General features: G+C 28.0%; 9 protein-coding genes across 9 annotated transcripts in view; 7 read left to right on the forward strand and 2 right to left on the reverse strand.

The window, feature by feature from the left end:
• Window positions 1–46545: 46545 nt before the first annotated feature.
• Window positions 46546–186087, reverse strand: Ino80 (chromatin-remodeling ATPase INO80). Its single transcript, XM_065498961.1, has 16 exons — window positions 185808–186087; window positions 185437–185707; window positions 182941–183134; window positions 181707–182874; window positions 180600–181638; window positions 173948–174148; window positions 172183–172363; window positions 171773–172113; window positions 168810–169071; window positions 168576–168743; window positions 117835–117993; window positions 115778–115880; window positions 115599–115702; window positions 98774–99110; window positions 52321–52485; window positions 46546–47132 (listed from the first exon to the last, which is right to left on the reverse strand). The coding sequence occupies exons 2-16, from the start codon at window positions 185696–185698 to the stop codon at window positions 46792–46794; spliced, it is 5025 nt and encodes a 1674-aa protein (XP_065355033.1). The 5' UTR covers window positions 185699–185707; window positions 185808–186087; the 3' UTR covers window positions 46546–46791.
• On the reverse strand, window positions 66529–67569 carry LOC135949414 (uncharacterized). The gene has a single exon (XM_065498962.1). The coding sequence runs from the start codon at window positions 67427–67429 to the stop codon at window positions 66584–66586; it is 846 nt and encodes a 281-aa protein (XP_065355034.1). The 5' UTR covers window positions 67430–67569; the 3' UTR covers window positions 66529–66583.
• On the forward strand, window positions 122388–127299 carry LOC135948813 (putative serine protease K12H4.7). Its single transcript, XM_065498265.1, has 7 exons — window positions 122388–122600; window positions 125685–125866; window positions 125970–126205; window positions 126267–126498; window positions 126555–126721; window positions 126783–127073; window positions 127135–127299. Exons 1-7 carry the CDS (start codon window positions 122388–122390, stop codon window positions 127242–127244), a joined length of 1431 nt encoding a protein of 476 aa, XP_065354337.1. The 3' UTR covers window positions 127245–127299.
• LOC135963896 (putative serine protease K12H4.7) lies at window positions 130375–133332 on the forward strand. Its single transcript, XM_065515898.1, has 6 exons — window positions 130375–130610; window positions 130671–131088; window positions 132197–132428; window positions 132493–132659; window positions 132716–133006; window positions 133075–133332. The coding sequence occupies exons 1-6, from the start codon at window positions 130389–130391 to the stop codon at window positions 133179–133181; spliced, it is 1437 nt and encodes a 478-aa protein (XP_065371970.1). The 5' UTR covers window positions 130375–130388; the 3' UTR covers window positions 133182–133332.
• On the forward strand, window positions 135783–138933 carry LOC135949410 (putative serine protease K12H4.7). The gene is made up of 5 exons (XM_065498959.1): window positions 135783–136007; window positions 136082–136263; window positions 137712–138179; window positions 138245–138414; window positions 138531–138933. The coding sequence occupies exons 1-5, from the start codon at window positions 135783–135785 to the stop codon at window positions 138926–138928; spliced, it is 1443 nt and encodes a 480-aa protein (XP_065355031.1). The 3' UTR covers window positions 138929–138933.
• LOC135949411 (putative serine protease K12H4.7) lies at window positions 139264–146510 on the forward strand. The gene is made up of 5 exons (XM_065498960.1): window positions 139264–139551; window positions 139610–139791; window positions 145247–145714; window positions 145777–145946; window positions 146102–146510. The coding sequence occupies exons 1-5, from the start codon at window positions 139327–139329 to the stop codon at window positions 146497–146499; spliced, it is 1443 nt and encodes a 480-aa protein (XP_065355032.1). The 5' UTR covers window positions 139264–139326; the 3' UTR covers window positions 146500–146510.
• Window positions 177390–178775, forward strand: LOC135948814 (myeloid differentiation primary response protein MyD88-like). Its single transcript, XM_065498266.1, has one exon. The coding sequence runs from the start codon at window positions 177390–177392 to the stop codon at window positions 178773–178775; it is 1386 nt and encodes a 461-aa protein (XP_065354338.1).
• Window positions 186088–221525: 35438 nt separating the features above from the next.
• On the forward strand, window positions 221526–226141 carry LOC135949157 (putative serine protease K12H4.7). The gene is made up of 7 exons (XM_065498622.1): window positions 221526–221762; window positions 221817–221998; window positions 224412–224647; window positions 224896–225127; window positions 225189–225385; window positions 225456–225851; window positions 226029–226141. The coding sequence occupies exons 1-7, from the start codon at window positions 221526–221528 to the stop codon at window positions 226139–226141; spliced, it is 1593 nt and encodes a 530-aa protein (XP_065354694.1).
• A 34341-nt stretch (window positions 226142–260482) lies between these two features.
• Window positions 260483–288358, forward strand: part of LOC135963912 (IDLSRF-like peptide) — a 105159-nt gene continuing 77283 nt past the window's right edge. Inside the window, exon 1 of the mRNA XM_065515919.1 lies at window positions 260483–260683. Within this exon, the coding sequence (XP_065371991.1) occupies window positions 260560–260683 (124 nt within the window). The 5' untranslated portion in view covers window positions 260483–260559. The remainder of the gene's footprint in view (window positions 260684–288358) is intronic.

Genomic DNA, 288358 nt, shown 5'->3' on the forward strand with positions numbered 1-288358 from the left:
TGGCGTATGTATTAGTAAGATCTAGAATATTTGAACTTTGACAGTTAAAGAGCTATCTAGAGTGTAGATGGCAGTGTTATAAATAATGGCAGAGGTTGCAGTCGTTAGAGAGTTTATCAGAGTATTTTTCAAGTGAATTCGTATACATTATAAAGTGTCTGTATTTCTGAGAATTTATAAAAGTGTATAAAGAAATATTGAGTGACTATTAAATTCTGCGGTTGTTGTACATTTTAAATAAATAAAGAGTTGTTACAATTTTCAAACTACTAAACGGCTTTTATTTGCAATCAAAAGTATCCGGTTTATTTAAAGGAAATAAACCAAACGTTTTGAAAAGGTTAAAACGTAGCAGTACTAATCCCAGTATGCAACATTTCGAGTCAGTTCTTTTTATCGAACTTATTTCGAATTAAAATCGAAAATATGAATTTATTATGATGCTCTATCCAATCTACATTTTTTAGAATATCGTATTTTAATATTTTATAGAAATGGCGAATAATGTTCGAGTTTTTTTTAATGTCAAATTTTATTTTTGCACAAATTGACAAATTCATATTATTCTTTTGCCAATTTGTGAGAAAATAAAATTTTATTTCTAATCCTATCAATAACATATTCATAAAAATATAGTTTAACACGAAAAATGGATCAAAGACGTCTTAAGAGAAAAGCGCAGCCAATTATTGATGTTGATTTTGACAATTCGAATCTCATAATCAGCAAACATCAGAAATATCTGCAGAGTTTATTGCATTTGAAAATGAAAACACATCTAACGCAACATTATTGGATAATAATAAAGGTATTGAATATGCATTATTTCAAGAAGAAATTGCTCGATGGTATAAAGTATACGAAATTGTTCATATATTTAATCGAAATCGAATCAATTTAGAACATTTTTAATACCGAAAAAGATATAGTATATCGATAAAAATTAGAATCAGAATAATAAATAATTTTCGACTCTTTATCGCTCTGCACTCTACTTAGGAAAACACGCACATTATCGACATTATATCGAAGTCGATATCGATAAAATTTTACGAAAAAATGATTAATTTTCGACATAACATCGAATCATTTTGCATACTGGGAATGTTTCAAAATAAAATCTAACAATTTGAAATAGTGGCATATTTTTAAGTCAAACACCCAATATTTTTGGATAAAATTTTTCTATTTGCTATTTTTAGAATAATTTCTCAATCTGCTTATAGGAAATTTTCTCTAAATTTTTAATTTTTGTAAATATTCTTACAGAAAATTTTCATTAATTGATGGAATAATTTCCCAAACATGCTTTTTCTATAGGAAATTTACAACAGCAATACATACCCCAAATTCTGTTTTTTTAAGAAAGTTTCCGTAAATTCTACATTTATTTAGGATAGTTTTCCAAATTTAAATTTTAAGGATTTTTTTTTGCTATTTTTAGAAAAAAAATTTTGATAAATAAATTCCGTAAATTTGCAAATTTTTGGAAAATTTTCTCCATATTTGCTATTAATAGTAAATTTTCCCTACATTTGTCTAATAGTAATTTTTTTTGCCAAATTTGCTATCAGTAGTTAATTTTACTATTAATATAAATTTCTTATTTATAGTACAATTTTCCTAAATTTGCTATTTATAGGAAGTTTTTAATAAATATCTAATTTTTCCACAAATTTAGCTATTTAAATAAATTTTCCTAAATATTGCTATTTGTAGTAAATTTTCGCCCTAAAACCAATTCTTTTCGAAATTTGCTATTTATAATAAATTTTCCCTAAATAATCTATTTATAGTACATTTCCCCTAAATTTGCTATTTTTATCAATTTTTTTTAAAAATTTGCTATTTATAATATATTTGCTATTTATAATAAATTTCCCCTAAATTTGCTATTTTTACCAATTTTTTTTTTTGCTATTTATAGTAAATTTCCCAAAATTTTGTAATTTATAGTACATTTTTCCAAAATTTAGCAATTTATAGTAAATTTTCCTAAATATTGCTATTTATAGTAAATTTTATATTTACAGTAAATCTTCCATAAATTTTCGATTTCTCCATTTTCTCAAAATATTCCCGAAATATGCTATTTATAGTACATTTGATATTCATAGTATATTTTTACTATGCTATTTACAGTACATTTTCCCTAAATTTGTTATTTATAGCAATTTTTCACTAAATTTGCAAATAGCTGTTCTTTTTCCGAAATTATAGAAAATTTTTCCTAAATTTGCTATTTATAGGAAGTTTTTACTAAATAGCTAATTTTTCCAAAAATTTTGCTATTTATAGTAAATTTTCGCCCTAAAAACCAATTTTTTCGAAATTTGCTATTTATAATTAATGTTCCCTAAATATGCTATTTATAGTACATTTCCCCTAAATTTGCTATTTTTAGCAATTTTGTTTTTTCGAAATTTGCTATTTATAATACATTTTCCCTAAATATGCTATTTATAGTACATTTCCCTAAATTTGCTATTTTTAGCAATTTTTTTTCAAAATTAGCTATTTATAGTAAATAAAATAAATTTTCTCACTCGCTTGCCAATAGTAAAAAATTTAGCTATTTCCTAGAATCTGCTAATTATAGAAAACATTTATTTTGTTAATCAATCATCCTCAAGTATATTTGCTAACTCTTATGTTTTGACTTTAAAGTAGACTAAAGTAAATTGCAATTTCACAGTAATTTATTTTAAAATCTAAAGAAAATTAATGCATTTGCCAAAATTGTCTTACCCAGAAAGGCAACCATGAATAATTTATTTACAAAAATTATATTATTTAAAAATAATTTTCAAAGAAAATATTTGTTTAAATCTATTACCTCAACAAAGTGCAATATTAACAAGCATATAATCTAAACAACAAGAAAATTATGCACAATATCATGTAAACATTAAATATTCGAGTACCTAAACAATTGTACAAAACTTATCAAAAGAAAATCTTGAACGAAAAACTCCACGTGAGTGAGTGAGGAAAAATTATTTGCCAGCTACTGGCTTGTAATACTTAGTTACACAAAACTTAAAGAAAACAAACACAATAAAAGAAAAACCCTTGGAGGGTTACTTCTGTGTATAATGCCTGCGATCGTTTTCGAGAGCGTGCAGTTTATGGCCGCATGTTGCGTAAACATGGGGCCCTTTGGTAGTTTTGTCACACCATGTCAATCTTTGACACAGTTACACTCATTTTGTATTCTTTTAGTTGAAGTACGCACAATATGACAGCGCAACAGTAGCCAGCCATTCATTATTACTTTTATTATTTTAGTATTTTATCGAAAATTTCTTTTATTATTAATGAATCATCATCATCATCAACAGAGCATTTTAATATTGAAAATTGCGTGCTACAGCTGCCTGTTTTTTTTTTTGAAAAATTTAAAGAAATTCATTACAGTCTTTTTTAGATGCATTAAGTTTGGCTTGAGAATTTATTTGTGACATACAATTATAGTCTTTAAAATTCATCATCATCAGCAGCAATAATAAAAGCAACCAGCTACAACATTTTACAATAATAATGTCATGACACTTTCTTTTTAAAGACATCAACACCTTTGCAAGCAAAAAAATATAAAACTGGGAATATTTTCTTTCACAGCAAAGAGCTGAGACGAACAAACTACAAGGCAGTTTAGTAGAAATGGCTACTTTTCTAAACAGTTTACTAGAAGTAGCATAAGTTTCATACAATTTACAATAAGTAGCTACATTATGAGACAGTTTACTATAAATAGCAATATTAGGAAACAATTTACTAGAAATAACATAATTTTAAGACAAATTACTATTTACAGAATAGCAAAGTTTAGTAGAAATAGCATCAGAAATAGCTAAATTTTGAGAAATCGCTATATTTTTTGAAAATTTTCTTAGATAACAAGCATTCCAAAAATGTTCCAAAATAGCAAAATAGAAAAAAATTAATATAAATAACAAATTTAAAAAAAATACTGTAAATAGCAATGTTTCCAAAAGTTTTTAAAAATAGCTTATTTTTCAATCAAATTACTATAAATAGCTAATTTTCTAAAAATAGCAAAATATCATAAAAATTACTGTAAATAGCTATTTTTCGTAAAAATTATTATAAATAGCAAATTTTCATAAAAATTACTATAAATAGCAAATTTTCTAAAAATAGCAATTTTCAAAAATTTTCTAAAAATAGCAAATTATCATAAAAATTACTATAAATAGCAAATTTTCTAAAAATAGAAATTTTCCAAAAAATTTTTAAAAATAGCAAATTATCATAAAAATTACTATAAATAGCAAAAAAACTACTATAAATAGCAAATTATCATAAAAATTACTATAAATAGCAAATTTTCTAAAAATAGCAATTTTTCAAAAATAGCAAAATATCATAAAAATTACTGTAAATAGCAATTTTTCGTAAAAATTATTATAAATAGCAAATTTTCATAAAAATTACTATAAATAGCAAATTTTCTAAAAATAGCAAATTATCATAAAAATTACTATAAATAGCAAATTTTCTAAAAATAGCAATTTTCCAAAAATTTTCTAAAAATAGCAAATTATCATAAAAATGACTATAAATTGCAAAAAAAACTACTATAAATAGCAAATTTTCATAAAAATTACTATAAATAGCAATTTTTCAAAAATAGCAAAATATCATAAAAATTACTGTAAATAGCAATTTTTCGTAAAAATTATTATAAATAGCAAATTTTCATAAAAATTACTATAAATAGCAATTTTCCAAAAATTTTCTAAAAATAGCAAATTATCATAAAAATTACTATAAATAGCAAAAAAACTACTATAAATATCAAATTTTCATAAAAATTACTATAAATAGCAAATTTTATAAAAATAGCAATTTTTCAAAAATAGCAAAATATCATAAAAATTACTGTAAATAGCAATTTTTCGTAAAAATTATTATAAATAGCAAATTTTCATAAAAATTACTATAAATAGCAAATTTTCTAAAAATAGCAATTTTCAAAAATTTTCTAAAAATATCAAATTATCATAAAAATTACTATAAATAGCTAATTTTCATAAAAATTACTATAAATAGCAAATTTTCATAAAAATTACTATAAATAGCAAATTTTCATAAAAATTACTGTAAATAGCAAATTTTCTAAAAATAGCAATTTTCCAAAAATTTTCTAAAAATAACAAATTATCATAAAAATTACTATAACTAGCAAAAAAACTACTATAACTAGCAAATTTTCATAAAAATTACTATAAATAGCATATTTCTACAAATAAGAATTTTCCAAAAAAAAATGTATTGCTAATTTTCCAAAAAAATACTGTAATTAGCTATATTTTTTAAAAAAAATACTATATATAGCAAATTTTCGAAATCCAAAATTAGCAACCAATTTCTTATAAATAAAACTTGGCTTGATACTTGGAATATTGCTGTAAATAACAAATTTTAAAAATTATTAGTAAATTCCTGTCTGTCTGCCCCAAAACTTCCCCATTTCGGCAATTCCTTTTATACATTTATTATTTTCTTCCACTTATTTCGACAATCTTTCAAACTTCTTCAGTTTTCTTGCAGCAGACAGTTTTGAAATTAATGACAAACTCTTATCGATGTATATTGCATGATAATGTAGTAATTTTCCACATATTAATGTGTCAATTGATTACACATAATTTTAAGATATTCAGATAAGAAAATAAACTAAAAAAAAAATGGAACTGAAATGAACATTAAGTTAAATATTGCGGGAATATTTCTGCAAAGCTTTTAAACTACAGAAATAACAACTTTCACACTTTAACAAGAATTGTGGAAAAATTAAGAAAATGAAAAAAGCAAACAAACAAATATGTATTTAACAAAAAACAAGTTCTAATGTTTCTCTTTTAAAGTTTATAAGTAAAATCTCCTAAAGTTATTTACGCAGGCTTTTTGTAAATGAATGCGAATATTATGTACCGCCTCATGTCTTTTTTTATGACATGCAAAACATTTTTTGAAATAAATGGAAAATTTACTTATTATTATTATTTACTTATATTTATTTATAATTTTAATTTGTTTTTTAAAGTCAATGCAAGCATATGACATTAAAAACCTATGAGCTTTGCGGCTCATGAGTACAAATAGTTAAATTTTTGGAAACTTGACTATAAATAGTAACATTTAGAGATTATTAACTATAAATAGCGAAATTTACTGTAACTAAATTTTGGAAAAATTTACTATAAATAGCTAATTTATGGAAAATATACTATAATACCAAAATTTGAGAACATAGATTATAAATAGCATATTTTGCGAATATGGATAATAAATAGCAAATTTCGAGAAAATTGATTTTGGGAAAATTGATATAAATCAGCCTTATCATATAAGGCGTAGTCGTTTTACGAGAACGACAGTTTCGTACTAGATTAAAGAAATTATTCAACCTGTTTCATTAATCTACTACGAAACTGTCGTTGTCGTAAAACGACTACGCCTTACATGATAAGGCTGAATATAAAATTTTGGGAAAATTGATATAAATAGCAAATTTCGAGAAAATTTACTATAAATAGCAAATTTCGAGAAAATTTACTATAAATAGCAAATTTCGAGAAAATTTACTATAAATAGCAAATTTCGAGAAAATTTACTATAAATAGCAAATTTCGAGAAAATTTACTATAAATAGCAAATTTCGAGAAAATTTATTACAAATAGAAAATTTTGGGAATATATACTATAAATAGTAAATTATGAGAAAATTTACCATAAATAGCAAATTTTGGAAAAATTTTCAATAAATAGCAGATTTCCGCAAAATTCATAACGAATAGCAGATTTCCGCAAAATTCATTATGAATAGCAGCTTTTGGGAAAATTTACTATAAATAGCAGCTTTTGGGAAAATTTACTATAAATAGCAGCTTTTGGGAAAATTTACTATAAATAGCAGCTTTTGGGAAAATTTACTATAAATAGCAGCTTTTGGGAAAATTTACTATAAATAGCAGCTTTTGGGAAAATTTACTATAAATAGCAGCTTTTGGGAAAATTTACTATAAATAGCAGCTTTTGGGAAAATTTACTATAAATAGCAGCTTTTGGGAAAATTTACTATAAATAGCAGCTTTTGGGAAAATTTACTATAAATAGCAGCTTTTGGGAAAATTTACTATAAATAGCAGCTTTTGGGAAAATTTACTATAAATAGCAGCTTTTGGGAAAATTTACTATAAATAGCAGCTTTTGGGAAAATTTACTATAAATAGCAGCTTTTGGGAAAATTTACTATAAATAGCAGCTTTTGGGAAAATTTACTATAAATAGCAAATTTTGGGAAAATTTACTATAAATAGCAAATTTTGGGAAAATTTACTATAAATAGCAAATTTTGGGAAAATTTACTATAAATAGCAAATTTTGGGAAAATTTACTATAAATAGCAAATTTCGAGAAAATTTACTATAAATAGCAAATTTCGAGAAAACTTACTATAAATAGCAAATTTCGAGAAAATTTACTATAAATAGCAAATTTCGAGAAAATTGATTACAAATAGCAAATTTTGGGTAAATATACTATAATAGCAAATTTTGGAAAAATTTACAATAAATAGCAAATTTTGGAAAAATTTACAATAAATAGCAAATTTTGGAAAAATTTACAATAAATAGCAAATTTTGGAAAAATTTACAATAAATAGCAAATTTTGGAAAAATTTACAATAAATAGCAAGTTTTGGAAAAATTTACAATAAATAGCAGATTTTTGGAAAATTTACAATAATAGCAGATTTTTGGAAAATTCATTATACACACAGCCTCAGAAGTGAGTAAACACCAGTGAATTTTTAGATTTTTTTAAGATCATGAAAATCATTATAGTCCAACTTAAATCTTTTTTTTTCAGAACCGAATCTATTATTCAACCCAATCTCTAACAAACCGAAACTTTTAAAATTGAATCGATGGATAGATTTTAGGATTTTCATTATCTTAAAAAAAATCAAATAAATTTTGGTGTATACTCACTTTTGAGGCTCACTGTAAATAGCAGATTTTTGGAAAATTCATTATAAATAGCAGATTTTTGGAAAATTCATTATAAATAGCAGATGTGGGAAAATTTACTATAAATAGCAAATTTTGGGAAAAATTACTATAAATAGCAAATTTTGGGAAAATTTACTATAAATAGCAAATTTTTGGAAAATTTACTATAAATAGCAAATTTTTGGAAAATTTACTATAAATAGCAAATTTTGGGAAAATTTACTATAAATAGCAAATTTTGGGAAAATTTACTATAAATAGCAAATTTTGGGAAAATTTACTATAAATAGCAAATTGTAAGAAAATTATCTCAAAATGAAATTTGACTTAAAATATAAAATTTTGGGAAACATTTTACTATGATCTCGTCTAAGTTTAGACTATGATCTTGTCGCTATGATCTCGTCTTTAGTATAGATAATTTCTCGTCTATTGTCTAGACTCTAGACAATGATGTCATATATACGTAGGTGTAGATTATGATCTCGTCTATGATCTTGTCTATAATTTTGTCTATGATCTTATAATATCGTTTTGACTAGGATATTGTCTATAGTGTAGGCTATGATATAGATTAGATTATTTCTCGTCTAAAGGATATGATCTTGTATATGATCTTATTTACAGTTTCGACTTGGATCTCGTCTATTTTCTAGACTATGATCATGTATATATAGAGGTATAGTTTAGGAAAAATTTGTCTATAAATAGCAAATTTTGTTAAAATTTTTTATAGATATCAAATCTTGAGAACAGTTTATATAAATAGCTTATTCTATAAAGATTTTCTATATACATATATTAAATTTGTGGAAAATTTTCTATTTATGCTAAATGGTTTAATGAGATTATTAAATATCACTTAATTTGTTTTTTTAAATTTCTTAGCACACTTTACCTAAAGCAAAAAAGGTGTTAAAAGGAAAATGTTTCATGAACTTCATAAAATCAGAAACAAATAAACAAAGTCATTAGATACAGTACAAAACTTAAGCAAACTTTAAAGAGTATCAACATGAATGGCGACAGCTAAACAACCTGATCTCTATCATAATGTAAAATAATAATGATTATTATATTGTTAAAACTCTAACAACAACAACAACAATAATATTGACAAAACATTAAACAAGCAGAGAGAAAAGAAAACACGATCATCATTGTCGCCAGCGTCATCATTCGCATCATCAAGCCATTATCATCAAATGGCAACAAATTGTTAAGTTTTCCTAGAGTTTGTTTTTTTTTTGTTTGTTTATCTATTTATTTTTGCTATTTGTTGTTTTAACAATGTGGACATTTAATAGAAACGATCATAACAACAGCAACAGCAACAACCATAACTATTACAATAACATTTAATAGTTTCAGGGAACTTTTTTGCAGAGGAATCACTGATTTTGTTTTTTTGGTTTTAAACAATTCTCTTGGCTTGGCTTGGCATGATTGACTGGGAACAAAGCTCTAACACTTGCTAGAGTCCAATATGAGTTTCTATGATTATATGAATAAAATGAATGACTGCAAAGTTGTTTTTGGTTTTTTTTTCTGTACAACAACGACAATTTTCATCTCATCTAAATGATTATTGTTGGTTTTGTAACAGATGTTTGCTGTGTAAGAGCTGTTTCTAATTTTTAACTATGTTCTTTATGCAATTTAGTTAGATTTTGTGTTGTTGTTTTTGTTGCCCTTCATTTGTTAGTTTATAAAATTTAAGTACTCACGACTTTTTTTATTATTGTTTTAGTTGATGTTTTCTATTTTCCTTTCTCACTTGAGGTGTTTGTATTTTTCTCGACTTTACAAAACAAGTCATTATAATAAGTTTTTATCATTTTTTTTTTTACAAAATGTTTTGGTTTTTTTCTAAACTGTTTAGAAATTAGCAATTTTAATCATTGCAATCTTCTGTAATTATAATAATTTGTTGATTTTAAGATAAATTATTTATTAATAATGAAGTTTTTTCACAGTTATTAAAATAAAATTAACTTAAACGGTTATGGAAAGATTTATTTCTGAAAAAAAAACAAAAGATATAGAAAACAAACTTTTTTCACAATTCCCAAATGAATTTTCAAAAATGATTCAAAATTTAATAAATTTACAAAAACAAAGGGAAACTAATTAATTTGAACTGATTACAAAAAAAACGGCTGCTATTTGCAGCCCTTGATCTTGGCTATAATCTAGACTATGATCTTGTCTTTGTCTAGACTATGATCTTGTCTTTGTCTAGACTATGATATTGTCTTTGTCTAGACTATGATCTTGTCTTTGTCTAGACTATGATCTTGTCTTTGTCTAGACTATGATCTTGTCTTTGTCTAGACAATGATCTTGTCTATAGTCTAGACAATGATCTTGTCTATAGTCTAGACTATGACCTCGTCTATAGTCTAGACTATGATCTTGTCTATAATTTAGACTGTGATCTCGTCTATAGTTTAGACTATGATCTTGTCTATAATCTAAACTATGATCTTGTCTATAATTTAGATTATGATCTTGATCTTGCCTATAATCTAGACTATTATCTCGTCTATAGTCTATAATATGATCTCGTCTATAGTCTAGACTATGATGTCGTCTATAATGTAGACTAAGATCTCGTCTATAGTCTAGAATATGATCTCGTCTATAGTATAAAATATAGTTCTCGTCTATAATCTAGACCATAGTCGTCTCGCTCTTGATCTTGCCTATAATCTAGACTATGATCTCGTCTATTGTCTAGACCATGATCTTGTATATAGTCTAGACTATGATCTCGTCTATAATGTAGACTATGATCTCGTCTATAGTCTAGAATATGATCACGTCTATAGTATAGAATATAGTTCTCGTCTATAATCTAGACCATGATCTCGTATATAGTCTTGACTATGATCTCGTCTATAGTCTAGAATATGATCTGGTCTATAGTCTAGATCATGATCTCATATATAGTCTAGACTATGATCTGATCTATACTCTAGACTATGATCTCGTCTATAGTCTAGACTATGATCTCGTCTATAGTCTAGAATATGATCACGTCTATAGCATAGAATATAGTCCTCGTCTATAATCTAGACCATGATCTCGCATATAGTCTTGACTATGATCTGATCTATAGTCTAGACTATGATCTCGTCTATAGTCTACACTATGATCTCATCTATAGTGTAGACTATGATCTTGTCTATAATTTAGACTATGATCTCGTCTATAGTCTATTCTATGATATTGTCTATAATTTAGACTATGATCTTGTCTACAATCTAGACTATGATCTCGTCTATAGTCCAGACTATGATCTATTCTATAGTAAATATCTAGAGTACAGCCTATGTCTACGTCTACAGTCTTGTCTAGACTACAACCTTGGCTATAGTCTTCTTTATATTTTAGACTTTATTATATTCTATAGTTTAGGCTATGATGTCGTTTATAGTCTTGTCTAGATTTCGATTTAATTTATAGCCTACACTATGATCTCGTCTATAGTCCAGTCTATGATCTCCACCATAGTATAGCCTGTGATCTTGTCTATAATGATCTTATCGACAGTCTTGACTATAATCTAGTATTCGTCTCTTTGAAGTTTATATAGTTATAGTAAATTTTCCCAAAAATACATTTTGTATCATGCTTTAAAATAAACCAAAACCAAATGAATTCTTCATAAATTATTAAAAAATTTAATAAAGTTATAAAAACAAAGGGAAACTAATTAATTTGAACTGATTACAAATCAAAACAAGGGCTGCTATCTGAAACAAAATAATTTTAAAGCTGGTTTATTGTTCATCGAAGTCTCTTTTACACTCATAAAGGAAAAAAAAAAGTACCAACGTCTCAGGTGTTTAAAGTTTTAATGATTTTTTAAACAGCAGCATTCGACTACTGTGAGTATATAAATATACAATACATTGATAAAAACCATCTTCATCATAAAAACAGCCATGTTGTTGTACAACTAACTATTGTTAATGTAAGTAATAAAAAACTATATTAACTACTTTTTTTATTATTATCATTTCATTGAAAGCTAATGTCATGTTTTTGCTTTAACTTCATAAAAATTACTTTGTACACGTTAATGATATAGACAAGAAATTAAAACTACATCGAGGACTCTTTTGACACACCATCCGGCAATATAACTAAGCAAATGCCTGCAAATTAAAGGCTAGATGTTTTTGATATACAAACAAGCAAAAAAAAATACTTTTTTATGCTCTCTTGTATTGTTTCATTATAAAAGATGTTCCAATACTTTTAATTGATTCATAAAAAAAATGAAGCCAACTGCAACTGGGAAACATTTAATTCAGCTTTAACAGGTTGCTGTTTGAAAATGTTTTTTTTCAGTTGATTTTACTATATGTTTTCATTTTATTGCTAAAAAGAATAAACAGCTAAAATATCTTGATGTAACTAGGCAGGCGCCTAAGATTTATCAGTGTTTTGTTTAGTTTTTTGTTTTAACTTATGCTATTTCAAGCTGGAAATTATGTTGTTTAGCTGTTACTGTCTCAGCATCTCCCCTTTTTGTTAAGATTACATTTTTTGAAAACTTTTCAATGTATCATTAAATGTTGTTAAATGATCTTAAACATTAAAACTTAAATGAGACACGCAGTGTGTTATAAAAGCCACCTAGTCAATGGGTAAATGTATAAAAAGAACATCCTAAAATTGTCAAAATTTCATAGTAAATTGTTAAAAAAATTGCTGCTTCTACAATATTTTCCTAAAAATTAGACTACAATCTTATTTATACTCTACACTATGATCTCATCTAAACTGGATTATATAGATTATTATCTCGTCTATAGTTAAGAATATGATCTCGTCTATATTCAAGACTATAATCACGTCTATAGTCTAGAATATGATCTCATCTTCAGTCTAGACTGTGATCTCGTCTATAGTCCAGACTATGCTAGCGTATATAGTCCAGACTATGATCTAGTCTATATTTTAGACTATACTAAATTATGATGTCGTCTACAACCCAGACTATGATCTGGTATATAGTCTAGCATATGTTCACGTCTATATTAACATGTATTGTTTAGTCTAGACAATGATCACGTCTAGTCTACACTATGATCTCGTCTATAGTAAAGACTATGATCCCGTCTATAGTCAAGACTATGATCTCGTCTATAGTCGACATTATGATATCGTTTACAGTTAAGACTATAATCACGCCTATAGTCTAGAATATGATCTCATCTATAGTCTAGACTATGAGCTCATCTATAGTCTAGACTATGATCTCATCTATAGTCTAGACTATGATCTCATCTATAGTCTAGACTATGATCTCATCTATAGTCTAGACTATGATCTCATCTATAGTCTAGACTATGATCTCATCTATAGTCTAGACTATGATCTCATCTATAGTCTAGACTATGATCTCATCTATAGTCTAGACTATGATCTCATCTATAGTCTAGACTATGATCTCATCTATAGTCTAGACTATGATCTCATCTATAGTCTAGACTATGATCTCATCTACAGTCTAGACTATGACTATGATCTCATCTATAGTCTAGACTATGATCTCATCTATAGTCTAGACTATGATCTCATCTATAGTCTAGACTATGATCTCATCTATAGTCTAGACTATGATCTCATCTATAGTCTAGACAATGATCTCATCCATAGTCTAGACTATGATCTCATCTATAGTCTAGACTATGAACTCATCTATAGTCTAGACTATGAACTCATCTATAGTCTAGACTATGATCTCATCTATAGTCTAGACTATGATCTCATCTATAGTCTAGACTATGATCTCATCTATAGTCTAGACTATGATCTCATCTATAGTCTAGACTATGATCTCATCTATAGTCTAGACTATGATCTCGTCTATAGTCTAGACTATGATCTCATCTATAGTCTAGACTATGATCTCGTCTATAGTCTAGACTATGATCTCATCTATAGTCTAGACTATGATCTCATCTATAGTCTAGACTATGATCTCATCTATAGTCTAGACTATGATCTCATCTATAGTCTAGACTATGATCTCATCTATAGTCTAGACAATGATCTCATCCATAGTCTAGACTATGATCTCATCTATAGTCTAGACTATGATCTCATCTATAGTCTAGACTATGATCTCATCTATAGTCTAGACTATGATCTCGTCTATAGTCTAGACTATGATCTCATCTATAGTCTAGACTATGATCTCATCTATAGTCTAGACTATGATCTCGTCTATAGTCTAGACTATGATCTCGTCTATAGTCTAGACTATGATCTCGTCTATAGTCTAGACTATGATCTCGTCTATAGTCTAGACTATGATCACGTCTATAGTCTAGATTACGATCACGTCTATAGCCTAGACTATGATCACGTCTATAGTCTAGACTATGATCTAGTCTAGAGGCCAGCCTATGTCTACGTCTGTAGTCTTGTCTAGACTATGAACACGTCTAGTCTACACTATGATCTCGTCTATAGTAAAGACTACGATCCCGTCTATAGTGAAGACTATGATCTCGTCTGAAGTGTAAACTATGATCTCGTCTATAGTCTAGACTATGATCTAGTCTTCAATACAAACTATGATCTAGTCTAGCGGCCTGCCTATGTCTACGTCTGTTGTCTTGTCTAGACTATGATCTGTTCTATAGTCTACACTATGATCTCGTCCTAGCCTAAGGTGTCATCTATAATCTAGCCGTGACTATGTTATCATCACGACACTGATGTCGCCTAGACTATGATCTTGTCTAAACAATGATCTTGTCTACGGTGTAGTTTATTATTTCATCTATATACTAGACCATGATCTCGTCTATAGAATAGACTTGATCTCATCTATAGTGTAGACTATGATGTCATCTAGTTATAATATTGTTTAGATTTCGATTTAATCTATAGTCTACACAATGATATCTAGTCTAGTCTATGATCCCCACCATAGTATAGCCTGTGATCTTGTCTATAATGATCTGTTCCACAGTCTGGACTATAATCTAGTATTGTTTTCTTTCCAGTTTATATGTTTATAGTAAATTTTCCCAAAAAATCATTTTGTACTGTTTGCTACAAAACAAAAGACTTAAGAATCATGCTTAAAAATCAACAAAACACAAACAGAGCAGGTGAATTAATGTTATTAAACATTCAAAATTAGTTACACACAATAAAAACTGGAATTGTCTCAATATAAAAAAAACGCACACAAAAACTCATTAAAACAAATTGAAAATTTTGTTATTTTATTGTAGTAAAACCACCAACATGGAAAACCATAGTTTTGGAAAACTGAAAAAAAACAATTTTTTAATTTACACAAAATCTAAATTACATTTAATGTAGTCACAGATATTAAAATAAAAACTGAAAATTATATGTCTACATAATTAAATTAAATTAAAACAAATCAACAACAAATATAAGACCATCAAAAAAAAAATCATTAAAACAATAAACTAAATAAAGTTAAGGAGGGTAAGAAAACATATTTCGAATAAACAGAAAAAGAAAACTTTAAATAATATGAAAATTATGGTCTGCCAGAGGGGAGATATTTATACATAATATAGAGGTATGATTTTGGGTTTTTATTTTATTATTTTTAACTCATTCTTTTTGGTCTCATTTTTAACAATTAGTTACAATTCAGTGAATTTTATAAATATTAATTTTGGGGGGTAATGATGGTTTTTCTTTTTGGGATTTTTTGTGTGTTTGTCTTCACGGCCAGCCAAATAAAAACCGTTATTAAAATTTTTTAAACAAATATAATGGCAATAAACTTTCACGTGTCTTCCTGGTTGGGAATAAGTCGGAAGTTTTTTTTTAAATAAAGTTTATGAAAGTGGGAAAATCTAAAGGAAATCTACATAGATAAGGGCATAAACAAAGAAAACTACTGAAACATTATAGTCAGCTCTAATTTATAACATAATTCAATAAATTTATTAAAAACTTTCTTAGTGTACAGTTCCATTATTAGAGTCACATTAAGAAAAAAGCCTTCTGTGAAAGCTTCACTTCACTACAAAGCACATTTTTAGAATTTTAAAATGTTGCAGCACTTCGCAACTTTTCTATTCTCTTCATAAATATACCAATTTAAATCTTGGTTAAAACAAACAAAAAAGTAAAAAATGTCAACTTTCGTTCCACCAAAGATCTGTTCCACTGTATCTCTTTTACACAGAACATCTGGGTGGTTTTGATTTATGTGTGTTTGTCTTTGACTTTTTCGTTTTTTTTTCGTTTTCGCTACATTTCTGTTTAAAGTTCTTTTCTTGCCACATTTATCGCTGTGTATGATTATAAACAGGATATGCTGGATTTTTTTCATTCCATGTTACAATGTAAAAAACTGGCCATTGTCGCCAGTAATAAAATTTTAATGAATTTGTGCGAATGTGTGTATTTTAAAGGTTTGTTTTTCTGCAAATTTTTCCGGATTTTTTTTTGCTTCTTACGTTTTGTGGCACAACACAGAAATGTAAAAATTCGGTGACATACACTCTAAGACACACAAAAACAAGCAGTTTAATGCATAGACACTAGTCTTAGTATCATGGTCATCATTGTCAGCATCATCATCATGATCGCCATAGCCATCACCATCATCATCCAGCACACAACAATCTTAACATCTCATCAACAATCCGTTGAATTGTCAACAGATGTGCAAAAAGCTAAAGTTTTTTTTTTATTTTTTTTGTTATAACGTGTTCCTTTGGCTTAAAAATATTTACAAATACAAACATTTCCCTGTACGCACACTTTTAAAATTACATGTAAGACCATCAACAAAAAAAAAAGAAAGAAAAAAGAAGGTTCTTGTACGTGTGTCTGTACTTATGATTGGGTTTTATTGTGTCGGTTGTTCCTCTTTAGATGACATTTAAAAAAAAAAAAAAAAAACTACTAAAAATATATAAGAAATCAAAATTAAAAACCCATCCCTAGTTAACTTTAGCAACTGACTGACTGCCAAACTAACTAACCAACCAACCAACTACTATGTCGGCAACCAGCAACTACTTGTTTCCAGCTTCCTTAACACAAAGACCATGAAGTGAAAAACAGCGTATTTTTGATTATAAAAAAATAAAATAACGCTTATAATTGTTGCGTACATACGCATCATTGTTAACTGTCATAAACGTTTTAGGTTTATGTGATTTTTGCTGACTCTGACAACAAATGTCCAAGAGTTTTACATTTTATACCCGCAATCGTATTCGAAATCATACTCGTCATCTTATGCATGCGTTTATAGGGCAGAGGTTTGAAGGAACGAAAAAAACAAACCTAGTTTTAGATAGCAAAATGTCGCCATCTTACTATGAATACACTAGACTCTGGGCTATATAGATAGATAATATCATATAGATGAGATCATAGTCTAGGCTGTAGACATGATCATAGTCTATACTATACACAAGATCACAGTCTAATGTATAAAAGAGATCATAGTCTAGTATATAGAAGGGATCATAGTCTAGAGTATAGACAAGATCATAGTCTAAACTATAGACTAGAGCATAGTCTCAGCTGTAGACAAGATCATAATCTAGATTCTAGAAGAGATCATAGTCTACTATGTAGAAGAAATAGTCTAGAGTACACTGCGTTGCATTACTATAATTACACTTTATTTTTGATATTTCTTTTAAAGTTAGAACAATATTTATTAAACCTTTAATTATTTTTAAGAGTACATTAAGTGATCTCTTATTTTCTAAAATTTGAAATACCACTTCATTTTTTTAAGAGAGAAATTGTGAATTAATATTTTGTTAGTGTTTCATAACTATAATTACACTTTGTGATAAACGAAGAAGAATGGTAAAGACATGAAAATAAAACAGTTATTTATTTTTATTTTGCAATTTAAAAAAATTTGAAGTAAAATGCCGCGTGGTCCATATCTTAGCGATTTTGAAAAAGGTCAAATTTCAGTATATTTAAAAAATGATTTAAGTTTTCGAGAAATTGCTAGAAAAATCAACCGTTCACATGTGGTAGTCACAAATTTTGCCAAAAATCCGGACTCTTATGGTAAAAAGAAAAGTGGTGGCCCAAAAAAAAAGCTGTCTGAAAGGGACAAGCGAAATATAATAAATTGCGCCAGCAACTCAATGAAGAGTCTCAAACAAATAATAAGTGAGTGTCAAGTAAATGTGTCGAAATCAACCATAAGTAGGCTTCTTAAGAATTCTAAGACCATTGTCCGTCAAAAACTCTTGTCCGCGCCAAGATTGTTACCTCGTCACAAAAGTGCACGTCTTGAATTTGCTAAAAGAAATCTACAAACTTCCTGGAGCAAGGTAAGTCAATAACTCTTGTTAATGGTAAGATTAAATTGAACTTTTGTCTATTGGCAGGTGATTTTTTCCGATGAGAAAAAGTTCAATCTTGATGGTCCAGATGGTTTTAACAGCTATTGGAGAGATCTTCGCAAAGAACCACGATATTTCTCAAAAAGAAATTTCGGAGGCGGTTCATTAATGGTTTGGGGAGCTTTTTGTGCAGACGGTATGCTTGATTTGGCATTTCCAAGTACCAAAATGAATTCTACGGAGTATATAAAATTACTTGAAGATAAATTTGTGCCTTTTTTGGACAGCAGTAATGAACAACATTATATTTTTCAACAAGATAATGCATCTGTTCATGTAAGTCGTCAGACAAAGGGATGGTTATCTTCAAAAAATATCGAAGTACTTCAATGGCCCGCATGTTCCCCAGATCAAAATCCGATTGAGAACATTTGGGGACTATTATCACGTAAAATTTATGCTGAAAATCGTCAATATGCAACCGTTTTTCACATTAAAGAAGCCGTTATCGATGCCTGGAAATCAATAACTGAAGATATAAGAAAAAAACTTGTTGACAGTATGCCTGATTGAATTTTCGAATTGATTCAGAAAAATGGAGGGCTTACACATTATTAAAAACTCATTTTTCTTTGAATTTTTGCATTTTAAGTTATTTGTATTTATAGTTGTGAAACACTAAATAATTTTGTTATATTTTTTTAAATAGTATAATAAAGGAGAACTGAATTGTTTTATTATTTTTCATAATTTAACTTCATTCTTATTTCGGATATACAGGTAATACTGTTAACATTTGTTTTAACTTGAGAAAATATACAAAAGTATTTTGTATTTATAGTTATGGGACGCAGTGTATAGACAGGATCATAGTATATACTATAGACAAGATCATAGTCTAGACTATAAATGAGATCATATTCTAGATTATACACAGGATCATAGTCTAGACTATAGACTAGATCATAGTCTAGAAAATAGTCTAGATCATAGTCTAGAAAATAGTCTCGATCATAGTCTAGACTATAGTCTAGATCATAGTCTAGACTATAGTCTAGATCATAGTCTAGACTATAGACTAGATCATAGACTAGACTATAGACTAGATCATAGACTAGATAATAGTCTAGACTATAGACTAGATCATAGTCTAGACTATAGACTAGATAATAATCTAGACTATAGACTAGATCATAGTCTAGACTATAGACTAGATCATAGTCTAGACTATTGACTAGAATCATAGAAAATAGTCTCGATCATAGTCTAGACTATAGTCTAGATCATAGTCTAGACTATAGTCTAGATCATAGTCTAGACTATAGACTAGATCATAGACTAGATAATAGTCTAGACTATAGACTAGATCATAGTCTAGACTATAGACTAGATCATAGACTAGATAATAATCTAGACTATAGACTAGATCATAGTCTAGACTATAGACTAGATCATAGTCTAGACTATAGACTAGATCATAGTCTAGACTATTGACTAGATCATAGTCTAGACTATAGACTAGATCATAGTCTAGACTATAGACTAGATCATAGTCTAGACTATAGACTAGATCATAGTCTAGACTATAGACTAGATCATAGTCTAGACTATAGACTAGATCATAGTCTAGACTATAGACTAGATCATAGTCTAGACTATAGACTAGATCATAGTCTAGACTATAGACTAGATCATTGTCTAGACTATAGACTAGATCATAGTCTAGACTATAGACTAGATCATAGTCTAGACTATAGACTAGATCATTGTCTAGACTATAGACTAGATCATAGTCTAGACTATAGACTAGATCATAGTCTAGACTATAGACTAGATCATTGTCTAGACTATAGACTAGATCATAGTCTAGACTATAGACTAGATCATAGTCTAGACTATAGACTAGATCATAGTCTAGACTATAGACTAGATCATAGTCTAGACTATAGACTAGATCATAGTCTAGACTATAGACTAGATCATAGTCTAGACTATAGACTAGATCATAGTCTAGACTATAGACTAGATCATAGTCTAGACTATAGACTAGATCATAGTCTAGACTATAGACTAGATCATAGTCTAGACTATAGACTAGATCATAGTCTAGATCATAGTCTAGACCATAGTCTAGATCATAGTTTAGACTATAGACTAGATCATAGTCTAGACTATAGACTAGATCATAGTCTAGACTATAGTCTAGACTATGATCTAGTCTATAGTCTAAACTATGATCTAGACTATGGTCTAGACTATGATCTAGACTATGATCTAGTCTATAGTCTAGACTACATACTAGATCATATTCTAGACTATAGACTAGATCATAGTCTAGACTATAGACTAGATCATAGTCTAGACTATAGACTAGATCATAGTCTAGACTATAGACTAGATCATAGTCTAGACTACATACTAGATCATAGACTAGACTATATACTAGATCATAGTCTAGACTACATACTAGATCATAGTCGAGACCATAGACACAATCATATTCCAGTATATAAAAGAGATCATAGTCTAGTATATAGAAGAGATCTTAGTCCAGAGTATAGACAAGATCATAGTCTAGTATATAGAAGAGATCATAGTCTAGAGTATAGACAAGATCATAGTCCAGACTAGAGCATACCCAGTATGCAACATTTCGAGTCAGTTCTTTTTATCGAACTTATTTCGAATTAAAATCGAAAATATGAATTTATTATGATGCTCTATCCAATCTACATTTTTTAGAATATCGTATTTTAATATTTTATAGAAATGGCGAATAATGTTCGAGGTTTTTTTTAATGTAAAATTTTATTTTTGCACAAATTGACAAATTCATATACATATGTACATATTATTCTTTTGTCAATTTGTGAGAAAATAAAATTTTATTTCTTATCTTATCAATAACATATTCATAAAAATATAGTTTAACACGAAAAATGGATCAAAGACGTCTTAAAAGAAAAGCGCAGTAAATTATTGATGTTTTTTTTGACAATTCGAATCTCATAATCAGCAAACATCAGAAATATGTGCAGAATTTACGAAATTATACGAAATTGTTCATATATTTAATCGAAATCGAATCAATTTAGAACATTTTTAATACCGAAAAAGGTATAGTTTATCGATAAAAATTAGAATCAGAATAATAAATAATTTTCGACTCTTTATCGCTCTGCATTCTACTCAGGAAAACACGCACATTATCGACATTATATCGAAGTCGATATCGATAAAATTTTACGAAAAAATGATTCATTTTCGACATAACTTCGAATCATTTTGCATACTGGGTAGTATATAGAAGAGATCGTAGTCTAGAGGATAGACAATATTATAGTCTAGACTATAGAAAAGATCATAGTCTAGTTTATAGAAGATATCATAGAATATAATATTGACAAGATCATAGTATTGAATACAGACAAATCTATAGACAAGAATTTGGTCTAGGCTATAGACAAGATCATAGTCTATGCTATAGATGGAATCGTTGTCTGTACCATAGATGAAATTCTATGCTAGACTATACGCTAGTCCATAGTTTATGTTATAAATCTTATTAGATCTTATTTCAACATAAAGAAACATTCAATTAATTCCTTTACTTTCCTGGCCCACCTTTCCACACAGACTGCGGTATTCCAAAAATTCCTTCTTAATTTTTTTTCTACTTGGTTTTTTTTTCATTTGGTTGTTGCATTTTTGCAAAACTTCGTGTGTTTTAATTAGCTAAAGCCTGCTTTCAACATTAACGCTCAATTCTTTTCAATTAAACACAAGCTTTAGATGTTGCATTTTATATTTAAAAAAATACTTTTAAACTTAAAGTTTCGTTTTTTCCATATTTCTGTTTTAATTTTTGTTGATGAAACCTAGTGATGGTGGTAACGATGTTTGATGCTGATTCTTATTATATGAGACGAAGGTGCAGCCTCTTAACGTATTTTTGTTTTTTTATTATTATTTTACATTTTATTCCTTCTGACTGATTTTTTTTTTTGTGTTAAAGCGGAGAATGCCCAACGTTGTAAGTGGTGTGTCTGTTCGTTTGTTGGTTGGAAAGTTGTTAATTTATGATTTTTGTTTTTATGACATAAATTCAACATAAAAAAAATAAAAAATTAAAGAAAAAGAAGACAACAAAGAAGTAGTAACAGACTAAAAAATACTTGAAATTACATTAAAAAGTCATATAGTTGAGCTTTTCATTCGGGCTTCTGTGGCCGGGATGTAAGGGAAGCTGCAGCAGCCGGCAGCAAAGAGTAGCTGTGGAAGACATCAGTGTCATTTTCAAGATTATTGCTGAACATTGCAACTTGCTATTTTTATAGTTTTTATGGGAAAATGTGTGCGAATGAGTGAGTGAATGAGTGTGTGTCTTTATTTCAGATTGTAAATGCATGTGGTTGGCGACTTATCAAGCAAATATTAAATTATGATAATTTTGCAAGTAAATGTAATTAATAATAATTGCATACATTAAAACTAAACAAAATAAAATAAAATTATACTCGTACATTTATTTATTTACTTATTTATCAATGTGTAGAGGGAATGTTGCAGCATTGCAGTGGAGTGGCGGCTGCTGTTGTTTTCGCTGCAGTGGCATTCAGGAAATAAACGCATGTTCATTTATGTCTCTACTTTTGTTCAATAAATTTTATAAATATTTTGTTGTAAAATTAATATTTATTACTTTTGACTTTTGAGTGCATAATGTTGAGAAAATTGTGAATTAAAATTTATTGCTAATTTTATTTTATTAAAAATAACATAACTAAGGAGTGCTAAGTGTATATTTAGATATAACTGATTATTTTGTAGTATTCCATGAATTTTGCACAGATAATTTAAAGTTTTCTAAAGGGTAATTGAAATCAATGGAAATTTGGCAAAAATAATAACATTTCGATGAATTAGAGAATTTTGACATCAATCTAAAAAAACACCTTTAATAAATGTCTGCAATGCAAAGTATGCACATATGTATATGACATTTTTAAGAAAACAATCTTGGGAAAACAAAAACTTCATGTTTCTGAAACCAGCAACTTTCAATTCTAATTACACCCATCGAAAACAAAGAATTTAAGAAACACACTTGATAGACATGATCGTTGTCTGGTCTATAGAGGAGATTACAGATTACAGAAGAGATCAAAGTATGAACTATAGAACAAATCATAGTTTGTATTATAGACGTGATCATATTATAAACCATGGTCGAGATCATATTCTAGTTTATAGACAAGATCATGGTCGAGACTATAGATAAGATCATGGTCTAGAATATTGCCAAAAACTTAGTCCAAAGTTTAGACAAGAACATATTGTAGACTATAGACAAGATGATAGTCTAGTGTATAGACAAGATTATATTCTAGATTATAGACAATATCATAGTCTAGTGTATAGAAGATAACATATAGACAAGATCATAGTGTATACTATAGACGAGATCATATCCAAGACTATAGACGACAACATAGTCTATGCTATAAAGGTGATCATAATCTAGACAAAATACGAGATCATGATCTATACTATAGACGAGATCATATTGTAGTCTATAGATGAGATTATGATCTAGACTATAATAGTCTAGACTATCGACTAGATCGGAATATAGACGAAACATAGCCTAGAATATACAGAGGATCATATACTAGAACATAATGGAGATCATAATCTAGACAATAGTCAAGATCATATTCAAGTATATAGACGAGATAATGATATTTCTCGAAAACAAACACAAATTACAAAACACTCTTGATTGCAGACATTCTGACAAATGACCACTCACACTCTCTTAAATCACATAAAAGCCGCCAATAAAACTTCATTCTAATAAAAGTTATTTCAAACATGATTTATTTAAAAATAAATTTAATGCTAAAAACATTAATATTCCATATAATTTTTTATAATTATAAACATTATTTCACATTAAACATCTGTCGAAAAAAAACATAAATAAATTCAGAAACATATAAAGAAACACACACACACTAAATCAGAATTAAACATCATCATTAATCATTAATTTATGGTTTAAATGACAACAACTACAACAGCAACAATAACAACAACAACAACAAAAACGACAACATTAAGAACCTGTTAAAAAGTTAATCACATTAAATCATCTATAAATTTATTCACAACTACAACAACGAGTATTTCAATTCATTCCATTTCGTTGTCATTTAATTTATAATTTATTTTCTCACGACTCCACTGACTTCAACTTAAATGAAATACTACATTTTGGTTACAGATTTCATGTCCTGTGAAATGATACATTGAGTGAAAAAAACGAACCTTTTAAAAACTCATTAAATCGACAACAAGGACAATGCGTAGCTGAATGAATGAATAAATGAATGAACGAGTTGTGGGGTTTTAAGAAAACTAAAAGTTTTACTAAATGCAACCGTCAAATTATTGTAAGCAAAAGGAGTTGAAGACCATATTTTATATTATCATTGCAATCGCTGCCAAAATTGTACAAAAACTTAAAAATAAAAGGGGATATTTTAATATTTTGTGACCTAAATAAATGCACAATATAATCATGGCTTTGTTAAACCTGTTCAAGCAGAAAAACATGAGAAATATGTGGGGAGTTTCGTAAAAACATAACAATAAGCAACGATTTCTCGATGAGACAAAAAAAAGATAATTTTCCAAGACTATGACTAGACTATGACTAGACTATGACTAGACTATGACTAGACTATGACTAGACTATGACTAGACTATGACTAGACTATGACTAGACTATGACTAGACTATGACTAGACTATGACTAGACTATGACTAGACTATGACTAGACTATGACTAGACTATGACTAGACTATGACTAGACTATGACTAGACTATGACTAGACTATGACTAGACTATGACTAGACTATGACTAGACTATGACTAGACTATGACTAGACTATGACTAGACTATGACTAGACTATGACTAGACTATGACTAGACTATGACTAGACTATGACTAGACTATGACTAGACTATGACTAGACTATGACTAGACTATGACTAGACTATGACTAGACTATGACTAGACTATGACTAGACTATGACTAGACTATGACTAGACTATGACTAGACTATGACTAGACTATGACTAGACTATGACTAGACTATGACTAGACTATGACTAGACTATGACTAGACTATGACTAGACTATGACTAGACTATGACTAGACTATGACTAGACTATGACTAGACTATGACTAGACTATGACTAGACTATGACTAGACTATGACTAGACTATGACTAGACTATGACTAGACTATGACTAGACTATGACTAGACTATGACTAGACTATGACTAGACTATGACTAGACTATGACTAGACTATGACTAGACTATGACTAGACTATGACTAGACTATGACTAGACTATGACTAGACTATGACTAGACTATGACTAGACTATGACTAGACTATGACTAGACTATGACTAGACTATGACTAGACTATGACTAGACTATGACTAGACTATGACTAGACTATGACTAGACTATGACTAGACTATGACTAGACTATGACTAGACTATGACTAGACTATGACTAGACTATGACTAGACTATGACTAGACTATGACTAGACTATGACTAGACTATGACTAGACTATGACTAGACTATGACTAGACTATGACTAGACTATGACTAGACTATGACTAGACTATGACTAGACTATGACTAGACTATGACTAGACTATGACTATGACTAGACTATGACTAGACTATGACTAGACTATGACTAGACTATGACTATGACTAGACTATGACTAGACTATGACTAGACTATGACTAGACTATGACTAGACTATGACTAGACTATGACTAGACTATGACTAGACTATGACTAGACTATGACTAGACTATGACTAGACTATGACTAGACTATGACTAGACTATGACTAGACTATGACTAGACTATGACTAGACTATGACTAGACTATGACTAGACTATGACTAGACTATGACTAGACTATGACTAGACTATGACTAGACTATGACTAGACTATGACTAGACTATGACTAGACTATGACTAGACTATGACTAGACTATGACTAGACTATGACTAGACTATGACTAGACTATGACTAGACTATGACTAGACTATGACTAGACTATGACTAGACTATGACTAGACTATGACTAGACTATGACTAGACTATGACTAGACTATGACTAGACTATGACTAGACTATGACTAGACTATGACTAGACTATGACTAGACTATGACTAGACTATGACTAGACTATGACTAGACTATGACTAGACTATGACTAGACTATGACTAGACTATGACTAGACTATGACTAGACTATGACTAGACTATGACTAGACTATGACTAGACTATGACTAGACTATGACTAGACTATGACTAGACTATGACTAGACTATGACTAGACTATGACTAGACTATGACTAGACTATGACTAGACTATGACTAGACTATGACTAGACTATGACTAGACTATGACTAGACTATGACTAGACTATGACTAGACTATGACTAGACTATGACTAGACTATGACTAGACTATGACTAGACTATGACTAGACTATGACTAGACTATGACTAGACTATGACTAGACTATGACTAGACTATGACTAGACTATGACTAGACTATGACTAGACTATGACTAGACTATGACTAGACTATGACTAGACTATGACTAGACTATGACTAGACTATGACTAGACTATGACTAGACTATGACTAGACTATGACTAGACTATGACTAGACTATGACTAGACTATGACTAGACTATGACTAGACTATGACTAGACTATGACTAGACTATGACTAGACTATGACTAGACTATGACTAGACTATGACTAGACTATGACTAGACTATGACTAGACTATGACTAGACTATGACTAGACTATGACTAGACTATGACTAGACTATGACTAGACTATGACTAGACTATGACTAGACTATGACTAGACTATGACTAGACTATGACTAGACTATGACTAGACTATGACTAGACTATGACTAGACTATGACTAGACTATGACTAGACTATGACTAGACTATGACTAGACTATGACTAGACTATGACTAGACTATGACTAGACTATGACTAGACTATGACTAGACTATGACTAGACTATGACTAGACTATGACTAGACTATGACTAGACTATGACTAGACTATGACTAGACTATGACTAGACTATGACTAGACTATGACTAGACTATGACTAGACTATGACTAGACTATGACTAGACTATGACTAGACTATGACTAGACTATGACTAGACTATGACTAGACTATGACTAGACTATGACTAGACTATGACTAGACTATGACTAGACTATGACTAGACTATGACTAGACTATGACTAGACTATGACTAGACTATGACTAGACTATGACTAGACTATGACTAGACTATGACTAGACTATGACTAGACTATGACTAGACTATGACTAGACTATGACTAGACTATGACTAGACTATGACTAGACTATGACTAGACTATGACTAGACTATGACTAGACTATGACTAGACTATGACTAGACTATGACTAGACTATGACTAGACTATGACTAGACTATGACTAGACTATGACTAGACTATGACTAGACTATGACTAGACTATGACTAGACTATGACTAGACTATGACTAGACTATGACTAGACTATGACTAGACTATGACTAGACTATGACTAGACTATGACTAGACTATGACTAGACTATGACTAGACTATGACTAGACTATGACTAGACTATGACTAGACTATGACTAGACTATGACTAGACTATGACTAGACTATGACTAGACTATGACTAGACTATGACTAGACTATGACTAGACTATGACTAGACTATGACTAGACTATGACTAGACTATGACTAGACTATGACTAGACTATGACTAGACTATGACTAGACTATGACTAGACTATGACTAGACTATGACTAGACTATGACTAGACTATGACTAGACTATGACTAGACTATGACTAGACTATGACTAGACTATGACTAGACTATGACTAGACTATGACTAGACTATGACTAGACTATGACTAGACTATGACTAGACTATGACTAGACTATGACTAGACTATGACTAGACTATGACTAGACTATGACTAGACTATGACTAGACTATGACTAGACTATGACTAGACTATGACTAGACTATGACTAGACTATGACTAGACTATGACTAGACTATGACTAGACTATGACTAGACTATGACTAGACTATGACTAGACTATGACTAGACTATGACTAGACTATGACTAGACTATGACTAGACTATGACTAGACTATGACTAGACTATGACTAGACTATGACTAGACTATGACTAGACTATGACTAGACTATGACTAGACTATGACTAGACTATGACTAGACTATGACTAGACTATGACTAGACTATGACTAGACTATGACTAGACTATGACTAGACTATGACTAGACTATGACTAGACTATGACTAGACTATGACTAGACTATGACTAGACTATGACTAGACTATGACTAGACTATGACTAGACTATGACTAGACTATGACTAGACTATGACTAGACTATGACTAGACTATGACTAGACTATGACTAGACTATGACTAGACTATGACTAGACTATGACTAGACTATGACTAGACTATGACTAGACTATGACTAGACTATGACTAGACTATGACTAGACTATGACTAGACTATGACTAGACTATGACTAGACTATGACTAGACTATGACTAGACTATGACTAGACTATGACTAGACTATGACTAGACTATGACTAGACTATGACTAGACTATGACTAGACTATGACTAGACTATGACTAGACTATGACTAGACTATGACTAGACTATGACTAGACTATGACTAGACTATGACTAGACTATGACTAGACTATGACTAGACTATGACTAGACTATGACTAGACTATGACTAGACTATGACTAGACTATGACTAGACTATGACTAGACTATGACTAGACTATGACTAGACTATGACTAGACTATGACTAGACTATGACTAGACTATGACTAGACTATGACTATGACTATGACTATGACTATGACTATGACTATGACTATGACTAGACTATGACTAGACTATGACTAGACTATGACTAGACTATGACTAGACTATGACTAGACTATGACTAGACTATGACTAGACTATGACTAGACTATGACTAGACTATGACTAGACTATGACTAGACTATGACTAGACTATGACTAGACTATGACTAGACTATGACTAGACTATGACTAGACTATGACTAGACTATGACTAGACTATGACTAGACTATGACTAGACTATGACTAGACTATGACTAGACTATGACTAGACTATGACTAGACTATGACTAGACTATGACTAGACTATGACTAGACTATGACTAGACTATGACTAGACTATGACTAGACTATGACTAGACTATGACTAGACTATGACTAGACTATGACTAGACTATGACTAGACTATGACTAGACTATGACTAGACTATGACTAGACTATGACTAGACTATGACTAGACTATGACTAGACTATGACTAGACTATGACTAGACTATGACTAGACTATGACTAGACTATGACTAGACTATGACTAGACTATGACTAGACTATGACTAGACTATGACTAGACTATGACTAGACTATGACTAGACTATGACTAGACTATGACTAGACTATGACTAGACTATGACTAGACTATGACTAGACTATGACTAGACTATGACTAGACTATGACTAGACTATGACTAGACTATGACTAGACTATGACTAGACTATGACTAGACTATGACTAGACTATGACTAGACTATGACTAGACTATGACTAGACTATGACTAGACTATGACTAGACTATGACTAGACTATGACTAGACTATGACTAGACTATGACTAGACTATGACTAGACTATGACTAGACTATGACTAGACTATGACTAGACTATGACTAGACTATGACTAGACTATGACTAGACTATGACTAGACTATGACTAGACTATGACTAGACTATGACTAGACTATGACTAGACTATGACTAGACTATGACTAGACTATGACTAGACTATGACTAGACTATGACTAGACTATGACTAGACTATGACTAGACTATGACTAGACTATGACTAGACTATGACTAGACTATGACTAGACTATGACTAGACTATGACTAGACTATGACTAGACTATGACTAGACTATGACTAGACTATGACTAGACTATGACTAGACTATGACTAGACTATGACTAGACTATGACTAGACTATGACTAGACTATGACTAGACTATGACTAGACTATGACTAGACTATGACTAGACTATGACTAGACTATGACTAGACTATGACTAGACTATGACTAGACTATGACTAGACTATGACTAGACTATGACTAGACTATGACTAGACTATGACTATGACTATGACTATGACTATGACTATGACTATGACTAGACTATGACTAGACTATGACTAGACTATGACTAGACTATGACTAGACTATGACTAGACTATGACTAGACTATGACTAGACTATGACTAGACTATGACTAGACTATGACTAGACTATGACTAGACTATGACTAGACTATGACTAGACTATGACTAGACTATGACTAGACTATGACTAGACTATGACTAGACTATGACTAGACTATGACTAGACTATGACTAGACTATGACTAGACTATGACTAGACTATGACTAGACTATGACTAGACTATGACTAGACTATGACTAGACTATGACTAGACTATGACTAGACTATGACTAGACTATGACTAGACTATGACTAGACTATGACTAGACTATGACTAGACTATGACTAGACTATGACTAGACTATGACTAGACTATGACTAGACTATGACTAGACTATGACTAGACTATGACTAGACTATGACTAGACTATGACTAGACTATGACTAGACTATGACTAGACTATGACTAGACTATGACTAGACTATGACTAGACTATGACTAGACTATGACTAGACTATGACTAGACTATGACTAGACTATGACTAGACTATGACTAGACTATGACTAGACTATGACTAGACTATGACTAGACTATGACTAGACTATGACTAGACTATGACTAGACTATGACTAGACTATGACTAGACTATGACTAGACTATGACTAGACTATGACTAGACTATGACTAGACTATGACTAGACTATGACTAGACTATGACTAGACTATGACTAGACTATGACTAGACTATGACTAGACTATGACTAGACTATGACTAGACTATGACTAGACTATGACTAGACTATGACTAGACTATGACTAGACTATGACTAGACTATGACTAGACTATGACTAGACTATGACTAGACTATGACTAGACTATGACTAGACTATGACTAGACTATGACTAGACTATGACTAGACTATGACTAGACTATGACTAGACTATGACTAGACTATGACTAGACTATGACTAGACTATGACTAGACTATGACTAGACTATGACTAGACTATGACTAGACTATGACTAGACTATGACTAGACTATGACTAGACTATGACTAGACTATGACTAGACTATGACTAGACTATGACTAGACTATGACTAGACTATGACTAGACTATGACTAGACTATGACTAGACTATGACTAGACTATGACTAGACTATGACTAGACTATGACTAGACTATGACTAGACTATGACTAGACTATGACTAGACTATGACTAGACTATGACTAGACTATGACTAGACTATGACTAGACTATGACTAGACTATGTGTTAAAATGTTTATCTTAATATGAAACTACCCCTTTTCTTACAAAAAAACCCTTTGAAAGAGATTTAAAAATCAAAAATAAAAAACCTGATGACGTTATAAAACAAAAAGGGTAACGGTTGCTTAATTACGATTAACAAATAAGACTGATGGCATGTTAAATTAAATAAAGTTAACATATTTCTTAATTTCGGCCCCAACATCCACTGTCACAGCTTAACAGGAAATTGAGTAGTAAAGGGAGTAAAATCCCCCTTTTTCGTAATTTTATTATTATTAATTGAAAAGATTTTAAAGTATGTTTAATATCAATTAAATCTTTTATAAAATGAATTCCCAAAGAAGGTATTATAAATTATGTGGTAAATTATTAATTTGCATGTTATCCCATTAATACAAATATTTGTAAATCTTTTTATGATTTTTAAACTGGCCGGTTTAACTTTTTTATTATTTATATTTAGTTGTTAATTATTCATTATTTATTTGTGTTGTTTTAATAAATTGGTAATGGGGTGTAGTTTTTTATTATTTTATGTGAAGTTTTTGTTGTTTTGTTTTTCCAACTAATTAACATTTTTATAGTTGCTATAAAATGTTTATTATGACATTTAGTTGATTTATTTTGTTAAAACAGATAAGTTTTGTAAAGATTTTTATGTTGAATATAGCATGTTAGAGTTTTAAGATTTTTAGAGCATTACAATATTTTAATTGTTTAAATTGAGGGTTAAAAATATAAAAAAGTACTTAAAGATATATGTACGTTTTAATTAATTAATTGTGACCTGCACTGAGATCAATTGGCCATAACGATATGCTAAGTAACATTAAAATTCTTAGACAATAATCTAAATATTTTTTTCTCATACGAGTAGCATTATATTGATGTAAATAATATGATAGATCTAGTTTTACAAACATGGCGCTAACAATAAAATTTTATTGGTTTAATGCGAAGTCCTTTTTATGCAAATTCCAGTTCAATTAGGAAAAACTTACAAAGCATAGGGGAGTTTTGTAAAGCCAACATGTCAAAAAGATTTGCCTTTCAATTCGTTATAAAGAATATTATAAATTGATATAGAATTGAAAGTAATAAACGCTCCAACTACAGCTGCCTTTAAGTATAAATGTAATATTATCACAGTGGGGAACCACTCACTATTTTTTATATTTAATCTACTTTTATAGTTTTTTAGACAAAAAGAGAAAAGTAATTTATAAAAAAGCAGCCATCATCATCTTGAAATTTATAAGGGTAAATGATAATGCCATCATTGAGTTTATAAAATAATTTGCTTTTATTAAAAAATTTTATATACAATGGTTAAATTTTTTAGGTAGATCACTTTTAGAAAGCGTAAACAAAAGAATAGTATTATCAGGGGTGGTTACAAAACAATTTTCAACTATTATAACACTATTTAGATCGGCTGCCTAAAAGGTAAATAAATGAATTAAAAAACGAAATGTGTAGGAAGATGCGTAACTTCACAACAATAAGTATAGACAAAAAAAACTAATCTTTTGATAAGAAAGAGTTTTGTTTTCTTAAACTCTTTAATCCTTGAAACAAAGAAACCAGGTTTTTTATGAAAATATTAACAAAAAAATATTTTCAGTTCTTTCGTTACACTCCTTTAATCCTTTCTTTGAAATTGCTTATGAGCCCAGGAAACAGTTGCTTGGAAAGGCTTAAAATTGGTTGGTTTTTATTAAGAAATTTTTGGCGGTTTGTGGTAATTTTGTGGTAAAAAATTGTTTATGCTTTAGTGGTTTCATCACAAAAAGTAGAAAATTAAACAGCCTAAAATAATACAAATTAATCTAAATTATATACAAGCTGTACAGGATACATCTGTTCTAATTGTAAACTATCCTTCTTTCTCGAAACAAAAACAAAAGACTTTAAGCCATAAACTTTGTGAAACCAGAATTTTTATATCAAAAACAAAAGACTGAAACAGGCAACTTTTAGTAGGCTGGACATTTTTAAGAAAATTTTAAATCAAAGGAAGTTTTCAGTTTCCTTGTAATTATAGATTAATGCGCAAAATAAACCCATACTCAGACTAAGATTAAAATTAAGACTAAGACTAAGACTAAGACTAAGTCTAAGACTAAGACTAAGACTAAGACTAAGACTAAGACTAAGACTAAGACTAAGACTAAGACTAAGACTAAGACTAAGACTAAGACTAAGACTAAGACTAAGACTAAGACTAAGACTAAGACTAAGACTAAGACTAAGACTAAGACTAAGACTAAGACTAAGACTAAGACTAAGACTAAGACTAAGACTAAGACTAAGACTAAGACTAAGACTAAGACTAAGACTAAGACTAAGACTAAGACTAAGACTAAGACTAAGACTAAGACTAAGACTAAGACTAAGACTAAGACTAAGACTAAGACTAAGACTAAGACTAAGACTAAGACTAAGACTAAGACTAAGACTAAGACTAAGACTAAGACTAAGACTAAGACTAAGACTAAGACTAAGACTAAGACTAAGACTAAGACTAAGACTAAGACTAAGACTAAGACTAAGACTAAGACTAAGACTAAGACTAAGACTAAGACTAAGACTAAGACTAAGACTAAGACTAAGACTAAGACTAAGACTAAGACTAAGACTAAGACTAAGACTAAGACTAAGACTAAGACTAAGACTAAGACTAAGACTAAGACTAAGACTAAGACTAAGACTAAGACTAAGACTAAGACTAAGACTAAGACTAAGACTAAGACTAAGACTAAGACTAAGACTAAGACTAAGACTAAGACTAAGACTAAGACTAAGACTAAGACTAAGACTAAGACTAAGACTAAGACTAAGACTAAGACTAAGACTAAGACTAAGACTAAGACTAAGACTAAGACTAAGACTAAGACTAAGACTAAGACTAAGACTAAGACTAAGACTAAGACTAAGACTAAGACTAAGACTAAGACTAAGACTAAGACTAAGACTAAGACTAAGACTAAGACTAAGACTAAGACTAAGACTAAGACTAAGACTAAGACTAAGACTAAGACTAAGACTAAGACTAAGACTAAGACTAAGACTAAGACTAAGACTAAGACTAAGACTAAGACTAAGACTAAGACTAAGACTAAGACTAAGACTAAGACTAAGACTAAGACTAAGACTAAGACTAAGACTAAGACTAAGACTAAGACTAAGACTAAGACTAAGACTAAGACTAAGACTAAGACTAAGACTAAGACTAAGACTAAGACTAAGACTAAGACTAAGACTAAGACTAAGACTAAGACTAAGACTAAGACTAAGACTAAGACTAAGACTAAGACTAAGACTAAGACTAAGACTAAGACTAAGACTAAGACTAAGACTAAGACTAAGACTAAGACTAAGACTAAGACTAAGACTAAGACTAAGACTAAGACTAAGACTAAGACTAAGACTAAGACTAAGACTAAGACTAAGACTAAGACTAAGACTAAGACTAAGACTAAGACTAAGACTAAGACTAAGACTAAGACTAAGACTAAGACTAAGACTAAGACTAAGACTAAGACTAAGACTAAGACTAAGACTAAGACTAAGACTAAGACTAAGACTAAGACTAAGACTAAGACTAAGACTAAGACTAAGACTAAGACTAAGACTAAGACTAAGACTAAGACTAAGACTAAGACTAAGACTAAGACTAAGACTAAGACTAAGACTAAGACTAAGACTAAGACTAAGACTAAGACTAAGACTAAGACTAAGACTAAGACTAAGACTAAGACTAAGACTAAGACTAAGACTAAGACTAAGACTAAGACTAAGACTAAGACTAAGACTAAGACTAAGACTAAGACTAAGACTAAGACTAAGACTAAGACTAAGACTAAGACTAAGACTAAGACTAAGACTAAGACTAAGACTAAGACTAAGACTAAGACTAAGACTAAGACTAAGACTAAGACTAAGACTAAGACTAAGACTAAGACTAAGACTAAGACTAAGACTAAGACTAAGACTAAGACTAAGACTAAGACTAAGACTAAGACTAAGACTAAGACTAAGACTAAGACTAAGACTAAGACTAAGACTAAGACTAAGACTAAGACTAAGACTAAGACTAAGACTAAGACTAAGACTAAGACTAAGACTAAGACTAAGACTAAGACTAAGACTAAGACTAAGACTAAGACTAAGACTAAGACTAAGACTAAGACTAAGACCAAGACTTTTTCCACATTTCTGGCAACATATGTATTCCGAGCGAAGAGAACTGCTAATATTTTGAGGCCAAGAACGAATCAATCCAAATTCTGATGCTCTCTTACAAAGTGAAGCGTATTCCAGAGAGAGCGTTCTGCATTGATCGAAACAAATAGTATTCGGATGGTGCAAGGTTTCGACTATAAAGCGTTTGAGGCAAAACATCCCAACTACTTCTTTCTAAATAGTTTTAGGAATAGGAAATATTCATGTCTGGCCGCATATTCAGGGCCAATGCTCGCATCAAACGGTCCGGTTCAAATTTCAGCTGCTCCCATCAAATACAGATCATTACCTTAGCGCCATGTGTATTTGGCTTTCGTTTCGGGTTGTCGTAATGGATCCATTTTTCATCACAAATAATGATTCGTTGTAAAAATGATTTCCTTTTATAGCGATTAAGCAGCATTTCAGAGATACCAAATGGCTTTTCAAGGTCTCTCAACTGGTAGCCAATTTCCCTGCTTTTTGATGAATCCTGCTGCTTGAAAGCGTTTCTAAATTGCAGCTTGAGAAGCTCCCAATGATATAGCAAGTTCTTGTAGAGTTCTTCAACAATCTTCATCGAGTAATGCCTGCTATTCTTGGTCTTCAAAACTTTTTGGCTGGCCTGGGCAATCTTTGTCTGCCGTGTCAAAATCACCACTTCTGAACCGAACAAACCCTCGCATGTTCGAACCTATGGAACACATTCGTTGAGCTTCAGCGGCACTTTTTATTTTCAAATTAAAACAAAAACTGCGTTCAAAAGATACACCATCTATTGAAAGATCTCACATTTTTAAGTCATACACCTAATATCTTATCATTGATTTATCCAACACTTAAGCAAAACACTTAGATTTTAATTTTTAGCTTGGGAATTTAATTTCATTACAAAACTACGCAAATGTCTTTGAGATTTGATAACTAATTTAAGCCATTTTTAACTAAAGTCATGTGTTTAACTTTTATTTGTTAATTTAAACAAGATCTAAACACAGTTACGTTTGTCTACAGATTTAAAGATTTTCAAAATTGTTATGTAAATGCCAAAAAAAAACATGTAGATTTTTCTCAGGTTTCTAACAGCAACAACTAACAAAACTTTATCTATCTTCTTTACAAACCAATTTTGTTGGCCAATTTTTGTATTTTTTTAATTTCAATTACAACGAATACGCCGCTATGTATGATTAAAACTCATTAAATCGAAATAACAAAAATACAATTTAATTAATAGTAAAACGAATTCATTTGCAATTGGGAAAAAACTATACATTAAACTACACGTAAAGAAAAAACTATAAATAAAAATAGAGTCGTATAATTGTGTGAGTATTGCTGTATCTACTACATGTACGAGCGGCATTCAATGGAATGTTTTGAAGAATTATTTTTTTTTTGTGGTTTTTTTGCAAAAAAAAAAGGTTGAACTTAAATATTTTAAAGTTTAAATTGTAATAATGAGAATGGTTTTTAACACGAATTCGCATAAATAATGAATTAAATTCTTATTACAGTTAAATTATTACTAACATGTAGATATTTTTCTAATTACAATCATTTTTTAAAAAGGTGTTTATGAAATTTATGAAAAATTCCAAATAGCAAGTCTTGTATAATTTTTAAACTGGAGGGTTTAGTGAGAAAATAATGATGATCACTCAAATTTTTTAGGAATCCAAATAATGATCAGGATCACTAACAATGACACAAAGAATCGCATAGTAATGAATTGGAAATGAAAATTTGTGATCACTGAAATTTGTCAAAAATAATCGCTTAAAAACCGTAAACCAGACGAATCAGAATGAAAAAAAATTATTGCGATCATTAAAATTGATCACAGACAATAAAGTGATGACTCAAATTCCAACGATAAATACATCGTAATCCCGAGGGCTTAAAGGAATGTAATAAAAATTTGTCATCAACTAAATTTATCACCAAAAATTGCGATCACTAAAATTTCTCATGATTTTCATATGAAAAACTTCAAATCGCCTCTAAAACTTAAACCAAAGGGTTTAGAAAGGAAAAATGTATCGTGATCACTAAAATCTAAACAGAGGCGTTACAGAAAAATAAGTGATCACTGAAATTTTCGGTCGAAAGTGGAAACCGATATAAATCGCAAACCAAATAATTCAAAACGAAAATAATGATCGCGATCACTGAACTTCCTTATCAAAAATCAAGCGATCACTAAAATTTTCACCTTTTTTCATACTAAATACTTTAAATCTTAATTTAAAGGATTTAGAAAGGAAATAAAATTCGTGATCGCAAAAAAGCATGTGATCACTTAAATCTAAACCGAGGCTTTACAGAAAAAATAAGTGATCACTGATATTTTCGGTTTAAAATGGATATTTTTTTATCAGAATCTGATACAAATCGCAAACCAGATAATTCAAATAAAAAATAATGATAGCGATCACTAAACTTCCTTATCAAAAATCAAGTGATCACTAAAATGTTCACCTTTTTTCATACTAAATACTGTAAATCTTAATTTAAAGGGTTTAGAAAGGAAATAAAATTCGTGATCGCAAAAAATCACATGATCACTCAAATCTTAATCTAGGTTTTGCAGAAAAAATAAGTGATCACTGAAATGTTCGATTTTCAGAGGATATTTTCCATCAGAATCCGATATAAATAGCAAACCATATAATTCAAAACGAAACTAATGATCTATATCACAAAACTTTCTTATCAAAAATCAAGTGATCACTAAAATTTACCGCGAATTTCATATTAAACACTCATATTAAATCGTCTTCAAATCTTAAACTAAAGTTTAGAAGGGAATCGCGATCACTAAAATTTCTTTTCAAAAATCAAGTGATCAGTAAAATTTCCCATAATTTTTAGAAAAAAAACTTCAAGACCTTAAACCAAAGGACTTAGAATTAAAATAATGATCGAGATCACTAAAATTTCATATCAAAAATCAAGTGATCAGTAAAATTTATCACAATTTGTATATAAAAAACTTCAAGACCTTAAACCAAAGGACTTAGAATTAAAATAACGATCGTGATCGCAAAAAATCATGTGATCACTCAAATCTAAATACCGAAATTTCAAATAATTTCCCCCAAATATCGATTTTAATATCAAAAGCCTTCAATCGCAATGTTTTTAGAGCGAAAGTAATGAAGAAACTTCCCATGCATAAATCTTTCTCAGTATTAAATATTTTTGCATTAACACAACTAGCTTCTGATATGTACTTAAATGTACTCTTACTTTTTATCATGTTTTCAATATGATTGTACATGTTTTAGACACATCTTACAAAGTAACCATTTATAGCAATTTAGTAATTTGTACTGAAACTCTTTACACTTATCAAAGAAGATAATCACAATTACATAATGACAACCAAACACAAGTTTGAAAATTAGTAGCCAACAACCAACAACCACTAGTAAGCAGTAGTCGTTTAAAAGCAACTAAACTGCCTCTAAACTCTCACTAAACTTCCGTCGTTATTTTTTTCCACATTTTTTCCCCATTTAGTTTTTTAACAAGATAGACTAAAAGGAAAATTTCACACTTATGCAAATTAATTGTACCACATAGAACATGTTGAAAACCAACAATTTCCATTGTAAAAAAAAAACAAAATTAAAAATGAAAATGTGGAAAAAAAAAATTGTGAAAAACGTTTAACTAACTACACTCAAATGTTGGTTAATTTGTTAAAATGTTTGTAGATCATAATCAGCCCAACTATTTTACATGATGACTTAAAATGTGGTTAGAGAAAAAATTGTAAATTAAAAGTTGGTGAACAAAAAGTGGTGGTTTTTGAAAACAAAATCTATTTACTACAAAAAGGTAAATATGCATAATGCATCATAGATGTTAGAGACAAGAAAAAAAACTTAACATGTTACTTAGTTAATATAAACAGAACAGCCACAAGAAAAAAGAAACGATTTACAAACCAAAATTAAAGACACCTGTAATTGTCTAAGATTCATTTCAAATAAATTATATTTATATTTTCCCAAAAAAAAACAGAAAAATCTTTAAACACATTTTTGTGCTGTCGTCTCAACAGCAGAAGCAGTAATTTGCATTTTGTCTGCAATATTTTATAAAACTTGTGCAATATTTAAATACATTTTCTACTTCAAAAGGACAATAAATAAACAAAATTAATAAAAATTTATTTCTTCTATAAAGGTGTCAAATATCACATTTAAATTTTAAAACAAGTTTTTCATTTTAGAGTTTAAATAAATAAAAATATACAGACATTCATATACATATAAATAAATTTGCATGTTAGCTTTAAGCTTTTATGTTGAAAATAAACTAGACTTTTTTTTCTTGCTTAACTAAGTCATAAATATTTGTTAATGAAAATCTATATGAATGTTTAATGGCAACCATAACTACAAATTTGTATATTAGCAAAAGTGTAGATTGTATTATAAGTTTGTATTGATATTTGTAACACCCCAAAAATATTGATGCCAACTTTAAGTAAATCATAACTTCTTTATGTTACCACCTAACTCATTTTATCAATATATGGCCAATTCTACGAGAATGATAACCACGACTGAAAAAACAAAAACCCTTGACACTTTTTTTCAAGTTGAGTTGAATAGGAGAAAACAGTAAACTATTATTATGTGAAAGTATTTAGAGCCTATTACAACATTTAAGGTCAAAAATAATAGTTTAAAATTATATTTAATTTTTTAATTTAATTGGTATGTTTTAGACTAAGATGGCGGCGAAAACTAAGCTCCCAATTAGCATGTAGTATAAAATGAATTTGACTCAGATTGTTTTCTATTATCAAATTGTTTATTGAAACCGAATATATACTTTCTATTAATGTTTTTAGTTTTTGTATACATACATATATCTATAAAATATATGAGGAGCCGCAGAACAAAAATTTTAAAATTTTGGGAAATTGATTTTTTCTAGAAGATTTCAAAAAATACCAAAAAATCAATTTGTAAAAAAAAGTACCTTTTGTTCAGCGGCTCCTCATAAAATCTGTCACATACGGTATGTCAGGTACGATATTAAATTTTATTTATTATAAAATCGTTCAATGATTGTTTTTATTTAAATATGACGGATTGTAAAGGAAAAATATTTTATTTAATGTAAGAAATTTGGGACTACAGTGCACTCGCGATAATATGAACACCCCAAAATATGAACACTTTTTACTTCCATAGGTTACTCTAAAATATGAACTTAGTGAACTAAGCTGTTCAAGTAAATATGGACATATTTTAAGTAAAAATGAGCTTTTATTTTAATATTTCTCAAAATATGTTAATTTTGATCCTACATTTCTTGTTCTAGTGGCCTGAGACACGTTAATGGCCTGGCGAATTTTTAATAACTTTAACATTTTTTGACCAATTTCTGTTTTTTATGTCTCATTAGAACGACAATTACGTACACATTTCGATTCTTTTAAATTAAATTACAAAAGTAATTTTTTAATGGCAAAATTTTTACAAAAACTGAAAAAAATGCATTTTTTCCCCTTGTAAATGCATCTCAAAACTTTTCAGGATGATTTTTTTACTAATGTTCACCAAACTGGAGGGTGAGAATGGCCAAAATCCAACTTTTGTTTATTAAGGGCCACCCTAATCTACACAGAGTTGAAATCTAAATCAACAGGGCATTGGCTAAATTCTAATTTAACTGCTTAATAATTTTTGGACTTCCCTAGCTGTTGATAGAAATTAAATGCCATTCGCAAATATGAACAATCTTGCAAAAGTGAACTGGCCTGGTTTTAATTAGTTCATATTATCGCGAGTTCACTGTATATACATTTTTTATATGTTCCGAAAAGAAAACTTAATGCAAAATCGTGTAAACTAAAATTTGGCTCACTTAAGCGGACCTAGTCCCCATCCCCACAAGACTTACACAAACTTTGACAATTTTAAAAAAAAAAATATTTTTGAGTAAAAAATTCTGAAAATGTAAAGCACGAATCATCGATAAAGCTCCATATTTGTATAGAAATATATCTTATTTAAATATATACAATGTTGTTTTACTATCACAAGGTAAATAACTTCACAGTAGGCAAAAAACTCAGTTGTTGGAACATATTTCCCTGTTTTAGGAATTGGAGATTTTGTTATATCTTTAACCGTTTAATTTAATAGAATATGTGAAAAAACGTTAAAATTTTTTAAATGGGGCAAGGTTTGTGGTGATTCTGAAGAGTAAGTATAAGGTTTTTTATAAGTATTTGGTATTGGTAAAAAACTTAGGACTTAAAGCTATTGCAATGTTAGTCAAAATAGATCCTTGTTAAATATTTGGTCAATTCACAAGGTCTCTTATCATGTCATATTGTCATAATGTCCCAATATTTCACAATGGTTTTTATTGTTTTTCAAGTAAAAAATGTCCTAAAATATTACTACTCTGTATGCTATGCTTATTAAGAGACCTTGTGAATTGACCAATTGTAAATTTAATTAGGGTATTCACACGGTAGTCATAAAGTCGTATGTCATAAAATAATAACACGAAAAAATAGTCAGTGTGCTATTTCAAATTTGAGTCAGCTGATAAAAGAAAAACAACAATTATAAATAGGTATTTTTAATAAAAATTCCAAAAACAAGTCAAACAAGTAAGACTAGCTATATTAGAGTGCAAAATTGTACTTTAAAATAAAAATTTTAAATATTTTTATGTAAACATAATTAAAAAAAACAAGTAAGAGTGTTATATTCGGCTGTGCCGAATCTTATATACCTTAAAATTTTAAATATTTTTAGGTAAACAAAATTAATTTTTTTAATTTTTTGGAAAAAAAAATGTTTCGATTGTTATTTTAAATTTAAAATTTTTTGTTTTTAAATTTTAAAATTTTTTTTTTTTAAATTTTAAAATTTTTTTTTAAATTTTAAAAATTTTTTTTTTGTCTTTTTTTTCCGATTTTGACCCATTGTAGGTCCAACTTACTATGGGCAAATGTCTTTGAAATATCTATCATTAGATATCCATATTGTCTATATTAATGCCTTAGTAATCCAGATATAGGTCAAAAATCGAGGTTGTCTTGGTTTTTTCCTCATATCTCAGCCATTTGTGGACCGATTTTGCTGATTTTAAATAGCAAAATTCTCGAAAGCATGTCTGACAGAATTATTGAAGATTTGGATCCCGAAGATATCTGGGGTCTTCAGAAAATTGATTTCAACAGACAGACAGACGGTCAGACAGACAGACAGACGGACATGGCTTAATCGACTCCGCTATCTATAAGGATCCAGAATATATATACTTTATAGGGTCGGAAATGAAAAATGTAGAAATTACAAACGGAATGACAAACTTATATATACCCTTCTCACGAAGGTGAAGGGTATAATTATGCTTTTCAAATTTTTTTTTAATTTTCATTTCAAAATTTGAAAAAAAAAAAATTGAATTTGTTTGTGAAAAAAATATGTAGTATGCCAAAAATTTGTTGAAGAGTTTTTTCCTTTCGTCTTAGATTTACACTGTTTAGTTATGACAAAACAATAAACACAGCATAGAAGGTCTTATTATTTTAAGACTTTTTAAGCACAACAATTTTTTAAAACTATTGTGAAATTTTAGTACTTTATGACATATGACTTGATAGTACACCACACAGTGGTATAGAAAAAAAAATAGAGGGAAATAAATCTGTAACTTCTAAACGCTCAGTCCATTTTTAATGAAATTTAACGTGCGCAAAGAAGAAGTGTTGCCGAGTTTGGATCTCATGAGCCCACCAGATGCCAGGGGTCTCCAAAGTAGGACATCTCGGTATGTTACATTTTTAAAACGATCCTATTTCTTCTTTTTAAAAAGGCAATTTTTCGCTAGTTTTGTGATAAAAGTACTTTTATTCTTTTCAAGTTAGCTAAACAATTTCTAAGATGATGTATAATGAATTTATATGTTACATAAAATATTTCAAAAGAAAAAATTAAAAAGATACCGGGGGACCATTAATTAGGGAAAACTTAACAACTCTCAGAACATTTACCATTTCAAAATTAAAAAAAAAATGAATTTTTTGGTGAATATGGTAGCCAACATTTTTTTTTAATTTTATTAGTGAAAAAAATTTTATGATAAAAAATTTTTTTGTTGAAAAAAAAATTCTTTTTAAAAAATAATTTTCCCGATTTTGACCCATTGTAGGTCCGACTTACTATGCCGTTATATAGTACGTCGTTTCAATATCTCGATAAAGAGTTTTATGAAAATCTCAATTAAAATAACAATAACTCTCCTTTTACAATGCAGAAATTGAAAGGCAGACATTTTTCTCGTTCTCTTTTGAACTAACCTAAACCTGTGTAATACACATTCCACCTCTTCAACACCTCGTCCATAAACTTCGTCGGTCTGTTTTTCAATTTCTGCATAGTAAAAGGGGGCTAATGAAAAAGTCTATACCCTGGATGGAAAGTTTTCAGAAAAAAGTCATGTTCGAATCACAATTTTGTTTCAATTACACATTTTTTCAAAAGCAGACATTCTTACTTTTTAAATTAAATTTTTGTTTGTTTAATCTGCAGCGAAGCCTATATTGAAAATATTTAAATTTTAATAAAATGCAATACTTACCTTTAAATATTGATGACCACCCCATTATAGTTTTCATTCTATCTGCAAAAACAGCATCATAAACTTTTTTATTATGGCAATTACCTATAAACACTGTCGCTTTGTTTTCAATTACACTTTTCCATTGTTTTAAATACGAAACTTCCCCACCTCCTCTTTCAAAATGATAAAACAAAAACAAACTCTTCAAATATTTAATTTTCACTTCTTTACACCAATCTACAAACAACAACAACAAATTCCTTCTTTCTTTCCTTAACTTTAAAATACAAAAACAAAATCAATATGGCAGCTTTACTAAGAAAAAATCACATATATTTTTTAATAACTTTTAATTTACTTGTTTAAGCACTTTTATTTATCACAACTAACTGAATTTTACTATTACTATAAAATATGTTATGTATTTTATATTATTAAACTATTATTTATATTATTCTAGTACTTTTTTATTTTTAATTAATTTTTATTAGATATTACACCACAAAATATGATTGACCACTATAAATTGCCTGATTAAACTAGAATTAATGTCACACGAGTGAGTAATCAAGAGCATAAAAGAAAACAAAAAAAGTAAATAGAGAAAACAATTAGGCTAACTCTTGCTCTCTTTGTTGTGATTTCCTTTAAGAAATGTATTTATGCAAAAACAAAAACATTAATGATTGATGATGATGCAGCTATGCAAGTGTTGTTGTTGTTGTGTTTGCAATTCAATTGTTTTGATTTTGTTATGTATTTAATAATGCTGTTGTTGTTGCTATTATTTTTGTATTTATTTATGTAAACAAGTGTGAAAAGCAGGATTTGTTTTGCATAAATCAAGGCGAATTTAGTACCAAGTGGTGTCGGTGGCGAATTAAGGCAAATACAAGCGAATTCTTAATAATTTATATGTACCTATTTAATGTTAAATTACTATAAACTATAAAGAAATTAGTAATTTCTATTGTTTTAATAGAAAATTTAATGTTACTAAGCAAACAAAATTGAACATTTATCCCCATATTCATAATAAATTTTAAAAATGATTTTCCATACAAAATTGGTTTGAATTAAAATTATATTATGAATAAGGCCTTTATTAATTTTCTATTCTATAATATATTTTCTGGGCAAACATTCCTTTGTTCCAATTTTACTAAATATGGGAATTATGATGTTTTATTAAAAATAAAACTTATTTCCTTTTAAAGCCTTGAAATTATTTAAATAAAATTGAATATTTAATTTTCGAAAAAGAATATAAAATCATTTTGTGGCTTTTACTTAAGGGTAATTTTATAAATTAATAAACTAAATTTACATAAAACAAACAAACATGATGTCTAATAAAGATACATTTAAATTAATGTAATTAACACTGATCATAAAAAAAACCCAACAAAATTTGGACATGGAAGAGTGATTATAAAAAATTTAAAGAAAAATATAGACTCAAAATATGAAACTTAATGAGAAATTTGTATAATCAAGAACTTGAAATAAAACTAAATTATTGTTTGCTTTAATTAATTTTTCAACACACTGAAAAACACAAAATTTTTATTGTTCTTATTTTTTCAAATAAAAAATGCAGGTAGGTTTTAAATCTAATACAACTTTTCTTTTAAACTAAACTAAAATATAGAACTTTTTTTGAACTTAATGCAGCAAAAGGGTTTGTTGCTTGTAGATATTTTAACTTAAACACAATTTTTTGTCTTATGCGTAAAAAATAAAATAAGAATTTGTTTATAATTTAATCTAAACTTTCACCACTGGGTTGGTAGTACACTGCACTACCGCTGGCCGATGAAACACTATTCTTTTCCGAATGTGCCGGTGAGGGTGCCGGACTCATGGCAGGACTACGATTGATGGGAGTGGCAGCGGGACTGCTACCTAACGGCACAACTAACGGGCCAATGGGTTTACGTGTACGTGGTGCTCCTCTGACTCCCTGGTTAACAGGACCACCCGTTTTGAGGCGCGGTCTGCCTGGGCCTCTTTTAACTGGCGTTGGTACGGCTGTGGGTGAGAATATTCCTTCTCCTGTATTGGTTAGGGCAGGTTCTGTTGATGTGGGTGTTAAATTGGGATCTGCAAATGAAATGGAAAGAAGAAAAAAATCCTTTAGTGGTTTCCATAGAATAATTAAATGTAAATGTAAAAATAAAAAAAATGAATTACAGGACACTGTTAAGTTTAAACGCATTTTAATTACCCTAAAAATAAATTGAATGTTAATTGTTTCTATAAAAAATTGAATAACTTATATTAGTAATTTTGTAAAAAGTAATATTACAGTACCTTTGTAAAAAATACTGTTTTTTAGTTGTTTTGTAAAAAGTACTATTTTATTACTTTTGTCAAAAGTACTATTTTAGTACTTTTGCAAAAAGTACTATTTTAGTACTCTTGTAAAAAGTACTATTTTAGTACTTTTGTAAAAAGTACTATTTTAGTACTTTTGTGAAAAGTAATATTTTAGTACTCTTGTAAAAAGTACTATTTTAGTACTTTTGTAAAAAGTACTATTTTAGTACTTTTGTAAAAAGTACTATTTTAGTACTTTTTTAAACAGTACTATTTTAGTACTTTTGTCAAAAGTACTATTTTAGTACTTTTTTAAACAGTACTATTTTAGTACTTTTTTAAAAAGCACTATTTTAGTACTTTTGTAAAAAGTACTATTTTAGTACTTTTGTAAAAAGTACTATTTTAGTACTTTTGTAAAAAGTACTATTTTAGTACTTTTGAAAAAAGTACTATTTTAGTACTTTTGAAAAAAGTACTATTTCAGTACTTTTGTAAATAGTACTATTTTAGTACTTTTGTAAAAAGTACAATTTTAGTACTTTTGTAAAAAGTACTATTTTAGTACTTTTGTAAAAAGTACTATTATAGTACTTTTGTAAAAAGTACTATTTCAGTACTTTTATAAAAAGTACTATTTTAGTACTTTTATAAAATGTACTATTTTAGTACTTTTATAAAAAGTACTATTTTAGTACTTTTGTAGAAAGTACTATTTTAGTACTTTTTTAAAAAGCACTATTTTAGTACTTTTGTAAAAAGTACTATTTTAGTACTTTTGTAAAAAGTACTATTTTAGTACTTTTATAAAAAGTACTATTTTAGTACTTTTGTAGAAAGTACTATTTTAGTACTTTTTTAAAAAGCACTATTTTAGTACTTTTGTAAAAAGTACTATTTTAGTACTTTTGTATAAAGTACAAAAGTTTTAGTACTTTTGTAAAAACTACTATTTTAGTACTTTTATAAAAAGTACTATTTTAGAACTTTTGCAAAATGTACTATTTTAGTACTTTTTTAAAAAGCACTATTTTACTATAAAACTACAAAAATTTAAATTTCTGACACCTTTGAGAACCTAAATTAAATACATGCCCTTTTATGTCTGCCTATTATGGACGAAATGATCCAGCAATTAATGTAATTAGTTCAATGTTTGTGCGGTTAATGCAACTATTTGAAAATATAACACGTTCAAACATTATTTTTTTTTTGTAAATTACAAGGTTTGTGGCAACAATTATATATTTGTACAACACAAAAACAAATACACAGGCAACATCTGTATGTCTGGCAAAGTAGCAAAAAATCAAAAAAAAAATCTACGCGAATTAAAAAATTATAACAATTGCAATGGATGGACATGACATTTAAAAGGGATTCACTTATAATTCCGTCACATTATATATAAGTGAAAAACAACTGTCTTTTTTTCATATTTTTAAGCTGCTAATGGTTTTATGCCTCATGTGGCAATATGGCTGGCTGGACGTCTGGTTATCATTTGTGGGCAACAGAAAAACTGAAATAAAATGAATTGAAAAATTTCAAATAATCAAATGTAACTAACTGCTTGTTGTATTATGGAGCATTATGTATTTATAAGCCGATTTATGCAATTAATGTTAATTTGTGGCAATACGTGTTTTTTTCTGCTTGTGCTGCACTCACTCGCTGCTTGTTTTGTTGCATTTGTAATCTATGCATTTTGAAAATGTGTAAAAAAAAAATGTTTGATATCAAATGAAATCTCGTTATAATCTCTCATTATTTCAATATTTGTGCAGCACGTATGCATGCAATCGTTTGAATTTTTATTTTTTGTCTGGACCCCAAAACATTTTGTGGTGAAGTATCTATGTGGCTCTCTCCTTGTGTCCATGTGGTTTAAATGTGAGGTGATTTTTTATTTATTTTTTGATTTTACAATTTAATGGATTTTATGTAAATAAATATGAGAGATATTTTTGGTAATTTTTCTTGTTTGTTTAAGAATGTCTGAATGAACGAACGCACATTTTGATTTTACATCTTAATAAAGCGCTGTCTTATAATTAGTTGCAACACTTGCCAGCTTTAAAGTTGGAGTTATGTGTGATTTTATTTTTCTTAAGTAGTAGTTATTATTATTAATTAAATGTTTTTAGATTTAAAGATTATTTAATTAGAATTGAATTCACTTCGATTACTTAACTCAAATTGAAATACTGCTTCAAATAAGAGTTTGAATTTGAAATTATACAAAAATAAGTTTGTATTTGATTTTTGATAAATTTCGAATTGCTTTCAAATAATATTTAAAATAAAGTTTTTCATGTTTTTGTTTGTAAATTTGAGATTTTTTTCTGAAATTGAAATTCCAAATATTTTTGTCTAAAACCTTCAAATCTGACTACTACTGCTATAAATCATTAATTTACTAAATAAAATAAATCATTTTTCTGCTTAAACTGATTTAAATTTTAATCTTGCAACAAAAATATTATTACTGACTTCAAACATATCTGGAGTAATTAATCTAGGAATTATAAACTTTTAAACACAAAAAGGGGGAGTTTGTTAAAAAGGTATGTTTAACAACAAAAAATCTTCAAATATTTTAAGTACTAAAAGAAGAATGTGTCACGTACTACAAACCAACAAAAAATATTTTTTAAAAAAAGAACAATTATTTAAATGATTTACTAAGCAAGAGGGTTAAAGTGTATTAAAATGGGGATAAATTAAAAAAAAAATTGTCAAGTGTTTAAGTGGATTGAAAAAAAAGAAACCACTTAAAAAAATTATAATAAAACACAAAGGAAGATTTAAAAAATAAATTTAAAAGATTTACCCCCCAAAAGAAGAAACAGAAATTTACCCGGTTCTTGCATTAGCTTATTAAGGAAACGGATGTTAAATTTGAATTAGATAATTTGCTTACCTTCATCATTTAACAAAACCGAAACTTGCTTGAGTGAGGTACTTGTTATTTTAAAATGTACAACTTTAGTACCTAAGAATAAATAATATTTTAGTACTTTAGAAAAAAGTGCTAAAATAGTATTTTAGTAAAAGGTGCTAAAATAACACTTTATTAAAAGATACTAAAATAGTACTTAGTAAAAGGTACAATTTTAGTACTTTTGTAAAAAGTAATATTTTAGTACTTCTGTAAAAAGTACTATTTTAGTACTTCTGTAAAAAGCAATATTTTAGAATTTTTGTAAAAAGTATTATTTTAGTACTTTTGTAAAAAGTACTATTCTAGTACTTTTGAAAAAAGTACTATTTTAGTACTTTTGCAAGAAGTACTATTTTAGTACTTTTGTAAAAAAGTACTATTTTAGTACTTTTGTAAAAAAGTATTATTTTAGTACTTTTGTAAAAAGTACTATTTTAGTACTTTTGAAAAAAGTACTATTTAGTACTTTTGTAAAAAGTACTATTTTAGTACTTTTGTAAAAAGTACTATTTTAGTACTTTTGTAAAAAGTACTATTTTAGTACATTTGTAAAAAAGTACTATTTTAGTACTTTTGTAAAAAAGTACTATTTAAGTACTTTTGTAAAAATTACTATTTTAGTACTTTTGAAAAAAGTACTATTTAGTACTTTTGTAAAAAGTACTATTTTAGTACTTTTGTAAAAAGTACTATTTTAGTACTTTTGTAAAAAGTACTATTTTAGTACTTTTGTAAAAAGTACTATTTTACTACTTTTGTAAAAAGGTCTATTTTAGTACTTTAACAAAATGATATATTTTAGTACTTTAGTACATTTGTAAAAAGTACTATTTTAGTACATTTGTAAAATGTAATTTTTTTAATACTTTTGTATAAAGTACTATTTTAGTACTTTTGTAAAATGTACTATTTTAATACTTTTATAAAAAGTACTATTTTAGTACTCTTATAAAAAGTACTATTTAAGTGCTTTTGTAAACAGTACTATTTTAGTACTTTTGTATTAAAAGGTACTATTTTAATACTTTAGTAAAAGGAACTATTCTAGTACTTTTGTAAAAAGTACTATTTTCGTACTTTTGTAAAAAGTACTATTTTAGTACTTTTGTAAAAAGTACTATTTTAGTACTTTTGTAAAAAGTACTATTTTAGTACTTTTGTAAAAAGTACTATTTTAGTACTTTTGTAAAAAGTACTATTTTAGTACTTTTGTAAAAAGTACTATTTTAGTACTTTTGTAAACATTACTATTTTAGTACTTTTGAAAAAAGTATTATTTTAGTACTTTTTTAAAAAGCACTATTTTAGTACTTTTGTAAAAGTACTATTTTAGTACTTTTGTAAAAAGTACTATTTTAGTACTTTTATAAAAAGTACTATTTATTTTTGTACTTTTGTAAAAAGTACTATTTTAGTATTTATGTAAACATTACTATTTTAGTACTTTTGAAAAAAGTATTATTTTAGTACTTTTGTAAAAAGTACTATTTTAGTACATTTGTAAAAAGTACTATTTTAATACATTTGTATAAAGACTATTTTAGTACTTTTGTATAAAGTACTATTTTAGTACTTTTGTAAAAAGTACTATTTTAGTACTTTTTAAAAATATTTTTTTAGTACATTTGTAAAAAGTACTATTTTACTTCTTTTGTAAAAAGGCCTATTTTAGTACATACTTTAGTACTTTTGTAAAAAGTACTATTTTAGTACTTTTGTAAATAGTACTATTTTAGTACTTTTGTAAACATTACTATTTTAGTACTTTTGAAAAAAGTATTATTTTAGTATTTTTATAAAAAATACTATTTTAATACTTTTATAAAAAGTACTATTTTAGTACTTTTGTAAAATGTACTATTTTAGTACTTTAGTAAAAAGTAAAATTTTAATACTTTATTAAAAGGTACTATTTAAGTAATTTATTAAAAGGTACGTACTATTTAAGATAATTTACACTCTTCTTACATATTAGCTTTTGAGTATTAATGAAACGGATGTTAAATTTGAATTATTTAATTTGCTTACCTTCATTATTTGATGAAACCGAAACTTGCCCGGGTGAGGTACTTGTCCTGATTGAAGCCGAACCATTTCCAGCTCCTCTTCTGGTGCTACCCCTGGGTCTGCCGCGTTTAGTTCCTCTTGGATGATGTCTTCTTCTAATGGGTCCCAGACAATCATCAAACAAGGCTAAAAATAGTCATAGAACACAAAATAAGGTTATAGAAATAGTTTTTTTGCTTGTTGATAATGATAATGATGATGAATACATTAAAGTCCATTCACTTTTATTTAAATTTTGACAAAGAATCAAATCTGTTAGATTTCACAACTTCCAAGCGGATTCATTCAGTTTTTTTTTGTTGTGTGTTATTTTTCGTCTTTGTTTTAAACTGTTAAAAACAACTTGAAATTATATGAAAAAAATATGTAGTGGAAATATTACAAGTCATGTTTATGTAGAGTAGTTTTTTGGGGAAAAAAATTACACTGAGAATAATAAAATTTGATGTAAACGTATTACTTTAAAATATTTCATATCAAAATTCTTCCTCATCTTTGAGGAATAATTTTAGCACCTAACCCTTTCAAATTTCACAAACCATTGCAATCTTCCAATTAGATTTCATTAAAGACCATGATAATCCAGAAAATTGTTTGAATAATTTCTCTCAGTGTTCTCGTATGTTAAATGCATAAATTACATATTAAACTACATATGTATGAACATTTTTTAAGGTCTTTAGTTTTCAAAAAAAATGTATGTTAGATAAATTCATTTCTGTTAACAATTTTATGTAGCTAAATACCAAAGGCATACTAAATACAGCATAAGGTTTGGTTTAATACAAAAAAAATATTCCAATGAAGTAAGTGAAATCATCAGTAAGCTAATAATCTTTTTAAATTAAGTATCACAACAATTAGTATTAATTATTACTACTAATTTCTATGTACAATTTAACTGTCATTTGCATTAGTAAAGGGAGAAAACCTGGGAAGAATAGATCTCTAATATAAACTAACACCTTAATTTTACTAATTCCATCAAAAAATTCAAAATATTTTGTTTACTTTTTAGGTTTTTTGCAAAAATTTAAATTTTGTGCAACTTGACGTATGATTAATATTAATTATGACTTTTTTTCTAATTTTGCCCATAACTTCCATCATTTCAAATAGATTTTAAAAATTTTAAAACTGTTTTAATTAAAACACTTCACAAATTCTAACCAGAAAGAGATGAATACAATATTTGAAAGCAATATACCTTTTTAGTACTTTAGAAAAGTACAGTTTTTATTACATTAGAACAAAGTAACTCGTAAGTACTTCACAAAAAATACATTTACAGGAAAGGATGTACATTTTTATTAGATTAAAATAAAGTACCTTTACTTTACATAACTTTTGTTTTTTTTACTTCAGAGAACTAACATTTTAGTACTAGAAGAAAAATGTACATTTTAGTAATTAATGCAAAAGTAACTACATATTTAGTTCTTCTGAAAATATAACTTCAGAAAAAGTACATTTCAAGAATTTTATAAAAAATTTGATTTTTTATTTTAGAAGAAGCAACTTTTTAGGACTTAAGAAAAAAGTACTTTTTAGTATTTTTGTTTTTTGTACTTTAGAAAAACGTACATTTTAGGTACTTTACAAAAATCCCTGTTTACTACTTTACAATAAGCTATTAAGTACTTTAGGAAAAGGTACTATTTTAATGATTTAGAAAAAGGTATTATTTAGAAAAGGTACTATTTTAGTACTTTAGGAAAAGGTAGTATTTCAGTACTTTACTAAAAGGTGCTAGTTTAGTACTTTTGTACTTTTATAAAAAGTACTACTTTAGTACTTTAGGAAAAAATTACTATTTTATTACTTTACGAAAAGTTACTATTTTAGTAATTTATGAAAAAAGTACTATTTTACTACATTTGTAAAAAGTTCTATTTTAGTACTTTACCAAAAAAATCTATTTTAGTACATTTGTAAAAAGTACTATATTAACACATTTGTATAAAGACTATTTTACTACTTTTGTAATAAGTACTATTTTAGTACTTTTGTAAAAAGTACTATTTTAGTAATTTTGTAAAAAGTACTATTTTAGTACTTTTGTAAAAAAATACTATTTTAGTACTTTTGCAAAAAGTACTATTTTAGTACTTTTGTAAAAAAATACTATTTTAGTACTTTTGCAAAAAGTACTATTTTAGTACTTTTGTAAAAATATTTTTATAGTACTTTTGTAAAAATTACTATTTTAGTACTTTTGCAAAAAGTACTATTTTAGTAGTTTAAGAAAAGGTGGTATTTCAGTACTTTAGTAAAAGTTACTATTTTAGTACTTTAGGAAAAAAGTACTATTTTAGTACTTTTGCAAAAAGGTATATTTTAGTACTTTTGCAAAAAGGTCTATTTTAGTACTTTTGTAAAAAGTACTATTTTAGTACTTTTGTAAAAAGTACTATTTTAGTACTTTTGTAAAAAGTACTATTTTAGTACTTTTATAAAATGTACTATTTTAGTACTTTTGTAAAAAGTACTATTTTAGTACTTTTGTAAAAAGTACTATTTTAATACTTTTGTAAAAAGTACTATTTAAGTACTTTTGTAAAAAGTACTATTTTAGTACTTTTGTAAAAAGTACTATTTTAATACTTTTGTAAAAAGTACTATTTAAGTACTTTTGTAAAAAATACTATTTTAGTTAGTACTTTTGTAAAAAGTACTATTTTAGTACTTTTGTAAAAATATTTTTTTTGTACATTTGTAAAAAGTACTATTTTAGTACTTTTGTAAAAATTGCTATTTTAGTACTTTTGCAAACGTACTATTTTAGTACTTTAAGTAAAAGTTACTATTTTAGTACTTTAGGAAAAGGTACAATTTTAGTAATTTAGGAAAATGTACTATTTTAGTACTTTATTAAATCGTACTATTTTAGTTATTTATGAAAAGGTACTATTTTAGAACTTTAGAAAAAGGTACTATTTTAGTACTTTAGGAAAATTTACTATTTTAATACTTTAGGAATAGTTTATAATACTTTAGGAAAAGTTATATTTTTTATTACTTTTTTAGAAGTATAGCACTATAAAAAAAGTACCTTTTCAGTTCTTTAGAAAAAATACCGTTATTGTCTTCTTATTCCTTATTTCTTCAAAAATAAAAAATAAAGCCGAAGCGTTGCGATCACCGAAAGGCGATACGTATCATACGGAGACTACAACTAGCGATTTATTGAAATCAAATTTCGAGAGGTGGCAAATGCGATTTAATTATTTCCTGTGGGGCCACGTGAAGTCACTGGTTTATGCTGATAAAACAGCAAAAATTAACGCCTTGGAGGCCAACATTTTGTTCGTGTTATTCGTGGCATACGGCCAGCCATGCTAGAAAAAGTGTCACAAAAAAAGAAATTGTTTGCACTTTAGGAAGAAGTACCTTTTTAAAACATTAAAAAAAGATTTTTAATTCTTTAAATAAAGTATTATACAAAAAGTTCCTTTTCGGTACTTTACAAAAAAGTACTTTTTTGGTACTTTACAAAAAAGTACCTTTTTCGATAGTTTTGAAAACAAGTATACATCTGTATTTTTAGTACTTTAGGAAATATAAAAAAAGTACCGTTTTGGTACTTTACTAAAAAGTACTTTTTTGGTACATACTTGTGAAACCAAGTACAGATGTAAATTTTTAGTACCTACTTTAGGAAATCTGAAAAATTGTAAAGAATGAGTAGCCAATTCCTCAATTCGCCTAAAACTTAACAAAATTAAAAAATCTCTAAAATTTTTTTGCCCCAAAACAAAATATCTGTTGTTTTGGGTTGTTGATCTTATTTTTTAGTTTTTATTTCTGTGTGTATAAAATTGTCTTGATCATGACTATCAAAAAAAACCCATCGTTGTAGCTGATGATGATCATCATCATCAGCTACGGAATTATGGTTGTTGTTATTGTTGTTGTTGTAGTCATGGCTGAAGATGTTATTGTTCCTATTTGTGTTTATGTGGCATTGCCACTTGTTTTCATTTCATTTAAATTTTTTGCTTCTAGATATTTTTTTCCGTATGAACTCTGCATGACAAGTAGTTTTTGTGAAGCGCCATCCCATTACATATTTCAATGCTGGTTGGATGGCTGGCTGGCTGACTGACTGGCTTGATTCCATTTGTTTTGTTTTCCTGTATCACTCACTAACTCACTGCTCATACAAGCTTAAGAATTGTATTATTTTCTACTAGGTTTTTTCTTACTTTTTTTTTGTGTAATTTCATAAATATTTATAAGCGTATTTGTTGCTATTTATATCTGGATTTATTTAAAGGAATGTGTGTCTCTTACATTGCTCATCAGCTCATCTCACCGTTAGAAAAAAAAGATTTCCAAAAAAAATTAGACCATGAATGAAGGAAGTTTAAGGGGGCCGATTAAATGTAATGAAAATAAAATATATTTTGACCAATAAAAGACTTTTCGAAATATTTGAGGACAAAATTGGTTGTTACCAAAATTAATTGTTCCTCCTTTTTAAATACCTTTTAAAACAGTTTACATTCATGTTCAATTTGATTTCAAATATGTAAAATAAATTGCCTTTTAGAGGACTATTTACAGCATGTTTCTCTAAATTTAATAGTTTTCTCTTTAAAACAACATGAAAAATTAAGCACATTTAAGCATTTAAGCAAATTCATTCTTCTCCTTAAACAACCTGTAAATTAAAGCAATTCCAAAACATAGCTTCAAATATATTTTCCCATTAACATTTGTCTTCTTTTTTTTGTAGTTTCTAGCAGCAGAGTAATAGTTAAATGAATCATGTTAATCCATCATTTATATTGTTCGACTATTTGTTTATAGCAATTTTATGTGATTCGTTTTTGTTAAACATTTTCATTACTTGAACTATTTAGTAGATCGTATTTATTTATTTAATAGTTATGATTGTCAATAAATGTAATGACTTTAATTAAAATCAACATAAATCTTGGCTTTTCGTATAAATAATTTCATTTCGTGCTGGATTATATGAAAACAACTAAAATAAAGTACATATTGCTATTTTTGAGCCATAGTCAAACTGAAATAAAGACAGACGCACGGACGGACGTAACGTCAGTCAGTCAGTTATTTATCTTTAGTATTCAATTTATTGCTTTTCTATTACCATGTTAAACAAAATGTAGAAAAAAAAACGGCCTACTACTACAGCCTTTAAAGTTAGTAGTGGAGTTACCTACCAACCAACCATTCAGCCAACTGACAGACAGTCAACTCAGTCCAATGCTACCACTAACAACCTGCCATTTCATGCAAAACTCTATAAATGAAAAATCAACCCGAAAAAATTTGAAACGTATCAAAAAGGCAGAAATAATGCCTTATTACCATAAAAAATATTTAAGTTTGTAGTTATATTTTTTTGTTTTCTTATGATTTGTTGTGGTTTTGATTTTATTTTTTACATGGTTTTTGATTCATTGAATTGTGGGCAAATTTCTAAAGGTATTGTGGGTTTCTTAAAGCATTTGTTACCAACTAACAATTTTAAGATTAACTGGAATCTAAACTAGAACTGAACTAGAACTGAACTAGAACTGAACTAGAACTGAACTAGAACTGAACTAGAACTGAACTAGAACTGAACTAGAACTGAACTAGAACTGAACTAGAACTGAACTAGAACTGAACTAGAACTGAACTAGAACTGAACTAGAACTGAACTAGAACTGAACTAGAACTGAACTAGAACTGAACTAGAACTGAACTAGAACTGAACTAGAACTGAACTAGAACTGAACTAGAACTGAACTAGAACTGAACTAGAACTGAACTAGAACTGAACTAGAACTGAACTAGAACTGAACTAGAACTAGAACTGAACTAGAACTGAACTAGAACTGAACTAGAACTGAACTAGAACTGAACTAGAACTGAACTAGAACTGAACTAGAACTGAACTAGAACTGAACTAGAACTGAACTAGAACTGAACTAGAACTGAACTAGAACTGAACTAGAACTGAACTAGAACTGAACTAGAACTGAACTAGAACTGAACTAGAACTGAACTAGAACTGAACTAGAACTGAACTAGAACTGAACTAGAACTGAACTAGAACTGAACTAGAACTGAACTAGAACTGAACTAGAACTGAACTAGAACTGAACTAGAACTGAACTAGAACTGAACTAGAACTAAACTAGAACTGAACTAGAACTGAACTAGAACTGAACTAGAACTGAACTAGAACTAAACTAGAACTGAACTAGAACTGAACTAGAACTGAACTAGAACTGAACTAGAACTGAACTAGAACTGAACTAGAACTGAACTAGAACTGAACTAGAACTGAACTAGAACTGAACTAGAACTGAACTAGAACTGAACTAGAACTGAACTAGAACTGAACTAGAACTGAACTAGAACTGAACTAGAACTGAACTAGAACTGAACTAGAACTGAACTAGAACTGAACTAGAACTGAACTAGAACTGAACTAGAACTGAACTAGAACTGAACTAGAACTGAACTAGAACTGAACTAGAACTGAACTAGAACTGAACTAGAACTGAACTAGAACTGAACTAGAACTGAACTAGAACTGAACTAGAACTGAACTAGAACTGAACTAGAACTGAACTAGAACTGAACTAGAACTGAACTAGAACTAAACTAGAACTGAACTAGAACTGAACTAGAACTGAACTAGAACTAAACTAGAACTGAACTAGAACTGAACTAGAACTGAACTAGAACTGAAATAGAACTGAACTAGAACTAGAACTGAACTAGAACTAGAACTAGAACTGAACTAGAACTAGAACTGAACTAGAACTAGAACTGAACTAGAACTAGAACTGAACTAGAACTAGAACTGAACTAGAACTGAACTAGAACTGAACTAGAACTGAACTAGAACTGAACTAGAACTGAACTAGAACTGAACTAGAACTGAACTAGAACTGAACTAGAACTGAACTAGAACTGAACTAGAACTGAACTAGAACTGAACTAGAACTGAACTAGAACTGAACTAGAACTGAACTAGAACTGAACTAGAACTGAACTAGAACTGAACTAGAACTGAACTAGAACTGAACTAGAACTGAACTAGAACTGAACTAGAACTGAACTAGAACTGAACTAGAACTGAACTAGAACTGAACTAGAACTGAACTAGAACTGAACTAGAACTGAACTAGAACTGAACTAGAACTGAACTAGAACTGAACTAGAACTGAACTAGAACTGAACTAGAACTGAACTAGAACTGAACTAGAACTGAACTAGAACTGAACTAGAACTGAACTAGAACTGAACTAGAACTGAACTAGAACTGAACTAGAACTGAACTAGAACTGAACTAGAACTGAACTAGAACTGAACTAGAACTGAACTAGAACTGAACTAGAACTGAACTAGAACTGAACTAGAACTGAACTAGAACTGAACTAGAACTGAACTAGAACTGAACTAGAACTGAACTAGAACTGAACTAGAACTGAACTAGAACTGAACTAGAACTGAACTAGAACTGAACTAGAACTGAACTAGAACTGAACTAGAACTGAACTAGAACTGAACTAGAACTGAACTAGAACTGAACTAGAACTGAACTAGAACTGAACTAGAACTGAACTAGAACTGAACTAGAACTGAACTAGAACTGAACTAGAACTGAACTAGAACTGAACTAGAACTGAACTAGAACTGAACTAGAACTGAACTAGAACTGAACTAGAACTGAACTAGAACTGAACTAGAACTGAACTAGAACTGAACTAGAACTGAACTAGAACTGAACTAGAACTGAACTAGAACTGAACTAGAACTGAACTAGAACTGAACTAGAACTGAACTAGAACTGAACTAGAACTGAACTAGAACTAGAACTGAACTAGAACTGAACTAGAACTGAACTAGAACTGAACTAGAACTGAACTAGAACTGAACTAGAACTGAACTAGAACTGAACTAGAACTGAACTAGAACTGAACTAGAACTGAACTAGAACTGAACTAGAACTGAACTAGAACTGAACTAGAACTGAACTAGAACTGAACTAGAACTGAACTAGAACTGAACTAGAACTGAACTAGAACTGAACTAGAACTGAACTAGAACTGAACTAGAACTGAACTAGAACTGAACTAGAACTGAACTAGAACTGAACTAGAACTGAACTAGAACTGAACTAGAACTGAACTAGAACTGAACTAGAACTGAACTAGAACTGAACTAGAACTGAACTAGAACTGAACTAGAACTGAACTAGAACTGAACTAGAACTGAACTAGAACTGAACTAGAACTGAACTAGAACTGAACTAGAACTGAACTAGAACTGAACTAGAACTGAACTAGAACTGAACTAGAACTGAACTAGAACTGAACTAGAACTGAACTAGAACTGAACTAGAACTGAACTAGAACTGAACTAGAACTGAACTAGAACTGAACTAGAACTGAACTAGAACTGAACTAGAACTGAACTAGAACTGAACTAGAACTGAACTAGAACTGAACTAGAACTGAACTAGAACTGAACTAGAACTGAACTAGAACTGAACTAGAACTGAACTAGAACTGAACTAGAACTGAACTAGAACTGAACTAGAACTGAACTAGAACTGAACTAGAACTGAACTAGAACTGAACTAGAACTGAACTAGAACTGAACTAGAACTGAACTAGAACTGAACTAGAACTGAACTAGAACTGAACTAGAACTGAACTAGAACTGAACTAGAACTGAACTAGAACTGAACTAGAACTGAACTAGAACTGAACTAGAACTGAACTAGAACTGAACTAGAACTGAACTAGAACTAGAACTGAACTAGAACTGAACTAGAACTGAACTAGAACTGAACTAGAACTGAACTAGAACTGAACTAGAACTGAACTAGAACTGAACTAGAACTAGAACTGAACTAGAACTGAACTAGAACTGAACTAGAACTGAACTAGAACTGAACTAGAACTGAACTAGAACTGAACTAGAACTGAACTAGAACTGAACTAGAACTGAACTAGAACTGAACTAGAACTGAACTAGAACTGAACTAGAACTGAACTAGAACTGAACTAGAACTGAACTAGAACTGAACTAGAACTGAACTAGAACTGAACTAGAACTGAACTAGAACTGAACTAGAACTGAACTAGAACTGAACTAGAACTGAACTAGAACTGAACTAGAACTGAACTAGAACTGAACTAGAACTGAACTAGAACTGAACTAGAACTGAACTAGAACTGAACTAGAACTGAACTAGAACTGAACTAGAACTGAACTAGAACTGAACTAGAACTGAACTAGAACTGAACTAGAACTGAACTAGAACTGAACTAGAACTGAACTAGAACTGAACTAGAACTGAACTAGAACTGAACTAGAACTGAACTAGAACTGAACTAGAACTGAACTAGAACTGAACTAGAACTGAACTAGAACTGAACTAGAACTGAACTAGAACTGAACTAGAACTGAACTAGAACTGAACTAGAACTGAACTAGAACTGAACTAGAACTGAACTAGAACTGAACTAGAACTGAACTAGAACTGAACTAGAACTGAACTAGAACTGAACTAGAACTGAACTAGAACTGAACTAGAACTGAACTAGAACTGAACTAGAACTGAACTAGAACTAGAACTGAACTAGAACTGAACTAGAACTGAACTAGAACTGAACTAGAACTGAACTAGAACTGAACTAGAACTGAACTAGAACTGAACTAGAACTGAACTAGAACTGAACTAGAACTGAACTAGAACTGAACTAGAACTGAACTAGAACTGAACTAGAACTGAACTAGAACTGAACTAGAACTGAACTAGAACTGAACTAGAACTGAACTAGAACTGAACTAGAACTGAACTAGAACTGAACTAGAACTGAACTAGAACTGAACTAGAACTGAACTAGAACTGAACTAGAACTAGAACTGAACTAGAACTGAACTATTTTAGTACTTTAGTGAAAATGCACAATTTTAGTACTTTAGGGAAAAGTACCTTTTTAGTACTTTAAGAAAAAGTACTATTTTAGTAATTTAAATATGAATTATTTTACTACTTAAGTGAAAAGTACTATTTTAGTACTTTAATAAAAATCAAAAGTACTATTTTAGTCTTTTAAGAAAAAGTACTATTTTAGTATCTAATTTAAGAAAAAGTACTATTTGGATACTTTTTCTTAAAGTACTTTTTAGTACTTTAAAAAAAGTACTATTTTAGTACTTAAAGAAAAAGTAATATTTTAGTACTTCAATAAAAACTACTATTTTAATGCTTTAAGAAAAAGTACTATTTTAGTACATTAAGAAAAAGTACAATTTTAGTACTTCAATAAAAAGTTATATTTTAGTACTTCAATAAAAAGTACTATTTTAGTAGTTCAATAAAAAGTACTATTTTAATGCTTTAAGAAAAAGTACTATTTTAGTACTTTAAGAAAAAGTACTATTTTAGTACTGTAGTGAAAAGTATTATTTTAGTACTTAAATAAAAATCACTTTTCTAGAACTTTAGTGATTAGTTATATGTTAGTACTTTTTTTACCACTTTAGTACATTAAGAAGAAGTACTGTTTTAGTACTTAATGAAAAGACTATTTTAGTACATACTTTAAAGAGAAGTACTATTTTAGTACTTTAAAAAAGTACTAGTTTAGTACATAACGAAATTTATTTTATTTATTTGTTTAAAGTACTATTTTAGTACTTTAAAAAAGTACTATTTTAGTATTTAAAGAAAAAGTAATATTTTAGTACTTCAATAAAAACTATTTTAATGATTTAAGAAAAAGTACTATTTTAATACTTTAGAACTTTAGTGAAAATTACTATTTTAGAACTTTAACAAAAGGTACTATTTTAGTACTTTCATGAAAAGTACTATTTTATTACATACTTTTTTGTATTTTAGTATGTAAAACGTAAGAGTTTAGTTCTTTAAGAAGAAATACGATATTAGTACTTAAAGAAAAAGTATGATTTTAATACTTTAGTACTATGCTGAATGTTGTAGCGTATCTCTCAAGTTGTTGCAAATTTCCCCTTGAATTCCTGGTATTAGAGACATTTTATTGAATTTCACTGTGTTACAACAAAGCTAACAACATTTGTACTTTACATATTTTATTTTTATTTTTTGTAAATTTTTATTTAAGCCTTGTCATAAGTTTTATCAATATTATGGTTATTTTTTTACTTATTTTATTTGATTTTTGTTTTCGTTGTTGTATTTTATCCATTACAAACATTTGCTTTGCTTGTACTCACTCGAACTCCTCACAATTGTGAGGAATTTATTTTGTTTGTTTTGGATATTTTCAGTTTAACTGATTTTTATTCATTTGAATTTAGTTGTTAGGTTTCAGTTTGGTATGTCGATGGTTTTTTCGCCAAAATGTTTTTCATTTACTATGTATTTCGGTCAAATAGTATTGATGGTGTTGTTTGTTTTTGTTGTTGGTGTTGCCACAAAAACAAACAACTAATAAAAATCGAAATGAAAATACAATTTTAGAGCAGGTCTCTAAAATTGCTAAGTAGAAAATGACTTTAAGACATGTTATTGGAAAACAAAATATTTCTTTTGTTGCAGTTTATTTTTTTTAATAGAACTAAAGTACGACAACAAGGTGGTTTAACACAAAAGTTTCCAAAACAGCGAAGAGTTTTACTTACAAGATGCCATTTAATGAAGTCATGTTAAGAAAATTGACAAAAATGTCAAGCATGTTTTCATTTCGTATTATTGTTTGGTTGCGGGGCAAATATTACAAGTAAATAATGGTTAAAAGGATTTTGATTTTTAGCATGGTTTGCTTAAATTTTGTCATTTTGTGCTGGTTTTAGTATGATTGTTAGAGAACATGAAACGTTTTGAAATAAAAATACATAGTTACTTATTGGATTGTGTCGTATTTGGTTTAAAACAAAAAAAAAAGGCCAACTCTATAAATTTCATTTTGAACAAACGAATTTAAATTTAACGGTTTTGTTTTAATTTATTATTTGATCATTTATATTCCAAGTTTTTGCTCCAAAAACCATAAAATTATATCAACGCCTTTTGCTTTTAGGTTTCGTATACAAAATGATTATGTGTTTAGTGATCTGTTTATTCCACCCCCATATGTTTGATAAGGATCTTGGTATAAGGTCAGTTTTTTTCATTACATCCCTTTAAATTAAAGGTAAAAGTCAATTTGTGGCTCAGAGTTAATTATGGGTTTTGGATTTCAATAAATATTAGTTTTTTTATGTTCTAAACTAATTTATCCAATGACCATTTGTCATTTGAAAATCGAAGATATAAATATTATTTCGTTCTAATTACTGGACAGTGAGTTATTTATCATTTGGGAAGTGGAATGATAAAATAACTTAAACAAGTAAAAAAATTAAATAACAAAATATTACAGTAATACGTAGAAAAAGGTACTTTGGTAGTACTTTATTAAAGTATTTTGGTACTTTTGAAAAAGTACTTTAGTAAAAGGTACTATTTTAGTACTTTAGTAAAAGGTACTATTTTAGTACTTTAGTAAAAGATACTATTTTAGTAAATGGTACTATTTTAGTAGTAAATGGTTCTATTTTAGTACTTTAGTAAAAGGTACTATTTTAGTACTTTAGTAAAAGGTACTATTTTAGTACTTTAGTAAAAGATACTATTTTAGTAAATGGTACTATTTTAGTAGTAAATGGTTCTATTTTAGTACTTTAGTAAAAGGTACTATTTTAGTACTTTAGTAAAAGGTACTATTTTAGTACTTTAGTAAAAGGTACTATTTTAGTACTTTAGTAAAAGATACTATTTTAGTACTTTAGTAAAAGATACTATTTTAGTACTTTAGTAAATTATACTATTTTAGTAAATGGTACTTTTTAAGTACTTTAGTAAAATATACTAGTTTAGTACTTAATGAAATGTACTATTTTACTTTAGTAAAATATACTAGTTTAGTACTTAATAAAATGAACTATTTTAGTACTTTAGTAAAATGTATTATTTAAGTACTTTAGTAAAAGATACTGTTTTAGTACTTTAGTAAAAGATACTGTTTTAGTACTTTAGTAAAAGATACCATTTTAGTACTTTAGTAAAAGGTACTATTTTAGTACTTTAGTAAAAAGTACTATTTTAGTATTTTAGTCAACTGTACTTTTTTAGTACTTTAGTAAAAGGTACTATTTTAGTACTTTAAGAAAAAGTACTATTTTAGTACATTAAGAAAGGAACTATTTTAGTACTTTAAGAAAAAGTACTATTTTAGAACTTTAAGAAAAAGTACTATTTTAGTACTTTAAGAAAAAGTACTATTTTAGTACTTTAAGAAAAAGTACTATTTTAGTACTTTAAGAAAAAGTACTTTTTTAGTACTTTAAGAAAAAGTACTATTTTAGTACTTTAAGAAAAAGTACTATTTTAGTACTTTAAGAAAAAGTACTATTTTAGTACTTTAAGAAAAAGTAGTATTTTAGTACTTTAAGAAAAAGTACTATTTTAGTACTTTAAGAAAAAGTACTATTTTAGTACTTTAAGAAAAAGTACTATTTTAGTACTTTAAGAAAAAGTACTATTTTAGTACTTTAAGAAAAAGTACTATTTTAGTACTTTAAGAAAAAGTACTATTTTAGTACTTTAAGAAAAAGTACTATTTTAGTACTTTAAGAAAAAGTACTATTTTAGTACTTTAAGAAAAAGTACTATTTTAGTACTTTAAGAAAAAGTACTATTTTAGTACTTTAAGAAAAAGTACTATTTTAGTACTTTAAGAAAAAGTACTATTTTAGTACTTAAAGAAAAAGTACTATTTTAGTACTTTAATAAAAAGTACTATTTCAGTATTTTTAAAAAAGCACTAATTAGAACACTAGTGAAAGTACTATTTTAGTAGTTTAAGAAAAAATACTATTTTAGTACTTTATTGAAAAGTACTATTTTAGTACTTTATTGAACAGTACTATTTTTGTACTTTAAAAGGTACTATTTTAGCACTTTAGTAAAAGGTACTATTTTGGACTATCAGAAAAAGTACTTTTTTGGTAATTAAAAACGTACTAACTTGAAACCTCTTTTTTGTTACTTAAATACTAAAAGCTCTACATATTTTAAAAAACCGATTTTTTTGTTATTCAAAAATTTTCGAAATTTATTTAAGACCATATATTTCAAGATCCTCAATTAATTACTACTTCCAACTATTACATTCGTGCCCCTTAAACCCCCTTCTTATAAACCCACAACCCTTTAATAATAAATATCTGTAACTGGATGATAAACAGGCCTGGACAAATAAGCCAAACGTTTCTGATGCTCCCGCAACTGGCGTCTATTCATGCGCTTACGAGGCTCCACATATTCCAAAGGCTTCTCAGGTATGGGACAGTGAGGCTCCAAGGGCGGTGTAATGCGTGGTTGAGCCAAATTTAAAATATTCTCGGAAGGTGTATATTTTAGGGCAGACGGGCGTATGGGAAAACGTAATTTTGACCAAAAATCTATTTCCAATTCAATGTGTTGAAAATCAAAGGGTACTTTGGGGGTGGGAAATGGACGTCCGGAATCATGTTTGGCCGGTTTATTTCTATTGATTCTCGGCGAATAGGGATATTTAATGGGGTCGGGATATTGATATTTCTCTCGCGGTAATTTGGGTAGGGCCAATTTTTCTATATCCTCCAATAGGTTTTCTAAGGTAATTTTTAAAGCACGTTTACGTTTTTTCTTTTCGTCTCCAGGTGTAGCTTGAGGTTTAGGCAGTTGTTTGGCTTCAGCTCTCAAATCAGCCCATTTATAGAATTTCACCCAGTCTGTGCGAGTCATGGGTCCACGTTTGGCCCATCTGCAGAAACTTGGCAGTGATCTGGTTATTTGGCGAACTTTGGGTTGACTGTTTTTCTGCAGCCAAGAACGTTGGCGTTCGGTTAAGTCGCGGGGTGGTATTATAGTTTGTTTTAGGCTTTTTTCCTCTAGTTTTCTTTTGCGTTTCCATTTTAATTTTCTAGCTTCTTGGGCAAGTTTGCGGGCTTTTTGTTTTTCTGTGGGCTCCAGAGGATTACGGAATTTGGTTTTCTTAGCTTTAGCTGTTGGCATTTTGTTATAAAATTTAGAAGAATTTTAGAGAAATTTGTACACAAAATAAAATATTGAAATATATTTGAATTAAAGTTTTTTATTTAATGATTGAAATATGTATGTTTTTGACAAATTATTTTTTTGAAATTTATGTGTTTTATTTTGAGCAGCTGTTTGTTTATTTTAGTTTAAAAAGGCAGAGTTTGTTATTTAGTTTAAAAAGAAATAGAAATCTTTTTATTTTAGTTTTAGTTCTTAAATTTAAAACTTAACATTTGTTCATTTCCGTTACTTGCATTGTTTTTGTTGTTTATTTATTGTTGGTTGTTGTGGTTTGCTTGTGTTTTTTTTAGTGGTTTTGTTTTTTAAGTGTCATTTGATCCTTTACATAATGTGTCAATTTCACACGTGTTACATTTTTCTCCTTTTTTAAGAGGGCTCCATTTAGTTCGTCAGAAAAGAAGTACATCTGTTGCTTTACGGATGAAACGATTTTAGTTGGAGACTTTTTAGGATTTTTTAAATTTTTTAGAAATGATGCATGTCATAAAAAATGTAAAGTACTTTTTGTTGTAAACAATTTTAAGGGTGTTGAGGAAGGTATAAAAAACTAGTATAAAATTATGTTATACAGCAAAAATTCTTGTATTAACATTCATATATGAAGGTATGTACTATAACAATATTGTCTATAGGAAGTTCAAACGAATTTTCTACACAATTAACAGTATTTTCTAGATAAATCTTTTGAACTTTCTTCAGAAACATATAAAAAGTACGTTTTTAATTCTTTAAGAAAGTAATTGTAAAGAAAAAAGTTCTTTTTAGTACATACTTTTGAAAAAAGTACTTATTTTAGTAATTTAAAAAAAGAGCTTTTTTTTAGTAATTTATAAAACTGAACTTTTTTTGTTTCCATACTTTGAAAATAGTACTTTTTTAGTACTTTTGCAAAAAGTTCTTTTTTAGTACTTTTGAATAAAGTACTTTTTTAATACTTTTGAAAAAAGTACTTTCTAATACTATTGAAAAAAGTACTTTTTTAGTAGTTTTGAAAAAAGAACTTTTTTAGTAATTTAGAAAAAAAGTACTTTTTTTAGTAATTTAGAAAAAAAGTACTTTTTTTTAGTAATTTAGAAAAAAGAACCTTTTTTGTTTCCATACTTTGAAAAAAGTACTTTTTTAGTACTTTTAAAAAAAGTACTTTTGAATAAAGTACTTTTTTAATACTTTTGAAAAAAGTACTTTTTTAATACTTTTGAAAAAAGTACTTTTATAGTACTTTTGAAAAAGTACTTTTTTTTAGTAATTTAGAAAAAAGAACCTTTTTAGTTCTTCAGAAAAAATACTTTTTTAGTATTTTCGAAAAAGTACTATTTTTCATACTTTATAAATGTGAATTTTTAGTATTTTAGAAAAATAACATTTTGTAGTACTCTTAAAAAAGGTATTTTATTACTACTTTAGAAAAAAATACTTTATTAGTATGTACTTGAAGAAAAATTAATTTTAAGTACTTAAAAGAAAATTAACTTTTGACTACTTTAGGAAAAAAGTACTTTTTGATTATATACTTTGAGAAAGAGTATTTGCTTAGTACTTCAATGAAAAGTACTTCTTTAGTACTTAAATGAAAAGACTTTTCCTATTTTGAAAAAAGTACTTTTTAACTAAGAAATTAATTGTAAAGAAAAAATTAGTTTTTAGTACATACTTTTGAAAAAAGTAATTATTTTAGTACTTTTGAATAAAGTACTTTTTTAATACTTTTGAAAAAAGCTACTTTTTTAGTACTTTTGAAAAAAGTGCTTTTTTAGTACTTCTGAAAAAAGTACTTATTTTTAGTACTTTTGAAAAAACTACTTTTTTAGTAATTTAGAATAAAGTAATTTTTTTAATACTTTTAAAAAAAGTACTTTTTTAATACTCTTGAAAAATGTACTTTTTTAGTACTTTTGAAAAAAGTGGTTTTTAGTACATTTGAAACAAGGAAAATTTTTTTAAAGCCTCCGTAAAAGTACTATCTTTAATACTTCGTAATAATTTGGAGAAAAATGTGCCTTTTTAGTAGGTACTTCAGAAAAAATAACTTCTTTACAAGAAAATTTATTTATTTTAGTAACTTTAGTACTCTAAGAAAAAGTACTTTTTTTAGTACTTGAAGAAAAAGTACTTTTCTAGTACTCTAAGAAAAAGTACTTTTTTAGTACTTGAAGAAAAAGTATGTTTTTTATTACATACATACTTCAAGAAAATGTACTATTTTAGTCCTTTAAATAAGAACTTTTTTTACTACTTTTTTTTTACTTTAAGAAAATGTACTTTTTTAGTAAATAAAAGAAAACTAATTTTGGAAAATGTAGTTTTTTAGTACTTAAAGAAAAAGTATTTTTTTAGTACTTGAAGAAATAGTACTTTTTTAGTATGTACTTGCACAAAAAGTATTTTTTTAGTACTTGCAGAAAAAGTACTTTTTTAAACTTGAAAAAGTACTTTTTTTGAACTTGAAAAAGTACTTTTTCAGTACTTGAAGAAAAAGTACTTTTTTAGTTCTAGAAGAAAAAGTACGTTTTTTTATTATTATATTTATTGGATACAGAATCACTTTCTGAGTCGATTTAACAATGACCGTATGTCCGTCCGTCTGACTAGCTGTCTGGATGTGTTCTGTAAATCGAATCCACCTGTTTTTCTAGTTTTACTTTCGAGTAAAAAACCTGTTTCAATGTACAAAATCGGGCGATTTGCCGAACATTAATTTGTCAATTATTCGTTTTTGAAATCACTCGATTTACAGATTAGAGGCTTATAACTTGAAAACGGTTGATGATATGGAAAAATATATATATATGTAATATACACGGAAAATGCTAAATAAACAAGATATTTGCAAATTATTTATATGACCTTTGACCTTTAATACTTCTTTTAATCGCTAGTTGATTTATGTATTGTTTTACTTTTGTTTAAATAAATGTTTTTATTATATTTTGCATTTAATATAAACAATTAAATAAAATTAAAAATTATTTAAATTCATTATTTTTTGTTTTTGCTTGATTTTTTTGGTTTTTCTTTCTTCTTCATCTTCATATTCGTTTTTCTTGAAATCTTGAAAAAGTTTTGCGAAAATCTTGAATAATTCTTGAATTTTTTATGAAAACCTTGTGGAAAATAAATTAAATAAATAAAAATTAGTAAAAAAAAATTTTGCCAAAAGAAAAAATGTTCAAAAGAAATTTGAAAGTTTCGTATTTATTAAGAAAAAAATTAAGAATGTAATTATTGCTTCATATTTGATAGATTATAATATAGTTTTTTTTATAAAATTGAGCAATTAATTCATCGAATTAATATATAGTTTTTGAAGTGTTCAACAAATGTTTATTTAATCCTCCAATGCTTAAGCATGCCTCAAGGCACTAATTTCATTTCAAAAACTTTAAAAGCTTTTTAAAATAATTTTAATGAGTTTTTTAGCAACTGTTACATGAGTTTTTGAAATCCAAAATCAGTTCTATATGCATTTATTTGCATTTAAAATGAGTGCCTTGAAGAGTGCTTAAGCATTAGAGGGGGTAAACCAAAGAGCCAACAAATAGGGGCGATAGTTAAAACAGAAAGCGAAATTCTTTTAAAATATGTTTAAATTGACTACACTCTAGATTATTTAGAGACACTAAAGTCCCAATTGTTTTCATGCTAGATTACCGGGGATGTATAAAGTAACCAAGTGACTTATTTTCAAAGAAACATTAATTTTTTGTTTTGATTAAAATGAGTAGTTAATTTGTCTATGATTAAAGCCATTTTAGAAAGCATCAGATAAATAAATCAATTACAAATTAAAATAAACAAAATTTTCAAAAACTATTTAAACAAACTTTCAAATTTATTGCGATAACAAAATTCATTAAGAATTTTAATGAAAATTCTAAAAAAAAACTGCTCTTAATTAAAAACATGAGAATATTATTTGTAAACAAAAACTGGAAAATTGTTTAATTATAAAAAAATTAACAAAAAAAAAACACCTCAAACTTCATATGTCAAGTATCATGTAAAGAACCCTTGTTAACAATTATTGTGTAAAAATTGTTGTAGAAAAATGCATTAATTGAGAAAAAAAATAAAATTATTAATAAAAACTCCATTAAACAAAAATGTAACAGAGTATTAATTACAAACTGCGTGTTTAGAGTTTTTTGTTAAGTTTTAATGTTGTTATGGTTTTTTTGTTTAATAAATTAAACAATCTTTTAGTTGTTAACAAATAGTTTTCTAATCATTAACAATCTACACAAAAATATTGATGAGGTTTGTCAAAAAAAATTAAAAAAAAACTCCAGAGTCAATAGGAAATTTTTGTCATCAGACAACTCTCCAATATATTATTTCTGGTAGCTGAAATAACTACTTTCTTAAGTGTAGTACAAAATAAAAGTTTAAATTGACTACATTCTAGATTACTTAGAGACACTAAAGTGACAATTGATTTCACGCTAGGTTACATGGGAATTATATCAACAGAATTTGTATAAAACCAGTTTGTACAAATTACTATTGACAAATCGTTTAAATTGACTACACTCTAGATTACTTAGAGACACTTAAGTGGCAATTGTCTTCACGCTAGATTACCTGGGATATATACAGTAACCAATTGTCTTCTCTCTGCACTAAAAATAGCACATAGGTGTCAAACGATCCAAAATATAGAAATTGGAGTCAGTCATTTGTGACAATTACTGTCTATAAGGGATACATTGACTACTTGCTTAACTTCTGTCTATATTGCTCTCTGATTAGTTACAATAAATGATTTCGTTTGAGAACCACACAACTCTAGTCAAAATAATCATTTTTGCTGGAATTCAAGTGGAAATCAAGTTTAATTCAAGCCTTGAATTAATGTCAAACCCTGGAATTGTAACTGTATTACAATTTCTATCAATAGCATTCTATTTTCAAATATTTATCAAGTTTAAAACACAATTAAATACGGCATTCAAGTCAAATTCCAACAAAATGCTTGAATTTTTAAGGTTTTAAGGCTTATTAAGAGAGTTGTGTAGACTAGCAACTTAGTATAGCAGTGTCTGGTGTAGTTTCTGGTTCAGTGTAATGTCTAGTGTAATGCATTGTGTCTTATGTTTTAATCACAGTCTGGTCTAGTGAATACAGCTCAATTTTTATTACCCCAAAATTGCCATATAATTCTTTAAATTTGATTTCCAATTGACACTTTAAAACTAGCATAAAATTTTAACAAGATAATCGTAACTATCAATTAAACATTAATTCATCATAATATTTTACAGCAGCTAAACTAACAAATCATATATTAAAACTGAAAACAATACAAATGAAAAAAAGCCAAACAAACATAAATAAATTTGAAAAATAAAATCGAAATATTGATGAAAAAACCAAAACATTACTTAATTTGTTGTTAACCATGAAGTTTTATTATTTCCAATTCAATTGTACTATTCACAGTAGTTAACAACTACAAAAAAAAAACAAAAAACACATAAATAAATTTTAACAACAACTTTAATGTGTTAAAAGAAATTTAAAGGAGTTAAACAATTAAAGGAAAAAAAAACATTAACAGAAACTGAAATTGCAAATCTCCAAAAAAAATATTTTAATAAAAAATTAAACAAGTAAGAGAGCTATATTCGGCTGTGCCGAATCTTATATACACTTTACCAAATTATACTTTAAAATACACATTTTAAATATTTTTAGGTTAAAAACATAAAATTCTTTTTTTAATTTTTAAAAAAGAAAATTTCGAAATTGTTTTTAATTTTTTTAAATTTTTTTTTTTTAATTTGTTTCCAAATTTGTTTTTAAAATTTATTATTGAGAAAAATTTTGTTTGTTTAAAAAAAAAATTCGATTTAACCCTTTAATGCATATTGTTGCCAATTGTCTACATTCCAGTTCCACTTAATTTTAGACGAAAATTCAGATTCTCCTTCAGCAAAATCAAATGGATTACAAAAAGTTTCAGCTTTAGAAATTCTAAATCAAACTAAAGCTAAAGGAAATATAATAAATAAAAATCAACTACTTCATAGAAAAATAAAAGTAAAAATCATGCATTTAAGGGTTAAAATTTAAAAAAAAAAAATTCGAAATTGTTTTTAATTATCTTCCAATTTTTTTTTTTTAATTTATTATTGAGAAAAATTTTGTTTGGTTAAAAAAAAAATTCGATTTAAAAAATTTTTTTTAAAAAAAAAATTTCGAAATTGTTTTTAATTTTCTTCCAAATTTTTATTTTTAAATGTATTATTGAGAAAAATTTTGTTTGGTTAAAAAAAAAATTCGATTTAAAATTTTTTTTAAAAAAAAAAAAAATTTCGAAATTGTTTTTAATTTTTTTACCCATTTTTTTAATTTTTTCGAAAGTTTTTTTTTTAAAATATATTAGTGAAAAAAATTTTTTTTGGTTAAAAAAAAATTCGGTTTAAAAAATATTTTTCCCGATTTTGACCCATTGTAGGTCCAACATACTATAGCCTTATATACATCGTTGCAATGGACTTTGAAATATCTATTATTAGATATCCATATTGTCTATATTAATGACTTAGTAATCCAGATATAGATAAAAAATAGGCCAAAAATCGAGGTTGTCCCGGTTTCTCAGCCATTTGTGGGCCGATTTTGTCAATTTTAAATAACAACCGATCCGGAAGTATTACAGATATATTGATGTATGAATCATGTATGTAAATTAATTGGGGGCAACGGAAAGTTGATTTCAACATATTTAATTGCGAAAATCGGTCCACAAATGGCTGAGATATAAGGAAACAAGTAAGAGAGCTATATTCGGCTGTGCCGCATCTTATATACCCTTCACCATATTATACTTCAAAATACAAATTTTAAATATTTTTAAAGTTTTTTTTGTTAATTTTTTGGAAGAAATTTTCTTCGAATTTTTAAAATTTAAAATTAAAAAATTTTTTAAAATTTAAAAAAAAAATTTTTAAAATTAAAATTTAAAAAATTTTTTTTTTCGAAATTTAAAAAATTCGAAGAAAAATTCTTCCAAAAAATAAACAAAAAAAACTTTAAAAATATTTAAAATTTGTATTTTTTATATTTCAAAATACAAATTTTAAATATTTTTAGTTTTTTTTGTTAATTTTTTGGAAGAATTTTTCTTCGAATTTTTAAAATTTTTTTTTTTAAATTTTAAAATTTTTTATAATTTTTTTTAAATTTTAAAAAAAAGTTTTTTTTTAAATTTTTTTTGGTGAAAAAAAAAATTCGGCTTAAAAAATATTTTTTCCGATTTTGACCCATTGTAGGTCCAACTTACTATGGTCTTACATATATACGTCTTGTAAAGGTCTTTGAAATGAAAAAATGTAGAAACTACAAACGGAATGACAAACTTATATATACCCTTATCACAAAGGTGAAGGGTATAAAAACCTCGATTTTTTACCTATATCTGTATTGCTAAGACATTAATACATATAGACAACATGGATATCTAATGATAGATATTTCAAAGACCTTTGCATGACGTATATAAGACCATAGTAAGTCAAAAAGTCAATGGGTCAAAATCGGAAAAAATATTTTTTAACCCGAATTTTTTTTTTTCACCAAAAGTTTTTTTTTCGCTAAATCATATTAAAAAAAATTAAAAAAAAAAAAAATTTCAATTTTAAAAAATTAAAAAAAAAAAAATTCTAGAAAATTAAAAAACAACTTTGGAAAAAAAAATAAATTTTGTTTACCAAAAAATTTTTAAAATTTTTATTTTGACATTTTTTAAAAAAAAAACCAAAAAAATTTTTTTCCTGAAAATTAAAAAAACAACTAGAAAAAACAATAAATTTTGTTAACCAAAAAATATTTAAAATTTTTATAGCTATCTTCTTCTTATTTTTCATAATAAATGAACCTAATTAAAGTAAAAATGCAATTTTGATTATAAACTTATACATACACACGCTGAAAGATTTAAGGATTCCCGGCTTTGGGATTTTAGAACAAATAAACTAAATACGAAATTTCGATGTTTTAAATTTAGAAGGACCTGTGATTTTCTAAACCAAACTTAGTTTCTCAATACAATTCATACTTTTAAACCACTGTTTTGCTTTACAAAACTTGTGAATTTTATGTGATTTGGGAGTTGGGTGCAAAATAATTCACACAATGCATAAAAAATTTGAAAAAAAAATTGTGCTAATAAATACATCATACTCATAAAATACAAAAAACAAAAAAAAAATATAAAAATATAATGAACACCAAAGTAGTATGAAGTGATATACAACACGTTCGAAAAAGCCAGTATCAAAAAGTACTCAAAGTATGTTTGTCTGTATAACTGCAAGTTGCAGCAACTTGAACAACTAGTAACTTCAAAATAGTTTGCAAACGTGAAAAATGCGTTTAAAAGTTTGTTTATTATTATTATGATTTTTTTCTTAATTTTTTTTTTTGTTCGTTCAGTAAAAATGTTATAATCATGTTTTTAATGATTTTTTTCATAATAATATTTGTGTTTTTTTTTGCTGAGTTGTATGTGTTTAGATTATTATGAGATGCGCATAAATTTACACCTTATTGCCCCCTATAGTTTTTCAACGTAACATGATTTTTATACATATAAGCAACCTCCAAGTAGCTGGCAAAGCAAAGGCTGTGGCAGTAGCTGCAGTAAATGTTAGTTGAAGTTGTAAGAATTTTGATATTTGCTTAGATTTGTTTCATTAGAAACTTTAAAAAATGTGTGTACGAAATCGTGTTAGCAAAATTATTAGAAGATTTGTACAAAGATTGATTTGTCATAAAATTTATAGAATTTATTTATGGGAATTTTTGTTAAGAAAATTATGGAGAAATGAGTCTGGATTACACAGGGCATAATTTATTCTAAGACATGGGATTTTTCTAAGCCTAAAAACACTCTATTGACTCTTGTACTTGGGCAACATTTTGTCGCTGATTCTCGTCCATCCAAAAACTAGTAGGACAGGAGAGTGAATAAGATTTTATTCGTATTGTAAATCATATCAAATACAATTTTTTGCTGAAATTCTGTTTAATTTAATACAAAATTTTAACTCATATATTTATATTCGATTAAAATTAATCGAATAAATTTTTTATTCGTATCATAAAAAGAGCAAAAATTATTTTATTTGTAAATTTCTTTAGTATACAGAAAATTGATATAAAAATCTTTATCGAAAATAATTATTCGAATATTTTTAAAACCGAATAATATTTTATTCGTATTAGAAATTATATTAAATATAAATTTTAACACCTAACTTACTATTTATAATGATGGAAATCTCTTTAAAATAAAAAAAAAACAACATATTAATATATTTGTATTCGAATAAATTTAATCGAATAAATATTTATTCGAATATTTTTAAAGGCGAATAGTATTTTATTCGTATTAGAAATCATGTAAAGTTCTAGAAAGTCTCTTTCAGATAAAAAATGTAGTTCATATATTGGTATTCGAATAACTTTAATCGAATAAATTTTTTATTCGTTTCATAAAACGAATAAAAATAGGTTTTTTGATTACATTGTCTATAAAAGAATTATACAAATACCAGTCTCTTTAAAATAAAAAAAATTTGTATTCGAATAAATTTAATCGAATATTTTTAAATGCGAATAATATTTTATTCGTATTAGAAATCATGTAAAGTTTTTAAAAGTCTTTTTCAGATAACAAAAAAAGTTCACTTATTGGTATTCGAATAAATATAATCGAATAACTTTTTATTCGTAGCATAAAACGAATAAAAATATGTTGTTTTCTTTTTATTTAAGTGCAAGCATTTAATAAATAATATTTGTTTTTTTTCAAATTATATCAAAAAATTTTATTCGAATATTTTTAAAACCGAATAATATTTTATTCGTATTAGAAATTATATTAAATATAAATTTTAACACCTAACTTACTATTTATAATGATGGAAATCTCTTTAAAATAAAAAAAACAACATATTAATATATTTGTATTCGAATAAATTTAATCGAATAAAAATTTATTCGATTATTTTTAAAGGCGAATAGTATTTTATTCGTTTTAGAAATCATGTAAAGTTCTAGAAAGTCTCTTTCAGATAAAAAATGTAGTTCATATATTGGTAATCGAATAACTTTAATCGAATAAATTTTTTATTGGTTTCATAAAACGAATAAAAATAGGTTTTTTGATTACTTTTGTTTGCCTACATTTTTAAAACATCTTTAAAATAAATAAAAAAAAATAAATTTTGTATTCGAATAAATTTAATCGAATATTTTTAAAGGCGAATAATATTTTATTCGTATTAGAAATCATGTAAAGTTTTTGAAAATCTCTTACAGATAAAAAAAAAGTTTGTTCACTTATTGGTATTCGAATAAATATAATCGAATAACTTTTTATTCGTAGCATAAAACGAATAAAAATATGTTGTTTTCTTTTTATTTGAGTGCAGGCATTTAATAAATAATATTTGTTCAAAATATTCATATCAAAAATTTTTATTCGATTATTTTTAAAAGCGAATATTTTATTCGTATTAGAAATCCTATAAAATATAAAGTTTAACAACTAATTTATCATTTATATTGTTTGGCAGTCTCTTTAAAATAAAAACAGTTACATGCATATATTGGTATTCGAATAAAATTAATCGAATAAATTTTTATTCGTATCATAAAACGAATAAAAATATGTTTTTGAGATTTCTTTTGTGTGCAAACGTTGTCTATAGAAAAATTATACAAATTGTTTAGTATATCAAAAATATTTAATCGATTATTTCGTATTAGAAATCACATAAAATATAAATTTTAAACAAATACTTTATCATTTATATTGTTGGCAGTATCCTTAAAATAAAAACAATCACTTAACCTGTTGTTATTCGAATAAATTTAATCGAATAAATTTTTATTCGTATCATAAAACGAATTAAACTTATTTTTTGTTGGAAATTCCTATAGTATGCAAATAGAAACATATTAAAAACTGAACAGTTTATTAACATCAAAACTTATTATTTGACTATTTTAAAAAGCGATTAATATTTTATTCGTATTAGAAATCATATCAAATATAAATGTTAACACCTAATTTAGTATAAAAATTCTTTTAAAAAAATAACATTCATTGTATTTGTATGTATTCGAATAAATTTAATCGAATAATTTTTTTTTATTCGTAACATAAACCGAATAAAAAGATGTTTTCTTTTATTTCTTTTGATTGCAAGCATTTAATAAATAGTATTTGTTCAAAATATTCATAACAAAAATATTTATTCGATTATCTTTAAAAGGCGAATAATAATTTATTCGTAATAGAAATCATGTAAAGTATATTTTTAACACCTGATTTTTTATTTATGATGTTAAAAGTCTTTTTCAGATAAAAAAAAATCGAATTCATTTAATGGTATTCGACTAAATTTAATCGAATAAATTTTTAGTCATATCATAAAGCGAATAGAAATTTGTTTGATTTATTTCTTTAACATGCAAATATTATCTACAGAAAAATGATACAAATATTTGATATCAAAAATGTTTATTCGAATATTTTTAAAGACGAATAATATTTTATTCGTTTTAGAAATCAAATAAAATTTGAATTTTGCACATGATTTATTATTTACGTTGTTGAAATTCTCTTTAAAATAATAAAAAAAAATATCAAATTCATATATTTGTATTCGAATAAATTTAATCGAATTAATTTTTTATTCGTATCATACAACGTATAAATTTTTTTTTATTATTTTCTGTAAAAACAAATTATACAAACGTATCGAAATCAAAAATATTTATTCGAATATTTTTAAAGGCGAATAATATTTTATTCGTTTTAAAAATCATATTAAATAAAAATTTTCCAACTATTTATGTTGAATCGTTCTTAAAATACAAAAAAATTAATTTAAATATTTCGAATAAAATAACTTTAATCGAATAAATTTTTATTCGTATCATCAAACGAATAAAAATATGTTTTTATTGTTTCTTTTCTGTGCAAACATAAAATATTATATAAAGAGTTTATATAAAAAATATTTATTCGAATATTTTTCAAGGCGAATAATATTTCATTCGTATTAGAAATTATATAAAATTTTAAAATAAAACAATCACATTCATATATTGGTATTCGACTAAATTTAAACATAAAACGAATATTCTTTTACTATTTTTGATATAACCTCTTTGTATTCTTAAAGTTCCAATCAATAGAGCATAAAATAGACATCTAACAAGAAGCCCACATAAAAAATACCGCTAAAATTATAACATTTTCTACAACCCACTATTATTTAACGCACTCCTTTCTCTGTAATTGTGTAATACTCTGTAATATTTCAATAAAACCTCTCTACTAAACTATATATTTAAATTCAAATTTCCAACTATTATAATATTCATATTTTAACTGTTTTTCTTTATTTTTGTTGTAACAAAAGAAAACTTATAAACAAAACTACATAGTAAAACATTCATCGTACAAACTAAACAAAACTAATAATATTTTAATTAATTAAACGGCACGTGCCTACAACAAGAAGAACAAAAACAAAAAAAAAGTGCGGAAAACAAGAGAAAACAATTCATTTAAAATTTATAACAATGTTTCAGTTTTAATGCGAGAGTGGGTTTGTATGTGAGTGAATTTAAATAGAAAATAAAATTACAATAAACTAACAAAAAAAAGCTAAAAAAAAATGATTATTATTTAATAATAAAACGAAATGAACAAATTGTTTTATTCATTTATTATAATAATGATGATGTTGATGAGATGGTGGCAACGATGATGGTAAAAAGAAAGGCAAGCAGGCAGGCAACACTAAACCAAAACAAACAATAACAAACAAACAGATAATAACAGTGCAATTACCACAACAACACAAACAAACACATACATTTCATGTAGTTTGTACTCACTCACTCACTCTCCCTGGGTAGTAATAAAGAGTAATGTTGTTGTTGTGGCTGGCTGGATGATGATGATGGTTGCTTAAAGCCAACAAAAACAAAAGTACAAGTAATAAAACGCACGTTTAAGCTTTTAATTTGAATGCTTTGCACGCAGTTTTTTCTTTTCATTCAATTTCTTAGTTGTTTGTTGTTGTTGCTGTTGATCCATTTCATACACACTTGTACAGAAGTGCACTAAATGGAATCTAAAGCATAAACAACAATGGAGTAGATACAAAACAACTACATACAACAACAACTACAGAAACAATGAAGAAACTTAAATGTAAACAAAGTCATAGCTGTAATAATGGGAGTAAAAGTGTGTAGAGGAAACAGAGTGACAACTGCAGGCGTAAAATCAGCATGTTTGCTAAACTAATTAATTGACTTAAGACAGGGAGAACTTAAGTTAAGAAATATTGTATATCAGCAGAAAGGTAATATTGTATAGTTTTCAAAAATGTACAGATATTATTAACATTTCAATATGCGAATTCTTTCGTATTAATTACAATTATTAAAATTATGTTTCAATAAATTTTAAACCAATAATGATTCACTTAGGTCAGTAATAACATGCCAAATAATATTGTGTGTATGATTTACAATGGATGCGGGATTTATAATAAATCGCGTATCTTTTGAACGCTGTTTTTGTGAACGCAAAAGTGAATAAACACCAGTAGTGAATTTTTTGATTTTTTTGAGATCATGAAAATCATTATAGTCCGGCTTAAATCTTTTTTTTTCAGAACCGAATCTATTATTCAACCCAATCTCCAACAAACCGAAACTTTTACATTTTAATCGATCGATAGATTTTAGGGTTTTCATTATCTTATCACTTTTGAGGCTCACTGAATGTCATTTTGAAGGCTACATATCTGTCATTTATTCTCACGTAGTCATTGAACATTATAGTGTAAACAACAAAGTTTTTTTTTTGCTTAGTAAATGTCGAATTTTGTATCAACAAAGCGTCATATGCGGGAAGTTTTGCTTTATTCATTAAAATTTAAAAAAAGTACTGCTCAGCAAAGCTTATGGTGAATGTGTTCCATCGGTTTCAACTTGCGGGAGATGGTTTGTTCGGTTCAGAAGTGGTGATTATGACACGGAAGGCAAAGATCGCCCAGGCCAGTGAAAAAAGTTTGAAAACCATGAATTGGAGACATTACTTCATGAAGATTGTTGCTATTTAATCAGCAATTTCAGAAAGTTTGAGAGCATTAGGATTCATCCAAAAGCAGAGAAATTGGGTACCATACGAATTGAAGCGGAGAGACCTCATAAGACGATTTTGCACGTCCGAAATTATGCTTGAAAGCTATAAAAGAAAATAATTTTTGCAGCGAATCATTACTTGCGATGAAAAATAGATCCATTATGATAACCCGAAGAGTAAGAGATCGTTTGTGAAGCCCGGCCGACCAGCCGAATAGACACTAAACCAAATATCCATGGCACTAAGGTAATGCTCTGTATTTAGTGGGAATATTTTGTTATGAGCTGCTGTCATCTAACCAGACCATGATAGGGAAACTGTAGCGAACGCAAGTGATTCGTTTAAAGCGAGCATTGGCCAAAAAAGGCCCAGAATATGAGGCCAGATATGAAACAGTAATATTCCATCATGACAACGCTCGGCCACATGTTGCAATAACTGTTAAAAAGTATTTAGAATGAAGTGGTTGGAAAGTTTGGCCTCACCCGCTTTATATTCCAGACCGAGCCCCGTGGGACAACTATTTGTACGTTTTACGCTTTACTTTGGAACAGAGTATCACATTCGTTTTTGGCCTCAATGATAGGGTGCCCCGATAGACTACACGTTAGTGTGCTGGACTATAAATCTGAGGGTTGCGGGTTCGATTCCCGCCAGAGACTCTGGGTGTATCTGCAGACAAGCCAAACGCTTCGCAGTTTGTGTTTGTTTAAAAAAAAAAAAAAACAAGTTCTTTTGGCTCGGAATCCATATGTTGCCCGAAAGATGGGAAAAGGACATAGCTAATAATAAAAGCTAAACATTTAAAAAAAATCCCTTATTTTAAAAATAAAATTCCAACAAATTTCGAACAGTTTACTTAATGTTTAATAGGAATACTTTCGTACTAATAATAATTATTTTGATTTTCAATTTGTGTCGCGTGCGCTATCATCATAACTGTCTCGTTTTTCAAAAATAAATGTTTTTATTATTTATTTAGACGGATAAAACTTAGTCAAAAACTAAAAGATATCAAACTAAACTATAAGCAGCTTAGATAATTGCCTACTGCAAAAACAAAGTAGCAAGTCGATGAAAGAAAAAAGGAAAATATATCATAAAACGCAACAAAAATGGAAGATTGGGCAGAACATACATTAACAGTGGGTTTAGTTAAAGAGTTAAAGCACCATATACAATAAAAAAAATAGAAGCTTTTGTTAAAATTATCTGAACTATTTCTTATATCATTTAGGCGGAAAATTATGTCGCGTGCTAAACCTTTGGAACAAACCACAATACATCAACAATATTTCTTCTTTAGTTTAAAAAAAAAAATCACTTAAAACGCTGATTAATGTATTTGTCTAGATCAGGGAAAGGCAAAACATGGGCGCCGCGTTTTTCATTTACTCTTCTCTTACGTACGTGTGCACACGCATTGTAGAGAAATAAACAACTTTTAATCAGTCTAGCTTGAGAACTCAAACAAGCAGGTTGTGTATCGTTTTTTATCGCACAATTTAAGAATCAGCGTTGCCAGTGAAAAAAAAATATGTCCCAACATTTAAAGATGTATGATGAACAATATGAGATTTTACATTTTTAATTGGGGAAAAGAGACGAAAGTTTACTGGCAACACCGATTCGTGGTGAGAGCGGAGAGAGTGTATAACTAATACAGTCGTAAAATGCAATAGTATTTCCCTGGTCTAGATGCAATGGAAAACGAATCCTATTTACATATGTAGCGTTCTGGATACCATCACAAAATATACAGAGGCGACAATATTGACGTTTAAAAAAAAGTTTCCTAGGGCAGAGAGAGATACAATAATTATGATAGCTTCGCCTTAATTCTGTTCAGCTCATAATTACAAACTTAAATTATATAAAATTTAATTTCAAAAAAAAAAATATCATGATGCTTATTTTGATGTAAATTAACCCATTTTGTGACCCAAAAAGAAGTGGAACAAAAATTTACTTTTAGTGATGAATCAAAAAAGCAACAACAAAAAAATTAACTGAAAAGAAAACATCCTTGGCCAGTAATGAGCAGTAAAGCAAACAGATATAATGTTAGAAAAAAATTCAACAGAAAGTGAGGAAAAACCAACCAACCAACACACTTGGCCAAAGACAACAGCATCAAACAGCCAGACAGACTCAAAGATAATGAATAAATGATTAAATGAAGGAAGGACAGACATACAGATGGTTTGAATGAGAATGATATTTATGTTGGTCAACACAAAATAAAATTGTGTGGAAAACAAATGCTAAAGCTTGATTTCCAAAGGAATGTGCATTATTTGAGTTGGGAAAATCAAAGAAATATTGAATATTTTGAGGTTTTTTTTTTTCGTTCAAATTGATTTCAATTTAATTTAATTATAGTTGCACAGTCTGTAGAAGAAATAGAAAAAAACTTTCTTTTAGTTAAAATGTTATAAATATTTGATTTTCTTGTTTATTAAATTAACCCCTTTTTATGGTTGGTTGAAAAGAAAATAAACAAGCAAGAGAGCTATAATCGGCAGTGACGAAAAATTTAATTTGTTGAAAAAAAATTTTTGAAATTTTTTTTTGCTGAAAATAGTTTTTTTTAGTGAAAAAAATATGTTTGAAAAAATGTAAAAAAAAATTTTTTGGTGAAAAAAAAATTCGGGTTAAAAAAATTGTTTCTCGATTTTAACCCATTGTAGATCCGCAATATATATGCCATTGGCAAGGTCTTTGAAATACCTATCATTAGATATCCATATTGTCTACATTAATGACTTAGTAATCCATAGATCGAAAATAAATAAAAAATCGAGGTAGTCTTGGTTTTTTGCAAATATCTCAGCCATTTGTGGGCCGATTTTGCCGAATTTAAATAGCAAGCGAACCGGGACTATATCGGACATATTGATATATTAATAATTTATGCAAGTTATTTGGGGGCTACAGACAGTTGATTTCAACATACAGTTGGACATGGATATATCGACTCCGCATTCTATAACGATCTATGGACAACTTATATACCCATGGCACTCATGGTAAAGGGTATAAAAAAGAAATAAGTTAAAATAAATCACTGAAACATGAATTGGTTTTTATTTATATTTAAAGGTAAGTAACGAATTGTTGGGAAACTGCTGGGAAATTTTATGTATTCTTTAAATTTTGCTCATTAATGAAAAATTTTAAAATAAAATTTTTACGAAAAACTAGACTTCTTAAGAACAAATAGCATAATATCCTGGCAAAACAATGCCAATGAGAAAATAAACCCTTTTGCATCATATAAAACCTTAAACATAATATACCTTCTTCATCACACTACCACTCTATATATATTGAAGGCGACTATAATAAGAGAGGTTAAACCAGAGGGAAATTCATCAAAAATTCATAAGATTAACATAAGAAGCTAACAATATTCGTGGTTCACGCGATCTCCAAAAAATTGCATAAATTTATGTAAATCAACACAAAAAACCCAACAAAATCTACAAAGCAAACAGAAAAAAAAAGAAAATATTTTATTTCTTTCATATTTATTCTAGTGGATTTTCCTACAGGCTTTCTAGCTTTTTCATAATACAATAATACAATTTTATTTATTTGTAGATTGTCAGGTTTATGGCCTGAGCTTCTTTTAGGTTACTTATAGATTTGGTCTAAAATGTTACAGCCATGGCGAGAAACACAGCCTTAGCATTTGCTAGGTTGTTTTTTTTTTCTTCACTAGATGTTGGTGTTTATTTTGGGAAAATTGAAAAATTTGTCACACACTTCATACAAACAATAACTGCACCTCAAACGAAACGAAATTTTGAAAAAAACAATGAAGTCATGAAATCAGAGATTAAAATTGAAACTAACAAAAAATAAATAATAATAAAATAAAACTTTAGAAAATGTTAGAAAAAATATGAAAATTGTTTTGTACAAGTTCAGGTCAACAGGAGAAACATGCAAGATTTTAGTTTATATTAATAAAAATTTAGATTTATAACAATTTAATATAGGGTTTAAATTTTAAATCCAAAATTATGGTCTTCTTTAACACTATGAAATGATTCTCTGCCGAATATTTTAATAGGTTATATACAATTTTCACACATAATTTAGTTATTTTTATTGCTGAAATTGTCTATAAAATGAAAAAAATTTAATATTTTTTTTTGTATCAATAAACAAATAATTTAGTATTTTTATTGCTGAAATTCTCTTTAAAATTCCAAAAAAACAAAAATTTTTATTCGAATAAATTTTTATTCTTATCATTAACCGAATAAAATGTAATATTTTTTAATAAGCAAACATTGTCTACAGACAACGTATAATATTTATTTATTTATTCAAATATTTTCAAACACGAATAATATTTTATTCGTATGTATTTGAAATTCTCTGCCAAATATATTAAAAGTATTAGAAATCGTATCAAATATAGTTTTTCACACCTCATTTAGTTATAGTTATTGCTGAAATTCTCTTTAAAATCCAAAAAAAAACTATATAAAATATTTTTATTCGAATAAATTTTTATTCGTGTCATTAAACAAATAATTTAGTATTTTTATTGCTGATATTCTCTTTAAAATTAAAAAAAAAAACAAAATCAAATATTTTTATTCGAATAAATTTAATCGAATAAATTTTTATTCGTTTCATTAAACGAATAAAAATTTTTTTTTGTAAATTTTTTAATAAGCAAACATTGTCTACTGTAGAATTATACATCTACATTATATCAAAAATATTTATTCGAATATTTTCAAACACGAATAATATTTTATTCGTATTAGAAATTCTCTGCCAAATATTTTAGAAGTATTAGAAATCGTATCAAATACACTTTTTCACACCTAATTTAGTTATTTTTATTGCTAAAATTCTGTTTAAAATCCAAAAAAAACTATATAAAATATTTTTATTCGAATAAATTTTTATTCGTGTCATTAAACAAATAATTTAGTATTTGTATTGCTAATATTCTCTTTAAAATCCAAAAAAATAAAAAAACAAATATTTTTATTCGAATAAATTTAATCGAATAAATTTTTATTCGTTCATTAAATAAATAATTTAATATTTTTATTGCTGATATTCTCTTTAAAATCCAAAAAAATAAAAAATAAAATATTTTTATTCGAATAAATTTAATCGAATAAATTTTTATTCGTTTCATTAAAAGAATAAATTTTTTTTTGTAAATTTTTTAATAAACAAACATTGTCTACTGTAGAATTATACATCTACATTATATCAAAAATATTTATTCGAATATTTTCAAACACGAATAATATTTTATTCGTATTAGAAATCATTTCAAATATAAATTTTCCAATTAATTTAGTATATATGTTAATGTAAGTCTCTTTAAAAACAAAAAAAAACATATTCATATATTTGTAATCGAATACATTTTTATTCGTATCAGAAAAATAATAAAAATATTTTTTTTATAAATTTCTTTATTGTGCAAACATAGCCTCTGCAAAATTATACAAATACTTTAATCAAAAATATTTATTAGAATATTTTTAAAGCGAATAATTTTTATTCGTTTTAGACTTCATATAAAACATACATTTTCATCCTAACTTAGTACTTCAATTGCTGAAATGTTCTTTAACATTCAAAAATATTTAAATCAAATATTTGTATTCGAATAAATCAAAAATATTTATTCGAATATTTTTGCAGTGAAAAATTTTTTATTTGTTTAGAAAACATATAAAATATAAATTTTCCTCCCTATTTTCTATTATGTTGTTGCCACAAAAATAAAAAAAATCACATTTATATTTTGCATTCGAATAAAATTAATCGAATACATTTTTATTAGTAACAGAAAACAAAAAAAAATTATTTCTTTTTCATGATTTTGGTCATTGAGTTTATATATTTGTATTCGAATAACTTTAATCAAATAAATTTTTATTTGAGTCAAAAAATTAAAAAAAAATAAATTTAATTAGTTTAGAGTTTTACATTTGTGTACAGAAAAATTATACTAATATTTTATATTAAAAACATTTATTCGAATATTTTTAATGGAGAATAAAATTTTATTTGTATTAGAAATCATATAGTCTCTTTCAAATAAAAAAATCGAGCTCGAATATCTTTAATCGAATAAATTTTTATTCGAGTAAAAAAATTAAAACTTTTTAATACTCTAATTATTTTTTTATACCAAAAACATTTATTCGAATATTTTCAAGAGCGAATAAAATTTGATTCGTATTAGAAATCAATGAAAATCTATTTAAAATTAAAAAATAGAGCTTATGTATTTGTATTCGAATAAATTTAATCGAATAAATTTTTATTCGTATCAGAAAACATATGAAAATATTTATTGTATATGTCTTTAAGATGGAAATATTGTCCATAGGAAAATAGTTTATATTCGAATATTTTTAAGGCGATTAATATTTTATTCGATTCAGAAATTATATAAAATATAAATTTTTCACCTAATTCAGTATTTATGTAGTTGTAAGTCTCTTTAAATACGAACAAAATCTAAATCAAATAATCGAATAAATTTTTATTCGTATCAGAAAACGAATAAAAATTAGAAAAATTCTATAGAATTCACAATTTAGTATGTTATGCTAAAAAAAAAAATCGAGCTCATATAATTGTATTCGAATAACTTTAATCGAATAAATTTTTATTCGTTTTATAAATCAAATAAATATTTTGTGTCTGTCTTTTTAATATGAAAACATTGTCCACAGGAAAATAGTTTATATAAAAAATATTTATTCGAATATTTTTAAGGCGATTAATATTTTATTCGATTCAGAAACCATATAAAACATAAATTTTCCACCTAATTCTGAATTTAAGTCTCTTTAAATACGAAAAAATCTAAATGAAATATTTATATTCGAATAACTTTAATCGAATAAATTTTTATTCGTATCAGAAAACGATTAATAATTAGAAAAATTCTATAGAATTCACAATTTAGTATGTTATGTTAATGGAAGTCTCTCTAAAATAAAAAAAAAAATCGAGCTCATATGATTGTATTCGCATAAATTTAATCGAATAAATATTTATTCGTATCATAAATCAAATAAATGTTTTTTGTCTCTCTTTTTAATATGGAAACATTGCCCACAGGAAAATAGCTTATATCAAAAATATTTATTCGAATATTTTTAAGGCGATGAAAATTTTATTCGATTCAGAAACCATATAAAACATAAATTTTCCACCTAATTCAGAATTTAAATCTCTTTAAATACGAAAAAATCTAAATGAAATATTTCTATTCGAATAACTTTAATCGAAAAATTTTTATTCGTATCATAAAACGAATAAAAATTAGAAAAATTCTATAAAATTAAGAATTTAGTATGTTAATGGAAAATAAAAAAATCGAGCTCATATAATTGTATTCGAATATATTTAATCGAATAAATTTTGATTTGTATGTATCATAAATCATATAAAAATAGGTTTTTTGTAAATGCTTTAATATGAAAACATTGTACATTTTTTATGTCAAAAATAGTTATTCGAATATTTTTAAGACGAATACAATTTTATTCGATTCAGTAATCATATAAAATATAAATTTTAACAACTAATTTATTGTTTGGCAGTCTCTTTTAAATAAAAAAAAATCACATCCATACATTGGTATTCGAATAAATTTTTATTCGGATCATAAAACGGCGATTTCAATATAGAAACATTGTCCACAAAAAAATTGTTTATATCAAAAATATTTATTCGAATATTTTATTCGATACATTTTCTACTTAATTCAGTATTTGTATCGTTAAAAGTATCTTTCAATACGAAAAAATTTAAATCAAATATTTATATTCGAATAATTTTAATCGATTAAATTTTTATTCGTATCATAAAACGAAAAAAAAATTTAAAAATTCTATAGAATTCACAACTTAGTAGGTCATGTTAATGGAAGTCTGTTTAAAACAAAAAAAATCGAGTTCATATTTTTCTATTCGAATAAATTTTTATTCGTATCATAAATCAAATAAAAATATTTTTTGTAAATGTCTTTAATATAAAAACATTGTACACAGAAAAAGTTTTTATACCAAAAATATTTATTCGAATATTTTATTCGATTCAGAAATCATATAAAACATACATTTTCCACCTAATTCAATTTCTATGTCGTTGTAAGTCTCTTCAAATACGAAAAAATCTTAATCTCATATTTATATTCGAATAATTTTAATCGAATAAATTTTTATTCGTATCATAAAATGAATAAAATTTAGAAAAAAATCTATAGAAATCACATTTAGGTTTAACTAATACCATTAAAATATCAAAGTTATCTGTTTTCAGCTAAAAACCAATTAAGTCTCCTCAAAATTATTACCTGCATTTTGATTAAAAATTCCTGATTTCCAATAAATATAAGCAAGCTGTTATTTTCTTTTATTATTTCCTCAACAATTAGTCTCACATTATTTAAGTTGGAATTGAAATTAGTTTAACAAATTGCAAATCGATAAAACTGATAGAAAAACATCACAAGTAAAATACAAAATTTGCATACTAGACCAAGTCACACAATATAAACTCAACAACTTTTCCAAAAAAAAAAAAAAACTACTAAAAACAAATGCAATAATCCTGCTACATGCCACACACAAATCCAGTAAAAACAACTCCCCAAAATGAAAAATTTAAAATAAATTGTAACCCAAAACGCACCAAAGTTGAAAAAAAGTCCATATAACCAAATGACTACTACTAAATGGCTTAGAAAGCTTTATTGTTGGCCATTAAAATGGATCAAAGTTTTATATCTTTCTTTTTGTTATTGTTGTTGTTGTTTAGAGTTTAACATGGATCTCCTCAACATGTCTACATGTTTGTGGCAATTCTTGTAATTGTTGTCATTAGAGTTTGTACAAGCACTTGTATGATATTTGTTGAATGATCATCATATAAACCAACATACTACTTCAACAAATTGTCAACATTATTAAGAAATTGTTGGAAAAAACACACACACACAACAAAAACTTTCCAATTATGTTGCTGTTTTTTTTAGTTTTATTTTGATACCAAAGTATTTTTTGTGTGTCAGAATTGTGTTTAGCTCATATAGCCGATCGTACTTCCAAGATTTAAATCAATTGTATGTATATGACCACCTTTGTGTTGCACTCATATGTATATTTATCCATCCATCCATCTATCCGTGTGTCTGTCTGTCTCTTTGTTTACCTGTTGGTTAAGTATGTTAATTGTCATTGCTTTTTAAATAAGCGATTACAATTTACTCAATTGAAAGACGGCTAACAAAAAAAAAAATCGCCAACAATTTTTACAATAATTTTCCTACTACCATCTACTTTACTTCTTTAATACTTAAAATGTTGCATCCCACAAGCTTTGTGGCACAGTCGTAAGGACAATGTAACCAACTATAGGTCCATTGATCACTAAAGGATATTTTAGTGATCGATTATGCCAGCCATCAGAACCACACCAAACAATCCATTATCCTCCTCTGGGTATAAACGACTCAAAGATGAGACTAGTTTGATTTATCCTCTATAAAGAATATTTGAGCGATCCTGTAATAAATCGTAGATCAATCTCATTGATCATGTTTCAATATCCTAACCTGTCGCATGGTCTGAGAGTCATACCAAGTCATATCAAAGCAATTTCTCACCAGTTTACATCACAAATTCTGGAACCATTAGCGAAGCCTCGTTTGGACAACATATCTACAATAAATATTCCCGGAGATCGGGAGATGGAAGTCGAAACATTCAATACAAATCTCGAAGGAAAATCTTTTGATTTTTAAAGACTCTTGGATTTTAAAGTAGAAAAATGCCCAAAAAGGAGTTGGTCAGATATTTTGACACAAATACTTAAGTACTTTTTTGCTTGGAAAGCACTCAGTGAATGACTCCTACTCATGTTATGGGAGGGATGATAGAGGGAGTAGAGTTTTGTGGACATTTGCTTTGAATTTGCCTATATTGAAAGTGACAGGAAAGACTTCAGCAGAAAGCTTATTCCAAATACGAATAGTAAGGCTAAAGAATGAATTAGCGGATCTCAATATAAACAAGTCTCGTGGACCTGATGGTATACCAGCACTGGTCTTGAAGCAGTGTTCTTCGACGCTAGCCCGTCCGTTAGCAAACCTTTTCAGCATATTATACCGTGCCGGAAAATTTCCTATATGTTGGAAGGTTGCTAATGTAACGCCAATTCCAAAAAAAGGGAGAGGCTAACAACCCTGAAAATTATCGTCCAATAGCAATTTGCTCTGCACTTTCCAAAGTAATGGAGAGTATGGTTAACCACCATCTTGTGAAATATCTAGAGTTGAACAATTTACTTAGCGACGGCTTTCGTAGAGGACGCTCTACGGAGGACTTGCTTGCCTTCCTATCGGAAAAATGGTGTAGTTCCATTCACCGTTTTGGCGAAAGTAAAGTGGTGGCTCCAGATATTTCTAAGGCGTTCGATAGGGTGTGGCATGGTGCGCTTTTATCGAAACTTATTGCCTTTGGGTCGGTAACGTCTTCTCTCGATTTATATCGAGCTTACTCAGAGATCGCACTATAGGAGTTGTTGTAGTTGGGATCTCATCAAATGAGTTCAAGATTAATTCAGGGGTACCGCAAGGCTCCGTTCTTTCTCCTACTCTATTCCTTATTTTTCTAAATGACCTTCTAAGTCAAACTTCCAACCCTATCTATTATTTTGCAGATGACAGCAACATTTGCCATTCATATTCATTCAACTATAGGCCAAGCCTTTTGAAGATTGGGGCAATGCACTATAGGTTAAACGGCTACCAAAACTGTGCTAAAGTCCTATTTTCAAATGCAAATATTGCACTTTTTTTAATGCCATTTTGTAACCAATACTCCAAATTAACTAAGCCAACTTTTTGTTTTTGGTAAATATTAAATTCCATTTGACAACACGCAGTCGAAGACATTGCATCGTAATTACATAATAAATTTTGTTGAAAAGCCTGTATTGCTTTCAAATTTTCAATTGCATGTTTAAATAATTTCGCGAGTTATAAACAAGAAAGTGAAAATGGAGAACAATAAACTAAGTAAGTAAGTAATGTTTTTTGTTAAAAAATGTGATAAAATTGTTTAACTTGCTTGAAATAAATCCACTTTTTTAACATAACCTTAAAAGTGCTGCGATTGTTTTCAAAATGTAACTTCATGGAAGCTTTTAAAATTTCGGCAAAGTTCGGCAGATTAAATGAAATCAGAAATGAATATTTTGAAATGTTATAAACTAATTTTCATTTACATATAATAGCCATTTTTAGCCGTTTTCGAATAATACTATCTTTTTTAGGTTATTGTTTGAAATTTGGCTTAACGAAAATTCAAAAAAAGAAAAATTTTATGCTGTTTTCAAACATGTAGTGGAAAAAATTGAAGTAAACATATTTTCAGATGAAGTGGAGAAGCATATAACGAAAACAATTAATTTGTTATACCCTACACCATCATAGTGGGGAGGGTATAATGCGTTTGTGCAGATGTTTGTAATGTCCAAGAATATTAGTCTAACACCCACCTTAATATGGTACATATAATTTTTTCGTCCCAATGACGAAACCTATTTAAATTGGGTGAAATCGGTCCATTACACCATCTAGCCCTCATACAAATTTCCTCCCGTAATTGGACTTTATCGGTCATTAATGTTTAATTTATATAGGTATCTACACAAATTTTGCTCCAAATAAGTTTTATATATACGAATTCATGTCAGCTAATTTTATGATGATCGGTCCTTAATTAGTCATAGCTCCCATAAAATACCCGCTTCCTAAAATAACTTTAACGTGCATAAATCTCTTAAAAATTTTGGTATACATATAAAATTCAACAGAAAATTCAACTCTCATAAAGAAAATAATCACACGACCTAATTTCATGACGATCGGTCCATAATTGGTCATAGCTCCCATATAACCCACTTCCGAAAATCACTCACGAATATAAATTATTGAAATTTTAAAAGCAAATGAGACTCTTGCCAAAGTTTCTTTCTTTACTAAAAGTTTTAGTATAAGTAAAATAAATTAATGTATTAAGTTTGCATTAATGATTGTAAATGGGTTAATTTTTGGTCGTTAGTGGGTTAAATTCCATTTTTTTAATAGAATTATTCTTACTTTCGAAATTCTTTAAGGTTTTGGATTGAATACCATGATTTTGTAGTCGTTATTAATTTAGCACAGAAAAAGTAGTCATTTAACCTATAGTGCAATGAGGCAAAACATGAATGATACACTTAACCAAGATCTTGTGACAATCTCCGAATGGGGTCATGCGAACAGAGTCGATTTTAATGCACGTAAGACTCAATGTTGTATGTTAACACACAAACGCACGACAGATCATGTTGCTTCATCTGTTTCTATGGGTGGTGTAAATATTAAGGAATCAGAAGCTCTCGATGTTCTAGGCATGAGAATTCAGTGTGATGTTCGCTGGACAAAACATATTTTTCAAGTGTCGAAAGAAGCATTCAAGTGCCTCGGTTTTCTAAGACGGTGTAAGAAATACTTCACTTCATCTGATCTCCTTATAACACTTATATCCGACCCAAAATGGAATACAACTCTCATGTATGGGCCGGTGCTTCGAAGTATATTTTGGAGTTACTCGACCGCGTACAGGAGAGGGCACATGAAGGTGCTTATCGGCGACAGTAGGGTATCCAGCTCTATTGATTCTCTGGAGCATCGTCGCAATGTGGGTTGTGTTTCACTGTTCTATCGATACTACAATGGAATGTGTTCTGATGAAATTAGGGAAATTGTTTCCGATACCCGTAGTTTCTTACGAAATACGCGTTCATCCGCGGGGGCACATCCATTCGTGGTCGATTGGTCAGTGGATCGCACAACACACTACAGAGAAAATTCGTTTTTTAGCCGTACCGTCCGTATGTGGAATAAGCTTCCTGTCGAAGTATTTCCTGTCCATTTCAATGTAGGAAAATTCAAATCATATGTCCACAAACACTATCTATCCTCCTTCCCATAACCTATTTTCCTAGTTCCAACACAATGCATTGCATGAGTAGGGGTCATCCCCTGAGTGCTGGTCCAAGCAATCTATCTTCTATAGATGCTATCTATAGAAGATAGCATCTCCAGCATCCAGTTCCCTATAATATCCGGAACAACCTTTCTACACAATGTTCGTTTCATAGCTATGAAATGACTAGCACCTTCATAATAATCGTCGTCACATGCTGAATGGCAGTCTCATTTTCCTGCCCGATTAATTACAGTTGGTCCCATTTCTTGTTTCTTAGCTGAAATTAAGCAGCAGCAGCTTAGTGCAACTGTATGCAAAACTACAAAGTAGTTATTGACTGTTTATTGCATTGCACATAGATATAAGTCTTATTTTATTTTAAGTAATACATGTTCTTTTATTAAGCTGCAATTGAGTAATCGCTATTTGGAAATTAAACGGGAGATTTTTGTTGGCTCTTTTGTCAACATGAATAAAAAATAACTACAAGTTGCATTGTCCAATGATGTGGAAGAAGTGATTGGAAATTAAGAAGACCAGTTAGTTTGAATAGAGGAAAATTTAGCAAAACTACAGAATTTATTAAGTTTGTTTTGACAAATCATCATGGAAAAATGGTTAAATGAGATCCAAGAGCATCGATGCATACCGAAAAAGTCATTGTTTGGTGTGGTTTTTGGGCTGGTGGCGTCATCGGTCCATATTTTTTGAGAACGACATTGGTTAGGCCATCACCTTCAACGGAGGGCACTATAGGTAGATGATTACCAACTTATTTTGGCCTGAATTGGATGATATGGACACCAACGCAATGTGGTGGCGCTACGTGCCACACAGCTTTTGCCATATTGGGCATTCTGTACGAGCAATTTGAGGGCATGGTTATCTCATATGGAGATGGTGTGAACTGGACACCGAGATCGTGCAATTTGATTCACTTACACTTTTTCTTGTGGGGTTTTCTTAAGTCGCAAGTCTATGCAAATAAGCCAGAAACCACAACGGTCCTTAAAGCCAACACAACCCATGCTATCGGTCTAATTCAGCCCGATTTATACGCCAGAGTCGGGATTTTTTAAAATTTTTAACTTTTATTTTGATACATTTGTCAATTATCCTTATCCCCTCTTGACCTTATCCCCTCTTTCTGGCAGCATATGGATACCGAGCCAAAAGAATTGCTCATATTTTGAGGCCAAGAAAGAATCATGCCAATATCGGATACTCTGTTCCAAATTGAAGCGTATCCCAGAGATAGCGATCTGCATCGATTGAAACAAATAGTAGTCGGATGGGGAGCGGTCTGTACTATAAAGTGGGAGAGGCAAAACTTCCCAACCACTTCATCCAAATACTTTTTAATAGGTATTGCAACATGTTGCCGACCGATGTCATGATGAAATATTACGGTTACATATCCGGCCGCATACTCTAGGCGTTTTTCGGCCAATGCTCGTTTTAAACAAAACAGTTGCTTTCGGTACAAGTTCCCTGTGATGGTCTGGTCATATTCCAGCAATTCATACTTTACTGCCACCAAATACAGGGAATTGCCTTAGCTTCATGGATGACCCCTACTCACGCAATGCATTGGAACTAGGAAAATAGGTTATGGAAAAGAGGATAGAGGGAGTAGTGTTTGTGAACATTTGATTTGGATTTTCCTACATTGAAAGGGACAGGAAATACTTCGACGGGAATCTTGTTCCACATACGGACGGTACGGCTAAAGAACGAATTTTCACTGTAATGTGTTGTGCAATCCACTGGCTAATCGACCACACATGCATGAGCCCCCTCTAAGAAACTTCGGGTATCGGGAACAAGTTCCCTAATTTCACATTCCAGAACACATTCCATCGTAGTATCGATAGAACTGTAAAACACAATCCACATTGCGACGATGCTCCAGAGAATCAATAGAGCTGGATACCCTACTGTCACCGATTAGCGCCTTCATGTGCCCTCTCCTGTACGCTGTCGTAACTCCAAAATAGACTTCGAAGCACCGGCCCATATAAGAGAGTTGTCTTCCATTTGGGTCGACCGGGCTTCAAATACAATCTCTTAAGCTTCGGGTTATCGTAATGGATCCATTTTCATCGAAAGTAATGATTCGGTGCAAATCCGATTTTCTTTTATAGCGTTCAAGCATCATTTCGGATATGAAAAATCGTCTTCCAAGGATTCTGCTGCTGGCAAACATTTTGAAATTGCTGCTTGAGTAGCTCCCAATGTTTTTACAAGCTCTTGTTGAGTTTGACAACAATTTTCATGGAGTAATGCCTCCATTTCTTCAAACTTTTTTGACTGTACTGGGCGATATTTGTCTTCCGTGTCAAAATTACCACTTTTGAAACGCACAAACCATCTCTCTTACGTTGAAACCAATGGATCCATTTCTCATTGCAAGTAATAATTCGATGCAGAAACGATTTTCTTTTACAGCGTTCAAGCTGCATTTCGGACATGCAAAATCTTCTTTCAAGGGGTTTCGGCTTCAATTTCCCTGCTTTTGCATGATTTCTGCTGCTAGCAAACGCTTTGAAATTGCTGCTTGAGTATTTCCCAATGCGTTTGCAAGCTCTTGTTGAGTTTGACAACAATCTTCATGGAGTAATGCCTGAAATTCTTGGTCTTCAAACATTTTTGGCTGACCTAGGCGATCTTTGTCTTCCGTGTCAAAATCACCACGTTGAAACCGATGAATCCATTTCTAATTGCAAGTAATGATTCGGTGCAAAACTTATTTTCTTTTATAGCGTTTAAGCAGTTTGGACATGCGAAATCATATTTCAAGTGGTCTCGGCTTCAATTCGTATGCTACCCAATTTCCCAGCTTTTGGATGAATTCTGGTGTTCGCAAACGTTTTGAAATTGCAGCTTGAGTAGCTCCTAATAATTTGTCAAGCTCTTGTTAAGTTTTACAACAATTTTCATGGAGGAATGCCTCCAATTCTTGGTCTTCAAACTTTTTTGGCTGGCCTGGGCGAGTTTATGCGACACTTTTTTCCAAATTAAAGAAATAAAGCAAAACTTCCCGCATATGACGATTTGTTGGTACAAAATTTAACATTTTCGAAGCAAAAAACTTCAGTTATGCACCCAACACAAAAAAAAAGATGCGAAGCTCATAATCAAAGACTCTAAAAAGTTGGGACGGAGAAAAAAACTATTTTTGTGTCGCTCTGTGCTATTTACTGTCCATTGTTTGAATGGAAATTGACACGTTGAGTATTTGCGAATTGAAACATTTTGAAAATTCAAATTTCTTTTTTTTTTTAAATAATGGTAAGCTGATGATGACAAAAGCGTGTTTATTAGGTGGTAAATTTGTAACAGAATTGTTACAAAGTTCCATAAAATTTGGATTGAATAGAAGCCCTAATGAATTTTTATTTGCTGCAATAAATTTCTCATTACAATGGAACAGCATTTGAGAAAAACATTCAAAAACAATACGGACAAGTGGGTTTAAAAGAAATCCCAAGCACACTTTTATCACCATGAAATCTTAATTTCCCCATACTCACATTCATAACCAACTGCATTTTGCCTGTTTGGCCCTGGGCCATTGTCGTAAGATTAAACATTTTATTATCACAAATCTGTTCATTAAATCAGACTTTATTGGCTAAACAGTTCATGTTAAGCATTTTGTTAAGGCACAATAGCTTTGATAAACACACGATAAACAAATTAATTTATGTTGATCATTTATTTATTGAGAACAAAAATGGATTGTTAACTTTTGAAGATATTTGGTCACCTCTTTAGAAATGCCAAACGCATACATACATATAGTTTGGAGTTGAATATACAATACACTGACTACACTGATGTTTTATGATGTACTACATTGATATGTTGTGTAGCAATAAAAACTAAAATTTTGACAACACTAGAAACTCTTTTTTTTGGTAACACATGACACACACACTCAGTATTTCTTTCACTCACTGCTGTTGTTAAACTTACATTATAATAAAAACCTAATAAAATTATTTAAATAGATCATTAAAGATCAACAAGAGTTAATAAAAAAGAAGAAATGAAATAAAATGTTTGACTTACTTGGTGATTCGTTGCCATGTTGCATGGGACTTTCACAATCTACAATCAAGGCCTCATTTTCAGAATCTTCATTTTGCGGCTGCAGTTGCTGTGTTTGTAAAGTTTCATTATAGCCAACTTGTAAAGAGGTACTAGAGGTTTCAGAGGCCGCCACATCTATAGAATCATCATCCATATTTGCTGTATTAGCTGATACCTCCAATTTGAAGCGTTTAGTCGAAGGTGAAGCATTGGATAAATCATCAAATATCTGTACATTTCCACTGCAGCCGGCTGTGGCTGTAGGAGTGGCTGGTATGGTAATGCCTCCTGCAGGTAGTGTTGTAGTAGCTGCCGCCTGCAATAAATTAATATTATGGAAAAAGGTTTTAATTTTTTTTTTATTAAAAACGGAAGTTTTTTTTTTATCTGAAATCAGTTTCTGCTTTTTTTTGTTGGTGTCTTCATAAATAAAGAAACCCTTTTATTTTATTTCAACTGAATTTATTTGTTGGTTGTAAAACTTGTTAAAAATTATTCAAGCTTGTTATTTTACATAAAAACATATTTTTTTTCTTTTCTTTTGCTACAAAGAATATTCGTTTCAACAAAAACCCTCTGACATTTATTGCTTATTCATATAGCTTTTTTATATTTTTTTTTTTAATTTGAGGTGTCATTGCGATTTTAGTACCCATTACACTGTTGCCTTTTATGTGGGAAATATTAGAAACAAATTTATAAATATTTCTAAAAATATTGAAATGTCAAATGTATAAAATTATACCAAAAGGTTTCGTACTAGAAATCACATAAATTGTTTATAGAATATAATTTAGTATTTTTGTTGAAAAAGAAAAATTATCAAAAACAATTTTATTCGAATAATCGATTAAAATTTTATTCGTATCATAAATCGAATCGAAGATTTTTTATTCGTATTAGAAATCATAGAAATTATAAATTTTTATTTTAATTCAAGTATTAAAATTTTTAAAAAAAATTTATTCGAATAAAATTAATCGATTAAAATTTTTATTCGTACAATAAAACGAATAAAAATGATTCTTTATAAATTTCATTAGTGTCAAAAATTTTTATTCGAATAATCGATTAAAATTTTATTCGTATCATAAATCGAAAAAAAAATATTTTCGTATTTTTTTTAAAGAAGAAACACTGTTTATGGAAAAATTTTTTAAAAAAAATTTATTCGAATAAAATTAATCGAATAAAATTTTTATTCGTACAATAAAACGAATAAAAATGATTCTTTATAAATTTCATTAGTATCAAAAATTTTTATTCGAATAATCGATTAAAATTTTATTCGTATCATAAATCGAAAAAAAATATTTTTGTATTTTTTTAAGGAATAGAAAAATTATACCAGCAGTTTATATAAAAATAATTTATTCCAAAAATTTTGAACCGAATAATATTTTATTCGTATTAATAATCACATAAATTGTTTATATTATAATTTAGTATTTTTTTTGAAAAAGAAAAATTATCAAAAAAAATTTATTTGAATAATCGATTAAAATTTTATTCGTATCATTAATCGATTAAAGATTTTTTTATTCGCATAGAAATCATAGAAATTATAAATTTTTATTTTAATTCAAGTATTATAATTTTTAAAAAAAAATTTATTCGAATAATCGATTAAAATTTTATTCGTATCATAAATCGAATAAGGATTTTTTATTCGTATTAGCAATCATAGAAATTAAAAATTTTTATTTTAATTTAGTACTATTTCAAGTATTAAAATTTTTACAAACAAATTTATTCGAATATAATTAATCGATTAAAATTTTTATCCGTACAATAAAACGAATAAAAATGATTCCTTATAAATTTCATTAGTTTAAAAAATTTTTATTCGAATAATCGATTAACATTTTATTCGTATCATAAATCGAAAAAAAATATTTTTGTATTTTTTAAGGAAGAAACACTGTTTATTGAAATATTTTTAAAAAAAATGTATTCGAATAAAATTAATTGATTAAAATTTTTATTCGTACAATAAAACGAATAAAAATGATTCTTTATAAATTTCATTAGTGTCAAAAATTTTTATTCGAATAATCGATTAACATTTTATTCGTTATTATTCGTATCATAAATCGAAAAAAAATATTTTTGGTCTTTTTTTTAAGGAAGAAACACTGTTTATAGAAAATTTTTTAAAAAAAATTTATTCGAATAAAATTAATCGAATAAAATTTTTATTCGTACAATAAAACGAATAAAAATGATTATTTATCAATTTTATTAGTATCAAAAATTTTTATTCGAATAATCGATTAACATTTTATTCGTATCATAAATTGAAAAAAAATATTTTTGTATTTTTTTTAAGGAATAGAAAAATTATACCAGCAGTTTATATAAAAATAATTTATTCCAAAAATTTTTAACCGAATAATATTTTATTCGTATTAATAATCACATAAATTGTTTATAGTTTATAATTTAGTATTTTTGTTGAAAAAGAAAAATTATCAAAAAAATTTTATTCGAATTATCGATTAAAATTTTATTCATATCATAAATCGAATAAGGATTTTTTATTCGTATTAGAAATCATAGAAATTATAAATTTTTATTTTAATTCAAGTATTAAAATTTTTAAAAAAAAATTTATTCGAATAATCGATTAAAATTTTATTCGTATCATAAATCGAATAAGGATTTTTTATTCGTATTAGCAATCATAGAAATTAAAAATTTTTATTTTAATTTAGTACTATTTCAAGTATTAACATTTTTACAAACAAATTTATTCGAATAAAATTAATCGATTAAAATTTTTATTCGTACAATAAAACGAATAAAAATGATTCTTAATAAATTTCATTAGTGTCAAAAATGTTTATTCGAATAATCGATTAACATTTTATTCGTATCATAAATCGAAAAAAAATATTTTTGTATTTTTTTGAGGAAGAAACACTGTTTATAGAAAAATTTAAAAAAAAATATTCAAATAAAATTAATCGATTAAAATTTTTATTCGTACAATAAAACGATTGTTTATAAATTTCATTAGTGTCAAAAATAATTACAAAATATTAAAAAAAATAATAAAAAATATTAATATTCGAATAAATTTAATCGAATAACATTTTATTCGTCTAATGAACCGAATGAATTTATTATTTTTTCCATTATTAAATTATAAATATATTAATAAATAAAAATTTACTACATGAAATATTTATTCGAATATTTTTTAAACCGAATAATATTTTATTCGAATAAAAATTTTAATAAAATTTAAATTTTTTACATATAATTTAAGTTTTTATGATTCAAATCCAATTTTAATAAAAAACACTCTTTAACAAAAAAGTTATATTCGAATAACTTTAATCGAATAAATTTCGTTTTGCATTATAAATAAAAAAAATATTTTTTTTTATAATTTTCCTTATTGTCTTAAGAAAAATTATACAAATAGTTTACTTTAAAAATATTTATTCGAATATTTTTGAGCCGAATAATATTTTATTCGTAATAGAAATTATATGAAATATATTTTTTTCACATAATTTTGTATTTTTGTTGTTGGAAATCTCTTAAAAATAGAGAAATTCGAATAAATTTAATCGAATAAATTTTTATTCGCAACATGAATCGAATAAATTTTTTTTTTTTTTTTAATTTAAAACTCTGCAAATGGTGTAAAACAAATTATAGCAATATAAGTACATAGTTTTATTTCCCCTCCACTTGAAATTGGTAACAATGTAAATTGAAAATTATTTTTCTACGACACAATAAAAATAACAACAAAACTATAATAAGACTAAGAAAAAGAACAAAAAAAAACGAAACCTTTAAGAATAAAAAAACACACACAAAAAACTGACTATTTTATGCCTCGCATTGTTGCTAACAATTTAATGTTTTTATTTTCATGCATTAATAGTGCAACAAGCGCAGCAAACAACGACACAAATAAAGTGCATTAAATTGTAACCAAGTTTAGCGAACACACTCAACAGAAAAATAAAAAGAACAAAAAAAATAAAAAACGTAAAATTGGTGCACGTAAAGTTAAGGAGCGCCCTGTTTTCTTAGCCATGCCACTTTAATGTTTTCGCTTCTGCCGGCTGCAACATTTCCATGTCTTCCATCCATGTTGTGCTCGCCTGAAGTTGTCAATTGAAAAGTGAACGACGATGATTATGATGATGATGGTGACGAATGCCAAGACAAATTACAGTAGTTAAGTGAAGTTGGTTAAATCAAATATGAAATAAATACGGCGGCGGCGTGGTAACTGTAGAAAATTATTAATTTAATTTAGAGTTCTTTTCTACAGCTACTTTTCTATTTATTCATTCACTGATTCATACATTCATTCTTTCATTCATCCATCAGTTGCAACTAACGAGAGTGAGTATTTATTTATGTTGTGCTGAGATTAAGTGGCTGCATTTACATGAGCTACTGGTGCAGATAATTTTTATTTAAAGTTAAATGACGACGATGCGATGAGATCGCATTATGATTTGCAAACAACAATAATGACGACAACAACAGCAGCAGCAGCAACAACTTAGAGAAAAGAGGTTATTCACCAGCATGTCAAGAACTGTTGATGTTCTTGTTGCCAGCAGGTTACGAGTGTGGGTGGGGTGCGATATGGTTGGGTTTAGAGGTGGGAAAGCAATATTTAAAGATAAAAATATAATTATTTTTAAGTAATTCTTTTAAAGACCTAGTTAAAGGCCAGATTAATTCTATTAGACGAAATTAAGGTAAGCAGTAGAAGCCTTTAGCTCACTTGATTGAATTTCAAATAAAAGTAATCTAATATTCGTTTAATGAACCGAATTTATTCGTCTTAAAAATCAAATAAAACTAAATTTTTTGTAAATTTCTTTAGACAGCAAATATTGCCTTAATATAAACTATACAATCAAAAGAATTTATTCGAATATTTTTCAGACGAATAATATTTTATTCGCATAAGAAATCATATAAAATATAAATGTTAAGTATATTAGCTACAGGAAGTCAGTCTCTTTAAAGTTTTAATTCGAATAATTTTAATCGAATAACTTTATATTCGTACCCTAAATCGAATAAAAATGATTTTTTGTAAATTTATTCAATGCTAAAACATTGTCTAAAGAAAAATAATACAAATAGTTCATAAAAAAAATATTTATTCGATTATTTTTTAAATCGAATAATATTTTATTCGTATAAAGCATCATACAAAATTTGAAATTTTTAATAAAAAAAATTTTTAATTAAAATTTATATTCGAATAAAATTAATCGAATAAATTTTTATTCGTATTATAAATCGAATAAAACAGTATTTTTTTAGATTTATTTAATGTGATAATATGGTATGATAGAAAATTATATAAAAAATATTTATTCGAATATAAATAGTGGAACAAATGGAAAAAGGACGATCATCTGTGATCACTTCTATTTTCAACCAAAAACTGATTTTTTATTAAAAAATCAATAAAAACATAAAAGTGGCTATAAGTCGGTAAATAATGGTACAAATGAAAAAAGGACGATCATCTGTGATCGCTTATATTTTCAACCAAAACAGATTTTTTATTAAAAATCAAGAAAAACATAAAAACAGCTATAAGTCAGCAAATAGTGGTCCAAATGGAAAAAGGACGATCATCTGTGATCACTTATATTTTCAACCAAAAATCGATTTTTTTTATTAAAATGTTAAAAGGACGTTCATCTGTAATCACTTACATTTTCAACCAAAAACTATTAAAAAATCTAGCAAAACATAAAAGTGGCTATAAGTCGGTAAATAGTGGTCCAAATGAAAAAAGGACGATCATCTGTGATCACTTATATTTTCAACCAAAAATCGATTTTTTATTAAAAAATCAAGAAAAACTTAAAAGTGGCTATAAGTCGGTAAATAATGGTCCAAATGAAAAAAGGACGATCATCTGTGATCACTAATATTTTCAACCAAAAATCGATTTTTTATTAAAAAATCAAGAAAAACATAAAAGTGGCTATAAGTCGGTAAATAATGGTCCAAATGAAAAAAGGACGATCATCTGTGATCACTTATATTTTCAACCAAAAATAGATTTTTTATTAAAAAATCAAGAAAACCATAAAAGTGGCTATAAGTCGGTAAATAATGGTTCAAATGAAAAAAGGACGATCATCTGTGATCACTTATATTTTCAACCAAAAATCGATTTTTTATTAAAAATCAAGAAAAACATAAATAATGGTCCAAATAAAAAAAGGACGATCATCTGTGATCACTTATATTTTCAACCAAAAATCGATTTTTTATTAAAAAATCAAGAAAAACTTAAAAGTGGCTATAAGTCGGTAAATAGTGGTCCAAATGAAAAAAGGGCGATCATCTGTGATCACTTCTAATTTCAACCAAAAATATATTTTTTATTAAAAAATCAAGAAAAACATAAAAGTGGCTATAAGTCGGTAAATAATGGTCCAAATGAAAAAAGGACGATCATCTGTGATCACTTATATTTTCAACCAAAAATCGATTTTTTATTAAAAATCAAGAAAAACATAAATAATGGTCCAAATAAAAAAAGGACGATCATCTGTGATCACTTATATTTTCAACCAAAAATCGATTTTTTATTAAAAAATCAAGAAAAACATAAAAGTGGCTATAAATCGGTAAATAGTGGTCCAAATGAAAAAAGGACGATCATCTGTGATCACTTATATTTTCAACCAAAAATCGAAAAATCAAGAAAAACATAAAAGTGGCTATAAGTCGGTAAATAGTGGTCCAAATGAAAAAAGGGCGATCATCTGTGATCACTTCTAATTTCAACCAAAAATATATTTTTTATTAAAAAATCAAGAAAAACATAAAAGTGGCTATAAGTCGGTAAATAATGGTCCAAATGAAAAAAGGACGATCATCTGTGATCACTTATATTTTCAACCAAAAATCGATTTTTTATTAAAAATCAAGAAAAATATAAAAGTGGGTATAAGTCGGTAAATAGTGGACCAAATGGTAAAAGGACGATCATCTGTGTTCACTTCTATTTTCAACCAATAATCGATTTTGTATTAAAATATCAAGAAAAACATAAAAGTGGTTATAAGTCGATAAATAGTGGTCCAAATGAAAAAAGGACGATCATCTGTGATTACTTATATTTTCAACCAAAAATCGATTTTTTATTAAAAAATCAAGAAAAACATAAAAGTGGCTATAAATCGGTAAATAGTGGTCCAAATGAAAAAAGGACGATCATCTGTGATCACTTATATTTTCAACCAAAAATCGATTTTTTATTAAAAAATCAAGAAAAACATAAAAGTGGCTATAAGTCGGTAAATAGTGGTCCAAATGAAAAAAGGGCGATCATCTGTGATCACTTATATTTTCAACCAAAAATCGATTTTTTATTAAAAAATCAAGAAAAACTTAAAAGTGGCTATAAGTCGGTAAATAATGGTCCAAATGAAAAAAGGACGATCATCTGTGATCACTTATATTTTCAACCAAAAATCGATTTTTTATTAAAAAATCAAGAAAAACATAAAAGTGGCTATAAGTCGGTAAATAATGGTCCAAATGAAAAAAGGACGATCATCTGTGATCATTTTCAACCAAAAATAGATTTTTTATTAAAAAATCAAGAAAACCATAAAAGTGGCTATAAGTCGGTAAATAATGGTTCAAATGAAAAAAGGACGATCATCTGTGATCACTTATATTTTCAACCAAAAATAGATATTTTATTAAAAAATCCAGAAAAACATAAAAGTGGCTATAAGTCGGTAAATAATGGTTCAAATGAAAAAAGGACGATCATCTGTGATCACTTATATTTTCAACCAAAAATCGATTTTTTATTAAAAATCAAGAAAAACATAAATAATGGTCCAAATAAAAAAAGGACGATCATCTGTGATCACTTCTAATTTCAACCAAAAATAGATTTTTTATTAAAAAATCAAGAAAAACATAAAAGTGGCTATAAGTCGGTAAATAATGGTCCAAATGAAAAAAGGACGATCATCTGTGATCACTTCTATTTTCAACCAAAAATTGATTTTTTTATTAAAAATCAAGAAAAACATAAAAGTGGCTATAAGTCGGTAAATAATGGTTCAAATGAAAAAAGGAATCATCTGTGATCACTTATATTTTCAACCAAAAATAGATATTTTATTAAAAAAATCCAGAAAAACATAAAAGTGGCTATAAGTCGGTAAATAATGGTTCAAATGAAAAAAGGACGATCATCTGTGATCACTTATATTTTCAACCAAAAATAGATTTTTATTAAAAAATCAAGAAAAACATAAAAGTGGCTATAAGTCGATAAATAATGGTTCAAACGAAAAAAGGAATCATCTGTGATCATTTTCAACCAAAAATAGATTTTTTATTAAAAAATCAAGAAAAACATAAAAGTGGCTATAAGTCGGTAAATAATGGTTCAAATGAAAAAAGGACGATCATCTGTGATCACTTATATTTTCAACCAAAAATAGATATTTTATTAAAAAATCCAGAAAAACATAAAAGTGGCTATAAGTCGGTAAATAATGGTTCAAATGAAAAAAGGACGATCATCTGTGATCACTTATATTTTCAACCAAAAATAGATTTTTATTAAAAAATCAAGAAAAACATAAAAGTGGCTATAAGTCGATAAATAATGGTTCAAACGAAAAAAGGAATCATCTGTGATCACTTATATAATCGATTTTTTATTAAAAAATCAAGAAAAAAAGTGGCTATAAGTCGGTAAATAATGGTCCAAATGAAAAAAGGACGATCATCTGTGATCAAAAATCGATTTTTTATTAAAAAATCAAGAAAAACTTAAAAGTGGCTATAAGTCGGTAAATAGTGGTCCAAATGAAAAAAGGGCGATCATCTGTGATCACTTCTAATTTCAACCAAAAATAGATTTTTTATTAAAAAATCAAGAAAAACATAAAAGTGGCTATAAGTCGGTAAATAATGGTCCAAATGAAAAAAGGACGATCATCTGTGATCACTTCTATTTTCAACCAAAAATAGATATTTTATTAAAAAATCCAGAAAAACATAAAAGTGGCTATAAGTCGGTAAATAATGGTTCAAATGAAAAAAGGGCGAACATCAGTGATCAGTTATATTTTCAAACAAAAATAGATTTTTACTAAAAAATCAAGAAAAACATAAAAGTGGCTATAAGTCGGTAAATAGTGGTCCAAATGGAAAAAGGAGGATCACTTCTATTTTCAACCAAAAATCGATTTTTTATTAAAAAATCAAGTAAAACATAAAAGTGGCTACTTGATTGAAAATAATGACAAGTAATAAAAATATCACAAAAATCAAAAATTTTTGATTTTCATACTTCGTTAGTACGACAACATGATACACGTTACTAATTTCAAACTTATACGATTTATCGTACGACTTATCGTAACGTGTATACCTAGCATAAGTCGGTAAATAGTGGTCCAAATGGAAAAAGGACGATCATCTGTGATCACTTCTATTTTCAACCAAAAATAGATTTTTTATTAAAAAATCAAGAAAAACATAAAAGTGGCTATAAGTCGGTAAATAGTGGTCTAAATGAAAAAAGGATGATCATCTGTGATCACTTATATTTTCAACAAAAAATAGATTTTTTATTAAAAAATCAAGAAAAACTTAAAAGTAGCTATAAGTCGGTAAATAGTGGTCCAAATGAAAAAATAACGATCATCTGTGATCACTTCTATTTTCAAACAAAAATTATTTTTTTATTAAAAATTGTGATCTCTACACTGAAACGATGATCGATATTCCCCATTTAAACCGAACGATCCGATTTCTTGTTTTAATTTCCTTAAACTTTCAACTTCGTTTCGTCATAAAAATCTTTTTGCCAAGTTTGTCATGGTCATGTGATTAACAACATGCACAGCAATAACAATGAACAACATGTTGCTGCATGCCACCACTAGAGTAACTAAGCTATTGAAGGCAATTTGTGGTACGAGATCACTTTAATCTAAAAAAAAACTAAAGTCAAGTGCAATAAAGAGAAGAATAAAAAAAGAAAAAACTAATGCTGCAAGTAAAGTATTAAAGTGCGTTATGATTGTGATTTGTGTGGCATTAAAACCAAAATGTCTCTGACCATCATCAACATCATCATTAACATCCACAACGTGGTCAACATCCGAGTTAAAAGTTTTGAACTTGAAGGAGCCTTAAATGGCAACGTTTTAACACATTTTTTTTTTGTATTCATTCATTTCCCTTTTTATTTAAGACCAAATCAGTTAAGTTCTTGGGGTTATTTTTTTGTTTTCTGTTTACGAATGGAACAAAAAAAAAAGGTCTGGGTCTTGGGTCTTGGTTCTTGTTCTTTCTTGTTTTTTCAATTTCAAAAGTTTTTTTCTTTCATTTTGACTTTTTGTTGATTTTGTGATCGTTTGTAGTTTTGTTCACTTTTTTAGTTTATTTTGTTCTATTTTTGGTTTCGCTAAATGATTTTTGTTCGTTCAATGGAACAGTGATTATGTTTAATGGTGTTTTATGCGTCTTTATGTCTCTTGTCTAAATAATAAAAAGAAAGATATGTATAAGGAAGGCAAGAAAGGCAAGAAAGAAACTTAAATAAAATAAAGTTCTTTTTACTCCAAAAGAAACAGAAAACAGAGCAGATTGTTAACATTAGTTCAAGTTGTTTTAAGAAAAGGAAATTCATTCCTTATTTGTATTTTTTTGGTAGTTTTTTTCTTTTCTTTGTAAAGTTTTTTACAGTTGGCTTAATCATAATATTGTTCGACCAACCACATTGTATTGACTTGTTTGTTTTATTTTTGTTGGTTTCTGTTTTGTGGCACGCAACAAAATTAATGAATTTTTTTTAAACAAAACCCCAAGAATTATTTGTAACAATGAACTTTTCTTCATTTAGTTGATCTTAGGTTTGGTTTTTGAAATTTACGTAGTAAATGTTCCATTACCCTTTCATTTAATTGTAGTTGTTTTACAATGAAGTGTCATCGGAAATGACTTGAATTTTTTTAAGGGTATTTGAAGATGAAATTAATGTTTGTCTAAATTTATATTTGGTTGAAAATGTAATAAAAAGGGGGAATTTAAATTTGTTATTATAGGGAAAGTGGACTGCAATGGGTTCTATAGAATTGATAGAAGTGGAAATTAATATGTAAGTATTTGTAGTGGAGTTTACAATATGATTTCGACTGAAAGACAACTCAAGAAGTAGACCATTGAATCTGAATATCGACAAGTTATTCAATTGGCGAATTAGACTTTAACATGACAAAATTCCAATGTATTTCATATATTCGGTGTCGAAAAATCTATTCTTCTATTTGGTACTAAATAGAGAGGACTACGACACTCATAACAAAGGAATTATACCATGGTGCTGGGCATAAATTGGCCACAGCCTATTTTGCACCACAGTTCATTATTCCTTTTGCTCTACCCCGAACTTAGCTTTTCCAAAATGACTTTTGTTTTCTGTTAATACTACATTCATTTAATTACAATTGTTCAAAGCTGTCCAGCTGATCAAATGAATCTTGTACTAACTTCCAACGGAAGAGTACGATTTGTTCAATCAAATTAAACGATTTTCTGGCAATCCTACTAAAGGATGTTATAATATACATCTTTGATGACCTCCAAGGAGGAACTGTTGTGTTATCAAGTCATTATATTAAGTAACCGTGAGTACCTTCACTCTCCACTGACTGAGTGAAGACGATACACATTTATTGGAGGTTTTTCACATCAGCCTTATCGTTTTCTGGTTGTTTAAGGATGCCCACATCTTTTAGAATCGAACATGGTTGCATTTTTAATCTAATGGGGACCTTATCATTCTTCTTCGTTGGGTTGAAGAGAGACCGAAATACAGAACGCAACATACTTCGGTATGTTCTTCACGTGGATACAAAATGTTAATGTTTTAAGAGGAACTACAATTGTGTAACGCTGTCCAACAAATGTTGGAATACCTTTGAATGTATTCCAGGAAGAAGAATTGCAACAATTAGGTACCCGAATACACGCTTGCCAAAGTTCCTCCACACCACACCACGTCAAATATACAAATTAAAGACAATAACCTGGTTGCGATTTCAGTTGGTTTATAAAGATGACGTTTCTAAAGGACTGTGACTAGTTTGAGAACAATCCATCTTATCTATTTCTGTTTAATAAAAAAAAGCAGCTAAAAGAGTCATCCATGTTCGTTGGGTTGGAGAGAAACCACAATGTATAACTCAACTTGAAAACTCAACATCCCTCAATTATACTCGTGGATGCAAAACGATTTCCTTTTTCGTTGGGTTGGAGATAGAACGCATCTCCTGGAAATGCTACATACATGTGAATGTTCTCCTCATGGATACGAAACTATTTCCTTTCATTTCTCTGGATTGTAGTTTTGTGTTAGTCCTTCGATGGTATTCCAGGAAAAACATTGTGATCCTTGAGCGTGGTCACAATGTACGTCATCCGTCCCATCTTCGTTAGGTTGGAGATAAACCAAAATGTATAACGCAACTTGAAAACGAAACATCCGTCAATTCTACACGTGGATTTCCTTTTTCGTTGGGTTGGAGAACGCATCTCCTGCAACATACAAATGAATGTTCATGGTTACGAAACTTTTCTCTCTCATGTCTCTGGGTTGTAGTTTGTATTAGTCCTTCGATGGTATTCCAGGAAAAACATTGTGATCCATTAACGGGAACTGGTTAAAACCCGTACTTATGCACCCGACTCCTCTCTCCCTGGCATTTCCAACAATTGCTTTGTAACTTCTCTTGGCATGTAAAGCTAAGATTTGTCCGAATTTGGAAGATTCATTTTGACTTATATCTCTCTTCTTCTTCTGTCCTCTTAACTCCATGTGGAGCATAGGGCCTCTACAAAATTTCTCCAAGTACTTTTTCATTCCAGCTTCTTCCGCTGTTTTCTATGTCATTAAGCAAACTTCTTTTCCATGTGGTCTTTGGCCGACCTCTCCTTCTATTGCCTTGTGGATTCCAATCTGGGGCTTGGCGGCTTATTTCATCTGGATCCTTCCTAATAGTGTGCCTGATCCATTTCCACTTTTTTCTTTTATTAATAATTTGGATAGGATCAATGTTACATTTTCTATATAGTTTGACGTTGGTTATGACGTTTGGCCACCAGATTTTCAAAATGTAAAGAAAGCAGCGGTTTGTAAAACCTTGCCGTTTACACTTCAGTACAAAGCAAAACTGATAGAACCTTCGACTTGAGTATGTTTATTTTAGTATTGACTGAAATAATGGTTGATATCCATAAATTCGGCAATTGGAAGAACGCACTGTTTGTTTTACCAATCCTATTGTTCGATGTCTGATCTTGCACTATGTCTTGATGAAACCACGCAGGTAGCTGACCGATGACAAAAGGGTTGTTGTTTGAGGTTCTTATTTTCATTGCCTTTGTTTTCCCTGTGTTTATTTTAAGACCAGCATTTGCTGAGTGGACAACCAAATCATCAAGTTTCAATTGCATGTCCGAATGTTTAGTGGACAGAAAACAGATGTCGTCGGCGTAGTCTAAATCCTCGAGATGGCTGGTTAAGTTCCATTGAATATCGCTTCGATGAGTTGCAACCGTATTTTCAAGGACAATGTCTATAACAATTAGAAAGAGTAGTGGAGACAGTAGGCATACCTGTCTTACACCCGATTTCGGAAGAAATGGATCTGAGAGCCGTTTGCTGTGCAAGACTCTGCAATGAAAGTTTTCATATTGCTCGTCTTTTTTCTCTATGGCTGCTTAATAAAAAGCCAGTTAAGATCATGCTTATGCCTTTAACAGTCGTATATGGTGGTAGTTTCAAACATAATCGTGACCTTGTCAACCTTCTTCGTCAAGTTGTAGACACACTGCGTATCCTCCTGTTGATATTACGGTTCTTCAGCGAGTCGAAAGGAGAGATTGGTAATTTATAAACACCTTTGTGGATGATGCATACGATGCATCTAACGTAGCTTGCGATGTGATTTTTTCAAAGAATATTTGATGCAGATAGAATATTTATATGTGAAAAACTCTAATATTTTCTCAAACCACCAGCGAAAGAGATTTAACACAATTCCGAATATCTTATCGAACTTTGGTGTTACATGGGTATTGGAGGTTTTAAAATTAACCCCCTCTATACAATCCTTCCAAGAAGCCCCCTGACTTCCACTCTCCCTGGAAAATAATGGTAAAGGTCAAAGAATTAGCAAGGTTCCCCAATCATCTACTTAGTTGGAACAACAACCGATTAACGAAACTGTCACAAGGTAAAAATAACAATAGACTGGATCTTATGGCAACATCCTACATGCATCCTTGCACCCGCTACAGCAGACCAATCATCTACTTAGCAGGAACAACAACCGTTTAACGAAACTGATACAAAAATAACAACAGTCTGGTTCTAATGGCAACATCGTACTTGGAGACGCACGATACTCCAGCAACTTGGAATGCAATATTACATGGGAAATATGCGAAAAACAACTGCAAACAAATCGTACTCCCAATGAAGAAAAAAATACCTGAAAGCGATGAGTGGTTAAATCAGTCATGGAGGTAGGATAATACCGATCAAGTGTGGTTTATTGATGGTTCTAAATAGGCTAATGGTGATTGTGGGTACATTTCCATCAATATTTCATGCGGAGATTTATGCCATCCTTATATGCTCCAATGAATGTTTAAGAAGGTGATTAAGGAATACTAGGATATTTGTTATGTCGAATAACCAGGCTGCTCTTAGAGCCTTATCATCATATGATAAGGCTCTGCTGGACTGCTGGATATCCTTGAATGAACTCGGTGCGCACAATGAATTCACATTATGCTCGGTACCTGTCCCAACGCTCGTTTATAGGTTCAGAACCGTTCTTTGGCATCCCACGTGGATACACTATGGAACGTATGTACTTGGGTTGAATGGGAATTTGCTCGATTTTGGGGTAATTTACCAGGACTTCTCTATTCAGACGTAAATCTCAGTCATTGCTATCTCTCGTAAAGGGTGACTAGAGGATAATTACTGGATTATTCACCGGCTACTGTGGTTTAAAATATCACCAATTTATTTTAGGTAATTTTGAGAATGAACAGTGCAGATTTTCTGAGCTTCTTGGCGAAAACTCTGAACATGTTCTATGCAACTGCCCAATGCTGACAATGTGCAGAACTAAATGGCTCGGAAAGGCCTTTATGGCTCCGGGGGACGTAATTGATCTCTCAGCAAATAGAATAGTTGGCTTCATACATAGCCTAAATCTGTTGGGATGAAAACTTTAAGCCTGCACAAGAGATTCTAGGGACGCAGTGTGTAAAGTCTCTCTAATAATAATAATCATATCTTCAATAGAAGACTTTTTCGAGGAAATTTGCAAATCATTCATTCCAAGATAATCGAAATATTAAACAGTCATTGGAAGAAGTTTATATCTATCTACACACAGTTACTAAATTATACGTACGATCGACTTTTTGGCCATTTTTTTAAAAATCTATGTGTATATATATAAAAATGAAATGGTCCATGTATGTAATGTCATCACGTGAGAACGGCTGGAGCGATTTGGCTGATTTTTATACCCTTCACCTTCGTGAGAAGGGTATATATAAGTTTGTCATTCCGTTTGTAATTTCTACATTTTTCATTTCCGACCCTATAAAGTATATATATTCTGGATCCTTATAGATAGCGGAGTCGATTAAGCCATGTCCGCCTGTCTGTCCGTCTGTCTGTTGAAATCAGTTTTCTGAAGACCCTAGATATCTTCGGGATCCAAATCTTCAATAATTCTGTCAGACATGCTTTCGAGAATTTTGCTATTTAAAATCAGCAAAATCGGTCCACAAATGGCTGAGATATGAGTAAAAAACCAAGACAACCTCGATTTTTGACCTATATCTGGATTACTAAGACATTAATATAGACAATATGGATATATAATGATAGATATTTCAAAGACATTTGCAAGGACGTATATAAGACCATAGTAAGTTGGACCTACAATGGGTCAAAATCGGGAAAAAAAATTTTAACATGAATTTTTTTTCAAAAAAAAAATTGAAAAAACAAAAAAAAAAATTTAAAATTTAAAAAAAAACAATTTAAATTTAAAATAATCGAAAAAAAATTTTTTCCAAAAAATTAAAACATTAAATATTGTTTACCTAAAAATATTTAAAATTTTGAAGTATAATTTGGTGAAGGGTATATAAGCAATATAGCACTCTTACTTGTTTTTTTATACGATTCGAAATTTGTAAAGAAAAAAAATTCAAAAATTCCGGGTAAAACTCGGAAATTCTTTTTTGAGTCCAGTGAACTGTAATAATAAAAGCTCCCTAAAGTATGCAGTACAAATTTAGATATTTTATTTGCAAATAAATAAGAACAGGCTGGTGTGCGTGGGTTGGAGAAACTTGAAGAACTAACATTAGTAAATGCTAGCGGGCGAAGCCGGGGCGGTCAACTAGTTATGAATAAAAATAGGTTTTTCATTGTTGGTACTGGTATTTTAAGAAATTTTAAATAAAGTTCCACTGTAATAATCGAATACTTGGCATGCAGACCGTTAAAATATGTATTAAACCTAGGAATTATAAATTGAATATTAATTATAACCAAAGTTTAGCAGGTGAAAGTTCTTAAAATTCTGGTTTTATATTCCTAACAAACCTATAAGATTGGTTTGAGTAACTTTTTACCCATTTTAGCCTCTTTAAAGTCATACTATTATGGAAACATAACTTAATTTAAAACATTTTCTGTTGTACTTACCTTATTAGGTTGACGTTTCCTTTTGTCATTGCTAACCAACTGCTGATCTTTAGCACTCGTAGAGGCAGTGACATCCAAAGGATTATTCTCAACTTTTTGGCGATCTGTAAAAAGAAATTTATACATTAAAAAAACTATGTATTTACAGCCCATATAAAAAAAGAACTGATTAAACTTACATTTCGTTTCAATTTCCTCATCATCCAAAAGCAATGAAACCACTTCTTTGGGCTTAAGAGTATCGGGCTTGAAATTACCGCCACTAATAACCATGCGTTGAATCTGAAATTATAAGACACATAAATTTCATAATTCTTATATAAAAATCTATATAAAAAAAAAGGCGCCAAACTATAACACTTTGAAAAAGAAAGCGAAGCGGCTTTAGAGAAGAGGAAGTCTTTAAAAGTAATATTATACAATATTAAAAAACACAAATTTAAGTGATGATGATTATCATTTAATATGCACACTCTCAAAATGGAATTAAACTAAATATTTAAAGAATAAATTAAAAATAACCCTTTTTTACATTCCTAAACAAGCAACCTTAATCAATATTTAAACCCTTATTTCATGGTATTAAATGAAAAATTAAAAAAATATATTTCTTGAGTCTCGAACAACACACACAACTGATCATCACGTGCATAAACTTGAAAATTAAAAGACACAAGACATGATCATCCCGGTAAAGAGGCATTTTTACTATGTTGTTGTTGTTGTTGTTGTTACTGGTAAAGAGATACTCTTAGCTAAACAGTGTGGAGTAATGCATAGTGTAACGAACATGTAGGAATAGTTGCTTTAAAAAAGAGTACGAGTAAGTAGTTACACCCCAAAGGAGGAAAGAGGAAGGCGTAACAGATATGTCGCCTACCACAGAACCAACAAACGATCCAACTTGCACTACAAAAAACAACTAAAACAACAACAATGAACAACAAAAAAAAATAATAAAAAAAAACTGTATAATTAGTTTCCGGTAAACGAATAAACACTCGTACTCCAAGTAGTCTATAAAACGGACGGACAGACGGACTGACAGACATAAAAACATCTAAAGTGATCATGTTTCTTATTAAAAATTCAACATTTACAACAAAAACATTATAATAAAACAATGAATGACTGAACGAACAAACGATCGAATGTATGAATGAATGAAACTCTTCAATGAATATCATTTTCGTAAATACAAGAAACCAACCTTGAAAAAAACGAGAACAACACGAATCATTGAAAATACACAGAAAAAGAAATAGTGCAACTTAATGCCGGGCAACATTATCAGATGAAGAGGGGAGGGGTAAATTGCGCTGTTGCAATTGTTATGCCCTTAGAATAAGTGATACTAGTCTGAGGAGGAATGACACACAGTCAGTCAGGCAAGCAGGTATTTTAAGTTTGTCATTGAAATTTCCAATACCCTACATGTTAAACATTAAATTATTAATTTGATCTTGAAGTTGCACTACTTCATCTTAGCACCGGATCGTTCCAAAATACACTCGGCGAATTCAGCGACAGTAATATCAATAGAAAGCTTTTATTCAGGAAAGAATTACAAATTTGGCTCATCAAACTGATGAGCCAAACAAGACAAAAAACCAAAATTAAATTCTATAAAACGAAGTAAATTTTCATAATTTAACCTTATCATACAGTTATTATTTTAAACAGCTTTTCTTGTACAGCTTCCCTAATTCGTTAATGTTCTCATAAATTATTTTCACAAACCAACTATGTACTTAAAAACCATTATCATCATTATATGATAATTTTTTAATTAAATTTCACTAACTCTTTTATCCATCCATTCATCCCTTCCTCCTATCTCTTTCCCACTCTTTCAAACACTCTTTACTCAGAAATTCTGAACCCCCCTTCTAAAGCACGTGCCTAACATGCGGGTCCCTTTTTTTTCAGCCGCCACGAACAAGTGTTACATTGTTGTGCATATAATAATGATCTGTTTCACATTTCTTTTCATATTGTTTTAATGGACAGTGTGTTGTTTTTGTGCAGCAGCAACATTGTGGTTTCCTTTGGCTGTCCAAATGATGTTGACAACCTTCTATTGTCACCATCATTCTCAATAGTGATGATGATGATGATCGTCATCAACAACATTTGACATAAAACCACAATTATATTTACAAAAGGCAAATAAATAAAAAAAACTCCATCAGCAAAAGTTATTTTTATCTTTTTTTGTTTGTATTTTTTTCCTTACCTCACTTTTTTCCCGGGCTCTTTGTAAAATGCGCTCTTCTATGGTTCCTTTGCAGATCAAACGATAAACTGTGACTTGTTTGGTTTGACCCAATCGATGGGCACGATCCATGGCCTGTTGATCAACGGTGGGATTCCAATCTGAATCATAGAAAATTACCTGAAATTATAAAAGAAAAGGTAAATGGTTATACATTTTTGGTGAAATAATGGATTAATAAAGATTGCGTTAAATGTTCGATTTCTAGATCAGTTCTAGTTCTAGTTCAGTTCTAGTTCAGTTCTAGTTCAGTTCTAGTTCAGTTCTAGTTCAGTTCTAGTTCAGTTCTAGTTCAGTTCTAGTTCAGTTCTAGTTCAGTTCTAGTTCAGTTCTAGTTCAGTTCTAGTTCAGTTCTAGTTCAGTTCTAGTTCAGTTCTAGTTCAGTTCTAGTTCAGTTCTAGTTCAGTTCTAGTTCAGTTCTAGTTCAGTTCTAGTTCAGTTCTAGTTCAGTTCTAGTTCAGTTCTAGTTCAGTTCTAGTTCAGTTCTAGTTCAGTTCTAGTTCAGTTCTAGTTCAGTTCTAGTTCAGTTCTAGTTCAGTTCTAGTTCAGTTCTAGTTCAGTTCTAGTTCAGTTCTAGTTCAGTTCTAGTTCAGTTCTAGTTCAGTTCTAGTTCAGTTCTAGTTCAGTTCTAGTTCAGTTCTAGTTCAGTTCTAGTTCAGTTCTAGTTCAGTTCTAGTTCAGTTCTAGTTCAGTTCTAGTTCAGTTCTAGTTCAGTTCTAGTTCAGTTCTAGTTCAGTTCTAGTTCAGTTCTAGTTCAGTTCTAGTTCAGTTCTAGTTCAGTTCTAGTTCAGTTCTAGTTCAGTTCTAGTTCAGTTCTAGTTCAGTTCTAGTTCAGTTCTAGTTCAGTTCTAGTTCAGTTCTAGTTCAGTTCTAGTTCAGTTCTAGTTCAGTTCTAGTTCAGTTCTAGTTCAGTTCTAGTTCAGTTCTAGTTCAGTTCTAGTTCAGTTCTAGTTCAGTTCTAGTTCAGTTCTAGTTCAGTTCTAGTTCAGTTCTAGTTCAGTTCTAGTTCAGTTCTAGTTCAGTTCTAGTTCAGTTCTAGTTCAGTTCTAGTTCAGTTCTAGTTCAGTTCTAGTTCAGTTCTAGTTCAGTTCTAGTTCAGTTCTAGTTCAGTTCTAGTTCAGTTCTAGTTCAGTTCTAGTTCAGTTCTAGTTCAGTTCTAGTTCAGTTCTAGTTCAGTTCTAGTTCAGTTCTAGTTCAGTTCTAGTTCAGTTCTAGTTCAGTTCTAGTTCAGTTCTAGTTCAGTTCTAGTTCAGTTCTAGTTCAGTTCTAGTTCAGTTCTAGTTCAGTTCTAGTTCAGTTCTAGTTCAGTTCTAGTTCAGTTCTAGTTCAGTTCTAGTTCAGTTCTAGTTCAGTTCTAGTTCAGTTCTAGTTCAGTTCTAGTTCAGTTCTAGTTCAGTTCTAGTTCAGTTCTAGTTCAGTTCTAGTTCAGTTCTAGTTCAGTTCTAGTTCAGTTCTAGTTCAGTTCTAGTTCAGTTCTAGTTCAGTTCTAGTTCAGTTCTAGTTCAGTTCTAGTTCAGTTCTAGTTCAGTTCTAGTTCAGTTCTAGTTCAGTTCTAGTTCAGTTCTAGTTCAGTTCTAGTTCAGTTCTAGTTCAGTTCTAGTTCAGTTCTAGTTCAGTTCTAGTTCAGTTCTAGTTCAGTTCTAGTTCAGTTCTAGTTCAGTTCTAGTTCAGTTCTAGTTCAGTTCTAGTTCAGTTCTAGTTCATAATCAGTGTAAATTTAAATTAATTAGAATTTTATTGATGTGAATATTATTTTGTACAATTTAGTTACTTTTCCTAAGCATAATAAACTGATTTTAATTAAAACGCCCATAAAAACAAAGTACATACTTTGAAAGTACTCAGTACGAATGTTAAACATTTCAAAGGATTAGATTACCACTTCCGAGTTTAGAAATTTTCTATAAAACTATTACAGCAAATGAAAAACAAAACCGGATACGGTTTTGATCTAAGAAACCCCAACACGTGTTCAAATCAAAAGAATCTCCAAATAAAATTTTATTCAAGAAATTCTATACACTAAACCCAGAACCTAGACTACTTGTATACTAATCAAGCTAATTTTCTAAACCTTTTATGCTGCCTACTATAAATTTAAATAATTTATGACAGAAAACTAGACAATATAATAAAAACCCCGCCATGTATTTCCTAAAAAACAACCCTTTAGTTTCAAAACAATTTTCAATAAACCCAAAATTGTATTTCAAATTAAATACACTCACTCGTACGTGATTGAACACTTGCCGGCATTAAAAGAAAATCTTTCTTTCTTCGTTTTTTTTTAAAGGGATCTTTTTGAAAACAAAATCAAAATGATAATTTTGAAGTGTTTAGACATGATAATCTGGAATAAGAGGGCAATTTAAGTAGAGGCGTCAAAATGTTCATAACAATTGATTGTTTGTATATATGAACGAGTATGTTTTGAATTTTAAACAGTTTTTGGTTTCTCAATTATAAAATTATGAACATTGCTTTTAGGTTTTTGTATTGTTTTGTAACGAGGATACTTATTTAAAAATTTAACAAGAGGTAGTACTGCATAAGTAAATATATCCGGTTTAGGATTAGTCTTTTATTTTTTTGTTTGTTCTTTATTATAAAACCCTCAGTTTATGTTTAAGGGGGAAATAAGAAATTAAAAGAAGTAGGAGGTCTTTGGAACAATAAGTTTCAACAAATCTACTTATTGCACATTAATTTTAAATTAATCTTGAAGTAAACAATAATAAAACCAGAAGCTAGTGTTTTTATTAGAATTTAATAAGAACATGTTTAATAATAGTGATTCTTGTAAAAAATCTCAGAAATATTATCAAATAGAAAATAATGCATAAAATCTAATGCGAAGGACCATATCCACCCATACAACGAATAACCAAAGAAATAATCTCATTATAGTTGATTCGAAGGACCACATAATAAACATTATTTAATTGAAACAAGAGCTGATTTGGTATTAGTGTCTGAGTAATCTTCTATACTATATATAAAAATGAAATGTAATCGCATCACGTGAGAATGGCAGGAGCGATTTGGCTGATTTTTTTTATTCGATTCGAAATTATCAGGAGTAAATTCCGGGTAAAACTCGGTTTTTTTGAGTCCAGTCAACTGTAATAAAAAAGCTCCCTAAAGTATGCAGTACAAATTTAGATATTTTATTTGCAAATAAATAAGAACAGGCAGGTGTATGTGGGTTGGAGAAACTTGAAGAACTAACATTAGTAAATGCTAGCGGGCGAAGCCGGGGCGGTCAACTAGTAAAAGATAGATTTGACGGACCAAAACAACATGGAAAACCTTTTTAAAAACAAGTAAGAAAGCTATATTCGGTAGTGCCGAATCTCATATACCCTTCACCAAATTATACTTTAAAATATTTTTTAAATTGTTTTTCAAAATTTTTTTTTTAATTATAGTGGCTATAGGAATCATGTATGCAAGTTATTTGGAGGGCAATGGAAAGTCGATTTCAACACACAGGCGGACAGGTGGACTTGGCTATTAGAGCATCATGTGTATTAGTTGGTTCGAAGGACCATTTGAGTGTTATTTGAATTTGAATGTAAAAAGGAAGATTTATTGCACAAAACATTTAAATATATGTAATATATGCTTATAAACAATAGATCGCAGGACCATATTATAAGTATTAGAGAAGATCCAAGACTCAGCAACTTGTGTGGAGTACGAAGGACCATACAATTAGTTATATTTCGGAACTTCCAATTTAAAAGATCATTGACTTTTTGATGTAATTCGTTTAAGTTAAAGTTCAAATATATAGAAATATCTATTAAAGCTTAGCACAATTTCTCTGATTATCATAATTTGTGCTCTAGTTATTTATAATGAAAAAAAAAAATCCCCAAAAATTTGTTTTTAACGAAACCAACGTGACTTGAATTTCAATAAATTTAATAGTAAAAACGCAAAGTCCACAACAAGACATTCGATTAACTCAAATATGTTGCTTTTTCTAAAGTTTAATTAAATAGAATTTAAAAAGTAAATAAGTTTCCAATTAAAATAAGTAGCAGATAAAGTTTAAATTTAACTAGCAATTAACAAGGTGAGAAACTTATAACAAGTATTACAAAAAAGATAAAAATATTAATAGTAAGTTTAAGTAGTTTGTTTAAAACATATCTATGGAGGTTTAGGTCAAATAACTGCATGAAGTATTAAACAAACAGAGGCGTGGTCTAGAAATTAACAAAAAAGTTGTAAGCATAACAACCAGATAAGGAACATTTAAGGCAATTTTATTCCCTTAAAAACCTGGGGTTTTAATGAATTCTTGATAGTTTCCCTTTCTATTTGTTTTACCTACTACGCCCTTTTTGTTGTAAATAAACTAGATAAAGTTTATTTTTTTTACAAACTAACTGTCATATATATAAAGCTCCAACAATTTTCTTTCATTTACCACTAAATCAAATTCAATTTTGCTGTGAACCAACTTAACGCTTTCAGCAGTTCTTGGAAAATTTTATTTGGCAAATATGTCGAAATTCTTTGTATTTAAAATACTGACTTCAATTATTGTTTTGTTGGAACTGCAAGAAGCTCGTGGCGAACATGTGTTCTTTAGAGCCTTTAGAAATTTACACAAAGATCCGGGTCTTAGAGGTTCTACCAGAGCTCATGTGGAAACAAAGTGGATAGAACAAAAATTGGATCATTTTAATGAAAATGATAATAGAACTTGGCAAATGGTAAGAGGAAGACAACATATTAAGTGAAAATAAAAATAATAATTAAAAAAATTTAATAAAACTTAAAATCGAGTTACGAAGGACCAGAAAAATATTTCGAAACATAATAGAAATGGAAGAATAAAACTGTTAATAAAGTTTTTTGGATATTTGAATACAAAGAAAAGCAAATAATTTAATTAAATAACAAAATTCAACATAATAAAAAAAATCGGGTTCGAAGGACCAGACAAATATTTCGAAATAAAATTGAATTGAACGATTAAAATCATTTTTAATAAAAAAAATGGTTTATATTTGAATATAAACAGGAGTAAATAACAAAACTATAAAATCCGGGTTCGAAGGACCATAAAAAAAATCTAAAAATAATTGAAATAAATGATTACACCTGTTTTTAAACCAAAATTCTGGAGATTTGAATACATAAAAACAAAACTAAATAACAAGACTAAACATTATATAAAATCCGGGTTCGAAGGACCAGAGAAATATTTCAAAATATAATTGAAATGAATGATTAAAATCATTTTTAATACAAAAATGGTTTGTATTTGAATATAACCAAGAGTAAATAACAAAACTATAAAATCCGGGTTCGAAGGACCATAAACAAATTCCAAAAATAATGGAAATAAATGATTATAACTGTTTTTAAACCAAAATTCTGGAGATTTGAATACGTAAAAACAAAACTTAATAACAAGACTAAACATTATATAAAATCCGGGTTCGAAGGACCAGACAAATATTTCGAAATATAATTGAAATGAACGATTAAAATCATTTTTAATACAAAAATGGTTTATATTTGAATATAACCAAGAGTAAATAACAAAACTATAAAATCCGGGTTCGAAGGACCATAAAAAAATTCCAAAAATAATTGAAATAAATGATTAAAACTGTTTTCAAACCAAAATTCTGCAGATTTGAATACATAAAAACAAAACTAAATAACAAGACTAAACATTATATAAAATCAGGGTTCGAAGGACCAGACAAATATTTCGAAATATAATTGAAATGAATGATTAAAATCATTCTTAATACAAAAATGGTTTATATTTGAATATAACCAAGAGTAAATAACAAATCTATAAAATCCGGGTTCGAAGGACCATAAAAAATTCCAAAAATAATTGAAATAAATGATTAAACCTGTTTTTAAACCAAAATTCTGGAGATTTGAATACATAAAAACAAAACTAAAATAACAAGACTAAACATTATATAAAATCCGGGTTCGAAGGACCAGACAAATATTTCGAAATATAATTGAAATGAACGATTAAAATCATGTGTAATACAAAACTGGTTTATACTTGAATATAACCAAGAGTAAATAACAAAACTATAAAATCCGGGTTCGAAGGACCATAAAAAAATTGCAAAACTGATTGAAATAAATGATTATAACTGTTTTTAAACCAAAATTCTGCAGATTTGAATATAAACAAAACTAAATAACAAGACTAAACATTATATAAAATCCGGGTTCGAAGGACCAGACAAATATTTTTAAATATAAGTTTAAAAAAGAAACGTATACAAATGGTTAACAAGATAACTAAGCGAATCATATTTCATCTAAAATATTTATATTTAAATACAAACAAAAGTTAATAATTAAACTAAGTAACAAAAATTATCATAATATAAAATCTGAATTCGAAGGACCATAAAAATATTTCCAAATGTAATTGAAATGAAAGATTAAACCTGGTTTTAATACAATATTCTTAAGATTTGAATACAAACAAAATAAGACTAAACATATTATAAAATCCGGGTTCGAAGGACCATTCAAATATTTCCAAATATAAGTGAAATTAACGTTTAAAATCTTGTTTAATATAAAAATAACCTAAAATATTTATATTTAAATAAAAACAAAAGTTAATAATGAAACTAAATAACAAAATTAACATACTATAAAAAAATCTAGGTTCGAAGGACCATAAAAAATGTGTTTAGATTTGGGAATAAACAAAATAAATTATTGGGTTTATGAATAATATAAATTTATTCAAAGTATTGGCCACTGTTAGCAGTGACCTTTTACCATCTTTCTGGCAACATATGGATTCTGAGCGAAGAGAGAATCTGGCCAATTTCGGATACTCTGTTCTGAAGTCAAGCGTATCCAAGAGAGAGCGTTCTGCATCGATCGAAACAAATAGAAGTCGGACGGGGCAAAGTCTAAACTCTTAGGCGGGTGAGGCAAAACTTCCCAATCACTTCATTCTAAATACTTTTTACCAGGTATTGCAACATGTGGCCGAGAGTTGTCATCAAGGAATATTACGGTTTCATGCCTGGCCGCATATTCTGCGAGCTTTCCGGCCAATGTAAGCTTCAAACGAATCAATTGCGTTAGATACAGCTTCCCTATGATGATCTGGTCAGATTTCTGCAGCTCATAATATATAGGACCCTTTTGCTCCCATCAAATACAAAGCATTACCTTAGCGTCATTTATATTTGACTTTGGTGTCGATTCGGCTGGTGCCCTGGCTTCACATACGATCTCTTATGCTTGAGGTTATCGTATTGATATTATTTTATAGCGTTAAAGTATCATTCTCCCAATTTCCCAGCTTTTGGATGAATCCGGAGGCTCTCAAACGATTTGAAATTGCTGTTTGAGTAGCTCCCAATTTTGGAAACTCTTGATGAGTTTGATAACAATCTTCATGGAGTAATGCCTCCAATTCTTGGTCTTCAAATTTGTTGGGATGGCCTGGGCGATCTATGTCTTCCTTGTCAAAATCACCAGTTTTGAACCTTACAAACCATTTCTCGCTTTGGTGAGCAATCGGTGAAATCTAGGTTCGCAGGACCACACAAAATATTTCCAAATTAAATTTAAATGAAAGGATTTTAACCTTTGTTTAGATTTAAATAACTTAAAGAAATAAAAAAACACAACTAAATAATAAAATTAAACATAAAATAAAATCCAGGTTCGAAGGACCAGGTTCAAAATCTTGTCATTTTAGTGTAACATTATTATTTGCAAATCTTTTAAGACAAATTTTACCGTTTCAATTATAAATCAATTGAAAATTTTCAATTTTCCAGCGGTACATGGCCAATGAAGAATTCTATCAAGAAGGTGGTCCCCTATTCATTCATGTCGGCGGAGAATGGACTATTTCGCCGGGTTCTATAAGCAGTGGCCATATGTATGATATGGCTAAAGAAAATAATGCTTATTTGTTTTACACTGAACATCGCTACTATGGAAAAAGTAGGCCAGTAAGGTAAATATTAATATTAACATTTTAAATAATACAAACCCATGGAATGGAGGACTGAGAGGACTTTTAAATAAAAAAATTTCCATACAAATAATTCTATTTCCAGTGACCTTTCCAATGAAAACATGAAATACCTAAATGTTCAACAGGCCTTGGCCGATTTGGCACATTTCATACGCACCATGAAAACCACCCTACCGGGCATGGAGAATTCTAAAGTCATATTAAGTGGTGGCTCTTATTCGGCCACTATGGTTACATGGTTTAAGAAATTATATCCCGATTTGGCATCCGGATGTTGGGCTTCCTCGGCTCCCTTATTTGCCAAAGTAGATTTTGTGGGTGAGTTAAGATTTTCCACTATTTTCTTCAGGTTTTTAAAATAAATTATGAAAATTTCCAGAATATAAGGAGGTTACTGGTCAGTCCATACGTTTGGTGGGCGGTGATTCCTGTTACAATCGCATTTCAAATGGCATACAAGAACTGGAGAAAATGTTAACGGAAAATAGATCAGCTGATTTGAGATCATCTTTAAATTTATGTGATACATTTGATGACAACAATGAATTGGATGTTTGGATACTATTTTCCACCATATCGGATATATTTGCGGGAATTGTTCAAAATCATCGGTGAGTTTAAACAGAAACTCTCTAAAAATTGAAATGTTAATCTTTCTTTCTCTTAGTGGCAACACCATTCAAAATGCCTGCAATAAAATAATGGAGGGAGAGGATGACTTCAAAGGTTTCACAAACTTTATGCTGCGCTATTTTGATAATAAAAACTGTTCTGATCTTAGCTACAAAACCTCGGTGGAGGATATCAAAGATACCAACTTTGGCAATGGAATGAGTAAGGAAGAACAATTTTAAATTTATTATGGTGAAATATGATTCAAATTTTATATCTCTAGTACGCCAATGGTTCTATCAGACCTGCAACGAATATGGATGGTATCAGACTTCCGGTTCTATGCAACAGCCCTTTGGCACCATGTTTCCCGTCAAATTATACACCACCCTATGTCAAGATGCCTATGGCCAAGAGTTTACCGCAGAGTATATCGAAAATCAAGTGGCAAAAACTAATGAATTTTTTGGTGGTCTTCAACCACAAGTGGAAAATGTCTATATGACTCATGGCCAGTTGGATCCTTGGCGGGCAATGGGTATACAGGAGGAAGGCAAGGCCACCATAATACCCAGTGAGTTAAAGATATTGAAATTAATGAATTTGTAATGATTAATGTTTCTGTGTTCTTTCAGTGCGTGCCCATTGCAAAGATTTCGGTTCGATCAGTGACAAGGATAATGATGAGCTAAAGGCCTCAAAGATTAAACTCAAGGAATTGGTTAAGGAGTGGTTAAAGGAATAGGAACTTATAATATTAACTAAACAATTAAATAAATAAATTTTTCATACAAAAACAAGTGAAACATTATTTTCTCTGGCTCAAGATTTATGAGTTTTGATGATAAATATGGATTTTTATTAGAAAATTTTAAGTGATCACAAATTTAGTCATTTTGGCTCTCTTTACGATTTATAAGCAATTTAATAAAAATCGAGTTTTGATCACAAATATTCTATATTTAAAAGGAAATTAAAGTGATCGCTGATTTTCATTAATAATGTGATCACAGGTTTTTTTTTTGCTCTAGAAGGAATTTAAAGTGATCACAGATTTTTACTACTTTCGCTCTAAGCCCTCTGGTTTACAATTTAATCAATTTTACAAAAATAGATCATAAATTCTTATATTTGGAAGGAAATTGAAGTGATCGCAGATTTTCTTTATTTACGCTCTAGACCCTTTCACAATTATTGAATTGAAGTGATCGCAGATTTCCCCTAATTTCGCTCTAAATCCTCTGATTAACGATTTATAAGCAATTTTACAAAAAATGTAGTTTTGATTACAAATATCTACACTTTGAAGATAATTCAAGTGATCACAGATTTTCATTATTTAAGCTATTATACAAAAATTGAAATTTAGAAGGAAATTGAAGTGATCGAAGATTTTTGATCACAAGTATCTATATTTAGAAGGAAATTAAAGTGATCACAAGCCCTCTGGTTTACAATTTAATCAATTTTACAAAAATCGAGTTTCGATCATAAATAATTATATTTGGAAGAAAATTTTAGTGATCGCAGATTTTCTTTATTTTCGCTCTAGACCCCCTCACAATTATTGAATTGAAGTGATCGCAGATTTTCCCTAATTTCGCTCTAAATCCGCTGCTTAACGATTTATAAGCAATTTTACAAAAAAATTTAGTTTTGATCACAAATATCTACACTTTGAAGATAATTCAAGTGATCACGGATTTTCATTATTTTAGCTCTTATACAAAATTAGAGAATTATAAGGAAATTGAAGTGATCGAAGATTTTTGATCACAAGTATCTATATTTAGAAGGAAATTAAAGTGATCACAAGCCCTCTGGTTTACAATTTAATAAATTTTACAAAAATCTAGTTTTGATCATAAATTCTTATATTTGGAAGGAAATTGAAGTGATCGCAGATTTTCATTATTTTCGCAATAAACCTCTCTCTCACAATTACTATCTACTATATGCAATTTTACAAAAATCAAGTTTTGAGCACAATTATCTATATTTAGAAGGAAATTTAAGTGATCGCAGATTTTCATTATTTTAGCTATTATACAAAATAAGAGAATTAGAAGGAAATTGAAGTGATCGAAGATTTTTTATCACAAATATCTATATTTAGAAGGAAATTAAAGTGATCGCAGTTTTCATTATTTTCGATATAAACCTCTCTCTCACAATTACGATCTACTATATGCAATTTTACAAAAAATCAAGTTTTGAGCACAGTTATCTATCGCAGATTTTAATTATTTTCGCTCTAGACCCTCTCTCAATTATTGAACTGAAGTGATCGCAGATTTTCCCTAATTTCGCTCTAAACCCTCTGCTTAACGATTTATAAGCAATTTTACAAAAAATGTAGTTTTGATCACAAATATCTATACTTTGAAGATAATTGAAGTGATCAGAGATTTTCATTATTTTAGGTCTTAGAAGAAAATTTAAGTGATCGAAGATTTTTGATCACAAGTATCTATATTTAGAAGGAAATTAAAGTGATCACAAGCCCTCTGGGTTACAATTTAATAAATTTTACAAAAATCTAGTTTTGATCATAAATTCTTATATTTGGAAGGAAATTGAAGTGATAGAAAATTTTCATTATTTTCGCTATAAACTTCTCTCTCACTATTACGAAGTTTTAATCACAAGTATCTATATTTAGAAGGAAATTGAAGTGATCGCAGATTTTCATTATTTTCGCTCTTGACTCTCTCTCAGAAGTGATCGCAGATTTCCCATAATTTCGCTGTAAACCATCTGATTAACGATTTATAAGCAATTTTACAAATATCTACACTTTGAAGATAATTCAAGTGATCACAGATTTTTCATTATTTAAGCTATTATAGAAAAATTAAGATTTACAAGGAAATTAAAGTGATCACAGATTTTTTTTGCTCTAGAAGGAAACTAAAGTGATCACAGATTTTTACCACTTTACCACAATTTATAAGCAATTTTACAAAAATCGAGTTTTGATCATAGATTCTTATATTTGGAAGGACTTTTACTTTCAATTTTAGATTTTTTGTTCCAAAATCGTTTTTTGATCAGAAATATGACAGATTTACAATTTTATTATCGCCCTAGTTTCATTAAGAATTTTTTCTATATAATACCTAGTCTTTATTAGGACCTAGTCTTTATAAGGACCTAGTCTCTATAAGGACCTAGTCTTTATAAGGACCTAGTCTTTATAGAAACCTAGTCTTTATTAGGACCTAGTTTTATAAGGACCTAGTCTTTATAAGGACCTAGTCTCTATAACGACCTAGTCTATATAAGCACCTAGTCTTTATAGGAACCTAGTCTTTATTAGGACCTATTCTTTATAAGGACCTAGTCTCTATAAGGACCTAGTCTTTATAAGGACCTAGTCTTTATAGAAACCTAGTCTTTATTAGGACCTATTTTTATAAGGACATATTCTTTATAAGGACCTAGTCTATATAAGGACTTAGTCTTTATAAGGACCTAGTCTTCATAAGGACCTAGTCTTTGATCATAGATTCTTATATTTGGAAGGAAATTGAAGTGATTGCAGATTTCCATTATTTTCAATTTTAGATTTTTTGTTCCAAAACCTTTTTTTGATCAGAACTATGACAGATTTACAATTTTATTATCGCCCTAGTTTCACTAAGAATTTTTTCATAAAAAACACTGTTAAATAGTATTTGCAGATAATAGCTATTTCGTTAACCATTAATTGTTAGATTAGATTCTTATTTAAACACATGTATACTAACTATTATCGTAATACATATTTAGTTAAGTAATTTTATCAATCAAATGGTTAAACGAAGTATAAACTGATTAAAAATAGAACTTTTCATAATATTATTTGGCCTTTGAATTTCAGTCTTCAACTAGATTTTAGAGAAGACGCATGAATATGGCTAAATTAGCTTTAATAGTAACAGCTCTACTGGCTGTTGTGGCTTTTGCCGCCGCCAACGATGAAGAGGTATCAGCATTTGTTAAAATCTTCAATGAAATGCATCAGGAACCAGGACCTCAAGAGACCACAAGAGCTGCCAAAGTAAAAACTTTATGGATTGAGCAGAAATTAGATCATTTTGATGCCAATGAAACTAGAACCTGGCAAATGGTAAGTTTTAACGAATGAAACTAAATTTTTGAAAATCCTTAAAAAATTTCCTAACTTCAGCGTTATATGGCCAATGATGAGTTCTACAAACCAGGTGGTCCCTTGTTTATTTATGTCGGCGGTGAATGGTTTATTTCGGCTGGTTCCATTAGCAGTGGTCATGTTTATGACATGGCCAAGGAACATAATGGCTATTTGTTTTACACCGAACATCGTTTCTATGGCAAGAGTAAACCCGTGGATGCCATGACTAATGAGAATATGAAATATTTAGATGTTCAACAGGCCTTGGCTGATTTGGCTCATTTCATACGCACCATGAAGGCCACTTTACCGGGCATGGAAAATTCTAAGGCTATTTTGACGGGAGGTTCTTATTCGGCTACTATGGTGACTTGGTTTAAGAAACTGTATCCCGAGTTGGCTGCTGGTTGTTGGGCTTCCAGTGCTCCTTTGTATGCTAGAGCTGATTATTATGGTGAGATTTTGACGTAGTCTTTATAAGGACGTAGTCAGTCATATTACGTAGTCGTTATAGGGACGTAATCTTTATAAGGACGTTGTCTTTATAAGGACGTTGTCTTTATAGGGACGTTGTCTTTATATGGACGTAGTCGTTATTGAGACCTAGTCTTTATAGGAACCTAGTCTTTATTAGGACCTAGTCTTTATTAGGACCTAGTCTTTATTAGGACCTAGTCTTTATAGGGACCTAGTCTTTATTAGGACCTAGTCTTTATTAGGACCTAGTCTTTATAGGGACCTAGTCTTTATAAGGACCTAAGGTTTATAGGGACCTAGTCTTTATAAGGACCTAGCCTTTATAAGGACCTAGTCTTTATAGAGACCTAGTCTTTATAAGGACCTAGTCTTTATAGGGACCTAGTCGTTATAGGGACCTAGTCTTTATAAGGACCTAGTCTTTATAAGGACCTAGTCTTTATAGGGACCTAGTCTATATAAGGACCTAGTATTTATAAGGACGTAGTCTTTATAAGGACCTAGTCTTCATAAGGACCTAGTATTCATAATGACCTAGTCTTTATAAGGACCTAGTCTATATAAGGACCTAGTCTTTATAAGGACCTAGTCTTTATAAGGACCTAGTCTTTATAGGGACCTAGTCTTAATAAGGACCTAGTCTTTATAGGGACCTAGTCTTTATAAGGACCTAGTCTTTATAAGGACCTAGTCTTTGTAAGGACCTAGTTTTTATAAGGAGCTAGACTTTATAAGGACCTAGACTTTATAGGGATCTTGCCTTTATAAGGACCTAGTCTTTATAAGGACCTAGACTTTATAGGGACCTTGTCTTTATAAGGACCTAGTTTTATAGGGACCTAGACTTTATAAGGACCTAGTCATTACAGGGACCTAGTCTTTATAAGGACCTAGTCTTTATAGGGACCTAGTCTTTATAAGGACCTAGTCTTTATAGGGACCTAGTCTTTATAAGGACGTAGTCTTTATAGGGACCTAGTCTTTATAAGGACCTAGTCTTTATGTAGTCTGATAAGTCCTGACTAAATGTTATACAGAAGACAAGCAAGTATTTCAACTCCAATATGTTCTCCCTGTTCTTTCAGAATACAAAGAAATCATGGGTCAATCAATTAAACTAGTGAGTGGCGATACTTGCCATGATCGCATTAAACGTGGTTTCGAAGAATTAGAATCAATGTTTGCCAACAAACGTGGAGCTGAAGCAAAGGCCATGTTAAAATTGTGCAATTCATTTAATGAAGATAATGATTTGGATCTGTGGACACTGTTCTATGAAATTTCCGAATTATTTGCCAACTTGGTGCAAACACACAAGTAAGAATACAAACTAAATGAGGATTTATTATAAAAATATAACTGTTTTGTTTTAATTCCAAAGTGATGGCAGTATACAGAAAGCCTGCAGTCGCATTATGGAGGGTTCCAGTGATGTTATTGGTGTAGCTAATTATATAGTGGATAAATTTGCAGCCAAAACCTGTACCGATATGTCGTATCGCTCATATTTGAATCTGTTTAAGGATTCCTCGTTTAGCACCAACATAAGTAAGTCTAATTATACGTTGTTTGAAATTTATATTAATTTAGTTTTAAACACCCAGTGCGTCCTTGGATTTATCAGACCTGCAATGAAGTCGGTTGGTTCCAAACCTCTAGATCACGCAATCAACCTTTTGGCACCAAATATCCCTTGGTGTTCTTTACCACCCTGTGTGCCGATGCCTATGGCGAGAAGTTTACCAATGAGTTCATACAAAAACGTTTAGCAGAAACCAATAAAATCTTTGGTGGTCTCAAGCCTGAAGTTGAAAATGTTTACATGACTCACGGGCAATTGGATCCTTGGAGGTCGGCTGGTATTGAGGATGAACAACAAGTTACCATTATACCTTGTAAGTTAAAAATGTTCATGATTCTCTCTACAACAGTTTTATTTTAATCTCCTATAATTCTTTATTAGATCATGCCCATTGCAAAGATTTGGGTTCAATCAGCGATAAGGATACCCCTGCTCTTAAGGCTTCTAAGGAAAAGGTAGCAGCCTTGGTTAGACAGTGGTTGGCTTAAAGGTTAAATAGTTAGAATTAACTTGCACGCGCCTTTTATACAATTTTTATTATTTTTTATTTTTTTTATTTGTTTTTCCACTAATTTCTGTTATTCAGTATTTATTAGTTTATTGTAGCAATAAATAAAATTAATATTGTTTAAGATTAAAGTGTATGTATTTTATCTAGAGCGATAATAATGACACAATCATGAATTTGTATTGAGATTTAGTAGCAAATTTAATCGTTCCCATTGTTATTAGTTAGCATTTTTTGTTTGATTTCAATCAAAGTATATAAATACTATAGTTCTCAATTGATTCAAAAAATTCTGGGAATTTGATTGTAGGGCGAAAGATTAAAAAGTCCAAATTGTAGGGGAATGGACAGGTCACAATAAGAAATTAATTTTTCATCACCTATTTTAGTTTGACAATAAAATATGAAATCTCTAATTTTAGAAAAAGTTGAACAGCTCCTAAGATTTAGAAGTATCCTTTAAGAGGAAGTCTTCAATGAGAGGAAGACTTTATAAGACGAAGTCTTTAATAAGAGGAAGTCTGTAATAAGACGTGGTCTTTAATAAGACGTGGTCTTTAATAAGATGTAGTCTTTAATAAGACGTAGTCTTTAATAAGACTTGGTCTTTAATAAGACGTAGTCTTTAATAAGACATAGTCTTTAATAAGACGTAGTCTTTAATAAGACGTAGACTTTAATAAGACGTAGTCTTTAATAAGACGTAGTCTTTAATAAGACGTAGACTTTAATAAGACGTAGTCTTTAATAAGACGTAGACTTTAATAAGACGTAGACTTTAATAAGACGTGGTCTGTAATAAGGCGTAGTATTTAATAAGACGTAGACTTTAATAAGACGTGGTCTGTAATAAGAAGTAGTCTTTAATAAGACATAGTCTTTAATAAGACGTAGACTTTAAAAAGACGTAGTATTTAATAAGACGTGGTCTGTAATAAGACGTAGTCTTTAAGAAGACCTAGTCTTTAATAAGACGTAGTCTTTAATAAGACGTAGTCTTTAATAAGACGTAGTCTTTAAGAAGACCTAGTCTTTAATAAGACGTAGTCTTTAATAAGACGTAGTCTTTAATAAGACGTAGTCTTTAATAAGACGTAGTCTTTAATAAGACGTAGTCTTTAATAAGACGTAGTCTTTAATAAGAAGTAGTCTTTAATAAGAAGTAGTCTTTAATAAGACGTAGTCTTTAATAAGACGTAGTGTTTAATAAGACGTGGTCTGTAATACGACGTGGTCTGTAATAAGACGTAGTCTTTAATAAGACGTAGTCTTTAATAAGACGTAGTCTTTAATAAGACATAGCCTTTAATAAGACATAGCCTTTAGTAAGACGTGGTCTTTAATAAGACGTAGTCTTTAATAAGACGTAGTCTTTAATAAGACGTAGTGTTTAATAAGACGTAGTCTTTAATAAGACATTGCCTTTAATGAGACGAAGTCTTCAATAAGAGGAAGTCTTTAATAAGACGAAGTCTTCAATAAGAGGAATTCTTCAATAAGAGGAAGTCTTCAATAAGGGGAAGTATTCAATAAGAGGAAGTCTTTAATAAGACGTAGTCTTTAATAAGACGTAGTCTTTAATAAGACGTAGTCTTTAATAAGACGTAGTCTTTAATAAGACGAAGTCTTCAATAAGAGGAATTCTTCAATAAGAGGAAGTCTTCAATAAGGGGAAGTATTCAACAAGAGGATGTCTTTAATAAGATGAAGGCTTCCATAACAGGAAGTCTTTAATAAGAGGAAGTCTTTAATGAGACGTAGTCTTTAATAATACATAGTCTTTAATAATACGTAGTCTTTAATAAAAAGTAGCTCTTCCTCAATATGGAATCTCCTACAAATTCATTGGACTGTAGACTGGGGGAAAGGGTCTTCAAAAAATACGCTCCCACATGTTCCGCTTTCTTGTTCAGAGAAATATGTAATTTTTCAGCTAATCTTGATTGAAAAGGCTATTGGAAGGCAATAAGACTACGCTAAATTGCAAATGCGAATTGTAAATATTGATTATAATTGGTGTATTATACTCTCACTCCCTTCCCCATTTGTGCAAGCATTTATTATAAATTAATTGAATAATTTATTATTGGATTGAGAACTTTCAAAAAAGGCCTGTTCCTTTTTAATATAATGCAATATTATCAATTACTTAATACTGATTACGATTATCAACTGTTGGCGAAGATAGGGAAAACAGAGAGGGAAAATAAAGGAAATTTAAATGCAGAAATTTAAAATAAAACTAGTTTTTGATCTTGTGAAGACACACTTTCTATTATAAATTGTAAACAAAAGTTTTTTATTATAAGGCCAATTCAGCTTAAAACTACCATTTTTTCACTATCAAGGCAATATAGTCTTATAAAATCTAAAAATTAAATACCAAAAATACCACAAGATAAGAAAACTTGATGACCAGCGATAAATTATGGCGAATATGGTATAAAACGAAACAATATGAGCGATCATAAATCCTAATCGAAAATCTTATCAAAATTATAATCAAATTAAAATTTACAACTCTTGGCCACAGAAATTATAAAACCCTTTCCTTAAACCAATACCAAACTCATTTACCAAAATGAAATTTACCTTAACGGTTGTGGCCATTTTAGCCATTGTGGCCTTGGCTAAAACACAACAGCAGGATCAAATTAAAAAGATACCAGCCTTTGTTGAATCTTTGAAACAATTGCAAAGAGGTCCTCCCGTAATTGAGGTAACGAGCAGAGCTACTGTGGAAACAAAATGGATTGAACAAAAATTGGATCATTTCGATGATAGCAATGAAGAGACCTGGCAAATGGTATACAAATTGAAGGAAAATTATTAAATAAATGTGTTACATAGATTAATGGTTGTTTGTTTTTTTTATTCCAGCGTTATTTGGTAAATGAAGAACATTTTGAGGATGGTGGTCCTTTGTTTATTTATTTGGGCGGTGAATGGGAAATTTTCCCTGGCAACATACAAAGTGGTATTTTCCCCGATTTGGCCAAGGAACATAAGGGTATTTTGTTTTATACGGAACATCGTTATTATGGTCAAAGTAAACCTACTAGGTAAGTTGAGAAAAGGAAATTTAAGAGAGAATTTATAGGAAATCAAAGTGTTAGTCTTTAATAAGATGTAGTCTTTAATAAGACGTAGTCTTTAATAAGACGTAGTCTTTAATAAGACGTAGTCTGTAATAAGACGTAGTCTTTAATAAGACTTAGTCTTTAATAAGACTTAGTCTTTAATAAGACTTAGTCTTTAATAAGACTTAGTCTTTAAGAACACGTAGTCTTTAATAAGACGTAGTCTTTAATAAGACGTAGTCTTTAATAAGACGTAGTCTTTAATAAGACGTAGTCTTTAATAAGACGTAGTCTTTAATAAGACGTAGTCTTTAATAAGACGTAGTCTTTAATAAGACGTAGTCTTTAATAAGACGTAGTCTTTAATAAGACGTAGTCTTTAATAAGACGTAGTCTGTAATAAGACGTAGTCTTTAATAAGACGTAGTCTTTAATAAGACTTAGTTTTTAATAAGACGTAGTCTTTAATAAGACGTAGTCTTTAATAAGACGTAGTCTTTAATAAGACGTAGTCTTTAATAAGACGTAGTCTTTAATAAGACGTAGTCTTTAATAAGACGTAGTCTTTAATAAGACTTAGTTTTTAATAAGACGTAGTCTTTAATAAGACGTAGTCTTTAATAAGACTTAGTTTTTAATAAGACGTAGTCTTTAATAAGACGTAGTCTTTAATAAGACGTAGTCTTTAATAAGACGTAGTCTTTAATAAGACGTAGTCTTTAATAATACGTAGTCTTTAATAAGACGTAGTCTTTAATAAGACGTAGTCTTTAATAAGACGTAGTCTTTAATAAGACGTAGTCTTTAATAAGACGTAGTCTTTAATAAGACGTAGTCTTTAATAAAACTTAGTCTTTAAGAACACGTAGTCTTTAATAAGACTTAGTCTTTAATAAGACGTAGTCTTTAATAAGACGTAGTCTTTAATAAGACGTAGTCTTTAATAAGACGTAGTCTTTAATAAGACGTAGTCTTTAGTAAGACGTTGTCTTTAATAAGACGTAGTCTTTAATAAGACGTAGTCTTTAGTAAGACGTAGTCTTTAATAAGACGTAGTCTTTAATAAGACGTAGTCTTTAATAAGACGTAGTCTTTAATAAGACGTAGGCTTTAATATGACGTAGTCTTTAATAAGACGTAGTCTTTAATAAGACGTAGTCTTTAATAAGACGTAGTCTTTAATAAGACGTAGTCTTTAATAAGACGTAGTCTTTAATAAGACGTAGTCTTTAATAAGACGTAGTCTTTAATATGACGTAGTCGTTAATAAGACGTAGTCTTTAATAAGACTTAGTCATTAATAAGACGTAGACTTTAATAAGACTTAGTCTTTAATAGGACGTTGAATTGAATAGTTTAAAAGTTAAAATTTTCCAAACAAAAAACTCTCTATAAAACTCTTTTAACTTCATTTTATGTTTTATTCCCAGCAATCTCTTGGTGGAAAACATTCAATACTTGCATGTCAAACAGGCCTTGGCCGATTTGGCCCACTTCATACGCACTCAACGTGCCACGGATCCCCGTTTAGCCAACTCTAAAGTAATCATTTCCGGTGGCTCTTACTCAGCCACTATGGTAGTATGGTTTAGCAAACTCTATCCAGAATTGGTTAATGGTGGTTTTGCCTCAAGTGCTCCGATTTTGGCCAAAGTTGATTTCAAAGAATACAAAGAAGTGGTAGGAAAAGCTTTGCTAGAATTGGGTTCCCAACAGTGCTATAATCGTGTACAAAATGGTGTGGCCGAATTGGAGGCCATGTTTGCCGGTAATCGTTCGGCTGAAGCTAAAGCCATGTTGCAGTTGTGTAATTCTTTTGATCATCATAATGATTTGGATTTGTGGTCTCTGTTTGGCACCATTTCGAATATATTTTCGGGTATTGTTCAATATCAAAAGTAAGTTTACGAAGGAGATTTTATATGTTTAAAATTGAGTAATTTTTATAATATTTTTTCCAAAGGGAAGGAGATGTTCCTTATTATTGCAACTATTTAATGAGTTTTGATGATGATTTGACTGCCATAAGCACATTCTTTTTGTATCGAGTTGGTGCCTCCAGTGGCTGTGTTGATGTCAGCTATAAGGATACCTTGAGCTACTACATGGATTCTACTTATGCCAAGGGAGCTTGTGAGTACAAATGACAAACAGTTCCATGATGTCGTAAACTTAATAAATCTTTCGCCATCGTGGAACTGTCACTAATTTTAAGAATTCATTATTATTTAATTTTGTATATCCTTTAGCCCGTCCCTGGTACTTCCAAACCTGCAATGAATACGGCTGGTATCAAAGTTCCACCTCGAGAAATCAACCCTTTGGCAGTAAATTCCCTGCCTTGCTTTACACCACCTTGTGTTATGACATCTTTGGCTCCAAATACACCAATGAACACATTAATCAGTTGGTGAACGAAACCAATGAATTCTTTGGTGGCATGAATCCGGAAGTGAAAAATGTATACATGACTCATGGAGCCTTAGATCCCTGGAGTGCAATGGGTCATGGTTTGTCCGAGGGTGCTTCGGTTATACCTCGAGCCTCTCACTGTGCCGATTTTGGTTCCATAAGCAGTTATGATAGTCCCGAAATGAGAGCCTCTAAGGAACGTTTAGTGGAATTAGTACGTGAATGGTTGGCTTAATTAAATGTTGAATGAATATTTATTTATGTAGTTTATACTTTAATTTAATAATAAAAAAATATTCGATTAAAAGAAAACCATTTCAGTGTTTAATAGTTTAGGGACAAACTATCAAGTTAATATTCTTGTAAAATCTAAAACGAAACACACCAGAAATACCAAAAAAATACCACCAGATAAGAACAACTGATTATTAGAGATATATTATGGCGAAAAATGTCTATTATATCAATCATATATAGAGCCATAAATTAACAATTCGAACAAATCTTATCACTAGCAACTAAACAATCTTTGGACAATCTATTTTTATATACAAATATCAGGTTGCCTAGTATTAATACACCAAGAAGTTATAAAATAGCTTCTGTTGGCCTATAATAAACTCATTTACAAAAATGAAATTCACCTTAACGGTTGTGGCCATTTTCGCCATTTTGGCTTTGGCTAAAACTCAAGAGCAGCAGCTGACTAAGAAAGTGCCAGCCTTTGTAAAATCATTGAAGAAATTACAAAGAGGTCCTCCAGAAATTGAGGTAAACAGCAGAGCTGCTGTGGAAATTAAATGGATTGAACAAAAATTGGATCACTTCGATGAGGCGAATGAAAAGACCTGGCAAATGGTACTGGATTTTAAAAAAAATATACAATTTTATATTGATTTTGTCGTTCATTTTCCAGCGTTATATGGTAAATGAAGAGCATTTTGAGGCTGGTGGTCCCATGTTTATTTATTTGGGCGGTGAATGGGCCATTTCTCCTGGTCGCATTCAAAGTGGTATTATTCCCGATATGGCCCAGGAACATAAGGGTATTTTGTTTTATACCGAACATCGTTATTATGGTGAAAGTAAACCTACCAGGTAAGCACAAAATAAATCTAAATTAAACAGACAATAATCGCGTACCACTTAAAGATTATTGTTTAAAAAGCATAAAAATAGTTGTTCATGCATAAACTATTTACAAGACTTTAAAAAAAAATTTGAATGTTCGAATTTCCTAAATAATAGAAAACTATAGAAAATATGAAATTCTAGATCATATATATAATTTGCATGATAAGCCAAACATTTTGGCATGAATTTCGAATTTTCGAAATTAAGTTCGAATTTTCGAAATTAAGTTCGAATTTTCGAACATTGTCAAAAAATTGCAAATTTGGCTAATAGATTTAAAATCCTTAACAAAAATAATAAAATTTAAAATTTTTTAAAAAATTTTGAATGTTCGAATTTCCTAAATCATAGAAAACTATAGAAAATATGAAATTCTAGATCATACATATACTATAAAATTTGCATGATAAGCCAAACATTTTAACATGAATTTCGAATTTTCGAACATTGTCAAAAAATGCAAATTTGTCTATAGATTTAAATAATTATACAAAAATTATATGAAAATTTTTAATGTTCGAATGTTCTAAATCAAAGAAAACTATAAAAAACATTAAATTTTTTTAATTTTAAAAATTAATCCAAACATTTTGGCAAGAATTTCGAATTTTCGAAATTAAGTTGGAATTTTCGAACATTGTCAAGAAAGTGCAAATTTGGCAAAAAAGACTTAAAAATATTAACAAAAATAATAATATTTGAAAATTTTCTGAAAGTTTTTAATGTTCGAATTTCCTAAATCATAGAAAATATGAAATTCTAGATCATATATATAATCCGCATGATAATCTAAACATTTTGACATGAATTTCGAATTTTCGAAATATGTTCGAATTTTCGAAAATAAGTTCGAACATTGTCAAAAATTGCAAATTTGGCTAATAGATTTAAAAATATTAACAAAACAATAGAATTTTTAATTTTTCTGAAAATTTTTAATGTTCGAATTTTTTAAATCAAAGAAAACTATAGAAAATATGAAATTCTAGATCATATATGTATATAATCCTCATGATAATCTAAACATTTTGACATGAATTTCGAAATTAAGTTCGAATTTTCGAACATTGTCAAAAATTGCAAATTTGGCTAATAGATTTAAAAATATTAACAAAAACAATAGAATTTTTAATTTTTCTGAAAATTTTGAATGTTCGAATTTTCTAAATCAAAGAAAACTATAGAAAACATTAAATTTTATTTCATATTTATAATCAAAAAGTTAATCCAAACATTTTGGCATGAATTTCGAATTTTCGAAATTAAGTTCGAATTTTCGAACATTGTCAAAAATTGCAAATTTGGCTAATAGATTTAAAAAAATTAACAAAATAAATAGAATTTTAATTCTTTCTGAAAATTTTTAATGTTCGAATTTTCTAAATCAAAGAAATCTATAGAAAACATTAAATTTTATTTCATATTTATAATCAGCAAGTTAATCTAAACATTTTAGTATGAATTTCGGTTTTTCGAAATTAAGTTCGAATTTTCGAACATTGTCAAAAAAGTGCAAATTAGGCTAAAAGACTTAAAAATATTAACAAAAATAATAATATTTGAAAATTTTCTGAAAGTTGTTAATTCGAATTTCCTAAATCATAGAAAACTATAGAAAATATGAAATTCTAGAATCTAGATCATATACATATGTATATTAGGGTGGCCCTTAATAAACGAAAGTTGGATTTTGGCCATTCTCACCCCCCAGTTTGGTGAACATTAGTAAAAAAATCATCCTGAAAAAATTTTAGGTAAATCGGTTGGGGTTAAGACGTGCCGCAAGCCCTCTGAAGTTTTGAGATGCATTTACAAGGGGAAAAAATTCATTTTTTTCAGTTTTTGTAAAAATTTTGCCATTAAAAAATTACTTTTGTAATTTAATTTAAAAGAATCGAAATGTGTACGTAATTGTCGTTCTAATGAGACATAAAAAACAGAAATCGGTCAAAAAATGTTAAAGTTATTAAAAATTCGCCAGGCCATTAACGTGTCTCAGGCCACTAGAACATGAAATGTAGGAACAAAATTAACATATTTTGAGAAATATTAAAATAAAAGCTCATTTTTACTTAAAATATGTCCATATTTACTTGTATATGAGTTTTTGTCTTCGTAGGATACCGTTAACCTATTCTTAGGTATGAACAAAAAAATTTAATTTTTTTAACGGCAGTTTCAAAACTCCATTTTCAAATTTTTAAAAATTTTGTTAAACAAATTTCAGAATTTTTTGATCATCTCATTGGGATTTATTAAGAGTATAATAGGGAATAAAAATGTGAAAAAATTATGAAAATATCTCTTATAGTTTTTCCGTACCTGCGATTTAAATTTTGAAATTTTCGAGAAAAACCAATTATTTGGCAATTTTTAGGCCAATGAGCTCTATTTTCTTACTCTTATGAATTTTAAGCAAAACTTAATTAGAATATTATAGTCCAGATAATTCTAAATATACTCTGAAACTTTTACTAAAATCAAAAAACGTTAACCCTTAAATCGTGAAGGTCAAAGGTCAAATTTTTCAATATTTGGAATTTCTCTTGGAAAGATTTTGAAATGTTCGAAATGTTGTATATTTTTGGGCCGATTTTGATGAAATTTAACAAAAATATAACACAAAGCCTAGTATTTACAAAAGCAGCAGAAAAATTAAAATTAACCCTATATAGCACTTGGTGTTAAAATGACCCCAAACTTTTAAAACCATAAAAAATTATGATTTTAAAAGTTTGGTGTCATTTTAACCCCAAGTGCCATTAAGCGTTAATTTCCATTCTTGTGCTGTTATTATAAACCCTAGAGTTTATGTTATATTTTTGTTAAATTTCATCAAAATCGGCCCAAAAATATACAACATTTCGATCATTTCGAAATCTTTCCAAGAGAAATTCCAAATATTGAAAAATTTTACCTTTGACCTTCACGATTTAAGGGTTAACGTCTTCCGATTTTAGTAGAAGTTTCAGAGTATATTTTGAATTATCTGGACTATAATATTCTGAATAGGTTTTACTTAAAATTCATAAGAGTAAGAAAATAGAGCTCATTGGCCTAAAAATTGCCAAATAATTGGTTTTTCTCGAAAATTTCAAAATTTGAATCGCAGGTACGGAAAAACTATAAGAGATATTTTCATAATTTTTTCACATTTTTATTCCCTATTATACTCTTAATAAATCCCAATGAGATGATCAAAAAAATCTGAAATTTGTTTAACAAAATTTTTAAAAATTTTAAAATGGAGTTTTGAAACTGCCGTTAAAAAAATTTAATTTTTTTGTTCATACCTAAGAATAGGTTAACGGTATCCTACGAAGACAAAAACTCATATACAAGTAAATATGGACATATTTTAAGTAAAAATGAGCTTTTATTTTAATATTTCTCAAAATATGTTAATTTTGTTCCTACATTTCATGTTCTAGTGGCCTGAGACACGTTAATGGCCTGGCGAATTTTTAATAACTTTAACATTTTTTGACCGATTTCTGTTTTTTATGTCTCATTAGAACGACAATTACGTACACATTTCGATTCTTTTAAATTAAATTACAAAAGTAATTTTTTAATGGCAAAATTTTTACAAAAACTGAAAAAAATGCATTTTTTCCCCTTGTAAATGCATCTCAAAACTTCAGAGGGCTTGCGGCACGTCTTAACCCCAACCGATTTACCTAAAATTTTTTCAGGATGATTTTTTTGCTACTGTTCACCAAACTGGAGGGTGAGAATGGCCAAAATCCAACTTTCGTTTATTAAGGGCCACCCTAATGTATATAATCCGCATGATAATCTAAACATTTTGACATGAATTTCGAATTTTCAAAATTATTAATTTTTCTGAAAATTGTTTAAGTTCGAATTTTCTAAATCAAAGAAAACTATAGAAAACATTATATTTTATTTCATATTTATAATCAACATGTTAATCCAAACATTTTGGCATGAATTTCCATTTTTCGAAATTAAGTTCGAATTTTCGAACATTGTCAAAAAAAGTTCTAATTTGGTACTAGATTTAAAAATATTAACAAAAACAATAGAATTTAAATTTTTTCTGAAAATTTTTAATGTTCGAATTTTCTAAATCAAAGAAAACTATTGAAAATATGAATTTCTTGATCATAAATATAGACCGCAAGATAAACTAAACTTTTTGGCATGAATTTCGAATTTTCGAACATTGTCAAAAAAGTTCAGATTTAAAATTTTTAATAAAAATAATAGAATTTGAAATTTTTATGAAAAATTTTAATGTTCGAATTTTCCAAATCAAAGAATATTATAGAAAACATTAAATTTTATTTCATATTTACAATCAGCAAGTTAATCTAAACATTTTGGTATTAATTTCGAATTATGTATGAAATTATATATGTATGTATGTATGTAAAAAAATTTGGTTGGAAAAATTAACAAAAAAAGATGGACATTTTTAATATTTCCAAAAATTTTGAAAGATTGAATTTTTCTAAATCAAAAAAAAACTGAAAACAAATATGAAATTTTATTTCAGATTTATGAACCGTATAAAAATCTATAGATTTTTACAAAAATTTTAAATTTTCGAAATTTAGTTCGAATTTTCGAACATTGTCAAAAAAGTGCAAATTTGGTTAATAGCATTGAAAATATTAACAAAAATAATAAAATTTTTAAATTTTCCGAAAGTTTTGAAAGTTCGAATTTCTTAAATCATTGAAAACTATCAAAATATAAAACTTTATTTAATATTTATAAATCAAGAAATTAATCTAAATATTTTGAAACCAAATCCACATTTTCGAAATTAAGTTCGAATTTTCGAACATTGTCAAAAAAAGTGCAAATTTGGCTAATAGCATTGAAAATATAAACAAAAATAATAAAATTTTTCAATTTTCCGAATGTTTTGAAAGTTCGAATTTCTTAAATCATTGAAAACTATCAAAATATAAAACTTTATTTAACATTAATAAATCAGCAAATTAATCTAAATATTTTGGAACCATTTTCACATTTTCGAAATTAAGTTCGAATTTTCGAACATTCCAAAAATGTATACTTTTGCATATTCGAATATCGTAAATCGAATAAATCCTTTTAAATTCATTATTGAACATTTCAAATTTTTCAAAAAAATTCCATTTGTCTTTCCAGCTTTAAAAATATTTATAAAAGTAAAAAAAAAAATTAATTTTCTGAAAATTTGTTAAGTTTGAGTTTCTTAAATCAAATAAAATAAGTATTATATATGTACATTTATAAAAAACATATTTTTAATTTTCTGTTAAATCCAAAAAAATGCTACAATAGAATTTTTCAATTGGCCTATATTTTGAATTTTCTAAACTAATTTCGAATTTTTCTATCTATCATTAATTATAAAACCATTATAACTTATTTATATTTTTCTTTTCTTTGTATCCCCCAGCAATCTTTTAGTCGAAAACATTCAATACTTGCATGTCAAACAGGCCCTGGCCGATTTGGCCCACTTCATACGCACACAACGTGCATCTGATCCCCGTTTAGCCAACTCTAAAGTAATCATTTCCGGCGGCTCTTACTCAGCCACTATGGTGGTATGGTTTAGCAAACTCTATCCAGAATTGGTTAATGGTGGTTTTGCCTCAAGTGCTCCGATTTTGGCCAAAGTTGATTTCAAAGAATACGCAGAAGTTGTAGGAAAAGCTCTGCAGGAATTGGGTTCCCAACAGTGCTACAATCGTGTAAAGAATGGTGTTGCCGAATTGGAGGCCATGTTTGCCGGTAATCGTTCGGCTGAAGCTAAAGCCACGTTGCAGTTGTGTAATTCTTTTGATCATCATAATGATTTGGATTTGTGGTCTCTGTTTGGCACCATTTCAAATATATTTTCGGGTATTGTGCAATATCAAAAGTAAGTTTAAAGAATTTAATTTTTTACATTAAATTAATGAAACTTATTACAACATTTTTTAGGGAAGGTGAAGTTCCTTATTACTGCAACTACTTAATGGATTTTGAGGATGATTTAACTGCCATAAGCACATTCTTTGTGCGCTATATGGCTGAGGAAACAGGCTGTATTGATACAACATACAAGGATACATTGGCCTATTATTTGGATTCTACCTATAAGATGGGAGCTTGTGAGTACAAAACCAGTGCCATGATATCATAAGGAGAGTGAGCTAAAGAATCTTTATTTTTCATAACCAGATTCTTGACTCTCTTTTCTTTCTACATCCTGTAACTGACTTTGGCTTTATGAATTAATTATTATTTAATTTTGCATCTCGTTTAGCTCGCCCCTGGTACTTCCAAACCTGCAATGAATACGGCTGGTATCAAAGCTCCGCCTCTAAGAAACAACCTTTTGGCAGCAAATTCCCTGCCTTGCTTTACACCACCTTATGTGCTGATATCTTTGGCTCCAAATACACCAATGAACACATTCATCAATTGGTGGATGAAACCAATGAATTCTTTGGTGGCATGAATCCGGAAGTGAAAAATGTCTACATGACTCATGGAGCATTAGATCCCTGGAGTGCAATGGGTCATGGTGTGTCCGAGGGTGCCTCGGTTATACCTCGTGCCTCTCATTGTGCCGATTTTGGTTCCATAAACAGTTATGAGAGTCCCGAAATGACAGCCTCTAAGGAACGCTTAGTGGAATTAGTGCGTGAATGGTTGGCTTAATAAAGATTTATAAAAAAAATTTAAATTTTTAAAACAAATCTTTTGTGCTACTTATATTTATGAATGGTGGTTTTTATTTGCCATACATTTTTACATTTTAAAAATATAATACTGTTGTTATCTTAAAATTGTTTTTACTGAGTTTTTTTTGGGGGAATTGTTTAGTAGCACAAAAGTGTGTAAGATCCACTCGTTCGTAATCTTTAGCTAGCAATTTGGGGTTTTCAGTACATATTAATAATCAATACTACGGATTTAATCTAACTGATGCCAATCTCTGTTGTAGATACCACCAGTTAAATATTGCACAATTTCAAATTATCAAATAAGTTGACAATACTCGTATTAATAACCAACCTGCTTAGTTAAGTTACGTTCACATTGTTGAAACATTTGACGAAAAAAGCGTAACCACTAGAAATATCTATATTTTTCTTTCAGTTGAACCGAATCAATAAGCTAAATTCAGTTTAGAAAATATGATAATGAAACAGCATTATTTTATAGTTTCAAGTTATTTACTCTTATAACAGAAATCTAATAGCAAATAAACATGTGTTGATCAATGTGAACGTACCTGTAGGAAATCTATTATTCGATAAGTACTAAGAATTGGTTTTGTTATTAAAAGATATTGTTACGAAATTGTAATTGAATTCAAATATAACGATTTTAACGGCTGATTTAAAAGTATAATAGCAGTGCTGTAATAGCAAACTGTAACATATCTGTGGGCCTTATTAACATTGAATAAAAGCTTTCAGTTGACCATTGATCGTAAGTATGGCAACGCTGTTTGCTGCGACCGTATATTCGAATTCGAGTATTCAGTTAAAGAACATTGTTGAAAGTACACCACAGATGGCATATGTATTAGAAAGCTCTAGACAGTTAAAGAGCAATCTAGAGTGCAGATGGCAGTGTTATAAATAGTGGCAGAGGTTGCAGCCGTTAGTGAGTTTATCAGAGACGCTATTCGAATAAACATCAACCGAGTGCCTTAAAGTGTGCTGTATTTTACAAGTGAATTCGTGTACATTATAAAGTGTGTCTGTATTTCTGCGAATTTATAAACGTGTATAAAAAAAAAACATTGAGTGACTATTTAATTCTGTTGTTGTTGTACATTTTAAATAAATAAAAAGTGTTTAAAATTTTTAAACTACTAAACTGCTTTTATTTGCAATCAAAAGTATTCGGTTTAATTAAAGGAAATAAACCAACGTTTTGAAAAGGTTAAAACGGAACAATATGTTCGTTTACATTTATGAAATCAAATAAAATGGGTAATTTGAAAAATAAAATCAAGAAATAGTTATAATATTAAGGAAGTATTATAGATAAACTTTTAGGCAAATATCGTTTAGTTTCGAAATAAAAAATTTCAAATCAGACCTAGAAAATTCTGAAAATATTTCATTTTTAAGGTAATAGTAGTAGAAATGATACTTTTTTAAAATAAAAGTATAAATACTACTTTTTTAAAATAGTAGTATAAATACTACCTTTGAAAAAATAAGTACAAAATAAAAATAAATCTACATTTTAAAAAAGTAGTAGAAATACTACTTTTTTAAAATAGTTGTATAAAGACTACTTTTTTAAAATAATAGTAGAAATACTTCATTTTTAAAATAGTAGTAGGAATACTACTTTTTTTAAATGGTAGTAGGAATATTACTTTTTTACAGTAGTAGTAAACATACTACTTTTTCAAATAGTAGTAGAAATACTTCCTTCTTAAAAAAGTAGTAGAAATACTACTTTTTTTTAAATAGTAGTTAAATATGTAAACAAATTTTTTAAATGAAATAAAATATTGAGCCCTCATTTGGCGTTATTAAAAAAAAAAAAAAAATACTACTTTTTTAAAAAAGTAGTAGAAATAGTGCCTTTTAAAAAAGTAGTAGAAATACCACTTTTTTAAAATAGTAGTAGAAATACTACTTTTTTAAAATAGTTGTAGAAATACTACTTTTTAAAAATAGTAGTAGGAATACTTCTTTTTTAAAATAGTAGTAGGAATACTACTTTTTTAAAGTAGTAGTTAAAATACTACTTTTTCAAATAGTAGTAGAAATACTTCCTTCTTAAAAAAGTAGTAATTCTAGTTGTAGAAATACTTCTTTTTTAAAATAATAGTAGGAATACTTCTTTTTTAAAATAGTAGTAGGAATACTACTTTTTAGTTTTTCAAATAGTAGTAAAAATACTACTCTTTCAAATAGTAGTAGAAATACTGCCTTCTTAAAAAAGTAGTAGAAATACAACTTTTTTAAAAAAGTAGTAGAAATAGTGCCTTTTAAAAAAGTAGTATAAATACAACTTTTTTTTAAATAGTAGTAGAAATACCACTTTTTTAAAATAGTTGTAGAAATACTACTTTTTTCAAATAATAGTAGAAATACTTCTTTTTTAAAATAGTAGTAGGAATACTACTTTTTTGAAGTAGTAGTTTTTAAAATAGTATTAAAAACAATACTTTTTAAAATATTAGTAGAAATACTTCCTTCTGAAAAAACTAGTAGAAATACCACTATTTTAAATAGTTGTAGAAATACTACTTTTTTAAATAGTAGCAGAAATACTACTTTTTTTAAATAGTAGTAGAAATACTACTTTTTTTAAAAAAGTAGTAGAAATTGTGCCTTTTGAAAAAGTAGTAGAAATACAACTTTTTTTAAATAGTAGTAGATATAGTACTTTTTAAAAAAAGTAGCAGAAATTCTACTTTTTACAAAAGTAATAGAAATACTAATTTTTTTAAAATAAATTCAAGGAAAATATGAAATTTTATTTCATACTAGCTGACCCGCTAGACGTTGTCCTGTCCAAATTAAAAAAATGCTTGTGTTCGTTTTGTGAGAAGCGGTTTGAAATTTTTGGTCAGAAATATGAGTGATCACAGATCGAGCTCCATTTCTTGATTAAAAGCTTATTGGCCAAGTTATTAGCGAATTTAGAATTTTTGAGTTTTTATATAAAAAATCGATTTTTGTTGAGAAATATGAGTGATCACAGATTTTTTGTCAGAAATATGAGTGATCACAGATCGAGCTCTTTTTCTTGATTAAACGCTTGTTGGCCAAGTTATTAGCGAATTTAGAATTTTTGAGATTTTATATTAAAAAACGATTTTTGTTCAGAAATATTAGTGATCACAGATCGAGCTCTTTTTCTTGATTAAACTTTTATTGGCCAAGTTATTAGAGAATTTAGATATTTTGAGTTTTTATATAAAAAATCGATTTTTTGTCAGAAATATGAGTGATCTCAGATCGAACTCCTTTTCTTGATTAAACGCTTATTGACCAATTGTTAATGATTTGAGATATTTTGAGTTTTTATATAAGTAATTAAAAGTTGGTCTGAGTGATCACAGATCGATGTATTTTGCAAATGTATTTAATAAGTGAATGTATTAAATTGGATTACTATGAACATTGAAACAAAAAATTAGCCAAATTGGGGCAGCCGTTTTCCGATTTTGGATAAATCGTAAAAAAATGGGTGTAAAAGTGGGCGTGGTCAATTTTTCATTCCGTAAGAACCTAGGTTGGACTATGACCAAAATTTAAAAAAAAAAATTTCTAAATCGGTCCGGCCGTTCTCAACTGATGCAATTACCAACGAACGACATTTGATTTTTATTTATATAGATAGATTTCTAATCAGTAAATATGAAATAAATGAATTTCGAAATTAAGTTTGAAATTAATTTTCGAACATTAACCAAAAACGACATACATATTTCTTAAGTTCAAATTTTGAAAATCAAGGAAAATACTAGAAAATATTAAACTTTAATGTATATGTAGTTGTAATCAGCAGTTATTCTAATCAATTTCCCATGAATTTCGAATTTCCAAAATTATAGCTTTAAAAACATTTATACCCAAAAGATAAAAAAAATTAATTTATCTGTAGATTCTGATATAGAAAATTCAAAATTTTATTTTAGATTTATAATCTAAGCATTTTGGCATGCATAATAAATAAATTGAAAAATAATTTCGAATTTTCGAACATGGTCCTACAACTGAAAACTGTATTTTAAAAATATTAACAAATAAATATAAACTTTATTACAATTTGTTAAGTTCGAATTTCAAGATAAATATTAGAAAATAGGAAATTCGAATTTTAGAAATTTTGTTCGAATTTCAAACATTTTCCAAATACTGCAAATTTGGCAAAATTTAAGTGAGATACTTTACGAAATTAATTTTGAAATTTCGAATTTTTGCTTCTAAAGCATTAATAATAGTTTAAAATACTCAAAAACGTGGTAATTTTGTAAATAAGCCTAAAAAATTATAAAAAAATGAAAAATCTAAAAATTTTTGTGAAAATTTATCAGCAATTTTTAGAAACAATTAGAATTTACGAACATAATGATAAAGTACAGTTTTAACAAAGTTTTTTTTTAAATTTTAAATTATTGTAAAATATTTAAAAACAATTTAGCAATTCATTTCATTTCAGTTTAGTTCCCATCAAATAAATCCTTCTGTTTTCTTAAGTAAATCACTTTCCAAGTGTTAAAGCAGTAAAAAGTATTTAAAAATCATGTTTTTCCCCATAAAAAATTGTGAAATATTTTAAAGGGATTTTATAAACAAACACACACATTACTACCTAAATTTATAAAGTGAAATACTTAAATAATTTTCATATACTTTTTGGTTTTTTTCTTTCTTCTTTTTTCACTTGAGGAATTTTTGCTGTTTTCAAAACCTTTTCGCTTTAAATTTGTTTCTTTCTTTGTTTGCTGCTTAAATAAAATGTCAGTTCATGGCTTTTGGAATTCTTTAGCTAGAGACTGTTAAAAAACCATTAGCATAAATGATCTAAATACATTTTAAATTAGCCCAAAATGTCTATAAAGTAGACATATATGTATTTTTACTTATAAATATTTTAGTATAATGTTGTACTTGTTATATATTGATATTTAACTAATGAAACCTAAAATTTATTAGTAAAAAAACATTAACAAGTACTTGCTTACATTTTTTTTGTAGACAATTGTTATGCATGTCTTGGCCAAGTGGTAAAAACAAAAACTGTCTTCTTTGGCTGCTTTAAATTTAAAAGATTTATGACATTTTATTAAGCTACAAATTTTTTTTGGTTAAGACCAAAAAGAATTTGTTGGTTGGTCATAAACAGAAGTCGTCTAATTATTAATGCAAGACAAGTTTTTGAAAAGCACCGAAAAATAAACAGATCAATTTGTGGTTTAATGCCATAAAACAAACGAAGCAAACAACACACAATTTAAAAAACAATTTTTTTGGAAGATTTCGGTCTTAAACTGCTAAAATGATTTCACCTCAAATCAAAAATGATCTATAACTAGTATGGGGGAGAATTAAAGTTATGCAAAAGAATGAGTCAATTTTGGTCAAGTTTGTTTAGAGTAGCACCCTACATAATTTTTATTATCTATTCACATATCTCCTTTTTTTGAGGAATTTTATTATGATCTAATCGAAATTTCTAAGTTCGAATTTCTTACATCAATGAAAACTCTAGAAAATATGAAATTTCTGTATATTTATAACTAACTCTAAGTCAAACTCATCATTTAGTAACAAATTTCGAATTTTCGAAATTAAGTTAGAATTTTCAAATACACAAAAAATCATAATCTTAGAAATACTAGAATAAATTAAAATTTATATATGTATTTGATCTGCAATTCAATCTTAACATATTGTCATACATTTCAAATTTTCGAACATACTCAAAAAACTGGAAATTATAAAATATTTTATATTTATGATCAGCCGATCAATCCAAATACTTTGGGATACATTTCGAATATATGTAGATTATATGAAATATTATTACATTTTTATGAAATGTTATTTCATATCCAAATATGTTGGGATACATTTCGAAATTAAGTTACAATATTCGAAATTAAATTCGAATATACTCAAAAACTATAGATTATATGAAATATTATTTCATATTTATGATCAACAAGTCAATCCAAAATTTTTTGGATAAATTTCGAATTTTCGAAATTAAGTTTGAATTTTCGAAAATTTCAAAAAAATTGGAATCTACACATTATATGCAATTTTAATTTATATTTATGATCAGCAAGTCAATTCTAACATTCTTGGATACACTTCGAATTTTCGAAATTAAGTTTGAATTTTCGAACATACTCAAAAACTTAGAAATTTTTAATAATATGTCTTTTAAAGCATTAAAATTAGTTATACATACTCATAAAAATAAATATTTTGTAAATTAAACATTTTTCAAAAAAATGAAATTTTGAATTTTTTTTTTTTTTTTAAATTATTAAGTTCGAAAATCCTTAATTAAAGAAATACTGAAAAATCATGAATAATTATTATATTTTCGTGATCAGCTCGGCAATCCTATGATTTAGAGATACTTTTAAAATTTTCGAAATTAAGTTTGAATTTTCGAACATTTCCAAAAAAGTGAAATCTTCACATTATATGCAAATTTAATTTATATTTATGATCTGCAAGTCAATTCTAACATTTTTGGATACATTTCAAATTTTCGAAATTAAATTTGAATTTTCGAACATTTCAATAAAACTGCAATCTACATATTATATGCAATTTTAATTTATATTTATGATCTGCCAGATAATTCTAATATTTTGGGATACATTTTGAATTTTCGAAATTAAATTCGAATTTTCGAACATACTCAAAAACTTAGAAATTTTTAATATTATGACTATAAAAACATTCAAATTAGTTATACATACTCATAAAAATAAATATTTTGTAAATAAACTTTTTCATTTATGAATTATAGGAAATTTTGAAATTTTTCCGAAAACTTATTAAGTTCGAATATCCTAAATTGAAGAAATACTGACAAAACATGATTAATTATTATATTTTCATGATCAGCATGACAATCCTAAGATTTAGAGATACTTTTAAAATTTTCGAAATTAAGTTCGAATTATCGAAAATTTCAAAAAAATTGGAATCTACACATTATAAGCAATTTTAATTTATATTTATGATAAGCAAGTCAATTCTAACATTTTTGGATACATTTCGAATTTTCGAAATTAAGTTTGAATTTTCGAACATTTCAATAAAAGTGCCTAATACATATTATATGCAATTTTAATCTATATTTATGATCTGCCAGACAATACAAATATTTTGGGATACATTTTGAATTTTCGAAATTAAGTTCGAATTTTCGAACATACTCAAAAACTTAGAAATTTTTAAGATAATGACTTTAAAATCATTCAAATTAGTTATATATACTCATAAAAATAAATATTTTGTAAATAACTTTAAACATTTTTTAAATAAAGTGAATTTTGAAATTTTTTTTTAAAAACTTATTAAGTTCGAATATCCTAAATTGAAGAAATACTGACAAAACATGAATTAATATTATATTTATATGATCAGCATATCAATTCTAAAATTTATAGATAATTTAAAAATTTTCGAAATTAAGTTCGAATTTTCGAACATGACCAAAAAGTGAAATTTTTAAAAATTATAGCTTTAAAATCGATAACATTAGGTATAATTAATCCAAAAAGAGCATTAAATATCCATATTGTCTATATGTCTTACTAATCCATATATAGATCAAAAATCGAGGTTGTCCTGTTTTTTTTTCTTATATCTCAGCCATTTGTGGGCCGATTTTCTCGATTTTAAATAGCAGCCGATCCGGTTCTATAGCGGATATATTGATGTATGAATCATTTATGTAAGTTATTTATGGGCTACGGAAAGTTGATTTCAACATACAGACGGACATTACCTTGTCGACTCGATTTTCGAAAAAAGTGATAATTTTGAAATTATTGCCTGCCATTTTTTTTAACGCCTCCCAACCATGTGACAAACTTTAAATACTAACCCGAAAATTCCTAAGCTTAAGGATACTCGTTTAAATCAAACGACAGCAATAACAAAAACAAATATCCCTCCATGCGATTATCTTGATCATACCGCCTGCCATTTATTTTGGTAAAATAGGTATAAATAAAGAAAAATCAAACTATGGCATTGAAAAAAATTTGTTTAAATCTTGTCAAAACATGATTTAAAACGTTGCAAAATTTGTTCACACCACCTTCACTAACAAAAAAAAAATAAATAAAAATTGTTCATCACCAACATGATCATCATCATCATCAGCACCACCATGATCATCATCGCCAACAAACATCGTCATTTTGTGAGCAACAAGGATCTGTTAGCAAAACGTTTCCAAAGAATATTATAAGACGACAACAACATTCAAACATGTTGTTGACTGAGTGAGTGAGTATGTTTCTCTACTACGTATTCAGTCATATATGCATGAAAGAAAGAAATTTGCACGATATTGAGATTGGCTATTGAAGATAAGGAAATGGAAAAGACAACAAAATTTATATAAAAAATATCTACAATAGCTACAGAGCTACATACTCGTGTGTGTAAGACAAGCTAAAAAAAAAGAAATAAATAAAATATCTAAGGTGTGAATTTCAAAGTACTCCTCTAAACAATAAAGAGTAAGACAAGGAGTTTAACACCAAACCAAACACTGATTTATAAAATTTGATAAAAATCATCAATTGTATAAGAGAAAATAATAAAAAAAAATTATAAAAAAGCTAGCGCTATAATAAATAACTTATAAGTTGAAACAGGGAGTGATGTGAAGAATTAACAAATTTCACATAATGTTTAAAAGATTTCAACAAAAAAAAAAACATAATATTTTCATACAATTAACGTGTGTATGAGGTGGCTAAGGATCAGAAGAAGATGAATTTGACTACATTCAGGTAGTGTCATAAATTATAGGCTCATTAGTAGCTAAAGACAGACACTCTATACAAAAAAAGTGTTATGTAGGAACATAGACAAAATCCCATTGTGTGGGCCTCTAAATCCCTTAATGGCTTTAAATGTGACAATCTGAATCCAACAAAAGTTGTTTGTACTCTAAGCCAATGCCCTAAGGAAAACTTCGATACGTTGCCAAGCCTAGAAGAGTTTTAACTCTTTGCGGTTAAGTGGTCACTTTACTAACCACCTTTTCTATAGTCTTTAAAACATAGTTTGTTGGCCTCTATTGGCATTTTTCGACAAAAGTGATCGCTTCAAACAAATCAGTTGCGTCGGTACAGGTTCCCTGTGATTATCTGGTGGCTATGGTGTCGATTCGGCTGGTTGGCCGGTCTTCACATACGATCTCTTACGCTTCGGGTTTTTGTAATGGATTAATTTTTCATCGTAAGTAATGATTAGGTGTAAAAATTATTTTCGCCTTTCAAATTTCTCTTTACATGAATCAGTTGCGTTCGTTACAGGTTCCCTGTGATGGTATGGCCAGATTTCAGCAGCTCATAACAGATATGACCCCCCCCCAAATACAGGGAATTACCTTAGCTCTATGGATATTTGGCTTAGGTGTCGATTCCGCTGGTTGGCCGGGTTTCACATACGATCTCTTACGCTTCTTCGTGTTATTGTAATTGATAAATTTTTCATCGCTAGTAATGATTCAGGGCAACAATTATTTTCTTTTATAGCGTTCAAGCATCATTTCGGAGATGCAAAATCGTCTTTCAAGATCTCTCTGCTTTATTTCGTATGGTACCCAATTTCCTCGCTTTTGGAAGAATCCTGCTACTCGCAAACGTTTTGAAATTGCTGCTTGAATAGCTCCCAAATAGCTCTTGCAAGCTCTTGTTGAGTTTTACAACAATCTTAATGAAGTAATGTCTTCAATTCTTGGTCTTCAAAAAGTTTGGTCTGGGTGATCTTTGTCTTCCGAGTCAATATCAACTTTGGTGAGCAATCGGTGTGCTTCAGCGGCACTTTTTTTTGTCAAATTAAAGAAGTAAAGCAAAACTTCCCGCATATGACGCTTTGTTGGAACAAATTTCGACATTTTCGAAGCATAACAAAACTTTGTTGTTTTCACTATAATGTTCAATAACTAAGTGAGAATAAATGACAGATATGTATCCTTCAAAATGACATTTAAGTTATTAAAAGCTAAAACCGTGTTCAAAAGATACGCCATCTATTGTAAATCCCGCATTTTTAAGTCATACACACAATATTTGAAAAATGAATACATGCCATTGATATTTTAAAATGATTTCTTGACGAACCGCATTCTGGACGTCCAATTTTGTGACAATTTTTCCAGCATTTGTGATGCAGTTTTTGTTTCCAGCCGGGGTATGCTTAGTCTGTCCAGGTTCTTCAAAGGTCTGCTTCCTTTGAAATCTTTACCACAGAGTTGTCTTGGATCTTTGGAATATGTTTGTTAATGGGTGAAACTTCTAATAAAGAATCTGACGAGATAAATACTTCGGCTCTCGGTCGGATAATGACTAATTATTTGTGAATACTGTCTATGGATGCAATCCGAGGAGACAAATTCTTCAGCTCTCGTCGGCTAACTACAACTTATTGACTACGACTAGCTAATGAGTACAATCCGACGAGATAAATGCTTCGGCTCTCGGTCGGCTAACTACGGATTTTAACTACGGTATTAATACGAAGTAAGAATTTAGATCTCGTCTAATTATGCTTTGTTACCCGGGCGCAAAGTATAAGTAGATCGGAACTTCAATTCTCGCCTCCTTGTTACTGTTTTCTTAGATGTCTTATATTAGAATTCACATATACTGTTTGGGAATTATTGACAACAAATTAGAATTCATATAAACTGTTTGGGAATTATTGACAATAATATACTAATACATATTGTATTATTATTAATTATGTTATGTTGCTGTATTGACTTTTGTAACTGCACGTTACACATTGCTGGTCTTATGTCACGAATAACACGAACAATGTTGGCCTCCAAGGCGTCAATTCTTGCTGATTTATCAGCATAATCTAGTGGGCCATCAGGAAATAATCAAGAGGTCAAGAATCAAGAACTTGGAGGCCCTAAAATTTGATTTCAATAAATTGATGGTTGCGGTCGCATCAACCACATCTATCCCGGATCAATGCCATCAATATTTTCTAACAAATAATCATTGATCATGGTGCGGTAACGATCTCCATTGACCTTAACGCGAGCTTCTGCTGGATTTTTGAAGAAATAAGTTCCATTTTTCTGGATGTAATGGAGTCCGTAGGATCTGTTGTGGATTGTTTTCACTCCTTATGCCGCAAATTTAGTTATTAACAAACCCGTTAAGCCAAAAATTAGCTACATCACTGAACAAATTTTTGCGATTAAACAGCCGTCTATAAGTTAAGCGAATCGATGATTGATTTTCAAAGTAAAGTTGGATAATTAAATAGCGTTGTTGAAAAGTCCATCTTTTCATGATGATTTGCCAGAGTACACTGATCATAAACGTCAAAAAATGCGCGTAGTATGACAGTTCGTTAGTTCTATCGGTCTTAAAACAAGTGCCGCATCTTATATGTATACCCTTCACCAAATTATACTTTAAAATAGAAATTTCAAATATTTTTAGTTAAACAAATTCTGAAATTTTTTTTTTCAAAATTTAAAAAAAAAAAAAATTTCAATTTTTTTTTTTAATTTTATTAATGAAACTAATTTATGAGAAAAAAACTTTTTTGTTGAAAAAAATTACCCATTGTAGATCCAAATTACTATAGCCTTATATACATCTTTGCAATGGATTTTGAAATATCAATCATTAGATATCCATATTGTCTATATTTATGACTTAGTAATCCAGATATAAATCAAAAATTGGACAAAAATCCTTATATCTCAGCCATTTATGGGCCGATTTTTTCGATTTTAAATAGCAACCGAGCCCGGAGAATTCCCGATATATTGATGTATCAATCACGTTTGCAAGTTATTTGGAGGCTACGGAAAGTTGATTTCAACATACAAACGGCTATATTGTCTACGCTATCTATAACGATCCAGAAAATATATACTTTGTGGGGTCGCAAATGAGAAATGTAGAAATTACAAACGGAATGACAAACTTTGCACTCATAGTGAAGGGTAATAAACACCATTTATAATCGACTAGCTGACCCGGTGCGCTTCGCCACCCCAATTAGAAGAAAGAAATAGTACTATCAAGTCTCACTTTGTGAATCTAATTGTAAATGTCTAATTTCATAATTCTGGGTTCATTATTATAGAAAATGCAAAATGTGTTCCTAATTTAAAATGTTTAGGTTTATTATTTAAAATATTCAAAAAGTACCATTGCAATAAGGAAATATTACCATCGATTATCACTTTTAAATTCGCATTCACTAAACCATAACCCGTCAAGTTTGAATTTTAGATTTGTATATCATTTCCTATATTATCAACTAATTTTGTTTCTATAATACTTCATATTTAATAAATTATCACAAAACCGAAGACGATCGGTTTTCAATTTTTTAAAACCGAAACCGTGTTTTTGAAATTCTTCCATTTTTTGGAAACTCTAGGTCCATTATTATAGGAAATTCTAAAAAGTACCATTAGAATATATAAAAAGTACCAAAAATCCCCCACTTGTTGTTTCCGACTCACTCGGGTCCATATAAGCTTAATTTCATGGCTTTAGGTTCATTGGTGAAGAAATTACAAAAAGTACCATTTGAATAAAGAAAAAGTACCAAAAAGTCTCCCCCTAGACTTCTCACTCACTTAGGACCATATATGTTTAATTTCGTGTTTCTAAGTCCATTGTTATAGAAAATTCAAAAAAAGTACCATTAGAATAAACAAAAAGTACCAAAAAGTCTACCCCTAGAATTCTCACTCACTTAGGACCATATATGTTTAATTTCATGTTTCTAAGTCCATTGTTATAGAAATTTCAAAAAAGTACCATTAGAAGAACAAAAAAGTACCTATAGTTCAGTTCACACATTTTGGTACCTATTCCTAACACTAACTTCACTCAGATACATATCAGCTAACTTTAATGTCGATAACTGAAATAATTTAAAATGTTAAAAAAGTACCATTAGGAGAAAAGTACCAATTTCCCTTTTCTTCCTTGAACACCCCTCAAGTTTGAAATTTAAAAATATTCCATTTTGCCAAAATGCATGTCTCAAAATATTAAAATCTGTGTTAATGTGCCCAAGAATAAATATGTTTTAAAAAAAGTACCAAACTGTTTACCCGGATTTGGCCCAATATACACCTTGGTAGTCGAGTTCCAAATAACACCCTGTTAGTTAATTTTTGTATGAATCCAGGAACCAACGTTAAAAAAATTATCAAAATTGGCTTAATAATTTCAAATATAATGTATTTTCCCGATTTTATCCCCTTTTTGGTACCTTTTTTATCCCCATTGAGGTGGTACAATTTTATTCAAATAAATTTCTGTAACGTGGTGGGAGCTCATAATAAAATATTCGTATGTCTATGTCAAATTATAGAAAAACATATTTTATGAAAAAGTACCAAAAATAAACACAATTTTTATCCCTTAAGGGTTCGAATTTCCAAAAAGTACCAAACTTATATTTTTTATTTTTTGATAAGTAAAGAATACGATTTAAAATTTGATTCTATGTTTATTGATTTAAAAGATACATAGGGTGCCAAAAAAGTACCCAAATACAGTTTTTACCCGTTTTCTCCCCTAAAAGTTTCGAATTTCGAAAAAGTACGAAATTGAATGGAGTAACATGCAATTTTAAGTTTTTTTGTATCTTTATTAGTTTTTAAGATATAAGGTTACCGAATTTACCCGTTTTTACCCTTTTTTACCCCCTAAACGTTCGAATTTCCAAAAATCCCTTCTTATCGGATCGTTTTGGGGAGGGAGGAACCCACAGTTAAAATTTCATGATTCTAGCTTCAGCCGTTTGGGCTGTGCGATGATGAATCAGTCAGTCAGTCAGTCAGTCAGTTACTCTTTTATATATATAGATAGTAAGTTTTTTTTACGAAAAAACGTTTTTATAACTTATTTGTTGCATTTAAAGCTAATAAAACATAGCGGTTATATTTTATGAGTAACCATTTTCTAATTTGTGGCCTTTGAACTCCTATATTTCATGTAAAGAACCCATGATTTATGATGACTTTTTGTACCTTATTCACTCTCTTTTATTCCGAAATTTATACTCTTAATTTCATTGTCAACGAACATCTTTAAATTTTTCTTTATTGCACAAATAAAAATTCAAAATATTGTTACGAAATTGTACTTGAATTCAAATATAACGATTTTAACAGCTGATTTAAAAGTATCATAATTCTTTCAAATAGCAGTGCTGTAATAGCAAACTGTAACATATCTTTGGGCATTATTAACATTGAATAAAAGCTTTCAATTGACCATTGATCGTAAGTATGGCAACGCTGTTTGCTGCGACCGTATATTCGAATTCGAATATTCAGTTAAAGAACATTGTTGAAAGTACACCACAGATGGCGTATGTATTAGAAAGCTCTAGACAGTTAAAGAGCAATCTAGAGTGCAGATGGCAGTGTTATAAATAGTGGCAGAGGTTGCAGTCGTGAGTGAGTTTATCAGAGACGCTATTTGAAGAAACATCAACTGAGTGCCTTAAAGTGTGCTGTATTTAAAAGTGAATTCGTGTACATTATAAAGTGTGTCTGTATTTCTGCGAATTTATAAACGTGTATACAAAAAAACATTGAGTGACTATTTAATTCTGTGGTTGTTGTACATTTTAAATAAAGAGTTGTTACAATTTTCAAACTACTAAAAGGCTTTTATTTGCAATCAAAAGTATCCGGTTTATTTAAAGGAAATAAACCAACGTTTTGAAAAGGTTAAAACGTAACAATATTTAATACACATCAAAAATTTAATTTAAAAAAAAATACTCCCCTAATAAATCACATTATCCGATATCGTTTCAATATCTGGTATTTGCAATAAGTTATTGATTAATTTCCGATATTCCACACCCGTTCTAGTGTCCAGAATAATTTCCTTGTTAGCACGAAAACCATAGTCAGAACTCAATACTTTATAGCCCAAAGATTCCATAAACTTGGTAGTGTTGGGCATTGCTACCGGCAAACATTGGACACTTACCTCACCGCGTACCTCATCTACCACATCGATCTTTCTCACTTTCAAAACTTTAGCATCACAGTCTAAATTTTGGCGATATTGTTTAGGATTTAACTGCAGATATTTCGAAGGAACTACGGCTTCTATGACACAACAATGACAGAAATGCTGGAGAACCGGTGCAAATTGTGCTCTTACCGCATGCATTATTTTGTCTAGCATGGAGAGTAAATGAGAGAAGTTGCAAGTGCGCACTGTACACAAAATGAAGACCCTTTGACGCAGTTGAATTTGTAAAAGATGCAGGATTTTTTGTTTAGAGTTGTAGTTTTTGATATTCTTTATAACTGAGTGTATAGTGGACCAAGTAAACTTTTCGTTTAAAGCTTTTTCGATGGCATTGGCCAATAGTTTGTTGGTGGTGGCATCTGGAGATTTACCCAAAATAATGGCTTGTCTGATTTCAAGGTTTAAATGTTCCAGTTTGTTTTTCAGATTGTATGAAATTGTTGGGGGGTGTGGAACTGCTTGATGGTAGAATATTTGCTGCAGTTGTGGATACTTGAGATCGTCATTCATTAGGGTTTTAAGGGAGTTGTGGAAAGAGGAAGTCTTTAAATTCTTTGGCTTACTAGGCCCTACTCGATATTTATCCAAGCTGGGATATTCTTCTATTTTTACTTCTGTCTTAATAGCTGAATCTATATTATTTATTTGTATTACACTTTGTTCTTGAGGTGTTAAGGTCTTATCTGAATCATCTTGTTTATCCAGGTTTTTAGTTGTTTCTGCTACCTTATTGAAATTTTCTATCCTCAATACTGTTTCTTTTTCTAGGGCTTTTAAGCAATTATTGTTAATTGGTTTGTTGGACTCAATATTTTGTTTGAAATTCCATTGCGACTTTTGGTGGGCTAAAATAGGCTTTTGACTACTTTTACGAGTATTTAAAACCACTGCTGGTGCTTTCCTGGCATTTTGTTTCATTTCCCCAAAACCCTGCTTAAATGCTTGATTAATATTAGTTCTATTTGCCAATTTAAACTTGGGACAATATTTCCTTTGTAATCTTTCATATTCACTGTTAATTTCAGCTTCAGCCGAACCTCTTTTCCGGTGGTTTGTTTCCAAACTGTTATAAATCTGCAGTAGCAAATTTTCCTGTCTTTTAATGAAATCATTATCAATTGTACCAGGGTTTGGTTTCGTTGCTCTTGCTAAAGTACGGCAAAAGCTGTTAGAATTTTTAGTTGTTACTTTTTGATCCCTTAGCTGACGTTCCATGGGCTTTACGATAGTATTAAGCTGGGAGTTTTGTAGACTTTTATTAATTTTCTGAGGATCTTTAAAAACTGAAACACTTTTTGCTCCTTTTGGGTGACTGGCTATGGGCGATCTAGCGGTTTGTCGGTAACGTTCTATATTATTGAAAATTTGATTTAATATCGGAGACTTAGTTTCGGTATTTGATTTAAAAGTCTGTTGTCTTGGTATTGGATGAACCATTTTTGCTAAAAAGTTCTTTTACACGGGAAATTTATTCAGAATTTTTAAATATTTTTGAATAACAAAACAAAAGTGTTTAATTTTGTGTTTAATTTTTGATATTTTTTGATATTTTTGAGAATGTTAGTTTAACATATTTAAGTGTTATATAAAGTTTTTTCAACTGCATAACGAAGACAGTTGAAATTGGCTAAACTTGGTACCCGATTTCCCCTGGTCCTTAAGATGTATAATTTTTTTATGACAACAATTTAAGTTTTAAATAATTTCCATCATTTTTTAAACGAGTACTCGATTATATTAAAAGAGTAACCACTTTTTATTTGCTCATAAATGCAAATATTTGAGATATTTTATCTTTAAATAATATTTTTACTGACATCCATTAAAAATTTTAAATAAATTTCATGCGTATTGAAACGAGTACTCGAGTAACCGCTTCATAAATTATTAACAATCAATATATGAAAAACTTTTTATTGAAACTCCATATAAAAACAGGTGTCTTACGATTTTATCTATTAAATTATAACGGCTAACCGATTATATTTAACGAGTAACCACTAGATATTTGGTACATAATGCAAATAATTAAGATATTTTATATTAAAAAAATATTTTTATTGACAGCCATTTTAAGTTTTAGATAATTTCATCCTTTTTTAAACGAGTACTCGATTTTATGAAAAGAGTAACCACTATTTATTTGCTGATAAATGCAAATATTTGAGATATTTTATCTTTAAATAATATTTTTACTGTCATCCATTAAAAATTTGAAATAAATTTCATGCTTATTGAAACGAGTACTCGAGTAACCGCTCCATAAATTATTAACAATCAATATAAGAAACACTTTTTATTGAAACTCCATATAAAAACAGGTGTCTTACGATTTTATCTATTAAATTATAACGGTTAACCGATTATATTCAACGAGTAACCATTAGTTATTTGCTACATAAAGCAAATAATAAAGACATTTTATATTAAAAAAATTATTTTTATGACAGCCATTTTAAGTTTTAAATAATTTCATTATTTTTTTAACGAGTACTCGATTATATTAAAAAAGTAACCACTATTTATTAGTTGATAAATGCAAATATTTAAGATATTGTATGTTAAAATAATATTTTTACTGAAGTCCTTTAAAAATTGGAAGTAAATTCCATATTTTTAAAACGAGTACTCGAGTAACCGCTCTATAAATTATTAACAATTAATATAAGAAACACTTTTTATTGAAACTCCATATAAAAACAGGTGTCTTACGATTTTATCTATTAAATTATAACGGTTAACCGATTATATTCAACGAGTAACCATTAGTTATTTGCTACATAAAGCAAATAATAAAGACATTTTATATTAAAAAAATTATTTTTATGACAGCCATTTTAAGTTTTAAATAATTTCATTATTTTTTTAACGAGTACTCGATTATATTAAAAAAGTAACCACTATTTATTAGTTGATAAATGCAAATATTTAAGATATTTTTATAATATTTATAATATTTTTACTGAAGTCCTTTAAAAATTGGAAGTAAATTCCATATTTTTAAAACGAGTACTCGAGTAACCGCTCTATAAATTATTAACAATTAATATAAGAAACACTTTTTATTGAAACGCCATATACAAAAACAGGTTACTTACAATTCTGCCTATTAAATTATAAAGGTTAACCGATTATATTCAACGAGTAACCACTAGTTATTTGCTACATAATGCAAATAATAAAGACATTTTATATTAAAGAAATGTTTTTATTGTCAGCAATATAAGTTTTAAATAATTTCATCTCTTTTTAACGAGTACTCGATTTTAATAAAAAAGTAACCACTATTTATTTGCTGATGAATGCAAATATTTAAGAAATTGTATATTAAAATCATATTTTTACAAATAACCTTTAAAAATTTTAAGTAAATTTTATGCTTATTGAAACGAGTACTCAAGTAACCGCTCCATAAATTATTAACAATCAATATATGAAACACGTTTTATTCCAATGCCATAGAAAAATAAATTTCTTACGTTTGTATCTATTAAATTATATCGGTTAACCGATTATATTTAACAAGTAACCACTAGTTATTTAGGTTATTTATATGTAACCGCTTTAAAAGTACTTAAAATATAATTAATATTAAATTTGTTTATCATAATTCGTTGTTAAATCTCATTTCTTGCATTTTTATTTAACAGCTAAAGCGGTTATCCAATTATATTTTACAAGTAACCGATTTTTAATTTCCCAAAATATATTAATTTTTTATTGTTTTACATTTAAACTATTTAAACAGAGTTTTTATTATTATTTTAGCATAAATTTGTGCCATGATTTAAACGAGTACTGGGGTAACCATTTAAAAAATACTAAAACTCATTTAATTACACACTTTTTATACAAAATAATAAACAAAACCCTGTTTTCAAAAATATTTAACAAAATAACTACATTGGTTACTCGATTATATTTAATGATTAACCGGTTTCAAGCTTATTTAATCTAGGGCTAGAGTAACAATTTCAGAAGTTTTGAAAATTCCACAATAACCTCATTATTAATGAAAATATAATATTAAATCAGGTTGTTATCATTGATATGTAGTAAAATATCATGGTTACCCGTTAATATTTTCGAGTAACCGTTTTTTTATTTTTTTACTAAACAGAAATTATTTTACATATATTTTATTTTGATCATATTTCTAATATTATTTGCATGCTGATTTGTATCTTAATACAAACTAGTACTTGAGTAACCACTTTAAAATTATTTCAAAACAATCAATATTAATTTTCTTTATAAAAATACCTTACTAAATCTTATTTTGACCATTTTAAATCTTATTTTTTGAACATTTTGCTTGCAAAATACATACAACCCGGTTATATTTTTTGCTCCATAAAAATTTAAATATTCGAAAATTTTTTTTTATGAAATTTTTAATATTCGAAAAATTTCTGTAAGAAAATTTTTAATTTTCAAAAATTATCTCAATAGAATTTCAATATTCGAAAAATGTCTATACATGTAATTTTTAATATTAGAAAAATTTCTGTATAAAAATTCAAAATTTCAAAATTTTTTTTTATGAAATTTGTAATATTCTAAAGTTTAAAAATGCAAAAAAATTGTTTAGGAAAATTTTCTATATGAAATTTTTAATATTCGAAAAATTTCTGTAAGTAATTTTTAATATTCTAATTTCTGTATGAAAATTCGAATTTTCCAATTATTTTTTTTGTATGAAAATTTTAATATTCGAAAAAATTTTGTAATGTGCGAAAGCTTCTATGCGAAAATTTAAGTATTCAAAAATTTCCTTCATACAAATTTTAATATTTAAAAATTTTCATTATGAAAATTTCAACCCAATTTGCTTTTTTGCTTTAATTCAAGTTGAAAGCAAGTGTAATTCAAGCCTTGATATCTAGTCAAGGAATTGAATTACAGTTGTATTAAACTTTATTTCAATAGCATTCTCCAGTAGAAAGGAAACATAAATTCAAGCCATATGTTTTTTGTTTGAAAAATATTTAATTTTTCAAATATTTTTCAAGTTTAAAACATAATTACATTTGCATTCAAGTCAAATTCCAACAAAATGTTCAAGTGCTTGAATTTTTGGGGCTTTGGTGCTTACTGAGAATATTTGAAAATGTTAATATTTATTCTAAAATTTTCTGTATAAAAATTTGAATATTCTAAAATCATTTAATGAAAATTTAAATATTCGAAAATGTTCTATAAGAAAATTTAAGTATTCAAATTTAAATATTCCAAAATTTTTTATATTAAAATTAAAATTTTCGAAAATTTTCTGTATGAAAATTTCAAAATTCTACAAGTTTTTTAACGAAAATTTCAATACTCAACCATTTTCTCTATGAAAAGTTTAATATTAAAATATTTTCAATAAAACAATTTTAATATTCGAAAATTATTAGAAAATTTAAGTATTCAAAAATTTCCATCATACAAATTTTAATATTAAAAAAATTTCATTATGAAAATTTGAATATTTGAAAATGTTAAATATGTATTCTAAAATTTTCGGTATAAAAATTTTAATATTCTGAAATCATTCAACGAAAATTTAAATATTCGAAAATGTTCTATATGAAAATTTAAATATTCCGAAATTTTTGATATTTAAATTAAAATATTCGAAAATTTTCTGTATGAAAATTTCAAAATTCTACAAGTTTTTTAACGAAAATTTCAATACTCAACCATTTTCTCTATAAAAACTTTAATATTTAATTATTTTCAATAAAAAAATTTTTAATATTCGAAAATTTTCTGTAGGAAAATAAAAAAAATCACATATTCTATATGAAATTCCTTTTTTTGCAAAAACATTCATATTTTACATATTTAAGTGCTTTATATTTAATATATGTTTCAATGAAAGTTTCTCTCAAATATGAAACATTTACTTCCGCTTAATAAGATTTCAAAACACACATTTGTCAATATCAATCTTTAGGAATTTAAACTGCCTGGCCTGTGTCTTTTACGTTTTAAATTATTTTCATTTGTTTGTTGGCTGTGTTTCTTGAAAAATGTTTGCTAAACATTAAAAATACATTTTCTCAATAAATTCCCATACCAATAAAAGCAAAACAAAAAACAATTTTCAATGTTAAAAACATGTTAAATTTCTTTTAATGCTCACAGTCTATAAATCAAAGAGTTTTTGTTTTGCAGCAGCTTCAAAAAAAAAACATATATAAAAGCCTCTTATAAATGCCGTTTCCTTTTATTCAAAAACTTAAACAAAAAGTCGGTTTATTGCTTGAGAGTAGGAGCTTTAAAAGAATTGAAAGTTTAATCAATTACGAAATATCAATATTCGAATGTTTACCACAATCCCAAGCTTATATTGAATTGATTCCTTTTAAGTTCTGCTCTCTTTGTTACATTGTATGTAGTTGCTGTGATGCTATTTTTCTTCTTGATCAATTTAATTCTCATGTAGGTCTCATTTCGTCGATACGATTATGTTCACAAGTTTAGCGACATTGTATTGTTGTACTCGTATTTATGTTTGAGTTTTATTTCGTTTAACTTTATTTTTTTTTTTGCAAATTTTGGCAGCAAACGTTTTAAAGCGGCAGCAACAATGGTAGTAGTAGTACATCTGTTGTTCCTTTATATTTTTGTGTAATTGTTTGTTTAATATTTCATTGTTGTTTGTTCACATGATTATAAACTGAGTGTGTGTTTTTTCCCCTACAACAACCAAAAGCTACAGATTTCAGTGTTCAGTATGTTTTCGTTGTTTGTTAAAGTTTGCCAAACATGATAATCATTTGTAAGATTTCGAATGTTTTTGCTCTCAGATACTAAACTCTTATAAAACAAGAGATGTTTGTAAAAGTGTGAGAATTTTTAAATTACCCACAATTTGTATTATTTTTTAAGAATTTTGCACTTAAAATTTTAGCAAGCAAACATTTTTAAATTGCTAACAATTAAGCTTAAAAAGCTTAATTCAAAATTTATACAAAAAATATATCTTAAAGTAAAAACTCACCGTATCAGCTGCCGTTAAATTAATACCCAATCCACCCGCTCTGGTGGAGAGCAAAAACACAAATATATCCTGGCGGGTTTGAAAATCAGCTACCATATCACGACGTGCGGAAATCTTACTGGAACCATCTAAACGCATATAACGATGTTTGCGATGCCACATATATTCCTATAATACAATAAATATCATATATTTTATTTTTTTATATATAAAAATAAGAACTCAATTACCAACCTCTAATAAATCTATCATTTTGGTCATTTGGGAGTAAATCAAAACACGATGGCCCTCAGCCTTGAGGCGTGTCAATAAACTATCTAATACTGCCAATTTACCGGCGTCTGATATAAGCGTCTCCTTGTCGGGTATGATAATGGAGGACCAACCAAACCGAGGTGCAGCCAATTTGAAACTGGCATCAACCAGCTGTAAACCCTCAGGATTTTCACAATGTTGATGACGTATGAGAGACCAGGCAGCTGCACGACTTTCACAACTGGAAATTTTACAAAAAAAAATTAAATTATTTTAAAATAAAAAATAAATTTTTTTTAAAATAATAATTCAAAATTTTTTAAATTAAATATTTCAAAATTTTTTAAAATAAAAATTCAAATTTTTTTAAAATAAAAATTCAAATTTTTTTAAAATAAAAATTCAAATTTTTTTAAAATAAAAATTCTAAATTTTTTAAAATAAAAACTCAAAATGTTTAAATTGTCAACGTGAAGATTCAATATTCCACAACTTTTAAATTAATATATGAATATTCGAAAAATTTCCAATAATCGAAATTTTTTTAAAAAAAAAAATTAAATATTCGAAACTTTATGATAATTTTTCAATACGAAAATTTTAATATTCGAAAATTGTCTATAAACATTTTAAGATTCGAAATTGTCTATGAAAATTTCAATATTCAAACATTTTCTGTAAGAATATTAGTATTCAAAAATGGTTGTATAAATATTTCAATATTAAAAATTTTTAATGGACTTTGTATTATTCCAATATTTTTATGTGAAAATTTCAATATTCGAATATTTTCAATATAAAATATTTTAAATTTTCTATATGAAATCTGTTTTATGTAAAATTTTGTGCATGAAAATATAAGTTTTGGAAAAATTTTAATATTCAAAATTTTTTTTTTGTTTTTCAAAATTCAAAATATAAGTTTTGGAAAAATTTTAATATTAAAATTTTTTTTTTTATTTTTCAAAATTTTCTATATGATTATTCGAAAATTTTATGTATTTTTACATATTCGTAATTTTTCTAGATGTAAATATTATTGTTCGAAAATGTTTAAAATGAAAACTTGAATATTCAAAAATGTTCTATATGAGAACTCGAATATTCGAAAATTTTCTATAAAATTTCGTTATCAAAATTCAAATATTCGATAATTGTTTCTATACAAATTTGAATATTCTAAACTTTTAATATTAAAAATTCGAAAATTTCAATATCAAACATTTTTTGTATGAATATTAGTATTAAAAAATGTTTGTATCAATATTTCAACACAGACAAATTTTCTAAATAAAAAAATTAAAGGAAATTTTAATATTCGAATATTTTCAATATAAAAATGTAAATAGTATTTAAAATTTTCTATATGAAATTTCCAAAATCGAAAATATTCTGTATGAAATTTTCAATATTCTAATATATTCTATGTGAAAATTTCCATATTCGAAAATGTTCTATGTGAAAATTTGAATATTCGAAAATTTTCTCTATGAAAACATGAATATTCGAAAATTCTAAATGTATGTATATAAAAAAATTCCTCTATGAAATTTGATTATTCGAAAATTTTTACAATGAAAATTATAATATTCGAAATTTTTCAATATGAAAATTTCAATATTGGAAAATTCAATATGAAAACTTCTATATTCGAACATTTCCTATATGAAAACGGAAATATTCAAACCATTACTATATGAAAATTTCAATATTCAAGCATTTCCTATATAAAAATTTAAGTATTCAAAAATGTTATATATGGAATTATCCATATTCGTAAATTTTCTATATGAAAATTTTAATATTCGAAAACTTTCTATGTTTAAATTTAAATATTCCAAAATGTTTAATTTTCTTAAAATAATCACATCGAAACATTTCTATATTAATGTTTTCGAATAGCTAATATTCGTATTGGAAATTTTCAAATACTTTTTGAAATTTGCATATAAAAAATGGTCTAATATTAAAATTTTCATATAAAAATAATTTCGTATATTCAAAGTTTAGAACTCAAATATTGCAAAATATTCCTGCCTTATGAAAATTTGAATATTCGAAAACATTCAATATTCGAAAATCCTATATATGAAAATTTTCTCTAAAATTTTGTCTATGAAAATTGCTATATTGGAAAATTCAATATTACTATATGAATATTTCAATATACAAACATTTTCTATATGCAATTTTCAATATTCGTAAGTTTTCTATATGAAAATTGTAATACATATTCGAAAATTTTCTATGTGTAAGTTTAAATATTCCAAAATGTTTGATTTTATTAAAATAATCACAATGAAATATTTGAATATTAAAGTTTTCGAATAGATATTGAAAATTTTCAAATACTTTTTGTAGTTTTCATATAAAAATTTTTCGAATACATCCCAATAAGAATTTTTACTGGAATTCAAGTTGATTGAATTGAATCAAGCAATTGAATTACAGTTGTATTGCACTTTATTTCAATAGCATTCTCCAGTAAAAAGGAAACATAAATTCAAGCCATATGTTTTTTGTTTGAAAAATATTAAATTTTTCAAATATTTTTCAAGTTTAAAACATAATTACATTTGCATTCAAGTCAAATTCCAACAAAATGTTCAAGTACTTGAATTTTTGGACTTTGGTGCTTAATGGGATATAAAAATAATTTTGAATATTCATAAATAATAGATTCTTCGTATTAGAAACTTTCACATACAAAATTTTTGAATATTGAAATTTTCATATAAAAATAATTTGGAATATCCATATAGACAATTTTCGAAAATTTTATTATTGCAAATTTTGCGTATGAAAATTTGAAAATTTCAATATTAGAAAATTCAATATGAAAACTTCAATATTGGAACATTTCTTATATGAAAACTGAAATATTAAAATTTCAATATTTTTTATATGAAAATTTCAATATTTGAATTTTTTTCTTTACTTACTATAGCTGCCTCTTGTAGGCATTAATCCTATTATTTAAACCATATAAGAATTTAGGCATTTCCAATGCTTCACATTGATAATACTGAGGTAAACGTTGTATATGCTCAAATTCCGGCAATAGTCTTAAGGGTTCTTTACTAAGTTTCTGTTTGTTGGCCGGAGTGGCGGCGGCAGCATTTATTATCAATTCCGATTCAGCTTCATCTAACATTTCATTCTTAATCTCAGCCTCTTCAATATTTTGCTTATATTTACTGCGTATTACACGATGTTCGATGGTCTCTTGCATGTTGTAGGTTTTGTAGTCGCCATAGGCGTAAATGGTGCTCTCGGTAGAAGTCTGTGGTAAAGAAATTTTAATATAATCAATTTTCATATAAATTTCGTCAAATTATAATTTGGAACTAACCCTTCCTGTAAACAATAGCTGTCGTATCACACTATTTTCCATTAAATAGTCTTTATTTAAAGGATTTTCTAAGGTGGGTTCTAATAATAGCATTTTAGTGGGTTTATAATGGTTTGACCACCATTGCCGTCTGTAGACCCACAAGCGGTAGAGTAATACTTTTTTAAGGTAATGTTGTAATCTGTAAATATAAGTAGAAATACGTTTTATAAAGATTTTAGGAACATGAATTAAATAGGATTTTTAAAAATGGTATTGAAGGCATTAAAACCAAAAAAAAAACATAGATCACGTTGTTGATATTCTAAAAATCACTAAAATCCCCAATTCCAGACTAATAACAACCAGATTATTTGAAATTTTATGTTGAACAAATTTGCCTATTTGAAAATTTCAATATTCGAAAGTGTTCTATATGAAAAATTCAATATCGAAAAATTTCTATATGATTTTTTAATCTTCCAAAAATTTTTTATATTTGAAATTTCTTTAGGTGAAAATTTTAATAATTCAAAATTTTATATTTGAAAATTTCAATATTTGAATATTTTTCATATGAAAATTTTAATATTTGAATGTGTGCATAATAAAATACAAATATTGTAAAAATGTTAATAGATATGAAAATTTCAATATTTTAAATTTTTTGATGTGAAAATTTGAATATTCGAACATTTTTTATAAGAAATTGTTCTGTATGAAAAATTCAATATTCGAAAATTTTCTATATGATTTTTTTTAATATTCAAACGTTTAAAATATTTGAAATTTATTTGTGTGAACATTTCAATATTCAAAAGTTTCCTATATTAAAATTTCAACATTCCAACATTTTCTATGTGAAAATTTCAATATTCGAAAGTTTAATATTTAAATTCGAAAATTTTCTCTATGAAAATTTCAATATTTGAAAATGTTTTATATGAAAATTTCAATATTCAAATATTTTCCATATGAAAATTTTAATATTTAACAATTTTCTATAAGAAAATTTCAATATTCGAAAATGTTCCGTATGAAAAATTCAACATTCGAAAATTTTCTATATGAATTTTTTTAATATTCAAAAATTTTAAATATTTGAAAATTGTTTATGTAAAAACTTCAATATTCCAATATTTTGTATTTAAAAATTTCAATATTCGAACATTTTACTATAAAAATTTTAATATTTGAAAATTTTCTATAAGAAAATTTCAATATTCCAAAATGTTCCGTGTGAAAAATTCAATATTCAAAATATTTTTATATGAATTTTTTTAATATTCAAAAATTTTAAATATTTTAAATTTGTTTATGTAAAAATTTCAATATTTTGTATTTGAAAATTTAAATATTCAAAAGTTTTCTATATTAAAATGTTAATATTCCAAAATTTTCTCTATGAAATGTTCTATATTCGAACATTTTCTATATGAAAATTTCAATATTCGAAAGTTCTACATCAAAATTTTTACATTCGAAAATTTTACTTATGAAAATTTCAGTATTAGAAAATGTTTAATAAGGAAATTTTAAAATTGAAATGTTTTCTATTTGAAAATTTCAATGTTCGAAAATTTTTTATAGGAATACTTCTTTATAACTTCAAAATACCTACAACTCTTTATAAAAGTAATAAGGAGCGAATTTGATAATAATAAGGAGTGAATAAGACATGTTTTGTTGGGAATAGGAGAGTTATTGTTATGAACGCCAACTTTTACTTATATTTTAAATACATTTTTCTTATTAATAAATTATATGGAAAAAGTAGTTTACTTACAATGTTATCAAACCATTTATGGTTGTATCCTCCATATCTTTGGGAGATAGATCACATAAACGCGTAAAACTAAAGCAGCCCTCATTATTGGTATTCAAATCCACATAACGTTTATAATATTCATTGGGTTTTAAGGTAGACTTATCTTTGGATTCCTTAAACATGGAATGATGCAGGTGATCAGCTTTGAAAATGGAAAAACTGGAAAAAGAAAAATAGAAGAATTATTAAAAAATGTTATCAAAACTTTAATTATAACAAGTGATTTATTGTTTATAACTAGAAATAAGTGGCAATTTCTAGCACTAAGATTTTGGGACGAGTTATTTTAGGTTTCTGGTGTGAAACTTACATATGCAGGGAACATGTTTTACAACCTTATCACCATATTGAAGGGCATTAAAATACAATACATTTTCTATCAATGCCATCATCAAATTGTGTATATTTTAATTAAACTTAATGCTTAAATAATAATGTGTATCAAATTTAATTCATCAACAAAATGTTTGTTAATTTGGGATAGAGAGTATTTTTTTCAGCAAAGATGTTTACACATTACAATTATTTATATTGTGGAGGAACCTAAGCGCGACTGAAACACGCCTCTTGATTGTATTTATGTTATTAATCTCTTTCTTTCTGACTCATGCTGTTTATTCTTCTCTCAAATTGTATTGTTTAATTAATGATAATTCAAATGCTGATTGAAGCTTTATGCCCTACTTTGGGTAAACTGGGAATAGCAATATATGAATACTATTCATCAAAATTTTCTTTATTTTTACAAAATCTCAAATGTGTTTTAGATTTAGATAAAATCTGCTATAATTGACTTACTCTGCAACTCGCTTTTACTATTTATATAAACAGTCTTCTAGTAGTTTCATGAATTATTTAACGGACAAAACTAGAATGTTCTATTTCTAGAGTTTCTACTGATGGAAATATTTATAAACACGATGAATGTTGAATTCCAATTGATATTGCAATTTCGTACCCAATATATTATTTTGTGATCACCTATATTTCCCTTCAAAAATCAATCATTTAAGTGACAACGTTAAATCCTTTATAACATTGTAAATAGTAATCTTAATTAATCGATTAATTTTTAAAGACAGCCTTTCAATATTTGTTTGTTAATAAATGTTTCAATATCAGAAATACCTTATTTTGTGATCACCCATATTTCCTTTCAAAAATTAATTTTTTTTTATTGAAAATCTATAATTCTCTATAACTTTGTTAATGACCATTGAAATGGACAAATTAAATTATTTTGTGATCAACCAAAAATCGGTTTTTAAAGCGAAAACCTTAAATGACATACAATCATTTTTACGATCAAGAACGTGACATTGAAAAAAAATAAAGAAAATTTTACAAAAATTTGTTATTGATTTCATTTTTCGATAGTATTTTCTACACTAGTCTAAGATAAAACGATAGGTTTTCCCCTTTCTCATATGTTAGCAATAAACATACAATCAAGAACGCGACAAAAAATATAAATATTTTCGTTTCCATCTAGAAAAACTTAATTTTTCAAAGCAATTTATTATTATTGGCTTTCTGTTGATAGTTGTCATGTTGAAATACCTTTAGTATGATTTAGAACGCGACATATTTTCACTTCACATTTGAAATAAGGATTAGTTCAATTAACTGCATTAAAAACTAGAGGAATTTTGAGAAAAATATTTTGTTGTCGTTAATAAACTTGAATTTAAAAACTAAAATGGTCGTGTTTTATTTTTTAGTTAATAAAATTCAAATCAAGAACTAGAACCTCAACTAGAACTAGAACCTGAACTGCAACCTGAACTAGATCCTGATCTAGAACCTGAACTAGAAGCTGAACTAGAACCTGAACTAGAACCTGAACTAGAACCTGAACTGCAACCTGAACTAGATCCTGAACTAGAACCTGAACTAGAAGCTGAACTAGAACCTGAACTAGAAACTGAACTAGAACCTGAACTAGAAATTGAATTAGAACCTGAACTGCAACCTGAACTAGAACCTGAACTATAACCTGAATTAGAACCTGAACTAGAACCTGAACTAGAACCTGAACTAGAACCTGAACTAGAACCTGAACTAGAATCTGAACTAGAACCTGAACTAGAACCTGAACTAGAACCTGAACTAGAACTGAACTAGTATGATTTATAACGCGACATATTTTCACTTCACATTTGAAATAAGGATTAGTTCAATTAACTGCATTAAAAGCTTTGTATTTATTGTTTATTTTTTATTTATTGGTCCGAAATATTATTTATATAGGCTTCAATAACTTAAACTCCTTAACTTGGCTGTCTGGTAATGTATTTTCCGCCTTCTAATGTTTTTCCCAATAAGTCTTAAACCTTTTTTCATTTTTCTAATTTTTATTTCTGTCGCTCCAATGTTTTTTGCTTTTGAAAACCTGTTATTCGTTTTTGAAATTTCGACAGATCTTGAAGACATCTTCCCAGATGTTTTATCCCAATATTCTTTAATTTAGTAAATCTCTTTAATTTTTTCTCTAGTACAGCCTTATTGCTTTACTTTATCCAACTAAATATACATATTAAACAATAAAATCAATTGTTTTTGAAAAGAGAAACACGAACGTGACACACCTTGAAAATTAAAATAAAATATTTAGTGATTTTTTTTAATTAAAGCTAGTAAATTTAGATTTAAATTAAAATTTCCAGCCATGATTTGAACGATCGCAGAGTACTGATAACAAACGCGACATTAGAACAAAATCTAATGAAAAATGTACCGTCAATCGTGCTCTGTTCATCCAAACTCCAAAACTTTAATGAATAAATTTTATTTTTCTTTTAAAACTATACTAATGTAAAGGGTATTTAAGATTCGGTACAGTCGACTATAAGGTTTACATGGACGGACACTTCATCGATCACTTCAGAATGTGATCCTCAGCAGATTGGTATATTTTAAGGTGGGTGTTGGGACAATATTTTTGCAGGTTACAAACATCAGCACTAACCTAATATACCATCCCCACTATGGTTGTGTAGGGTACAGTAACAGAATATATATAAGATTAAGAAAAATGTGTATTTATTCAAACAAACACTGATAATCAACATTAACTCATTCATTTCCTCACTCAAACTAAATACAAATTTAAATGAACTGTTGAACCTGAAATACAGACCTTGCAATTTATGAAAAGCTCTCTTTTCTAAACAGTTTGTGTTTGATTGTCATGATTGCTGTTGAATCAACAACAATTGCTCCAATTTTATTATTTATATATTAATTCAACAAGTGCATATTTGAATAAAAAAACAATTCTCAAATAAAATCAAATAAAACGAATGAAAACAAATCATTTGTTAACAATTAGTTAATTAGTAAACAATAAATAAATAATTTTTACAATTAATTAGAAAAATCTAATTGATATCAAAGAAAAATGGTTCACTCAACAACTGTAAACTCAACCACTAGAGATATCTTAGAATATACACAACATATCTGCAAGGAATTTGCAAATCCCGCATTTAAAGAGGCTCCCTTAACAGCTTTGAGCAAAGAAACTTTGAAAAAGCTGTCAAATTTATTGAATAATTTGAAGATAATACATTCGGATAATGGTTATGAGCGTGATTGGCGTGGTTTGGCTACCTTAACGGAGCAAAGAAGTTTATGTGAGGCAAATAATATTAACAGCAATGATCCATTGCACAAAGTCATACAATTATGGTGTGAAAATAAACCGGCTACAGCAACATTTGGTAATTTGTTGACATTTCTGGGTCTCATTGATCGTTGGCATGTGATAGAAGATATGGAAGAGAATTTTATGCAAGATTTTCGCAATCATCAACAATCAACCGAGCAACAAGTTACCCCTGCAATTTCTCAACAATTGCAAACTAATGAAACAGAACTTTCTACCACAGCATCCGAAGATAACTGTTCAAATAAAGTTGTACAACTTCCTGACACAACAAACTCTTCCTCTTTAACTGTTCAAACAGCAAGTGACGGTTTTACTTATGAATCAGAAACTAAAGTTCTAACCAGCAACGATGTTCAGCGCTACCAACGAGGCCTGCCTTTGTTAGCCTATGATGCTTTCCTGTTATACGCCGATGTGGACTATGATTATGCCATAGAGATTTTGCAGAAACTACAAAATAATCCCATATACAATTTTAAATTTTGTCTAAAAGATGATCTTCTATTTGGCATACCTTTTGAGCACATCGCTCTAATGGAATTAATACGAGAACGTTGTAAATTTTTAATTGTAATTTTAACTAAAGAATTCACTAAAAGTCCCGAAAATCGTTTCTTTGTCAACTATGCCCAGGCTTTGCAAATAAAGCAGGAGATACGTAAAGTTATACCGCTACTGTATGAGGATCAAGTGGAGGTGCCCGCCAATTTGGCCATGTTCTCGCGCATGCGTTACAATGCCAATCGTACTGATTTGTATTGGTCCAAGTTGGCCGATTCTATGCGCCTGTTGCAGTTAAACGAAGGAGTGGCCACATTTTCAGCCACCTTTCAAAGGAGTATTGTTAGCGGTAATAGAACTCAGCCTAGAAATTTGGCCATAGAAGCTCAAAATTTTCATGACAATTTAGAAGGCGCTCCTGCTACTAGAAATTCGTCTTTAAGCAATAAAAAGGGTGTTAGAAAAAGGAAATCTACAGTAAAACCAAATCGTGTTAAGTTGAGAGAATCCTCTCTAAAGACTTTAAATGAATTTGAGAGAGTTTCTAAAGTGTCAAGTAGTGGTAGCAGTAGTGAGTCTAGAGGAATTTTAAGAAAAATATTTTGTTGTCGTTAATAAACTTGGATTTAAAAAGAAAAATAGTGGCATTTTATTTGTTAGTTAATAAAATTCATATCATTTGCTCCAGTGTCTTGAATGCTGAGTTAGAACCTGAACTAAAACCTGAACTAGAACCTGAACTAGAACCTGAACTAGAACCTGAACTACAACCTGAACTAGAACCTGAACTAGAACCTGAACTAGAACCTGAACTAGAACCTGAACAAGAACTGAACTGAACTAGAACTTGAACTAGAACCTGAACTAGAAACTAAACTAGAACCTGAACTAGAACCTGAACTAGAACCTGAACTAGAACCTGAACTAGAACCTGAACTAGAACCTGAACTAGAACCTGAATTAGAACCTGAACTAGAACCTGAACTAGAACCTGAACTAGAACCTGAACTAGAACCTGAACTAGAACCTGAACTAGAACCTGAACTAGAACCTGAACTAGAACCTGAACTAGAACCTGAACTAGAACCTGAACTAGAACCTGAACTAGAACCTGAACTAGAACCTGAACTAGAACCTGAACTAGAACCTGAACTAGAACCTGAACTAGAACCTGAACTAGAACCTGAACTAGAACCTGAACTAGAACCTGAACTAGAACCTGAACTAGAACCTGAACTAGAACCTGAACTAGAACTTGAACTAGAACCTGAACTAGAACCTGAACTAGAACCTGAACTAGAACCTGAACTAGAACCTGAACTAGAACCTGAACTAGAACCTGAACTAGAACCTGAACTAGAACTGAACTAGAACTGAACTAGAACTGAACTAGAACTGAACTAGAACTGAACTAGAACTGAACTAGAACTGAACTAGAACTGAACTAGAACTGAACTAGAACTGAACTAGAACTGAACTAGAACTGAACTAGAACTGAACTAGAACTGAACTAGAACTGAACTAGAACTGAACTAGAACTGAACTAGAACTGAACTAGAACTGAACTAGAACTGAACTAGAACTGAACTAGAACTGAACTAGAACTAGAACTGAACTAGAACTGAACTAGAACTGAACTAGAACTGAACTAGAACTGAACTAGAACTGAACTAGAACTGAACTAGAACTGAACTAGAACTGAACTAGAACTGAACTAGAACTGAACTAGAACTGAACTAGAACTGAACTAGAACTGAACTAGAACTGAACTAGAACTGAACTAGAACTGAACTAGAACTGAACTAGAACTGAACTAGAACTGAACTAGAACTGAACTAGAACTGAACTAGAACTGAACTAGAACTGAACTAGAACTGAACTAGAACTGAACTAGAACTGAACTAGAACTGAACTAGAACTGAACTAGAACTGAACTAGAACTGAACTAGAACTGAACTAGAACTGAACTAGAACTGAACTAGAACTGAACTAGAACTGAACTAGAACTGAACTAGAACTGAACTAGAACTGAACTAGAACTGAACTAGAACTGAACTAGAACTGAACTAGAACTGAACTAGAACTGAACTAGAACTGAACTAGAACTGAACTAGAACTGAACTAGAACTGAACTAGAACTGAACTAGAACTGAACTAGAACTGAACTAGAACTGAACTAGAACTGAACTAGAACTGAACTAGAACTGAACTAGAACTGAACTAGAACTGAACTAGAACTGAACTAGAACTGAACTAGAACTGAACTAGAACTGAACTAGAACTGAACTAGAACTGAACTGAACTAGAACTTAACTAGAACTGAACTAGAACCGAACTAGAACTGAAATAGAACATATGAATGGAATACCTATTCATTGGAATAATTCCCGATACCTTCAGATATTTATATTAATAAATGTCTTATTCCTTCCCACTTACCGATTATATAATAAATGCCTCTTGCTCGGCAGCGCCCTGTGCAACAAACCATCCTCAAACACCAAACGAGGCATAACATACTCCTCGCACTTCATGACAAATGGACTTTTAGCATCGCGACGCTCAAACAATTCCGGATGATTGCACACCTTACGAAATTGCATAACGAGATTCATAAGATTCGAAGTGAAATTACGATCCACATGATGACCATCAGTAGATGATGAACCACCACCTCTTGTCAAATTCAGCAAATCCTCAATGTGTATTTTCTGTTTCAAAGCCATATACAGCAATTTCTGTCGTATGGTCAGCGGACAATAAACCATAATTTCAATTTTATCCGACAGCTCATTCTCCACATCCTTTTTAATGCGTCTCAACATGAAAGGCTTTAAAATCATGTGCAGCCTTGAGATTTGTTTCGCATCTATGCCTGTCTTATTTTCAGCATGTGATTCAATATCCTTGGAAAACCATTCATTGAACTCATCATGAGAATCAAACAAAGTCGGCATAATAAAATGCAATAGAGCCCATAATTCAGCCATACTGTTTTGTATGGGTGTGCCACTGAGCAGCAGACGATTGCGACAGTTAAAGCCCAACAGCAACTTCCAACGCATAGAAGTGGCACTTTTTATAGCTTGGGCCTCATCCAATACCATGTATTGCCATTTAATGCGATTGAAATATTTGTAATCGGACACTATTAGTTGGTAGGAGGTAATGACTACATGAAAACTGGCATCCTTGGTGTGCAAATCTTTTTGTTCCCAAAATTGTCGTAAAATTTTCCTTTCATTTGGTGAACCCCAGTAGGGTACTATGTTGAAATCCGGTGCAAATCTAGCCATTTCCTGTTGCCAATTGTGGAGTGTAGAGGCGGGAGAGATGACCAGAAAAGGACCCCAAACACCATATTTCTCAGCTATATGACAAAGGAAGGCTATCGATTGCACAGTTTTACCCAGACCCATTTCATCGGCCAGGATGCCGCTAATGCCCTGATCGTAGAGATTGGCCAGCCAGGTCATACCTTTAAACAAAATTTAATATATTAGTTACATTTAAGTTTATTTAAGAAATTGTTGAAGTAAAAATTACCCTTAATCTGATATGCCTTCAAAGTCCCCTTAAAAATGCTAGGCTGTGGTAAATCTGCTTGAGTTTTTTCGGGCAATAAAGATTCCGGCTTGTCTTCCTCCTTAATAAAATCAATTTCACCTTCTTCTTTCTTAACCTTAGCATGACCCAAATTCCTTTCCACTCCCGCTGCCACATCAAACTGTTTGGTTTTACGACGATCATTTGAAAAAGCCTCTTCGGCATGTTGTTGAGCCAAATGTTTCATTTGTTCGGCATCGTAATCATCATAGGCGGCCAAGCGGGGATTAACTTCCTCATCCAATTGGTTGAGAATACGCAGCTGTTCAGCTTCAGTACCTCGGCCCAGTTTCTTAGACATAAAATGAGCATACAGCTCAGTTTGTGTTATAAGGAAATTAAGTTTCCTCTGTTGTCGTTTGGCCTCAATGATTTCCACATCCATTTTACGCTGCTCCTCGGCTTCCTTTTCCATTCGGCGACGTGTGTCACGCTCCACGCGTTCATAGCGTTTCCAATAGGACAACATTTCTCTGGTCAGACGTTTGGCACGCCACATAGTTTCTTTCATGACCTTTTGCGAATGCATGGCTCTCTGGCGGACCACCTTCATACACATGGTGGCCACACGTTTGCAATTTTGTACTACCTCCTTGTGATTGTTCATTTTGGCGCGTTGACATCTGCCCAACTCTTTTTTAGCCATTAACTGCCAGACACGTTTTCTACGAGCGGCCATAACTTCTGGCGTTCTAACAATACCCTGTTGACTTCTACGCCGGCGTCCCCTACCCGAAGAGTTTGTGAGAGCAGACAGGCCGGATGGATCTCTTGAGGAATCCATAGCCATAGAGGTTTCTCCCTCAGATTGTATATCAATATCTTCGTCATCATCATTAACAGCAGTGCTATCAGCATAGTTATAATGTTTAAGATCTTCGGGATGTATTTCTTTCGGTTGTTGATCTTCTAAAGGTTTCTGCTTCAATTTACGAGGTCTTCGTATCTTGGTAGGTTTAGGTAGCTTTGGTAGTTTGGTTAATTTCAAAGGTTTTTCCTTCTTTGTGCGTCTCTTGCGTTTGCGTACACCCACAATAGATTGTTGATGTTCGGGAAACATGTCATGGTTCGAGAGTAGACCAGCACCATAATAGGCGTATTGAGTATTCTGGGGGAAGAGTTAAGAAAGGATTGTTAAAGTCAAGATTTGGCGTTAATTATGTTTAAGTCTTACTGTAGGTTTTTTGTAAAAATTTTCCCTTAACTTTTGCTGTTTCATGTGTGTTTTTAGCATTTCCTTAATGTAGTCATCTTCATCGCTAATGTCTGTCTCTGTATCGGTATCACTTAGCAGCACGTCATACAACCATTCGCGATCGGCTGTTAGATCATTGAAGTTATAAAGTTGAGCTTTAACTGACTGGCGCTCTATAGGGGAAGGGAAAATAAAAAAATGTGTTAATGGGATTAGGGCGAAATTTCGAAATTTGTACGTTATCATAAAAATTTTAAACTTTAATAAATTTTAGTACTAAAGTGTTATACAGTGGTTGACAAAACAATGGAAATTTTTCCAAATATTCCATATGTAGCCCAAAATTTAAAATATTTTTTTAAAATAAAATTTTTTTTTTAGTTTTTTACTTGTATATTTTTATTTATATAAATTAACTGAAAAACAAACAACATAATTAATTATATTCTGAAAAAAGGGAACAAAATTAAAAATATTCACTATTTCACTGACAAAACAGTGGAAACTTTTAAACTTCTGCAAGAAAGAAGTGTAAAACGAAAATAATATTTAAAAGAACGATGTAAAAAGCTGTTATTTTATTTATTTTTAAATTCTGGTAATTTTTCACAATATCTTTTTCTAAGTTTTTCGCATAATTGTTTTTTTTTCAAAGTTAACGAAAATGGCTAAAGTTAAGATTTGTGAAGACTTAAAAAATAAAATAATTAACGATTTTAAAGCTGGTTTTAATCAAAAAAGTATCTGTGACAAATATTCAATAAATAAATCAGCAGTTTAAAAAATTATAAAGAAATTTCGTGAGACCGGTTCTGTAAAAACTCAACATTTAGGTGGAAGACCTCGTAAGACTACTCCAAGACAAGATAATTTAATAGCGAGAGAGTTCAAGAAATTCCCAAAAATAACTCCTCGAGAGGTTGTTAATAGCCTAAAATTAGAAATAAGTACCCGAACAGTTAGTCGCAGGGCAAATGAGGCTGGTCTTGGTTGCTATCGTCCTGTGAAAAAACCACTCATTTCTAAAAAGTATCGTTCTGCTCGTCTACAATTTGTCAGGGATCATTTAAACAGGTCGATACAGAAATGGAATACTGTCCTCTTTTCCAACGAATCCAAATACAATTTAAGAGGCAGTGATGGGAGAATATTTGTAAGTCGACCAAAGGGACGGCCATGACAGGTATAGGATACAGAACCATATTAAACGATGTTATGTATCCATACGCTGAGGAAAATATGCCCCTAGTTTGGAGATTCCAACATGACAAACGACCCGAAACACACTTCTAGGGTTGTAACCGAGTGGTTACAATCCAACGAGGTATGTGTTTTGAAGTGGCCTGCCCAATCGCCAGATCTAAATCCCATTGAAAATCTATGGGAAATTGTAGATCGTAAAATAAGGACTCAAAATTACACCAGGAAGGAAGATTTATTGGAGGCGGTTATAAGGGAATGGCAAAATATTTCAAAGGAGACCATTGACTCTTTAATTGGTTCAATGCATCGTCGATGTGTAGCAGTTATAAAAAATAAGGGATAATATTGAGTTATTGCAAAGTTTAGACCATATTTGTTAAAATAATACCTAAGTTTCTATTGTTTTGTCAATGCCGTAATAAAGAAATCTTTTAATTTTGGTTTCTCATTTTTAGAATTTAATTAATTATGTCCTTTGTTTATTGTTAAATTAAGTTAATAAAAGTATACAAATAAAATGCCACAAAAATGTTAAAATTTTTTAAAAAATTATTTCAGATTTTAGGCCACTAATTTTAATTTTTTTTTAAAAAACGAACACAAACTGCGAAGCGTTTTGCTTGTCTGCAGAAACACCTAGAGTCACTGACAGGAATCGAACCCGCAACCCCTGGATAGTCTATCGAGGCACCCAAATATTTGAAATATTTGGAAAAGTTTCCATTGTTTCGTCAACCACTGTATAAAAAACTTTGTACTAAAGATTTCGTACGTTAGTACTAATAATTTAACCGTTCAGTAAATTAGTACTAAAATAGAAAAATTCCAATTGAAATTGCAAAAGTTTAATCTGAAATTAAGAAAATTCCAAACGTTTCATAAAAAATTTTGAAGTGATGATAAATACTAACTATTTGTTCTAAACTTTTGGTACTAAAAATTGAGGTTAATGCAAAAATTAAGGATCTTGTCCTAACAAAATAAATCTTAAAGTTAATTTACTTTAATAAAGTATTTTCCAAAGTAATAAAGCATTTGACAAAAAGAATTCCAATTAAACCCTAAACTCAAATATGACCTTCAAATTTATAATTTCTTATTAGATTTCAAACAAACCACCATAACAAAAAACTAATTCTAAAAATATCTGATTACTAAGAAACCAATTAAAATAATATTTAAAAAATACAATGAAACACCTTAATTTCTGTTTAATTTGCTACCAAGTACTACTCCCCTTACTCCCTTCATTACAATAACCAAACAACTCACCTTGTTTTGTACCCAATTTTTTAGTTTTCTTCTTTTTAATCTCTCCCGGCAATTTTTCCACTCCTTCATCATCTGACTCATCACCCTGTGAGTCTTCGGCCTCCGTCTCATCGGGACTGGTCAAGGGTTTAGACATCACCTCACGGGCATAGCTCATGAATGGACGCATATCCAAAGCAGCCTCCAGACGTTGCAAATGCAAAGGTTCGGCCATTTGTTGAGAACTGCCTGCACCATTTTGTTGCTCAATTATACCATTCATAATTGCAAACTATAATTAAGTAATATCACATTATTAAACTGTCTCTATTAATTAACAATAAAACACACCTTTTACCTAAAATTTTATTTAAATTAATAAACAAACTCACTTTTATCTTCTTATTGCCAAAATATTCAATTTTACTTCTTCAATAAACTGAGTTTTTATATAATTTCTCTTTGTTTTTTACGGTCGTTTCAGCGAAATGCACAATATTTATTTGATTTGCTTTTTGTGCGACCACATTTTTTCATCTGTTTAATTTGTGTTATCTTTAGGTTTCCATTTATAAATTTTTTTGTTTCTAATTTAATTCGTTTCTTCTTGTTGTAGCCAGTCAATCGTTTGTTGCTTGTGCTTGTTTTATTGTTATTGTCTTTTGTGGTGCTATTGCTGACAGCATGTTGACAAAACAAACAAAACAATAAAGTCAAGAGAATGAAAGAATTAAAGAGAACAGCTGATGATAACAGTGACAGGGTTGTATTTGAAAAGCGTTTTTACACATTGGATGTTTTACACGGGGAGAAATCTGCAGGAATAATAATGAGTAGTGAAATGGTGTACATTTTTATTAAATGATAAACTATATGGAAAAATATTATATAGCTACTCAAAATAATCAGTGATTTAGTAAATAGCTCATAAATACTTAAATTCTGTTGTGTAATCTTTAAAAACATATAAGAAACATGAATTTGTATTACAATGCGACAATTTAAGCATGAACGCGATAAGGACGTGTAAAACTTAAAAAAAAAATTTTATAGGTTACATTGCAAACAGGTTTAATAAATGTATGTCTGATTTGTGGTACTAAACCAATCTCTTTTTTTAGAAAAATTATTAAGAATGTTTACATAAATAGTTTTCGAAATTTACACAATAGACTTCTACATATTTTCAGCATGTGTTTAATATTAGGTAAACAGTATTAATTGAAAACTTATTTGTTTTTTTGGGCGTTTTTTCTAATTTTTCAAAGTTCTTTGCAAGCTTCAAAAATAAAGTCTTCCTAAAAATTTTTTAATTTACCACTATCAATTGTGGTTACAAAGATATGTGCTAGATGAATATTTTAGATTTGTATTTATAGAAAATACATTAAATGAACATTTTTTATATGTATTTTCAAAACAGAATTGCTAAATAATCAATACTGGGTCAAAAAGTATACAAATTTAAAAACCGAATATTTGATATTTGTTGGCAAAAATTCTTTACCCCCTGTCTATACTTGACAAATATTTATCATACCAATAAATGACATTTGTTGTCAAGACAAAGTTGTCTAAGCAAAAGCACTAACAATTTTATCATAACTAAGCAATCAAGGCGTATTAATCAGGTGATAGCGTCTCGGCAACAAATACAACAAAGACAATATTTTTTTATTGTCAAACGACTGAGAATGTCAAAATATGTTGTTGCACATGAAAATTGTAAAACCAAGCAAACAAACAAAATGATGTTATTTTGGTCATCCATTGGACTTTTGAGGATTAATTTTCACTGCTACTCACCTCATTTTATTGTTTAATGTGTTTTCTTTAATTTTTCTTACACAATTCTTTGTTTAGACCATTGTAGAATTAGCAAGGTACAATTATTAGAAAGTATGTTCTCAATTATACATTCCCTATAACGTCAAACAAAAGAAAATTAAAAAAATATAAAAAGGAAATGCCAAAAAAAAAATAATTGAATTTAAATTTTTATTACAAAAATTTACTAACAATTGAAGAAAAACTATATTTTTTTAATAAGTGTGTATAATTTCAGTTAAAACGTAACGTTCAGTTAAAACGTAAAAAATATCGCGGTAACAAATTAAAAAAAGTAAAGTGATTAAATACATAGTTTGACGTTTTAGGGGTGAACATTGGAAACTCTCTCTAATAATTGTACCTGGTAACTGATTGTATCATGGTTTAGACTAAAATTTACAAAATTGAAAACTTTTCAATATTTTCTGTTTCAATTATTTTTTTTAATGACAACAAAAAAAGTTAAGAAAGTTTGACAATCTCAAACTCAACATAAACAAATAAATAAAAATCAGCTGTGTTCGTAACTTCACCTTATTAACCTAGCGTTTACACATGCAAGTAACAGTTCGAAAAACACAATACATTCACACTTTTGCACTAACACAAGCACACATGCAGCCACTTACAGCTCACTGCCTAGTGAATTTCGATGGACAGTGATTTTTTGACACTTACTGCAATAAAGTGTCAAAAACACAAACAGAGTTGCCTAACTAAAAAAATTTAAAAAAAATTACTGGATTGTGGTAAAATAATTATTATATTTTTAACTTATTTTATGTATATTTGTAAAAAAAATTGTTTTTTCTCTTCAAATATGAATAAAGAACGCTATTAAATTAATTTAAGAGCACTAATCTCATTAAAGTAATAATAATAATTATTTATAACAATTATTTCCCTACAAATATATGTATGTGGTATCCTAGGCAACTCTTAATAATAATGTGTTTACGTTTTGACGACATTTTTAAAATGAACTTTTACTTGCATGTGTAAACGCTCAAGCAACTTGTAGACATTTCGATGTATTTTCGACATTTTCGATAATAATACGTATTCTCAACTTTCCTCAATCTACTTGCATGTGTAAACGCACCGTAATACACCTTGGAAGCAATAATACTAAAAAATGGAGACTATACCTGATAATTTTTTATCCAGACAACCATTTTGAAGTTTATCATGATAAAAATATATCAGGGGTAAACAAAAGTTAAAAATAAATTCAAATAATTTAGATCTTCAAACACAAGCGCCTTTGAAAATATAAAAGTTTTTTATGCAAATATCAAATTTATGTTAATCAAAAAGTTAACTCAAATATTTTTAATCTTCTTTTATATTTTTCAATTATCAAAAATTGTTTTAAATTATTATTGAAAAACCATTCAATTTCTTACACTTCTATAAATAATATGCCTGCTGTATACTTTCCTCGTCTCAATTTAATTTAGTAATTATTTTCTTTATCTAAACTATTTTAAATCCCTCCAATTTACTCCAAAGACCATAAATTCTTGTATGATTAATCTTTGAAAATTAAATTTTGAAATTAACTATTCTAAATAAATCCCTACCATTTACTCCAACTACCATAAATCACCATAAGCAAACATACATGTGTAATCAAAATTCGAACATAACCATCTCCTTTTCCATTTTCATATCCATTTCCTGTTTCCCATTTACTGTGTTGTTGTAACTGATATAGAAATACATGGAAAAAGACACGCAAAATAAATCTAAAGTATAATATTTGTAGACCATTAAATCCTTTCCTACACAGTTACACCTTTTGATCCCATTAAAACTTTATGATAATTTGTTATAAAGCCAACAACAGCAACAACTACAACCACAGGCAGCATCAAAAAAAGCAACAATCAGACAAAAAAACATAAACACTCCCACACATTCAAATTCAGTATTTATGCAAAATAATAAAACATACAAACAACAACAACATGGAAACATTAAAAACATTGAAACATTAGATTTAATTTTAACATAAGTGTAGACGGAAAAGTCCTTTTAAAATTATAGGCTTTGGGCGAAACTTTATATTTTATTTACCATAATATTCCTTTATTTCAATATTGTTATCGGTTTATTTAAAGGAAATAAACCACCATTTTTAAAAGGTAAAAACGTAACAATATTTTCAAAGGTGGTTTCGAATCCTTTAAAGTGATAGTTACTTCAACATTGACATTTTATTTTAGTATCCTGTCAGAAACAAACAAATAGCTTAATTTTTCTGATTTTTAAAGGATTTTTCAGATGGTCCTTGCAAATATAATCAACGCTGTACAGTGGGGTCGATTGACAAAAATGCGCTAATAAATCAGTTCCTATTGCAAAATAATGTACGAATGAATCATAGAGGAGGAAAGGTAATGAAATTTGTAACCACTCTTTTCTCTAAGTTATCTCTTATAATAGATATTGGATGTATGACTTAAAAATGCGGGATAGATGGTGTATCTACAACAATGTTTTTTTTTTGCTTCGAAAATGTCGAAATTTGGGCCAAGAATTAGAGGCATTACAGTATGAAGATTGTTGTCATACTGAACAAGAACTTGCAAAATTATTGGGAGCTACTCAAGCAGCAATTTCAAAACGTTTGCGAGCAGCTGGATTCATTCAAAAGCACGGAAATTGGTTACCATTCGAATTGAAGCCGAGAGTCTTTGAAAGATGATTTTGCATGTCTGAAATGAACGCTATAAAATAAAATCATTACACCAAAGCCAAATATCCATGGCGCTCAGGTAATGCCCTGTATTTGGTGGGAGCAAAAAGGTCCTATCTATTATGACCTGCTGAAATCTGACCAGACCATCACAGGGAACAACAGCTGTTTCGTTTGAAGCGAGCATTGGTCGAACAATGATAGGACTTCAGTTTGTAGGCCTTCTAAAAGACATTCTTACACATTCTAAAAGATCCGATACTCATTCCACTCTGCCTGCTCTTAGAATGTGTTCAAGAAGCCCTATGAATCCACATCCAGCCCTATGAGTCTCTTTGATTGAATTTCTTTACAAATTTACAGCAATAAATTCCTTGCAGCCCATCATATGTAGACCTTCCCACAGCAGCGGGTATGCAAGGCCTTGGCTCGCAATGACACGCCGTGTAAAATTTAAATGATTTTGCAATTCGGCTAGAAGTTCTTGTGTCTGCAAAATGAGGCATTTAGGAAGGCCTCTTTACTGCATATTTTTCTGTAATATCAAATTAGACTGACTGATTGGAGTATTACACTGTATTACAATCTAGAAGCTTCTTGAAAGCTCTATTCCAACAAAGTTCTTAACGGACAAAACTAGTATATTCAAATTCTAGAGCTTTCAATATTAATGTTATCAGCTTAAACATTTATACTTACTTGTAAAGAATGCTAATAACTACGTACTTATCAACATTGTGGATAATTAGAAGTTGCTACTGATGGACTTGTTTATAAACATGATGAATGTTGCAGGCAGTCGTTACAGACCGTTAAATTCAATGCAAATTCGATACAGTAGGTATTTAGAATAAAGTGGTTGGGAATTTGGACAACTATTATGAGAATATTTGCGAAAAATAAAATTAAGGTAAAAAATTAAAGTTTAATAATTGAAATGTCATAATTTCCTGTAAGCTTGTGTTACCCTTTACGATTCTTTCGTACATTGCTGTAATCGGTCCAGTTTTAGTTTAGAAGATATAGATTTATAACTATATTTTTTTTGGATTTACCCCACTGTGAGCTGTATGTTATACATATTTATACATATGTGTGAATAGTCCTTTTTAAATAGTGTGTTTGTTTATTTATAAAAACAAGCAATATCGTTACATTTGCTTATAAATGTAATTTTATGTACTAAAATGGTCTCATGTGAAACAAGAAACCAAAAAGCAAACAAAATTACAAAAATAGAAATGAAAATTGTTGCGTTAATCTGTTTGAAAAACCACACAAACACACATATACAATCCCAAACAAATGATTATAAATTCACGCACTGTAAAAAATTTGCATACTTTACTGCTCTTTGTTTACACATTTACAGGGAATTTTATACATTTACATGTGTGTAAGTATCATAACTGTAAATGCCAATGTATATGACAGCAAATGTGGCTAATATAACGGTAAAGTTTATATCTACACTAGGGATGCCAAACAGGACTGGATTTTTCAATCACAGGATTAGGAATTTTGAAAATAAAAAAGATGCTTCTTGAAAGCTCTGTTTCTACAATGATCTTAACGGACAAAACTAGTATATTCGAATTATAGAGCTTTCAATGTTAATGTTAGCAGCTTTAACCTTTAGTGTTGCCATGCATGATGAGTTGAAGCTTGTACTGATGGACATGTTTATAAACATGATAAATGTTGCAGACAGTCGTTACAGACCGTTAAATTCAAATCACTAATGCAAATTTGTAACAATATTTAAAACGCCTTTTCTATTGTCATAAAATTCAGAATTCGGGAGTTTAAATAAAATATAAAATTTCGGGATTGGCATCCCTAATCTATATATGAACATTAGAGTGCTCCAAGATTGTATGGACGAAAAAAACTTTCTAGGTACAGGCCGTCCCCCCCTCTAGAATTGTTCTATGTATTGTAGAAACACGTTGTGTAAAATATTAGGATGATAGGATAACGCTAACTGGTGGCGCAACGACGCTGAAGTTTTGAGGTGCATTTACAAGGGGAAAATATGCAATTTTTTCAGTTTTTGTAAAAATTTTGCCATTAAATAATGACTTTTACAATTTAATTTAATCGAAAAATTTATATCGCAGGTACGGAACAAATATAGGATGTATTGACATACTTTTTTCACATTATTATTCCCTATTATGTTGTCAATAAATCCCCATGTGATGATCAAAAAATTCTGAAATTTGTTTAACAAAATTTTTAAAAATTTGAAAATTGAGTTTTGAAACTGCCGTTAAAAAAATTTAATTTTTTTGGTCATACCTGCGAATAGGTTAACGGTATCCTACGAGGACAAAAACTCATATACAAGTAAGTATGGATATATTTTAAGTAAAAATAAGCTTTTATTTTAATATTTCTCAAAATATGTTAATTTTGTTCATAAATTTCTTGTTCTAGTGGCCTGAGACACGTTAATGGCCTGGCGATTTTTTAATAACTTTAACATTTTTTCACCAATTTTTGCCTTTTATATCTTATTATAACGACAATTACGTACACATTTCGATTCTTTTAAATTAAATTGTAAAAGTCATTATTTAATGGCAACATTTTTACAAAAACTGAAAAAATTGCACATTTTCCCCTTGTAAATGCACCTCAAAACTTCAGCGTCGTTGCGCCACCAGTTAGCGTTATCCTATCATCCTAATATTTTACACAATGTGTTTCTACAATACATAGAACAATTCTAGAGGGGGGGACGGTCGAAATTCGCAATTTTATTTTTTTGGAGCACTCTAATGAACATATACATATATGTGTTTAAGTGTGAGTATTATGTACATAACCTTCCAACATTATACAAACAAATAAATGTTCAAATACTACAATGGGCTATACTACAACTACATACAATGACAATAAAAACAAATATGTGTAGTATATTCAGATATGTATGAATTTGAGTATGTGCAAAAAAAAAAAAATAACTGACACCATCAAGAACGTTTGTGGCCGTTTTATGGAAATCAACAATTCTCGCCCAAATATAACACACTCGCAGTTTAACGCCCACATAAACATTTAAAATTTATATACTCATAAGCCCATACATATAACAAAGCATGGACGTAGACCAAGACATTTTTATGTTAAGGAAAGTGCCAGCCAGCCAGCTATGTTCACATTTCCAGAGTTAATCATCTCAAACGTGATTAAGCTCTAATCACTTCAAAATCGAGATGATTATCCATACATTTAAATGATTTGTTAATCACTTCAAATTGACATGATTAAATCTTAATCACTTCATTAATCACGTAGGATCAACTGAACATAGCTCAAACTGATGATGATGTAGCATCGGCCACCTTTTAGTGTAGTACCGATAAATAAATTTTGACAGAAGTTTTTTTTTTCACAATTTCATAATTAAAAAGTTTAAAATAATCTGCTGATATCTTTAATAAAGTATTTATTTCCATATTTAATGCCTTAAAGAAATATAAATTTGTTTGTTGTTTTTTATTTGTCAACTTAATCATTTTAGTGTCAACTTAATCATCTCAAGTGTAATGTGAACCGCTTTGATTAACTTAATCAAAATTTTGCTTAAACGCGTTTAAAAGCCCAAGTGTGAACATAGCATTAATCAACTCAAACGTGATTAAGCTCTAATCATTTCAAAATCGAGATCCATACATTTAAATGATTTGTTAATCACTTCAAATTGGCATGATTAAAACTTAATCACTTCATTAATCACATAGAATAACCTGTACATACCTCAAACCGACTATGATGTAGCATCGGCCACCTATCAGTGTAGTACCGATAAATAAATTTTGACAGAAGTTTTTTTTTTCCTTAAAAAACCTTAAATAATTCATCAATATTCACAATTTCATAATTAAAAAGTTTAAAATATTCTGCTGATATCTTTAATAAAGTATTTATTTCCATATTTAATGCCTTAAAGAAATATAAATTTGTTTGTTCTTTTTTATTTGTCAACTTAATCATTTTAGTGTCATCTCAAATGTAATGTGAACGGCTTTGATTAACTTAATCAAAATTTTGCTTAAACGCGTTTAAAAGCCCAAGTGTGAACATAGCATTAGAAGCGGAAATTATCAGAAGAGCATCTTCTCTACCACTATCGAGCATTAGCGTATCTGAGATTCGGGCGTTATCTCGACAATATCTTTTGATGCAGATCTGCTTGCGTTCCAATAAATTGTCCAATAATCCATACCATTGGCCTCGAAATGTTCAAATGTCCATTTAACGGCATCTGTTGTAAAGATCTCTGAAGTTAGTGTCAAAAGAATTCAGTTTTAATAGGCAAATCATCATCTGCGATATTTAATTGCTGTAGAAGTATACACAGAGGAAAAAACCATTCCAAAAACACGTTTGTTCTTAATTTGACAACGGATGGACGGACGGATCTCTAAGAACACCTGGTTCTTATTTCGACAACATCCGTTCTTATTTTGACAAAACTTTGTTCTTATTTTGACAACGCTTCGTTCTCATTTCGACAACAACCGTTCTTATTTCGACACCATTTGATACAAAATGAAAAACAGGGAGTTCTATGGTCCCTTTAGGGTAGGCACTTTAGAGTCTCGTTGAACAATCAATTCTTTGCTGTATGTGTGATTTAACAGGTCTTTTCCAAAGCTTTGTTAAGGAAAGATGTGAAAGAATCAAATTTACCGGAATTTTTTTTAGCATTATTATGACCCCTAAATAGCGCATCAAAATATTTTTGAGAGAGTAATTAATGAAATCAGAGGAACTTTGCATTGTTCGCTACAAAAAACAATCAAATCCGGTTGTTTTGTAAAGGGGACTTGGCACAGTATAGACAAATTTAATTTACTTCTACAACTTTTTTCCTTCCCATTAAGTATTTTTTTTTTTTTGTTCAACTAAAATATGTTGGATTTCAGCACCATTATAACAAATATTAAATTCCTCACAATTTGTCCACTCCAAGCACATTTATTTACACAAATAATTTTTATGTTAGAAATATTTTACTAGCCATTACAAAATCGTATGGGTTTTGTTAAACACTTTTATTAAGAACAATAATTTATTACTTTTGAATTCATATTTAAAAAGTTCATTATATTTTTTTAGATTTTTCAACAAAACTTGGTAAAGATTTTAAAAATAAAACTAAATTTATTTAATTTATTTCACAATGTTTACAAAATTAATTTACTTTGGCCATTACTACATCACAACTGATATCAACGGCAACAGGGTTGCATTTATTGCATTTTTAGAGTTACCATATGAATTGAATGAAAGAAATCAACAAAATTAATACTATTAATAGTTTTAATTTTAATTCGAAATGTTACTAAAATAAATTTAAAAAACATGTCTTTTTTTCCACTTAGCTATATTTAAAGAAAAAATAACTTGATAGTAAATGATTTTTCCCTTTCAAGCTTAAAAGTGTTCTTCGGAAAAACCGCTACTACGGCTCTGTTTTCATTCAACCCGATTTAAAGGAAAAAAACTTGATAATAAATGATTTTTCCTCCCAACCTTGCACAGCAACCCTACAAATATAAAAATGTGATTGTGTCGAAATAACAAATCTGCATGTATGTACAATATGTTTTCAGTGGTTTATTTTAATTTCGGATTATATTTCCAGCGCAAACTGAAACATGAATAAAATAGAGCAAACACAAAGAAAACAATTAAATAAAATCAAATCAACAAATACGCATATTTTCACTAATCTACATTGACACATTTACATGAATGTCTGAATGTTTCAGTGTTTTATTTTTTGCGCCATTTATATTTATGGACTACATTTAGCATTTAGATTTAACGATATAATGTTGTGTGTGCGAGGTTGATATTATTTTCAAGTGTAATGGATCCTTTAACACCGACGCCAGCTGCTAATAAATGTTCTAACATATGTGGTCGACGCGGTCATGAACGTGATGTGCGTTTGAGGGAGTTTAAATGTGGCCGTCGAATTGAACCAATTTTTTAAATCGCAATTTATGTGCAATTAAACTGAATGGCATTTGAAATTCAACACGCTGCAAATCATATAATTTGAAATCAACAACTTTGTGCAAGTTTATATGAATCTCATTTGGTTGGAAAGTAGTTTTTTTTTTGTCCATATACTTTATTTATTACGCATTTGAGTTGTTGGGGAGGTGGCTTTGAAAAGAGGTTTTGCTGGTGCTGCAATAAAAAAATGTTTAATTTTCTTGATTGCTTGTTGCACTAAAGGCACTAAGTAGGCAAGTGCATGTGTTTAAATTACCGTTCAAAAATGCCAGGAATATAATTAATGTAGGAGGTATATTAGCGGACATTGTTTGTTAATTTATATGGTGCGTTTTACTATTCACAATTAGAGTGATTAATTAAATTTGTTTCTTAGGAAAAATGTAATGTTTTAAATGAAAGGAAAAGCTATTAATTAAATATAAATAAAGGTTGCAATTTAAATTTTAACTGCTTTAAGTACTGGTACTTTTTTATTTTATCAAAGGTTTATAATTCAAATTTTGTATGGAAATTTGTTTTATATACATAATTAAACGATATCGTGAGGAAAAATAATTATTTCAAAAGAAATTTAATAATTTTGTTACATATTTGTAACTTATACGTAATAGTATTCTGATTCCATTAATAATGCAGAATTTACTAATCTTTATATGAACAATATATCAACTTTGCATGTCAGTTTAATTTTTCACCCAAAGCTTATAATATTTTCGCACCGAATTTAACTAAAATTTTAATATTTTCTTTATAATTTTCTTTTTTTGGGTGCATATGGCTTCGACAAAGCATCTCCATCTTACACGATTTATGCGTCTTCCCATGTAAGATTGCACTGTCTTGGAGTATCGTGAGTCTCCATGAGAGACCACGTCTGCTTGAACCTTGAGGGTGGAACTCTAGCGCCAACCTTGTTATACAGTCAGGATTCTTTATGATAGTATGGCCGATCTACTTCCATTTCCTACGTTTCATTTCTGTTAGTATAAGTTCGTCGTTGATAAGGTTCCAGAGATATGCCGAATATTCTGCATATGATTCTGAGGCATATGTTGATGAATACCTGTAGTTTTTGGGTGATGCGGATACTCACCAAGTTTCACTTCCGTACAACAGAGTAGACTTTACACATGCGTTGAATATTCTAAGCTTGGTTCGTCTGGATATTTGTGAGTTTCTCCACACTGGTTGCAGTATTCCTAATGCCGCTCTCGCTTTATTGAGCCTGTTATTTACGTCTGTTTCAGCGCCTCCATTCGTTGATACTGTACTGTCTAGATAGATGGTTGGCATGATGTTATCGGTGCTAATGTTGTTGATTCTTATAGCTTTGGTTTTCTTGATAGTAATCTCAAGTCCAATATTGCGTGCTAATCTTTCCAAATCTTCTATTTTTGCTTGCATTTTGGAGATCTTTTGCGAGACTAGACAGATATCATCCGCATAATCCAAATCCTTGAGTTGACGTGAGAGGCTCCATGGTATTCCTTTTATCTCTGAAGATATGTCATCCAGCACTTTAGAAAATAGCACGGGTGATAGGGGACATCCTTGTTTTACTCCAGCGTTAGTATGAAATGGTTGACTTATATTCCCTTTAGTGAAGAACTGATAGAACTGCATCATCGTACATAGCTCTGATGATTCGAGTTATTTTCTGGGGTAATCCTTTTCTTCTCAGTGCTTTCCATATGGCAGTTCGTCTGATAGTATCGAAGGCTTTCTTGAAATCTACGAACTGTAGGTACAGGGGAGTACGCCATTCTAGAGATTGTTCTATTATATTCCGTAGAGTGTTGTCCTGGTCTACACAGCTCCTGTTGGCCGGAAACCTGCCTATTTATCACGTAGAATGTTCTCCATTTAAATTTGAAGCATTCTATGTGTTGTACCTGCTTGGTGTTAAGAAGAATAATTCCTCTCCAGTTTTTGCAATCGTTCAAGTCGCCACTTTTCGTTAACTCAACGATGACGAAATTCTTCCAAATTGGTGGTAGCCTTTCCTAATCCCAGATTAGGTGGTCGTAGAAGATCACCTGTGGTTTCGATGTCAACTCAAAGAATTTCAGCTGGTATTCCATCTTCACCTGCTGCCCTGTTATTTCTTAACTTCTCGATAGCCTATTGTATCACACTTATACTTGATGTTTTTAGGATATTTCCTGGAGGGATGTTGTTTTCAATTTCGTTGTCATTAGTAGTTGCATCCGAGTTGACGTTACTAATTTCTACGAAATGTTTTATCCATCTTTGCGACTGTGCATCATTGTTTGTTACTAGCGCACCACTGCGATCAGCGACTGGTTGGTTCCTGTTATACTTTCGATTGGTGAGACAGTTTATCGTCTGGTGTAGTTTTCTCATACATATTATTCTGGCTAGCCGCTTCATCAGCCGACATTGCAAGCCGTTATATGTACTTTCTTTTGTCTCTACTTGCAGCTTTCTTTACTTGTTTTGCCAGTAGTTGGTACTGCTGTCTCAAAGTATTGTTGTTGTTTAACGACAGCTTGAGTTCCCTTCTTTGAGAAACCAGGGTCCAAGTGTAGCTATTCTTTGTGGTTGCGCTATACCCATTGTTTCTTCAGCGACTCGGTTATACGTTGCTTTGATATCTACCATGAGTGGTGTTGGCGTATTGGTAGCAGTTATCGTTCTTAGTATCGTTATTCTGGAGTTGTTGTTGTTAGAGTCGTTTTCGTATTGTGAGCCTGGTTCTTATTCTTTGCCGTTGGATCTTGATTTCGCCTATATAACATTTAAACAAAAATCTTTATTTCTTGTTCATTTTCCAAATTGGCAACATTTCATTGCGATCGCATTGCAAACATTTTCTAACAAGTTTTTGCACTTCAGTTTCTTATTACTCATACATTTTCTAATCAACATCATATATTGATTTATTGATCACTAGTCAGATTTACATGTTTTATACAGAAGTAGTGGAAAAATTAACAAACTATATTGCAATTTCGATTATATTATTTTAAATAAAAGAAAAGTAAAATTATTAATTAAATTTTCCTTTAATTTTGCATTTAAATATTAAATTTCTTAATAAAAATGTTATGTGTGAACTGCAACAGAACGCACATCAATATTGTTTAAAAATACTTATTTTTAATTGGCTTTTCTTCGTTATCTATATGAAATATGTATTAATTTTATTTTGATGTATCTCATAAATTGTACGTCAACTTAAAATGAATTGACGCAACATCTTTTATATAATGGACACAACTGTATAAGTATTTTAGTGAAAACCCCACACAAATGTAAAGAGACTTTTAAGTAGAAAACAAACCATAAATAATAATTTATTTATGAGCATAGAGGGTTACAAAAAGAGGTATTATTTTAAACAATTTCAAAGTTACAAATTTTTCTTAAATCTGTGATGTATCTTAAAGTTATATAAATTTACAAGTCTTGAACAAATGTCTACACATTAAAGTGGTTAATTTAGGCTCGCTGTGTTAATTCTTTATTTTAAGCGTTTCTTCAAAAGGTTTGTTTACGTTGCAACACTGTGCATTATCAGTTGATTGGTTGGATTGGCCGTTGCTACACTCTTGCATAAATCAGTAACAGCAGAGTTGCATTTTGTGGCATTAATAGTGTTACCAGATGTGTTAAATCTAATAAATAATTAATACTTACAAATCAGTTTTATAGTGATAACATTTTCAAAAAACATCATTTTAAATAAATTTTATTACATTAATGATAACTTTCTGTATTTGTTTTTCGACACCCTGTCCACATGTATCCACATTTAGTTAAAAATAAATTCAATTTCAACAAATTTAATCCAACACCTTGGCAACTTGTTAGCAACGACATGCATGTAATAACTACAAACCACACATTATTTGTTTAAATATTGTTTTCGCAATATTAAATGACAGTATATTACACATGTACGTAAACAAACATCATAAATATTTATAACTGTGTGTGTACGGGATAATAAATGTGTGTTTGTTTAAGTAATTCCTGGTACACATTGTCATTGTATATAAATCTGTCATCGTACAATATTATACATATTTATAACATCCTGCCTCCTCTATATGGAGCGCTCTCCTTTGTCTTATTTAATCACATAAGTTTATAATGAAGATACATTATCTATTAGATCCTTTAAGGTATTTTAGCCAATACACTATATAACACCACCGTTGTAGGTGAGTTAAAGTGTGTGCGTTGAAAGGTAAAATGTGTGTGTTTGTAAGTTTGAAGAAACAAGACAATCCTTCTCGCAACATACATACATTTAATTAACTAAGAAAACAAGAGTTTATGAAAATATTTGTGTTTCCTTAATATTAAGTTATAAATGACATAAAGGATAATTAATTGTTGTTTTCGACAAAAATAGAGACATATTTAAATTGCAATTTTGAGGTTAAATTAATTAAATATTATTATTGATATAAAGAAGTGAGATTTAATATAACTCTGTAACAAATTTATATGAAATTTATAATAAATAATTTAATTATATATTTTAATTTGAAACAAATTACTATATGGAATTCTAAAATTAAAACAAACTTTATGTTTGTCTCCATATTTTTCTAGTTGTTACATTTTTTGATTTTGCCATCCCTGCATCTTGATCACAGTGCAGAAAAACTTGTCTGGCAACATTAGCCAATGTTTACATTGGCTGTAAGTAGGCCGTGTTTACATTAAACAACAGTTTATTGTAACGGCTTTAATATTTAAACAAACTTTTCGATTAAACTAAACATAAAATATGAATGAAACAATTAAATCTATAACAAATTAAATAAAATTTGTATAAAGTATTTATTTTACAATAATTTCACTATTTGTTGATGATTTTTGAAGCAAAATATTATAAAAATAGTACACAATGAAAATAAAGAAATTTAATATGGAGTCAATTAGCTGTAATTTAATTAAAAGTAAATTAATTTTATATTAATTTATATATAGTCCTAATCTTCTAATATATAAAAATCTCGTGTCACAATGTTAGTGTTTGAACTCCTCCGAAACGGATCAACCGATTTTTATGAAATTTTGTATGTATGTTTGGTAGGTATGAGAATAGGTCGTAAAGTATATTTCATACCGCTAGGTCATTAGGGTGACCCTATCCAGAATTTATTTTTACCATTTTTTGGCCAAAAGCTTTTTTTTCGCATTTTATTTGGTATTAAAAAATACTATATTCATCAACCGACCCTCACCCACCCGTTTTTTAGCCGAGATTTTAGTATTTTGTATGAACAATATCCAAATATCAATATTTAACTATTTTTATGAAATTTTGTATATATTTTTGGTAGGTACGAGAATATTATATATCATACCGCTATGACATTAGAATGTCCCTATCCACCCATTTTTTAAAATATTTTTCGGCAAAAAATTTTGTTTGTATTTATCTTCATTTGGCATCAAAAATACCTATAATGCCAACTTCACTTAGAATACATTCGCTATTTTTATTTAACAACCAAAATATTCACTAGAAATAATTTGTATGGCAGAACAACGTTTGCCGGATCAGCTAGTGATAGATATTTCAAAGCCCATTGCAACTATGTATACAAGGCTATAGGGATTCGGACCTACAATGTGTCAAAATCGGGCAAAATATTTTTAACCCGTTTTTTTTACCAAACAAATAAATTTAAAAAAATAAATTTAAAAAAATAAAAAAAAAAAATTAAAAAAGTAAAAATAAAAAAATTTAAAAAAAAGATATTTTTAAATTTCTTTACCTAATAAAAGTAGATTCTTGGCTTTTAATGTTATTACAAAGAGCAATTTTTTTTAAAGATTTTAGAAAATTTCCCTTCTTTAAGGCATATTTTTTAATCTGTTTAAATTTTATTTTTGAGCATTTGTTTAAAATTAATTATAATCTCTAAATTACATTGGTTTTAATGATTTTAAAAATTTCCCTTTGAAGATATTTTTAGGGAAATTTTGTAAAACTGTATATTTTAAGAATTTCTTAAAAAATTAAGTTAAAATTGTTAAAATTACATTGCAAAAAGGTTTTAAAAATTTCCCTTTTGGGATATTTTAAGGACATTTTTTTAAGTCGTATTTTTTTTATTAGAATCAATGTAAAATCTATAAGATTGAATGATTTTTGAAGATTAAAAAAATCCCTTTTCAAAATTGCATGATTTTTAAAGATTTTAGAAAATTTCCCTTTTTAAGGGATATTTTTTAATCTGTTTCAATTAATTTTTTTTTTGTTTAAAATCAAATTAAAATCTCTAAATTCCTTGGTTCTTAATGATTTTAAAAATTTCCCTTTGAAGATATTTTTAGAAACATTTTTTAAATCTGTATATTTTAAAAATTTCTTCAAAAATCAACTTAAAACCACAAAAATTATATCGCAAAAAGATTTTAAAAATTTCCCTTTTGGAATATTTTAAGGAAATTTTGAATATTTTAAAAATTTCCCTTTTGGGATATTTTAAGGGAATTTTTTGAAGTCGTATTTTCTTAGTAAATGTTATAAATTTGATGTTTAATCTATAAGATTGAATAATTTTTGAAGATTAAAAAAAATCTGTTTTCGAAATTGCATGATTTTTAAAGATTTAGAAAATTTCCCTTTTTTAAAGGATTTTTATACCCTTCACCATGAGTGGCAAGGGTATATATAAGTTTGTCATTCCGTTTGTAATTTCCACATTTTTCATTTGCGACCCCATAAAGTATATATATTCTGGATCGTTATAGATAGCGGAATCGATATAGCCGTCCGTCTGTCCGTCTGTGTGTTGAAATCAACTTTCCGAAGCCCCCAAATAACTTACATACACGATTCATACATCAATTCTTCCGGCTCGGTCGCTATTTAAAATCGGTCCACAAATGGCTAGGACAGCCTTTGACCTATATCTGGATTACTAAGTCATTAATATAGACAATATGGATATATAATGATAGATATTTCAAAATAAAAAAAAAAATTTTAACCCGATTTTTTTTTTCATCAAAAATTTTTTTTTTGTCATAAATTCTTTTTCCAAAAAAAATAATTAAAGAAATTTAAAAAAAAAAAATTTTGAAAAAACTTTTTTTAAAAAAAATTAAAAAACAATTTGGAAAAAAAAAAATTTTTTAAAAATTTTAAAACATTATAAAAAAATTTTGATTTTGTTTAAATAAAAATATTAAAAAAATAATAATATTTTTAAGTATAATTTGGTGAAGTCATATGTTTTAAATTCGATGTAAAATCTATAAGATTGTATGATTTTTAAAAATTCTCTTTTAGGAAATTTTTTTTTTGTTAATTTCATATAAAATCAACATAAAATCTCTAAAGTATTGACTTTAAAGATGTGTGAAATGGTTTTGATTTTAAAAATTTCACTTTGGGATATTTTTAGGGAATATGTTGGAAATCATTTAAAATTCCTAAATTTCCATAGTTGTATTGATTTTATAAATTTCCCTTTATAATTTAGGGGGAAATATAATATAATTTTATGGGAAATTTAAATGTTTTTTTTCTTTAATCATATTTTTATAAAAATAACATGATTTGATTATTTTTACAGATTTTAAACATTTTCCTTTTGAGATATTATTAGGAATATAATTTAAAACTGTATTTTTTGGAGACTTTGTAATAAAAAAAATAAAATTTTTATTATTTCATGGTTTGTACGGAGGAAATTTTGGGATTTCGTATTAAATCCGAGAGATAAGACTATTTTGAATGATTTGAAAAATTTCCCTTTAGGGAAATTTATTAAATATTTAATTTTATATGAAAATTTTTCCAATTTTTGTATTAATTTCCTAAAAAATATTGCTGGGTTATTTATCTTAGAATTAATTTCAATGAATTTAATTTTTTTACTCCCCAGTAGATTTAAACTTTTTCATTATTACTTTGAAAACTTCCGAAGGAATCAACACATGTGTTCCGTATCAGCTAAAAAATAATAACTGTATCTCATAATTTCAAAAATAAATTTATGTAAAATGTATAAAATTTAAGTACTTAAGTCAAAAACGACATCATTATCCATCCTTATTATCATCAACATTCAGGTGGTACGTTTAAAATGACGAGCACACACAAAAAAACGGTAAGGGCAATTAAAGAAAACTTTTCTACCTTTTGTTTGGCTCAAAAAGTTACTCTAGATGAAAAACCAAAATAAGAACAGAATTTAAAAATAACATACACCAACAAAAACTCAATTGAAATACCACACAGATGAAAAACCAAAAACTTTTCTGTAATTTTCTCAAGAAAATTCTTGTACTTTTTGCAGAACTTTGGCAAAGTGGTCTACATTACAAGCAGTTGTTGAGCTAAAAAAAAAGGTTAAAGAAATTATAAAAAAAGTAAGTACAAGTAAAATTGAACAACCTTAAGTCAAAATATTGTGTTACAGGTCAAGGATTTTGTTGCTAGTAATTAAAATAATAAAATCATCGCTTTTAATTAGAGTAAATATAAAAAAAAACAGATTTTTTTTAAGTATTACAAAATTATTAAAGAGTTTTTAAAGTTTAGCAAGATGCTGTAGCAAGTGTTTAACATTGTGCAAAAATGAAGCATACTTTTAGGCTTAATTAAAATAATAGCTAAAATGGTACAACGATTTTCTTATACTAATAAAACATTTTTGCTAAACCTCGCTAATCCCTAAAGATGGTTTATTATTTTTAAATATAAAAGCACTTATTTCATTCTTTCATAAATAAAATTTTTGAATCCCTTTAATAAAAAATCCTCCCACTCAACAACTTTTTTTTGTATAAAAATCCATTATATTCTCCTACATGATTTACATAAAATCTCATCTTTAATCAACCATTAAATGTTTTTAGCCATAAAGTTTTGTTGGTTTTATGAATTTGTTTGTTTTAAAAAAAATCCCTCTCTGGTTAGGGGACAATTATAAAAATAACAAACAATAAAGTGAAAAATCAGGAAAAAAATGAGAATCAAGCAAAAAAATACATAAAAATGTAATCATGCAGAAAAATTGGAAAATCAGACACATTTCCATGCAGTATAGAAAATTAAGTCATAAAAAAAAATAAATCTCATAAAATTGGTATTGGTAAATTTATATTAAAGCTTCTAAAAATGATATTAATAAAAGTGTAACAAAAAGGGTTCTGTGGCTGACATTATAATTGACATAATCTAAGGTTAATATTTAAAAATAATAGCATTATTAAGCTTTAATTATATAAAGTAAATGATTTGGAAAATATGTATGTTCAACACACAAATAAATTTTGACATTAAATTTAGTTAAAATTAAAAATCCTGGAAACAAATATTGTTTTACTAAATGGAGAAAATTTCCATAAATTTAATAAAAGGCAGAAAAATAAAATAGATATTAAGCGCATAGAGCGGAAACTCTGCTGTCAAAGACCTAACTCAGTTGTCAGAAACCTAAGTGGTGAGAATGTATTAGTAGAAAAAACTATGTGGAACCAAAAACAACACTCGTATGTGTGATTATTTTGAGTATTTTTTTTGTTTGAGTTTTTTTCTAGTTTCCGCTCTATGTTCTCTATGATTAAGCCTCTGTTGTGAAAATTAATTAAAACAAATAGAGAGAAATGTTATATAGAACATCAAAAATTTTAAACAAAGAGAGAAACATTTTCTATAGAAAATTAATCTCTTTAACTAAGAGAGACAATTTTTCTATAGAAAATAAATCCCTCTAACAGAGAGACATTTTCTATACAAAATTAATTTCTCTAACAAAGAGAGAGACATTTTCTATAGAAAATTAATCTCTTTAACTAAGAGAGACAATTTTTCTATAGAAAATAAATCCCTCCAACAAAGAGAGAGACATTTTCAATAGAAACATAATTTCTCTAACAAAGAGAGAGACATTTTTTATAAAAAAATATTAAAATTTGTTTCTCTTTTCTATAGAAAATGTGTCCCTCTCACAAAGAGCGAGACATTTTCTATAGAAAATTAATTTCTATAACAAAGAGAGAGACATTTTCTAAAGCAAATTATTCTTTCTAACACAGACATTTTCTATAGAAAACTAATTTCTCTAACAAAGAGAGAGACATTTTTATTGAAAATTAATCTCTTTAACTAAGAGAGAAAATTTTTCTATAGAAAATAAATCCCTCTAACAAAGAGAGAGACATTTTCTATAAAAAATTAATTTCTCTAACAAAGAGAAAAATGAGTCTCTATTACAAATAAACGGACATTTTCTATAGAAAATTTCTTTCTCTTATAAAGAGAGATAGACATTTTCTATAGAAAATTTGTCCCTCTAACAAAGAGCGAGACATTTTCTATAGAAAGTTAATTTCTATAACAAAGACAGAGACATTTTCTAAAGCAAATTATTCTTTCTAACAAAGAGAAAGAAATTTTCTATTAATTTCTCTAACAAAAAGGGAGATATTTTCTATAGAAAATTAATATAACTAAGAGAGGGAGAGAGATATTGTCTATAGAAAATTAATCTCCGTAACTAAGAGAAAGATTTTCTATAGAAAATGTACCTCTCTAACAAAGAGGGGCACATTTTATATAGAAAATGAGTCTCTCTTAAAAATAAACCGAAATTTTCCATAGAAAAACATTCTCTCTTCTAAAGAAAAAATTATCTTTAGTACAAAATAAGTCCTTTTTCCAAAGATGGACATTTTATATTGAAAATGAGTCGCTTTTGCAATGAGAAAGGAGACGACAGTCTACTCTATATAGAGACGACAGTGTACTCTATACAGAGAGGACAGTGTATTCTCTACGGAGACGACAGTCTATTCTATACAGTGACGAGAGTTAACTCTATACTGAGACAACATTTAACTCTATACTGAGACGACAGTATTTTCTATACAGAGGCTTCAGTCTTCTCTATACACATACGATAGTCTACTCTATCCAGAGATGACAGGATTTTTATATCTTTCACCATATACAGTGGTTGACAAAACAATGGAAACCTTTCCAAATATTCCATATGTAGCCCAAAATTTAAAATATTTTTTTAAAATAAAATTTTTTTTTTAGTATTTTACTTGTATAGTTTTATTTATACAAATTAACTGAAAAACAAACAACAAACATAATTAATTATATTCTGAAAAAAAGGGAACAAAATTAAAAATATTCACTATTTCGCTACTGACAAAACAATGGGATGTAAAAAGCATTCTGTTTACAGTTATTTTATTTTTAAATTCTGGTAATTTTTCACAATTTCTTTTTCTAAGTTTTTCGCATAATTGATTTTTTTCAAAGCTAACGAAAGTGGCTAAAGTTAAGATTTGTGAAGACTTAAAAAATAAAATAATTAACGATTTTAAAGCTGGTTTAAAACAAAAAAGTATCTGTGACAAATATTCAATAAATAAATCAGCAGTTTAAAAAATTATAAAGAAATTTCGTGAGACCGGTTCTGTAAAAACTCAACATTTAGTTGGAAGACCTCGTAAGACTACTCCTAGACAAGATAATTTAATAGCGAGAGAGTTCAAGAAATTCCCAAAAATAACTCCTCGAGAGGTTGTTAATAGCCTAAAATTAGAAATAAGTTCCTGAACAGTTAGTCGAAGGGCAAATGAGGCTGGTCTTGGTTGCTATAGTGTTGTGAAAAACCACTCATTTCTTAAAAGAACCGTTCTGCTCGTCTACAATTTGCCAGGGATCATTTAAACTGGTCGATACAGAAATGGAATACTGTCCTCATTTCCGACGAATCCAAATACAATTTAAGAGGCAGTGATGGGAGAACATTTGTAAGACGACCAAAGGGAAAAAGATTAGATCCAAAGTACACAAATAAGAATGTAAAGTTTGGCGGTGGCAATATTATGGTATTGGGATGTTTTTCAGGGCAAGGTATGGGCCCAATTCATATTATAAAAGATACCATGACAGGTATAGGATACAGAACCATATTAAACGATGTTATGTATCCATACGCTGAGGAAAATATGCCCCTAGTTTGGAGATTCCAACACGACAACGACCCGAAACACACCTCTAGGGTTGTAACCGAGTGTTTACAATCCAACGAGGTACGTCAGAACGAGGTACGCCAGATCTCAATCTCAATAGAAAATCTATGTAAAATGTAGATCGTAAAATAAGAACCCAAAATTACACCAGGAAGGAAGATTTATCGGAGGCGGTAATAAGGGAATGACAAAATATTTCAAAAGAGACCATTGACACTTTACTTGGTTCAATGCATTGTCGATGTGAGTTATTGCAATGTTTAGACCATATTTGTTAAAATAATACTTAAGTTTCCATTGTTTTGTCAATGCCGTAATAAAGAAATCTTTTAATTTTGTTTTCTCATTTTTAGAATTTAATTATGTCCTTTGCTTTTTGTTAAATTAAGTTAATAAAATTATACAAATAAAATACTGCAAAAATGTTAAAATTTTTTAAAAAAATATTTCAGATTTTAGGCCACTAATAAAATATTTGGAAATGTTTCCATTGTTTTGCCAACCACTGTAAGTTTGTAATTCCATTTGTAATTTCTACATTTTTAATTTGCGACATCACAAAGTATATACATATATAAGGCTATAGTAAGTTGCACCTATAATGGTTCAAAATCGAGAAAAGTATTTTTTAACACGATTTTTTTTTCACCAAAAAATTTTTTGTCATACATTTTTTTCACTAATAAATTTAAAAAAATATTTTTTTTAAAAATTAAAAAAAAAAAATTTAAAAAAATTAAACTACACTTTAATTAAACCTCGGCATAGCCTCTTACTTTTTTCTTAAAAATTAAAAAGAAAAATTTCAAAAACAATTTTGAAAAAAAAAATTATATTTTGTTTAACTAAAAATATTTAAAATTTGTATTTTAAAGTATAATTTGGTGAAGTGTATATAAGATTTTTTTCACCCAAACAATTGTTTGTCATAAATTTTTTAAAAATTAAAAAAAAAATTTAAAAAAAATTAACTACTATTTGGGGAAAAAAAATTATATTTTGTTTACCTGAAAATATTTAAAATTTGTATTTTAAAGTATAACTTGGTGAAGTGTATATAAGATTCGGTACAGCCGAATATAGCTCTCTTACTTGTTTGCACTAATAAATTCCAAAAAATTGTTCTCTTAAAAATTAAAAAAAAAATTTTCAAAAACAATTTTGAAAAAAATATTTAAAATTTTTATTTTAAAGTATAATTTGGTGAAGAGTATATAAGATTTTTTTTCCCCCAAAAAATTTTTTGTCATAAATTTGTTTCACTAATAAATTTCAAAAAATAAATTTTTTAAAAATTAAAAAAAAAAATTTTAAAAAAATTAACTACTATAAAATAAATTTATATTTTGTTTACCTAAAAATATTTAAAATTTGTATTTTAAAGTATAATTTGGTGAAGGGTATATACGATTCGGCACAGCCGAATATAGCTCTCTTACTTGTTTTCAGTAGAGAATTAGGAAGTTAGAAATGTTCCTTTTAAAATTATGCCCAGTTTTTGACTTGTTATTTAAATACGTATTTAGTTAATTTTAACTTAAAATTAAGTTGTATTTAAATACAGTTTGAGTTTTTCAGTGCTACATAATTTGTCTTATTTAAATAAGATAAAAGTATGGTAGCACTACTAAATATCAAAAATTTATCGATAGTTTTGCTTAAAACAGCTGTTCAACCAAAACAAAAATTGATACATTTTGCCCAATAAGAAATAAAAGTTTATTAAACAATAAAATTATTGGTAGGAAAATGCACAAAAGAAGCTCCAATTGCCCCGCATCGGAATTGTAGTTTTTGCAAGACGCTTTTTTTAGCAAGACGCTGTTGTTTGTTTTTTTTTTTTACTACAATAGAGTGAAAAAAAACCAAACAACAAAAGTCAGCTGTCAAAAACATATGGTAGTTTATGAAACTTAAATAGAATTTAAATGACCAACGTTGGCCATTTAAATATCATTTAAAAAAGCACTGAGAAACTCATTTTCGTATTTAAAAAGAACTTAAATATAATTCATATTTAAATACGAAGTCAAAAACTGGCTCTTAGTCTCATTTGACATTTTTATTTTTGGCATCATAACGTATGATTATTATTTTATTACTCATACGCAGGCATGAACTTAATTAAAATAAATCAAATCTCTTGTTTAACAAAAATATGTAATAATAAAAATAGTAATAATAGAGTGTTTGTTTTAAATAACTCTATCGATTAAATATTTTTGACTCACAAAATCTTTATTATAATCAAAAAAAAAAAAAAAAACAAATTTAAATGACAACAATAATGTATTAAGTTTGACCTTTACCTAACGTTTACATTCTATTATTAAAAATAAATGTTGTTTTACTTCCACCCTCCCGACTTTACTTTCGAATGTACATAAATGTTTACATTTATCGCCACATTACATTACCCAGGCCACAGTTTCCAAATATAAAGTTGTGTAGTGTAAATACAACAGGACCGTGCTTGCTTGCTTATGGTTGCCTTGACACTTGCTCTGTTTTGCGCGCTAACGCTGTCTCTGTCTCACACCAGTTTCTTTGCCAGCACTTAGTTTTGTTCCTTAGAGAAAAATTAAATTATAATCCTGCTTATGGATGTATAAATACACTTATATAAGCAAACATACACACAACGACTTATACTTAAACATGACTGTGCCACAACAGCATTTTGCAACACTAAGCTGCATTTTGCAACAAACTGTATAAAGTTGTCTCAACTTCGCTAACATAGAAAATCGTTTAAATTGTCATCCGTGGACTAGAAATATTTTTATCCATTTTTTTTTTGGTTTTACTAGTTTACGTCTCAAGTAGTTGTAACTGTTGTAAGCCAGAGCAGAAGAGAAGACAGAGAGGGGGAAACGCGAAAAATATCGTTTGAAAGTTTTTCTTAGCTGAAGAAAAATAAAATTTAAAAAGTCATTAAATACATTATAAGTCTTCTTTTTTCCAGCTTTGAGTTTGTTAAATCATCTTAAATAAGTTTAAGGCGTTTGTATAAAATAAAATTAAGATTTTATCAGCAAAAAAAAAAGGATTTAAATGTTTAAGTGGAAAACTGAAAAACAACGTTTCACACTGTGTTATTGTGTCAAACACTAAGAAGTTTATTATTTTTTTACAACCTCTTCAGAGGCGGAGAAATTTCTACAAAATTTGTTTAATTGCTTTTAAATAACCACCCAAAATTACATTATTCATTTTCATTATTCACTACCATTCATTCAGTACATTAAAAAAGGGGTATTTATCGCTGAATTTTAATTAGTATAAATTTTGTGCTTTTCGTGTATTTCACTTTATTTCCACACATAATCAAGTGTTCGTTTTTCTTTTTTTTATTTAATAAGAGTATTTTTGTTTATAATAACTCTGTGTATCTGTGGCCAACAGCTAATATATCTTAATGGCAACTCATAAAATCAGCCAAGCTGAAATGGGGCGTAATAAAAAAAAAAACAACACAGTACAACGTAAATTTTAATGGATGTCATGGATTTTTAGCCAAAAAAAAAAATAAGAAAAACAATAGAGAGGAAATGGTTGCAATTAAAAAACACAAACAAAAATATTTTATATCTTTACCGTTGTGTTGTGGCGAGGAAAAACCTACTACAACACAAACACTCATATAAATTGTTAGCAAGAAAATGAAAAATGTTACAAGAAACCATAAAAACACATTGCCTTCTAAAATGTTTATAAAGTCATCTAAACAGCAGGACATGCAGTTGTAAAAATGTATTGTTTCAAAGGAAACGGAAAAAATTCTATAGAATTTTAATGGTGGACACTTAATAAAACTGAGAAACTCTGACATCATAATAATTCAGCAGCAGCAATAATAAGAAACGACTGCTTTAGAAGATAGAATATTTTAAAAATTTAAATTTAAAAATTTGACAAAATATTTACCTCAAAAAAATGCTCTAAACTTTTAAATAAAATCGACCCACTACTGGCTGAGATACAATCAACAAATCGAATCAAAACGATGAATACCTAGATTTTTTTACTATTTTTAAAAAAAAATATATTTTTTTTACAAAAAAAAAAATATATTTTTTTCCTATCAATTTTTTGGCAAAAAGGCGACACTAAATAGAGTCTCAGAGGCGACTCTAAATGGAATCTCATGAGTGACACTTAATATAGTCTCAAATATGACTCGAAGTAGTGTTTCACAGACGACACTAAATAGAATCACACAGACGACAATAAATAGAGTCATACAGACAACACTAAATAAAGTCATATAGGTAACACTGAAAAGAGTCAGACAGGGGACACTTTGTCAGACAGGCGACACTAAATATAGTCTTACAAGCGACACTAAAAAGAGTCCAACAGGTGACTACAAATTGAGTCGCGCAGGCGACACTACATAGAGTCACACAGGTAACACTAAATAGAGTTAGATAGGCGACACTAAATAGAGTCTCACAAGCGACACTAAATATAGTCACACAGACGACACTCAATAGAATCATATATGCAACAATAAATAGAGTCACACTGGTGACACTGAAAAGAGTCAGACAGGGACACTATGTCAGACAGGCGACACTAAATAGAGTCTCACAAGCGACACTAAAAAGAGTCAAATAGGTGACTCTAAATAGAGTCAGACAGGCGACTCTAAATAGAGTTAGACAGGGGACACTAAACAGAATTATATAGGCGACACTAAATGGAGTCTGACAGGCGACACTAAATACTGGACACTGAATAGAATTACACACAGTTACTAAAGTATACATATTGAGTTTTTGTACCTTTTTTTAAAAATCTATATATTTAAAAATACAAGGCCAGACTCATTTATCCACTGACTCATCAGCCATGAATGAGTCTGTGAATGAATGAGTCAGCCTTGTATTTTTAAATATATAGATTTTTAAAAAAAGGCGTATACTTCAGTAACTGTGTAAATAGGCCTGTTTTTCATGGTCTCTGGTCCGCTCTCATTTCAATTGTAAACTCACTTAACCATTTAAAAATAAAATCAAAAATTGTATATCTTGAGTTACAAAATAATTATTTTGATATAATATAGGTTTTAAAGGAAAACAACTAAGCTTTCTTTTGAGCAAAAAAAAAATATTTAAAAAAATGCCCATTTTGGCAAAAAAAATTCGATTTAGCAAAAAAAAGGCAATAATTGAATATTACAAAATATTTTTTTGATAGATATCCCACTCGCATCCCACTAAGCGATCAAATAGGTCTTAAAGGAAAATACCTTAGCTTTCTTTTGAGAAGAAAAAATTTTATATAAAAAAGGCCCATTTTGGAAAAAAAAAGTTCGATTTTGCAACAAAAAAAGTCAAAAATTGTATGTCTTGAGTTACAAAATATTTATTTTGATAGATATCCCACTCTCATTCCATTAAGCGATCAAAAAGGTCGTCAAGAAAAATATCTAAGCTTTCTTTTGAGCAAAAAAAAAAAAATTAAAAAAGGTCCATTTTGAAAAAACAGTCAACAAAATTTTTGATTTTACAAAAAAATTGAGTTTCAAAACATTTATTTTGATAGATATCCAATATCACACTAATAAGTCTTAAAGGAAAACAACTAAGCTTTCTTTTGAGAGAAAAAAGGGTCCATTTTGAAAAAAAACGTCAAAAAAGTTTTTGATTTCTGAAAAAAAAATTTAATTTTTTTTATTTTTTTTTCGAAAGATTGAAGAAATAGCTATCTAAAAATGTAAAATTTTTACCCCTTCTAACTACTCAGAGAGTTCTCCACCGATCTTGTTGAAAAATTGTGTCTGAATTAATATCCAGTTGTATTGGATCTAATAAACGGAAGACATCGATTTCAAAAGTTGGTTCACTTGACATGAAAACCCCCATATACTATAACATTTTAGGTTAAAGGTTGAGAGAATCAGAAACGAAAAAATAACACAAGTAATCAAGATGAGTTATTTATAATTATTTTTTTAATTTCGCAAAGGTTAGGTTATAACCTACATATATTAGAGAACTTGAAAATTAAATCGCAAAAATTTATTTCATGAAAATCAACGCTTAAATAAAATATCATTGAATTTAAAATTTTCCATTTCACAAAAAATCAAAAATTTTATAAAAAATATCATCAAAAATTGCCAAAATCGAAAAATTAAATCATTGAAAAATTTTCAAAAAATTTCAACAAAAAAACTTAATTTTTTAAAAAATCAACAATTTTACAAAAAAAATTTTTTTTTTTTAAATCACAAATTTTCCAAAAATTAGCAATTTTGATTTTTTTTTTCAAAAATTCACCAATTTAACGAAAAATTTATCAAAATGTTTAAGTATATTACAATTTTAAAAAAAGTCTAAATTATGTTACTCAGACTGCATTACTTCATAATCATATATTCATTCTATAGTATGTAGCTATTTACTAATGTTAGTTTCTCCAACCCACATAAACCTGCTTGTTGTTATTTATTTGCAAATAAAATATATAAAGTTGTACTTTAGGGGGCCTTTTTTATTACAGTTGACTGGACTCAAACAATTTATTTCTGAGTTTTACGCGGAATTTTCGAATTTTTTTTCTTTACAAACCATCTCCATTACATTACATACATGGATTATTTCATTTTTATATATATAGATATGTTATTAAATGTAAATAAAAAGAGAAAGTAACAGTTATTAAGATCAAGAATAATTGAATTGTTTGTCTCACATCAAACCATTAAAAACCAACAAAAACTAATAAAGGTCATACAAAATCATTTAAATAAAAATAATTTTATAACAGTTTTGATGAGTGATTTATTTTTATCACAATTTGGGTTATTTTCGGTCTCTATTTATTTATATTGATTTTTTTGTGATGTTGATTTAATTTTATTTTTGTGAGTTTATTTTCGTTCAATTACACTATGTGTAATTTTTTAAGTCATGGAAATATAACCATATACGGACACCACTACGTGATAAAAGACCAACAAAAAAAGAATTGTGTCTCCTAGTTTTGCCCCAAAGTCATGCACTTTTTATGGGCCCCCAAAGATTTGTGGCGTTGGTGTCATTTTTGCAAAAAATGGTGATAATTTTCTCAGGCTCATATCTTGCAAACAGTTCGGAATTTTGGTTTATATTCTGAGACAAAGTTGTAGCCCTTGTTATAAAGAACAAAAATTGTGAACATATAAAATCAAAAAAACTTCATCTTCCAGATCAAAATCGCAAAAAACTTTAAAAAATTCTATTTTTTACCTTTTTTCCACTGTTCAGATCCATAGGCAGCAAACAGTTCAAAATTCAAGGAAAGAATCAACTACAAAAATGTACCTAAGATCTCAATAAACAACTTTCTAGAACATATAAACTTCCTAGGAATGATTCTTAACACCGTTTAGGTAGGTCAATATAAGTTAGTAAGAAAAAACTAAAGGAATTAAGTGTTTTGGGCCATAAACTATTTAATTACTATAAACTAAAGCATACTTTTAGGCAGCTTTAAAAAAAATGTATTTCGAAATTTATTTCGAATTTGTTTTAGTTTTTTGCGATTTTGATCTTGAAGATGAAGTTTTTTTGATTTGATATGTTCACAACTTTTGTTCATTATGACAAGTGCTACAACTTAGCCGCAGAGAGGAAATCAAAATTCCAAACTGTTTGCAAGATATGAGACTCAGAAAATGAATGAAATCTTTGGGGGCCCATAAAAAAATTACATGTCTTTGGGCAAAACTGGGAGAAACGGATCTTCTTTTTTGGCCTTTTATCACGTAGTGATGTCCATATATGGTTATATTTCCATGACTCAAAAAATTACACACAGTGTAATGTGGTGTATGTAGATTTAAAATTTTTTTATGTTGTTTATTTTCGTTCAATTAGTTTTGTAAGTGTATACATTTTTATATTTTGTTCGTTTGGAAAATAAATCTGAAATATGTTAGATTTGCGTTTTCGAGAAAAAAATTATAAGAAAAGTATTCTTTTTAATTTTTGTTTAGATTTAAATACAACGAAATATGTAATTGGACAGATTCCATATAATTGATATTATACGATCATTATTGTGCTTTAAATATCAATAAATTTGTGTTTAATCATAATGAAATTTCGTCAGATTTAAATGAAGCAAATTCTTGAAAAAAAATTATGTTTTAAATTTTTTCGTTTTTGAAAAATGTATGTATATAATCTGTGTATCTAAATAAATATTGTTACGTTTTAACCTTTTAAAAACGTTGGTTTATTTCCTTTAAATAAACCGGATACTTTTGATTGCAAATAAAAGCCGTTTAGTAGTTTGAAAATTGTAACAACTCTTTAATTATTTAAAATGTACAACAACAGAATTAAATATGCACTCAATGTTTTTTTATACACGTTTATAAATTCGCAGAAATACAGACACACTTTATAATGTAAACGAATTCACTTGAAAAATACAACAAACTTTAAGGCTCTCTGTTGATGTTTATTCAAATAGCGTCTCTGGTAAACTCACTAACGACTGCAACCTCTGCCACTATTTATAACACTGCCATCTGCACTCTAGATTGCTCTTTAACTGTCTAGAGCTTTCTAATACATACGCCATCTGTGGTGTACTTTCTACAATGTTCTTTAACTGAATATTGAGAATTCGACTATACGGTCGCAGCAAACAGCGTTACCAACTTACGATCAATGGTCAACTGAAAGCTTTTATTCAATGTTAATAATGCCCACAGATATGTTAAAGTTTGGGCACTGCTATTTGAAAGCATTATGCAACTTTAAATCAGCCGTTAAACTCGTTATATTTGAATTCAAGTACAATTTCGTAACAATATAAAGGTTAAAAACAGACCTTTACGAAAAATAAAATGAATTTTAAATATTTCATCCTGATTACTTGTGTTTCCTCTCAACCAGTAACCTAAAATGCTCTCTTATAAATCACTCTCTCAGTGATATTCACAGCCTTAAATGGTTGTGAATTTACCATTGAAACTAAATTTTCTTGATTATTTTTTCAAAAATAATCTTTTCGAAATTTAAAAGAATTTGGAAAAGAAAATATCCAATGACTGGTCAATACTTGTATTTTCAGAAACTTTTATTTTTTTCTGCGCTCTTTTTTAGAATTCACGATATAGAGCAGAATTTGTTTAATGAATATTTTATTTTAGAAACTAAAGTATCCCCATCTTCTCCCATTTGAAGAGTAACAGTTGATGTTAGAAGAAATTAAAAAAAATAAGAAAAACAAACACCATAAGATAAATGTGTTTCGATGTCAAGGTGTAACTGTACTATAAAACCCCAACCATAAACATATAAAAAAAAACAGACTAACTCATACACAAGTTAAACAAGTATTCTTAAAATACTTGCACACACCCTTCCAATTTGACATTCTCCTACAAGTTTCAAACTCAACACAAGCCACACACAAATACACATGTGCGTTAAAGGAACTTTTACAATCCTGCACTTATACAAAAAAACATTTACAAAAACGAAAAAAAAGTAACTTTACTTACTCATACATTCTGACACACACTCTCTCTTGCATAGACTTTCATTAACGTTATATTTATTTTCATTTTTATATTTATATTTATGTTTTTTTTTCTAATTTTTTTTGTTCGGTTTGTGTTTTTATATTCATTTATGCATATTTTCTTTTGTTTTTATTATTTCTCTACTTAACATTCTTTGCTGTAATGTTTTTTTGTGCAAAAAAAAAGTATTCCATTCAAGATGTTGTCTGTCATACGTCCTTTTTCTAGTAGACCTTCTAATGTTTCCTTTCTATAGTTGAAGAGTCATCTGTGTTTTGCTTTCCCTACAGTTGTGGGGTATGAATGTATTTGTGTCAGTTTTTTTTGTGTTGCTTCCTATTTAACTTCATGTCTAAATCTTTTAATATCATGTTAACATACAATGACAGTCATGACGTAGCCACCTGTTAGTTTTCGAGCAACAGGAGGCCACTATATGAAACTGCTGGCATCAATGTATTCGAGTGGTTTCTTTTTCTGCTTCGTTTTTCTTTATAGTAAAATTTGTATTTTACAAACTGGTTGTAAAGAGGGTGGAATTTAATGAGTGTTTTCTGTGGTTAGTGAAAGTTATAGAGCTTTTCATAATGAACAAATGAGTAAGACTAAGTGAGATAGAGAGAAAATTTGTCAGGAAAAGCTTTAATAAGAAAACATAGAATTGTTTTGAGAGAGAGAGAAGAGAGCAACCAAAAAGGGGTTAAAATATGAAGAGGAGTTGCCATTTAACTCTAAAATTAATTATAATTTTAATGACAATTTCTGTTGCTTCATATCACACCGGTTCCTTTAAAGAGATTCAACTCAAAAATTTTTCTATTTTCACTTTATGCAAGAAATGGATGTACAGTGGACATTTCTACCTGCTGTAAAAATCTAACATCAATTTCTCTACTCTTTCGCCAAAAATACAGTTGTAACGGACTTCAACTTTCATTGTAATTAATGTATTAAAAACCAGCAAGAAAGTATGGTCGGTCAAGCCCGACCATATAATACCCTACACTAAGTAAAAGAGCTAAAACATTTTTCTTTTATTTCAATAATTGATATTTTTGAGTGATTTTCGGAAGTGGGCCTTATATGGGAGCTATGACCAATTATGAACCGATCACCATGAAATTAGGTCGTGTGATTTATGTCTATATTAAAGTTAACTATGTTGAATTTTGTGTGTATACCAACATTTTTAAGCGATTTAAGCACGTTAAAGTTATTTTCGGAAGCGGGTCTATATGGGAGCTATGACTAATTATGGACCGATCGTAACAAAATTTGGTGACATAAATTTTGAATATATAAAACTTATTTGGAGCGAAATTTGTATAGATACATTTATAAATTAAACATTTATTACCGATAAAGTCCAATTTCGGAAGGACATTTGTATGGGGGCTAGGTGAAATAATGGACCGATTTCAGCCAGTTTCAATAGGCTTCGTCCTTGGGCCGAAAAAATAATATGTACCAAATTTTATCGAAATATCTTCAAAATTGCGACCTGTACTCTGCGCACAAGGTTTACATGGACAGCCAGCCAGACGAATGGACGGACATCGTTTAATCGACTCAGAAAGTGATTCTAAGTCGATCGCTATACTTTAAAGTGAGTGTTAGACTAATATTTTTGGGCGTTACAAACAAATGCACAAACGCATTATACCCTCCCCACAATGGTGGTGTAGGTTATAATAAAACAGTTTTTTGCCTCAACTGAAAATTGTGTGTCTTCAAAAAGAGACCTATTTTCAAAAGAATATTTTTCTAAGATATATTTTATTACACAAGATTCCCTTCTAAACAATATAGCGAGGAAACAACCCTTTTTGATCAAGACAGCGGACCTTACCCTTTCCAAATTTGTTAAAACTTGGTACACCGCACAGTGCATTGTTTCCATAGAATGAATGGGCAAAAATACAAGGAGTTGTAGTAAAAATTAAATTTGGTACCGACATTAAGTAGCATTAAATGGAAATGTACGAAAATTTACACAAGGACACGCCCACCGTCCCTTTATATAATGAAAACTGTTTTACATATTAATATTTGTTGTTAGATTACGATTTTTATACCATCACTACCAATAAGTCTGTGACCTTTTGAATTTCCCGGCTCTTAACTGAAAGGGCAATACTGCTCCTGTCATGCAAATATAACCATATACGGAAACCACTACGTGATAAAACACCAAAAAAAAAAGACCCGTGTCTCCCAGTTTTGCCCAAAGTCATGCACTTTTTTATGGGCCCCCAAAGATTTGGGGCTTCGGTGTAATTTTTGCAAAAAAGTGATAATTTTCTCAGGATCATATCTTGCAAACAGTTCGGAATTTTGATTTACTCTCTGAGGTAAAGTTGTAGCCCTTGTCATAAAGAACAAAAATTGTGAACATATCAAATCAAAGAAACTTCATATTCAAGATCAAAATCGCTAAAAACTTTAAAAAATTCGAAATATTTTTTTTATAGTTGCCTTAAAGTATGCTTTAGTTTATAATAATTTAATAGTTTATGGCCCAAAACACTTAATTCCTTTAGTTTTTTCTTACTAACTTAAACGGTGTTAAGAATCATTTCTAGGATTTTTATATGTTCCAGAAAGTTGTTTATTGAGATCTTAGGTACATTTTTGTAGTTGATTGTTTCCTTGAATTTGGAACGGTTTGCTACCTATGGACCTGAACAGGGAAAAAAGGTAAAAAATGAATGTTTTTTTAAGTTTTTTGCTATTTTGATCTTGAAGATGAGTTTTTTGATTTTATATGTTCAAAATTTTTTTTCTTTATGACAAGAGCTACAACTTTGACTCAGAGAGTAGATCGAAATTCCGAAGTGTTTGCAAGATATGAGCCTGAGAAAATGATTATTTTTTTTGAAAAACTGACACCGAGGCTCCAAATTTTTGGGGGCCCATAAAAAAGTGCATGACTTTGGGCAAAACTCCGTATATGGTTACATTTCCATGACTCAAAAAATTACACACAGTGTATAAAGGGAATTCTCTCGGCTCGGTTGCTATTTAAAATTGCTATGCAAAGGCCTTTGCAAAGTCGGGAAAAATATTTTTTACTCCGAATTTTTTTTTCAGCCATAAAAAATGTATCACTTATAAATTTAAAAAAAAGTATTTGAAAAATTAAAAAAAATAATTTTTTTGCTAAACATTTTTTTTTCGCTAAAAAATAAAAAAAAAATTTTTCTTAAAAATTTATCAAAATTTTTATTTTAAAGTACAATTTTCTGGGTTTATAAGATTCGGATCTCTTCATTGTTTTTTCCAAAAATTTTGTTTGTAAAATGACACATAAATCATGTCGAATTTGACCAATTCCATGAGTTATGTTGGTTTTGAGGACCGCTATGGTTTGAAGCTTATTCGGATAGATCTGCGGATTAAGAAAACACCACAAGAAAAATTTTAACGAGGTCAAATCGCAAGATCTTGATGTTCAGATCGCCTTTACATGAAATGACCATGCCCTCAAATCGCTCGTTCAGAATATCTAATGTGATGTAAATGTCGTTGTTTGGACGTTTTACATGTATTTTGTTTTTGTTACAATAACAAAACACATGTTAAATTTCCACTCAAAGTACTCGTTCGCTATAGAAAAACAGGACATAAGTTTATAAAAATTTGACAATTAGTTATAAAAATATACACAAAAACAAAAATAATTATTTTCAAATATTGTAGACCCAAATTTAAAATTTATCCAAATTTTTTTAAATAGCTTATTATTAAAATCATTTAAATAAACAATTCAAAAGTAGATATCAAAACCAATGTTAAATTAATTGCAATTCTTTTTTTTATATTTTAATAATTATACAGTTAATTGCATTTGTCCTAACATTAATATAGGGGTTCATATTCTAGATTATTTTCCATTGCATTTTATTAATTCATTTTAAAACCACACAACTTTTTTTTACATTGCAAAATTTTCCATATAAATAATAAACATTTTTAATATTCATTTAAACATTTTGTTTAACTGTAGTAATCATGTTTAACTTAATACCTGTATATATTCTCGCTTTACAACTATTAAACGCTTTAAATAATGTATCGTGTCTAATGCCGCGTAAAATTAATCCCTACCAACAAGTTTTTAAAATAATGTTAAGAGAACCGCCCATAAATCCAAATAATACCCACAAAGATTATAAAGAAATAAAGGAAAAGTGGCTGCAACAGCCACTAAATCATTTCGATGCAAATAATACTGAAACCTGGATGATGGTAAATTATGAAAATTTCCAATGAAATAGTTATTTCATTAGTAATTTCTTGCAGCGTTATTTTGTTAATGATGAGTTCTATCAAACTGGTGCTCCCGTATTTGTGTTTGTGGGTGGCGAATGGGAAATATTCCCTCATATGCTGAAAAGTGGTCATTTTTATGATATGGCCAGGCAGCAGGCAGCTGTAATGTTTTACACCGAACATCGTTATTATGGTCAAAGTTGGCCGAGAAGGTGAGTTCAAGAATTTAAATAAATAAAAAAAAGCTTTTGCCTCAAAAAGTTATTCCTTAAAAGCTGTATACATAAAAGCTGTTTTGAAAGCTTACTGTTTTTCTTCAATATTAAAAGATTTATGTTCGCTTTAATAGTTTTTTGAAAAGGTTTTAGTTGAAAAAGTTATTCATTAAGAGCTCAATACATAAAATTTTGTTTTTTTTGCAAGAGCTTTTAATTTTTATCCAATTTCAATGATTTTTGTTGTACTACATATATGTATTTTATTAAATATTTTAGATCTTGTATTTTTATTTTAAAGCTTTTTAAAATCTTTTTATTTAAAAAAATTTATAATTTTCTTGAAAGCTTGATAAAAAATATTATTTTTAAGAGCTTTTTAAACAAAAAAAAGTTATTTATATTAATTTTCTGAAAATAATCAACGATCATGCCTAGAAAACTTTTCAATGTTTAAAAAAGCTTTTACTTATTTTTTATTTTTTTAAAGCTTTTTGAAATATCACGAAATACTTTATTAATTTTAAATTATTCTATTTTTTTAGAATAATTCCAAATAAAGGTGATTCCAATAAAGAATAACCGTCTTTATGTTTAAAAGCTTTTCTGCAAATTTAAAACAAAAAATAAAACAAGTAAGAAAGTATGGTCGGTCAGGCCCGACCATATAATACCCTACACCAAGTAAATATGCAAAAACATTTTTCTTTTAAAATATCAATAATTTATATTCGTGACTGATTTTCGGAAGTGGGCCTTATATGGGAGCTATGACCAATTATGGAACGATCACCATGAAATTAGGTCGTGTGATTTATGTCTATATTAAAGTTAACTATGTTGAATTTTGTGTGTACACCAACATTTTTAAGCGATTTATGCACGTTAAAGTTATTTTCGGAAGCGGGTCTATATGGGAGCTATGACTAATTATGGACCGATCGTAACAAAATTTGGTGACATGAATTTTGTATATATAAAACATATTTGGAGCGGAATTTGTGGAGATACATTTATAAATTAAACATTTATGACCGATAAAGTCCAATTTCGGAAGGATATTTGTATGGGGGCTAGGTGAAATAATGGACCGATTTCAGCCAGTTTCTATTGGATTGGACCTTGGGCCGAAAAACTAATATGTACCAAGTTTGATCGAAATATCTTCAAAATTGCGACATGTACTCTGCGCACAAGGTTTACATGGACAGCCAGCCAACCAGACGGACGGACGGACATCGTTTAATCGACTCAGAAAGTGATTCTAAGTCGATCGGTATACTTTAATGTGGACGTTACACCAATATTTTTGGGCGTTACAAACATCTGCTCAAACTCATTATACCCTCCCCAATATGGTGGTGTAGGGTATAAATACTTGTATTTTCAACTTTGGAAAATTCATGTAAGCTAATATTTATACTAAAAGCTTTTAATGGTTGTTTTTATGAAAAATTTTAAAGGGAATTGAGGGACTAATTAGTATTTTATCTTAAAATGATCATAAATTTATGAAAGCTTTTAAATGTTGTTTGCCTTTTTTTCATGAAAGCTCCAATTTTTATTTTTTTTTATTTTATAAGCTTTTTTGGAAAACTTTAAAACAGGCACATGATAGAGTTTTTTTGTAAAGCTTTAGTAAAGGTATAATAGCTCATGTACATACTTAAAGCTTTTAATGACTATTTTGGATATTTATTTTTCGAAAAATTTTCCAACTAATTCAAATTATTTAACAGTTTTTTCTTAAAGATTCATGAAAGCTCTTACTTATATTAAGAGCTTTAAATATTTTTTGTAATTTTTTTTTCAAATAAATTGATGGCCAATTACAAAATTTTAGACTTAAAGCTTTCATAAATTCATTACAGCTCATTTTTATATTAAAAGCTTTTAAAATGTTTTTTAATCTGTTTTATATTTGTACTGCCTTTGGAAAATGTTTCAAATTTAATAAAACTTAATATTTCTTTTCTTTAAGTTTTCATAAGCTCATAATTATTCGAAAAGCTTTTCATATTTTGATATTTGTAAAACTTTTTCAAATAAATTAATGGCCAATTACAACATTATTGACTTAAAGCTTTCATAAATTCATTACAGCTCGTTTTTATATTAAAAGCTTTTAAAATATTTTTTTTTTGATATTTGTAAAGCTTCTTGAAAATTTTTCAAATTTAATAAAACTTAATATTTCTTATCTTTAAGCTTTCATAACCTCATAATTATTCGAAAAGCTTTTCATATTTTGAAAGCTTCTGAAGCAAGTATAATAACTCTTACTCAAATATGTATTAAAAGCTTTAAGTTTCTTTATTGTAAAATTGGATAAGCTTTTGCGTTTTTCTCTTAAAGTTTAAATAAAAGCTCTTGTTTACTTTTAAAGCTTAATTTCTTAATTTTTTTCTAGTAACTCATCTACCAACAACTTACAGTATTTAAATGTTTTACAATCTCTGGCCGACTTAAAATACTTTCTAACTTATCAGAAGTCTTCAGCAAAAGCTTTAGAAAATTCAAAAGTCGTTTTAGTAGGTGGTTCATATTCTGGCAGCATGGTTGCGTGGTTTATGAAATTATATCCACAAATGGCAGATGTAGCCTGGGCTTCCAGTGCTCCCTTAAGGGCTAAAATGGATTTTAATGGTAAGAAATAAAAAAAATTTCAAAAAAGCTTTCAATACATTTTTGTGTTCTATATAAAAATTTTTGTAAAATAACAAAAAAGCTTTATAAACAATTTGTAACAAAACTTTTAAGAAGGCTTTAATTTTTAATTGGTTTTTGATATTTTCACAATTAAGCTTAAAGCTTTTAATACTTCAAAGTTTTTAAAAACATTTTGAATATTTTATTCTTTATTCGTTAAATATTTTATTTTTATTTTCTTGCAGAATACTTGTCTTTAACCATGCATTCATTGCAACAAAAAGGCGGTGTAACTTGTAAACAAAAGCTTGAGGAAGCTTTCAAAGGCTTGGTAAATATAATGCAGTCTTCAAAAATGTATAGCCTATTAAAACGTTTAAAAATATGCCAATCATTTGACACCACAAATCCTCTCGATCGCCAAGCTTTTTTCAATGGCTTAGGCAATTATTTCGCCAGCTTAGTGCAAAGCTATAGGTGAGCTTTTCGATTAAAATTTATAATTTGAAATTAATAATAATTTTGCATTCTTAAATAGTTCCCTAATACCACAATTTTGTTTAACATTTACTAAATTGGACTTGAATCCCACTGAAGCTTTAATCAAATATTTGACACAATTATTTTCAACATCAGATGAGTTGAAAATAAGAGAAGAGGAGGAATGGTGTTTAGATTTTTCCTATCAGGGCATGCAGTCAATATTTACAGATGTAAATGAATTTAAAACAGGCAGTAAGTAGTTACATATTTCATAAATTTTAATATTTTCTCTTACAAAACTAAATTTGTTGTTGGTTTTTAGCTCGTCCTTGGTTTTATCAAACCTGTCATGAATTTGGTTGGTTTTCCACCACTGCCAACTCCATAAGCACTGCAAATACTGTGTTAACAACTCCCACCTCTACATCAGCAGCATTTGGCGGACAGGTGCCTTTGTCTTATTTCCAGCAATTGTGTCAGGATGTTTTTGGAAATTTCAATAATAATGCTGCTTCTGTTGTTGGTGTTGAAAATTTGGGTCATGGCAAAGAACCTCAACTACTAACAGTACAACAACTGCAGGCCAGAGCTTTAGCGATAAATAAACTTTTTGGTGGTTTTTCTAATGTTTCTCAACATGTTATTTTTACACATGGTCTATTGGATCCCTGGCGTGCAGCTGGCATACAATATGGCCATAATGTTTTACTTATTAAAGGTAAGTGAGTGAGTTTGTGTTGTAATTGTATATATTTTTGGTGTACTTTTAACTTTGGTGTACGGTTAACAAAGGAGGAATTTTTAATTTTAATTATTTTTTATAAAACTAAAAAAACATTGTTACTCCAACTCTCCTTTGTTTATTATTAATTCTTGTTTATTGTCTTTGTTCCAGACTATAGTCATGTGGAGGACATGGGTTCAATAAACCTTAAAGACACGGTGGAAATGAATGTGGCCAAACTGAAAGTGGCTTCGTTTATTAATAGAATTTTAAGGTATCATTAGCGCTAAGTAATTTGTAATAATTATTGTTAAATGTGATTTTGTTTAAGTGAAATTAATTGTTTTTGTGGTTGGAGTATATGAATTTGTTGGAATAAATTTTGTTGTTAGGCGAGTTATGCTTCATTTACTCTGAGAATACCATCTTATCTTATACATACTTTGAAAATGAAGAGATCTTGTCAGAGACCTGGCTTTTAGGATCTTTATGCTCAGCCCGTGGAAAATTCGAAAACATTGCAAATCTAAATTATTCGTCCCATTACATCTTATCTTCTACATGACATTTTATCAACACACCTATAGGAGAATATCCTCACTTTGAAGTCATGGTTCTTACTGATCTTTAGATAATGCCTATGCATATCCGTTAAGATGGAACATTTGATATGAAGCTTTCATTTCAAAGGGACGGACAACATGTCACTCTATAGCTAAGGACTCTTTAACAGGGACTCATAATCCTACAACAAGAGAAGATCTTCTGACACCGAGAAGCTTTATCTAGGGAGCTATATAAGGGCTTTCCAAATAGGAGCGAGTTGGCATTCACAGTCTGTTCTGGCAGCATTTGCCTTTTTTATACCTTACACCACCATAGTGGGGAGGGTATAATGCGTTTGTGCAGATTTTTGTAACGCCCAAAAGTATTAGTCTAACAGCCACCTTAAAGTATACCGATCGACTTAGAATTACTTTCTGAGTCGATTAAACGATGTCCGTCTGGCTGGTCGGCTGGTCGACTGGTCGGCTGGCTGTCCATGTAAACCTTGTGCGCAGAGTACAGGTCGCAATTTTAAAGATATTTCGATTAAATTAGGTATATATTATTTTTTCGGCCCAAGGACGAAGGCTATTGAAACTGGCTGAAATCGGTCCATTATTTCACCAAGCCCCCATACAAATGTCCTTCCGAAATTGGACTTTATCGGTCATAAATGTTTAATTTATATATGTATCTCCACAAATTCCGCACCAAATAAGTTTTATATATACAAAATTCATGACACCAAATTTTGTTACGATCGGTCCATAATTAGTCATAGCTCCCATATAGACCCGCTTCCGAAAATAACTTTAACGTGCTTAAATCGCTTAAAAATTTTGGTATACACACAAAATTCAACATAGTTAAATTTAATATAGACATAAATCACACGACCTAATTTCAAGGTGATCGGTCCATAATTGGTCATAGCTCCCATATAAGGCCCACTTCCGAAAATCACTCAAAAATATAAATTATTGAAATTTTAAAAGAATAATGTTTTTGCTCTTTTACTTAGTGTAGGGTATTATATGGTCGGGCTTGACCGACCATACTTTCTTACTTGTTTTTTAATGCCGAATTTCAATGATAAGTTATATAATTGAGCAGCATGTCGGAATTATCAAAGTGAGTTTTCATAAGGTAAAACGCCATCATTAAATCTGTATCATAGTTAGCGAGATTTTTGCCAAATTGACGCCAACTCATAAGAGGTAGACTAGGCTGCCAATATCTATGATAAAACGACATTGTTTAAGCGATCTTCTGCAACGGTAAGCGCTATTTTTTTCCTCCATTACCCCTTTTGGGAGCATTTGGCTTCCACAAAGCATCTTGAAATTCTAAGGCGATTGTGCAATGTCCGAATGTGTGTGTAAAACACTCTCACATACAAAATACACAACCAAAATCATCCGGATTTATAGGAAACTGTTTATCATTCTCCTATGTAGTTCGCTATTGACAATCAATAAAATCGATCTATTACATCTAGTGTTTTGAATAAAAGTGTGAGACAACCTACGAAAAATTTTGAAATTTTTAAAAAATTCTAGTTAAATATTTTTTTCCTCCAATACCCCTCTTGGGAGCATTTGGCTTCCACAAAGCATCTTCCATCTTATACGATTTGTTTGCAGTTGTTTTTTTTTCGCATATTTGCCATGTAAGATTGCACTCCTTGTTATTGCAGTATCGTGCGTCTTCATGTACGATGTTGCCATTAGAACCAGACTGTTGTTATTTTTGTATCAGTTTCGTTAAACGGTTGTTGTTCCTGTTAAGTATGTGATTGGTCTGCTGTAGCTCGTCCAAGGATACATGTAGGATGTTTCCATAAGATCCAGCCTATTGTTATTTTTGCCTTGTGTCAGTTTCGTTAATCGGTTGTTGTTCCAACTAAGTAGATGATTGGTCTGCTGTAGCTGGTCTAGGATAATGGTGCTGCCATCTGTCGTTGCCTAGAAACAACGCCTTCTGTATATTTGGTGTAGTGGTGGGGAACCTTGATAATTTAATTCTTTGATTCCTACCTTTTTTCCCAGGGGGTTGTGGCGAGCTGCCTGACCTTTATCATGATGTTATCCTCTTTTCCAGGGTCATGGGTCATATTGGATGGATTGTTTAGTGGGGGGGTTAATTTTAAATACTCGAAAACCATGATGAAAATGTTTCTTCCTCTGTCAGGGATTGCTTGGTTTTGTAGGTAAGCACTTTAACCATGCCGCCACTAAGTAAGCGCTATAGATCAATGATCAAATTTGGCCAGAATTGAACGATGCACAGCGGGGCAGAAACAAAATTTTAGGAAATAAATCTGAACGGTTCTTTCGATCAGGATAAAATTTGTTATGGGCGTAGCCAAGGAGTATTTGAGTTTAAGTTATTAAAATGGGTCTTACAAATGATACAGGGGCGGCGCTATGGGGGCTCCATTTATATCGCGATATACCTCGATTTGTTACTTATTTTTGATCAATATCTGGATTATTAAGTCTTTAATATAGCCAATATGAATATCTAATGATAGATATTTCGAAGGCCTTTGCGTATCGGAGCTACAATACGTCAAAATCGGGAAAAAAAATTTTTAATTCGAATTGAAAAAAATTAAAAAAAAAATTTAATCGTGAAATTTTTTCCACTAATAAATGAAAAACAAAATTTCGCATAATTTTTTTTTTTCACTAAAAAATAAAAATAATAATTTTTATTTTAAAATATAATTTGTTGAAGGGTATATTTAATTCGGCACAGCGGAATATAGCTTTCATACTTGTTTTTTTTATTAACATTTTTGGAATTTTCAAGATATTTGAAAATTTTGTTAGCTAACTTCTATTAATTTTTTAAATTCATGTGGAATTTACTATTAGATAATTTCAAATATTTTAATTCATTTAGTGTTTAAATTTTTTAAATCGCCTTAAAATTATAAGAGTTATAATTGTAATTAGCAAAAAAGTCATAATTAATATTAATCATACGTCAAGGTTAAAATTTTAGAATTTTTGTTAAAATCCTAAGAAATAAACAAAATATTAAACAATTTTTTATTGATTTAGTAGTAAGTGAATACCTTTACTACTTTCCTATTACTGCTTTATTGCTTTTAAACTTATGTTTACTCTTTAGCGTTCCTGCAACATATTGTGGCAATATATTATGAGACGGTGTTGTTGTCGTCTTCATCGTCATCAAATCATGGTTGTTGCTGTGGAACTATTTTACCTTTAACGATTTTCTTTATTGCATTGAAAATATTTCTAATAAAATTTATTGTTGTCAGTATTTGAAAGTGGGAGAATTTTTATTTATTTCTATACATAGAGAAAACATTACCAGTTGTTGCCAAAATATCGAATTGGACTTTCTTTTCTCATAATCAAATTGTGTTATATTATGGGAATCAATTATTTGATTACAATAACTGAATACTTATTTTTAACGTAACCAATTTTATGATTGCATTTATCAATTTTTGTAATTGAAGCAAATAAAACTGAATTTAACTTGATTGTATTTGTTGATTTATTAAAATTATTATTAGTAACTGAAGAAATTTATGGAACCATATCTCAATTACAATTATGTTTTTAGATGCCGAAATATTAAAAATAAAATTTCTATTAGACATATTCAATTTCAATAATTCAATGGGAATTGATCTTTTTTTCTGTGTGTACATTATACTTAATATGGGAATGTATGTTATAGACTACTTACATGAGCAATAATATTCATGCATCATTATTCCTTTAAGATACAAAAGCTTATTAAAGAATTGTTGATTCTTGCAAAGGAAAGACTTTTGTCACACCATAATATTACTTAAATAACATATTTAAAATAGCTTAATTTTTTTAAAAAAAAACTTAAACAAATCTCTTCATTTTCCATATTGTCAGATCTTATTGCTTTATTACTTTAAGTAAAGATCATGTTATAATATTGAATCCTCATTATACCTGTAATATGATTACAACAGTATTTTAAAATCGACCTTGACTATCTTTTCTTTCTTACTTGTTATTATTATATCCGTTAACACCATTCAATGGTAAATTAGGGTATATATAAGTTTGTCCTTGCATAAGTAACATTGAGAACATCCTTAATTCTTATGAAATTCTAAGGCGATTTTGCAATGTCCGTATGTGTGTGTAAAACACTCTAACATACAAAATACACAACGAAAATCATCAGGATTTATATGAAACTGTTTATTATTCTCCTAAGTATTTTGCTATTGAAAATCAATAAAATCGGTCTAGTACATCCAGTGTTTTGAACAAAAGTGTGAGACAACCTACGAAAAATTTTGAAATTTTTCAAAAATTTTAGTCAAATATTGTTTTCCTCCATTACCCCTCTTGGGAGCATTTGGCTTCCACAAAGCATCTTCCATCTAATACGATTTATTTGCAGTTGTTTTTCGCATATTTCCCATGTGAGATTGCACTCCTTGTTATTGGAGTATCGTGCGTCTTCATGTAGAACCAGACTGTTGTTATTTTTGTATCAGTTTCGTTAAACGGTTGTTGTTCCTGCTAAGTAGGTGATTGGTCTGTTGTAGCGGGTCCAAGGATACATGTAGGATGTTGCCATAATATCCAGCCTATTGTTATTTTTGCCTTGTGTCAGTTTCGTTAATCGGTTGTTGTTCCAACTAAGTAGATGATTGGTCTGCTGTAGCTGGTCTAGGATGGTGTTGCCATCTGTCGTTGCCTAGAAACAACGCCCTTTGTGTTAAATATATAGCAGGAAATACAATGAAGTTTTGTTGTGTTTGGTACATATTCCCTGTCATGGACTGGTCAGATTACAGTAGCTCATAATAGATAGGACCCTTTTGCTCCCACTAAATACAGAGAATTACGTTAGCGCCATGGATATTTGGCTTTGGTGTCGATTCGGCTGGTTGGCCGGGCTTCACATAAGTTCTCATACACTTCGGGTTATCGTTATGAATATATTTTTCATCGGAAGTAATGCTTCGGTGCAAATATGATTTTTTTTGTTGCGTTCAAGCATCATACGGACATTCAAAATCATCTTTCAAGGTCTCTAGGCTTACACTGTGTGTAATTTTTTGAGTCATGGAAATATAACCATATACGGACACCACTATGTGATGAAAGACCAAAAAAAAAAGAACTGTGTCTTCCAGCTTTGCCCAAAGTCATACACTTTTTTATGGGCCCCCAAAGATTTGGGGCCTCAGAGTAATTTTTGCCAAAAAGTGTTAATTTTCCCAGGCTCATATCTTGCAAACAGTTAGGAATTTTGATTTACTCTCTGAGGCAAAGTTTTAGCCCTTGTCCTAAAGAACAATAATTGTGAACATTTAAAATCAAAAAAAATTCATCTTCAAGATCAAAATCGCAAAGACTTTAAAAAATTCGAAATAAATTTAGAAATATTTTTTTTTAAAGCTGCCTAAAAGTATGATTTAGTTTATAATAATTATATAGTTTAGCCGCAAAACACTTAATTCCTTTAGTTTTTTCTTACTAACTTAAATTGACCTATCTAAACGGTATTAAGAATCATTCCTAGGAAGTTCATATGTTCTGGAATGTTGTTTATTGAGACCTTAGGTACATTTTTGTAGTTGATTGTTTTCTTGAATTTTGAACGGTTTGCTACCTATGGACCAGAACAGGGGAAAAAAGGTAGAAAAAAATCCAATTTTTTAAAGTTTTTTGCGATTTTAATCTTGAAGATGAAGTTTTTTGATTTAATATGTTCACAATTTGTTGTTCTTTATGACAAGGGCTACTACTTTGTCTCAGAGAGTAAATCAAAATTCCGAACTATTTGCAAGATATGAGTCTGAGAAAATGATTGCTATTTTGCAAAAATGGCACGAGGGCCCCAAAAATAATAATTTTACTTAAAATTTGTTTGAAATAAAATTTAAAATTTGGACCATATTTGTACTACTAGAACCAAAATACATCAAAATTGTGTAGGTGTTTAATTTTCAATAAATCATATTTTTCTAGTCGCTTTCCCATTTATTTAATATGAGTTAAGCTAAAATAAGAAACACTTAATTGCGGGATTCACACGGTCTGCTATTAGGTCATATCATCATAATGTCAAACAAAAATATTCTAAACTAATAAGACTTTTTGAACTATGATTATTGTTTTGTCATAAAATAACACTTTTTTTGTTTGAAGTACAACAAAAATTTGTTTAAACTACCATAATATATTACGAAATTATGAAAATATGCCCTAATAGCAGACCGTGTGAATCCCCCAAATATGTATATTCTAGTTTTTTTAATCCGGTTTTTTATTATATTTAGCTGTAGGGTATTTAAAATTCGACACAGCCAACTAAAACACTCTAACTTGTTTTTCTAAAAGATTTTCTTTTATATTCTTGATTTTCTTTCTTTCACAATTTGATGCTGAAGGTGGAAATTGTAGAAAATATTCTTCATATTTCAGCAGACATTTAACAAGATTTATTTTATTTGGTAAAGAAATTGGCAAAATAAGAATCAAGGTATACAGACTCATACTCAAACCCATACCAGCTGATAACAACAAAACAACGAAGCAAAAAAAAAAAACAAAAATAAGAGCAAAAGTTTAAGGTTGAAATCATATAAAAATGAAACAAACATGGAATATAAAAAACTGTTGAAAAAGTTTTAAATATTTATGTATATAATAATATACATAAAAACAAATTTTGTTAAAAATTATTATTTAAATAGAACATATATATAAAAAAATGTTTTTTTAAGGTTTTGAAGACATTTTTCTCTTAATATAATTAGGGTAAAGTTTTTGGGTTTTGCAAATTTTTAAAAGTTTAAATTAAGGTTATTTAAATAAAACTATGTTTTAAAATTAAATTAATATTTTATAAAATAATTTGCATAATAAAATAAAAAAAAATAAAATTTACTTTTAACCGTTTACACAAGTAAATACTTTGGTAGGAAATAAGAGTGATCACAGATTATTGTCCTTTTTCGTATAGAACCTCTTATTAACAATATATGAGCGATTTTAGATTTCATATAAAAAAATCGATATTTGATGGGAAATAAGAGTGATCACAGATTATTGTCCTTTTTCGTATAGGACCTCTTATTAACGATATATGAGCGATTTGAGATTTTTCATATAAAAATCGATATTTGGTGGGAAATAAGAGTGATCACAGATTATTGTCCTTTTTCGTATAGAACCTCTTATTAACGATATATGAGCGATTTTAGATTTCATATAAAAATTGATATTTAGTGGGAAATAAGAGTGATCACAGATTATTGTCCTTTTTCATCTAGGACCTCTTATTAACGATATATGAATGATTTTAGATTTTTCATATAAAAATCGATATTTGGTGGGAAATAAGAGTGATCACAGATTATTGTCCTTTTTCTTCTAGGACCTCTTATTAACGATATATGAGTGATTTTAGATTTTTCATAAAAAAATTGATATTTAGTGGGAAATAAGAGTGATCACAGATTATTGTCGTTTTTCTTCTAGGATCTCTTATTACCGATATATGAGTAATTTTAGATTTTTTATATAAAAATCGATATTTGGTGGGAAATAAGAGTGATCACAGATTATTGTCCTTTTTCGTATAGGACCTCTTATTAACGATATATGAGTGATTTTAGATTTTTCATATAAAAATCGATATTTGCTAAGAAATAAGAGTGATCACAGATTATTGTCGTTTTTCTTCTAGGATCTCTTATTACCGATATATGAGTGATTTTAGATTTTTCATATAAAAATCGATATTTGGTGGGAAATAAGAGTGATCACAGATTATTGTCGTTTTTGTTCTAGGACCTCTTATGAACGATATATGTGCGATTTGAGATTTTTCATATAAAAATCGATATTTGGTGGAAAATAAGAGTGATCACAGATTATTGCCCTTTTTCGTATAGGACCTCTTATTAACGATATATGAACGATTTTAGATTTTTCATATAAAAATCGATATTTGGTGGGAAATAAGAGTGATCACAGATTATTGTCGTTTTTGTTCTAGGACCTCTTATTAACGATATATGAGCGATTTGAGATTTTTCATATAAAAATCGATATTTGGTGGGAAATAAGAGTGATCACATATTATTGTCGTTTTTGTTCTAGGACCTCTTATGAACGATATATGTGCGATTTGAGATTTTTCATATAAAAATCGATATTTGGTGGGAAATAAGAGTGATCACAGATTATTGTCCTTTTTCTTCTAGGACCTCTTATTAACGATCTATGAGTGATTTTAGATTTTTCATATAAAAATCGATATTTGGTGGGAAATAAGAGTGATCACAGATTATTGTCGTTTTTGTTCTAGGACCTCTTATGAACGATATATGTGCGATTTGAGATTTTTCATATAAAAATCGATATTTGGTGGAAAATAAGAGTGATCACAGATTATTGCCCTTTTTCGTATAGGACCTCTTATTAACGATATATGAACGATTTTAGATTTTTCATATAAAAATCGATATTTGGTGGGAAATAAGAGTGATCACAGATTATTGTCGTTTTTGTTCTAGGACCTCTTATTAACGATATATGAGCGATTTGAGATTTTTCATATAAAAATCGATATTTGGTGGGAAATAAGAGTGATCACAGATTATTGTCCTTTTTCATCTAGGACCACTTATTACCGATATATGTGTGATTCTAGATTTTTCATATAAAAATCGATATTTGGTGGGAAATAAGAGTGATCACAGATTATTGTCCTTTTTCGTATAGGACCTCTTATTAACGATCTATGAGTGATTTTAGATTTTTCATATAAAAATCGATATTTGGTGGGAAATAAGAGTGATCACAGGTTATTGTCCTTTTTCGTCTAGGACCTCTTATTAAGGAACTATGAGTGATTTTAGATTTTTCATATAAAAATCGATATTTGGTGGGAAATAAGAGTGATCACAGATTATTGTCCTTTTTCATCTAGGACCACTTATTACCGATATATGTGTGATTCTAGATTTTTCATATAAAAATCGATATTTGGTGGGAAATAAGAGTGATCACAGATTATTGTCCTTTTTCGTATAGGACCTCTTATTAACGATCTATGAGCGATTTTAGATTTTTCATATAAAAATCGATGGAAAACAAGAGTGATCATAGATTATTGTCCTTTTTCGTATAGGACCTCTTATTAACGATATATGAGTGATTTTAGATTTTTCATATAAAAATCGATATTTGGTGGAAAATAAGAGTGATCACAGATTATTGTCCTTTTTCGTATAGGACCTCTTATTAACGATCTATGAGTGATTTTAGATTTTTCATATAAAAATCGATATTTGGTGGGAAATAAGAGTGATCACAGATTATTGTCGTTTTTCTTCTAGGACCTCTTAATACCGATATATGGGTAATTTTAGGTTTTTCATATAAAAATCGATATTTGGTGGGAAATAAGAGTGATCACAGATTATTGTCCTTTTTCGTATAGGACCTCTTATTAACGATCTATGAGTGATTTTCGATTTATCATATAAAAATCGATATTTGGTGGGAAACAAGAGTGATCATAGATTATTGTCTTTTTTCGTATAGGACCTCTTATTAACGATATATGAGTGATTTTAGATTTTTCATATAAAAATCGATATTTGGTGGGAAATAAGAGTGATCACAGATTATTGTCCTTTTTCGTATAGGAGCTCTTATTAACGATATATGAGTGATTTTAGTGATCACAGATTATTGTCCTTTTTCATCTAGGACCTCTTATTAACAATATATGAGTGATTTTAGATTTTTCATATAAAACTCGATATTTTAAAGGAAATAAGAGTGATCACAGATTATTGTCCTTTTTCGTATAGGACCTCTTATTAGCGATCTATGAGTGATTTTCGATTTATCAATTAAAAATTGATATTTTGTAGGAAAAATCGATATTTTCGTAAGTGATACTCTCAATTAATATTAATCATACGTCAATATGAACAAAAAATATTGGCATACTTTTGGGCAAATGTTAAAATATTATTTGAATGTGATTTAAGGGTTGGCATTATTCTTAAAAATTTTAGTTCTAGTTTAAACTTATTGTAAATCTTTTATCAAATCTTGATCTCAGTTTTATAACATTCATAGAAAAGTCATAATTAATATTAATCATACATCAATGTGAAACAACTTATATTTTTATAAAAATTTTGGAATGTAAATAAAGTATAACGAAATTTTTGATGGAATTAGTTGAATTAAGGTCTTAGTTTATGTTTAAAGTAGACAACCATTTAGCTTGGGGCATATTTGAACAAGTATTTAAATAATATTTGAATGTTACAAATACTTGACATTATTTGCAAAAATTGTAGTTCTATTTGAAATATGTTATAAATCGTTCATTAAAATTAAATCTCACTTCTGCGAAATTTTAATCTGTTCTTTCTCTTAATATTATTGTCACTGTTTTTTTAACTGATAATTTTTTCTAAAGATAACTTTTTAATTTTTGTTCCAGCTAATTTTAACCTTTCAACTTAAAATGTTTTTTTAATGACAGATGTTCAATTCTAGACGTGGGCGCCAAACTAACAATCAAGAAGAGGTGGCGCCAATATACAAAACATTTTGTTGCTTTTTTGCGTAGGAAGTAAATGGGAGGTGCTTTTTTAACAAATCTCACAAAGAAAACTAATTTTAAAAGAAAGTCATAACTTAAGTCCAACCCAACAAAGAAGATTATGGCCTTTAAATTGTTTGTTTTAAAAAACTATTAAACAACTTGTTGTTTGAAAAAAATTAATTACAAAAAAAATCCAAATACAGGAAATATTTAAAAACTTTTTAACACCTAAACAATTGTCACAATTGTGACAAAAAGCATATGCGTGGGAGTTGTTGAAAAGAAAAAACTGAGAGCATACTTTTAGGAGAGTAAATAAAAATAAAAGAGAGAGCAATAAGAGTACTTTTTTTCGCCATAATAAAGACTTTTCAATATTGTTGTTTTGTTTTTGTCAGTATGAAAACAGGTGTGCCCCTTGAGGAATTTTGTTACAGAAAGGTCGTGTTAAATCAACAGTAACAAAAACATTATTAAAATTCTCATAAGAAAGAAATAAAATGCAAACAAAAAAAAAACATAGAATAAACATAGAATTTCTGTTATACTAAGTTAACACATTTATAAGAGGGTATATTAAGTTGCTGCAACGAACAAAATACTTCAGTCGAGTTTCGTACTTATACTTGCGTAGTGGTTTTCCTTAGCAAAGCAATAACTGAACAGAATTCTTTTAAAAAAAACATCAAATTTTTTAAATAAAAGTGCTATAAAAAAATTCTTATTCAAAAAGTGAAAGTTCTTTTTCTTTAGAAATTTAAGAAAACAAATTAACTCGTACTCAAATGTAATATAAAATTTCAAACAAGTTGAAAATATTTAAAATTTCGTTTCTAAAAAAGTGTATATTTTCTGGGAAATTTTATTAAATTTATATATAAATATATATATTTTTGTAATTTCATGCAGAAAATAAAAATGTGTGTACCTTTTAATATCTAGTAATAAATCTCAAAGGGAATATAAATGTGTTACAGTTTGTGTACATTCGTGTGAGTGTGTGTCTATGTGTTTTTAAGCTCTAAAAATAGGCTTTACAACTTTTACTTGTTACCGCCATTAAGTATGCAACAACATTTACATTTTGTTGCGTATATAAATGTTGGCCATATGTATGTATGTTAAAGTTAGAAATAATTTATCAAAACACAGAAAAATCAATGGTAAATGAAGCTTAAAAGGACTTAAAAGGAAAATTTTTACAAACTAAAAAGAAAAATTTAAGAAATTAATAAAAAAAATCTTAGAAAACTTATTTACATATTTTGTTATTAAGGCAACAATTTTGACAAAAAAAAGTAAATTTTAAGTAAAAAAAATTAAAAAAAATTTTACATTTTATCATTAATTTTTTGTTATTTAGCAAAAAGATATATTTTCCTCTATACTTGTATTGTTGCCATATTTCAAATAAAAAAAAAAAGAATTTTTAAATGTCATTTTGAAATTGTCTTTTTTCCAAAAATGTTTGGCTGATAGCAATTTTGTTTTTTTAGATTTCTTATTTGTAAATGACTTAAATTTAGTATATGTTAAGATTTTTGCACTAAATATTGTATTAAAGTAAAATAAAATTTTTTAATTTTTCAAGATATTTGCAAATCATTGCAATTTTCTACTATTAATTTAACAAATCATTTGAAAATAAGTTCATGGTTATAACATTTGAAGTGTTTTAAATCATATAGTATTCAAATTTTTAATATCGCCTGAAAATTGTGAGAGTTATAGCTATAATTATGAAAAAAATCATAATTAATATTATTCATACGTCAAGGTGGACAAAATTTACATTTATGTAAAAATCTTAGAAAGTAAACAAAATTTTAACACATTTTTAGTGGAATTAGTCAAATTGAGCACTTATTTCATATTTGAAGTAAAATAATGTTTAAAAATGCTAGTTTTCTTATATTAATTTGACAAATCATTTGCAAATAATGTTCATAGTTATACCATTTTGAAAAAAATCATAAATAATATTAGTTTTTCAACGTTGTGCTGATTAACAATTTTTTTTTTTTTAGATTTCTTAATTGTAAATTACTTAAATTTAGTATATATTAAGATTTTTGGACTAAATATTAAAGTTTTTTTAAACCAAATTTTCAAGTTATTTGCAAATAATTGCAACTTTATTCAATTAGTTTAACAATTCTTTAGAAAATAATGGTGTTGGTTATAACATTTGAAGTGTTTTAAATCATATAATTTTAAAATTTTAAAAATCTTTTAAAAATTGTAAGAGTTATAGCTATAATTAGCAAAAAAGTCATAATTAATATTAATCATACGTTAAGGTGGAAAAATTTTACATTTTTGTAAAAATCTTAGAAAGTTAGTAAAATAAAAAGAAATTTTTAATGAAATTAGTTAAATAAAGGCCTTAGTATATATTTGAAATTAAATAATATTGAAAAATATTTGCTTTCCAACTGAAAAGTTGCCGCTGAAACTTGCATATTATTAATTTTAAAAATTTTACTGTTTTTTCTTGAACTCCTTTTGAATTAAATTCCATTTAGAAATATATAGTTAGCTAATCAGCTAAATTTGGAATATCTATAGTCATATGCATAATAATTATAAACTGCATTTTTACGCAGAATTGCCTATTTTAAATAAATATTTTAAATGTTGTTTTAAATAAACGAATTTTAAAATTGTTTAGACCCTATTTTAAACTTATTTTAAAGTATTCTTTTTACATTTTATCTTAAAAATGGGAATTTTAAAGATAAATGTTTATAAAGCTAAACATAATTTTAACTCCGCTATAATAATATATGATTTTGTTAGATATTCCTCCGGCATTTAACTACATGAGGCTCACAAGCTAGTTTTATTGACAAAAATCATTTACATTTAACCTGTAAGGTTTAGAAGTTTTACAATTTTTGAACATATTTAAAAAGGGTGGTAGTTTTCTTCTATTAATTTAATAAATCATTTGCAAATAATATTCATGGCTATAGCACTTGAAGTGTTTTAATTCATATTATTTTTAAATTTTCAAAATCCCCTAAAAATTGTGAGACATACAGTCATAAATTGCAAAAAAGTCATAATTAATATTAATCATACGTCAAGCTGGACAAAATTTATATTTTTGTAAAAATCTTAAAAAGTAAACAAAATATTAACATTTTTTAATGGAATTAGTCATATTTATGTCTTGATTTACATTTAAAGCAAACAAATATTTAAATATTTATTTTGCCCAACAAAGAAAAAAATATTTTTTTTAAATATTTCATTGTTTGCAGTTGTTATTTGTATCGATTTTAAAATAATATTAAAACAGCAAAACCATTCATAAAATTTACAAATATTTTTGAACAAAGTTGAAACTCCATAATCTTCTATTGCTTTAATCAATTATATTGAAATTGGTAAAGGGTAATAATATTTAGAGTGTTTTAATTAAAATGGATTCACATTACTTTAGCTTGCTGAAAAATTATGAGAGTTACAGTACATATTGTCAAAAATTCATAATTAATATTAATCATACGTCACGGTAGACAAAATTTGAATATTTGTAAAAATCATAGAAAGTAACACTAATATTGCATATGTTTTGATAAAAATTGTAAAAATTAAGATTTAATTTGGGTTTTCGGAAAAAATTTCCGAGAAATTTTTCTTTTCAATCACAAAAATAATATTTGAATTTAACTGTTTTAGCTTGTACTTAATTATGAATTATTTTAACGTTCGTTTACCTAATGGTATGAACCAGATAATTTTTAGTTTTTCAAAGACTTAGCAAATTTTGTAATATTTTATATGGAAAAGATAAACTTAGATCTATATTTAATTGATTCTATCAAACAATTATAAATATTTATATTACCTTCTAGGATTTTTTTTAGAAAATTAATTATTTTTGCATCATGACGTATGATTAATATTAATTATGATTTTTTGGTTAATTCTCGCTATAGCTCTCCTAATTTTTAAGCGATTTGAGAAATTTCAAAACCATATGAATTAAAACACTTGAGATGTTAAAATCATGAACTTATTTTCCAATTATTATTTTAAAAGTTGAAGAAAACTACCATAATTCTCAAATAAATATTATTACGTCTAAGCCCAAACATTTTAAATTATATTATTGTATGATATATAAATTGTATAACAGTTTATTTGAAACATTAGTCATCATACGGGTTAAAATTATTTCCAAATATTTTAACGTCATATAGATATCAGCAATTAAAATTAAGGGCATTAGTCAAACTTTTAGCAAAACCAAAGCCGCAAAATTTTATTTTAATGTATTTATTTAACAAACCATTTAATTAATTGGTTTAAAAACAAACAAATTGCTCATTTTATGCTAAAGTTTGATATGATAATTAAAACAATGCTTTACATTTCAATTAATTTGTTTAACGTTCTACGAAAATGCCATTTAATTATCTCTGATATACTAAATTTGTCTAAAATGCCTAAAAGTATGACATGAGTTCAAATGCAGTATTAATTTTTAATTACAAATTAAGCTCTCTTTTGTACAATTTTAATTTATAATGTAAAAACAAACAAATACCAAAAAAATAACATAATTTTAGGTTTAATATGTAAAAAGTTTTATAACAAAAGTCAGCGAAAACCGATATGTAATCAATACCAAGGTATACTGAATGTTTTTTTGCAGAAAACTTTTAATAAAAACTTTTGGAGAACAAAAGAAATGATTAAAAATTTCCAAAAGTAAAATTTTTGAAATCATATTAAATTTATTATCTTTATTTTTACCTATTTTAAAGTAACTTAATATGTAAATGCACTAAAACTATTAAATTTGTGAAATAAAATTTTCTAAATTTAAAAATTTTTTTAAACTACATACTTTATTTTATATTAGTTTAATAAATATAAGTTAAATGGTTCATGGTAATAGTATTTGAAGTGTTCTAATTGAAAAGGCTTTAAAATTTTTACAATCGCTTGACAATTATGGCAGTTATAGCCATAATAAACAAAAAAGTCATAATTAATATTAATCATACGTTAAGGTGAACAAAATTTACATTTTTGTAAAAATCTTAGAAAGTAATGGAAATATTAAAATTTTTTTAATAGAAATGGAAATACAGTAATCTCAGTATATGTATATTACCTTTAAAAAGGTATTTAAAAATTTTATTTTTCAAATCAATCAAAATCACTAAAAATTAAAATTTTTTCTTATTAATTTAACTTCTCAAAACATCTGTTTCACAATATATTTCACGACTTATCATATCAATCAATAAATCTTCTTGTATTTAAATCTCATTTGAATATTATTCATATTATTATTAAAATTGTTTCCATATATCTGACTTAAACTAAGCAACTTATTACCTTTTAAAGTATTTTACCTTGAATTTTCTTGGTGTGTAAATAAAAACCAATGAAATTCAAACCCAGAACAATCTCTCTTTTCTACTCCTCGTGTGAATTTAAACTGTAATACAAATCCTTAATACTTTATTCTTTTAACTTTTTTTTCCCGGTTTTTTTGTTTTCCCATCTAAATGTATGTATATCTTGTGTGGTTTTTGCAGTGTGTTTAAATTGTTTTCAATTTCACAGATTTCTTTTATTTCTTGTATTTGTATTTCAACTTGAAAAAAAAACCATACAAATTTTGTACTGTTGCTTTGAATTATTATCAGATTTCCGAGTGAAAAACAAAAACAATAGTTCATCCAACAACAATTGTTTTATGTTGTATTTCTCTCCCCCAATTTCTCTATTTTTTTTGTTGCTGTTATTTGTATTTGTTTTTCATTAAAATTATTCATTTTTGCAAGTTGAGAGTCTTGTTGGTGTTCGAGAGTTGGTTTCAATTTATTGTTGTTGCTTTTGTTTGGCAACTTGTTAAGTGTAAATTGAACACACGTTTTCTGTTTTCGTTTTCTCTTTGACTTTTGTTATTTTATTCCTTTTGTATAGCTGTTGCGACTTTCTTTACCTTTTTTCTTCTTACAAAATAGCCTTTTTTATATAAAAATGGGAATGGGGGGAGTGAGAACTTTGAATATAAACCAAAAAGGAAAAAAGGGGAGTGAAATTAGGGTCGTTAGCAAAATGTTAATATTTAAATGCTAACAAACAACAATTGAGGTGCAAAATGTTAAGGGATTGTGAAAACACAGCATGCTGTTCAAACAAAAGTCTACAGAAGTCATTTGAAATGTGATATTTATTTCATAAACTCTTTTTTCATTTATAAAACTGATACTGTTTTGACTTTTATACTGATTTTGTTTCTTTTGTATAAATAAATGCTACATTATACTGTTAAATATATAATGTGTTGAAAGGTTGGCGACAGTGCCCTTTAAACTTTTAACAAAATATAAATTTTTCACTAACGTCAATATTTTTTGCTTTGAGTACATAATAACGTATTTTATAGCAAGATATTTCATTTTATGGAACTAATTCTGAACAGTTTATTACTAAAATTTATAAATATTTAGTTAATAATGTTTAGATTTAATTTTCTTTTATTAATTTAATAACTAAGTTGTTAATAAGTTCACACGTAAAACATTTGAAATGTTGTTATGAAAATAGTTTTAAAATTTTTTAAATTTATTGAAAATTGTTCAAGTTATAGCAATAAATATCAAAAAAATCATAATTAATATTAATCATACGTCAAGTTGGACTAAATTTACATTTTTGTAAAAATCTTAAAAACTAAGCAAGATATTAAAGAAATAATAATGGAATTGGTTGCACTAATATCTCAGTTAATATTTTCAGTAAGAAAATATTAGAAATATTACGAACCAAATAGGTTCAGATGAAATCTAAAACTTCAAAATAATTTTTTTTTAATTTTTAAAAAAATCCTGGAAAGGTAACAAAGTAATTTAAAAATTGACAATATTCACAGTAAAAAAAATATTTTAAAATATTTAGACGAAAATCAGAAAAATTTATTTCATGTATTTTACATTTTTATTTCAACATTTAAAAAATTCAAAAGTATGTAGTTTTGAAACTGATTTTATGTTTCTGGAAAATTTCTGTGTTACGGGTAAGATTTCAAACAAATTTAAATTTCAGTAAAATATTTGTTTTTTTTTTGTTTCTCTGAAAAGTATACTAAAGTAGCTTTTCAATAAATTAAAAAATTAATGAGTTACGCTAATTTTTGTAATAAATGCAAATGGTTGTATATTTTTTTAACATAGCTAATGGTATTTTGCTTTAGTTGAGGAGCATGCTGCCTGTAAACTACCGTAACTCATAAATAAACTTATAAAATTTATAAGATTTGCTACATTAGAACTCTTGCGTATTTCATTCGTTCACTTTTGTATCCCTGTGTTATTTTTAATAAAATTTGAACTTATTCTCCTTTTACTAGTTAACTGTATGATACTAAAATTGGTTTAGAGCTATAACGACTGTAGTTTTTCCTTTTGAATAGAATTATAACTTTTGAAATCGCTTGAAAATTGTGGAAGTTATATGCATAATAAGCAAAAACGCCATTATTAATATTAATCATACGTCAAGTTGGACAAAATTAAATTTTTTACAAAAATCTTAGAAAGTAAACACAATTTTAGATGGTTTTGGATGAAATAAAACAAATGAGCGATTTAGTTTATATTTTCCCTTAAAAATGTTTCTTTTTAAATTTTAATAATTAAAAATTTTTAAACAAAAACCAGAGATATTTTTTTGTGCATATTTTTTTTTGAAGATTTAAAAATATTGGCCCATAATCATAGTCAAAAATAAAGTACATTTTAAGAGAATTAAACTCGACTTTACTTAAGAGTGGACTTTAGGTCTATCATAGATAAGTTAAAGTATACTTCTGACGCTAAAGTCGACTCTAAATATAAAACTATTTGAAGTTGTTTTTAACTCGTTTAACAACAGCATAAGCTGTTCTTCGCCGAGTAAAAAAGTTCGTCACAAAGTAAAAAATTTTTAAGTTACAAGATATTGGTAGAGATTTTGCAATTATTGAACAGTTATCAATAAAATTAGTACCAAAATATCGTAATTATGATATTAATCTTATATTTTCCACTTTTCCACAACAAACAACTTTCTTTCTTTAGATGCCCCGGTTATTTTTATTGTTTACGTTTTTTGGATTTTTTTTTTAATTTTGTATGTCAGCTGTTCAGCGTTGTCACTTGTCTGTTTTTTGTTGTATATTGTATGAAAACATTTTCTACATTTGCGGTGGCACCCACTTAAAGTCGGTTCAATTTAAGACATACTTTAATTTTGACTATTGTTGCAAATTAATAAAAAACTGGTATTTATTTTAAAGTTGTTTTTAAAATGAACCGACTTTAGTGTTTGACTATGATTATGGGCCATTAAAATTAGTATACTTTTATATTTGAGTAAATTTTATTTATATATATTTATTTTTATAAAGTTTAAACATAATTTTCTTCTATTAATTTAACAAATAATTTGAAACTAAGTATTCGATTTTGAAGTGTAAAGTGTTTTAAATTCAAAAGTATAAGTATTTTTCAAATCGGTTGATAATTGTGCGAGTTATGGCCCTAAATAGCAAAAAAGTCATAATTAATATTAATCATACGTCAAGTTGGACAAAATTAACATTATTGCAAAAATCTTATAAAGTAAAGAACATTTTAAATAATTTTTGATGGCATAAAACAAATTAGGGACTTTTTTAATATTTTCTGTAAAAAAAAAAAAAAATATTTTTTCAAAAATAAAAATATTAAAAAAATTCAATATTTTTTTTAAAAAAAAAAATTCTATAAAATAAAATCGAAATTTTATTTTTAATATTTTCTGTAAAAATAATATTAAAATTTTATTTTTTCAAAAATAAAAATATTAAAAAAAATTAAATATTTTTTTTTGAAAAATAAAATCGAGATTTTATTTTATAGAATTTAAACATCGCATTTTCTTTTAAGTTAACAAATTTGTAAATAAGTTTGTAATTATAAATTGCTCTAGTTATAGTCGTAAATAGCCAAAAATTCATAATTAATATTAATCATACGTCGATATGCAGAAATTTCGATTCTTGCTAAATTTAGATTCTTGCTAAAATGAAATCGTTCAATTGGTAGATATTAACATCTAGTAATATTTTTGATTCACTTCGTTCTGTTAATTTAATGGAATATTTTGTTTTAAATAATTTCTAAAGGGTTTGAAAATTTTGTTAGTTATAAATAAAATGTAGGGTATTTTTAAATAATACCCAGAAAAAAATTTTGCTCTTTCAAATTTAAAATTGAAACTTTTATGTCGGCCTTTTTTGCCCATGTAAATTTTTTGCTACTGTTGGTGTTGGTGTTTGTGTTAGAGTTCATAAAATTTTATTATTCCTGTTTTTTACAAATCTCTGATCCTTGAAAATTGCCCAACTCAACATAACCTAATAAAAAAAAGACTAAAACTGTAAATGAACCATAGACAAATAGAGAAATACAAAAAGAATAAAAGAGATAGATGCAGCAAAAAAATTAAATTAAATAAAAAAATTTCAACTGGCTTTTGTAGTAATTAAACTTAATTTTGGGCACAAAAAACCTAAACTTCAACTGTCAACAGTTTGAGGGGGTGGCTGGCAGTTTTAAGCTACAACGCACTTTAACAAACAACTAAATTAAGGCCGGTGTTGCTTTATCATTGACTGGGCCTGTAGTTTTGCAGGGAGACTCCCAGTTTTGCTGTGCAATTTACACATTTTAGTTTTTTTTACTTTTTTCTTTATTTGTGTTCGGTTTTTTTTTGAAAAAAAAGAAATGTGATGAATGGTTTAAATGAAATGTCGACATTTAGCTTTAGGAGGTGTGGGCCAGTCAGGATTATTGCACGACTTAACAAAACTGTGTTAGTGTAATAGCTGTAGTAGCAGTTGTAGAAAACTATATCAACGTTGGCTGTTTTTTAATGAACATGTTTTTTTTTGTGTTATTTTGTGAAAGAAAATTAAACCCTGGTCACTAAATATCAACAAACTGCTAGTTATTCAGCTACAACTGATTGTTGTTGGTTTTTTCAAATTCAGCATTTTCATACTTCGGGGAATAAGTTAAATTGTTGAGGAAAAAAGTTTCTTTTGTAACAGCAAAAGATTGAGATTAAAACACACAAAGACATTTAGGAATACAAATGATGGCATTATGGCGTTTTACAAACTAAAGTTTTATGCAACAAAAAAGAACGAAAAATTTGAGAAAACTTTTAAGATTATAAAAATAATCTAGAGGAATTAAAGTTTTACTTTAAGTTTTCTTTTAAATCAGTATGCCTGATTTCTAAACGCCCAAAAGTATGCCGCAGTTTTGAAGCTCAATATTTTTGCTATATTTAAAGGTCATATAATCTATAATAAACATTTCTCATATATACCAACAATATTTGTATGACAATATGTTTTAAATTTTGCTGATTTGTGGGAGTTTATGCTAAATTTTATTAAATTCCACTTTTTCTTACATCATAACCTAAAATGCGGCAATATTTTTATATTGGTATAACAATTTTTAGCCTAAAGCTATGCAATAAATATTTATGTGTGTGTATATAGAACAATACCACCCTGAAAATAGAAAAGGTTCAATATGAATTGTTGTAAACTGTAGCATACTTTTCGCTGCTAATATTTAACTCTAAAGCCTACCTGTGGGTATGAATAAAAAAAAAACTGTTTCTGATTATATTTTTAGAGAGCCAACTGTTGAACAGAAATTTTAAGCATAATTTTCAACATATGCTAAATAAAGTTAAATAAAAGCTATATATTTATAGTAAAAAATGTAAATGTTTTCCTTTACAAACAAAACACATAAAAGTGAATGGAAACGATATGAAATTTTAATGAGTTTTTAATAAAATTAAGGTTATAAAGGAAACACAAATGCAATAAAACAAACTGAAAACTTATTTGTTTAATACATGCAAGGTTTCAGGCATTAAATATTTGGTTGAATTAAATTCTATTTAAAAAAGTTTTAAATTTATAAAAAATATTTAGCAGCAAATTAAATTTAATTAAAAAAAATGTAAGTTTATTTGATAGAAATTAAGATTCCATTAAAAACTTAAAATTTTTGGTTTACTTTCTAAGATCTTTGTAAAAAATTATATTCTGCCCACCTTGACGTATGATTAATATTGATTGAAGTGTACTTTACAGTTCCAAACTAAAGACTCTATGGAAAACTGTTTAATATTTTAGCAGTTTTCAATTTTCAAAAAAATATAACAAGCAGCATTAAAACAAGTAAGAGTGCTATATTCGGCTGTGCCGAATCTTATATACCCTTCACCAAATTATACTTCAAAATTTTAAATATTTTTAGGTAAACAAAATTTAATTTTTTTCCAGTTTTTTTTTTAAATTAAAATTTTTTTTTTGTTTTTTGAATTTTTTTTGTGAAAAAAAAATTCGGGTTAAAATTTTTTTTCAGATTTTGACCCATTGTAGGTCCATCTTACTATGGTCTTATATACGTCGTTGCAAATGTCTTTGAAATATCTATCATTAGATATCCACATTGTCTATATTAATGTCTTAGTAATCCAGATATAGGTCAAAAATAAGTCAAAAATCGAGGTTGTCTTGGTTTTTTCCTCATATCTCAGCCATTTGTGGACCGATTTTGCTGATTTTAAATAGCAAAATTCTCGAAAGCATGTCTGACAGAATTATTGAAGATTTGGATCCCGAAGATATCTGGGGTCTTCTGAAAATTGATTTCAACAGACAGACAGACGGACATGACTTAATCGACTCCGCTATCTATAAGGATCCAGAATATATATACTTTATAGGGTCGGAAATGAAAAATGTAGAAATTACAAACGGAATGACAAACTTATATATACCCTTCTCACGAAGGTGAAGGGTATACTTAATTTTTACTTAATTTTTTTTTATTTTGAAAAAATTTAATTCTAATTTTTAATACTGATAATGTAAACTGATATCGTAATTTATTTGATTCTACAAAGTTTTTCTTAATGTTTTTTAACTTTCTAAGATTTTTGTAAAAATAAAAATTTTGTCCACCTTGACGTATGATTAATATTAATTATGAATTTTTTGCTAAATAAGGCAACAACATCAACAATCCATAAGCGATTTTAAATACTTTAAAGCTGTTTTATTAAAATTACTATTTACTATTGGGTGTATGACTTAAAAATGCGGATTTTTTATAAATATTTTTAGCTTTTATTTGTACAATATAAGTTTATTCCAATTATTAGAGATTGTTAGCTATGACCTTTTCCCATCTTTCTGGCAACATATGGATTCCTTGTCAAAAGAACTGCCAATAACGAATCAAGCCAATATACTCTGTTCCAAAGTGAAACGTATCCCAGAGAGTGCTCTGCTTTGATCGAAACAAATAGTAGTATGGTAAGGTCTGGACTATAAAGCGGGAGAGGCAAAACATTCCAATTACTTCATTTTAACAGGTATTGCAACCAGTGGCCGAGTATTGTCATGATGGAATATTACAGTTTTATGTCTGGCCACATATTCTGGGCATTTTTTCGGTCAACGATCCCAACGATCCCTTAAAAAAGTAGTAGAAATTAGTATTTATATGTACTACTATTTTAATAAATTAGTATTTCAACTACTACATATTTCAAAAAAAAGTAGTAGTATTTCTACTACTTTTTTAAAAGGAAGTATTTATACTACTATTTAAAAAAGTAGTATTTTTACTAATTTTTTAACAGGTAGTATTTCTACTACTATTTTAAAAAAGTAGTATTTCTACTACTGTTTTATAAAAGTAGTATTTCTACTACGTTTTTAAAAGGTGGTATTTCCACTACTTTTTTAAAAGTTGTATTTCTACTACTATTTTAAAAATTAGTATTTCTACTACACTTTTAAAGGGTAGTACTTTTATTACTACATGTTTTAAAAAAGTAGTATTTCTACTGCTACATATACATATTAAGAAAGTAGTATTTCAACAACTTTTTTAAAAAGTAGTATTTCTACTACTTTTTTAAAAGGTAGTATTTCTACTACTATTTAAAAAAGTAGTATTTCTACTAATTTTTTAACAGGTAGTATTTCTACTACTATTTTAAAAAAGTAGTATTTCTACTACTATTTTAAAAAAGTAGTATTTCTACTACTGTTTTATAAAAGTAGTATTTCTACTACTTTTTTAAAAGGTGGTATTTCCACTACTTTTTTAAAAGTTGTATTTCTACAACTATTTTAAAAATTAGTATTTCTACTACTCTTTTAAAGGGTAGTACTTTTATTACTACATGTTTTAAAAAAGTAGTATTTCTACTGTTACATATACATATTAAGAAAGTAGTATTTCAACAACTTTTTTAAAAAGTAGTATTTCTACTACTTTTTTAAAAGGTAGTATTTCTACTACTATTTAAAAAAGTAGTATTTCTACTAATTTTTTAACAGGTAGTATTTCTACTACTATTTTAAAAAAATAGTATTTCTACTACTGTTTTATAAAAGTACTATTTGTACTATTTTTTTAAAAGGTAGTATTTCTACTACTTTTTTAAAAGTTTTAAAAGTATTTCTACTACTATTTTAAAAATTAGTATTTCTACTACTTTTTTAGAAAATAAGATGTATTTCTACTACTATTTTAAAGGGTAGTACTTTTATTACTACATATTTAAAAAAAGTAGTATTTCTACTGCTACATATATTAAGAAAGTAGTATTTCAAAAACTATTTTAAAAAGTAGTATTTTTTAAAAGGTAGTATTTCTACTACTTTTTTAAAAGGTAGTATTTCTACTACTTTTTTAAAAGGTAGTATTTCTACTACTATTTTAAAAAAGTAGTATTTCTTTCACTTTTTGAAAAGGTGTTATTTTAATCTATAGAGTTCGGCAATACTTATAATTTTTCTCGCTTACTTCGTTTAGTATATTATTTTTTAGCGAAATAACTGTATTTTTACAACTTCAGAACATACTTTGACTGATTTTAATAAAAAATATTAAACTTTAGTTTACTTACATGGCGTATGATTATTATTAATTAAGATTTTTTATTATTTATGGCTATAATAGCGTAAGTTTTAAGCAATTTGTTAACTTGTTTAATTTAAACACTTACTACCCCCGTTATCACAATGTCTGGTTATATGTTAACTTATAGGTAACATAAAATATTACAATAATGTTTGTATGAAAACTGTCAGGTTAGAGTTTATAGATTTATAAACCTGAATATATTTACAATTTGGTTTTGAATCATTAGAAGACAATTAAGTAATTAGAGGATTTTATTAATAAATCTAAAAGCCTCAAAATGCTTTTAGATTTACTATGGCTCATAAAGTTCAAATATGTAAATGTAACAGAATTCGGTTATTTGCCATATATATTTAATTGTGGTTTTCTATATCAATTTCTTAATTTGAATAACAAAGATTAAAGTTTTCTTTCAAATATATAAGCCAACATTATAGATAAACAAATTCCTTAAAAAGAAGTTTAATTTTTATTTCACTTTCAAAGATTTTTGCAAAAATTTAAATTTTGTCCACTCTGTTGTATGATTAATATTAATTATGACGTTTTCAATAATTATGTTTATAACTGCCAAAATTTTTAAGCGATTTAAATAAATTTCAAACTGTTTTAATTAAAAGACTTTATATTTTATAACCATGAACTTATCAAGAAATTATTTATAGTAAATTGAGTTTAAATTTAATTAAAATATTTTTTTTAACGATGTTTTAGTAAAATTCAAAAGAATTTTAATATAATATTAACTAGGATGCAGTTACTGTTTCCTTTTAGCTGCTTCGTAGAATCTATGACAAATTTCCCTAAGATAACAATATTTTGTTTTATGAAATTGCTAAACTTTTAACTTAAAACCAGCAACAAAAACAAAACACATAAACTCTATTTCAAATACAAAGAAAAAAAATAAAGGTAGAAAAAACATGCTTTTTAAAAGTACTTAAATGAAAATATTTCTCTAGCTAAATATTCTTAGAAATAATAAAAAATAACAAATAAAATTGTTTAAATCTTCAAGACAAGTGTTTTTGTTAAAATAAAACACAAAGTGTTAAGATAAAAATATATACTAAATAGTCATAAAAAAAACTTTAGTTGTTTTGCACCTAAAAATATGTGCAATAAAAAATGTTAAAGTGTTTTTTTAAGAGTAAAAGTAGAAAGGAAAAGTAGCTTTTATAGCTTAATTCTTGAAGAAAAAGTAATAAAATCTTAAAGTTTAGCCAAGAAAAATACTTAACACGCACAAAAATATGAAAAATATATAAAAAAATAAAGCCTACTTTTAGGGTATTAGACAAAAGGTCAACTTTAAAAGTAATTTATAGAATAATTTTGCATAAATTGAGGGAATATTTAAGAATTTAAACAGATTTAAAAAGAAAAGATTAAGGTGAGGTTTCTGTAAAACAAAATTAAAAATTCATTCATATATTTTTATTTTTAGAAATATTTTTTTTAAACGTTATTTTTTGGTTATTTTTCCATAACAGGCGGCAAAAATAATTTTCACAAAGTAGAATTCTAGTTTCTCATAACAATATTTTGACATTTTAATCCAGCGAATTTTGGATATAGCAGTCTTATAATATGGCTACAGCTAAAGTTTTTTTTAATATTCACTTATAATATGCAAAATTATAATTTAACTTAAACATTGGGCTGGATTTAAACTAAATATTTATGTTAGTGCAGCAATATGTTACAAGACTTTATATTTTTCTTTTATTAAAATCTTAAATATTTTAAATTTAAAGCACACCATCTAGGCGTTAAGCAAAAAACATCACCCCTAAAAGTATGCTAAAGCTGATTCTTGCATAAAGTAAGTGATTATATTAAGAATATTTTAAGCTTAAGAAAAACTCTAGCCAGAGGCTACTATTTTTAACAAAGATTATACAAATTTTAAGAATTAAAATTAAAAGAAAACTTTATTGCATAAGAAAGTGTATAAATACGGCAGCTATAAATGTAAAGCATATTTTCAGGGGAATCTTTGGAGTACACTTTAACTTTTATACAAAATTTCTATGAAGGGGAATAGTAATAAAGCATGAATACATTCATTTCTTGTCTTTTTAATATATTTTATACTTTTTTAACATGCTTTATGCTTTAACGCTTTTGATGTAACATTTTTGCTTCACATTTCTGTACATTGAGTGAAAGCTTGAATAACTTTTGAAGGCTGATGTTTTTAATTTAAAATAAAAAACCTGTAAAGTATTCTTTACATTTTGTAATATTTTAGAGTGTGTTAAGAACATATTTTTTGTGTTTCTTATTTGTTAAAAATAATGGTATTAAAACAGATATCATGTTAGGGTTGCCGGTAGTATGAAGATATTGATATAAAACTACACAACTTTTGATATATTGTTCAAATGGTTAGAGGCATCAATAAAACTGCAAAAATTGTAATAGTTTGAAAAAAAATGTTTAAATGTTTTCTTAAACTAATTATAAATATCTTAATTTAAAAGATTTCATAAAAAATTTGTTAATATTTGTTATATTTTCTGAGATTTTGTCAAGATTATAAATTTTGTTCACCTTGACGTATGATTAATATTAATTATGACTTTTTTAATAAATACGGCCATAACTTCCTCATTTTTCATCCGATTTAAACAATTTTTAAATCGTTTTAATAAATACTCTTCAAATTTAATAACCTAGAGTATATTACAATAAATATTTATTGAATTTATATGAAATTGAAGTTTAAACTTTATTAAAATTATTATTTTTCTATAAAGTTGATTTGCACATAAAACTATACTAATTTCAGTGCTTTTAAAAGAATAATCAGCAGCAAATATCAATCGATTTGTAATGGGTTTTTCTAAAAATACAAACCAATATCTTAATTTGTCCAAATCTAATACAAAAGTTTGAATTTGAATTGTTACTTTAACTTGAAGTATGATTATTTTATTTATAAATCTAATTAAAAATACCTTAATTTAAACGATTTTATAAAAACTCTCTTAATATTTGTGATATTTTCTAAGATTTTGGCAAAATTATAAATTTTGTTCACCTTGACGTATGAGTAATATTAATTATGACTTTTTTTAATAAATACAGCCATAACTTCCGCATTTTTCATTCGATTTAAACAATTTTTAAATCGTTTTAATAAAAACTATTCAAATTTAATAACCTTGAGTATATTACAATAAATATTTATTGAATTTATATGAAATTGAAGTTTAAACTTAATTAAAATTTTTATTTTTATTTAAAGTTGATTTGCACATAAAACTATACTAATTTCAGTGATTTTAAAAGAATAAGAAGCAGCAAATATCAATCGATTTGTAATGGTTTTTTCTAAAAATACAAACCAATACCTTAATTTGTCTAGTTCTAATAAAAAAGTTTGAATTTGAATTTTTACCAACTTGAAGTATGATTATTTTATTTATGAATCTAATTAAAAATACCTTAATTTAAATGATTTTATAAAAAACTCTCTTAATATTTGTTATATTTTATGAGATTTTGGCAAAATTATAAATTTTGTTCACCTTGACGTATGATTAATATTAATTATGACTTATTTAATAAATACGGCCATAACTTCCGCATTTTTCATCCGATTTAAAAAATTTTTAAATCGTTTTAATAAAAACTATTCAGATTTAATAACTTGAGTATATTACAATAAATATATATTGAATTTATATGAAATTGAACTTAATTAAAATTATTATTTTTATATAAAGTTGATTTGCACATAAAACTATACTAATATCAATCCATTTGTAATGGTTTTTTCTATTTTTAAGGCCTTTACTAAAAATACAAACAAATACCTTAGTTTGTCTAATTCTAATACAAAAGTTTGAATTTGAATTTTTACCAACTTGAAGTATGATTATTTTATTTATAAATCTAATTAAAAATACCTTAATTTAAACGATTTTATAAAAACTCCCTTAACATTTGTAATATTTTCTATGATTTTGGAAAAATTATAAATTTGTTTCACCTTGACGTATGATTAATATTAATTATGATTTTTTTAATATTTACTGCCGTAACTTCCACAATTTCCATCGGATTTAAACAATTTTTAAATCGTTTTAATAAAAACTATTCAAACTATTAAACTTTGAGTACTTTGCAATAAATATTTATTGAATTAATACAAGAAGTTGAATTTAAAACTTAGATAAAAAAATGATTTAGATTTAAATTAAGGCAGACAATTAATCATTAATATAGTAAATTGGCACAAGTTCAAGTGATTTTGGTAATGAAATTTAGTTATTTTTTTTAGGTTGTTAATTTTATTTAAGCTTATAAAACATTCAAAGTAAAATTTAAATTTTTTAAATTCATTTGTGATTTTTGTTATAAAGTTATAAGTTCAAATACTAAATTTGAAGTTTTCTTAGTAAAGGTATAAACCAAAATCATAAAATACCATATACCATGACATGATTTTTGCAAAAATATAAATTTTGTCTACCACGTCATTTTAGCTGTCATTTAAGTGATTGAGAATAGTGGAAACAAGCAAATAATAAACTAAAACCTTAATTTAACTAATTCCTTTAAAACATATTAAATATTTGGTATACTTTCTAAGATTTTTGCAAAAATATAAATTGTGACCACCTTGACGTATGATTAATATTAATTATGACTTTTTTTGCTATTTATGTCTATAACTTCCATAATTTACAAGCGATTTGCAATATACTTGAACTATTTTAATTAAAACTCTTCAAGTTTTATAATCATGGACTTATGAAAAAGTTATTTATTAAATAAATAGAAGAAAATTCTCTTTAAATTTTATTAAAATAAATATTTAGAAATTTAATTTATTTTAATATATAGCAATTTTTGGGAAAATGTACTATAAATAGCAGCACTTTGGAAAAATAAATATAAGTAGCTAATTTTTAAAAAGTTTAATCATTAGATTTTGCATTTAGAAACATGTTTGACCTTTGAACTTTATTTTCCATTAGCTTGCCACTGATTTTTTTTAATTTTTAAGAATGTAGAAAGGTATGTGCCAAATGTTAATTCTCCCTTTACCTTTCATTAATTTTGTTTACCTAACTTAACAAAGATATTTGAAATAAATGTTTGTTAAACCCCTTTAATTGGCTTTTTTATTTTTCCCTCCTTTTTGTTTTGCTTCATGAACAAAACCTAAACCTTTTTTGTTAAATTCTACAACTGTAAACTACTTTAGTATGTTTAGCTTGTAATAATGGCTGTAATTCAAAAGACCACTTTACATTTCTTTTGCATTGTTATTAACGTCTATACAAAACCCCTTGCTTAAATTGTGGAAAGCTCAAAGGACCATATAGGCTTATGGCTCGGCCTAAAAGTATGCTTTAAATATATACATGATATGGCTTTTATATGTAAATGCGTCTGAGTGATTGTATATATGGCTGAGTTTGTGCGTGTGAGACTAAATGCTACTTTAAAACCTTGAAAATTTCCCCATAAAAACTTATTACTTTTTACTGTTTTGCAAGTATTTGCACTATGCCTAAAGGTATGCTTTAACTTATAAATAAATTGTGCTCATAAAAACCTACATTTGATTAAAAATCGATGTGTAATAAAATGAAAAGAAATACAAAAGAAGGTAACATTTTGCTAAAGCAACAAAAACAAAAATATTTTAGATATTTTTATAAATATTTTGTTTAAGAGCTGGGAACGGTTGGTGTTGTTGGCAAATCAACCTAGCCTTAAGGTATTTTCAATTTATTTTTTTTTGTTGGTTTTGTTTTTATTCTTTTGTGGGTATTGTTATTTTATTTGGATTTATTATTGGAAAGACCAGGACCAAGAAAACACACATAAATAATGTCAATTTGTGTTTTATTTCATATTTGTTTGTGGAAACTGGTAACAATAAAATTTATGTAGGCTACACACACCACAATAAGCTTCTCCTCTGGCCGATCAAATAAAGCAAATTCCAAAAGGCATTCAAGGCTGGTTAGACACTTCATTAAGACTAAGAAAATTATGGCATTCCTAGCTTGTTATTCATACTTTACTAATATAAGAAAGGCCATACCATAAAGTAGAAGAAAAATCATTGTGGTATGAAATCTTTGATTGTATTTCTCTGTAACTGTGCAACCATTATTTATAACCCGGTATGATACGCCTGGGTGTAGTGAGTACAAGTATGCTCTAAATTTAGCCTAAAAATATGCAAATATTTCTTTTATTTTTAACTTTTTTTTCCTTGTGTGCTTTGTGGCGGTTGTTTTATACGTTTATGATATATTTTCTTTAAGACTTTCTTAGATTTTCTTCTTTGGTTTTTGATTGCGTAATATTCACCTAATGAATGATTGTCGATGATACAAATACAAGGAGTATCATGGCAAATGCTGACTGCTATGGCCTTAAGTACAGTAGTTAATAAAAAAAAGTTTCCTGGGAAATTTTTTTGGAGTTTGTCTTGTTTTACTGTTTTGGGGTTTATTGTTTGTCAAAAAAAATATGTAAATATTTCTTTAAAAAGTACTTTTTTTTTGTAATAATTTGCTTTCCACAACAGAACATAAATATTTATTGCCAACAATAAAATTATTTATTTTTTTATATTTCTACAAAGTAGTAATGAAACGCTCTTTGACATTTATGACAATATTTTAGTTTTTATTAAATGTCTGCTCTCTAAAGTATGCTTTAAATTTGTATTTACAACAGTAACAGATGCATACATAAGAGAGAAATTTAAATGATGGCTTACAAAAGTGTGAAATAAAATTGTATTTTTAATATGAGGAAAACATTTATAAATATTTATTTTAATAAAGTTTAAACATTATTTTCTTCTATTTATTTAATAAATAATTTTAAAATAAGTTCATGGTAATAAAATCTTAAGTGTTATAATTAAAACAGTTTAAATGTTATTGAAATCCCTTGAAAATTGTGGAAGTTATAAACATAATTATTGAAAAAGTCATAATTAATATTAATCATACGTCATGATGGACAAAATTTATATTTTTGCAGAAATCTACAAAAGTAATACAAAAAATAAAATTTTAGTTCATGATATATGTTTATTTATTATTTAAGTTGATATTTTTAGTAAGAACATTTAAAATTTTGTATTCAAACTAACTAAACTAATCAGAAGAAACCAAAAATAGGTTCTAGATATTACCAGTTTTATATGAGCCATATTTATGAGCCATAATTATCAACCAAAAAAAAGTTTGAAGACCAATAATTGGAAGCATTACTCCATGAAGATTGTTATCAAACTAAACAAGAACTTGCAAAATCATTGGGAAATACTTTTGCGAGCAGCAATATTCATCCAAAAGCAATGAAATTGGGTACTATAGGAATTGAAGCCGAGAGACGAAATGATGAATGAATCAGTACTTGGACCCATTACGATCATCCGACAAAACCAAATATACAATGCTCTGTATTTTGTATTTTATGAGCTTCTAAAATCGGACCAGACCATCTCAGGAACCCGGTACCGAATGCAACTGATTCGTTTGAAGTGAGCATTGGCCGAAGGATGGAAAAAGACCATCGATAATTTAAAAAAATTATATAATTAAAACAGTATGCAAATTTGTTACTTTAATTTAGTTTAAACTTAATTTTCTAGTATTAATTTAGCAAATAATTTGTAAAGAAGATCATGATTATAAATGCTAAGGTGTTTTAAATTAAACAGTTTTTAAATTATTCAAATCGCTTGAGAATTATACATGTTACAGCCCTAAATAGATAAAAACTCAACATTAATATTAATCATACGTCAAGATGGACAAAATCTAAATTTTTTCTAAAATGTAAAAATTAAAAAAATATTATTTTTATTTAAAGAATCAAACAAATTGCGATTTTAGTACATATACATTTTCAGTTTAAAATATTAAAAAGGTATTTTTTTAAAAATAAAAAAAATTAAAAAATTTTTAACAAAAATCTCAAATATATTTTTTTATGTTTTAGAGAAGCTTATTATTTTCTAAACACTTTAAAACAAAGAAATTGGTATTATTTTATATGATAATAAACTTTATTTATATATATTTTTATTTTCATAAACTTTATAAAAAAACTTAATTTTCTTCTATTAATTTAACAAATAATTTGTAAGTAAGTTTAACGTTACAAAGTATAAAGGGTTTTATTTTAAAAAGTTTTAAAATTTTTCAAATCGCTTGAAAATTGTGCGAGTTATAGCGCTAAATATCAAAAAAGTCATAATTAATATTACTCATACGTCAAGATGGACAATATTTACATTTTTGTTAAAATCTTAGAAAATCAACAAATGATTATAAAATCGTTGGTGGCATATTATTTGTAGACAAATATACTTTAGTTATTTATAGTAATTAAATTTCAATTGCTGTAGTAAAAATTGTTTTTAACTATAATAAGGTTTATAAAAAATATTTTTTTTGCTGTTTGTAATAAATTTTCCCAATATTTGATTTATATAGTAACTTTATAATACATTTGTACATATATTTCGTGATTGTATACTTAAAGGGTTTGGTAATCAAAAACTAAGGGTTTGAAGGGTTCGTTCCGAAAACATTTAATTTAAAAATAATGTTCAATGAAAGTTATAATTTCGTTAGATTTTATTAAATAATATTGTCTGTTAATAAACTCAGCAATTGGTTTCCGATTGCGATTAAAGAAAATATACACTCTTTTATTACAAGTTATAAGTTTTCAGAATTTATTGATTTCCTATCACATTTATCTAACTTTCTTTACTTTACTTTTCTTTACAGAATTAAAACAACATGTAATAACAATGTAACTACGAATTAATCAAGCAACCAATTGTATCCAAACATATCATACATATACAATTTATTTTAGCACAAAATTTCTACATTATTTATTTAAAACAAAACAAGAAAAAAAAATACCGAAAAAGTTTATTTTACAAATTAAAATATTTTAAAAACAAAGTAATAAATGAGAAAATTCATACAACAATAGAGGATAAACTTAAATTTTAAAAATTTTGAACAATTGCAAGTATAAATAAATTACTTAAGAGCTAAAGCAAGGAAACGGATATTGTGTGAAAAAAGCAACACCAACACTAATCTCTTTATAACGTATTGGAGAGAGCAAGTGTGTGAGTGTTTTAAACTGTTAATGACACCAGTAATGCTTCCATTTGAGAGGGTGTTAGAGTAAAAAGAAACAAAAAAAACATAAACAAGAAACCCAATAATTGAACACAATTTAGCAAGAGCAAAAACATAACGAGATATTTTATTTTAGTTTAATATTTTCCTTTTTTTCTCGAACCCAACTACTAACAGACTTAAGTCAAGTGTAAAACAGTACTTTATTTAAGTGAAGTGCAAAAAAAACGTAAATAACAAAGCAGCCAGACACTTTTTTCCTTTGAATTGAAATTTACGCTTTATTTCTTTTTTTTTTTGGGAAGTAAAATTAATTATTGTGTTAAAGGACTTTAATTCAACAACATGTCGTTGCTGATGTGGCGTTTAACCTGGCCACTTGTTATAGCCATTATGCTGTTTGTGGTCAATGTCAAAGCCATCGATTTAAGTCGTCTGTACGGTCACAATATGGTGCAGAAAAGAAGTGGTAAGTAAATATTTTGTTGTTGATTAAATTTAAGTATTTTGGGAAAAATGATTTTTATTGTAATATAAAAAGAAAATGTCAATAATATGACATTAAAATGATAAGGGTTAAGGAACAATTTTGTTTAAATGAAATTAAGAAAGGGTATGGCCAATGAGACTAAAGGTAAAGGAAATCAAAAAATTAGAAGACTAAAACTGCTATTATTTTTTAAAAGGAAAAATCTTAAAATTTAGCTATTTACAGACAATTTCTTGACAATCTGTTCTTGAACGTAAATTATTCAAGAATTTGCTTTTGTTAGAGAATTTTCTGTTGATCGAAAATTTCTCAAAAATTTTCTTTTGAAAAAAGTCTCGAGAATCTGCTCTTGATAGTAAATTTCTTGTGAATTTATTTTTTGTTGAAAATTTCTAGAAAATATGCTTTTGTTAGTAAATTTTTCGAGAATTTGCTGTTTAGCGAGAATTTCTCGTATATTTTCATTTGAAAAAATTCTCGAGAATTTGGTATTTCTCAAAAATGTATCTAGAATTTCCTCTTGATAGTAAATTTTATAGGGAATTTCTCGAATAATTTTCATTAAAATAAAATTTTCGAGAAATTGGTATTTATCAAAAATTTCTCGAGAATTTGCTTTTCATGGCAAATTTCTCTAGAATATACTTTTGTTAGTAAATTTTTCTAGAATTTTTTGTTTATCGAGAATTTCTCTAATAATGTATTGTGAAAAAAATTCTCAAGAATTTGGTATTTATCAAAATTTTTTCCAGAATTTTTTTTCATAATAAATTTCTCGACAATATGCTTATATTATTTTTGGAGAATTTCTCGAATATTTTCTTTTGGAAAAATTCTCCAGAATTTGGTATTTCTCAAACATTTTTCGAGATTTTGCTCTTGATAGTAACTTTCTAAAGAATTTGTCGAGAATTTTCATAGTAAATTTATCTAGAATATGCTTTTGTTAGAAAATTTTTCGAGAATTTTTCGAATATTTTCTTTTGAAAAAAATTCTCGAAAATTTGGTATTTCTCAAATGTTTCTCAAACATTTTTCGAGAATTTGCTATTTATCGAGATTTTGCTTTTCATAGTAAATTTCTCTGGAATATGCTTTTGTTAGTAAACTTCTCCAAAATTTTCTGTTTGTAGAAAATTTCTCGAATGTTTTCTTTTGAAAAAAATTCTCGAAAATTTGGTATTTCTCAAACGTTTCTAGAGAATTTGCTATTGATAGTAATTTCTCTAGAATATACTTGTTAATAAATTTTTTCGAGAATTTCTCGAATATTTTCTTTTAAAAAAAATTCTCGAAAATTTCGTATTTTGCTTTTCATAGTAAATTTCTCTCGAATATGCTTTTGTTAGTAAATTTCTGAAGAATTTTCTGTTTATCGAAAATTTCTCGAATTTTCTGTTTATCGAAAATTTCTCGAATATTTTCTTTTGGAATAATTCTCGAGAATTTGATATTTCTCAAAAATTTCTCGAGAATTTGATCTTGATAGTAAATTTTTAAAGAATTTGTCCATAATTAGCTTTCGTATAGTAGCCTTGTGTTAGTAAATTTTCGAGAAATAGCTAATTATCGATAATTTCTCGAATATTTTCTTTTGAAAAAAATTTTCGAGAATTAGTTCTTGATAGTAAATTTCTCGAGGATTTCCTCTTGATATTTTTTTTTGGAGAATTTACAAATTTCCCAAGAAAATTCCTTTGTTAGTAAATTTTTCCTTTGAAAAAAATTCTCGAGAATTTGGTTTTTCTCAAAATTTTTTCGAGAATTTTCCCTTGATAGTAAATTTCTCGAGTATTTGCTATTGATATTAACTTTCTAAATAGTTTTTAGAGAATTTACTAATTTCCCAAGAAAATGCCTTTGTTAGTAAATTTTTCGAGAAATTGCTGTTCATAGAGAATTTCTCAAATATTTTGCTTTGAAAAAAATTCTCGAGAATTTCGTATTTATCAAAAATATGTCGAGAATTTTATCTTGATAGTAAATTTCTCGAGAAATTTCTTTTGTTAGAAAATTTTTGGAGAATTTTCTGTTTATCGAGAATTTCTCAAACATTTTCTTTTGAAAGAATTCTCGAGAACTTGATCTTGATAGTAAATTACTCGTGAATTTGCTTTTCGTTGTAAATTTCTAGAGAATATGCTTTTATTAGTAACTTTTTCGAGAATTAGCTGTTTATCGAGAATTTCTCAAACATTTTCTTTTGAAAGAATTCTCGAGAACTTAGTCTTGATAGTAAATTACTCGTGAATTAGCTTTTCGTTGTAAATTTCTAAAGAATATGCTTTTGTTAGTAAATTTTTCGAGAATTAGCTTTTTATCGAGAATTTCTCGAAAATTAAAATAAAAAACAAATGTCGAAAATTTTGAATTTATCAAAAATTTCTCGAGAATTTTACTTTGATTACCCTCTCCCCCTACTAAACACGTAAAAGCCTAAACATTTTTTTTCATTTCCTGGCATAATTTATCATATTTATTTAGTTTGGTGAAAAAACCAACAGCAAAAGAACGTGATGAAATATATATTCCCTTTCAAAAGTGATATTATTTATGTAAAAAAAAAATAAATGTTGATTAAACAAAAGAACGTGTAATAAATTATTGATGGCCAATTGTAACAATATGAAATATAATATTTCATTTAACTGTTAACAGATTGTTGTCGTTGTCTTACTTTTCACACTGAAACGATTGATTGGCCCCGCAAACGGCAACAGTCAATTAATCCAAGACAATTAATGACCATGCAAACTGAAATATATTTATATTTAATACTAACAAACACAAACAAAAATGTACAGCAGGACATTTATCCATCAGTAATAATGTATTGGTAATCAAGGATAAGAAAGAGAGAGAGAGGAGAAAGCAAAGCATAAGGTCAATGGTTATAATAACATTCTTAAATATCCTGGATTCTCACACTTATTAAAGCATTTCATTCAATCCACAACCACCCACTTTTCCTGTCCATCTTACCTCCCTCCCTCCCTCATGTACACTTCCGATACAGTAATGACATGAATTTATTTTATATATTTCTTCCTATTTTCTTAATATGCCTTAACAGAGCAACGAACAGTAGCAGGAAGTAAAACAATACTTTAGTCATCATCATTTAACACCCTCCTTGCCAGCCAAGTAGTCCTTGGTAGTGTAATTTGTTAAACAAACTATAAACATATTTTTCTGTCTCTTTTTATTTACTTGTAAATACTCTGCCTGTAATGTTTGAATATATTTATGCAGTGTCTTGTGAAGGCCTACAACTTCATTGGGATAGCTTTAACACGGCTAATGTCTGGGGAGTTGGGGGGAGGGGGAATGACGCAGATGAGTATGAGGGTCATGGTGTTGGGACAACAAAAGTATGATAAATTATGCATTACTTGTAAATATTTGGCCTTTAAAAAAGAGCTTCAAGTGGAAAACAGCAAAAAAAAATATACAGATCTCAAATTAAAAATGGGTTATTCATTGGGCATTTATTTCCTTCACTACGAAATGTAGACACCTTATGGCAAAATTTACTTTAAATACAAAATTTTCGAGAAAATTACAAATTCTCGATAAAATTAGTATAAAATACCAAATTATCGAGAAATTTGTTATTAAACGCAAATTTGCTAAATAGCTAATTTTCGAGAAATTTACTATTAAATACCAAATTCTAGAGAAATTTCCTATTAAAAGAAAATCAATAATTTTTTTTCATAGTAAATTTCTCGAGTATATGATTTTGTTATTAAATTTTTCGAGAATTTCTCGAATATTTTCTTTTGAAAAAAAAACCCTCGACAATTTTGTATTTATCAAAAATTTCTCCAGAATTTTTTCTTGATAGTAACTATCTAAAGAATTTGTCGTGATTTTGCTTTTCATAGTAAATTTCTCTGGAATATGCTTTTGCTAGTAAATTTTTCGAGAATTTTCAGTTTGTAGAAAATTTCTCGAATATTTTCTTTTGAAAAAAAAACCCTCGAGAATTTTGTATTTATCAAAAATTTCTCCAGAATTTTTTCTTGATAGTAACTATCTAAAGAATTTGTCGAGATTTTGCTTTTCATAGTAAATTTATATAGAATATGCTTTCGTTAGTAAATTTCTCAAGAATTTTCTGTTTGTAGAAAATTTCTCGAATATTTGCTTTTGAAAAAAATTCTCGAGAAATTTGTATTTCTCAAAAGTTTCTAGAGAATTTATTCTTGATAGTAAATTTCTATAGATTATGCTTGTTAGTAAATTTTTTCGAGAATTTCTCGAATATTTTCAGTTGACAAAAATTTTCGAGAATTTCGTTATTATCAAATATTTCTCGAGAATTTGCATCTTGATAGTAAATTGCTTTTCATAGTAAATTTCTCTAGAATATGCTTTTGTTTCTCGAGAATTTTCTGTTTAACTAGAATTTCTCGAATATGTTCTTTTCAAAAAAATTCTCAAGAGAATACTCTTGATAGAATATTCCTCGAGAATTCCCTTGATAGCAAATTTCCTAAGAATTTTAAATTGATAGTAAATTTCTCTAGAATATGCTTTTGTAAGTAAATTTTTATAGAATTTCTCGAATATCTTCATGTGAAAATAATTCACTAGAATTTGATATTCATCAAAAATGTGCTCTTCATAGTAAATTTCTTGTATTTTTCTCTTGACGGCTACATTCTAGAGAATTTGATTTTGATAGTAAATTTGTCGAGAATCGAAAATTTTATATTTATTTATCATCCAAAGAAAATTCTCTAGAAATTTACTATAAATAGCTAATTACTCGTGAATCTTACTAATCAAGAGCTAAATCTCGAAAAATTTACCATCAAAAATTAATTCTCGAGAAATTTAATATCAAAAGCAAAAACTAGAACAATTTAGTATAATTGGCAATTGATCGAGAATCTCACTATTAAGAGCTAATTCTAAATTTCGATAAATTTACTATCAAAGATATTCTCTAGAGAAATTTAACATCCAAAGCAAATTCTGGAGAAATTTATGGTAAATACCAAATTTTCGGGAAATTACCTATGAAAAGCAAATTCTTGTTAAAATTACTATTTATCCTATAATTAAGCAAATTAATGGAAAATAGAAAATTTTCGAAATTTTTCCCATAAATACCAAATTTTGGGATATTTCAAAATTTTACTATAAACAGCAAATTCTCAAAGATTTTACAAATTTTGGTTTAACTTAACCCAGATATGTCGACTGCTTGAGCTTAATCATTTTAAAAGTACTTTTATATTTGGGGTATTCACACGGTCTACTATTTGGTCATATTGTCATAATGTCCTAATATATTATGATAGTTTAAACAAATTTTTGTTGTGTTTCGAACAAAAAAGTTCTAAACTAATAGCACTATTTGAACAATGTTTAAAACACAATAACAACTATTATAATATATTAGGACATTATGACAATATGACTAATAGCAGACCATGTGAATACCCCAATTATTTTGGAAGCAAATGAGAAATAAAAAACATTGCAAATATAGTTTTTTAAAAATTTATTGAAAAAAGTGTTTTTTTAAGTCGTCCAATATAGAGGGGTCACAACAACAAAACTAAAACGCAATAATGAAACATTCATGCATATAACAATCAAGCTACTCTTCATAAATATAAATTCCAAAAAATATAGTATTTATTCACTTGTAAATGTACAAAATTTTACTTTCCGTATAAACGAGATATGTCCATAATGACTGAATATGGGCAATTTGAAAATATCACAAATTAAAAATTCAATAACTCAAAAATAGTAGCAAAAAATAATGCGATCACACAATCTCCAATGAGATATTGGTGAGTACTAAGTATGTGAACAAAAAAAAAATGGTATTTTGATAAACGTGACGTATCCTGTAAACAAGAACTACATATGTAGTACAGTCGGCATATCTGGGTTAAAATACCCATATGATGTACACGAATAGTAATAGTAGCTAAAATGTATAACTATATTTTTGTATGTAACATTTATTTAACTAGGGCACAGTCATTGACACAATGTAGATTTAAATATTCAAAAGAACTCTGCAAAACACAAAAAAAAAAAGATAAGCAAAGACAAACATCAAGAATATGCAAAGAATTTTAAAAATACGAAAAAAACCCAGGACAAAAACAAGTTACAGATTTTAATCCCTTGTCGAGCCAAAAAAAAATAACCTGTAGCTTTAAGGAAACAAAGAAGCGAAAAATTAATTGTTATATTTGCAGAAGACATAACTTTGATGAAGAAAATATTTTACTTTAAATGTTTACAAAAGAGAAACTAAATTTAATGTTTGTCCATGTTCTTTAATAGCAAAGCAAATTTAAATTCTCAATTTCTATTAATTTCATGGAAATATAACCATATACGGACACTGCTATGTAATAAAAGACAAAAAAAAACCCGTGTCTCCCAGTTTTGCCCAAAGTCATGCACTTTTTTATGGGCCCCCAAAGATGTTGGGCCTCGGTCTCATTTTTGCAAAAAAATTAAAAAAATTTCTCAGGTTCATATCTTGCAAACAGTTCGGAATTTTGATTTACTCTCTGAGGCAAAGTTGTAGCCCTTGTCATAAAGCATTAAAACTGTGAACATTTAAAGATCAAAATCGCAAAAAACTTTAAAAAAATCGATTTTTTTTACATTTTTTCCCCTGTTCAGATCCATAGGTAGCAAACCGTTCAAAATTCAAGGAAACAATCAATTACAAAAATGTACCTAAGATCTCAGTAAACAACTTTCTAGAACATATGAACTTCCTAGGAATGATTCTTAACACCGTTTAGGTAGCAAGAAGAAACTAAAGGAACTAAGTGTTTTGGGCCATAAACTATTAAATTATTATAAACTAAAGCATACTTTTAGGCAGCTTTAAAAAAAATTATTTCGAAATTTTTAAAGTTTTTTGCGATTTTAATCTTGAAGATGAAGTTTTTTTGATTTTATATATTCACAATTTTTGTTCTTTATGACAAGGGCTATAATTTTGCCTCAGAGAGTAAATCAAAATTCCGAACTGTTTGCAAGATATGAGCCTGAGAAAATGATCACTTTTTTTGCAAAAATGACACCGAGGGCCCAAATCTTTGGGGGCCCATAAAATGCTATTAGTGGGGTCCGTATAGGGTTATTTTTTAGTGTTGCACTGTGTTTCCAATTAATTATAAAATTTTTATTATTAACATTACATTATCTTGCAAGACATTTTGAAATCTTTTTCCTGAACTTAAAGTTTGTTGTTATTTCTCCTATAACTTACTTTCATTCAAACAATTTCCTACAATTTGCCTCTGCATAAGCTTATTTTCGATTATTATCCCCAATTCAGCGATAACATTTGAATTTTAAACTGTCTCCGGTTGATAATAATCTCTAAAAGTTAACCACGAAATTTAAAACTAAAATCATTAAAAAAACAGCAAACAAATCTAATTAAGTTAATGGCAGTCGTTATCACACATTCTATAAAAGATTATATTATATATCTAACAAAATGTGTGATGAGAATTTTATATAAAAAAAACTAAACTTTAAATGACCTTTTGCTTATATTATTCAGTCATACATGTTCTTGGTTTTAAGGAAAAATCTATTAAAATAAAGTTTTTATCTTTTCATTCATATATCATTTAGCTGGCAAAGGAATATTATGAGTTGTCGAAAAGTTTGTGTTTTTTTTTATAATTTACATCACGTTCTGTAACTAATGTAAACAAACTCTCTTTCATTATTCCGCTCTCATACAGATAGAAAACAGCTAAACCGTTTTAATTACAAGGTATTTACCCAAAGAGAAAGCACAACTAATAGACACATACAGCTATTTAATGTCATTTAATATAAAACAAAATATATAAAACTTAGAAAAAGGGGGTGGAAATGTGGAGGAAAACAAAGTTTTGCCCCTTGTCCTTGGGGAGTTGCACAAGAATTTAATGAAAATATAAAGTAAAAAGAGCATATAAACGGAATTTATTTAGTAATACTAAACATGTTTTATAAGTTAGGTAAGGAAATTCATGTTAGCATACTTTTAGGCGCTTCAGCTAAGGTAAATGTAAATGTACCATCATGTACTTTGTTTTGTTTACAAAATAAACAAAAAAATGAATAAATAAATTCATATACATTCATACAGTTAAACAAAAGTCGTACTTTTCTATTTTCTTTCTTTATTTTTTTATTTTTTTTGTTTATAACCTCCAGTGTATTAAAGTTAAATTGTTGGTGAAAAAATAATAAAATTTTATGGGCAAATAGGTGAAAGATTATTAAACACGAATTTATTTCCAAACTACAAGACACACAAAGTGACGTTGCTTAGTTAAAAAAAACAAAAAGGAAGGCTGGGAGTTGTAGGGTCAGGCAATTTGATTGCTATGGTATTTTACAGGTGGAGATGGTGAGGAGTAACGATACGTATGATTGTGTTTGGTTTTTTGGGGCCATAAAATTGTTAGATAAAGAAATGATAGAAGTAATTGGAATTCTAAATATAGTAGGCTATTAAGTTACGCACATGTGAGACGAATTTAAAGAAACTTTTTAAGAAAAATCTTAGCATTGTTAACAATTTAAAAGAATTTAAAAAATTATTTAAAATGGCAAATGTTTTTTTTTTTGGAATTTTCAATTTTTTTTCCTTTCGACATCATAATCATCCAAATTAAATTTTTTCCAGAATTTTTCAATAAAGTAGAATTATTTTGTTCTTTTACTTTTTCTATACTTATGACTAAAATGTTTTTTTTTTAGAAAAAGTGTAAAATGATTCTCAATTCAAAATTTGTTCAGCCAAACATCCCAGGGCAGTATCTTAGATATGTTTCCTTTAATAATAAAAAATACGAACTAGTTTTGATTGATTCGATTTTAGCACAGTTTTATTGAATATTGAACAAGCTAAAGCTTAAACAGACCGAATCTTATAGGAGTGAATTCCTATAATAATTATTTTTGAAATTTCTATTTTTTAACACAAGATTTGAAGTAATATGAAATTTCAATTATTTTTTCAACCTTTGCAAAACTATTCCCATAATTTTTATTGTTACTTTCTAAATATACAAAATCTTCCCACATTTAATATTGTCGGCGTTTAAATTTTTTCGAATTTTATATATAAAATTTCTATTAAATTAAATTTTAAATTATTTACTCAACCTATATACAAGTCTTCCTATATTTAAGAAACTATTCCCATATGTATTATTAATTATTTCTAAAAATTGGAACATTTGATGTTAGAAACGTATAGAAAAGATTTGTTCAACTTGTTTAATGGAAGAAAACCATTTCATTACCTTTTTCAAACTCTTCCCAGTTTTTAAAAACACTTCACACTATTTTGATTTTTACAAATTAATACAAATTTATTTAGTAATCTGGAAGCAATAAAAATTGCAAACATTTTCTCAAACTTTTTACTACTCTTTCAACTTTATTAAAACTGTTCCCACTCTTAATATTGGTTATTTTTCAAAACGACTGAAAATGTATTGCCAGAAACCTGTAAGGATTGTAATTACATTTTTTTGGAACATTTTGACAATTCTTCTCACTTTTTAAAAACTGTTCCCACCTTTAATTTTGACAATTTCTCAAAATTATTGCAATTTTATTTTACAGTTTTGTAAGGAATTAAAATTGCAAACATTTCTTAACTTTCTTATAACTCTTCCCATATTTTTGAAACTGTTCCTAACTTTAACTTTGGCAATTTTTCAAAATTATTGAAAATTTATTTCAGAGGTTTGTAGGGAATTAAAATTGTAGACATTTCCTCAACCTTTTTATAACTATTCCCACTTTTTAAAAACTGTTCCCACCTTTTATTTTGGCAATTTCTCAAAATTATTGAAATTTTATTTTACAGGTTTGTAAGGAAATAAAATTGCAAACATTTCCCAACATTTTTATAACTCTTCCCATATTTTTGAAACTGTTCCTATCTTTAACTTTGGCAATTTTTCAAAATTATTGAAAATTTATTTCAGAGGTTTGTAGGGAATTAAAATTGTAGACATTTCCTCAAACTTTTTATAACTATCCCCACTTTTTTAAAACTGTTCCCACCTTTAATTTTGGCAATTTCTCAAAATTATTGAAAACTAGTTCGTGCAATTTGTAAGAAATTTAAATTCCAAACATTTCCTCAACTTTTTTTTTAACTTTTCCCACTTTTTGAAAACTGTTCCCACCTTTAATATTGCTTATTTTTTTAAATTATTTAAAACCTATGTTTGCAATCAGTAATAAATTAAAATTTCAAACATTTCCTTAACATTATTACAGCTCTTCCCACCTTTTTAAAACTGCTCCCACCTTTAATATCTTTATTTTTTGAAATTAATTAATATGGATTTTAAAAATATGTATGGAATCAAAATAGCAAACATTTTTTAAAATTTTTTTTAACTGGTAATATTACAAAACCTGAATTGAATTTTATTTTAGAAATTTATAATAAATTTCTTTCTCATCTGGTATTTCAAGTGCATCTTCATCAAGGGTTCATTGCACCCTAATAAAGTCACTCAGTGACCTTTTGTGTATCCAAATTATACCTGTAAACCAAGAGTTTTTACAACTAGCCTCAAGTTTTGCACTCTTCGCTGAATAGTACAGAAAAAAATCAACAGAATTTTATTATCCTATGTTTTAGTTGTACATTTTTAATGGAAAATGCAACAGTTTTTAAAATACGCGCAAAACTATAAATTTTATAGTTAAAAATTTAAGGATAAAAAATGTGCAAGTGAATGTAAAGTACACTTAAAAAATTTGAAATTAAATAAAGCGAAATAGTACAAATTTGGAATACTTAACATTGTTACCTCCTTGCAATGGAGATCCCTTTTTTATTTCAGATATACTTATAAAAATTCTACGAAATTTTTTTGTATATTTGTATTCCTGGATTTCTCTCAGTGCATTTTTTTTTTTGAACTTCTGTTTCCACTTCAATGAAACTCCCAAAACTGTGCTCACGTAAATATTTAAACTTACTGCCATTATTACTGCAACAACTACTCCAACAGTCAGTTACCAGTAAAAATAGCAGCAGCAGCAACAACAACCAGCGGAAACGGAAATCTGGCAATTTTTCGTTAGCACTTTTTTTAGCCGCAATAAACCAATGTACCAAAAACAACAATAAAGGGGCGACTATAGCAAAAACAAAAATTACTGCTGAAAAGCCAAGCCAAGCAAAACAAAAAATTGCATTTTAATGGAATTACGTGTTGGTGTGCTGATTTTAAACATTTGCTATAATCTACAAAATTTATTATTGTTGTACATTTATAAAACATATTTTCGATCACAATATGTATCTACAATTTTACGTTTAATCTTTGGGTTAAAAACGAAAGCACACAAAATAATCTGTGTTTGGATTTCCTTACATATAAGTACTACAGCGAACAAACAATAGCAAAATTTTCAACAATATCGATTTAAAAATTTATATAGAATTGTTTGTTCTCCACTTACAGTTAAGTTTAAATAAATGTAAATTCTAGTTCTCCCAAAAATATACTACACAATTTGTCCATAGTATTTTTGTGTATTTTAACGAATTTTGTTGTTATTAAGCAAAACTTTAAATATTTATAACACCCAGCTGTTTCCTAGAATACATAAATACTAGATTAACGTCAAACGTATGCAGCTGTTTGCTTGGTTGTTGGTTGGTTGCTGCTGTTACCAGCAAAATAAACCTCATTTGGGGCTTTAACATGGAGTTTATGATTTCAATTCTTTCGAAAGAAATATAAAAAATAAATAAACAACAATTCTTTTTTTTCTGTAAACGTAATCGCAATTGGAATCGTAATCGTAATAAGTATAATGATTACATTTTTCTTTTCACAAACAAAAATTAGGTCATGTTGTTTAGATATGTGTGTCTATGTCAGCGTTATAATAATAAGCATTATTATTATTTGGTTGCTAAATAAAAAGTATTTTCTTTTATAAAAATTGTTATGGGAATTCAGCTAAAAATCCTTTCATATTTAAATAAATTGCTTGCGTATGCCAGCTGGAAAGTTAACCACTTTAATAAAGTTAAATTAAACGTTGTTCTAGCGTATTTCAAATCGAAAGGTCAAATGTGATTTTAATTTGGACAATTTGTTTTCAGCTGAGATTCATTTGAGGATAAAATTGAACGAATGGATTGTATTAAAAACAGCAGTTTAGCGTTCAAATAAGAAAACAAAATTGATATAAGTAACGGTTTTAAAAAAAGATATTGAAAAATGGACCGGTTCTTATAGAAAATTCTGACAAAACTTTTTTTGTAGAAAATATTCAAATAATTAATTTAAAAAAAAATGGTTCTTATAAACAATATTGATAAAAAAATAGTTATTAAAGAAAATATTGAAAGCCAAACCGTTTCGTATAAAAAATATAAAAAAACAACCGGTTCCTTAAGAAAATATCGAAAAGAATATTGACAACAGCACCTGTTATTTTAGAAAATATTTAGAAGCCATAAAAATAAGAACCGATTTAAAAACGAATATTTCAAAAAGTACTGATATTTATAGAAAACTTTAAGAAAATATTAAAAACAGACCCAATTCTTTAAGAAAATATTAAACTATGAACCGGTTCTTATAGAAAGTATAGAAATAAGAACCGGTTCTTATAGAAAATATTGAAATAAGAACCGGTTCTTATAGATAATATTGAAATAAGAACCGTTTCTTATAGAAATTATTGAAATAAGATCCGGTTCTTATAGAAATTATTGAAATAAGATCCGGTTTCTATAGACAATATTGAAATATAGAATATATTGAAGTAAAAACCGGTTCTGATAGAAAATATTGAAATAAGAAAAGGTTCTTATAGAAAATATTGAAATAAGAACCGGTTCTTATAAATAATATTGAAATAAGAACCGGTTCTTATAGATAATATTGAAATAGGAACCGGTTCTTATAAAAATTATTGAAATAGGAACCGGTTCTTATAAAAATTATTGAAATAAGAACCGGTTCTTATAGAAATTATTGAATTAAGAACCGGTTCTTATAGAAATTATTGAAATAATAACCGGTTCTTATAGAAAATATTGAAATAAGAACCGGTTCTTATAGAAAATATTGAAATTAGAACCGGTTCTTATAGATAATATTGAAATAAAAACCAGTTCTTATAGATAATATTGAAACAAAAACCGGTTCTTATAGAAAATATTGAAATAAAAACCAATTCTTATAGAAAATATTGAAATAAGAACCGGTTCTTATAGAAATTATTGAAATAAGAACCGGTTCTTATAGAAATTATAAATAAGATAATATTGAAATAAGAACCGGTTCTTATAGATAATATTGAAATAAGAACCGGTTCTTATAGATAATATTGAAATAAGAACCGGTTCTTATTTCAATATTGCAATAAGAACCGGTTCTTATAAATAATATTGAAATAAGAACCGGTTCTTATAGATAATATTGAAATAAGAACCGGTTCTTATAGAAAATGTTGAAATAAGAACCGGTTCTTATAGAAAATGTTGAAATAAGAACCGGTTCTTATAAATAATATTGAAATAAGAACCGGTTCTTATAAATAATGTTGAAATAAGAACCGGTTCTTATAGATAATATTGAAACAAGAACCGGTTCTTAAAGATAATATTGTAATAAGAACCGGTTCTTATAGAAAATATGGAAATAAGAACCGGTTCTTATAGAAAGTATTGAAATAAGAACCATTTCTTATAGATAATATTGAAATAAGAAACGGTTCTTATAGAAAATATTGAAATAAGAACCGGTTCTTATAGAAAATATTGAAATAAGAAGCGGTTCTTATAGAAAATATTGAAATAAGAACCGGTTCTTATAGAAAATATTGAAATAAGAACCGTTTCTTATAGAAATATTGAAATAAGAACCGGTTCTTATAGAAATATTGAAATAAGAACCGGTTCTTATAGAAAATATGTAAATAAGAACCGGTTCTTATAGATAATATTGAAATAAGAACCGGTTCTTATCTCAATATTGCAATAAGAACCGGTTCTTATAAATAATATTGAAATAAGAACCGGTTCTTATAGATAATATTGAAATAAGAACCGGTTCTTATAGAAAATGTTGAAATAAGAACCGGTTCTTATAGAAAATGTTGAAATAAGAACCGGTTCTTATAAATAATATTGAAATAAGAACCGGTTCTTATAAATAATGTTAAAATAAGAACCGGTTCTTATAGATAATATTGAAACAAGAACCGGTTCTTAATGATAATATTGTAATAAGAACCGGTTCTTATAGAAAATATTGAAATAAGAAGCGGTTCTTATAGAAAATATTGAAATAAGAACCGGTTCTTATAGATAATATTGAAATAAGAAACGGTTCTTATAGAAAATATTGAAATAAGAACCGGTTCTTATAGAAAATATTGAAATAAGAAGCGGTTCTTATAGAAAATATTGAAATAATAACCGGTTCTTATAGTTAATATTGAAATAAGAACCGGTTCTTACAGAAAATATTGAAATAAGAACCGGTTCTTATAGAAAATATTGAAATAAGAACCGGTTCTTATAGAAAATATTGAAATAAGAACCGTTTCTTATAGAAATATTGAAATAAGAACCGGTTCTTATAGAAATATTGAAATAAGAACCGGATCTTATAGAAAATATGTAAATAAGAACCGGTTCTTATAGATAATATTGAAATAAGAACCGGTTCTTATAGAAAATATTGAAATAAGAACCGGTTCTTATAGATAATATTGAAATAAGAACCGGTACTTATAGAAAATATTGAATTAAGAACCGGTTCTAATAGATAATATAAAAAAATCTGTTCTTCTAGAAAATATTGAAAAATACTGGTTCTTAAAGAAATATTCAAAAAAGAACCGGTTCCTAAAGAAAATATTCAAAAAAGAACCGGTTCCTAAAGATAATATGTATATAAAATCTTGAGGATATTGATAACAGAACCGGTTCTTATAGAATAATTTTAAAAATAAACGATTCTTAAAGAAAATATATCGACTCCGCTATCTATAACGATTCAGAATATATATACTGTATGGGGTCGCAAATGAAAAATGTAGAAATTACAAACGAAATGACAATATTATATATACCCTTGCCACTCATGGTGAAGAGTATAAAAAGAACCGGTTTTTATATAAAATTTAAAAAAAATCAATTGCTTCTTATGACAAATTAAAAATACAATCGGTTGTTATAGAATCAATTTTAGCAGATTATTTATTTTAGAAAACATAGAAATACTTAGTTCCTTTGCAAAATATTGAATTAATAATCGATAATGTAAGGAAATCATTTTATTTAAACAAAAATATAAACTTTAAAGATTTAACAGTGATGTCTGCTCTCTTTTCATGTTAATTCAGTGTAATTCGTAGAAACAAGATATTCTTTGTATAATACATATACAAATTCATAGTGATCTGTGTTTTAATATTAACTTTTAATTATTCTCAGAATGTTTGGAAGTTTTATCGAAATTCTGTATTTATTTAAATGTTTTGTATTTCTTTTTATTACTTACAAATCTGTTTAAAAAACTATTTCATTTTCCTTAAAGAAATTTAAAGCATTTCGTTTTTGTGTATATATAATTATAGAATTTAATTGCATGTTGTTTGTATAACAAATTACAAGCCATATTGATTTACAAAATATTTTTTTATGAATAAGGGGAAGGCCACCAAAGTTTTAAAATAAATAAGAATAAGAAATATTTTTGGAAGAATAGAAAAAGAAAATTTATAAATTTCTTAAATATTTCTTAAAGAGAAAACAACAAAAAAGCTTTAAAACAAACATTTCTAGTTAAAAATATATAGTTTAAGTATTAAAAGTATTGCATATCTTTATAAGGTAACAACTGTTGCATATTTTTAGGTTGGTAGAAAACTTAATTTTTAATTTTTTGCTGTTTTCTTAAAAATCTTTATTTTTCTATAAGTTAACCTTCCCTTCTTAAATAACCAGTATTTATAGTAGATTTTAACGTATTTCCAAGGATTCTGATAAATAACATTTGTTATAGCCATACAAATTGATATAGTTGAAATATATATATATGAATGTATGAACGTGTTATTTATCTGTGTGTGAGAATGTCTACATGCATTTCAAGAAAATTTATGTGTGAATGTAACTGAACACGCCTGTATGTGGTTGAAAAACCTCATGTGTCGTGGTTAATAACCAACTTCATATAAATTATATATATTTTTCTTTTTCTTTTACAAAAAAAAAACAAAAGAAAAAAATAAGCACATGTGTAAAATTCATTTATACATAAATAACACTCACACACACTTGGAAATAATAACACACACACACATGTATTATTTTGGTAAATTTATTGATTTTCAATCATTTGTACAACTAAATATTATTTTTATTGAAACTTTTTTACTTCTTTTTTGCCTGTTTTCCTTTTGAGCCAAATTGTTTTTAGAACCTTTATATTAAGCAATTTATGTTGTTGTTTTTATCTTACAAGAAAAATCTATTTGAAATAATTTATTAAATATAATAATTTATATGAAATTAAGTACTACATATTTAGGGCCAGAGACAAAGTTTATTATTATAATTGCAGGCCATATTTTGTTATGCTAAAGAAAGTAATTTGAAGTTAATTTACTGCTTCGCTTTAGATATTCTGAAGCAGTAAAACATTAAAGGGAAAAGGTTTAGTTTTTTTTTATAGCATACTTTACGGTGTTATCTATAAATTGTATAATATATTTGCATTAACTGGGCCCGTGTCTCCCAGTTTTGCCCAAAGTCATGTACTTTTTTGCATGGGCCCCCAATCTTGCAAACAGCTCATATCTTGCAAACAGTTCAGAATTTTGAGTTACACTCTGAGGCAAAGTTGTAGCCCTTGTCATAGAGAACAAAAATTGTGAAAATTTAAAAACAAAAAAACTTTATATTCAAGATCAATATGGAAAAAAAAACTTAAATTTTTTTTTGCATTTTTCCGCTGTTCAGGTCCATAGGTAGCAAACCGTTCAAAATTCAAGGAAACAATCAACTACAAAAATATACCTAAGATCCCAATAAACAACTTTCTAGAACATATGAACTTCCTAGGAGTGATTCTTAAGACCGTTTAGGTAGGTCGATATAAGTTAGTAAGAAAAAACTAAAGGAATTAAGTGTTTTGTTCCATAAACTATTAAATTATTATAAACTAAAGCATACTTTTAGGCAGCTTTAAAAAAATTTATTTCGAAATTTAAAAAAAAATAAAATAAAAAAATTTAGCCCTTGTCATAGAGAACAAAAATTGTGAACATTTAAAATCAAAAAAACTTAATCTTCAAGATCAAAATCGCAAAAAAAAACTTAAAAAAATTAGATTTTTTACCTTATTTCCCCTGTTCAGGTCCATAGGTAGCAAACCGTTCAAAATTCAAGGAAACAATTAACTACAAAAATGTACCAAAGATCTCAATAAACAACTTTCTTGAACATATGAACTTCCTAGGAGTGATTCCTAATACCGTTTAGGTAGGTCGATATAAGTTAGTAAGAAAAAACTAAAGGAATTAAGTGTTTTGTCCCATAAACTATTAAATTATTATAAACTAAAGCATACTTTTAGGCAGCTTTAAAGAAATTTATTTCGAATTTTTTATAGTTTTTTGCAATTTAGATCTTGAAAAATTTCTATTTTCTATATGAACGAAAATAGTGATATTTATCTAGATTTTCACCAAAATTTGTTTTCATGATTTAGTCCCATTTCAATTTTTGTATGAAAACTGTTAAAAAATTACTACACATTTGTGAAAATGGGGTTTTGAATAAGTATTTACTACAATTAAGTATTTAAAAAGTTAATTTACTGCCTTAATTTTTTATAAGTACTAAACTATTATATAAAACTTTTACAATATGTAAATACAATATTTTGTAGCATACATTACAGTGTTTTCTTATATTTGGTTTTATTTTCCTCACAAAATGTATTGCATAAGTTAAACTGTTATGTATGCTTCATTCAAACCTTGTTAATATATGTTTTTCATCCTTTCTTGCTTAAAGTTTTTAAAATTTCCTTTAGAATCTAACTCTACTTAACTCCTTGGGTTTTTTTGCCTCTATAATATTTAAATAAATATATATTAAAAAATATTGCATAATTTCAGGTGTCTTTTACTTAAGTGTATACAATTTTTATTTTTGTGGAATTTTTCGTTTAAAATTTATGCATATTTTCTCTCTCAAGGTATATTTTTAAACAAATTTATGTTGTTTTTTTTTTGCACCAAACTAGATGACCTTATTTTGTCACTTCTAAAGGAAATTTATAGGAATAAGTTTATACTACAGATTCTGTGAATCGAAAAAAAACCTACTATGATGTAAATTCTGTATATGGTACGGCAAATTTCATTTCACTATTTTGACAATGTAACCTCAACTAATAATTTATTAAATCTGCCATAAAAAAAAGTGGAAAAAATACTAAAGAAATAGCAAAGCCAGAGAAAACATGTAGATTCATGTTGAACATAAAAATGTGATTTACCATGAGCAGTTTGTTAAACCAGAAAAAAGCAACTGAAACCATAAATTTTGTGGCAACTATGAATCTAAGGGTGAAGACAAAACGCAAAAAGTACGTGATTTAAAAGGAAAGAAGGAAAAAACAAAATTCGATCATCATACAAAAATAATTTTCCAAAAAAAAAAATATAAAGTGGGTGTAAAACATAAGTTTGGTTATGGGAAATATTTATATGATTGTAAGTCACATACTTTTTTGATAATTAAAACCAAACAGAGGGGAAAACAAATAATTCTCCTTGATTATTTTTAATTGCATTTAACCTTTTGGTTAAACAATTGTAATTGTTTCATAAATATTTTGGTTATTAATTTATGTACACAAATGTACTCATTTGTTGTTACATATGCTGGTCATACATAAATTGTTTAAATGGGCTTTCCATTTAACAAACATTCATTAAGGTTTTTATTATCAATTTTTTGTATTTGTTTTGTGACAGGCTTAAACCCATAATTTAACCAGCCAAACTGTTATGTTGTGACAGGTATTACGATAATTAAGGTAATAATGGATACACTCGACACATGCAAGTATGACAGTACTTATTTCAATGTCTTAATTGGAATTGTATTTATAACTAATGTAACCAATATGAATTTTTAAACAAAAACAAAAAAAATTACTTTGGGTGAAAACAAATTTTGGTGATTGTAAAATTATTGGTGAAATTTCGTTACTTTCCAAATGAACCGTTTCTTTTTTCAATATTTACTAAATGATTCGGTTATCATTTCACTAATTTCTGTGAAACAAGTTTTTATTTATTTTTTTTTTGTAACAACCTGCTTTTATTTCATTATTTTCTGTAAGAACCGTTCCTTTTTTCTCTATTTTCTACAAAAACCAATACTTATTTTAATAGTTTCTATAAGAACCGGTTTTTATTTTAATATTTTCCTTTAAGAACCGATTCTTAATTTACGATTCTTAATTTCTATAAGAACCGATTCTTAATTTATTATTTTCTACAAGAACCGGTTCTTATTTCACTATTATCTGCAAGAACGGTTTCTTATTTCACTATTTTCAATAAAACCAGGTTCTTACTTCAATATTTTCTTTAAGCTCCGGTTATTATTTAAATATTTCCTATACGAACCATTTCTTTTTCCACTATTTTCTAAAAAAAACCGGTTCTTATTTAAATATTTTTAATGAGAACCGGTTCTTGTTTCACTATTTTCTATAAGAACTATATTCTACAAAACCCGGTTCATACTTAAATATTTTCTATAAGAACCGGTTCATACTTAAATATTTTCTATAAGAACCGGTTCTTACTTCAATATTTTCTATAAGAACCGGTTCTTACTTCAATATTTTCTATAAGAACCGGTTCTTATTTCAATATTTTCTATAAGAACCGGTTCTTATTTCAATATTTTCTATAAAAACCGGTTCTTATTTCAATATTTTCTATAAGAACAGTTTCTTATTTCAATATTTTCTATAAGAACCGGTTCTTATTTCAATATTTTCTATAAGAACCGTTTCTTATTTCAATATTTTCTATAAGAACCGGTTCTTATTTCAATATTTTCTGTAAAAACCGGTTCTTATTTTAATATTTTCTATAAGAACCGGTTCTTATTTCAATATTTTCTATAAGAACCGGTTCTTATTTCAATATTTTCTATAAGAACCGGTTCTTATTACAATATTTTCTATAAGAACCGGTTCTTATTTCACAATATTCTACAAAAACCGGTTCTTCATAAATATTTTCAATAAGAACCGGTTCTTATTTCAATATTTTCTATAAGAACCGGTTCTTATTTCAATATTTTCTATAAGAACCGGTTCTTATTTCAATATTTTCTATTAGAACCGGTTCTTATTTAAATATTTTCTATAAGAACCGGTTCTTATTTCACTATATTCTACAAAAACCGGTTCTTACTTACACATTTTCTATAAGAACCGGTTCTTATTTCAATATTTTCTGTAAGAACCGGTTCTTATTTCAATATTTTCTAAGAGAACCGGTTCTTATTTCAATATTTTCTATAAGAACCGGTTCTTATTTCAATATTTTCTATAAGAACCGGTTCTTATTTCAATATTTTCTATAAGAACCGGTTCTTATTTCAATATTTGCTATAAGAACCGTTTTCGATTTCAATATTTTCTATAAGATCCGGTTCTTATTTCAATATATTCTGTAAGAACCGGTTCTTATTTCATAATATTCTATAAGAACCGGTTCTTATTTCATAATATTCTATAAGAACCGGTTCTTATTTCAATATTTTCTATAAGAACCGGTTCTTATTTCAATATTTTCTATAAGAACCGGTTCTTACTTCAATATTTTCTATAAGAACCGGTTCTTATTTCAATATTTTCTATAAGAACCGGTTCTAATTTCAATATTTTCTATAAAAACCGGTTCTTATTTCAATATTTTCTATAAGAACAGTTTCTTATTTCAATATTTTCTATAAGAACCGGTTCTTATTTCAATATTTTCTATAAGAACCGTTTCTTATTTCAATATTTTCTATAAGAACCGGTTCTTATTTCAATATTTCCTATAAGGACCGGTTCTTATTTCAATATTTTCTATAAGAACCGGTTTTTATTTCAATATTTTCTAAGAAAACCGGTTCTTATTTCAATATTTGCTATATGAACCGGTTCTTATTTCAATATTTTCTGTAAAAACCGGTTCTTATTTTAATATTTTCTATAAGAACCGGTTCTTATTTCAATATTTTCTGTAAAAACCGGTTCTAATTTTAATATTTTCTATAAGAACCGGTTCTTATTTCAATATTTTATATAAGAACCGGTTCTTATTTCAATATTTTCTATAAGAACCGGTTCTTATTTCAGCATATACTATAAGAACCGGTTCTTATTTCAATATTTTCTATAATAATATGTTTACCTAAAAGTAGGCAATATTTAATTTAATATATTTCTAGTTACATTATTGAATAGTATTTTCTTATCTATTATATTTTTGACTAAAAATAAACTTCCAACAATCACATATAATTAATATCCAAGCTCTATGTATTATTATTTGTATCAAACACATGTGATCTTAGACAAATTACAAAATCGAAACAAATGCAAATTCTATTCTGACACAACCCGCACACATTGCGATGCCAAAAATAAAGAAACAATAAGTTCATTGCTAAAAATTATATACTCCCTGGTAATTGTTCTGATAAGCATTCTGCAAACACATGCTGTCATTGGCAATTAATTGTAACATTCGAAAATTCGAAAAAAATTACAAACAGAAATTTGTGTATAATTTTGTTGCATATAAATTATGTAAATTTTGTGTAACCAATTGCTAGAGAATGTCAACAGAACTCTATAAAACTCGGTAATACTGATTGAAATGTGTGGCTTTAACTGCATGGGGGTATTCAAATTTGGTTTACCTCTAATTGAATAAACAAATGTACATAAATATATAATTAGGTAGGGAAATATGCATGTACAAGTATTGGGTTTAGTGGTTAGAAAAAAGTTTGTAAATGTTAAAAGTTTAAATACAATAAAGGCGCTCAGTTTACATAATAATTGGCAAATATTGGGTGAATATTTTATGCCGAAATAATTGTTGGAGTGTAGAAAATGTGGCGAAAGGTTACGTAATTGAAATATAATTGTAAATTAAAATAATTCATAAAAATTTGTATTGTTTGAAATAGAAATATCTATTGAATACGAAAAGTAAACAACTATTTTCAACACTTTACACCTCACAGCTTTTAAAAAAATTAATTAAATTATTTAGTTTTGTTATGTTTTCAAAAGTTTTACAAATTTCCACAACTTAATTCCTGCAACAATTAAAAGAGTTCCCTTATAAATTCCAGCAACAAATTTATTCTCCAATTATAATTTAAAAATTGCCTAAAAGCATGCTTTACTATTTCATGCGAAATACTGGTTATTAAATACTATTACACTTTCTATTTGTGTAAACAATTTCCAGGTAAACAGAAAAACAAATTACCACAGTTTCTATATTATTTACGAAAATAACAATTTTATTACACACATTTTTTTCGTAAAATGGTTAGTTACAATATCTATTTTATACAAATATAACCATAGCCGCATTAACCATGGTGTGGATGATTGTAACCACATTTACTTGCAAAAACAAATATAATTGTTGGAATTCTAGGAAAATGTTCTTATTTAATTTTAAAGCTGCCGTAAGGTATGCTGTAATATTTTTATTTTAAATCGTTTGTAGTAGCAGAGTCCCAAATTAAATGGTAAACATCGTTTTTCTTTTGTTGATTATTATTTTTTATTGAATCATAAAGTACACAGGTTGTGTAAGGAATAATAAATTGGACAAAAAGATAGGTAATCTTTTGTCGAAATTTTTCAAAAATGTGGCTGAATTTGTTGATGCAGCATTGATAGGTTTGTTGGCATACACTTTTGACTTCAAATAAATGAAATCAGATGGGTGTTAAATAGCAATATCTTAGGATCTTTTTCTGATCTGCGAAATAAAACCCAAAATTCATTTAACTAACCCTAAAATCAGTTGATCACTATGTAAATCTAGAAGATATTTATATACATTAATATTGTATTACAAACCTTAAAAACTGTTTCCTCGTAGCAAAAAGTTTAGTTATAAAACCAAAAAAACTCTCTTAAAATTTCGAGCAAAACATTAACCTACATTTTTGCACAAATGTATAAAGTTTAGCTTTAATTTGTCGAAAGGTATGCAGCGAATATTTAATTACAAACAACATGAATAAGCTCCCTAATATATGCTACTAGATTTATACTTGTAGCTGAACTATTTTTTTGGAATTTTAGAGATTTTTAATTGAATCAATTAAGTTTTTGTTTCTTTTTTAATACTATTAAAAGGTATTTTTTCAAAAGAATTTAAAGTAAAAAAAAATTCTAGCAATTCATTTTAAAACAGTAACAGTTTTAATTAAAATTCTTTAGATTTTATACTAATAGACTTATATGTAAATTATGTATTAAATTAATAGAAGACAATGAAGTTTAAACTTAATTCGAAACAAATATTTATAAATTTAGTTGATTTTAATTGATCATTAATATATAAATTACAATTTTTTAAATATATTTTTTAATTTGAAATATATCTAAAACCAATTAAGAAAGTATGGTCGGTCCGACCATATAATACCCTACACTAAGTAAAAGAGCAAAAACATTTTTCTTTTAAAATTTCAATAATTTATATTTTTGATTGATTTTCGGAAGAGGGTCTATATGGGAGCTATGACTAATTATGGACCGATCGTAACAAAATTTGCTGACATGAATTTTGTATATATAAAACTTATTTGGAGCGCAATTTGTGGAGATACATTTATAAATTAAACATTTATGACCGATAAAGTCCAATTTCGGAAGGACATTTATATGGGGGCTTGGTGAAATAATGGACCGATTTCAGCCAGTTTCAATAGGATTGGTCCTTGGGGCGAAAAAATAATATGTATCAAATTTGATCGAAATATCTTCAAAATTGCGACCTGTGCTCTGCACACAAGGTTTACATGTACAGCCAGCCAGCCAACCAGACGGACGGACGTACGGACATCGTTTAATCGACTCAGAAAGTGATTTTAAGTCGATCGGTATACTTTAAGGTAGGTGTTAGACTAATATTTTTGGGCGTTACAAACATCTGCACAAACGCATTATACCCTCCCCACTATGGTGGTGTAGGGTATAAATATTATTAAGTTTTTTTCATAATTCTCTGCCATTTTAAAAATGTGTTTACTTCAAATATAAACTAAGACCTTAATTTAACTAATTGCATCAAAAAAAGTTAAATAATGTCAGTAGTTTCTAAGATTTATACAAATATGTAAATTTTAACCATCTTGACGTATGATTAATATTAATTATGACTTTTTTGCTAATTACAGCTATAAGTCTTACAATTTTTAAGCGATTTCAAAAAATGTTTAACCATTTTAATTAAAATTCCTCAGATTATATAAACACGAACTTGTATGTAAATTATTTTATTAAATTAATAGAAAAAATGAAATTTGAACTTTATTAAAAGAAATATTTATACATTTTATTGATGTTAAGATGGTACTTTACTAATTGTGTTAAATGTGGTGATTTTAAGTGTTATTTTAGTTCAGAAATAGTAGCATAAAGTATGGAATTGTAAATAATCTAGACACCTTAGCTGGTACATACGAAATCTTTTGTCAAAAAATTTTGCATTTATGTGTCTGTATTTCCTTAAAGTAGCTTTGAATTTCATGCTTCAATGCACGAGCGTTTGTGATCATGTTGCCTTAGACCTTTGTCTTCAAATAACTCCATAAAAATAAATACATTGGTATTAAATCTGTATATCTAGGGGGTCAAAACTGGATTTTTTTTTTTAATTTACCTTAGAACTGTGATACCGTTTGGTACATGCTTTAAATATCAAAAAAAAATTAATATTCTATCATAAAAATTCTCATTTCCTTAAACAATTATTTTTGTCTTATTAGACAGCCTAAAAATAGGCTTTAATTATATTTCATGTTTCTACAACGCCATAACAATATTAAGCTGTTAAATATTATTATATTATACGTTTTTTCTTTATTATTATTTGTATTTACGGTGGTTGCTTCCAAAAAGAGCTTTTTTTGCTAAAGTATTTTATTTTCTTTTTCGTAAACAACCTATAAGTGTGCTTATGATTATTTCGTTTAATTAAAAATACATATTTACAGGCGTTAGAAATCCTTTGGAATTAAAAAATATAAATTTTGAGTATTTTTAGAATATTTTGTTTAGGCAGAGATTTTCTTTATGTTACGAAGTACTACTAGTTTTTAGTATGCTTGAAAATTTAAGCTTCAATGATGTTGTATGGATTTATGTCAAAGTTAATAATTTGTAGGTGAAATTCTTTAAGATGGTAAAACATTTCTTGTGTTAAAATCGTATAGTTATTGAAGGCCATAAACAACTTTATAAGAATGTAGAATGAATTTCTATTAGCAGACCTAAATTATGAAAGATTTTCAACCTTTTCATTTTAAAATATTACTTAGTATTCTAACTTAACTCTAAAAAAGAATTAAGCTTGTTTGTCATGAATTTCTGTAAACATTTTAGTTTTACTAAAAAAAGTAATTGAAATAAAAGTTAATTTTTGGAATCACTTAAAAAAATACCCTTCAAATAAAATGTCAAATCTCTCAATATGAATTTCTATAAACCATTAAATTTTACTAAAAAAAATCCGCTTACATTTGTAGAAACCAAAGCATTTGTAAATGTTTTAATTAATGTTGGAAAATTCATAGCATACTTGTAGGTACTTAGTAAGTTAACTTATGAAAAGCACAAATTTTTCAGAGGAAACATGTTTGTTATACTAATGAAGTAGTAAATTATTAACTTGGATAATGTTTTTATAAAATAATATCTTGTAGTAATGTACTGCTCTTAATGTTGATACAATTACAGATGAGCATTTAAAAGTAGGCTGTAGTTATTTAAATTATGCACTCCACAGAGTATGCTATACAAGTTTAACTTTAAGCTAATAGCGTTAAAAAAACTTACTAAACTATAAAAATAATAGAATCAAGATTCCCATACACATAAATATATTTAAACCAAATATCTTCTTATCTCTGCAGTTTTCTACAAACTCTACTCTTTTACATTTCCTAGCAATTGTTTCTTATATTTCCACTTATTTTGCAATAAAAATCCTTTATTATCTTGAATAAATCTTCTTGGTTTTATTTACTTCAAACAAAAAGAAAAAAAATAAAACATAAAGTGATTTTGTGTTTAGTAGTTTATAACACCAAAAGCTATTTATACCGCCAAGTATGTTGGTATTTTTTCATGTTTCAGTTACTCATTGTGTGTTGGCATAAATCTTGTAATGAAAATAATTATATGCACATAAATTTTACGCTTAAATACCAAGCAACAACTCTTTAGCGAGAGAGACTGCTTCAAATGAGGGTCATGTAAATGTAGTGGAAAATGTTTAAATGAATTTTCTTCATTAATTTTTCTATTTCTTTTTATATATGAAGGTGAAATATTCTGAGGAGAATTTAAAAGTTTATTACAGGTATAAAGGAAAATTAGTTATACTGTAGGAAGGTAGAAAATATGAAAGATGAGTAAAAATAAAGAGCTTTGACTTGTAAAAATGTTTAAATGTTTTATGAGTTAAAACTTGTTTGAAGAGTTATAAAGGATTTTTTTCAATTAAGATGAGCCTTGAACTAGGCAACAGTTTTGGAATATTAAGCATAATTAGTTTAATTGGTGAAAATCAATCTCTTCGGTGTCGTAGACATGAAATGTAAATTTAAGCAAGCTCTCTAAGCTTGACTCAAGAACTGAGTCAATTGATGCACAGCGAAGAGAGTACGTTGAATGTATTACAGTGTTTGTACTTTTTTAAGTCATGGAAATATAATCATATACGGACACCAGTACGTGATGAAAGACCAAAAAAAAATTACCCGTGTCTTCCAGTTTTGCCCAAAGTCATGCACTTTTTTATGGGCCCCCAAAGATTTGTGGCCTCGGTGTCATTTTTGCATAAAAGTGATAATTTTCTCAGGCTCATATCTTGCAAAAAGTTGGCAATTTTGATTCACTCTCTGAGGCAAATTTAAGAAAAAACAAGTAAGAGTGCTATATTCGGCTGTGCCGAATTTTATATACCCTTCGCCAAATTATACTTCAAAATTTTAAATATTTTTAGGTAAACAAAATTTAATTTTTTTTTAGTTGTTTTTTAATGTTTTGGAAAAAAAATGTTTCGATTTTTATTTTAAATTTAATTTTTTTTTTTTTTTAATTTTAAAAAAATGTCCCAAAATTAATGCAAGAAATTAATTAAATTACTGTTTTTATACCCTTCACCTTCGTGAGAAGGGTATATATAAGTTTGTCACTCCGTTTGTAATTTCTACATTTTTCATTTCCGACCCTATAAAGTAAAAAAAATTCGGGTTAAAAATTTTTTTCCCGATTTTGACCCATTGTAGGT

Source organism: Calliphora vicina, chromosome 1 (genome assembly GCF_958450345.1).
Source record: "Calliphora vicina chromosome 1, idCalVici1.1, whole genome shotgun sequence".
Classification (NCBI taxonomy): Eukaryota; Metazoa; Arthropoda; class Insecta; order Diptera; family Calliphoridae; genus Calliphora; species Calliphora vicina.

Excerpts from the sequence above, each read along its gene's own strand:
- LOC135949414 (XM_065498962.1), bottom strand. The coding sequence starts at position 67,429 with ATGCCAACAGCTAAAGCTAAGAAAACCAAATTCCGTAATCCTCTGGAG.
- LOC135948813 (XM_065498265.1), top strand. The coding sequence starts at position 122,388 with ATGTCGAAATTCTTTGTATTTAAAATACTGACTTCAATTATTGTTTTG. Across the intron at positions 122,601-125,684 it reads ATAATAGAACTTGGCAAATG|CGGTACATGGCCAATGAAGA; the intron begins GTAAGAGGAAGA and ends TCAATTTTCCAG. Across the intron at positions 127,074-127,134 it reads CAAGGCCACCATAATACCCA|TGCGTGCCCATTGCAAAGAT; the intron begins GTGAGTTAAAGA and ends GTGTTCTTTCAG.
- LOC135963896 (XM_065515898.1), top strand. The coding sequence starts at position 130,389 with ATGAATATGGCTAAATTAGCTTTAATAGTAACAGCTCTACTGGCTGTT. Across the intron at positions 132,429-132,492 it reads AACTTGGTGCAAACACACAA|TGATGGCAGTATACAGAAAG; the intron begins GTAAGAATACAA and ends TTAATTCCAAAG. Across the intron at positions 133,007-133,074 it reads ACAAGTTACCATTATACCTT|ATCATGCCCATTGCAAAGAT; the intron begins GTAAGTTAAAAA and ends ATTCTTTATTAG.
- LOC135949410 (XM_065498959.1), top strand. The coding sequence starts at position 135,783 with ATGAAATTTACCTTAACGGTTGTGGCCATTTTAGCCATTGTGGCCTTG. Across the intron at positions 136,008-136,081 it reads ATGAAGAGACCTGGCAAATG|CGTTATTTGGTAAATGAAGA; the intron begins GTATACAAATTG and ends TTTTTATTCCAG. Across the intron at positions 136,264-137,711 it reads GGTCAAAGTAAACCTACTAG|CAATCTCTTGGTGGAAAACA; the intron begins GTAAGTTGAGAA and ends TTTTATTCCCAG.
- LOC135949411 (XM_065498960.1), top strand. The coding sequence starts at position 139,327 with ATGAAATTCACCTTAACGGTTGTGGCCATTTTCGCCATTTTGGCTTTG. Across the intron at positions 139,552-139,609 it reads ATGAAAAGACCTGGCAAATG|CGTTATATGGTAAATGAAGA; the intron begins GTACTGGATTTT and ends TTCATTTTCCAG. Across the intron at positions 145,947-146,101 it reads TACCTATAAGATGGGAGCTT|CTCGCCCCTGGTACTTCCAA; the intron begins GTGAGTACAAAA and ends CATCTCGTTTAG.
- LOC135948814 (XM_065498266.1), top strand. The coding sequence starts at position 177,390 with ATGGTTCACTCAACAACTGTAAACTCAACCACTAGAGATATCTTAGAA.
- Ino80 (XM_065498961.1), bottom strand. The coding sequence starts at position 185,698 with ATGAATGGTATAATTGAGCAACAAAATGGTGCAGGCAGTTCTCAACAA. Across the intron at positions 117,994-168,575 it reads ATTTAACGGCAGCTGATACG|GTAATTTTCTATGATTCAGA; the intron begins GTGAGTTTTTAC and ends TTATAATTTCAG. Across the intron at positions 115,703-115,777 it reads TGAGGAAATTGAAACGAAAT|ATCGCCAAAAAGTTGAGAAT; the intron begins GTAAGTTTAATC and ends TTCTTTTTACAG.
- LOC135949157 (XM_065498622.1), top strand. The coding sequence starts at position 221,526 with ATGTTTAACTTAATACCTGTATATATTCTCGCTTTACAACTATTAAAC. Across the intron at positions 221,999-224,411 it reads GGTCAAAGTTGGCCGAGAAG|TAACTCATCTACCAACAACT; the intron begins GTGAGTTCAAGA and ends ATTTTTTTCTAG. Across the intron at positions 225,386-225,455 it reads AAATGAATTTAAAACAGGCA|CTCGTCCTTGGTTTTATCAA; the intron begins GTAAGTAGTTAC and ends GTTGGTTTTTAG.